Consider the following 288358-nt stretch of genomic DNA (forward strand, 5'->3'; position numbering starts at 1 on the left):
AATGTTTTTGGATTCAGTGGGCAAGGAAATAGGTTTGTTTGTTTTAATTTTTTCTTGTTATGTATGTTTTGATGTCAGCACTGCCATTTCTGAGCTCAATATTCCAGCCAATGCCCTCTCTTAATCTAGTTCGTCTGCACTGCTGTGCTATTTAAAGGGATTATCAACTACCTGCAGATTCGCTGATTGATTTGTTCTGGTTGTTGCTGATTCCATAAGTGTTTTGTGCATTCTATGGTTGTTCCAATTTGCATAAGTCGGTGGGGAGTTGTAATGACAAGTGCTGAATGACTTCATGTTCATGACTTCAAGGTATTTGCACAAACCAGTTGCCCCCAGAACAGAATGCATTTGTGGCCATTGTGGAATATACCATGATTTAGAGAATGAGCAGAGAGCACCAGAGCAGGACAAGCTGATGGAAGAAGGAGGAGGAGGAGGGGGAGAGAATGTCTCTGGGGAGAAGGCCATTACCATCCAGGGTGTTCAGGGGGAACAATTCTCCAATTCAGTGAGGTACAGTGTGTCAGGTGCCTCTGCATTACTCACTGAAATCTGCCATCTGCTGCAATCACAGCTGCAACCTCAGAACAGGGAAAGGAGTCCATTGTCAGTAGCTGTAAAGCTGACTGTGACAATGAAATTTCATGCATCTGGCTATTTCTAGCCTGGAGCTGCAGAAGCTTGCAATGTCTCACAGTTTGCCAACCAATTTTGAGCAAAGGAGGTCACTGAGGCCCACTATTGAGCAAACAACATTCTGTTCTCTCTTGTGAGAGGGAAGCAGGTGGAGTGGGTCCATGGCTTCACTAGGATTGCAGATCTTTCCATGGTACACACTGCCACTGACTATGGCCACTATTTTACCATTTTTATTCTAAGTATTGGCCGGACTTTAAACAGGGGATATTTCAGATCCTATTTCTGGGCATGTTTTCAGGTCCCCCCAATACGCACTCTGCCTGCAAAAATATCAGCGATTCCGAATTTCACTGCAGAAGCCCTTGGGGTCGGGGCTTAACACGCTTGAAAGCCTGCAGAGGAAGGTAGTGCACATGTGCAGGCCTCTGATGCTGCACATGTGCATTAGCAATAGCAGGGGTCTGACAGAAAAGAGAGGGTTGTCAGGGCCCTGAAGCAGCTCCTCTCCCTATAATCGCAGGGGCCCACGGCACAAGACATAGCCCCCCCCCCACCAGCCAGACCAATCGCGGACCCCGCCTCTCCTGACCAATCGTGGACCAGCTGCCCTCCCCCATCGATCCCTGCAGAGTGGCAGTGGGCCCCTCTCCCTCCCCCCCCCTCCCACTGATCCCTGCAGAGTGGCAGTGGACCCCCTCTCCCTCCCTCCCCCTCAACTGATCCCTGCAGAGTGGCAGCGGACCTCCCTCCGCCCTCCTACCCCCCCATCCCGATAGCTTCAGAATGGCAGCAGGCCCCCTCCCCCATTAGCCCCTCCCCATTGGCCCCTCCCCCATTGACCTCACCCCCTGGCACTGCCCGGTGGGCATTGCCCAGGTGCCAGTGTGGCTTTGCCCAGGTGCCAGGATGGCACTGTCAATCTGGCACTGCCAAAGGGACACCTCCCCCTTGCCCTTGGCCTCCCTGGGGGGGCCTCAATGGTCTCTGGTTCCACCGGCGAGGCCAAGTTGACTGCTCCCCGGCACTAACCTTTCCCAGCGAGGTCATAAAGGGACGAGGGCCCAGACATTTGAGTGCCGGGCTCACTAAGCAGATGTAAAACAGCATTGTAATACATTTCCATATATTAACCTACTTCCCGCTCATTTCCGGCATGAGGCTGACCGCGCTAGAAATGCGGCCCTCGTAAAATGGTGCCGGTAACGAAAACCGGCTCCAGTTGCACTAAGCCCTTTACAACCTATTTTATCACCACGTCGTGCCCAAAAACGGGCACAACGCAATGGTAAAATCGCCCCCTATGTGTACATTGCTTTGCTGGTGCTGCATTTCAATTCTTCCCGATACCACAACTGAAAGGGATTCCACTCCTTCAACATTCATATAGACTGATGCCTGATATCCTTACAGTGATCATGATTCCTTAATTCTGCAGTAATCTGTTGCATTTGAGGCATCAACAGCAAATGAAAAGATTGCTACTGGATGATAACATGGCTGATGACTTCAGAGCACTACCACATATGTAGATTGAACAGGAAAAAAATGAAAGACAAGCAGCCCCACTAAATGTGTAGCTGTCAATAGCCATAGTGGTTTGCTGCATGGTACACAACCTTGGCAACATGAGGGTCAGCCCTTGCCACCACATAGACAGCAAACAGCTGAGGAGAAAGAGGAAAAGAAAGAGCAAGGATGGAATAATCTCTTAATCTTAACATGCTCTAGAACTTCATCATCCCAACTGAAATCTCCAGTTACAGTTTCTTTCTCCTTAGTGAACACAGATGAAAAACATTCATTTCTGACCTCACCCACATCCTCTGGCTCCTTTGGTTTCTAATGGGCCCCACTCTTTCCCTGGTCATCATCTTGTTCTTAATAAAACTAAAAGAGGCAAGACTCAAAGGGTCAGATCCCCACAACCCTTGGACACAAAATCAAAGAAATTTATGAAACTCTTTATATCTTCCAGAAACAGCAAACTCAGCAGGGAAGGGTGCTCAAGATTTGGTTTTCCTGGAAAGTTGATACAGTAACTCAAGATAATAGCTGCACTGCTGCTTCACAGCTCCAAGGACCTGGGTTCGATTTCCGGCTTGGGTCACTGTCTGTGTGGAGTTTGCACATTCTCCTCGTGTCTGCATGGGTTTCCTCCGGGTGCCCCAGTTTCCTCACACAGTCCAAAGATGTGCGGATTAGGTTGATTGGCCATGCTAAAATTGCCCCTTAGTGTCCTGAGATGCGTAGGTTAGAGGGATTAGTGGGTAAAATATGTAGGGATATGAGGGTAGGGCCTGGGTGGGATTGTGGTCGGTGCAGACTCGATGGGCTGAATGGCCTCTTTCTGTACTGTAGGGATTCTATGATAATAGTGAGACAATATTTAGGAATAAATTTCAAAAACACTTCCAAGGGCTGCAAAAGCTCAAAAGTGAGTGTCATATCACTTTGCTCCCAGATGTCAAATCCACCTGCTTATTTGTAGGGGGAAGCAGTGGCGCAATGGCTTTGTCACTGGACTGGTAACACAGAGACCCAGGGTAATGCTCTGAGTGATGCGGGTTCAAGTCCCATCACGGCAGATGGTGAAATTTGAATTAAAAGTTTAATGATGACCACAAAATATTGTCGATTGTCATAAAAACCCATCTGGTTCACTAATGTCCTTTAGGGAAGGAAATCTGCCATCTGCCATCCTTACCCTGTCTGGCCTACATGTGACCCACAGACCCACAGCAATATGGCTGACTCTTAACTGTCCTCAGGGATGGGCAACTAATGCTGGCCCAGCCAGCGATCCCCACATCCCATGAACAAATAATAAAAAAAATACTCCCAGTGGGGTAGATAAAGTCAAAGCAGAAATCAGTAGGATGCTGCATTAAGGCATAATCCTACCTGTTACAGAGCCCATAAAGTTGTACTCAGGGTTAGTGTGAGTCCCTAAATCAAATGGCAAAATGCAGCAAAACAGATCTGTTAAAAGAGAAATACATCCAATGTCTTCTGCAGAACACCTGCAATCTTTTGCACTTGTGAGGGTCTCGGTGAACCTCGTGGCAGGGTGGGCAGTAAGTCACCAACCCTGCTGTTACCTCATGGGCCTGAAGATCTTGGCACCAAATTTAAACAGCACTTGGAAAATCGTTCATTCACTGCAGGCCATGAGCCCCAGATTCTGCATCAAACAGAATGTCTATGAAAAGGAAGCAATCTTCAGCCCCATGGTTCTACAATAAATTCCTGGAGACTCTGGGAGGTGTTGTTTCCTCAGGGCGGTAGCAGGAGGCCCTCCCTTCTGACCATAGTGGTTTTGGAGGAGGTTGTCAGGTTGGTTAGCACCCATGGGGCCCAACACAGAACCGGCCCGCAGTGCAGGAAGAGAATGAATGTTCTGCTGTGCTCCACCTAGGTAAGTTCACCGTCTACTCACTGCAAACACACACTCTCAAAAGGATGTCAGGCAGTCCAGGGTTTAGAGTCCACAGAGATGTCATACACGATCAGCACATGGGACATCTGCACTGAATGTAGGCCAGCCATTCAAAGTTCTCGATCTCATATTGGTCCCTGAACAAATGGTTTCTTAATCACTTACTGGGAAGGCACAGAAATAATAGGAATGCATGCTTCTGAACCTCAGAGACTGCAGCGGTTTAAGAAGGCAGCTCACCACCACCTTCTGAAGGGCAACTAGGGATGGGCAACAAATGCTGGCATGGCCAGCAAAGCTGACATCCCATAATTGAATTTTTAAAATTGCTCATTCATCCAATGGCTTCTCAAGCAATCCATTTGACTTTCCATCTGCAGGACAAGTTACCGCTTAACAAATGTAGGTGCGCCAAGAGCGGAGGGGGTACTCTGGAAATTTGTCCCCTGAGTAACTTTGAGGAACAGGCAGGAGAGGAGAGAGACCGTGCTTGCAAGGAAGGCAAAATCAGCTCCTTAACAACCCAGTGAGGATGCATCCAATTGACATCTACAATATGCAGGCATTGACTGTGAGTGATCTTTAATGTATTAGCTTGCTTAATCAATCACTAATTCTCATTTTTCTCTATTCCAGATGCCAGCAAGAAAAGGAGGAGGACATCACCCACAGACACCACAGCCAAGGTCTCTGACACTCGGAGGGCTGCTGGATCTTATCACACTAGAAAAATCATTCGAGACATCACTTGGGACAGAGGAATCTGATTTAAATCGCTACATCTTCTCGTGCCATCTGCAAACAACTGACACTAGTGCAACAGCAGCAGTAAATGCAATAACTTTAATGAGCAATTCTCCTGAGGCCAAAGCATGGTAGCCTGTGTTAATTAACTGCTTCGGGTATTGGCCGGGTAGTGACAAAGGATGGCCATTACCTGATGATGGGAGACCAGGCACCCATTGAGTCCGATTCATGTGACAAGCTTCTGGACTCAGCCCTTTGGGACCTCTTGGAGCTGCAGAATCAAGCAAGGAAACATTGGGCAGAGTTGGCAGTGGCCATCTGCAGATTAGGCCCAAGGCTGGAGGAGTCCACCCATGTTCTGTCAGCTGTCATGGCTCTGGCATGGGAGAACATGGAATTCTCCGTAGGAAGGGACACCCAGGTCCAGCAGTGTCTGCTAGTTTTGGATCTGTACTCCATCACACTAGCCATGGGTGCATTTCAGCAGTGACTGAATGTGAGGGGTGGCGGGACACCTCAACCTCCTTCCTAGTTCCCCTTCTCCTCAAAGAGTCAGGGACCGTCCTTTGGTCTCCGGCAGGGAGGAAGAGTATCGACCAGGCACTTTGGGGGCATCAAAGCAGGACATTCCAAGGGTGCCCTATCACTCCATTTCCTTTCTCCCATTGCCTCCAGCAGGTTGGCCAAGGAGAGTGAACATGCACCTGGGCAAGGGGTCCTAACAAAGCTGGGAACCTCATGGCCTTGGGCCACCAGAGGACATCCACCAAAGCCATCACTGTCAACAGGACATAACAGTCAGCAGAGTTTCTCCACCTCAGCTGCGGAGGTTGGGGTTGCACCCAGACATAGTGGCAGGCTTAGAAAAATTAAAAATAATTGAATGCACACAGGTGGCACGATCATACACTCATTGTACATAATCATCAGTTTTGTAAAATATGTTGAATCTATCTGCTTCCAAGTCTCATGGATTCCACTATTCCATTACTTTCTTCAAGGTTTTACAGTCAATTATGGCTAAAAAATATCAGCTTCCAATTGAGTCCCATCTGTAACTATAATTGCTTTAGTTCTCTCGAGTGAATACTCTATAATGGCACATGTGCATCATCAGGTAATGGCCATCCTTTGTCACTACCCGGCCAATACCCGAAGCAGCTAATTATGCTTTGGCCTCAGGAGAATTGCTCATTAAAGTTATTGCATTTACTGCTGCTGTTGCACTGGTGTCAGTTGTTTGCAGATGGCACGAGAAGATGTAGCGATTTAAATCAGATTCCTCTGTCCCAAGTGATGTCTCGAATGATTTTTCTAGTGTGATAAACTGTTTTTGGGCACCGTAATGGTAGAAATGGAAACCCATAAGTTGTCATAAATGTCTGGAGGAAGATATAGTGGGCAAGTTTAATGCTGGAAGTCCTTCCCTGGTGATCTGTCATTCTCAGCCAACATGATACTGAACTAGGCAAGTAAGGATATAATGGACACTTTAGTCTTGACTGCAAGAGGGATTAGACCGTAAGACAGAGGAGCAGAATTAGGCCACATGGCCCATCGAGTCTGCTCCACCATTCAACCATGGCTGATACTTTTCTCACCCCCGTTTTCCTGCCTTTTCCCCATAACCTCTCATCCCCTATTAATCAAGAACCTATCTATCTCTGTCTTAAAGACACTCAATGACCTGGCCTCCACAGCCTTCTGCGGCAAAGAGTTCCACAGATTCACCACTCCCTGGCTGAAGAAATTCCTCCTCATCTCTGTGAGAGAGGTTAGTGTGTATGATTTGAGAAGTGTGTGTTCCTCTTGCTGAAGTCATTTCCTGGGCTCAAACTTAATTTTATTTGGACCTCCACTCCCCATTAGCAGGGGTGTCAGTAGAACCTGGGTAAAGGTATAGCACTCAATGCGATTTGGGAATCATTGCACGGCAAGGCTTTCAGTGTCTTAGGACTGAGAGAAAGAACTGACATTGTGTGCTGTACCATCTCAAGGGCTGTTGTGCTCTCAATGTCTTGCATAGCCAAATCTGCAGAGCCCTTGCAGGAAATAATGCCACCTTGGCTGCTGTGTCCAAAATTCACAGGCCATCTAGGTCAGACATTTTTGAGGCTTCTGACAATTGCAGAGTCTTGAGTTGTATCGCAGCAAACCATGGTCCCGGTGTGGCACTCTCAGTGAGGACCACGAAAACAAACCTCAAAACTTTACTGCATGATCAAGATGTCAAGGCTTCTGGTTTTATGATGTAGCAATGGCAATTGGGTGGCATTAGCAAGATGATGCTTCATCAATCTGCATTGAGGAGCTCTGGCGATGGGACATATGTGCTCACATATGTGCTGCCCCCTGTTGAGCAATCCATCTGGTTAAGCCGGTGCCTTTAAGAAATGTATTTTTATCATGTTTCTTGTACGAGTTATGTTTAAAATTTAGCTGTTTTACATGGTGCCAATTTGTCTGCAAAACAGGCAGCTCAAACATTGAGAATGCAGGATAATGACTGATTTTAGCTAATGGGTGTGTTTGTGCAAAACAGAGTTAATGCATTTGTGTTTACTTAGGTTTCCCTTAGGGTTTCAGAGTAGGGTTTTAATTAGGTTGATTGACAAGAGACAGAGTCATGTGCTAATGAGAGCAGCTAAGCTTACAAGGAAGATATACTGTTCCTGTTTTATTTTAAAACTGTCAGTTTTCTGTCTGGTCCTGAAAGCACCAAGAGGTGTCTTTCTGTCTCTCTCTCTCTCTCTCTGGAGGCTAATTGAATTGAATAGCTCAAATTGAAAGTACCAGTGAACCTTATAAGGAGAGGTCTAAGGCAGTGTGAGGGGAGGGCAATGCTAGGCTATGTGGCCCTTTCTGGGGACGTCCTCTAACTTGTTGCCGCAAAAGTGAGCAGGAGTCATTGTAGTGGTGGGGGAGGATCAGAAGTCAGGGTGGGTGGGAAGGTTTGGAGATTGAGAGCGGGACGGGCATGGAGATAGTTTGTGCTTCTAGACATTTGCGTGTAAGCATGTACTTGAGAAATCCTGAGAGGCCATGATCTCTGCTTTGGTGCGTGGTGACCTGTGAATGCACTCACTCTGAAAGCTGAGAGTCAACTGATGAATGAGTGTGATGGGAGAGAAGACTTGAAGCTTTCTTGGCTATAAAATGATGTTAACACGATTGTGACTGAGGAGATGAGGACATGCCTAGGGATTTCCACCTCCTGTGTGCATGTCTTCTGCCACTACAACCATCAGGCACAAATATCACTGGACTATCAAAGCTGATCAGCTTCCCTCACTCAGTGGTGTTCCTTGAGGGAGCAGAAGAGTTAAAAACATTTACATCAGTCACTTCAAGTAAAGATTTCAACAAATCTCCCTGACATCACACAAGGGTGTGGATACGAGTTCAACGGAGTTGACAGGAATGTGAATCTCACAGTGGGACATTATACTGAGTGGGAGGATGGTTAAACCGCAATGTAAGAGGATTCCAATGTACAAATTCACAACGCCTTCAGTTGACCAAAATATTCACATAACCATCAAATATATTCACAAAAGAGCAATTTCTCTACAGTGAAAGCACACCTGTGACCCAAACGTGACATTAAAATTTCTTAACTTTCCTAACTCTACAATACTCCTGGATGCAGCCCCGACATCCACAGCAGATTTGGAGGCAGCCTAATGACCTTGGCAGACATTCTCTGAAAGTCCGAGGTCTGGAGCCAAAACATGCCGGGCGCCCCAATCTCAGAATTCACCTGGAGACCCCCTCCCATCCTCCCATGGACATTGGAACACCTCCCATCAGTGGTATTTTCCCCTCCCCCTCGTTGACAGGTTGCTGGCATCGGGGCCTTCCCGATGGGCTCCCTCTTCCTGACCCCATCATACAACCCCATTATGACCCTTGACATGCTCCCACATCATGACCCCTGACATGATCCACCCCTGCATGACGCCGCTGCATTGGCGAACCCCCATCATAGCCCCCACTTAGTCCCACCTTCCTTGGCACTGCCCGAGGCACACTGGTGCTGCCCAACTAGCACTGTGCAGTGGATATTAACAACAAGCCACATCCGGTGGGCCTCCCTGGCGTGGCCATTGCGCCAGGTCCCCACTTGTGGAGACCAGTAGTGATTCTCGCCGTTCTCGCGCCACATCCGAGAGCTGGATAATTCCATGCGCTGGGATTCGAATGGGCCGTGCATGTTTAAATTCTACTTTAGAAATGCTAATCGGGGCACGCTCCAGTTTGTGCCATTAGAAAGGTGACAGGATGACTGTAAACATTTGGTGCCAGACATGAAACTTATTATTAATCCCGCATGCTATTCTCCAGTATTGGCGCAACCTGCGCTAGGTGCGGTGAGGTTGGAGAATCTGTTGTTCCCTCCTCCCCACCCCAGTCTCCACTTGCCAAAGCTATCTGGAGCAGGGTTTGAACGCTGTACTTTCTAACTCAGAGGGGGTGGGGTGGGGGTAGGGGATGGTGGGGGGTGGCGGTGGTGGATATTAACAACAAGCTTTCAGCATGATGCTGCAACTGGAGCTCAAGAAAATTGCATTTCTTTGAAGCTTATGTGATTTGTCACATAAAATAATTAGATTGCTCAATTTGAATTGAGGGACCAATTAAAAATGGTTGAGTTGTCATGTATATTCTTTTAGATATATAAGTTTATCATAAAACCTCTTCATCTGTGAGTGACTGACTACAGGGAATGCAAATAGATGGATTTTTTGCTGACAGGCAGTAAAATAAACAAATTTGGCCCCAACAGGAATTGGCAGTCATGTTGTAAGTGTACTTACTGGTCTAATCCTCCTCCGGGGTTCCCATCCTTGTATGCTCGTATGCATTTCAGCATTCATCACAGCCATCTGGGTGATTTGTTTCGCTATTACTGTGATATCTAAGATGCCAGTAATCTTTTTCAAGATGCTAAGAAACCTTGGAGGAATTACAGATTTGGAGAACTTGTGTTTTGTGTGCAGGCTTTTGTGTAGCATGTGGGAATCATTGTTTGCGGATGTGTTGACTGAATGATAAAATGCACAACTTGAATGCTCACTAATAATACTGAAAAGGAGAATATTTTCATTCTTTTTCCTTGGGTATTTATTTTCAAGTGGCTCTCAACCTTTCCCTAAAACATCAATTATCCAAGCTAGAATCCACCAGTTTATCCAAGTGGTGTTAATCATGTGTGAACATTAGCCGCACATATTGGGAGGCTACTTAATTACAGCATATCACAGAATTCAGCTCAATTCTGGCTCACCTAATGAAAGACAGAAATTAGAAACTGAACTTTCTCCATCTCTGAACCAGGAGGGTATGGTTCAGTGATACAGCATTTGATTGCAGATCAAGAAGTTCCCCAGTTCAAATCTGGGTATCCCCTCAATAACATGATGCAGTGGTATCCGCCCAAGGGCAGATTCTCCGTTCATTTCTCTGTAGTCTCACACTTTCCTCTTCAATTGTTTAGAGCATACCATTTTAGCCCAGTAGGCACCACATCAGTCTCATTATCTGAAAGTCCTGAGTTCAATCTTCAAAGAGGGTAGGCTTTTAACTCAGCAGCGACTCTGAAATATTTTCCAGTCAAATTATTCTATTAAAAAAGTGCTGAGGCAATGTGATATCAAGCTAAATTTAATTCCCATGTTGGTGAGCCAGTCCACTGGCTGGCCAGCCAGTGCCAATCCCACCATAGTAATTCCTGGGTGCCCTGACACAATTAAAATCTAATCGGGCACTTACCTCATTGGTGTCGGGGTTCTCAGGTACTGAACGTTGGCTGTAACGCCTCTAAAATCTGTCAGCCAATCAGAGGCAACCAGTTCCAGTAGCAGAAGTGCCCCTGGAAGTGGGGGCCACTGCGGGAACTGCAGTTGGCCCCAGGAGGAAGAACATTCATGGAGTCCCGCAACACAGGTAGGTGAGGATACTTCACTGGATCCGGTCAGCCAGGACTCTGTGAGGGTGGGGAGGAGGAGGACGGGCAGTGTAAAGAGTAGCGGGAGGCCTTTCCTCAGGGGTGGCTCTTGCTGCTGATGGATCCCTCTGTTGGATACAAGATGCCCGAGCAGGAGGGGACCCTCCCGGGCTGCTGGCAGCTCTGCCAGGCCAGGATAAATCTGGCAACCTGCCCATTTGGTGTGCCCCCCACCCTTTCCCCCTCAGCCTCAGTGGATGAAGCCTTGAGTGACCCTTAATTGATCACTTCGGAGCCTCAATTGACCTTGAGTAGGAAATCCATCCTCAACCTTTCCCATCAAGGACTGAATTGTGAGGAATCAGGAAAGTGACCGGCTCTCCATCCAGAGCCTACCCATTCCATTCCACAGTCCACCTGCCTCTCAGCCTGGTGAGGGCGATGATGGGGGTACTAGATTCCAGCCATCCAGGACAATAACTGACAGGTAGCACTGTGAGCTTTTGGTCTGTATTGGTTAACTGCTTATCAGATAATCTCACTGTGATATTGAGGGAACCTTAGAATAGTTTGATTACTACTTTTGTATGTCCCCTTTCGATGTTGCCATTGATATTTCTAAATCTTTGATATATTGTTAAAAATTTTACTTGACACGAGCTGCCTACACTTCACAAGAACTGTAGTATATGTCAGGGTGTTAAGTGGAATTTTGTACTTGCAAAGTGCTATTAGTCAATAATATTGTGTTTTGAGATTTGGTTTATTTAATGGACCAGACACAAGAAAGGCTGTGAATTCTGCAAACAACTGCTGCATAGGAAGTGTTGAACCCTGAGAACTGGAGAGCTCAAGTGGTATAGAAATATCCTTATTTTCACTCTCATTCCCTGGTATTGCTGATATTTCAGAAGGCACAGAGGAAGACTGGTTAGCTCAGTTGGCTGAATGGCAAGCATGTGGGTCAGATTATTACCAATAGCATGGTGTTCAATTACCCATTTTGGCTAAGGTTATTCATGAAGGTCCTGCCTTCTCAACATTGCCTCTCGCCTGAGCTACCACTGTCAGTGAGAATGGAGAATTTGGCGCTCAGTCAAATCTCTGTTCTTAGCAATGGGACTGGATAATTCCAGCCATGGGTGAAATCAGAGAATTCCGGCCATTGCATCTCTGGCAAGGCCACCATTTATTGCACATCTCTAATTGCCCTTGGAAAGGTGGTAGTCAGCTGACGTCTTGAACTGCTGCAGTCCATGATGTGTAGGTGCAACCACAGTGCTGTCAGTGAAGGCGTTAAAGGATTTTGAACCAGTGACAATGAAGAAATGGCGACATATTTCCAAGTCAGGATGATAAGGGTATTGGAGGTGGTGGTGTTCTGTTGTCTTTTTCCTGCTAGGTGGTAGAGGTCACAGTTTGGAAGATGGTTGTTAGGGCAACCTTGATGAGTTGTAGATGTTTTCCAGTGGCTGTCAGAATACATATATACTGGATGAAGACAGAAACTGGTTCAGCATCCTGACTTGCGTTGGATAAATCCTTACTTGAGTTTTTAAGAAAGGGTAGAAGGCGAATGATGCACAACTTCAGGAGCTGAGAGGTAATGAAAAATCAGCAGAGAAAAAATTAGTTATATAAAAGAGAAAAAGGAGTTACTGAATTAGCCGGCCAAACTTCCCTGTTTAGGAATGAACGTCAAGGTTATTCAGTTTCTCTTCCAGCTTTATAATTGTAAATGCAATGTTCTCATATAAGGCAATGCCAAAAGCATTTTGTTATAACTTACACCATGAGCCAGCCTGAGTCGCTCCAGCTCCCTAAATGGAGTTTTTGGATTAATGACAAAGCTAATGGAGCCACATCTTTTGAGAAACTACAAGGCGAGATGTCTCTTATTTGTACAGAAAGGTTATACTTAATAACCATCATTAACTGGTTAGTTTTCAAAAAAATACTTTGAATGATAGAAGTAAAAATTAATCTCAGAACTGAAATTTCATTAATTCACCAACACAAGCAGAACAAGAGACCCACTTGAATATATTTGTGTATGTTTATTCCAACTGGCTTTACCTTATAATTTGATTATATGGAATAAAATTTTATATTTCTGGATTAATTTAGAGCAGTTTATATCACACCCCTTAAAAAAAACACAGAAATGCTAGCATGTAAACCCAAAGCTGTATAGCAAACCAAAATAACCAAGAACCAAATTATATAATTGTCATTTCGCAACCCCACTGCTTTGTTAAGCATTCCGCTTCGAGTTGGCAGTTCTCCCACTTATAAACTAAACATCAAATTGCGTGACTCCAAACTGCAATAATAAGGGTACAGAGTCAAGTGGTGCAAAAGCAGAATATGCTAACAGCTTTCTTGAGATATTAAAGTTTTGGTCAAACTCGGAGGGAAAATATTCTCATCTCTGTCTTAAATGGAAAATTTCTTACTTTTAAGCTATGGCCAGAATTCTCCGACTTAGCCCGCGACTGGAATTATCCGGTCCTGCTGCTGTGAATGGAGATTTGGCTGCGTGCTGAATTCTCTGTTCTTTTTGACAGTGGTAATGGGGCGTGCAAAACAGGTGAATTCCAACCTATATTTGTTATCTAGTGGAGGGATATGACAATTGGTGGTCCACAAGAGAGCCTCCACTTCTCATCGTATATATTAGTCACTTGGAAGGAAAAATTGAGTTGTATGTCCATGTTTGCAGATGACATTAAGTTGGGAGTCACAGTAACTTTTATTTATTGAGCATTTTCATGATTTTAGGACATCTTAAAACCCCCCTACACCCAGATTGAATTTGAAGTGTAGTTAATGTTGTCATGTATGAAACATGGGACCAATTTGTGCACAGTACAATTGCACAAACAGCACTAAGGTAAGCTTTTTCAGTGTTGTAAATTGAGATTGACAAAGACATCAGAAGAACTCCCCTGTTCTTTGGAATAGTGCCATTGGCTCCTTCACATCCTTGAGAGGTGGTTTAGCAACTGCACTGAACCCTCTGACTGTTCACTCATGCAGTGCTGCACAATAGTGTCAGCCTAGATTATGTGCACAACTTCCTCGAATGTGAATTTCTCCCAGTCTTCTAGTTCAGTGTATTACCACTGAAAGAAACACTGCTGACACACAGCAGTAAATTGTGTGGATGGTTGGTGAAAATTACAAAGGGTCACAAAACAGCAATTGAACAGGCTTACCAGAATTCAAGCAGCAAAGCACAGTGTATTTTGCTGAGTAGTTAGATGTACAGCATAGATGTAAATCATTGCCTGGGTAAAATACACAGAGGAAAATTTAATGGGCAAAATCACATACCCATTAACTTAAATGGATGGAAAATTGATGCTACCAATTTTGGAAAGAGATATGTCTTCTTTAAGAAAGAAAATGAAAATACTGGAAAAACTCAGCTGGTCTGGCAGCATCTGTGGAATGTTAATGGGTGGGATTTTCCACACAGCGGAGGCGGCCAGCCATTGGCCAACAGCTGGATCTTCTGGTCCTGTCGTTGTCAATGAGGTTTTCCATTGAATGTACCCCTTGCTGCCATGAAACTTGTGACAGGGTGCACCGTCGGCAGGACTGGAAGATCGCATCTGCGTGAAAGGCCAGAAAGTTCCGGTCAATGTTTCGAGTCCATATGACTTTTCTTCAGAACTCTTCTTGCACCCTGAAGAAGAATCATATAGACTTGAAAAGTTAACTCTGTTTTTCTCTCCACAGATACTGCCAGACCTGCTGAGTTTTTCCAGAATTTTCTACTTTTACTTCATTCCCTGCATCTGCTGTATTTTGCTTTTATTCAGGTCTTCTTTATGGCTGACACCACTTTCAAGCGCTCATTGATGGTTATTGTAGGCCAGAGCCCAACCTTCAGTATCCATCATTTTGTCTACTAATCTCCCTGGGAGTAAGATCTTGGAAATTGTGTTGGAGGATACATATCAAGGATTTCAAGCCTTGAAGCAAAACTGCGTCATACTTAACCTACACTCAGATTTGCTCCCATCAAGAAATATAATGAAGAGCAGAGTGCACTTTAACTATCCTTAGGAGTGCTCCTATAGATATATTAAAAAGTGCATGCCAAAATTTGCATCCATGAAGCACTGATATGAATCAACAGCTGAGAATAGCAGTAACTTTGCAATAATCCCTTTGGGATAATTTCTTGAGTTCTTCAAAGGCATATATCCTTCTTTTATGCAAAAACATCTTTATTCACATAAAATCTGGAAGACACATTATGAAACATTTCAAATTGTTATAATAGTAAAGTGTAATGATTTCTCCAGAGGTCAAGATGCAGTCTGAGGTGCTTCAGTTCAGAAATGAGAACATTGCAAACATTTCAATATTTTAATAGCAGTGAGTAAAATTCTTTACAAATTATATACATCAGTCATGTTGCGCTCTGAGGTACTTCAATAAAGTTACATACAGTTAGAATTAGATACAGTCCAAGTATTCACACTTGGGAATGCTCACTACCATGTCACATTAGTTAGTCTGGTAATGAAGAGTGGCGCATACTCGATCCACAGACCACTTCTCTTAATACTATCTGCAAAAATATATATTCTATTGCTCGCCCAATGCAAGTCAACCAAATTAGTACAAGTCATAATAGCAAAATTTTACCCAACCAATCATTTTTTAATGTTCATGGGATGTGGGCATCGTTGGCTAAACAAGCATTATTGCCCATCCCTAATTACCCTTGAACTGAGTGGTGTGCTTGGCCATTTAAAGTTCAACCATATTGCTGTGGATCTGGAGTCACATGTAGGCCAGACCAGGTAATAATGGCCGATTTCCTTCCCTAAAGGTCATTAGTGAACCAGATGACTTTTGACAATAGTCGTTTCATGGTCATTATTTTAATTACTTTAATTACAGATTTTTATTGAATTTGAAACTCACCATTTGCTGTGGTAAAATTCAAACCTGGATCTCCATGGCATTGGCATAGGTCTCTGGATTATTAGTCCAGTGACAATACTACGACGCCACCACTTCCCTTGTGATAGCAGTTTATATCTGTAAAATAAGTCCCCAATATATAATCTTATTTTGCATTTTATGTTTATGTTTGGTTACATTAGAAACTGAACTTTCTTTCTGAAAGTCACAGCCTTTACTAATACCTAAATGGGTTCATTGTTGACTGGTGTACAGTTACTACTTTGGCTCTTAACATCTGTTAAGAGATTTTCAATTTCTTGCGCAGTATGTTGTTTCAGTTTGGGCTTTTTCCAAACATGGAGCTCCAGGTCACAGCCATCAGACAGTTTCCAGAGCCAGACCCATGTCTTCTATGAACTAGAATTTACAAATTTCAGTTCATCGAAGATATAAACCTGGCTCATGTAATTTGTGAATGAGATACACAGGTTACAACATGGTATTTTGTAGATATTATAATGGGGTGCTCATTGTTAGAATATCATTTCAGATGCATTTTAATAGTCAAACTTATTTTGAAAGGAGATAAGCATAAATGCACCTAGGACCTAGCCGTACAATATTTAGGTTTAGAATCATAGAATCCCTGCAGTGCAGAAGGAGGCCAATTGGCCCATTAATCTACATCAACTTTCCGACAGACTATCTTACTTAGGCACACACCCCATCCTATCCCATGCATTTACTCTGTTAATCCCCTTAACCTATACATCTTGGGCCACCAAGGGGCAATTTAGCATGGCCAATCTACCTAACCAGCACATATTTGGATTGTGGGAGGAAACCGGAGCATCTGTCCACACAGACAGTCACCCAAGGCTCGTGTCAAACCCTGATCCCTGGCATTGTGAGGCAGCAGTGCTAACTGCTGTGCCATCATGGCACCCCAATATATAAACAATTGCAAAATAACAGAAAGAAGTTATGGATTTATGGAAGATCATTAGACATGTTCAGTAAAAATATCCAACTGACATACTTTATTACATTCTATGAATTTATTCTTGTTTCCAAAGGTGTTTGATGGAATTTATCAAACAGTTAAGATTACAGATAATTATTTAGCCCTTGTTTATCTGCTTATAGCTACATGAATCTATAAATTATATATTCCTAGTTTAATCAACAGCAATAGATTCAAAATTAAAGAGAAATCTGGAGACAGCAAATATCTACAATAGCAAACTTAAATTATTCTATCAGTAAGTTAGTGATGGCGGAATGGTAGTACACTATGATAAACACAATTCTCTTTAAGATTTTAGTGTTAAAATATCCACTGCAAAATACTTAATCCTCTGCGGAAATTAATATTTTTCTGCTTAGATTACCATGTGATAATGGCAAGGTTCTGGTGCTGTACATATGACAATATTTTGTAATGGTTGGGCATTTCTGAAGTCACTATTGCTGAAATATTCCTTTTAAACAGGAGATTTAGTTGAGCATGATGCATTATATACGCTTGGATTCACAGACCTTTCCTATTAGTCTTGCTTATAAGACGTCTGAGTCACAACTCATAGTAGTATATCTATCCAACTCAAGATCCATCAATTCCAACTGCTTCTTGTGGGTCAGGCAAGCTAAACGCATTGAACGCATAGTTGCACCTTCTTATTAAAAAATAGTTTTCAATCTCCTAAAAAGCATAATTGTGTGGATCTTCTATTGGTTCATTGAGTTTATCCAGTGTGTTGTTGAGCTCCAAAGACCAAGAAGTTTCAAGTTAAATCCCTAGGCTGTAATAAGTTTGCAATCATACCTGGTGAAGTAGTTTAAGTGCTATCGTTAGCCTCTGCTGCCCTCAAGTTAGGAGGAGGGAAATTCTTCAAGTTCTTGTTTAGAGCAGAAAATGGTAAAGATCAACCAATTCTGATAAAAGATCATTAGCCCGAAATATTGCACCTACGTTCCCTCTCCATTAGATGCTACTCGACTTACTGATTTCCCATTTTCATTCAGATTTTAGTTTAAGATCTGAAATTTTTACTTTTGTTCCTGCTCTAAAATGTTATCTGATCACCACTGCAGGAAGCATGCCTTGTTGAGCAGAAAATGGTGGGAATACTCAACGGATCAGACGGCATCTGGAGAAAAAAAGTTAACCTTTCTTTTCATCTCATCTGGAAAAAGTTAGAGCAAAAACAGATTTTAAGCAAGTATCGAGGCCAGAAAAGGGAAAGAGGGGGAGAACATAAACAAGACACAAAGAAATGTTACTAGGACAAGAAACAAAACAAAAGATGGGTTTACAGCAAGTGAAAAAAGGAAAAGCAGAATCATTGCCAACTCCCATCCTAGGCAAAAACATATACAAAAAGTTAAAATGATGGGAAATTGTTGAACTCGATATTGTAAAATACCTAATCGAAAGATTAAGTGCAGCTCTTCAAACTTTTGTCGAGGTTTGTTGGAACAGTGTCGGAGGTCAGAATAATGGCACGGCAGACAGCTAAAAAGACAGCCAACCAAAAGCTTGGAGTTATGCTCATGTACTAAACTGTGGTATTCCAACTGTGCTCACCCAATTTTCATTTGATCCCCCATATGTAGAGAAATGATTGTGTTGTGAACAATGAGTACGATGTACCAAATCGAAAAAAGTAAATCACTGTTTTCCCTGGAAAGAGTGTTTTGGCCCTTGGACGACAAAGCAGATATAAATAAAAAAACATTCCTCCACTTGCATGAAAAGATGCTGTGGGACACTGTGGGTGTTGAGGTTGACTGAGGTGTGAACTTGGGTGTTGCAGAGGGAACAGTTCATTTGGAATTCTGAAAGGGAGTGTGTTTGATGTGTTTGGTGGCAGCATCACATTGGAGGTGTCAGAAATGGCAAAGGAAGATCCATTAATTTAGAGATTGGTAGGGTGAAAGATGAGAACAAGGAAAACCCCATTATTGATGTGGGAGGTGGTGAAGAGGTGACAACAAATGTGGGAAATGGAACAGACGTGGCTGAGGGCCCTGTCAGCACGGTGGAGGGAATCCTCGGTTGAGGAAAAAGTAAGCCAAAGTGGAAGCATTAATATGGAATGTTGCATTGTCATAACAGATGCAGTGGAAATTAAGAAATTTGGAGAATGGAACTGAGTCCTTGCAGGAAACAAGCTATGAAGAAGTGTGGTCAGGGTGGCTGTGGAGTTAGTGGGTTCATAGTGGATATTGGTTAATTGTCCATCTTCAGAAATGGAGATGAAAAGACAAGGAAACAAAGGGTGGAGTCCAAGATGGACCATGTGAAGTGGGGGAAGGGTTAAATTTGGAAGCAATATTGATGAACCTTTCCAGTTTGAGGCAAGAGTATGAAAAGACAGCAATATACAATCATCAATACTAGAAAATAAGGCAAGAGGTTCACACCAAGCACGTTAAAAAGATACTTAAGGACAAGCCCTGTGTAAACACAGGATCTGCTCAGACGAGGAGGAATGTGATGGATACCTATGGGTGCTGAAAGATGCTCTCGTAGAAACGGGATACGATGTAAAACTCATTGATTGACGGTTCTGACGTGCCACAGTGAAAGACCACAACGCCCCCCGTTCAGGAGACAAACACGGGACACAACTGACAGAGTAGCCTTCATCGTCCAGTACTTCCCCGGTGCAGAGAAACTACGGCAGGTTCTTCACAGCCTTCAGCATGTCATCAATGAAGATGAACATCTCGCCACACTGCATCTCCACTACTCACCTTCAAACAGCTGCCTAACCTCAAACAGACCATCATTCGCAGAAAGCTACCCGACCCTCAGGGAAACAGTGACCAGAACACCACACAGCCCTGCCTTGGTAACCTCTGCAGAACATGCCAGATCATCGACACAGATACCACCATCACACAGGGGAACACTACCCACCAGGTACATGGTACGTACTCATGCGACCTGGCCAACGTAGTCTACCTCATACACTCCAGGAAAGGATTCCCCAGGGCATGTTACATCGGTGAGACCATGCTGACACTCTGACGACAGATAAATGGACACTGCGCAACAATTGCCAGACAGGAGTGTTCTCTCCCAGTTGGAGAACACATCAATGGCCAAGGACATTTGGCCTCTGATCTTCAAGTAAGCATTCTCCAAAGTGGTCTTCGAGATGCATAACAACACCGAATCGCTGAGCAGAAACTGATAGCCAAGTTCCACACTCGTGAGAACGGCCTTAACCGTGATCTCAGGTTCATGTTGTGCTACTTGTAACTTCCACCATACTGTTCTGTGGGGGAGAAAATCTCCCTGACTGTCTTGTTTTGTCACCATGCACACCTTGAATACGAGTGATGGTTTCTCTGCCTGAATTAGTTTGCATAGTGTTTAGCACTATCTTACTATTTGATTGCTTGTAATTATCTCTCTGCCTTTAATTATAGGTTCTTAGGTCATCCCTTCACTTGTTATACAGCCTGTCAACACTTTACACAAACTGATTATACTTAACTGCTTGCATTTGTCTATTAGCACTCATGATTACTTGTAAAGACTTGTTATTCAGCTAGCCTACACTGCACTACACTGTCTGTACAGATCCTTTGACACTCTTGATTACCTATTAGTGTTGGGCTATAATCTCACCGCCTATGTATTCTGTGCCTGCGCATCTCGCTCCATTTGACCTGATGAAGGAGCAGTGCTCCGAAAGCCTGTGATTTCAAATAAACCTGTTGGACTATAGCCTGGTGTTGTGTGACCTCTCATCTTGTCCACCCCAGTCCAACACCGGCACTTCCACACCAGAAAATAAGGTGAGGGAGAAAAACTGAGTATTTCTGGAACAATGAATGTTCTACATATCCCACTAAAAAGCAGGCATTTCTAAGGTTCAAATACAATCCCATAGCAACACCTTTTATTTGGGGGAATAAGCGTGGGTTTCCTCCGGGTGCTCCGGTTTCCTCTCTCAGTCCGAAAGGCATGCTGGTTAGGTGCATTGGCCATGCTAAATTCTCCCTCAGTGTACCCGAACAGGCACCGGAGTGTGGCGACTAGGGGGTTTTCACAGTAGCTTCATTGCAGTGTTAATATAAGCCTACTTATGACACTAATAAATAAACCTAAGTGGAGTTAAGGGAGAAGTTGTTCCATGTGCAAACAAATAGATGGAGTGGTGGACTGGGCCTCTGTTCAAGGAAGAAACAGAGTTCTGAGTCCATCTAGGTGTGTGGTGGAGGTGGAGAGATCCTAGATGTCTCTGGTAAAAAGGAAACAGATGGGAACTGCACAGAGTGTCAGAATAGTTACTGATTTTGGTGGGAAGAGAATAGGCAAGAGAAGGAAAAATAGTCAAGACTGGAAATAACCAGTTCTATGTTGAAGGAACAGGCTAAAATAATGAGTCTACCAGGACCATCCTGAAACTCTGCAATGTCCTGGTGCACTGCCTCTAGGTTAGATGGAACACATTTCTGCTGCTGACCTCCTCAATCACTTCAATCCACATTGGATTGGTTCGAAAAGTTGTCCTCTTCCGCCCTTGGGAGACCTCACCTCACTACAGCCCATTAGATTCCACAGCAGGACCTCCAGAGTTTGAGAACCAGGGAGTAGTGTTCCTAGACATACTCTCTGAACCTGTGATTGCTGCAGCCTGTCACAAACCCGGCTGATAACTGCGAGGGTGTCCCAACTTGGAAACACCGGCTCTTGCTGGTGTATTGTTTCATCTGCAGGAACTGTGTAAAGAGCCATGTGGCATACCCAGTGAGAACAGTAACTAGCCCAGCCATAGTATAACATTTAATAATGACTATTTATTACCATAAAGAAAAGACACATATACATGAACAGGACTGGAATAATCTAAGACAGTTACCTACAAGACGATTAAATGTACCCACATATCTTAAGTAGGAATTACCCCCCTAATCCAAAGTACGTTTACAAGATCTGAACTCTTTCTCTCTTCCCAAACAACATCCAATCCAGTAGATCAATATGTTAAGGCCAGCTTACAGCTACCACACTGTACACGATTGAGCAGGTATTCTGGGGAATGTCTCTTCTTGGTTCATTGAAGTTATGGGTTTTAACTGCCTCCACCATGGTATTCTGCACAATTGCTTCTGGTCTGCTAACTGGACTCCAAGCGGATAGGAGGCATCTTAAAAGGGGAAGATAAAGAAACGGATGTCATTGTACACATTGGTGCAAATGACGTAGATAGGAAGAGCAGGGGGATCCTACGAGAGCAATTCAGGGAGTTGGGAAATGGACTAAAAAGTAGGGCCTCCAGGGTGGCCATCTCTGGGCTGCTCCCAATGCCTCGTGCCAGTGAGGCTAAGAATAGGGAGTTAGTACAATTGAATGCTTGGCTAAAGGACTGGTCCAGGAGGGAGGGCTTCATTTTCCTAGATCAATGGGAAGTTTTCAGGAGAGGATGGCACCTGTACAAGAAGGACGGGTCACAACTAAGTTGGAAGGGCACGAATATCCTGGCTGGGAGTTTTGCTAGTGCAGTTCGGGGGGTTTAAACTAGTATGGCAGGGGGGTGGGGATCAAAATATTAGGTCTACAAGTGTAGAGGCTGGGGACGAGCTTGGGGCTGGGACAAGGCTGGCAAAGAAGAAGAGCACTCTGGGGGAGGATGACCTCACTGGGCCTGGAGGTCTGGAGTGCTTATACTTCAATGCAAGGAGCGTAGCAGGTAAGACAGATGAACTTAGGGCCTTAATGCTCACGAGGAATTTGGATGTGGTTGCGGTGACAGAGACTTGGTTGAAAGAGGGACAGGACTGGCAGCTGAATATTCCGGGGTACAAGTGTTTTAGGTGAGACAGAGGAGGGGCCAAAAGAGGTGGGGGAGTAGCAGTATTAGTTGGAGAGCATATTACAGCGGTGCAGAGGGAGGACAATTCAGAGGGGTCGTGTAGTAAGTCACTCTGGGTGGAGCTTAGAAACAGGAAGGGCGCAGTCACTATGTTGGGGGTGTACTACAGGCCCCCCAACAGCCCAAGGCAAGTGGAAGAACGGATATGTCAGGAGATACTGGATAGGTGCAGGAAAAATAGGGTTGTTGTAGTGGGAGACTTCAATTTCCCTGGTATAGACTGGAAATCGCTGAGAGCTGGGACTATGAATGGGGAGGAATTTGTAAAATGCATACAGGAGGGTTCTTTGGAACAATATGTAGATAGCCCGACTAGAGAGGGGGCTATACTGGACCGAGTACTGGGGAATGAGCCCGGTCAGGTCTTCAAAGTTTCGGTAGGGGAACATGTGACAAATAGTGACCACAATTCTGTTAGCTTTAGGATAGTGATGGAAAAGGATGAGTGGTGTCCCAAGGGTAAGGTGTTAGATTGGGGGAAGACTAACTTTAGTGGGATTAGGCAGAAATTGGCAGCTCTTGATTGGGAGAGGCTGTTTGAGGGTAAATCCACATCTGGCATGTGGGAGTCTTTTAAGGAACAGGTGTTAGGGCTGCAGGACAGGCATGTGCCAGTAAAAAAGAAGGATAGGAAGGGTAGGATTAGAGAACCGTGGATAACCAGGGAAATTGAGGGACTGGTCAAAAAGAAAAGAGAGGCGTATGTTAGGTCCAGGCAGCTAAAAATGGAGGGAGCTCTGGAGGAGTACAAAGAAAGTAGGAAAGAACTCAAATGGGGATTTAGAAGGGCAAAAAGGGGTCACGAAATGTCCTTGGCAGACAGGATTAAGGAGAATCCCAAGGCATTTTATTCATACGTTAGGAACAAAAGGGTTGTCAGGGAAAAAATCGGATCTCTCAGGGACAAAAGTGGTGAATTATGCTTAGAGCCCAAAGAAGTAGGGGAGATCCTAAATGAATACTTTGCATCGGTATTCACAAAGGAGAGGGATGTGTTGACTGGGAGTGTCTCGGAGGGGAGTGTTGAACCGTTGGAGAAAATCTCCATTACAAGGGAGGAAGTGTTAGGTTTGTTAGAGAATATAAAGACTGACAAATCCCCAGGGCCAGATGGAATCTATCCAAGGCTGCTCAGGGAGACGAGAGATGAAATCGTTGGGCCTCTGACGCAAATCTTTGTCTCGTCACTGGACGCAGGTGAGGTCTCAGAGGATTGGAGGATAGCTAATGTGGTCCCATTATTTAAGAAGGGTAGGAAGGATAACCCGGGTAATTATAGGCCGGTGAGCTTGACGTCCGTGGTGGGGAAGTTGTTGGAGAAGATTCTTAGAGATAGGATGTATGCACATTTAGAAAGGAATAAACTCATTAACGATAGTCAGCATGGTTTTGTGAGAGGGAGGTCATGCCTCACTAACCTGGTGGAGTTTTTTGAAGAAGTGACTAGAATGGTTGACGAGGGAACGGCCGTGGATGTCGTCTATATGGACTTTAGTAAAGCGTTTGACAATGTCCCTCATGGTAGCCTGGTGCAAAACGTTGGATCTCATGGGATAAAGGGGGAGGTGGCTCGATGGGTGGAGAACTGGCTTGGTCACAGAGAACAGAGGGTGATAGTGGAAGGGTCTTTTTCCGGCTGGAGGCCTGTGACTAGTGGTGTTCCGTAGGGCTCTGTATTGGGACCTCTGCTGTTTGTGATTTATATAAACGATCTGGAAGAAGGTGTAACTCTGGTGATCAGTAAGTTTGCGGACGACACAAAATTGGCAGATAGTGAGGAGCATTGTCAGAGGCTACAGAAGGATATAGATAGGCTGGAAATTTGGGCAAAGAAATGGCAGATGGAGTTCAATCCTGATAAATGCGAAGTGATGCATTTTGTTAGAAATAATGTAGGGAGGAGCTATACGATAAATGGCAGAACCATAAAGGGTGTAGATATGCAGAGGGACCTGGGTGTGCAAGTCCACAGATCCTTGAAGGTGACATCACAGGTGGAGAAGGTGGTGAAGAAGGCATATGGCATGCTTGCCTTTATAGGACGGGGCATAGAGTATAAAAGTTGGGGTCTGATGTTGCAGATGTATAGAACGTTGGTTCGGCCGCATTTGGAATGCTGAACAAAGAACAAAGAACAAAGAACAATACAGCACAGGAACAGGCCCTTCGGCCCTTCAAGCCCGCGCCGCTCCCCGGTCCAGGATTGAATCCTGAATCCAGGATCCCCGCCCAATTTGCCAGCCTATCTACATCCTAATATCCTATCCACCGAGCTGTCCCTCACAGCTACGATGCTTTGTTCATCACAACCTATTAACTCACCCCCACCCCCCCATTCCAGACCATGTGATCTCCAGGGAGAGGCGAAAACCCAGAGTGAAAACCCCAGGGCCAATATGGGGAAAAAAAATCTGGGAAATTCCTCTCCGACCCCCTGTGGCGATCGAAATGAGTCCAGGAGATCACACTGGCCCTGATCAGAAAATGCTTCCCAACCCTATTCATTTCCACTTCTGCTTTACGAACACCATCTGAATTCCCTGCCCCCGAGACAGGTTCCCAACTATCCGCAGTCTCGCTCTGTACTGGCACCAGCAAGATGATCATAGAATGAAGCCTTGAAACGAGAAACAAAGAACAATTAGCCCGCGCCGCTCCCTGGTCCAAACTAGACCACTCTTTTGTATCCCTCCATTCCCACTCCGTTCATATAGCTGTCTCGATAAGTCTTAAACGTTCCCAGTGTGTCCGCCTCCACCACCTTGCCCGGCAACACATTCCAGGCCCCCACGACCCTCTGTGTAAAATATGTGCTTCTGATATCTGTGTTAAACCTCCCCCCCCTTCACCTTGAACCTATGACCCCTCGTGAACGTCACCACCGACCCGGGGAAAAGCTTCCCACCGTTCACCCTATCTATGCCTTTCATAATTTTATACACCTCTATTAAGTCTCCCCTCATCCTCCGTCTTTCCAAGGAGAACAACCTCAGTTTCCCCAATCTCTCCTCATAACCAAGCCCCTCCATACCAGGCAACATCCTGGTAAACCTCCTCTGTACTCTCTCCAAAGCCTCCACGTCCTTCTGGTAGTGTGGCGACCAGAACTGGACGCAGTATTCCAAATGCGGCCGAACCAACGTTCTATACATCTGCAACATCAGACCCCAACTTTTATACTCTATGCCCCGTCCTATAAAGGCAAGCATGCCATATGCCTTCTTCACCACCTTCTCCACCTGTGACGTCACCTTCAAAGATCTGTGGACTTGCACACCCAGGTCCCTCTGCGTCTCTACACCCTTTATGGTTCTTCCATTTATCGTGTAGCTCCTCCCTACATTATTCCCACCAAAATGCATCACTTCGCATTTATCAGGATTGAACTCCATCTGCCATTTCTTTGCCCAAATTTCCAGCCTATCTATATCCTTCTGTAGCCTCTGACAATGTTCCTCACTATCTGCAAGTCCTGCCAGTTTTGTGTCGTCCGCAAACTTACTGATCACCCCAGTTACTCCTTCTTCCAGATCATTTATATAAATCACAAACAGCAGAGGTCCCAATACAGAGCCCTGCGGAACACCACTAGTCACAGGCCTCCAGCCGGAAAAAGACCCTTCCACTACCACCCTCTGTCTTCTATGACCAAGCCAGTTCTCCACCCATCTAGCCACCTCCCCCTTTATCCCATGAGATCCAACCTTTTTCACCAGCCTACCATGAGGGACATTGTCAAATGCTTTACTAAAGTCCATATAGACGACATCCACGGCCCTTCCCTCGTCAACCATTCTAGTCACTTCTTCAAAAAACACCACCAGGTTAGTGAGGCATGACCTCCCTCTCACAAAACCATGCTGACTATCGTTAATGAGTTTATTCCTTTCTAAATGCGCATACATCCTATCTCTAAGAATCTTCTCCAACAACTTCCCCACCACGGACGTCAAGCTCACCGGCCTATAATTACCCGGGGTATCCTTCCTACCCTTCTTAAATAACGGGACCACATTAGCTATCCTCCAATCCTCTGGGACCTCACCTGCGTCCAGTGACGAGACAAAGATTTGCGTCAGAGGCCCAACGATTTCACCTCTTGTTTCCCTGAGCAGCCTTGGATAGATTCCATCAGGCCCTGGGGATTTGTCAGTCTTTATATTCTCTAACAAACCTAACACTTCCTCCTTTGTAATGGAGATTTTCTCCAACGGTTCAACACTCCCCTCTGAGACACTCCCAGTCAACACATCCCTCTCCTTTGTGAATACCGACGCAAAGTATTCATTTAGGATCTCCCCTACTTCTTTGGGCTCCAAGCATAAGTCCCCACTTTTGTCCCTGAGAGGTCCGATTTTTTCCCTGACAACCCTTTTGTTCCTAACGTATGAATAAAATGCCTTGGGATTCTCCTTAATCCTGTCTGCCAAGAACATTTCGTGACCCCTTTTTGCTCTTCTAATTCCCCGTTTGAGTACTTTCCTACTTTCTTTGTACTCCTCCAGAGCTCCCTCCGTTTTTAGCTGCTTGGACCTAACATACGCCTCTCTTTTCTTTTTGACCAGTCCCTCAATTTCCCTGGTTATCCACGGTTCTCTAATCCTACCCTTCCTATCCTTCCTTTTTACAGGCACATGCTTGTCCTGTAGCCCTAACAACTGTTCCTTAAAAGACTGCCACATACCAGATGTGGATTTACCCTCAAATAGCCTCTCCCAATCAAGAGCTGCCAATTTCTGCCTGATCCCACTAAAGTTAGCCTTCCCCCAATCCAACACCTTACCCTTGGGACACCACTCATCCTTTTCCATCACTATCCTAAAGCTAACAGAATTGTGGTCACTATTTGCCACATGTTCCCCTACCAAAACTTTGAAGACCTGACCGGGCTCATTCCCCAGTACCAGGTCCAGTATAGCCCCCTCTCTAGTCGGGCTGCCTACATATTGTTCCAACGAACCCTCCTGTACACATTTTACAAATTCCTCCTCATCCAGAGTCCCTGCCCTCAGCGATTTCCAGTCTATACCAGGGAAATTGAAGTCTCCCACTACAACAACCCTATTTTTCCTGCACCTATCCAGTATCTCCTGACATATCCATTCTTCCACTTCCCTTGGGCTGTTGGGGGGCCTGTAGTACACCCCCAACATAGTGACTGCGCCTTTCCTGTTTCTAAGCTCCACCCAGAGTGACTCGTTACACGACCCCTCTGAATTGTCCTCCCTCTGCACAGCTGTAATATGCTCTCCAACTAATACCGCTACTCCCCCACCTCTTTTGGCCCCTCCTCTGTCTCACCTAAAACACTTGTACCCTGGAATATTCAGCTGCCAGTCCTGTCCCTCTTTCAACCAAGTCTCTGTCACCGCAACCACATCCAAATTCCTCGTGCGCATTAAGGCCCCAAGTTCGTCTGTCTTACCTGCTACGCTCCTTGCATTGAAGTATAAGCACTCCAGACCTCCAGGCCCAGTGAGGTCGTCCTCCCCCAGAGTGCTCTTCTTCTTTGCCAGCCTTGTCCCAGCCCCAAGCTCGTCCCCAGCCTCCACACTTGTAGACCTAATATTTTGATCCCCACTCCCCTGCCATACTAGTTTAAACTCCCCCGAACTGCACTAGCAAAGCTCCCAGCCAGGATATTTGTGCCCTTCCAACTTAGTTGTGACTCCTCCCTCTTGTACAGGTGCCATCCTCTCCTGAAAACTTCCCATTGATCTAGGAAAATGAAGCCCTCCCTCCTGGACCAGTCCTTTAGCCAGGCATTCATTTGTACCAACTCCCTATTCTTACTGCGTCCAGTTCTGGTCGCCACACTACCAGAAGGACGTGGAGGCTTTGGAGAGAGTACAGAGGAGGTTTACCAGGATGTTGCCTGGTATGGAGGGGCTTAGTTATGAGGAGAGATTGGGTAAACTGGGGTTGTTCTCCCTGGAAAGACGGAGGATGAGGGGAGACCTAATAGAGGTGTATAAAATTATGAAAGGCATAGATAGGGTGAACAGTGGGAAGCTTTTCCCCAGGTCGGTGGTGACGTTCACGAGGGGTCATAGGTTCAAGGTGAAGCGGGGGGAGGTTTAACACAGATATCAGAAGGACATATTTTACACAGAGGGTGGTGGGGGCCTGGAATGCACTGCCAGGCAAAGTGGTGGAGGCGGACACACTGGGAACGTTTAAGACTTATCTAGATAGCCACATGAACGAAGTGGGAATGGAGGGATACAAAAGAATGGTCTAGTTTGGACCAGGGAGCGGCACGGGCTTGGAGGGCTGAAGGGCCTGTTCCTGTGCTGTATTGTTCTTTGTTCTTTGTTTGTTCTTTGTAACCAGCTCCAGCTTACAGGCTGCTAGCTAGACTCTGCACCTCAGTCTGCTAGATGGATACTGCCTACTGCTTCCACACATGAACGGCATGTTTTGTCAGTATCGCGCGCAAGAAACAGTACTTTTCACTATATACTAATACTTGTGACAATAATAAATCAAATCAAAATTTAAAGGCCCGGGTTGCTGTGAAAATCCCCCAGTCGCCACACTCCAGCACCTGTCCTGGTACACTGAGGGAGAATTTAGCATGGCCAATGCACCTAACCAGTACGCCTTTCAGACAATAGGAGGAAACCAGAGGAAATCCATGCAGATATGAGAACATAACGATTCTGCACAGACAGTGACCCAAGCTAGGAATCGAACCCGAGTCCTTGGCGCTGTGAGGTAGCAGTGCTAACCACTGTGCCACTGTGATTCAAGGTGATGAGTTAATCTGCTTTCTCCCCTTTGTAGTAGCAGCTAGTTACTATTCTCCAGTTAGCTTTTAACTTACTTTTATCATGTAGTTTACTGACTAAATGGTAACAGGTCAAATTGAACACAACTCCAGTTATTATATGTGTGATATAATGTATAGTTGGAAGGTTTTACATTCCTCCAGAGTTCAGCTGAAATGTACTGCAAACATATGCAAACTTTTGTATTAACTCGCTACCCTATATCCCAAGTTTTGTTCAAGTCGCATGAGTCTTCAACAGATTACGGCGGAATCTCTATGTTGCCAAGAATTAGATCCACACCCTTTAACCCCTAAACCTGACTGGCATGCCAACAGGCAAAAATTACAAGCGGTCTGATTACATGCCTATATAGACTACCAAAGAAAATAGACAGAATATGACTAAATTAATATGTTTTCCTCAATTCGACCAGCAGGAATGACTCCCACTAATTAGCACAAGGGATTGAAATCCCACTCCATCACTAACTTGGTGCCAATTCAAACATTAAAATAAAATTTAACATGTGCAACTGACATCAGATGACTTAAGGCTAAAAGGTTTGTACATTTAGTTTCAATACAAAGTCATCTGAAGGTAGCCAGTTGGGATGAAGCTGTTCCATTTTATAGGTTGCCAACTTTCAGAATGATTTGGCAGAGTTAAAAACATTGCAAAGATCAGACCACAGACATATGACAACTGACTGATTGGTACTTTCTCCAGCTATTTTGAAAGAAGCACCAAAGTTGCCTCCTTTGAATTGCTTGGTAGCGCTGATGTTTAGATTGAAAATTTGGATGTTTTACTGTCTGGCCAATGAGTGTTTTGTAAAGGAACACCCATGGAATAAAAGGGTCTGGAAGAGCGTTTGAAACGAAATTGGCTAAAGGACAGAAAGTGGTGAGTGGTAGCAAATGCTGTTTTTTGCACTGGCAGAAAGTGTGCACTGGTGTTCCCCAAGGGTCAGTGTTAGGACCATTGCTTTTCGTGATCCAAACCAATGACTCAGATTTGACTTTGTACAGCACAGTTTCAAAATTTGAAGGTGACATAAAAGTTCAAAATATAGTGAACAGTGAGGAAGAGGGTAAGAGATTCAAGGGAACATAGACTGGTGGAATGGGCTGACACATGCAGATTAAATTTAACACAGAGAAGTGTATCGAGAGAAGGGGGTGGGGGGAGGGCACAGTGGCACAGCGCCAGGGACCCGAGTTTGATTCCAGCCTTGCGTGACTGGCGATAGGGCGGGCGGGGGTTGGACCTGGGTGAGATGTGAGTCTGTGCAGATTCAATGGGCCAAATGGCCTCCTTTTGCACTGTAGGGATTTTATGATTCTATGAAGTGTGATACATATTGGTAGGATGGGAAAGAAGAAGTAATGTAAAGTAAAGGGTAAAATTCCAAGGGGTTTGCAGAACGGAGAGGTCCAAGTTTACATATGCACAAATTATTGAAAGTGACTGGGCAGGTTTAAAATATCGTTGAAGAAAGCATACATAATCCTAGACTTTATATATTCAGGCTTAAGAGTAGAAAAGCCTGGAAGTGATAGTGTACCTTCTTATTTGTTTCATCATAACTAAATTATTGAGTCCAATTCTGGGCACCGCATTTTAGGTAGGATGTGAAGGCTGCCGAGATTTATGAGAGACTGCGAGGTTCGTGAGCAAATTGACATTGGGAAGGACAAGGTATTGGTGTTGGCAGCCGTAAAAGTGGATAAATCTCGAGGTCCAGAGGAATTGTGCCCTAGGCTGCTGTGGAGGCAAGGGAGGAGATTGCAGGGGCTCTGACCCACATTTTCAATTTCTCTCTGGCCACGGGGGAGGTGCCAGGTGACTGGAGAACAGCTAATGTGGTTCCACTATTTCAGGTGAGTCACCTGAAGAAGGAGCGACACTCCGAAAGCTTGTGCTACCAAATAAACCTTTGGACTTTAACATGGTATTGTGTGACTTATTACTGTGCTCATTAGTGGAACCAGAAGATACTATTTTAAGGCGATTGGCAAAAGACCCAAGGATGACGTGAAGAAAACTTGCTACATAGTGAGTGGTTAGGATCTAGAATAAACTGCCTGAAAGCTGGTGAAGCAAGATTCTATCCCGGTTTCTGGAAGGGAATTAGATAAGCACTTGGAGGGGACAAAACTGCAGAGTAGCAGGGGAGGGGGATTAGCTGAAAATCTCCAACAGAGAGCTGACATGGACTTAATTGGCTGAATGACCTCTTTCTGTGCTCTGAGCATGCTATGATTCTATGATTCAAGCAAGGTGTACCATAGGAGGTTGCAAGAGAATAATTTGGCTTCTGCAACCATTTAGAATACTGGGCTTTGGTTCAATTTTTTTGGAAAATGAAATAATTCCTGTGCCTAATTGCTGTAAGAAGTCCCACATGAAATTAATTTAGGCAGTTCCAAAACCCCTCGTGAGCATCAGTGTACAACAAAAGAGGCCCATTATTTGTGACTAATTGCCACTAAAATGATTATCTCACTCATGCTGATGCAGCTACTAATTTTCATGAAACTACAGCAGATCAGCTGATGTACTTAGAGCAGGATAGAACTACACAATGTTCATGACAAAGCTGACAATAAAAATGGATCTTTTATACCTGGCTTTAATATAGTCCATGGGTGTTCTGTCTGGTTTCTTGCAGGACCACTCAACTCCAGATCTTATTCCAACCTTGGCCTAAACCTGGACAAAATTCCAGAAGTGATGAGAGTGAGAGCGCTTAACATCAAGGCAGCATTGGTTCAAGTGTAATATCAAGAATTCCTATCAATGAGAACCATGGGAAATATTCTCCACTAGTTGTAGTCATACCTAGCAAAAAGGAACATGGTTGTGGTTATTGGACGCAATCATTTCAACTCTAGAAAATAATTGCAGGAATTCCTCAAGATAGAGGATCGATGTCGATGGAGACGGGAGAGGTGCCGGAGGATGGGAGGATCAATGTCAATGGAGACTGGAGAGGTGCCGGAGGATTACGAATGTGGTTCCTATCTTCAAGAAGGGGTATAGGGATAGCCCAGGAAATTACCGACCGGTGAGTCTAATCTCAGTGGTTGTTAAACTGATGGAGAAGATCCTGAGGGACAAGATTTATGAGCATTTAGAGAGGTTTAGTATGCTCAAGAATACTCAGCATGGCTTTGTCAAAGGCAGATCGTGCCTTACGAGCCTGGTGGAGTTCTTCGAAAATGTGACTAAACACATTGACGAAGGGAAAGCGGTAGATGTGGTTTATAAGGATTTTAGCAAGGCGTTCGATAAGGTTCCCCATGCAAGGCTTCTAGAAAAAGTGAGAGGGCATGGGATCCAAGGGGCTGCTGCCCTGTGGATCCAGAACTGTCTTGCCCAAAGGAGGCAGAGAGTGTGTATAGATGGGTCTTTTTCTAAATGGAGGTCAGTCACCAGTGGTGTGCCCCAGGGATCTGTTCTGGGACCCTTGCTGTTTGTCATTTTCATAAATGACCTGGATGAGGAAGTGGAGGGATGGGTTGCTAAGTTTGCCAACGACACGAAGGTTGGTGGGATTGTGGATAGTCTGGAAGGATGTCAGAAGTTACAGAGGGACATAGATAGGATGCAAGACTGGGCGGAGAAGTGGTAGATGGACTTCAACCCAGATAAATGCGTAGTGGTCCATTTTGGCAGGTCAAATGGGATGAAGGAGTACAATATAAAGGGAAAGACTCTTAGTACTGTAGAGGATCAGAAGGACTCTGGGGTCCGGGTCCATAGGACTCTAAAATCGGCCCCGCAGGTGGAGGAGGAGGTTAAGAAGGTGTATGGTGTGCTGGCCTTTATCAATTGAGGGATTGAGTTTAGGAGTCCGGGGATAATGATGCAGCTATATAAGGCCCTCGTCAGACCCCACTTGGAGTACTGTGCTCAGTTCTGGTCGCCTCATTACAGGAAGGATGTGGAAAGGATTGAAAGGGTGCGGAGGAGATTTACAAGGATGTTGCCTGGATTGAGTGGCATGCCTTATGAGGATAGGCTGAGGGAGGTCTTTTCTCCTTGGAGAGACGTAGGATGAGAGGAGACCTAATAGAGGTATATAAGATGTTGAGAGGCATAGATCGGGTGGACTCTCAGAGGCTTTTTCCCAGGGTGGAAATGGCTGCTACGAGAGGACACAGGTTTAAGGTGCTGGGGGTTAGGTACAGGGGAACTGTTAGGGGGAAGTTTTTCACACACAGGGTGGTGGGCGAGTGGAATCGGCTGCCGTCAGTGGTGGTGGAGGCAAACTCAATAGGGTCTTTTAAGAGACTCCTGGATGAGTACATGGGACTTAATAGGATGGAGGGTTATAGGTAGGCCTAAAAGGTAGGGATATGTTCGGCACAACTTGTGGGGCCGAAGGGCCTGTTTTGTGCTGTATTTTTTTCTATGTTTCTTTCTACGTTTCTATAGTGTCCTTGGCCCAACCATCTTCAACTTTTTAATCCTTTCCTCTGGCCTTCTCTCCATCATAAGGTCTGAAGTGCGGATGTTGCACAATGGTCAGCACCATTCCAAACCCCTCAGACACTGTAGCAATCCATGCCCACGTGCAGCAAGACCTGGATGGCATTCAACCTTGAACTGATAAATGGCAAATAGCATACATATCGCACAAGTGGCAAATAATGAGATAACGAAATAAGACTTGGGAGCAGCAGTAGGGGATTCAGCTCCTCAAGCCTGCTCTGTCATTCAATAAGATTATGGCTGATCTGGTTGTGCTCTCAACCCAACTTTCCTGTCTGACTCCTTTGCTTCCAATGTCCATCAAAAATCTGTCTAATTCTGCCTTCAATGGATTCAATGACCCAGCCACTCTAGGGAGGAGAATTCCACATATTAACGACCCTGTAAGAGAGAAAAAAACTTCACGGGGGTGATTCTCCCAAAAAGATCCTAAGTGTCAAATTCACGTAAAAACTGGAGTAAATCCCGCTGTTTTTTTCAGCGGGAGTTTCAAAATGAATCTCCCACACTGTGCACTAGCGTGAATCACTCCAAAAAGTTGTGGGCGGGGTCTATTTTCATTGGCGAGGCCAGCAGCATAGCGCTGAGCAGGCCACTGTGCATGTGCCGAACTGTCAGTAGTCTCGCACTGCCGGTCTCTTGATTGCTGGCCAGCCCCGTGGCCCCCACATTGCTGGCTATGAGACCCCCCCCCCCAATAGCCCAATAGTTAAAAGAGATTTAAATTAAGATATGAATAATTCATTCAGTTTTGCACCGATTTCCGGTGCGGAGCTGACGACACCGGAAATCCGGCTGCCGGAGACTCGCGGAGGCTGCGGTGCCCAGCGATGGGGATCCCACGAAATGGCCTCCGCTTGAGTCTCCCAGCCCACTGCGCTGGGAAAATCGCCCCCACATCTTTTTCTTAAACTGTATTCTTTAGTTCTAGTCTCCTCCAGAGGGAGAAATATCCTCTTGGTATTTACCCTGTCAAGTCCCTTCAGGATCTTCCATGTTTCAGTAAAATTACTTCTCATTCTGAAATTCCAGTGAGTACAGCTCCAATCTTTCTTCATAGGATAAGCCCTTCTGTATTGCTTCTACTGAAATTATGGGCAGGATTGCCTGGCCTCACCGCAGAGCCTTTTCCATGGCGGAAGGCTGCTTGCCATCGATCGGCGGTGGGATCTTCTGGTCCCACCGTTGTCAATGGGATTTCCCATTGACTCCACCCCATGCAGCTGGGAAACCCACAGCGGGGGGTGCGCTGTCAGCAGGACCAAAAAGTCCCACTGCCGTCAACAGCCGGAAGGTTCTGGCCTGTATCTTTTTATAGATAAGGAAGAACTGTACACAATGTAGAAACACAGAAAATAGGAGTGTAATTGAGCCATTTGGCCCTTTGAGCCTGCTCTGCCATTCAGTTTGATCATGGCTGATCATCCAACTCTGTAACCTGTTCCCACTTTCCCCTATCTCCTTTAATCCCTTTCGCCCCAAGAGCTATATCCAACTCCTTCTTGAAAACAGACATTGTTTTGGCCTCAACTGCTTTCTGGGGGAGCAAATTCCAATGGCTGACCACTCTCTAGGTGAAGAAATTTCACCTCATCTCAGTCTTAAATGGTTTACCCCATATCGTTAGACTATGACCCCTTCTTCTGGACTCCACCACCATTGGGAACATCCTTCCTGCATCTACCCTGTCTAGTCCTGCTCTAGCAAATATATTCCTATCCTATTCAATCACTTCTCATATGTCAGTTCCGCCATCCCAGGAATCAGTCTAGTAAACCTTTGCTGCACTCTTTCTACATCAAGAACATCTTTTTTTCTCAGATAAGGAGACCAAAAATGCATACAATGGTCCATAACTTCCAACCGGCGGAAAGCCATGGAACGCCAAATATAGGTAACAGAGTTGAAAAATCAAGATCCAATGAGAGCAGCAGCCTTCGCTCTTCAATGGGACAATCTCTGCAGGTCCCAGCCCAGTGCAGGCGGACTCGAGCCACACCACCTTATGACACGGCCAGACTGGGAATGCCTATTAAGGTGTAGCTTTGAAGAAGCAGTTATAAAGACAAAGAGAACAAAAGGATTCCCTGCTATTATAAAGGAATGTTGAATTGTTTTCTCTTTTTTGCTATTTATTTTTCGCAGTTAATCTTATTGGCTCATTTAAAGTGTAATTTATAATTATATTTTTATGATTGAAGATGAGTATTATTTAATATGTATAAATGAACATGGGTTTGTTATTTGTTTTAAGTCTGTGAAACTACTATTTAAATCGGCACTATATTTTTATATAACTTCACATGTGGCATGCTTATAAATGTTCATATATTTTATTTTAGGATTTGGAAACTGAAAATGTAATTGGGAAGAAGAGAGTTCCAAACTTTTTTGGACCACGATTTGGATAGCTTATTGCATGAGGTTGAGCAAAGGAGAGTTCACATTTGGAAAATTTAAATCACCAGGTGTTTATCATCAGTATTCTTCTTCCTTGTTAACTTCATTTATAATTATCTTAGATTTAACTGTTGTGTTTTGATGTTTCAATAAAGCATTGGTATAATTTTGTATTTAAATGTTTTGTTTTAATGTTTTAACCTGTCCAAGATGCACAGCATCAATACATCAAGCCTTCTTTGACAGCACCTTCCAAACACATGGACTATTCTGTGAAGAAAGGGCACAGGCTCCAAACAGATGGGAACACCACCATCTGCAAGTTTTTCTCCAAGGCACACACCATCCTGACTTGGAACTTATTGCTGTTCCTTCACTGTCACTGAAATTATCTTTCTGACAGCGTTGTGCATGTAGCTACACCAAATGGTCTGCAGTGGTTTTAGGAAAAGGTTCATCACCACCTTCTCAAAGGCAGTAGGGATGGGCAATAAATGCTGGCCTTGTCAGCAATGTCCACATCCCGTGAATGAATAAACAAAAGAAAGTTCGAAGTCATGCAGACCAGTGGCCTGAAGCATGGAACATCCCATGTCAGAATCATACCGAAGGTCAGATTATACCCACAGCAGCATTAGGATTACAGGTGCTTAAACCAAATGTCCAGGACCACGCGAGGAAGAAAATAAACTGTCCCTTAACATTCTATATTTAAAAGGTCCAAACAGAGAATCTATAACAAAGTTTCACCACTCAGCTTACCAGCAAAATTTTAAAGGATAATATAATAATCTGCACTTGATATGCGGAAATTGTAATGCAAAGTTAATCATCACCTGTAACCCTCTTCAGACATCGATTGAATTTTCCTCTTCAGATGTATTTTCGTGAGGCAGGATTACTGGCCACACTTGACATCACTGCAACCCTGGCCCATTTTTCCAGGTTTGGGTTTGACATCACTCCCGTGTAGTGGGCCCGCGGTGGGATTCCCAGTCAGAGGGTACTTATGAGCGTAAACGTGGAACGTCGAGCAATGCTATAGCATCAGAAGAGGTAGTGAGGACTTTAAAGTGGCAGAACTGCTCTGTAGTCATGAGATGTTGCAGCAGCTTTCTCAGCCTCGACAAATATGTGCTTGAGGGCCAAATTTCAGCAAAAGCCAGCTTCCAGCATGCTCTCTCCCACCACAGATACATTTTTAGTGTATAACCTATCCCAGGCATCCCATTTTCCATCAGGCAGTCACTAGGAGGGCAGATCAGTGGTGGGTTGTGTGTGTGCGTGAGGCTCGAATCATGTGGTATGTAGGGAAGGAGTAACCAGCTGTGGTCCCAGTAGAAGTGGGAAAATAAAGGTTTAGGCTTTTTAAAAAAGTTTATTTATTGGTGTCACAAGTCGTCTTTCATTAACACTGCAATTAAGGTACTGTGAAAATCCCCAAGTCACCACACTCCGGCGCTTGTTCAGGTACACCAAGGGAGAATTTAGCATGGCCAATGCACCTAACCAGCACATCTTTCGGACTGTGGGAGGAAACCAGAGCACCCAGAGGAAACCCACGCAGACACGGGGCAAACGTGCAAACTCCACACAGACAGTGACTGAAGCAGGAATCGAACCCGGGTCCCTGGCGCTGTGAGACAGCAGTGCTAACCATTAAGAACGTGGCAGTGAACCTATTGTTCATGTTTTCATCCTTTTCTGTTATTATCCTGTCCAATGTCTTGTTCCTTTCATCTCTAACAGCACCTGTTGTGCCACTAAGGGATCTCAAAGTGCAAAATCATTTCTTTTCACACAAAATATCCATCATTTTAATGAGTAAAATATTCAATATAATGGCCCCCAAAGAAAGTAAATAACTCAAAAAATATGCTGACCCAAATCAAAGCATTTCCCCTGAGAAATGTGTTACTTTGGAAACACAGGCCATGTAAATTTGCTGCTGAGAGTGCCAGCTCCTATATTTCTGTTATTTCACTTCAATCATGGAAAATTACAGGCTTTTGAAGGTTGAAGCCAGACGTCAAGCTTGGAATGCAATCTTTGTGTGTCCTTCATTTAAATCGAATTTCATAGTGCTGCTCCAGTATGAGGAATAAACTCTCTGCTTAAACTGTATATCTTCTTGTTGATTAGAAATAAACAAAAACTCCACCCGATCCAACAGGAAAAGATGATCTCACCGGGGTGAGTGATTGCAGTACAGCAACCCTTCAACTAGTGAGCACTGAAAGCATCTAATATTTCAGGGAATGGTAGATGAAGTGGAAAAAAATCAAATGTTATGTCTGCTCTAGTTTATTTCTCCCCAAAACGCCATCAGTCCAGCTAACTGAATGGAAACATGATACACAATGAAGTGGCACTCGCACTGTTCACATTTAGTTTTTAACCACAGTTTGTGCAGTATCAGGGAAACTATTACATATTCACTTAATTAACCTCAATTGCTGCTCCAGTTCTGAAACACACAGCTGGGTAGGGTTGGAGATAAAAGCTGTTGGATGGAATGATCAAAGATGCACAGAGTGCTGGCAGATCTGTGTTAAACCTCAAACTATGCAGAGAGGCTATATCAGCAGTCCAGTTAAACATGGATCAATATGTCATCCGATCTTTATTTTCTTTGTTGCATTAGCAACTTAAAATTTTGAAAATTACAGCACAAATTTCTACCACTATTTTAATGGTTGTGTGAAACAGTCAGCACAAAGTTGTTTGCTAATATGAAGAAGATGGTCAAGGAATTTCAATTATTTGTCTTTAAAAAAACACTAATATCATACATTCCATAATAAAAGTATGATATTGTTTTGCAATTTTTGCTTCTTTATTTATGATCTGTAGTTTAGACCTATACTGTGAAAGAGTTATATTCATTTTATAAGGAGCCCTTAATTACACAGAAGTATCATGCAGGGATAATCACTTCATAGATCATTCTTAACCTTTAAACTGAAGCAGCAAACAAAGTGCCTTCTGTCCTAGGGTTTTAGGAAGCATATAGTTAAATGAGGAATTTTTAATTCAATCAGCTTTGAAGTTCCCAATCATATTAGAGGCCTGCAGTCCTCCAAAGCTGAGATTGAAATGGGTTTATAATATGTAGAGTAAGAAGTCTCACAACACCAGGTTAAAGTCCAAGAGGTTTATTTGGTAGCAAATACCATAAGCTTTCGGAGCACAGCTTCTTCGTCAGATGGAGTGGATAATCCACTCCATCTGACGAAGGAGCTGTGCTCTGAAAGCTTATGGTATTTGCTACCAAATAAACCTCTTGGACTTTAACCTGGTGTTGTGAGACTTCTTATTGTGCTTACCCCAGTCCAACGCCGGCATCTCCACATTATAATATGTATACAGACATACAGTACTATTGATAAAATGGTACAAATCAAGCATTTTTGAACACGTCTCAAAGGAAATACGTTTATTGTATTGCTTGTGTATAATGATCCTCTACTTCATCTATTGGTTTAGGAATATATATATATATATTCTGCATAGTTTAATGTTTCTTTTGAATATAAAATAAATCATACAAATGGTATCTTATGCAGCAGAAGTGTGGGCCAATATAGGTGGCTTTACAGAAATTTGACAAAATTAATTGAAGAGTGACTGATGGATTGGTAGGTTCCTGACAGCCATTCTTGGGCCTAAATTTGAATCCCAAATTTAATTACCTAAATTAGATTAGGGAGAATTGGTACCAATAACTGGACTGGTGCAAGTAAAATAACCCTACTGTTGAGTGGAATAGAAGTTTAAAGTCACCCAGTTACCCAACTGTCTTCAAACCAACCATTTCAGATTGTACACTTGACAACGAAACCACCCAAAACTGCTAGCACCCTTTTTAAGTATGTGTGTCTGGTCACAATGACAGCAGTTGATATACAACAGCAATTGCAACCTGACTGCCTCAAAAACAATCCACGGTGGCTGCGCAGCCAAATTAATACAGCAAGAAAGATCTGCAACAGACCCAACAAAAAAAAATTAACTTATTAAAAAATCCTTTCCTTGTGGCACTAGGATGAACAGCACCTCTGCACTGTGCAATTAAAACTTCCGCTTTCCCCATTGTGGACTCGCCTCCCTCCTGTCAGGGATCATTAGCTGGTCGATCTTGTACCAACCTGCCATCACGAGTGGCCTCCAAATCACACTTTACAGCTCAGTTCAGGTCAGAAGCCAAGCGACTTTACGTAAATGAGATCCAGGAGTTAAAGATTAGAAATTCAGTAGCATCTATTTATCGGCACATTAACCGGAGAGTGCAAGTAGCTGGCACTCAAAGAAGCCAGAATGTTACATCTCGGAGCTCATTACTATATGAAGCAGGTGCAGCAGTAGGAGCCTAAGCTAGTTTGTGCACTCATGTTCACGTAGGTAATTGGGAAAAATCGTAGTGGGCTGAAGATGAAATGGCTGTTCAAAAACCAGAGTTAAAATCAGGCCTATTTTCCCCAAGCAGGGAAAATGTGCCCACAAAAATTCACTCGCTGTTGACCAAACATACAATTAAATTACTATTCGATTTGAGAAATCCGCAGCCTGAACTTTACATCCTTCCTGAATGTTGTGGCATTTACCATAAAAGCCTGGAAAAGCATAGATTTAAAAAAAGTTATAATCATCAGTGAAAATATTCCATGTCAAAAAATGAACAGAACTCAGTACTGTTCAGTTTGCATCCCAAATTCTTCAATAACTGGCCTAATTCATACAGTCGTCCACTTCAATTCTTTTTAATTTAGAACGCGCTGTCAATTGAGCTGAAACAAGGAGATCTTTCATCCTTGAACATTTTATTAAGGTCACATGGCATCCTGAATGAATATTCATTTATTATTTTTGATATTAGCAGCTTCCTTTCACCACTTGCGTCAATCAAGCTTTACTTTATATTCAGTAAGCCTTAATCGCTTTACCACTGGCTTTGAAATCACTTTGATTTTGTTACCATATGGGCTTGATTCAGTACCTTATCATTTGTTCAAGCATACTCTAGTCCTAAATGTACCAGGGTTATGCATTAGCGTGTTGGTTGAAAAATCAAAGTGTGTGATAATGGACATGTTAATGCCCCCACATAAAATTCCTGCTGTCCATTCGTTTAACAAGGCTGCTCACATTTTTTATAATAGACTCAGTAAAATTGTGATTAGGAAGATTTGATACAAGCACATAAGCATACTGGTTACTAATACTGCACCTCCATATTAACTATTCTTCTGTAGAAACTACCTTTATTATATATCAGCTTCTAGTGCACTGTGATACTACAATTAACATTATTAACATGGGTGCCAGAAACCTTGTCATGCAGTTGATTTGATTAGCTTTTCGTTTGTTTGGAAGAAGCGTATAATATTTCGCTCGGGTGAAGGTGTCTTCTGGTATTTAACATCCAAAGTTAATTGGAGTCATAACTCTTCATCCCATCAGTATGAATTAAAACAAAGGGGGTTCGATTCATACCATTTTAAATTAGGGCTTCAGATTCATTGACTGGAATTTTCCAGTCCCACCAGCAGTGGAAAGCTTGGTGGGAAGGGGAATTTAATTTGACGGGAGGACAAAAATCAGCTCCCCAACGATGGGTTGAACTTTTGCAGTTAAGTTCTCAGGCCTTGAAACGCAAATGGGGATTCCTGATGAATAGCATCGGGAAGCCCTTTTGCATGTGTTTGGACACTATGCATGCTCATTAAAAGGATAGCTCATCAGAATTAACTGCCCCCTCCAAGTTAAGTTCTCCACCAGTGAGAAATTGGAACATACACGTTTACGACTGTATACTAATGGCATGAAACTGATGACGTCAACTTCTTCCTGGACTTTGAAGAGAGTAGCCACTGTTTCGGCTATCTTCGGGACCACTCAGAAATAACAGATCTGGTGGCCATTGTCTAAGCTCCACAAAGGGTGGCTTAGGGAGTCTTAGCCAGCTGAGAAGGGTGAATGGTAGTTTGGCAGGAGAGGCAGGATTACTAGGGAAGAGTGGGAGGGCTGTTAGGAGAAGGAAGCCAGGCTGTACTGGGGCGTGTTAGGAGGGAGTCCAGTGATGGAAGCCAGACAGTGGGACTTGTTTAAGAGGCTAAGCATGTCACGCATACCTTGATCTCATTGTAGGACAGTGGATGGCCTCTCTGGGTGAGCATCATAGATAGGTGGGTTTAAATTGCATGGTCCAGGTGCTCGAGAATCAATGAATTGAGAAGTTCTTGTAATTGTCCCCCCCAACCACCCTCACTAAGCTCATATCCCTTGGCATCTTTATCATCATAAATATATCAAGTAACATTGCAGTCCACTCAATCATAGTACCTCAGCTTTATGATGGGGTGTTGAGGACCACCCACCCATGACCCTCCAATATAGAGATTCCTACAAGTCTAGTTGCTGAAAGTGTTATAGAAGTATAGTAAGAAAGGAACGTGTGAGCAAGAACTTTAGTTTCTCTTATCCCTTACCATACTGTTGATTTAGGTTAGATAGCAACAGAAAAAATAATTTCAGTCAATTAAAACTGTCAGAAGAAGATTGAGTACAAGTTATAGCACACCTGAATACATTTTATACAATGCTTAATGTCTATTAAGACTGAACACTGACGGAGAGATAGATCACCTTCTCTATTTGAAGCACAGAAGTTGTTTCTGTAAAAATATATATTTCTGGCTCAGACTGGAGGCTTCCACACTCTCACAGAAAGGGTGAAATGTCCTGAGCTGGCACTGCACCAATGATGCATTCCTGCAGGTGCTAGAACCCCCCTCCACAGTACAATTGATCTTCTCCCTGGTATTTGAATTATTTCTGTCTTTGATGGGCATTCTGCTCTGCTGCACATCTGCTGCTGATGCAGAGCCTCAGGATTGTCCAGGTCACTGTCTCCATGCTTCACAGGTTTTCTGATATTCTGAGAGGTGTGCAATCAGTAACATTCCAGTATATCCCTTTCGCAAACAACTACTGTTATATTAAAAGAATATTCAATATAAAACTTTCACCAGAATAAAGCTTTTGAATTTTTTTTTCCCTGTGGCTTTTCTTCAAATAATTTTGAAACAAAAATCTTGAGCGGAAACAGAAAAATATTCCAGACAAGCATTCAGCTAACCAAAATGATAATACTATGTCACCTATGAAATTAATGCAATAGATACTTTTGATTATCATTAGCTACGTACTTTTTCTATTTTGTGTAGATCCTATCTTGTTTGAAACAGAAATTTCAAAATCCAAAAATGTGCTCAGTACGTGCCACTAATTTTGGCATTATAGGAGTTAGATGGTGGTGAGGATGATGTATCTGTGCTGGTGCAGCACTCCCTCATTGTTGCTGAACTTGCTGGAGTGGTGCCTGATCCAAAGACACAAAAGTGCCACCAGTGAGCCATGGCTAATTGATGTAGCTATCCTGTCACTAGTTGCAATGTTTCCTGAAATAAATGTATGTTTTTCAGTCATTGAAAGTCATGTCCAAATAGGACCTTCCAGCATGGCACCTGTTCACCCTCCTGAATAATGTTGTAATAATATCTGGAACATTCTGTTGAACTGGTGTGTTTTCCTGCTCGGGGAATTTGCTCTGATCATTTGAAGAGGTTCTCTTGGTGCTGATTGCAAAAATGTTATAGTGTTACGTGTAAATCTACAACTCTTCAGAATAATGTGCTGTTATAATCACATGGTTTATCATAGAATCCCTACAGTGCAGAAAGAGGTCATCTGGCGCATCGAGCCTGCACCGACAACAATCCCACCCAGGCTGTACCATGCTAATCCCCCTGACATTAAGGGGCAATTTAACATGACCAATCAACCTAACCCGCACATCTTTGGAATGTGGGAGGAAACCAGAGCACCCGGAAGGAACACACGCAGCCACTGGGAGAATGTGCAAACTCTATACAGTGACCTGAGGCCAGAATTGAACCCGGGTCACTGGAGCTGTGAGACAGCAGTGCGAACCACTGTGCCACTGTGATTTAACAATAAATAAATTCCTATTCTCTGCATGAATCTATGATGTCCCATTTAGCACAAAAATACATTCAAGCTTTTTTTTTCCACTCAGATGTTAGTGGAAATAGATTTTCAATGCATTGATTCTCTGCCCTCAAGCTAAGAACTAAGGTATTGAGGTGTAAATTTCAGGTCCCAAAACATGACTTCATGAAAAAATGACCACCGAGGTATAAAAGGGAAGTCTCACCTCTACTCCCATCTGTGGCTATTTTCAGCATCGCAGGAAAAGAGGCCAGTCAGGAATGCCATATGCTCCTGTTTAGAAATTGTTGGCACCATCATAGAAGTGGGCTTTTAGGAACTTCTGGAATTTTCACAAAGGTGGCCACATTTTGGAAGCCTCACTAAATCACACCCGAAAAGTAGAGGCATGAACCATGGATTGGAGACGGGAAAAGTATAAAATGTGAGTTAATCATGAAGTGCTGCAGCCTGAACTGTATCTATGTTTAGTAAAGAGAATGATGACAATGCAGTGATTGGAAAATATAGATGCCCATTAAGTAATGTGATTGCAGGTTTCTGTTCATTGGTACCAGTGATCAATATGTCGCCAAGGTAACATTGTACCCCATGCAGACCACTTAAGCTCTGGTCCATTGACCATTGGAATAAAGCAGGTGCTGATGTTATCCCAAAAGGTAATCTATTATAGTGGAATAGGCCTTTGCATGTTATAATGGTGAGGAGGTGTTGAGACTCAGCTGCAGCATTCATTTGCAGGTATGCCAATGGCTGGTCAAATTTGCTGAGCTTCTGTCCTCCTGCTAGGTCAGCAAATAAATCCTCAATCAAAGGTACTGGCATTCATCTGCATGCAGAACTGGATTGATTGTTGTTTTAAATCTCTCCAAATGCATATAGTTTTTTTAGTTTATTTATTAGTCTCACAAGTAGGCTTATATTAACACTGCAATGAGGTTACTGTGAAAATCCCCCAGTAGCCACATTCCGTCACCTGTTCGTGTACATTGAGGGTACACAGGGGGAGAATTTAGCATGACCAATGCACCTAACCAGCACGTCCTTCGGACTGCGGGAGGAAACTGGAGCACCCGGAGGAAACCCACGCAGACATGGGGAGAATGTGCAGACTCTGTAAAGACAGTGACTCAAGCTGGGAATCGAACCCGGGTGCTGTGAGGCAGCTGTGAGGCAGCAGTGCTAACCACTGTGCCACTGTGCCACCCACAGAAGTCCTGTCCTGCTTCATTACAGGCACAATATTGATTGGCCAGTCACTAATGGGGAGGGGTTCTAAGACACCTGTATCCACAAATCTCAATAGTTAAGATTCTACATTTGGACGTATGGTGTAAGGTACTGTTCTGTCCCTGAGACGCTTCAGCTGGCTGTTTTGTTTGACCTTCAGCGCCACATGTATCCTTTCATGGACCCCTCAAATATATTACTGTATTTCTCCAAGATGTCCTGTAGATCTATTTTAGAGTCAACTAACCTGTTCACTCCAATTCAACTTTATCTTCTCTAGCCAAGAGCAACCAAAGAGACCTTGAAAACTTCCTAGGACAACATGGAGTGGCAGCTCCACAGTTTTCCTACTTAACTCTACTTTGACTACAATGTATCTTCTTGGAGGCACTATTTGGTGGGTGTAGGTCCTCAGAGTGACCTCTGCTGGCTTTAATGGTAGCTGATTCAATTTTTGCTTATTGGTGGTCTCGGGAATTAGGGATAGAGCAGCCCCTGTCGTGACTGCCATTTGTATAAGTTGTCCATTTAATTTTGGAACCACTCACAACCAATTTGATTCACTTTGAACAAAAGTACATTTAACTTAAATTCTTCATCAGATTCATGCGTCTTCATTGTTCTTATTATTTTTCTCTTCCACACTATAAATTCATTTGGTAGAATTCCTTTTATTTTTCCCTTTAGGTGAGTCCTACTTCTTTCTTTGGACATTCTTTCTTGAAGAAACAGTTCTCCTTCAGCAAGCTTGTGGTATGTAGGGTGGCACGGTAGCACAGTGGTTAACACTGCTGCTTCACAGCTCCAGGGACCTGGGTTCGATTCCCGGCTTGGGTCACTGTCTGTGTGGAGTTTGCACATTCTCCTCGTGTCTGCGTGGGTTTCCACCGGGTGCTCCAGTTTCCTCCCACAGTCCAAAGATGTGCGGGTTAGGTTGATTGGCCGTGCTAAATTTGCCCCTTAGTGTCCTAAGATGCTTAGGTTAGAGGGATTAGTGGGTGGGATATGGGGGTAGGGCCTGGGTGGGATTGTGGTCGATGCAGACTCGATGGGCCGAATGGCCTCTTTCTGTACTGTAGGGTTTCTATGATTCTATGTGGCCAATATTGTTACAATTTTTGCATCGGCTGACTTTGCTCCAGCACTCAGCCTGTGAATGGTCAGTTTTTGCACAGCGATGACACGCCTGCTGCTGGGTAGACTTTCTCTGGGCAGCAGCTATTTTATGGATCTTCAGGCCTGCCCAGAGCTCAGAAGTCTCCCTAGCAGCCAGCTTTTCTGAAATGGGTAGTTTTCAGGCTGTCTTAAGACTTAAATTTTGTTCAGTTAGCAATCTTCGCTGTATAGCCTCATTCTTTAGTCCACACACCAAACGGTCTCTCATGGTATCATCCAGATTGTCACAAAATTCGCAATGCTCTGCAACGTGCTTTAGAGTTGCAACAACTTGTGCTATATCCTCGCCTTCTCTCCTTATTCTTGTCCTTGATTTTCACCTTCTCTGACTCCTTGCAATGGTTCACACCCCCCTGCCATTTTAGTTTAAACCCTTCTCAACCACTCTAGTAAATACTTCCCCTAGAACATCAATCAGTCCCAGTCCTGCCCACTGTACTGTCCTGCAACCACTCCAAGATATCCTTGACCTTAGCACCAGAGAGGCAACATGGCATCTATGGTACCTATTCCCCTTACAACTGAATCCCGAAAGCTATTGCAACCCCAATTTTTTATTCCACCTCTCTGCAACAGAGCCAACCATGGTGCAAAAAATTGGGCTGCTGCTGCATTCCCCTGAGAGGCCTTTCCCCCAAAAGTATCCAAAGCGGTATATCTGTTTTGCAGAGGAATGGCCACAGGAGATTCCTGCACTGTCTGCCGAGTCCTCTTGCTCGGCCTGCTGATCACCCATTCCCTCCTGCAGTGCCTGTGGACTGTGAGCCTGTGGTGTGACCACCTCTCTATACATGCTATCCACAATACTCTCCGTCTTGTGGATGCTCAATAGTGTTCCCAGCTGCTGCTCCAGCTCCGAAACCCAGTCCTCCAGGCGCTGCAGCTGAAGACACTTCCTGCACACAGACTAACCTCAGGGAATGGAAATGCTTCTGGTTTCCAACATAGAACAAGAGGTGCGCACCATGGCTTTGCTCTCATGCCATGACTTACCCTTTTGAATTAAACCTTTTGGAAGATGTTTAATATCAATTACTCTTGGGGCCCTTCTTCCCTCAGCCTTGTTACTACAGAATACAACTTTTACAAACTATAAACCACAAAATAGGCCTTACAAACTATAAACAATAAAAGTAGTGAATCCTTACTTGACCTTATCCACTACTTATAAATCAGCTCTCTTAGCTTGTAGCTTCTACTCCTGCAGTAAGTCAAGACGACTTGCTGAAGATTGCAAAGTTAGGAAGTCAACTTTCTCTTCCCCTCTGCACTGAATTCCCACTGTGCTCCATGTTCCCAGATAATCACACTCACTCTGGCTGTGTCACACTCAGGATGTACTCTCTCCCATGTTCATGCACAACACTTTATTGCCAATAGTGCTAAGGAAAACAGGGACTACAATATCATTGGGAATCTTGTTAGCTAAGATACAGTAATGAAATCTTTCTTCATGGGACTTCCAATTCTTGGATTCTTCCTCGAATGGGCCAATGGTGCCAAACTGTTCCACTATTTTAAATGATACCAGGATCTGCTCAGCAACTTTCCTTCAGGAGTTTCCCTTCGTATACATGGTCTTGCTTATATTGTAAATTGTAATACAAGCCAATTGTAGCAGCTTGTTTAAGATTTAATGCCATGTAAGAAATCTCTCTGTCTCACTCTACCTCTGTGCCATAATCTAACCAAACTCCTCAGGGTGCTGGTTCTAATTTAGGTATGGACCTTTCTTTCTTTTCTCTGCCCAACAACCTTAAGATCTGATGCCATGTTTAATCAGCTGACTGGCTGTAGATGCTGCCCCAACATTGAAAATCTTGATGTTTTCAGTTGGTAAGTGCAGCTTTGATTTTCTTTCCTTGCCTTGTTGCCAGAATTCTGTTCATCCTGTAATGTACTGCACTCTAAGGACAAAACAATGTGGATTTGAGCACATGGGATTGGATGCAAACAACAACACAGGTTTATTGAATAGCTGTTAACTTTACAAAGCCTTGATTGAGACTGAGGCAAAATCTGCGAAGCATCTGATGATATCACACAATCTTTAAAGGTGACTAGACTCTTAAAGTGACCATGCAACACAACCCTAAATATATAACAGAGATGTCACAGTGGTGGGAATCACTACTGCTCTCCAGCTGTTAAGATTACCCTGCCAGTGTAGCCCCCCCAGGTGGTTAGGGGCATGTGCCAGGTTGACACTGCCAGTTGAACCAAGGGGTTGGGCCTGGAACAAGGTCTCTAGGGAACCCTACTGGGGGCTTCCCATTATGTGGGTGGGAGGGGTGCACCGGGATTGTGCCTGCATAGTGATGGGTGGGGGGAGGGGTGGTATGCCTGTATTGGGTGGAGGGATGGAGGAGGAGGTAAACCTGCATTGCCGGGTTGGGGGGGTGGGGGGGGGGTGTTGGGGTTGTGCACTGATGCCCCCATGATGGTGATGATGGGAGGAGGCTGGTGTGTCAGGTCACCCTGATGCCTGCATGGGGTGGGGGAAGGGTGGGGGGTAACTCGTGCATTAAATCTTGGGGGAAGGTTGCCCTTCTGTGGTCAAGGGTTGGGAGTTTTTAACTTTAATTTGAGATTGAGGTGCCTTTTGAAAAAGGCATCTTTGTGGAGCTAGCCTGTTGACATCTTAGTCGCCGCCCCTCAAGAATGACGCGCAAAACATGCCCCTCTGTTTTTTCTTGACAAAATGTCAGAAGATCTGGAGAGAAAACCCTGACTGTTTCTCTGGGGAGAACAAAGAACAAAGAAAATTACAGCACATGAACAGGCCCTTCGGCCCTCCAAACCTGCACCGACCATGCTGCCCGACTTAACTAAAACCCCCTACCCTTCCGGGGACCATATCCCTCTATTCCCATCCCATTCATGTACTTGTCAAGACGCCCTTTAAAAGTCACTACCATATCCGCTTCCACTATCTCCCCCGGCAACGGGTTCCAGGCACCCACCACTCTCTGTGTAAGAAATCTGCTTCGTACATCTCCTTTAAACATTGCCCCTCGCACCTTAAACCTATGCCCCCTAGTAATTGACTCTTCCACCCTGGGAAAAAGCTTCTGACTATCCACTCTGTCCATGCCTCACATAATCTTGTAGACTTCTATCAGGTCTCCCCTCAACCTCCGTCACTCCAGTGAGAACAAACCAAGATTCTCCAACCTCTCCTCATAGCTAATGCCCTCCATACCAGGCAACATCCTGGTAAATCTTTCCTGTACCCTCTCCAAAGCCTCCACATCCTTCTGGTAGTGTGGCGACCAGAATTGAACACTATATTCCAAGTGCGGCCTAACTAAGGTTCTATAAAGCTGCAACATGACTTGCCAATTTTTAAACTCAATACCCCGGCCGATGAAGGCAAGCATGCCTTATGCCTTCTTGTCTACCTTCTCCATCTGCATTGTCATGTTCAGTGACCTGTGTACTTGTACACCCAGATCCCTTTGCCTATCAATACTCTTAAGGGTTCTGCCATTTACTATATATTTCCTATCTGTATTAGACCTTCCAAAATGCATTACCTCACATTTGTCCAGATTAAACTCCATCTGCCATCTGTCCGCCCAAGTCTCCAACTGATCTATATCCTGCCGTATCCTCTGATGGTCCTCATCGCTATTCGCAAATCCACCAACCTTTGTGTCTTCCGCAAACTTACTAATCAATCTATTTATATTTTCCTCCAAATCACTTATATATATTACAAACAGCAAAGATCCCAGCACTGATCCCTGAGGAATGTCACTTGTCACAGCCCCCCATTCAGAAACGCACCCTTCCACTGCTACTCTCTGTCTTCTTTGACCGACCCAGTTTTGTATCTATCTTGCCAGCTCACTTCTGATCCCATGCGACTTCACCTTCTGCACCAGTCTGCCATGAGGGACCTTGTCAAAGGCCTTACTGAAGTCCATGTAGACAACATCCACTGCCCTACCCTCATCAATCATCTTCGTCACTTCCTCGAAAAACTCGATCAAGTTCATGAGACACGACCTCCCCTTCACAAAACCTGACACTTTGCCATATTATTGGAAAATTATGCCCTCTATATTGCAAAATATAATAAAATTATTATAATTAAACAGAATCTGGAAATGCTCAAACTTACACTATTGACTAGATGTTGCTCTTTGGTGTAACATGTTACATACGCTGAGGCTCTTGTTCAGCGGTTTCACAAAATATTCTTTGTATCTGTGGAAAATTCCTCCTTTCTACTAATTTATTCATTCTTGGAGAAGGAAGAATATTATCATAGCACTTCTGCTCAGCTGAACAGCTTTATTTCTAGAAAGCAGGATTATAAGCCTGATATAATAAAGTTTGTGTCCATTTCATCTTTTTCTTCCATTTCTCATAGTTGTGACTCTTTTAAATTCCGGCTTCCTATTTTACATTAATCGAGTGAGTCCCTATATGGTATAACCTGGAGAAACTTGGAAGACGTGCAGCACAGGCAGGAAGCTGTTGTGAACTGTAGACTATTTGCAAAAGTCTTGGCTGTGGGTTTGAGCAGCAAACTGAGAGACTGAGGCCGTTGATCTAAGAATGAGGCAGAGCCGAACGTGTGAAAGATGCCAGAGCTTAATATAGACTGAATCTGTATCCTGGAGAAACTGAGATAAGGTGAATGAGAACTCCTGGATTTTCCTGCAATACAAATCTCTTTTTGACTGAGTTTGTTCCAAACACTGCCCAGCTGTACGTTGTTTAAGAGGAGCCTCTGGGGGTGGGGGGGGGGGGGGGGGAAAGCGGAGCAGAAGCTGGGAAAGGAAGTGAAAGCATTTTTTTTTAGGGCTGTCATTAGACTGCGTTAAAGTGACACATCTGGCAATTGAAGACGGAGGGGGGGAATAAAAACAACTGAAGCTACAAAGCAGCAGCAGCAAGCAGACTCTGGAAAAAGCCGGAGAATAACCTGAAGAAAAGACTGTCAGGAGAAGGGGAGGAAATGGTTTGGATTTCACCCTGGCTGTGTGCTTTCTCCCTAACCGTCTTTGGATTGTTTTACCCAGCTACTGGCTCTGGGGAGAGCAGCGGTCTTTCTGTCAGTGCAGAAGATAAGGTCACAGGAAAATCTACCATCATAGCTGATGAGGTAAGGAATACATTTTACATAAAGGATGTATTAATGTTGATGATTATTCTGGTAAAAATGGACATTATAAAATAAAGCATAGCTAAAACATGTTGGCCAAATTGTTAATCAGATACTTAAGAAATCAAACATAATTTCGGAATAAGGGGAGTTGCATTTTGGATGTTAATTGTTTAAGAAACATCAGTTTAAATGCAAAGTCTGTTATTTTATACTTTTCTGCTATTGTTCTCAGTTTTTCCTCTTTATTGTGTTAGTGAAAGGAAACTGTTGCTGACCTTTCTATTGCCTGTGCTCAACATTGCTTCTCTCAAAGTGCCACATTCCTCAACTATATATCAAATCATGCCAGTTTTATCTGCAAGATTAATGATTTAAGATATATATATAAATATATTGACCAGTCTGGTTCTTCTGGTTCTGTCAAGTTGCAGGTTGTAAATGAGGAGGAACGAGTTAAATAATCCTGTTCACTGTGACAGGATTGATTCAGTGAACAGGGAATGACTGGGTCATTAGAATGGTAACCGGAGGCAGGGGCATTAAAAAAACAACAGGAAATTAACATCAATACCTGGAAATACAAGAAATGAAAAAGACGGATAAGGGAAAAAGGATTGAAGAGAAGCATATGGAGAAGGGAGGGGAGGAAGTGCCACCAGTTAAGCAGACGGGGGAAAGAAAAAATAACTATGCTGGATATCAAAAGCTAAACTACAAAGCAGTGGTATTCTGCAAGCCAACATAAACTTTTGAAGATGGAAAATAAAGGACAGAGCATTTTTGCGGGGGAGTAAATGCCGGAAGTGTTTATCTTGAGGTTCATTTCTCCTTCCAAATCAAAGGCATCTGTGCTAGTATTATGCGGATTCCTATAAAGAAAAACAGTCACTTCTAAGATAATGGACGAGTCATAAAAAATAAGGGTGAGATGTCCAATGAGACCAAAATTAGGAATTCTTCTCCTGTCCGATTTATTTGCTTCAGAATGCAACTGCAGACATTTGGGAAAGGGTGGCCATGAAAGGAAACTCTGATCAGCGGGAGGTGTAATAAAAGCTGCCCAGTCTGATGCGAGTTTCTCACTAGTCTGGAGAAAACCATATCACTGTTTCATGTGAGAAAATGAATAGCAATCTATCTGAACTATGGCGATCTGTGGAATGTGCTACATACTTTCGGGGTCAGGAAAAAATGTTTTCGACATGACACAAAGACCACAGTCACTGAATCCAAACTTCAGAGTGCAAGTACAGAGTCAGTCATAAATTGCTATACATTCCGTCGAAGCAAGTGACCTTAATTCTTCAAGTGGATCTCATGCCTGACAAGCAATTAGTTCAGCGAAATAAGAATTACAGTCCTCAAATTGAGCAAGCAAAGAAATAAAAGTACGCATGAATCTTCACAGAATCTTCACAGTAGAGAAGGACTCCATTTGGCCCATTCGGTCAGGACTCTCCGAAAGAGCATTCTATCTAGTCGCACTCCGCTGATCCATCCCCATAACCTTGTACACTCCTTTTCAGATCTGGTTGCAAAAAGTTGGTATGAAATCAAAACCTATGCATTAACTGTCAAAAACGGCCATGATGCAATTTCATCTGCTTTTCTTGTTTGAGATTGATACCATAAATTACCTTTCATATTAGCTTTTGGAATAACTCAAATTCCAAAAGTGAAACTGATACATGTTTTCTGATAGCAGCAAGTCCAAAACAAGCAAATACTACTCTTCCTTAAATACACAAGTTGGAAACACAATATGCAACTGAAGGAATTGGGTACTTTCCTTAGTAGTGTGTGTGGCCTGCTTTGAGGGCCAATTGATTTGAATGGGGCCAAGTTCTGTTTTAGTTAGTCAACACATACAACATATAATGGATCTTCCACATCTCCCACTCCAAGTGTGGCCCAACATTATAATAACACCTGTGAAAGTGTTCCAGCACCTAATAACATTCCTTATATTATTTATAATTAAAACATTGCTATTTTACTTGCAATATGGAAAAAAATAGCAAGGTAAGTTCAGATCTTTTACGATAGCCACTTGCCTTCTTCTGGAAATTAAACTAGTCAAAGTGGATCATGACCTCCGAGTTAGACATTGATTGTAAAGGGGATTGATTATCCGATGTGTACGGTTTCATTCAGATTAAAATTTATAAGTGCACACTAATAATTAGGAGGTTTGTTGACACCTTACTATTTAATATTTTGGAACTTTTTTGTGGCATTTATGCTTACCAGAGATTTTGAGGCGTTTTCCTGTTGAATTGATTCAGGTTTAAAATCTATTGTACTATTAAAATTTCACTAGCATTCTTTACCAATGTCTCTCATAGAAACTAAAACAAAAACAGAGGCCAGAATTGTATCAGGCATTTGGTGTCAGACTGCAAGCAGAAAGGTTGGCAAGGTGGGACAGGTAGGCATTGGGGGAAGTCTCCCAGATCTTCCCAATGTCATGTCATTTTATCAATGATGGGCAAGGTGGTAGATCAACCACTCACCCAGAACACAACTGAACCACTTAAGTGGCTAATTAAGGGTGATGTCCTTTGTGTCCATTTTGCCTGTGCTGAAGGGTCTACCTCTGCATGGGGAAACTGCTGGATGAAATATAATGGTCTATCAGCTGGCTCTGGCTGTGAGGGTTGGGGAGGAAGGGAGGGGGTGAGTTTCCTTTTTGGGCACTCCATGGTCCACAGAGAAAGCCCTGCCAACGGTGGCCACCTCCATGGCAATTGCACCACTTATGCCTCTTAACACCAACTACTGGTCAGCAGGACCTGTTTGCCTGGGCCCGGCTTCTTCCAAACCCACTTAGTCCACTTCAAGGGAACCTTGTCCTTCAAGGCATGCTCTCTCTGCAGCCTCACCCACAGTCGCAGCTAGTGGTGGCAGTGCTGAGTCTGCTGGCCCTCTGATTAAGCCAGCGACTCTTGGAAGTGGGCTGCTGCCCCAATTAAGGATGTTGGCCATGGCAGGGATTATGCCTCCTTGTGTCTTGCCGCCAGCTGAAATGAGATCACCTTCCACTTCCAAATGTGGGAAAATTCAACCCAGAATGTTCACATCCCTCATTTGACTTCTGTACATAGCTACTCCTGACTTTGTGAACTGGCTTTAAAGTTGAAATCCTTAACTTTGATTGGTTTTACTTCCACGGTATCTAGGTAATATGGGTAAACAATTCTGCTGAAGAATTACGATTTTATTTGTCTATTTCATTAGCATTTTTCAGTTAATGCAAGTTTACAATTGTTGCCAGCACAAATTGGTATATAGGTAGACTCGTGCAGTTCAATTTTTTTATTTCCTATTCCTTTTTAAGTAAAACGTTTTAAGATAAAGATTATGTTGATATAAATGAAGATGTGAAAGGTGAAGACCATGAATGTTTTAGTCACACTGGAGAGGCACAGATCTGGATAGCTATTGGTTGAGTTCTGATTGGTGTTGCTGCTGTTGTCAGGGATTCCATGTCTTTAATCTTTTCACTTGATTCAAACAGTTCATAGACATTTTGCTGGTGTAATTGGGGTCTAATGAGTGAAGGACTGCTTCAGGTTAAAATCTAAGTAATCCAATCAATATAAGATCACAGCAACATTAACATTGGACTAATCCTTCATATTTTTGGTGTGTGACATAAATAAATAGCACAAGTGATTTTTTACATTTTGAAATAACTTTGCTTTGTTAAAGCAAGGCTATTTCCTCAGGTGTTATCGGTGGCAAGAGAGATACAAAGCTTTTTTTGAAAACCACTTTAAAATCAGATGTTTTCGCTGCTCACACTTTGCAGAATGAATGAGAAATACAGTAGTAGATTTTGGAAGGAAAGATAAAGAGATAAAATTGGATAGCTCTTGAAATGAGATACACAAATACTGTGCACCATGCAGGTAGCATGCAAACCTTGTGCTGTTGATCAATTGATTGGTTGTGAAGTGCAGCGGCACGGTGGCACAGTGGTTCACATTGCTGCCTCACAGCGTCAGGGACGCAGATTGAATTCCAACCTTGGGTGACTATTTGTGTGGAGTTTGCACATTCTCCCCATGTCTGCGTGGGTTTCCTCTGGGTTTTCCTTTGGTTTCCTCCCACACAGTAAGAAGTTTAACAACACCAGGTTAAAGTCCGACAGGTTTATTTGGTAGCAAATGCCACTAGCTTTCAGAACAGGCTGTCCCTTCGTCAGGTGGAGTGAAGAAATGCTCACATACAGGGTATACAGAGACACAAACTCAATTTACAGAATAATGATTGGAATGCAGTCTTTACAGATAAATGTCACACTATCTGTAACCCCCACAGCTTGTCTGGGCTTGCAGAATCTCACTGGCTGTTATTTGGAGAGTAATGAATTGATAGGTGATAGTCAGCATGGTTTTGTGGCAGGTAGGTCGTGCCTTACTAACCTTATTGAGTTTTTTGAGAAAGTGACCAAGGAGGTGGATGGGGGCAAGGCAGTGGACGTGGTATATATGGATTTTAGTAAGGCGTTTGATAAGGTTCACCATGGTAGGCTTCTGCAGAAAATGCAGATGTATGGGATTGGGGGTGATCTAGGAAATTGGATCAGGAATTGGCTAGCGGATAGGAAACAGAGGGTGGTGGTTGATAGTAAATATTCATCATGGAGTGCGGTTACAAGTGGTGTACCTCAGGGATCTGTTTTGGGGCCACTGCTGTTTGTAATATTTATTAATGATCTGGATGAGGGTATAGTTGGGTGGATTAGCAAATTTGCTGATGACACCAAAGTCGGTGGTGTGGTAGACAGTGAGGAAGGGTGTCGTAGTTTGCAGGAAGACTTAGACAGGTTGCAAAGTTGGGCCGAGAGGTGGCGGATGGAGTTTAATGCGGAGAAGTGTGAGGTAATTCACTTTGGTAGGAATAACAGATGTGTTGAGTATAGGGCTAACGGGAGGACTTTGAATAGTGTGGAGGAGCAGAGGGATCTAGGTGTATGTGTGCATAGATCCCTGAAAGTTGGGAATCAAGTAGATAAGGTTGTTAAGAAGGCATATGGTGTCTTGGCGTTTATTGGTAGGGGGATTGAATTTAGGAGTCGTAGCGTTATGTTGCAACTGTACACAACTCTGGTGCGGCCGCACTTGGAGTATTGTGTGCAGTTCTGGTCCCCACATTACAGGAAGGATGTGGAGGCTTTGGAGAGGGTGCAGAGGAGGTTTACCAGGATGTTGCCTGGTATGGAGGGGAGATCCTATGAGGAGAGGCTGAGGGATTTGGGATTGTTTTCGCTGGAAAGGCGGCGGCTAAGAGGGGATCTTATTGAAACATATAAGATGATTAGAGGTTTAGATAGGGTGGATAGTGATAGCCTTTTTCCTCTGATGGAGAAATCCAGCACGAGGGGGCATGGCTTTAAATTGAGGGGGGGTAGTTATAGAACCGATGTCAGGGGTAGGTTCTTTACCCAGAGGGTGGTGAGGGATTGGAATGCCCTGCCAGCATCAGTAGTAAATGCGCCTAGTTTGGGGGCGTTTAAGAGATCCGTAGATAGGTTCATGGACGAAAAGAAATTGGTTTAGGTTGGAGGGTCACAGTTTTTTTTTAACTGGTCGGTGCAACATCGTGGGCCGAAGGGCCTGTTCTGCGCTGTAATGTTCTATGTTCTATGTTCTATGTCCTGTCTGGAGACAATACACATCTCTTTAACCTGTGCTTAATGCTCCCTCCACTCACATTGTTTGTACCTTTAAGACTTGATTATCTGTAAAGACTGCATTCCAATCATTATTCTGTAAATTGAGTTTGTGTCTCTGTATGCCCTGTTTGTGAGCATTTCTCCACTCCACCTGACGAAGGGACAGCCTGTTCCGAAAGCTTGTGTGGCATTTGCTACCAAATAAACCTGTTGGACTTTAACCTGGTGTTGTTAAACTTCTTACTGTGTTTACCCCAGTCCAACGCCGGTATCTCCACATCATTCCTCCCACATTCCAGAGATGTGCGAGTTAGGTTGATTGGACATGCTAATTTGTTCCTTAGTGTCAGAGAGACGAGCAGGGTAAATACATGGGGTTACAGGGTTAGGGCCTGAGTGGGATTGTGGTCAGTGCAGGCTCAATGGGCCAAATGGCCTCCTTCTGCACTGTAGGGATCCTATGATTCTATGAACACTGAATGTGCTGCTGATGAGCTCGCCTCTGAAAAGAGCCCAGATTTATGCAAAGCTCACACCATTTAAAGTTACCCTACTCTTAAAGCTCGGTTGCATCCCTTCATGGTAACATCCATTTTGACTGCAGCAGGGGCTGAAAGTACAGTTTCAAAATTTGAAGGCCTGTTGGATGAAAAGGAATGATGCAGAAAGCGTATCCCCGCAGGTTTTCAGATAATCTGCCAGAGTCATTGGCGCAGGATGTGGACAGAAGGACAGAGCGTCTCTTCTCCCAGGGATCCACACAAATATTCAGAACGCAGTGAGAGTAGGTCACATGTCAAGGACCTTGCTGCCATGCCATAGGAAGTTTATTGATGTCACAACAGTTGTGAATGCATCCTTAGATGCCAACTCCACAACGAGCATCAACTAAGGATGAAGAAACAATAAAATATGATCTGACACTCAAAACCACCTGCCCCAATACAGGCACCACACACTTTTCAATCATAAGGCAGAAGCAGGATGTGTATGTGGTGAGTCACCAGGCCTTAATGGGCTGCAGCCATTGCAGGGGGAAAGGATCATTCTGGTGCTGGCTCCTTAAAGGGTGAGATCATACATGAGTTCTGCTGCAGAGGACTCAGATGAAGATTTTGATGGAATGGCATATGGAGAATGCCTGAATGGCATGCATACAAAAATGATTGGTAGATTAGCTGGCCTGCCTGAGAGCCAGTTGGCATTGTCAAGCAGCATGGGAGATGCCATCTCCAACTTGGCACAGGAATTCACACTGACCTTTAGAGTCCATTCCTGTCAATATGGAAGTGGTTCCCAAGCAATTCCTTGGGAACATTTTGACCCAGCTGTGAGTCAGCACCTAAAGACCAATGTCTCAGCTTCCTGTAGCATGAGCAGAAGCCACCCAATGTCTGAATGCTGCAGTGGAAAAATCTGTTCATTGCCATGCAGATCTAGCTTGGTGCCAAGCAGGTTCAGACTGCTGCCATCTTAGTTGTGGATACCAGTAATCAAATGAGTTTGCAGGTTGTCAGCATTCCAGCAATATGTGTTCCAACAGATGACCCGGATTCCTGAGGTACTGCCTTGGTGAGTGGCAGTGGCTCCATGGAGCATGGACTTGCTGTTCTTGCTCAGGATGTGGAGATGCCGGCGTTGGACTGGGGTAAACACAGTAAGAGTTTTAACAACACCAGGTTAAAGTCCAACAGGTTTATTTGGTAGCAAATGCCACACAAGCTTTCGGAGCGCTGCTCCTTCGTCAGATGGAGTGGATCCACTCCATCTGACGAAGGAGCAGTGCTCCGAAAGCTAATGGCATTTGCTACCAAATAAACCTGTTGGACTTTAACCTGGTGTTGTTAAACTTCTTACTGTGTTTACCCCAGTCCAACACCAGCATCTCCACATCATGACTACCATCAACACCTCAAACTGCCGGTTCCAAGTGGAGAGGATTACTCAGGATGACAGAATTCATGTTCTTACCACTACCACACCACTTGTAGCCTTGCTGCTGTCCGTCAGCTGTCCAGCCTAGACTGCTACCATTAATGCCAGTGTGGTGCAGCCAGTAGTCAGACCTTCAAGCCTCAGAGCTGCTGAATTTATTCTGTTAGACCATCTGCAGTTTCCCCCATTAAACGTCGGTGAGCATGGTGCAGCCACTGAGATAGTAATGGAGGCACTAAGAGGGTGACTGATTGAGTATTGTATGGAATCATTTTTTTTTTGGATAAAGCTGGTGTGGAATGGTTATTTTGTAGTGGCATTTATTTCAGGGTTGTGGAAAGAGTACATCGTTGGTGTGTAACAGAGAGCAGCTAGCAGGAAACTAGTATTTTTATCATAAGAATCATACAAGAACTAGAAGCAGGAGTAGGCAAGCCAGCCCCTCGAGCCTGCTCCCCCATTTAATACGATCATGGCTGATCTCATCTCAGCCTCAACTCCACTCGTCTCGCCATTCACCATGACCCTTCAAACCCTTACTAATTAAAAATCTGTCCCCTCTTAAGTTTACTCAAAGTCCCAGCATCCGCCACACTCTGGGGTAGTGAATTCCACAGACTCATGACCCTTTGAGAGAAGTCATTTCTCCTCATCTCTGTTTTAAATCTGGTACCCATTTTCCTGAAACTATGACCTCTTGACTTACAAGTGGAAACATCCTTTCCATATCTACTTTGTCAATCCCCTTATCATCTTGTATATCTCAATTAGATGTCCTCTCATTCTTCTAAACTCCAGGGAGTGTAGGCCTGAACTGCCCAATGTCTCTCCGTAAGTCAAACCTCTTATCTTTGGAATCAATCTAGTGAACCGCCTCTGAACTGCCTCCAAAGCAATTACATCCCTCTTCAAGCAAGGGGTCCAAAACTGTACGCAACATTCTAAGTGCAGTCCCACTGATGCTTTGTACAGTAGCAGCAACACTTCACTGTTTTTATATTCTATTCCTTTAGAAATAAAGGCCAAGATTCCATTTGTCTTCCTTATTACCTGCTGCACCTGCGTGCTAGTTTTCTGCGATTCATGCACAAGGACACTCAGATCCCTCTGCACTCTAGCACTCTAGATAATAATTTGCCTTTGTATTTTTCTGACCAAAATGGATAACCTCACACTTATCCACTTTAAAGTCCATCTGCCAAATTTTGGCCCATCCACTTAACCTATCCTTAGCCATTTGTAAATTTATTTCATTATCACAACTTACTATCCCACCCATTGTAGTGTTATCTGTAAATTTGGCAATGGTACCTACTATCCTTGCATCCAAATCATTAATTATAGATTGTAAATACTTTGGGCCCAAGGACCGAACCTGTGGCACCCCTCTAGTTATATCCTGCCAATCCGAGAAAGACCCATTTATCCCCACTCTCTGCTTACTGTTGGTTCGCCAATCCTCTATCCAAGATAATAAATTACCCCTAACCCCATGCGAATCCCATTCTCCAGGCGAATTGGATTGTGATGTTACACTCAAAGACTGCCAGCCCAAAATGTTGGCATGACATCAGCTGCCTCTTCCCTTCCTCTCTCTTTTCTCATGAGGATCTACCTTCATGGTGGTCAAGTTGTGGATGATGCAACGGGCCACAACAATTTGAGGCACACACCAGCTGAGTACAGGACTGCTCGTCCTGAGCACTCCAGGCAGTAAACAATTGCTTCAGCAACCTAATGGCCTTGCTGTAATCAAGCAGACTATCATTGTATGAGTGCTGACATGGCTCTTTTGGAAGGGAGTCATCTGCTAGCAGCAGAGATAAACTTATGATTTGAATAAGTAAATATTCACTAATCAGCTGTTTCTCTTGTGTGGCCATCACTTTTTTTATAGGAAAGTTAACATAAATGTTTTACTTAACTCTTAGATCTCCGATTTTAATTAATTGAAAAATTTATAAGCCTCTAACGTTGCTATCCCTTTTTAAAAATTTTAACTTTGTTTCCCAAATCTAAGTAATTAATTAAATTTTGATGGTAATGATATAGTAAATTATCAAATTAGCTTTCGTTTTTAAATTGGTGATATCGTGGCTTTCTGCCACAATTTCCCACATACTGTATTGACAAACTAATTTGAGACATATAGGAGAAAAATCAAGTAGAAGCCATAAAAAGTTGAACTATTTTATATATTTTTTCATAAGCAGTTCAGGCTTAACTGGCAGAGATTTCATTACAAACTTCGCTGATGATCATGAAATGGTGTATGTTTGTTTGAAGGCCTCTAAACAAGGAGAGAATTAGATGTTTTATGTTAGAAATGACAATTACGTTTTGTAAAGCCTTATGAATTCTTCATGAACCTTTGCATGACATGTATGTATATTTTATATTCCGATTGGTAGTTAGCTTTATTTATTGCAATGCATGGTTCAAGATTGCTGGTGATTTCATACCAATACTGTCATCAAAGAAACAGTTCAAAACTGCAATTAAAGTTGTTCCCCATTTCATTACCTTGTTGTGGACGAGTTCTTAGAACCCAATTTCACAATATCTTTGCAAATGCACAAAAGCAAATGAAAACACTGGCTGTATGTGCAGCAGGTTTATTCTTTTGATTCACTGAAACTAAAAGCTAATTTTTAGAAATTTCTCAAAAGTAATTATTGTTTGAAGGAGACATTACAATAGTTTATACCCTTTGTAAGTTGATTCCTGTTTAAGGTGAATGTGGCAAACCTTTTCGTTGAAGATCCTGGCCATCTTTTATAGACATGGTTTTCTTGATGCGGGCATGTTTCAAGAAATAAGGCCGTAACAGGACTGCTCTCTCATCACCATAATATCAAGGAGGGCCATTAACCAGAGCTTGATGCAACCAGATTGAATTGTAATGGAAACTGTGGCATGCTGTTGAAATCCAATCTAGAGACCATTTGCTTATTAATCACAAAGAAGAATTTGTCAGTAATATCTGGCTGCCTGCACATATGGCTAACTGAGTAATGGCTCAGAATGTTCATAGAATCATAGAAACCCTACAGTGCAGAAACAGGCCATTTGCCCATCGAGTCTTCACTGACCACAATCCCACCCAGGCCCTATCCCCATATTCCTACATATTTACCCACTAATCCATCTAATCTACGCATCTCAGGACACTAAGGGGCAATTTTAGCATGGCCAATCAACCTAACCCGCACATCTTTGGACTGTGGGAGGGAACCAGAGCACCCAGAGGAAATCCACGCAGACACGAGGAGAGTGTGCAAACTCCACACAGACACTTATAATTGTCTTTATCTTATATGCTATCTTATAATCCATCCCACTTGCTGCTGTTTAACAGCTGTGCATTTGCTGCCATCCTAACATCTCTCAGTTGTTTGTTACTTCTGAAGACAAGAACAGTGAAACGTCAAGTTTTTTGTTCCATTTTCATCTTAACGTTTTTTATATATTTTTTTCATATCCCCTACAAACATCCAAATGATTATTTAACTGTAAGTTAAGAAAAACTTCTTCTGATGTCTCTCGTGAATCTAAAGTTCAATATTTAGAAAATACAGTCACAAATTGTCACAAATTACCATAGCTCCAATAAGGCCTAAAATAATTGGTTTGTACTGTTGTGTATTGCACTGAGAAAAGCCATGTGGATGTGCAAGCAACCACTATTGAACTAACTGTATTTATACCTCCCTAACAGAGAGGGCAATATAACAATATGCTGAGCTCCTGAAATATATCACATGCCCTCCCTGTTAAAAACATTGAAATAAAAAACAATACATGTATATAATTTCCAGAATACAGTATGACTAAACCAACATCCACAATACCTGACAGATTGGGTTTCATCTTAGTTTTTGCCAGAATCACACACATGACCAATATTTTCAGAGTAGTTGACGTGTAAAAATATTTTTTTTCCTTAACAACAGTATTCATTTAACAATAATATCATAATTTGACAGAAATAAATGAAAATAACAACTTTTTCTTCTTCCTTCCCACATACTTTCAATTCATCTATCTGGCTTTTTTTTCTCTTTCTGTCTGGGTAACTTTTTTTCCATTAGCTTGACTCTGCTCTCTCAACATCTCAGTCTGTGTCATACCTGAACTTTGACTTTGACTCTCAATCCCACTTAATAGTTGGGAATGTGACTTTGATTGATTTGCCTTAATCAAAGATCTTGGGTGGGATTTTCCAGCATTTCCCACCAGCAGGATCTTCCTGTGCCACCAAAGGTGACCCCCTGTGGCCGGGGCAGCGGGATAGGCAGGCCACGGAAAATGTCATAGACATCGGTAAGACCGGAAGATCCCACCAGTGGCCAATGGTAAGCTACCTCCTTGCCTCCTCTGTCAGAAAACATGCACCCCTTCACTCACTTTGCTCTATTAGTACATTCTGCAAAATCAGCTAATTTTTAGTTTCTTGCTGACTTTCATTTTCTTTCCGACTTTCACTTTGGGCTGCAAGAAGAATGTAGAATATAGGAGGTTTCTCATCCTCTCCCTTTGAGAGACATCCTCTTCCATGTAAATTATCTACACTACACTGATGGAGACTTTTCCAATCTTCACTCGATATGCGGATGCACTCAGTCTCATTACAACAACTCCAAACACATACTTCTCCTTATCACCTCAGTACATTTTCATCATGACCTTTTGACCACCGCTGAATCATCTAATGTACAATGATTCATCTTCACTTTAGCTTATTTTACTCCTATTTTGAAATCGGGCTAAGCAAACTATACCTTGTCCGAGGAGTGCATTTAAACATTAACTCATAAGATGAGCAACCTGTTGTAGACAGTGGGTTATTCTGTAAGAGGATATAAAATTGTATAGACTGTGTTGAAGAGAAACATGGAAATTAATGCTTACCTTGTCACTCAGCAAAAGCTTCTGCGAAAACCTCTTAACAATCCATGCACTCCTTTCTGCAGCAACATTTGACATTGGATGATAAAGAGGTATTAGAGTGAGTTTGACTCCATTCTTATTCAGAAATATTTCAAACTCTTATAATGTAAACTGTGCACCATTATCTAGCACTAACTCATCTGGCAGCCCATAAATTGCAAACCAGTTTCTAAAAATTTCAATAGATTTGGCACTTACATTAGACATAGACTGAATATTTATCCACTTACTATAGCATTGATGAAAACAAGGGACTATTTCCCTTCCAGTTCAAAGAAATGGACATGCACTCATTCCTACAGTCTTCTTGTGTTTCCTAATGAAAGGAATCTTGGTTGAATAATTCCTCATACAGACTTCACACTTTTCACCAACTCTTCAATAGCTCTATCTACCTCAAGAATTGAGCATTTTGTTACTATGCCACTTCTGTTGGGGAGGTATAAGTAAAATTAGTTCAATAATGCTGCTTGCTGTGAATCCACATGGTTATTTTTTCTCCAGGCAATACACAGTAGGAAGTCAAGACTAAGATGTAAATTTCTTTTACATTTGCTTTGAGAAATTAAGAACTGAAGAACATTGTGACTTATTTTTAGATTTCCTAAAGTTGATTCTGAGGAAGGTTGGGCAATTTGAAACATTACTCTGTGCACATGATGTTCAAGGTACACAGTGAGTCAATGTAGTATGTAATAGAAAACAAATGGCACTGAAGACATAATTGCAGACAAAGGAGGAATTCAACCTGAACAAGGAAGATGGTGTAACTCCGAATGAAGGTTAAATATTTGGCTGAAAGCAAATAAAGGAGATGAGGATAAAGTCAAAGCTTTCCTCACCTTGACGGGGCCAGATGTTTTTGAGTTGATGTCTAAGTAATGTTGCCCATGGGACTCCAGTACTATGAGCTACTCTGAAATGAATGAGACTCTGGATTGATATTATAGCATGACCAAAGAGAATACTGCACCAGGAGATGCATTCCAGAAAAGGAAGTAGTTGCCAAGTGAAACAGTTGTAAATTACATTCTCAAATTAAAGAAACTCTCTCATCACTTCAGTCCACCTGACCTGCACATCTTTGGACTGTGGGAGGAAACCAGAGCACCCGGAGGAAACCCACGCAGACACCGGGAGAATGTACAAACTCCAAACAGACAGTCACCCAAGGTTGGAATCGAACTGGGGTCCCTGGCACTTTGAGGCAGCAGTGCTAACCACTATGCCACCCTACCGCCCTCTAAGGATCTTAGATGTTTCAATCAAGTTGCCATTTACTACTCTAAACGCCTGTGAATATAAGCCTAGCCTGTCCAGCCTTTCCTCGAGACAATTTACCCATTCCACTTATTACTTTAATAAACCTTCTTCACACTGCTTCCAAAGCATTTACATCTTTCTTTAAATAAGGAGACCAATGCTGTACACAATACTACAGATGTGGCCTCACTATTGCCCTGTATAACTGAAGCATAACCTCCCGACACTTGCATTCAATTCCCTTTGCAATAAACAATAACATTCAATTAGTTTTCCTAATAACTTGCTGCAATTGCAATTTTGCAAAATATTTTGCAATTCATGTGCTCGGACACCCAGATCCCTCTGCGCCTCAGAGCTCTGCAAATTCTCACCATTTAGAAAATATGCTTCTTTTTTATTTCTCCTGCCAAAATGGACAACCTTAGATTTTCCCTCATTATACTCCATTTGCCAGATTTTTGCCCACTCACCTAACCTATTTATATCCTTCTGTAGCCTCCCTGCGTTCTCTTCACAACTTACTTTCCTACCAAGATTTGTGTCATCTGCAAATGTAACAACCATACCATTGGACCCTTCATTCAAATCATTTATATAAATTTTAAAGAGTTGAAGCCCCACCACTGTGGCACACCTGTCATCATACCCTGCTAACCAGAAAATGACATATTTATATCTACTCTGTTTCCCGTTAACAAATTAATCCTCTATTCATGCCAATATGTTACCCCTTACACCATATGCTGTTACTTTCTGCATGGTGACACAGTGGTTAGCACTGCTGCCTCACAGCGCCAGGGACCCAAGTTCAATTCCGGCCTCAGGTCACTATCTGCGTGGAGCTTGTACATTCTCCTCATGTCTGCATGAGTTTTGTCCAGGAGCTCCGGTTTTCTCCCACAGTCCAAAGATGTGTGGGTTAGGTGGATTGGCCTGCTAAAATTGTCTTAGTGTCAGGGGGACCAGCCAGAGTGAATGCATGTGGTTATGGGGATAGAGCCTGGGTGGGATTGTGGTCGGTGCAGACTCGATGGGCCAAATGGCCTCCTTCTTCACTGTATGATTCAATGATTATATGAACCTTTGATGTGGCACTTTATCACAGCACATGTTACTTCTTCAGAGAACTCTAATAAACTGGTTAAACATGATTTCTCTCTCACAAAACATGTTGACTCTGCTGATTGCTTTGAATTTAACTAAGTGCCCTGCTATAACAATCGTAGCTTCTAACATAGTAGCTTCTAACATTCCTCCTATGACATATATTAGGCTAACCAGCCTGTAGTTTCTTGCATTCTGCCTCCCTCCCATTTTGAATAAAGGAGTTAGATCAGCTATTTTCCAATCTAATGGAATCTTCCCTGAATCTTGCTAATTTTGGAAAATTAAAACCACTGCATCAACAATCTCAGTAACCATTTATTTTAAAACACTGGGATGAAACCCAGGGACTTGTCAACCCCACAGTTCCAACAACTGCTAAGTACCACTGCCCTGTTGATTGTAATTTTCTTGAGTTCCTCCCTCTCTTCTAAGTCCTGTTTCTGGTATGTCACTTGTATCTTCTATAGTGAAGACTGATGCAAAATACTGATTCTATTCATTCCTTCTTAAATCAAGATGAAACCAGCTCAGTGGCTGAAAAGTCTCACATAAGGCGAGATTTTAATTCATTCAAAACCCATTAATTTGCATGAAGTTAAAATCAGGCCTATAGTATTGTACCAACTGACTCAAGAACAGCTTCTTCCCTGCTGCTGTCAGACTTTTGAATGGACTTACCTTGCATTAAGTTGATCTTTCTCTACACCCTAACTGTGGGTAACTACATTCTGCACTCTCTCTTTTCCTTCTCTATGAACGGTATGTTTTGTCTGTATTGCGCACAAGAAACAATACTTTTCACTGTATGTTAATACATGTGACAATAATAAATCAAATCAAATCAAATCAAAGTATTGCTGTTGTTTCATCATATTTATTGTTGATTTTGTTTTTTATCGTGTGCTTATTTTGTAAGTGTAAGATTATTATTTATGTCCGAAATTTATATGTGAACACTTTTTATAGCTGGATAATTGATCTCACTAAATCATTTCTCCTGTTAGCAGAAAATATTCAATGACAGCAGTTATCAATCATTATTAGTGGGAAGCTCAGAATGGCAATTTACGCTATTTTTATTACTTCGTAAGCAATACCATGAAAATAAATGATTAATTATCACAAAATCAAATATTTCATTTCATCCATGATAAGATTAATGAAAGTTCCGAGAGTTAAGCAAAGTTTTTGATCACTTTAATTGATTGTTTCTGGGCTGGTTTTTATTTTAAACACTGGTTTGTTTTTGATGGTCCTCTTCTGTTGTACAGTATTTGATACCTTGTTGCGGCTCTTTTTCAGGACTGTACCACAGGTTTCTACAGCACAGATTATGGAGCATGTTTGCCTTGTAATTGTCATGGGCATTCAGAACAGTGCCTTGATAAGTCCGGAATCTGCATTGTGAGTAGCTGTTGCTTTAACTTACTGAATATTGTTAAGTTAGATTTTTATCTTAATGACATCTATGACTAACTTGTTCCAACTGACCGTATTGAATTTTACAAGTTACCCCGCTTCTCTCTCCTACTGATTTCTTTCATTCCCTATCTGGCAGTTTTAATGACCCAGATTCAGATGTTTTGCCAGCTGTTTCTTTTCAGTTTACACTCCTATGTTGATAACATATGGCTCTACTCACTTGACAAAACCAAGCTGAAAATGATTGCAGACAACATGGATTGGTCAGACACATTTTAAGCAGGGCATGTTTTTGCCAAATGGTCATGTTATGTTCTGTTTGATAAGATGTGTGACAGGTAGTAAAGTAAGATGTCATTAGTTTCTGACTTAATACTAAATAGGGATAAGGAGACTACTCCTGGTTCGCTCTCTTTATTAGTTTTTCCAAAGTTATCCCAACCTGTCTGACTGAGAAACAGTTCTGAACAATGAAGCAACTGTTTATAAATCAAATGTGCAACTAAGTCCCTTGCTTGTGCGTAACTGATCAGTTGGTTGAGTTTTGGCTGAAGAGTTAAATCAACTTAAGCATTAATCAATGTCAGGTAATTGTGATATGCTTCAACTAAGTTAGAAGGATTTGTGTGGTTTTGGCTTCTTTTGCTTGTTGCTACACTTTGGCCTGCTGCATCTCTTTGCTTGTTTAGTCATACGCTGCTCTCATAAAATAAGTCATCTGTGTTCCAAGTGCCAAAAGCTGAGGCTATAGGCTGGATTTTCATGGAGCCAGGGAGACTACATGGAAAGATGAGAAATGGTGACCAGGACCCAATTCGGGGATTCCCGATCCCATTCCCAGTAGAATTATCAGTAGAACCTACTCAGGGTATGGGCTGGTTTGGGCTGTGAGCCTGCACTCTACTATGGTTAGAACTCAGGAACAGGATGGATGTAGTCACAACGTTCGGGGTTTACTATTGGCCTCCCAACAGCCAGCGGAAGACAGAGGAATAGATATTTAGGCAGATTTTGGCAAGGTGTAAAAGTAACAGGGTTGTTGTGGTGGGAGATTTTAACTTCCCCTATCTTGACTGGGACTCACTTAATGCTAGGGGCGCGGGTGGAGCAGAGTTTGTAAGGAGCATCCAGGAGCACTTCTTGAAACAGTATGTGGATAGTCCAACTAGGGAAGAGGCGGTACTGGATCTGGTATTGGGGAATGAGCCTGGCCAGATGGTTGACGTTTCAGTGGCGGAGCAATTCGGGAACAGTGGCCACAATTCAGTAAGGTTTAAGGTACTGATGGATAAAGATAAGTGTAGTTCTCAAGGGAAGGTGCTAAATTGGGGGAAGGCTAATTACAACAACGTTAGGCAGGAACTTAAGGATGTAGATTGGGGCAGATGTTTAAGGGCAAATCAACATTTGGCATGTGGGAGGCTTTCAAGTGTAAGCTGATAGGAATTCAGGATGAGCACACTCCTGTAAGGATGAAGGATAAGTATGGCAAGTTTCAGGAACCTTGGATAATGAGAGATATTGTGAGCCTAGTCAAAGAGGAAAAAGAAGCATTTGTTAAGGTTAGGAGGCTGGGAACACACAAAGCAAGTGTGGAATACAAGGAAAGTAGAAAGAAACTGAAGCAAGGAGTAAGGAGGGCTAAAAGGGGTCACGAAAAGTCATAGGTCAGCAGGATTAAGGAAAATCCTAAGGCTTTTTAGACATATATAAAGAGCAAAAGGGTAGCCTGGGAGAGGATTGGCCCACTCAAAGACAGGGGAGGGAATCCGTGTGTGGAGCCAGAAGAAATGGGTGAGGTATTAAATTAGTACTTTGCGTCAGTATTCACCAAAGAGAAGTACTTGGTGGACGATGCGTCTGGGGAAAGGTGTGTCGATAGTTTGGGTCATGTTAAGATCAAAAAGGATGAGGTATTTGGGTTCTTGAGAAGTATTGAGGTAGACAAGTCCCCAGGGCCTGATGGGATATACCACAGAATACTGAGAGAGGCAAGGGAGGAAATTGCTGGGGCCTTGAGAGAAATCTTTGTATCCTCATTGGCTACAGGGGAGGTCCCAGAGGATTGGAGAATAGCCAATTTTGTTCCTTTGTTTAAGAAGGGTAGCAAGGAGAATCCAGGTAATTACAGGCTGGTGAGCTTTATGTCAGTGGTAGGGAAATTATTGGAGAGGATTCTTCAAGACAGGATGTACTCCCACTTGGAAATAAGTGGATGTATTAGTGAGATGCAACATGGTTTTGTGAAGGGGAAGTAATGTCTCACTAATTTGATTGAGTTTTTCGAAGAAGTGACAAAGATGATTGATGAGGGTAGGGCAGTGGATGTTGACAAGGTCCTTCTTTGCAGACTGGTGCAGAAGGTGAAGGTGAAGGATCAGAGGTGAGCTGGCAAGACGGTTACAGAACTGGCTCAATCCTGGAAAGGCAGTAAGGAGTCTAACAACACCAGGTTAAAGTCCAACAGGTTTATTTGGTAGCAAACGCCACTAGCTTTCAGAGCGCTGCTCCTTCGTCAGATGGAGTGGAAATCTGTTGGACTTTAACCTGGTGTTGTTAGACTCCTTACTGTGTTTACCCCAGTCCAACGCCAGCATTTCCACATCAATCATAGAAGACAGATGGTAGCAGTGGAAGGGTGCGTTTCTGAATGGAGGGCTGTGATAAGTGGTGTTCCTCAGGGATCAGTGCTGGGACCTTTGCTGTTTGTAATATATATAAATGATTTGGAGGAAAATGTAATTGGATTGATTAGTAAGTTTGCAGACGACACAAAGGTTGGTGGAATTACGGATAGCGATGAGGACCGTCAGAGGATACAGCAGGATATAGATCGGTTGGAGACTTGGGCGGAGAGATGGCAGATGGAGTTTAATCTGGACAAATGTGAGGTAATGCATTTTGGAAGATCTAATACAGATGGGAAATATACAATAAATGGCAGAACCCTTAAGAGTATTGATAGACAGAGGGATCTGGGTGTACAGGTACACAAGTCACTGAAAGTGGCAATGCAGGTGGAGAAGGTAGTCAGGAAGGCATACGGCATGCTTGCCTTCATCAGCCGGGGCATTGAGTTTAAAAATTGGCAAGTCATGTTGCAGTTTTATTGAACCTTAGTTAGGCTGCACTTGGAATACAGTGTTCAATTCTAGTCGCTACACTACTGGAAGGATGTGGAGGCTTTGGAGAGGGTACAGAAAAGATTTACCCAGGATGTTGCCTGGTATGGAGGGCATTAGCTATCAGGAGAGGTTGGAGAAACTTCATTTGTTCACATTATTGGAACGACGGAGGTTTCAGGGGAGACCTGATAGAAGTCTACAAGATTATGAGAGGCATGGACAGAGTGGATAGTCAGAAGCTTTTTCCCAGGATGGAAGAGTCAATTACTAGGGGGCATAGGTTTAAGGTGCGAGGGGCAAGGTTTAAAGGAGATATACGAGGCAAGTTTTTTACAAAGAGGGTGACGGGTGCCTGGAACTCACTGGCGGGGGAGATAGTGGAAGCAAAGACAATGCTGATTTTTAAGGGATGTCTGGACAAATACATGAATAGGATGGGAATAGAGGGATACGGTCCCCAGAAAGGTAGCGGGTTTTCATCCATTCGGGCAGCATGGTCGGTGCAGGCTTGGAGGGCCGAAGGGCCTGTTCCTGAGCTGTAATTTTTGTTGTTCTTTGTACACTCCCAATGTGGCCGGCTCCATTGCGTGGATAGGCATATCCTACCCCTCCACAATTTAATGGAATCAAACCTCAGAGTTGTCATACACCATAGTCTGCATGAGGGATCCTTTGGAAGGTAATTTCAAAACCTCCTTCTCATTCCCCCACGCCAATGTCTGCCTCCCCTCCCCCACACTTGGATCCTCATGCCACAATGCCAATAATTATATGCCCATTCACTGACTAGGCACATGGTATAGAACCAATGAACCATATAGTGCAATAGGAGATGTAAAAAAGACTTTGAAAATTGCTAACTTTACACTTTATTCAAACAAGACTATTTTTTACTACAGTCCAATAAGAGTGTCAATCATCCAGATTCTTTAAAGCATCAATGGCAGAGAATAAAAGCATTTGAATCTTCATTATCCTTTGTAAATAACCATTGTGCAATTGAGAGAAGAAATCAGTGAGGCAGAACAATCAAGCAAGCAATGTTTGCCCTTGACTCAGCTGTTCCAACAAACTAATGAATTTTTCGGCTTTCAGCCAGCCTCATTATGCATTCTGATTGAGTTTTGAAGGTCAGGCAGGGAGTCAAAGAGAGGTTATGATCTTGGGGCCAGCCCCTGATGTGCACAGGGCACCCACCTTTCACCATGTTTGGTGAAAATAATTGCCTTTCCCCTCTCATCTGTCTTCCACTGCCCAGCATATTGTGCACTGGAGGTTGACTGAGGTCCTAAATTGGCTATTAATTGGCCACTTAAGGGCCTCAATAGGTCTCAGGGCAGGCAGACTAGTGGGCGCCCTACCCAGCTTCCCATATTATGGATGCCAGATCGGGAGTGGGTAGAAAGGCAGTGGGCAGTGGGCCGCTGAAATCCAGTCACATGTGATATGACAGTGCACCTATTTCATCACTTAAACTGAACCACGGTGATTTGCGCTGAATTTTATCAAAAGCTACACAAGAGAAAAAGTACAGAAGTCCAAATGATGGCTAAGTGTATGAAGCACTATGATCACGCACAATATAAAAGTTTAACAAATGTTGCTTTCATTTGAGTTAAGAAACAGATTTCTTTGCAGGCCAACTGAGGTCCAGGTTTGTTTTTTTTCCAAGTTTCTTTAGTTTCTTTCTGTTGCATCCCGAGCCTCAGGCCTTTGAATATTTTCAATGCCAAACATTCAAGAAAAGACAGCAACAAAAAATTTAATGGGTATCCTGGGATATATGGTCAGCAGATGTACAAAACATCTCTCCGATCCTTTAAAAGGGTTACAATTACCAATGGACCAATCTGATCTTTGATCTAAAACATGTCCTTTTTACCATTCTAACCCAAATAAAGTTTGGTGTTTATTTGCACTAAAACCAATTCCATAACATCATCAAATTTATGCTATATGAATAGGTTAATGTGCAATGTTTAGTGTTATTTTTCTCCTGCTGTGCATGCTAACCTGACCTTTCCGCAAATTTGAAGATTAATGAAGAATTTTTAGTGAATGTTTGAAAAGCTGGATGACAAGCAATGCCTGATTTCTGGAGAGAGTTATAATCTATAACTATAATTATAGATTGCTACATTTAGCAGCCATACATCCACATGCAATTTTAGATATTATTTGTGACTAAAACCAGCTCCACTAATGTCTGCTGTAAAGGCCACAGTGGAAGAATATCCAATAGCTATCCCTGCATTTGCTGGTTTAAAAAAAAATGGCTCTTTCTGATTGCTGGAAGCAAGTCCCATGTCAGTAAAGCCATAATCAAAAAGGAAATAGGACAACTCCTTCCAGCTGACCTGCAGAACCAAGAATCTCCAAACCAACTGCTCAATGGACAAATTCAGTGTTACAGGAATAACCCAATCTAATGGCTGCCATATTTCATCATCCGTTCTTCACAGACAAGCCAAAGACTGATTCATATATCTTTATAGACTCACTTATTGTTACTAATTCGGTATATGTGGGCATTTTATTACTTTCTCTTGCTTTTAAGTACTTAATAAACTCACTCATCCTTTAACTCAAGAAAACCTGGATAAATTAGATTCTTTTAAAATATAAATACATTTGGACTGGGAAAAGTTGGCCCGGAGGGAAAGGATCCTCTTTTAAATTAACCTTGTTGTGACAAACAGAGGCAGTTGGATAAAGAAAAGGGGCCAATTCGTCTCTCCTCACCTGGGAACATCATTTGGGGGTACCTCATCCAAAATCATAACAAATTGGGGGACCTCATCTGGGAACTGCTTATAACACTATTGGTCAAAGAAACAACTGGACCAGCCATATAAATACTACAAAAACAGGCTGAGAATTCTACAGTGAGTAACTCATTCTCTGACTCTCCAAAGACTGCCCAATTTGAAGAAGGCACAAATTCAGAGTGTGATGGAATACTCTCCACTTGCCTGGGTAAGTGCAGTTCCAAGAACTAAAACTCAACACCATGCAAGACAAAGCAGCCCACTTGATCAGCATTCCATTCACCACCTTGAATATTCACTCACCCCACCATGGGCAGACAGTGGCAGCAGTGTGTACAGTACCATCTACAAGATGCACCGCAGCAACTCGCCAAAGGACCTTCAACAGCACCTTCAAACCAATGACCTCTGCCATCTAGAAGGACAAGGGCAGCAAATGCATGGAAACATTAGAACCTTCACGTTTCTTTTCAAGTGACATACCATCCCGACTGGGAACTAAAGCGACATTTCTTCACTGTTGTTAGACTAAAATCCTGGAATTTTATTACTACCTCCTCAAGGGCAATTAAGAATGGGAACAAAATAATTAAGTGGAGATGCCGGCATTGGACTGGGGTGGACACAGTAAGAAGTCTAACTGCTCCGAAACTCATGATTTCAAATAAACCTGTTGGACTTTTACCTGGTGTTATGAGATCAAAATAATGCCAGCGATGCTCATATTTCAAGAGCCAATATAAAAAAAAATGCATCACATAAATTCAATGGAAGTTACTTTCATTTTCTTTGCCATTTAACATGGTTGTTGGCTACAGCAGTGTAGGTATGCAACGTGAGAATTTTAAACTGGTCTGCCCGCTGGCAAATAAATGTAAGTATCCAATATGAATCGTCTTAACAAACACAAGCCAGAGATGGCAATAGAAACATCCTCTAACCCTGCCAAACAGGTTTTCACCTCTGTACTCCATTCCACACCTTGGTCCCCTGTTATACTGAACAACAGTGTTTTATTGGGTCATAACCTCTGAGCTCCCCAGAGTCGTACTGGGGGGTGTATCCCAAAGATGCGCTTCGGAATTCCCTTCGGAAGTTCCCAGGTTGGCATTGTTTGGAAGTGCAAACTTCCCCTGGACAATACCCTGGGAACCATCTGAAAAATGCAATTTAAATTGCAAACTTTGAATGTTTTTGACTGGGTTACACCAACAGTTATCTTCTTTACGTACAATTACATCAGATATTTGGCACAAACAGGTCATCCAGCCCAACTAGTCCATGCCAGTGATGTGCTCAATTTGAGCTTCCTCCCTTATTTTCTCATCTATTTATATCTTGTGCACCATATGTTTGGATCATTATCAATAATTAGATCCAGAATGGTCTCTGACTGTCCTGGGTTTGGCACCATGGTTAACATATATTTAGTCTTTCCTCTGTTATTTTTTCAGTAAGTTCCAGTTATAATCTCATAATTGACTTGATTACTAGACGTTATATTCATTCTATCCTCCCCTCCAATCCAGGAGGTTTATTGGGGCAACTGATAAGCACTATGCATTCACTATTCTTCAGCTATTCCTTGAATGGGCTAGGTTGGCTGGCATTAACAGCGGACTGAAGTACCTCGGACCTGCCCGGCTTAGGTCTTGGTTCACCAGACCTGCAACAGGGCTCACCTGCTTACAATCATTCACTACTGTGTCTATCAAATTGCCAGCTCGATCCCGAAAAGACCTAAATTCCTTCCTCGAGGAACATTGTGGGCCCAATTTTACCAACAAGTTGTGCCCATTTTTGGGCCCGAAAACTTGCTGAAGTTGGGCGTGAGGTGAATAGTGAGCTCCGCGACCGCCTCCGCGCCCGTTCCCCCTTTCCCAAGTAGCTAAGATGGCTGCAATCGGCACCGCGCCTGAAACAGGCGCGACATCAATTTAAATGCATTTGCATGTATTTAAATTGACTTAATGGGCTGCACGCCCAAACTTACCTGCATTTCCCCCTTTACAAAGAACAAGAACAAAGAACAAAGAACAATACAGCACAGGAACAGGCCCTTCAGCCCTCCAAGCCCGCGCCGCTCCCCGGTCCAGGATTGAATCCTGAATCCAGGATCCCCGCCCAATTTTCCAGCCTATCTACATCCTAATATCCTATCCACCGAGCTGTCCCTCACAGCTACGATGCTTTGTTCATCACAACCTATTAACTCACCCCCACCCCCCCATTCCAGACCATGTGATCTCCAGGGAGAGGCGAAAACCCAGAGTGAAAACCCCAGGGCCAATATGGGGAAAAAAAAATCTGGGAAATTCCTCTCCGACCCCCTGTGGCGATCAAAACGAGTCCAGGAGATCACACTGGCCCTGATCAGAAAATGCTTCCCAACCCTATTCATTTCCACTTCTGCGTTACGAACACCATCTGAATTCCCTGCCCCCGAGACAGGTTCCCAACTATCCGCAGTCTCGCTCTGTACTGGCACCAGCAAGATGATCATAGAATGAAGCCTTGAAACGAGAAACAAAGAACAATTAGCCCGCGCCGCTCCCTGGTCCAAACTAGACCACTCTTTTGTATCCCTCCATTCCCACTCCGTTCATATAGCTGTCTCGATAAGTCTTAAACGTTCCCAGTGTGTCCGCCTCCACCACCTTGCCCGGCAACACATTCCAGGCCCCCACGACCCTCTGTGTAAAATATGTCCTTCTGATATCTGTGTTAAACCTCCCCCCCTTCACCTTGAACCTATGACCCCTCGTGAACGTCACCACCGACCCGGGGAAAAGCTTCCCACCGTTCACCCTATCTATGCCTTTCATAATTTTATACACCTCTATTAAGTCTCCCCTCATCCTCCGTCTTTCCAAGGAGAACAACCCCAGTTTCCCCAATCTCTCCACTTAACCAAGCCCCTCCATACCAGGCAACATCCTGGTAAACCTCCTCTGTACTCTCTCCAAAGCCTCCACGTCCTTCTGGTAGTGTGGCGACCAGAACTGGACGCAGTATTCCAAATGCGGCCGAACCAACGTTCTATACATCTGCAACATCAGACCCCAACTTTTATACTCTATGCCCCGTCCTATAAAGGCAAGCATGCCATATGCCTTCTTCACCACCTTCTCCACCTGTGACGTCACCTTCAAAGATCTGTGGACTTGCACACCCAGGTCCCTCTGCGTCTCTACACCCTTTATAGTTCTTCCATTTATCGTGTAGCTCCTCCCTACATTATTCCCACCAAAATGCATCACTTCGCATTTATCAGGATTGAACTCCATCTGCCAATTCTTTGCCCAAATTTCCAGCCTAGCTATATCCTTCTGTAGCCTCTGACAATGTTCCTCACTATCTGCAAGTCCTGCCAGTTTTGTGTCGTCCGCAAACTTACTGATCACCCCAGTTACTCCTTCTTCCAGATCATTTATATAAATCACAAACAGCAATGGTCCCAATACAGAGCCCTGCGGAACACCACTAGTCACAGGCCTCCAGCCGGAAAAAGACCCTTCCACTACCACCCTCTGTCTTCTATGACCAAGCCAGTTCTCCACCCATCTAGCCACCTCCCCCTTTATCCCATGAGATCCAACCTTTTTCACCAGCCTACCATGAGGGACTTTGTCAAACGCTTTACTAAAGTCCATATAGACAACATCCACGGCCCTTCCTTCGTCAACCATTCTGGTCACTTCTTCAAAAAACACCACCAGGTTAGTGAGGCATGACCTCCCTCTCACAAAACCATGCTGACTATCGTTAATGAGTTTATTCCTTTCTAAATGCGCATACATCCTATCTCTAAGAATCTCCTCCAACAACTTCCCCACCACGGACGTCAAGCTCACCGGCCTATAATTACCCGGGTTATCCTTCCTACCCTTCTTAAATAACGGGACCACATTAGCTATCCTCCAATCCTCTGGGACCTCACCTGCGTCCAGTGACGAGACAAAGATTTGCGTCAGAGGCCCAACGATTTCACCTCTCGTTTCCCTGAGCAGCCTTGGATAGATTCCATCAGGCCCTGGGGATTTGTCAGTCTTTATATTCTCTAACAAACCTAACACTTCCTCCTTTGTAATGGAGATTTTCTCCAACGGTTCAACACTCCCCTCCGAGACACTCCCAGTCAACACATCCCTCTCCTTTGTGAATACCGACGCAAAGTATTCATTTAGGATCTCCCCTACTTCTTTGGGCTCCAAGCATAAGTCCCCACTTTTGTCCCTGAGAGGTCCGATTTTTTCCCTAACAACCCTTTTGTTCCTAACGTATGAATAAAATGCCTTGGGATTCTCCTTAATCCTGTCTGCCAAGAACATTTCGTGACTCTTTTTTGCTCTTCTAATTCCCCGTTTGAGTACTTTCCTACTTTCTTTGTACTCCTCCAGAGCTCCCTCCGTTTTTAGCTGCTTGGACCTAACATACGCCTCTCTTTTCTTTTTGACCAGTCCCTCAATTTCCCTGGTTATCCACGGTTCTCTAATCCTACCCTTCCTATCCTTCTTTTTTACAGGCACATGCTTGTCCTGTAGCCCTAACAACTGTTCCTTAAAAGACTGCCACATATGGTGGTGGGTGAGTGGAATCGGCTGACGTCGGTGGTGGTGGAGGCAAACTCGTTGGGGTCTTTTAAGAGACTTCTGGATGAGTACATGGGATTTAATGGGATTGAGGGCTATAGATAGGCCTAGAGGTGGGGATGTGATCGGCGCAACTTGTGGGCCGAAGGGCCTGTTTGTGCTGTGGCTTTCTATGTTCTATGTTCTATATCAGATGTGGATTTACCCTCATCAGCCTCTCCCAATCAAGAGCTGCCAATTTCTGCCTGATCCCACTAAAGTTAGCCTTCCCCCAATCCAACACCTTACCCTTGGGACACCACTCATCCTTTTCCATCACTATCCTAAAGCTAACAGAATTGTGGTCACTATTTGCCACATGTTCCCCTACCAAAACTTTGAAGACCTGACCGGGCTCATTCCCCAGTACCAGGTCCAGTATAGCCCCCTCTCTAGTCGGGCTGTCTACATATTGTTCCAACGAACCCTCCTGTACACATTTTACAAATAAAATGTTACCACCGCATTCACCCATCCAGATTCAGCTTGAAACAGACATGGACTGCAAAGGTGTGTTTCGGGCACTCCAGCTTCTAAGGAGGTAAGTTCAGAGCTTCCAGCGGCTCTCTGACTCAAATCGGTGGTGGGGCGGGTGGGGGGGGGGGAGAGGGGGGCCAGATCATTCTCTGGCGGGGGAAGGGGGGTAGGAGGTGGGGGAGCAGGGGGAGGGGGGGATCCGCTGCCACTCTGTGGGCGATTGGTGGGGAGAAAGGGGGATCTACTGCCACTCTGCGTGCGATCGGTGGGGGGATGTGGGGCAGGGGGCTGCGATGGGTAGCGGGAGGGGGTGGGTGGATAAGGGGCACAGTTATGTTGTGAGTGTGGGGCAATATCTGTGGGGGCCATCGCTCCCAGGCCACTTTATCTGGCCAAGGAGAATTATGGCAGGGGAGCATTTTTCAATTTTGTTTTCCTGCGCATGTGCAGTTGGCGGCTCCAATCAGAGCAGCAGCGTTTCAGGCATGATAACGTCCACAGGCGTCTGCAGCGCGATTCGGAATTGCTGCTTTTTTTTCAGGCAGAGTGCGTACCGGGGCGCAGGAAAACAGGTCTAAAAGTCCGATCTGAAACAGTCCCAGGTTCAGCACTTAGAATCAAAATGGTAAAATCGGGCCCTATAACTCGTTGGCTATTGGAAATTTGACAAGCAGATTTGAGCTGTTGCTAGTTGGATGGCATACATTAGTAATCCGTCATGAGTAGAATAGTGGTCAGCACAACTCAGTGTGAATAAATTACCATTGATCTCTGGAACACACACTGTAATATACCTCATTAAAGAATGGCTCCACCACTTATAGATTACAGTTGAAATATGGGTGTGAAACAGACAGGGCAGGAGGCTTGGGTTAAGAACAGAATTAAATGTTGTATTATGGCAATCTATTTAACCTGTTGTTATATACTATAATTTGACATCATTTTAAGGTCCTGGTGATTTTGCATTTTCTTGTTGATCCATTTTTCAAAACCCCGATGCCAGATGAAAAGAAAATCTGCCACATAAATAGAGAAGGTGGTGAAATGGATTTCTGTTGCCTGGAAACATTAGAAATAATTTGAAAAAAATTAAAATGATGGCCTGTTGAGAAAAAACAAGCTGTCTGGCCAGAAAAATGGATGCAGAGAATCCTAATATGGCCTTTTTGCTTGTAAAACATGCAAGAACCCACTGAGTGCTGCCAGATAACCCAAATGTCACCATATTGCTATCACTATTGTTTGGCAACCACACAACCTATGATGATGTCATTAGAGGCTCATACTATCCTGACTAGTTTCCCTTTGGGGCAGCATGGTTCCATATCTGACAATATATTTAAAGTGGACTCTCTCTCATCTAAATTAACCTCATGGCAATGAGATTTGGTTGTAAAATATATACTTTTTAATTGCAAAGTTTTAACATTCTTTGTTGTTGTATAAAATTTGATGGAGAGATTCTTAACAGTCCAGAACATCTTTATCGCAGGAACTGAATGTAATTGTGGTTCAGGTATTGTATTGCTTGTGGTGCATTAGAAAATATGTTGGATTGAAGATTCTGTGCACCTTATATCAGTTAGCAACTGTACTTTGGGGATAAAGGGGGGGAGGAGCATATGTACATTACACAAACAATGTTTCCTTCTTAAATGGATTTTTTTCAGCCTGTTATACCATGCTAGAGTTAAAGGGTGCTGGAAATGGAACTATGCAGGCCTAGGTTGTTTTGCTGGATCATGCTGCATTGCCAGCTGCAGCAAGTCACAGCTGATTTGAATTGATTTATTATTGTCACATGTATTAGTGTACAGTGAAAAGTATTGTTTCTTGCGCGCTATACAGACAAAGCATACCATACATAGAGAAGGAAATGAGACAGTGCAGAATGTAGTGTTATAGTCAGAGCTAGGGTGTGGAGAAAGATCAACTTAATGCAAGGTAGGTCCATTCAAACGTCTGATGACAGTAGAGAAGAAGCTGTTCTTGAGTCAGTTGGTATGTGTCCTCAGACTTTTGTATCTTTTTCCCTACGGAAGAAAGTGGAAGAGATAATGTCCGGGGTGCATGGGGTCCTTAATTATGCTGGCTGCTTTTCCGAGGCAGTGGGAAGTGTAGACAGAGTCAAGAGATAGGAGGCAGGTTTGAGTGATGGACTGGGATTCATTCACGACCCTTTGTAGTTTCTTGTGGTCTTGGACAGAGCAGGAGCCATACCAAGCTGTGATACAACCAGAAAGAATGCTTTCTAGTGCATCTGTAAAAGTTGGTGAGAGTCGTAGTGGACATGCCAAATTTCCTTATTCTTCTGAGAAAGTAGAGGCATTGGTGGGCTTTATTAACTATAGTGTCGGCATGGAGGAACCAGGACAAGGTTCTTGTGATGTGGACACCTAAAAACTTGAAGTTCTCAACCATTTCTACTTCATCCCTATTGATGTAGACAGGGGCATGTCCTCCACTATGACTATTTCCTTTGTTTTGTTGACCTTGAGGGAGACATTATTGTCATCGCACCAGTTCACCAGATTCTCTATCTCTTTCCTGTACTCCGTCTCATTATTGTTTGAGATCAGACCCAGTATGGCGTTGTCATCAGCAAGGCTGAAGATCAAATTGGAGGGGAATTTGGCCACACAGTCATAGGTATATAAGGAGTATAGTAGGGAGCTAAGAACACAGCCTTGTGGGGCACTGGTATTGAGGATGATCATGGGGGAGGTGTTGTTGCCTATCCTTACTGATTGTGGCCTGTGAGTTAGGGAGTTCTGGATCCAGTCACAGAGGAAGGAGCTGAGCCCCAGGACACGGAGTTGGAGGTGAGTTTTGTGAGAATAATGGTGTTGAAGGCTGAGCTGTAATTGATAAATAGGAGTCTGACATAGGTGTCTTTGTTATCTAGGTGTCCGAGGGTTGAGTGCAGGGCCAGGGAGATGGTGTCTGCTATGGGCCTGTTGCGGCGGTAGGCAAACTGTAGTGGATCCAGGCAATCTGGGAGGCCGGAATTGATTCATGCCAAGACCAGCCTTTTCGAAGCTCTTCATGATAATGGATGTCAGAGCCACCGGCCGATAATCATTAAGGCACAATGCCTGGCTTTTCTTTGGTACCAGGGATGATGGTTGACTTTGTGAAGCAGATAGGACCTCAGATTGTTGTAAAGAGAGGTTGAAGATGTCTGTGAATACCTCCGCCAGCTGATCCGCGCAGGATCTGAATGCTCGTCCGGGTACCCCATCCAAGCCAGTCACGTTCCATGGGTTGACCTTCAAGAAGACTGCTCTGACATATGCAATGCTGACCTCAGATACAGGTTCACCCGAGGCTTCAGGGGTGAAGGGCATGCTCTCGCTGACCTCTTGCATAGAATGCATTGAGCTCATCAGGGAGAGGTGCATTGGTGCAGGCGATTTTACATGCCTTCATCTTGACCTGTTATATCTTGGAGATCTTCCCATAGTCGGCGGGGGTCCTTGTAGCTATCCTGGGACTCTAGTTTGGTCCAGTGCTGTCTTGTTTGCATCTTTGATGGATCTCCTTAGATCATATCTGAATTTCTTGTATAGGTCAGGATCACCTGACTTTAACGCCTCAGACCTGGACTTCAGCAAGCAGTGGATATCCCTGTTCATCCATGGTTTCCGGTTGGGAAACTCACGGATTTGCTTCTTTGGCACACAGTCTTCTGCACACTTACCAATGAAGTCAGCTGCTACTTGCCCCCCCCCCAGGGTGGCACTGCCAGTCTGGCACTGCCCTAGGGGCACCCTCGGCTTGTATTCAGACTCCCTGGGGGGGCCTCAATGGCCTCTGGTTCCACCGGAGAGGCCAATACGACTGTTCCCCGTTCATGGGGAGCAGGTGTTTTCCTCGCCGGACAGAACCTCTCCCGGCGAAGCCATAAAGGCAAGCAAGCCCAGACGATTGAGCGCTCTGCTCGCTAAACACATTGAAATGAACAATGAAATAAATTTCAATAAATTAACCAGCCTCTCGCCCATTTCTGGCGAGAGAATGACCACGCCGAAAATCCGGATGTCGTAAAATCGCGACAGGCACAAAAACCAGCACCATTCGCGCTAGCACCTTTATGCCTGATTTTGAGATGTTTTCCCACCGCAAAACGGGTGTAAAGTAATGTCTGCCCATTGGATGTATTTAAGGGGAGACAAAGTAGGACTGCCACAAAATTAGTAATTCAGAGGCCTATGCTGATACACTGGGAACATGGGTTCAAATCTCTTCACAGCAGCTGGAGGAATCTAAATGCAATTAATTTTTTAAAATCTGGAATTAGGTCACCATAAAGCTATCATTAATTGTAAGAGAAAACATCTGGTTTGCTGTCCTTTAGGGAAGGAAATCTGCTGCCCTTACCTGGTCTGGCCTACATGTGACTCCAGATCCACAATGTGTTTGACTCTTAACTATTCTTAGGGATGGGGAACAAATATAGGCCTTGCCAGCAATGCCCACAGCCAATGAAAGAATTAAGAAAAAGAAAACACGTAAATAATGAAGCTACGTATTACTGAATGCAGGGTATATTTTCAATTTATACTATAGATATATATATATATATGTAGATTTATGGCAGCATGGTGGCACAGTGGTTGGCACTGATACCTCACGGTGCAGGGACCCGGGTTCAATTCCTGGCTTGGGTCACTGTCTGTGCGGAGTTTGCACGTTCTCCCCGTGTCTGCATGGGTTTCCTTCAGGTGCTCCGGTTTCCTCCCACAGTCCGAAAGACATTCTGATTTGATAAATTGACCATGCTAAATTCTCCCTCGGTGTACCTGAACAGGCACCGGAGTGTGGTGACTAGGGGATTTTCACAGTAACTTCATTGCAGTGTTAATGTAAGCCTACTTGTGACACTGATAAAAAAAAGACATAATCACTCCAAACATGGAGAACAGAATTGTTTGAAAAGCAGGGATAAAAGAGTAAGTAATTCATCCCAAAATGACGTGAAACATCACATAGCAATGCTGTGGAATTGGAAAGGATGTGACATTTTCCTAAAATAAAGCATTAATTTTGTTGTAGTCATGGAAATGTCTATTGTAAATATTCACATCCTTTTCCTGTGAACAGTATGGTTGTTAAGAAAATATTACTTGTTCTGCAGCTAGTTTATTTTTGCATTAAGTTAAAGAAAATATTTCTGCTAGAATGTAATTCTTAGGATTACATAGGATATATGGCACTGTAACAGGCTATTTGACCCAATCAGTGATTCAGCAAGAAAAATCTTCCAGGCTGTATCTCAGCCTGTCAGAAATTTTACAATGGAACATTTTCCAATGAAGTTAGGCATACAACTGGATAGGCATACAACCGGGCACCGAACTCTGGAAAAAAAAACATGCAAGTAGAGTTTCTGCTTTAGGCATTGTTGGCAAAATGGGTATTAGCTATGTGCAAAATTGGAGCTGTTTCAAAAATATATTTCTGTTCAAACTCATTTGCATATCACCAAATGCAACCAAGCACAATCAATGTATTTTAAAGCATAATTTTGAAACTATTGTCCTTTAAAGGAACATTCCTTGAATATTGCTAAAAAAGGAACATGCTTTCAAAGCTTTATGTCTTTTACTCATCAGGACAAATGCAAGAACACCAAATTTCAAGGGACTAATAATTTATACTGCATGAAGAAAAGGTGATGATTAGTTGGCAAGTCCACTCTAATTGATCGAAATGTTGCCTTGGAGAATACACCAGGGAACTTTTGCATTTTTGTTTAATTCAAAAATGTCTTCCAACATGGATTGATTCAGGGAGATTCCAGAGTTGGAGTTTAGAAGAATGAGAGATGATCTCATTGCAACCGACAAAATTCTAGAGGGGCTTGATAGGCTGGATTGTTTGCATTGGTCGGGAATGTAAAACACAGGGCACAGTCTCTTGATAAAGGGCTGATAAAAGTGATAAATATCTCTTGATATTTAGGACTGAGTTGAGGAACGGCATGAAATTGCGTGAGAAGATGTGGGATTTTTAAGCCGTGGGCATGCGATGGAATCAATAGGCATCCACCAACAATTAAAGGGCCATTGAAAATCCAATTAACTGTGATTTCATGCTGCCCATGTGATTCTTAGTCGCATGGGCAAAACATGTGGATGCTCATCACATTTTTGGTATTTTCTCATCCAAGGACAGGATAAAATGCCCCCAAGTCAACAGCAGTTTCTCTGTGATAGAGTTTGTAACTGTGTGAGTATAGAGTTTTGCTTGTGTTATTCTTAAGCATTTGACGCCTGACTTTCAGAAGCATTTCAGAACTTCCCTGGAAGATTTCTCTGAGGATTGGGGAAGATTGTTCCATCATTTCCAAGGCACTGGTCATCTACATTTGCTGCAATGGAGATAGTGCATTCTGCTGGTGGGACCTCCTCTAAAGAGAGAGGGAAAGGAGGCCAGGGGAACACAGGTAGTGCCCCAGGCAGAGACTTGCTAGAGGAAAGGCACATGAAAGCTGGTGCAGGGTCGGCAGGGAGACCAAGGCAGAAGAGGACACCAAAAACGCCACGATCTAGTGGCTAGAGTATACAGGCAATGTACCAACTACCTACCTGAGGTCCACTGTCACCCCTTTGCAAAATGATAGGCCTCTAATTGTATTGGGGTCACGCCATGCCAGTGGTGTTGAAGGTCACAGTGGCCCTCAAGTTCTACACCTCTGGTTATTTTCCAGACTCAGTGGTGGGGGAGGGGTGGGGGGGGGGGGGGGTGTTGTGTGATGTCTCGGAATCAGCCACACACAGTTGTGCCAAGCTAGTGATTGACACCATCTTCAGACGTAACCGCACTTCATCAACTACTGGACAGACAAGGGCAGCCAGTCAAACGGAATACAAAGCTTTGCGATGATGGCTGGGTTACTCTGCATCCAGGGTGCTATAGATGACACATATGTGGCCATGAAGGTGGCAGCAGGAGAGCTGAGGAGCCAATGGTGTGAAGCTACCATCTGTGGGATTATGACTGAATGCCTCAAAGTCAGAATCCTGCTGCCCGATTTCCGTTTATTTTATTTTATTTCATATCATCTCATTCTCCATTTTATCGCTCTCTTTCTTTCCTCTCTCTTCCCCCACCCCATTCTTCAGGCCAACTGCCACATTCCTCAGGCAGTCCTTTACCAAGTTGTTTGGATGCATGATCACACTGAATCTGTACCAATGCTGAAAGACCAAGTTGCACCTTTGTTTTGCAATTCATACATTTTGACCACTTAATGGACACTTTCAATACCTTCTCAACCTTCTACATGTTCATTTACTTTCCCTTTGTCCAACTCCACCACCCCTCCCTACCCTCATAGTATAAATCTCTGCTGACTCTCTTTTCTCTCAGCTCTGATGAAGGGTCATCTAGACTCAAAACGTTGGCTCTATTCTCTCTCTCCACAAATGCTGTCAGACCTGCTGAGATTTTCCTGCATTTTTATGTGGAACTTGTTTTGTTCTGTTTTCAAACAAATAACCAGTCAAGTAAATTGGACCGACAGATCATCAAATAACTTGCACATGACAACATTGTACTGCATGTTTTTTCCTCCACAAGCTAAAAATGTTTATCAATTTTCTTTTCTCATCACTGTGCCCATTTATGGATGCATGATCACACTGAATCTGTACCAATGCTGAAAGATGGATTGTGATTCAGAAACAAATGTATTTAAAAGGAGCATAAGCCTATAAAATTTTTTAAAATGAGAAATGCGTAAAGCACATATAACAGAGATTCTTCAGGTATTACATTAATGTTGATTCAAAACTCTCAACTTTAAATAACTACTGCAAAAAGGAAAAGTTACTTTAGTTGCTTTTGAAATTCAATTGAAATCTATTATGCAGTAAATGACAAAATATGAATTATTTATCACTTTGTATTTCAGAACTGTCAGAATAACACGACTGGAGACCACTGTGAAAAATGTCTTGATGGCTATATTGGTGACGTTGTCCAGGGTCATCATAAATCTTGCCAGCCTTGTCCTTGCCCTTTAAGTATACCTTCAAATAAGTAAGTGGAAAAAGCGAAGACCTGTTTACTGCAGTGCTGCAATTGTTAATTGCTTTATAAAGTGGTTTAGGCTCTATAAATAACCTTGATAACATGGTCCTGATGTATGTAATGATTTTTTAAAATATCAGGTATGTTTAGGTTAGCTTAGCTTAACATATGAAGCATATGTGACCTTCATCATTTGGAAATTCTAAAGAGCTGGTTATCACCTGGCAGGAATTTAGAATACAACTTTACAAATGCTGAATTCAACAGAAAATAGATGTATATTGATCTTGAAAAGGGGCAATGTTGAAAACTGAAACATGATCTGCTTGACAGTGGACTTCAGTGAGCCAGAGTGGCCTTGCCTCAATTGTGTGACCTTGTATTCTATACAGTCAAGTTCTACTCTTTTGTCTTTGAAGTTGGCTCAGATGAAATAGCAACATTTATGTTTTAACGTGTTTCCATGTAAATTATGTCAATTATGTCAATAGAGAACTTTCAAATAATAAACTTTTGAGATATAAAGGAAAATATTCTAATTTTTAATGTGAAATCAATTACAAATATCTTGTTTATACAGAGGAATTATCAGCCCTCATTTCTTATGAAGCAGTAGTTGACTAAAGTAGTCACTCTAGTTGCCCATATTAAGAAGTGCAGCTATTGAATATTATAATGTTCAGCCTGGCTGAATGTAACATAGAGTATGGTAAGAGTGGAAGTAAAAGCTTTAAATCTGCTATTAAGAGGAAATTAATCTTTCTTTGTATTTTCTTTTCATTTTTCAGTTTTGCTATTTCCTGTATGATTAAAGCGGATAAATTGCGATGTGTATGTCAGGAAAACTACGCTGGACCCAGATGTGAAAGGTTAGTATTTGTTATTTGGTTGTTTTGCACTAGATTGTATATGATAAGAAAATGTAATTTGAAATCTGTGAGCCCCACAAGATTTGTTGTGTTGTCTAAAGGCTAGAATACTAGTGGTGCTGCCTTTTATTAGCAACATTTAAGAGGCATCTGGATGGGAACATAAATAGGGAGGGAATAGAGGGATATGGACCGAGTGAGGGACAGAAGGTTTTTTTTTAGTTTAGTTAGGGTATCATGATCGGTACAGGCTTGGAGGGACGAAGGGCCTGTTCCTGTGCTGTACTCAAGAAAGAGAGAGTTAAATATTTGATCAAAAGCAGGATGAGGGGCTATGTGGGGAAAAGGCAGGGAAGTGGAGTTAGGATAAGATGGAGATTAGCCATGATCATATAGAATGGTGCAGCGGGCCCGAAGGGCTCAATTCTCTACTCTCGCTCCTAATTCCTATGTTCCTCCTTTTCTTTGTTCTTTGTTCTTTCTCAAATTACAGAGTAGTACTTACAGCACAAAAAATAGGCCATCCAGTCCAACAGATCTCTGCCAGCCTTTCTACTCCACACATGTCTCCTTTCACCTTACATCATCCCAACCTATCAAAATATTCTCCAATTCTTTCTCCCTCACAAACCTACGGGGTGGGATTCTCCGGCCGCGCTCACACCAAAACCGGAGAATCCCGCCCAAGGTCAATGGACCTTTGTGTGGTCCACCCTCCCCTCCCGCCTCTCCCCCCCAGCCTGCTACGATTCCCATGGCGGACGGGAAGGGAGAATTCCTCCCATCATGTTTAACTTGGATTGTCCAGTCAATTGGCTGGGTACTTTTGGTTCTGATTTGTTGGCGCCGTCTGTCGTCTTCACTGCGTTGATGGTAAACTGAAAGAATGAGTAATATACTCACTTGAATAATTAGTTTATTTTCCATTTCCAGCTCAAAATGTAAATCAGGTAATTTATATAATGGGTGGACAGGTAATTACTTTGTACATTTGTTGTTTAATCAGTGAAAGTAACAGTTGCCTTAATGACTGGAGAGTCTGGGCAAAAGTATTCAATCAGATAGACAATGACATAGTTCCTGAGGGGTGATGGTTGTGTTGGATTTAACCATTACATCTCCTAACCATAGTGCTGTTTTTATGTAGTTCTGATTTTTCTTTGTATATGATAGGAAAATGCAATTACATTTTGATGATCACAGTACCGTTGGGTACAGTGATCATCCTTCTTTCTTTGTTATACACAGTTCAAACAGTTATAAAGAATACACAATAAATGGGATATACTAAGAAAGGTAGATGAAGTGAGAAATCTTGGCATACACAGGTCACACAGTACACAGGTCCATATAGGCAAAGTAGACCAGGTTGTAAAGAAGGCATATGGAATGCTGTCCTTCATTGGCAGAGGTATAGAATATAAAAGTGAGGATATAATGTTGGAATTGTATAAAACAGTGGTGAGGCCACAAATGGAGTATTGTGTGCGCAGTTCTGGTCACCATTTTACAGGAAGGACATAATTGCTCTGGCGAGAGTGTAGAGCAGGTTTACAAGAATGTTGCCAGGGCTGGAAGAGTAGCTATAAGGAGAGATTGAGTAGGTTGGGGTTATTTTCCTTGGAACAAAGAAGACTGGGAGGTGGCTTGATAGAGGTGTACAAAAAGAGTGGACAGGATAAACTTCTTTTCCTTGGTGGAGAATTCCAGAACCAGGGGAAGTAGATTCAAGATAAGTGGCAGTAGGTGTAGAGCGGACATGAGGAAGGACTTTTTTATGCAAAGGGTGTTTGGAATTCGCTACCCGAGTTGATGGTAGAGACAGAGATCCTAAATTATTTTTTAAAGTACCTGGATCTGCACCTTAAGTGTTTTAAGATGCAGGACTATGGGCTGGGTGCAGGAAGGTGGGATTAGAAAGGGCTCTGGGTGGTCTGGGCTGGCATGGACAAGATGGGCTGAATGGCCTCTTTCTATGCTGTAACGTTTCTATGGTTCTAATTAGCCATGAGTAGTAGACATGTTTGTGGTGAGTCCCACTCCCGGGCAGTGACTGCAAATAAAGCGAAGACTTAAAAATGTATTGCAGTAGGGCACTGTGCCAGACCCTTCCAATCAACACTGCAACAGTGAAATTCCCCATTGAAAATATCTCTGAAATTCAGTCTCACTTAATGGGGACTTTGCACTGTCTAGGTTGATCAGTTACAGCTGTAAACTGCTATTAGTGTAAACTGTGGTGATCAGCATCATATAATCTTATTATCCTGTTTCGGCTGAAAAATGTATTGGCCCAAAGATTGCTGAGGCAGGCCAACAAATGGAGCTCATAATTAGTTAGGCCTGGCCTTGCCCATTTTGTCCTGCACATTTTTGAATGTGGAAATGGAAGATAGCAAAGCTGTGGCAGCCTACACGGGACACATGGAATCTGAGTGAACTGGACAAGCAACTGAATATCTCCTTCACTGTGCATGGTCTGAACAAGTAAGTTAGAATGGGTTAATATGGAAAGAGAAATAAAGAAAGAAAAGGGAAGATTGGATGGAAAGAGAGAAGAGAAATCAAGAAAAAATATAAAATATATATTTTTTAAATATTCAACAATTCAAATCTTAAGGAGTGGAAGGTTACAGTTATGGTCATTCATTTTCAGTGCCTGAGAGTTTGTTTCAAAGTAATTAACACTTATGACATTGTTAAAAAGATACTTAGACCAAAAGGAACAAGCCATAATTTTCTGTCATGAGTTCGATTTTTTATTCAATCTGAAAATACAAAAATAAGTCATGTCCAGACAATACATTTGGCTGAGAAGCCAAGCAGTGAGATGACTTTTGAACAAAGAACAATGAACACAGAAAAGTACAGCACAGGAACAGGCCCTTTGGCCCTCCAAGCCTGTGCCGATCATGATGCCCTAAGTAAACTAAAAAAAAACCTTCTGTCCTTACTCAGTTCGTCTCCTTCTATTCCCTCCCTATTCATGTACCCATCCACATGCCTCTTAAATGTTGTTAATCTGCCTGCTTCCACCACATCCTCCGGCAGCACGTTCCAGGCACCCACCACTCTCTGCGTGAAAAAATTCCCTCGCACATCTCCCTTAAACTTCCCCCCTCTCACTTTGAACCGATGCCCCCTTGTAATTGACACTTCCACCCTTGGAAAAAGCCTCTGACTATCCACCCTGTCTATGGCTCTCATAATTTTGTACACTTCTACCAGGTCTCCCCTCAGCCTCCATCTTTCCAGTGAAAACAATCATAGTTTATTCAACCTCTCCTCATAGTCAACACCCTCGAGTCCAGCAACATCCTGGTGAACCTTCTTTGCACTCTCTCCAAAGCTTCTGGTAATGTGGCAACCAGAACTGCAGACAATACTCCAAATGCGGCCTAACCAAGGTTTTCTTTAGCGGCAACATGATTTCCCAACTCTTGTACTCAATGCCCTGATCGATGAAAAGGCAAGCATGCCAAATGCCACCTTTTTCACAAAGCTACTGTCAGATATCCACTTTAACATGTGTACTTTCCCTCACTTTTACGTTGACAGAAATTTTTGGACCAAAAATATTTTACCCTGTACATCCTCTACACTACCAAGCATTGCCTTGGTCTGCAGATGAAGCTTTATTCCACATCGAAACCATATTATAATTGGGATGGGAGCAATGTTCTCTCAAACTTCTCTTTGCTCTGCATGGACGACTTGTTGCATTGTGTGATCCTTTACAGATCACCACAAGGAGGCGTATATGTGCATCTTAAAGGGAACATTGGTTGTGCATGGCCTTTTTATTTCTGTAAGAAGTCTCACAACACCAGGTTAAATCCAACAGGTTTATTTGGCAGCACAAGCTTTCGGAGCACTGCCCCTTCATCAGGTGAGTGGGAGTTGTGTTCACAAACAGGGCATATACAGACACAAACTCAATTTACAAGATAATGGTTGGAATGTGAGTCTTTACAGGTAATCAAGTCTTAAAGGTACAGAAAACGTGAGTGGAGAGAGGGCCAAGCACAGGTTAAAGAGATGTGTATTGTCTCCAGCCAGGACAGTTAGTGAGATTTTGCAAGCCCAGGCAAGTCGTGGCAGTTACAGATAGTGTGACATGAACCCAGGATCCCGGTTGAGGCCGTCCAGGCAATGGGATCCTGTGTGAGAACCTCTCCGGCTACGTCGAGGGCATCCTGAAACCCATTGTACAAAGAATCCCCAGCTTTTGTCGCGACGCTTCAGACTTCCTACAGAAACTCAGCACACATGGAGCAGTTGAACCAGGAGCACTACTCGTCACAATGGATGTCTCGGCGCTCTACACCAGCATCCCCCACGACGACAGCATTTCTGCAACTGCCTCAGTACTCAACGCCGACAACTGCCAATCTCCAGATGCAATTCTACAACTTATCCGCTTCATTCTGGACCACAACATCTTCACCTTCAACAACCAGTTCTTCATCCAGACGCACGGATTGTGCCATGGGGACAAATTTTGCACCTCAATATGCCAACATCTTTATGCACAGGTTTGAACAAAACCTCTTCACCGCATGGACCTTCAACTGGCGCTATACACTAGATACATCGATGACATTTTCTTCCTTTGGACTCATGGTGAACAATCACTGAAACAACTATATGATGACATCAACAAGTTCCATCCCACCATCAGACTCACCATGGACTACTCTCCGGAATCGGTTGCATTCTTGGACACATGCATCTCCATCAAGGACGGTCACCTCAGCACCTCAAGCCCACGGATAACCTCACGATGCTCCACTTCTCCAGCTTCCACCTAAAACACGTTAAAGAAGCCATCCCCTACGGACAAGTCCTCTGTATACACAGGATCTGCTCAGATGAGGGGGATCGCAACAGACACCTACAGATGCTGAAAGACGGCCTCATAAGAATAGGATATGGCGCTCGACTCATCGATCGACAGTTCCAACGTGCCACAGCGAAAAACCGCACTGACCCCCTCAGAAGACAAACACGGGACACAGCGGACAGAGTACCCTTCGTCGTCCAGTACTGCCCCGGAGCAGAGAAGCTACGACATCTTCTCCGGAGCCTTCAACATGTCATCGATGAAGACAAACAACTCACCAAGGCCATCCCCACACCCCCATCTCTTGCCTTCAAACAACCGCACAACCTCAAACAAACCATTGTCCACAGCAAACTACCCAGCCTTCAGGAGAATAGTGACCATGACACCACACAACCCTGCCACAGCAACCTCTACAAGACCCACCAGTTCATCGACATGAATTCCATCATCTCATGTGAGAACACCATCCATCAGGTACACGGTACGTACTCTTGTGACTCGGCCAACGTTGTCTACCTGATAGACTGCAGGAAAGGATGTCCTGAGGCATGGTACATTGGGGAGACCATGCAGACGCTACAACAAGGGATGAATGAACGCCGCTTGACAATCACCAGGCAGGAGTGTTCCCTTCCAGTCGGGGAACTCTTCAGCAGTCACGGGCATTCAGTCCCTGATCTTCGGGTAAGCGTTCTCCAAGGCGGCCTTCACAACACACGACAACACAGAATCGCTGAGCAGAAACTGATAGCCAAGTTCCGCACACATGAGGACGGCCTCAACCGGGATCTTGGGTTCATGTCACACTATCTGTAACCCCTACGACTTGCCTGGGCTTGCAAAATCTCACTAACTGTCCTGGCTGGAGACAACACACATCTCTTTAACTTGTGCTTGGCCCTCTCTCCACTCACATTGTCTGTACCTTTAAGACTTGATTACCTGTAAAGACTCGCATTCCAACCATTATCTTGTAAATTGAGTTTGTGTCTTTATATGCCCTGTTTGTGAACAGAACTCCCACTCACCTGATGAAGGAGCAGTGCTCCGAAAGCTTGTGCTGCCAAATAAACCTGTTGGACTTTAACCTGGTGTTGTGAGACTTCTTACTGTGCTTACCCCAGTCCAACGCCGACATCTCCACATCATGGCTATTTATTTCTAGCATAGTGCACCCTGGACTATTGCACAGACATGCACCCATGCAGGTTAAAAGGAGCATTACCTGTGAGTAATTTGTAAGGCTGTTCAGTACAAATGTAGAAAATACTTCAGTTCCCTGACGAATTCAATGACGACTCTCAGTTTAATGAGATCTTCTTCAAAAAGTGAAAAACATTTTACCAAAATAATTACCACCCATATACGGAAGAGACCTAGCTGCATTACAATGAAGGGCAAATACATTGTTGAAAAAAATGCTTGTTTATTGCAGATGTGCACCTGGTTACTATGGAACACCTTTACTCTATGGAAGCAGTTGCAGAAAATGTAACTGTAATGGTAACTCTGATCCCAATCTCATATTTGATGACTGCAATGAGGAAACTGGGGATTGTCGCAATTGTCTGCGAAATACAACAGGCATCCACTGTGAACGCTGTGCTCCAGGTTACTATGGAGATGCCGTCAATGCTAAAAACTGCACAGGTTTGTACATCTATTTAAATAACTGTTCAATTATCGTAGTAACTTCCAAATGCAACTGGAGACCTTCAGAGTGAAAGTGGCAAAATGTGCATACTAAATTTTTGTGATTTATACACGAGGACCCTCAAATCCCTCTGCTGCAGCTTTGTGCATTCTTTCTCCATTTAATTATTATTCAGCTCTGTTATTCTACCTGCCAAAGTGTATCATTTCAAGGCCGCGATTCTTCCATCCCGCTGCGATTCGTGGGGTTCGCGCGAGTGTACGCACCCCAGCGTCTCCCAGTGCCGGATTTCCAGCGGCATCTGCGCCATGCCAGAAATCCACGGGGAGGCGCCAAGACCATTTAAATGCTCATTTTAATATAATGTAAGTTTCATTAGCGGGCCCAGGACTGAAGTTTCCGGGCCCACTAACATCTCCCCACCGCCAGAGTATTTCACTCCAGTAGGAATTACAGTAGTTCCCCACTTTCAGGGAGCTAGCAGCCTGACCCCGCTGGAGTGAAGAGGGGGCAATTGGGGCAGGCTGAGGGGAGGGGGGTGGTCAGCAAGGGGAGCGGTTAGCCTGCAGGGGGGATCGGCATTGCGGGGAATGTCGGGACTGCGGTGGGGGGGTTTACTGTCGGGGGGGGGGGAATCGGTGAGGGGGGTGGGGGCTGGAGATGGCGGTGGGCCGGGAGGGAAGGGGTCAGGGCTGGGGCCAGAAATGATCGGGGGCCAGCGATCAGGTTTTGGGGGGACAGAGGGCTGGCGATGCCGGGCTTGCGGGGCTGGCCAGCAATCGGGAGGCCATCACTATGGGACCACTCAGCACTGACAGATCACCACATGTGCGGTGGCACGCTCAGCACGCTGATTTCAGCCTCTCCAGCGGGGATAGGCCCCACCCCCTGAAATTTAATGATATTCTCGCTGGTGGCCTCTGCAGTGCGCAGAGTGTGGGAGATTCTTTTCTGAACTCCCACTGAAAAAATCAGCGTGAATTAGCTTTCATATGAATTCAACACTTCAATTCTTTGGGGGAGAATTGTGCCCCACATTTTCCTACACTATATTCCATCTGTCAAGTTTTTGCCCACTCACTTAATCTGTCTATATCTTTCTGTAGATGTCATCCTCACCACTTGCCTTCCCATCTATTTTTGTGTCATCCACAAACTTGGCAATACTATATTCACTTCCCTCATCCACGTCATTATTATATATTATAAATAATTGTGGATAACAGGTTGCCATCCTCAAAATGTCCCTTTCATCACAACTCTCTACCTTCTATTAGTTAGCCAATCCGCTTTCCATGCTAATATATTATCCCAAACACCATGGGTCTTATCTTATTAAACAACCTATTATACAGTACCTTACTGAATGCTCTTTGGAAATTCAAGTGTACTACATCAACTGTTACTCTTTATCTATCTTGCTCATTAACACCTCAAAGAATTCTAATAAATTTGTCAGGCATGATTTTGCCTTCATGAAGTGGATGCTGTCTGCTGATTCAGCTGGATATTAAAGATCCCAAACTAATAATTGAATTGAACTCATTGATGTCTTTGGGATCTTATGTGAAATATAAATGTTGCGTACACCTACATAGCAATTACAATTGCACTTCAGAATGAATTAATGAATTGTTTTGGGGCATCCCAAGAGATGTGAAAAGTGCTGTATCAATGTAAGTGTGTCCAGATAAGCTAAAATTACACGTAAGACTGCATTGCAGTAGATCTAATTGAATTTAATGGAAAGTATCGCCTAACTACAGTATAAGTGTATCCTTGCATGTTGGGTGAAAAGATATTTATACTAGTTTTATATTGAAGCACTGGTATAAGCACATTGCTTTGATTGTTTATGCAGCTTCCATGATGTGTCTGCCCAACCTCTGCTGCTCATTTGTATGGATTCACTTTATGTGGAAAGGATACCAGGGTTTCCTAAAATTATGCACTTCCAAAATTGAGGTACAAGCCTATTAAACAAATTCGGTCAATTTTAGTTTATGCAAAATTGTTCAAACATCCTTCTTCACCCTGACACACTCAGAAGGATCAAACAGTTAGAATGCCTTCTTAAGTGGCAAGTCCCAGCCCCTTGTAATAATGGAAGAAGAAGGAGAGCAGGAAAGAATCATAGAATCTCAACAGTGCCGAAGGAGGCCATTTGGCTCATCGAGACTGCACTGTCTTTCTGAAAGAGCATCTTTACCCAGGCAAACCCCCTTGGTTTATCTTCATAACCCTGCACATTTCCCATGGCTAATCCACCTAACCTACACATGTTTGGACTGTAAGGGACAATTTAGCATGGCCAGTCCACCTAACCTGCACATCTTTGAACTGTGGGAGGAAACTGGAGTATCCTGAGGAAACCCATGCAGACACGGGGAGAATGTAAGAGATAATCTAAGAACAAGGCACCAGAGTAAAAGATGGCAGCCTGTTCAATAGACCTGCTCGTGGCATTGTGTTTGCACCTGTTATGCTGGTTTTTACATGCCAGTGTCAGCAAAATGATCGCTGCAGGAAATTAGGTCACAGGTTTCTGGTGAGCTGCTTGACCAGTGTAAATTTTTGCATTATTTCACACAATTATGATCCAGGTAATCTTGGGTGAATGTCTACTCTGCAGAAGTTTGTTTTTCATGAATATGCAGCATTAAAATATCTCAATTACTCAAAACTTGTCAACTCTCCATGAATCAATATAAATTGTTAACCATCTTGTGATTTAAAAAAATCTTTGTTTCCTAAAAGACTGTCTCTGTCAAAAATGTGGCACGGATGAATGTGATCATGTTACTGGGCACTGTCACTGTAAGCCAGGAGTATCAGGAGCCTTCTGTGACCACTGTGAGGTGAGTGTATTACTTAATATTTAGATCGTTGTATGTGATAATATAACATAACGAGTCAATTTCCCGTGGCATTGCTCACAGAGTCAAGGCCAAGGACAAGGAGGATGAGGGGGCAGGAAGCCGGGAAGGGGAATGAGGGAGTAGGATGGGGAGGGGAAGAGGTCAGGTTGGTGAGATGGAAACATATGGAAAAGGAGAGAGGAGGGGCCAAAGGGAAAGGAAAGGGGGAGAATGTGGAAAGGCTAATGGAAGATGAAAGACAGGGAAGGGCAAGGAAGAAGGGACAAGAATGGGGACAGTGAGAGTAAATAGTGAGAAGGAAAGGAAGGTACAGGAGCAGGATAAAATGGAGCAAAGCCTAGAAACTGTCTCCAGGTGGGGCGGACCAGACACACTAATTTCTTCAATATGTAGAGGAAGGGCATCCACCCTGTCTCATTACATCTACTTTCTACATCCCATTACACTACCACTACACAGTGGTTTATATGTTGGCATCACTTAAATATGGATGTGCTCATTCCATTTCTCCTAACAAGCTGTCTGATGACATTGAGGACACCTTTTTTAGTGTTTTCTTTAATTAAAGTGAAGAGAAGATTTCAGTGTTCATCAAATGAAGGGACACTCTTAAAGATTAAGATTTGAAGGAACCTCCAGCTGATTGGAGAGAGCTGCAGAGTTCGGGTGGGGGAGGATGGATTGTGGTAAGTCATACACTGAGGTTATACCGTTGTACATCATGGGTTACAGATTGGGAGGATGTTGCAGCCTCACCATTTTAAAATATCATAGATTGACAAATTAAAAGGGTGCCAAATTTGGAAAAACATAATTTAACGATGAAAACATTTAAATTAAAGCCTCTTAAAGACATCTATCACCACATGAAAACTCCTCCTGACGTCCCCAGCTTCACAGATGCCAATCTTCAGCTAATTCCATTAGGGCCATGTGAAATGGCTAAAAGCAGTGGATACAGCAAAAGCAATGGGCCATGACAACATTCTGGCTGAAGCACTGAAGACTTGTGCTCCAGAAATATCTGCTCCCCTAATCATGCTGTTCCAGTACAGCTACAACATGTCCACCTGATAAAGTGGAATATTGTGCAGGTATGTCCTGTTCATAAAACAGTAAGAAGTCTCACAACACCAGGTTAAAGTCCAACAGGTTTATTTGGTAGCAAATACCATAAGCTTTCGGAGCAATGCTCCTTCGTCAGATGGAGTGGAGCATTGCTCCATGAAGGAGCATTGCTCCGAAAGCTTATGGTATTTGCTATCAAATAAACCTGTTGGACTTTAACCTGGTGTTGTGAGACTTCTTACTGTGCTTACCCCAGTCCAACGCCGGCATCTCCACATCCTGTTCATAAAAAGCAGGAAAAATCCGACACGGCTGATCAACCCCATCAGACTACTCTCACTCATCAGCCAAGTGATGGAAAGTGTCAATGGCAGTGTTATCAAGCGACACTTGCACACTACAAAACATGCTCACCAATGCTTAGATTGGGTTCTGCCAGAATCACTCACCTTCTGACTTCATTATAACATTGGGCTAAACGTGGACCAAAGTGCTAAATTTCAGAGATGAGGTGAATGTGAATGTGGGGTCGAGGTTAAAATCAGATCAGCAATGATCTTATTGAATGTTGGAGCAGGCTTGAGAGGCCAAGTGGCCTACTCGTTTTCTTAATTCTTATGTTTGGATGTTCGTAAAACTATGGATATTCGTAAAACTATGGCTCAGCGCATTATTATTTTCAATTGCTTTATATTTCATTTCTTCTTTACAGATTGGTTACTATGGATACAACAGTTGTTCTGGATGTTCGAGGTGTGAGTGTGCTCTGGCTTCCAAGGATGATTATTGTGACCCTTTGAGTGGACAGTGCCGATGCTTACCTGGAGTCACAGGAAAACACTGTGACCGCTGTCTCTACGGGTTCTGGAACTACGGATTAAATGGGTGTCAGAGTAAGTTTATTCCACTAACTTTATCAGAAAGAGAAAAAGAGAAGGGCTTTAATGACATTAACAATCAACAAAAATATAACAAGAGGATGAAGGAAGTTCAAAAAGGAGAAAGGAAAGAACTTAAAGTGAGCACTCGTAGTGGCAGTTCAAAAGTGATTCATTGTATGAAGCGCAATGAGACAGCATAATCTGATAAGGCAGTGTGTGACTGCAAGTATTATTATTAATTCTTACAGAAATACAACTTAGTCATTTTCACTGCAGTGTTTAATAAAGATGTTGCATGCATTTCTTTATGCAAACTCATATAGTCCAGAATCATGAGTTATAATTTCATAAGTTCACTTGTTTTTCTCACCTACAGGATGCAAATGTGAAGGGCACTGTGACAGTGAGACAGGAGAATGTTTGCTAGCACCCACTGAGTCCCCAACTGACTGCTCTGTTGTCAGTAAGTATCTTCATGCAACTTAAACCGAAAATCTATAATTCCGGATGGCCCCACTGAATCAGGTTGTGATCTCCCACAACTTTGTTAAGTTAAAATAGAATAATGCATGACATTCTTCAGGCAGAGACAACCCAAAATACAACAATCTGTCTCCCTTTTCCAGTGAATACATTGGCTAGGCACATACAATACTGATCCACCAATCATGAGGTTTGCAGCGCACTTCAACAAGTGACATGATTATTCTAACACTTATCTACACCTGAAATTCAAATACCTTTCTGCTGGCTCCACCAAACTCCCCCACCAACGCTGAAAACCAACCAACAGGGAATCATGAAATTCTGTCCTTAATATTCACTCATGTGAGCTTTGCATTTATACTAACATATAAAATTTAACCTTATCAAGTGCTTGCAATGTTTAATAACTAATTTAGCTGGATTTGGTTATGATTTATCATATTATTAGGACTCAGCAATTAAAAATAAGTTATTGTGGGTACAAATCAGAGCAATACAGAACTAATTAATAAATTCAGACTAATTATATTTTTGAATAATATAATACAGGTGGGATTTTAAGTCATTTATGAGATTTATTTTCTTCCTTCTCCTTTTCCTGAAGGCTTTGACTCTTTGTTGTAGGCACCTTCCATTACCTTGCCCATTATCCAAACATGTTTTGAGCCAGTGTGGCCAGGCTTCTCAGTTATAGTGGCCATAATGGAAACCCTAATCTTGTTCTCACTTGATGTTAGTCTATATTCATTCACTTCTTAGCAATGAAGATTGGGTAACCTGGTCGACTTTCCCCTGTCTAATCAGGGTAAGCAGGGAGATCTTGTGGTGCTGTGGTTTGCATGCCTATCTCTGAGCCAGAAGTTCTGGATTTGTGTCCAATCTGAAGACTTGATGGCCACAGAACATCTGTTCGTAACATGGCTAAACATGTTGATTATCAACATCTAAATTCTTCCAATGCATAAATAGCAGGCAGTAAGAGTGAAGCAGTTTCCTGTTCAGTCATCTGCAAAAGGCTACAGCAAACCATGCAGTACGTTGCCAAGCACGACCATGGACCAAAACAGAGTCATGGTACCTGAAGGGAGAGAATAAGGAGAACCCAATTGGGTTGATATGTAAGACAGAAACAGGCCATTAAGCCCAATCAGTCTATGCCAGTGTTTACGCTTGACTCAAGCTTCCTCTCACCTTTTCAAATCTAAATCGACCACTATTCCCTTTTCCCTCAGATGCTTGTCTAGTTTCCCTTTAAGTGCATCCGTTCTGTTTGCTTCAACTTCTCACTGTGGTGGCAAAGTTCCACATTTTTCCCATTCTTTGGGTGAAATGTTTACTTCTGAATTGCCTATTGGATTTCTTGGTGACTATCTTACTTTATGCTCTCCAGTTATGCTCTTCCCCACAAAAGAAAACATTATCTTTGTAATCACACTCTCAAAAATCTTTTATAGTTTTAAAGACTTATGTCAAATTACTCTCAGCCTTCTTATCAGCTCAGCAGCAATGAGCTAGTTTACCATAGAGACAATATTGAACCCAGAACAATTCTAGTCTGTCCAACTGCGTAATAAATATTCCTGGAACTTACATACATGGTGAATTTCCATATTCTATTAAGAACCACATTCAGAAGTATGATGGGTTGGGGGTTGTAAACAACGTAGCTCTGATTGTGTGGCTTACACTCCCCATTTGACCCTACAGTTCCATCACCTTTGATAGATAAGCTGAAAGTGCCCTGTGCTGTTACTGACTACACTTTAAAATATTTGCCTCTAATTCTGCATCTGTTCTATCATTTCACCAGGATGTGACAAGTGTATCTGGGACTTAATTGAAGACCTAAAACTATCAGGATCATCACTGGAAGAAGCTAAGTTCAGTGTTCTAAATGTTATTACTGGAGATGCCATGAATGACCGCTTGCAACACTTCAATTTCACAGCAATTCACTTCAACGTAAGTGCCGATAATAATAGTCAAATACAGCTGGGACTCTCACTGAAATGTTTTCCTAGTTTTTGTACTTTTTACTGGGGCAGCTTGGTGGCGCAGTGGCTAGTACTGCCGCCTCACAGCGCCAGGGACCCGGGTTTGATTCTCAGCTTGGGTCATTGTGCAGAGTCTGCATGTTCTCCATGGGTCTGCGTGGGTTTCCTCCGGGTGTTCCGGTTTCCTCCCACAGTCCAAATGACATGCTGGTTAGGTGCATTGGCCATGCTAAATTCTCCTTCAGTGTACCCGAACAGGCGCCGGCACTGGTGGCTAGGGGATTTTCACAATAACTTCATTGCAGTGTTATTGTAAGCCTACTTGTAACATCAAGTAGGCTTACCGTGGGGTGGCACGGTAGCACAGTGGTTAGCACTGCTGCTTCACAGCTCCAGGGTCCTGGGTTCGATTCCCGGCTCGGGTCACTGTCTGTGTGGAGTTTGCACATTCTCCTCGTGTCTGCGTGGGTTTCCTCTGGGTGCTCCGGTTTCCTCCCACAGTCCAAAGATGTGCGGGTTAGGTTGATTGGCCAGGTTAAAAATTTGCCCCTTAGAGTCCTGAGATGCGTAGGTTAGAGGGATTAGCAGGTAAATATGTGGGGGTAGGGCCTGGGTGGGATTGTGGTCGGTGCAGACTCGATGGGCCGAATGGCCTCTTTCTGCACTGTAGGGTTTCTATGATTCTATGATCAATAAATAAACTTTAAACTTTAAACCATTGGGTGGGGGGGAATGGGGGAGAGATGTGCTCAGTGAGGTGTGAGGGCAGAGGTACCCAGCCCCAATTTGAAGACCTTATACAGCCTCTTGTCCAACACAAGGAAATTCCTAACCCCCACATGATCCTATAGGTGGAATTTTCTGCCCCCCCCACCACTCCATCCCACACAACGGCGTGTTTTCCGGTGATGGAAGCAGCTCACCATTGGCCATCAGCGGGATCTTCCAGTCCCACCATTGTGTACAGCGTTTTGCATGCCTCAGACCCAGTGCTGCTGGGGAACATGCCGTGGGGTTTCATCGTTGATGGGACTGTAACGTGCAAAGATGTGCGGGTTAGGTGGATTGGCCATGCTAAATTGCCCCTTAGTATCAGGGGGACTAGCAGGGTAAACATGCAGGGTTATGGGGATAGGGCCTGGGTGGGATTGTTGTCAGTGCAGACTCGATGGGCTCATTGCCTCCTTCTGTACTGTAGGGATTCTATGATTCTCGGATCCCACTGGCAGGAAGGGCTGGTAAAACTTAGCCCTATGTTTCTGCCCTTGACATACTACACCTCTTCTAAGACCTGCTGTATTTCTGTGTCAGGACTTTAAATATTCAGGTCCCATACTTTTTTGAACACATTCCAGCAGATTCCGATAAGTGATATAGCAAAAAATTAAATTACTTTTTTTTTGTTGCTATTACACTTTGGAATGTATTTTTGTGCCACAGACTGGTGCGCTGATGAGAAGTGGAATGAAATAGGCCCTTGACTTATTTAGGATACATTATCTGTTAGGGCAGCATTTAAGGTCAGTGTTCAGCCACAGTTCAGCAGAGTTTCTCAGTGGGAGCAAGCATTGATACACCTGTTTCACCTGAACAGGAACCAGATTAAAACGTTTCCAGTTAAATCTAAAGTTACAATGTTTCTAGCTTAGTACCAATTTATTGATCACACATTCTTACAATGCAGACCCAATTTGCAGAGATGAGATTCCAATTAAAATCGCAGAAATCGAAGATAGAAGATACTGAAGCAGCAATCATCAGCCTCGTTGCCGATCTCAACATGTTGTCTGAAAAGGTGTGTACATTTGATTTGACTTGGAGAGATTTTATTTTGTTGTAAAGATTGCATATTTTGTTAAGTTTATAGACCTTAATAATGAAATTAAATTCAAATGACTCAGTGTCATAATTCATAAAATACTAATCCTTCCATATTTTCACTCAGGCATGTTCAATAATTTTTCAAATTAGTCACAGCTTATATTCCTCTATTCTTTATAATCCTATTAAAATTAATATTCTATATGTACCTCCTACTTGCTCATCTGTAACATTTTGTAGATTTTGATGATGCAAGTCCAGTGAGCACCTTGTACTAGCTGCTCAATAAGAAGTCTCACAACACCAGGTTAAAGTCCAACAGGTTTATTTGGTAGCAAATACCATAAGCTTTCGGAGCGCTGCTCCTTCTTCAGATGGAGTGGAAATGTGCTCTCAAACAGTGCACAGTTTGAGAGCACATTTCCACTCCATCTGACGAAGGAGCAGCGCTCCGAAAGCTTATGGTATTTGCTACCAAATAAACCTGTTGGACTTTAACCTGGTGTTGTGAGACTTCTTACTGTGTTCACTCCAGTCCAACACTGGCATCTCCACATCCTAGCTGCTCAAGGCAGAGAAGCTGAACATGTGTTCTGAAAAGGGTTCCTCTCCATTAAAGTACAGGTTGAGTGCAAATATGTTGTGACTACCATCTCAATGTGTGAATGTGTGCATTCCTAGCAGCAGCCACAATGCCTTTTTCCTTTGGCAGTCTGTCATTCCCATCAGCTTTGGACTGTGCAGAAACAAGTGAGACTCCTTGTACACTTTGCTCCTCTCTCTCCTCTGACACCCGACCAGATGGGGGACAATGTGCCGACTGTGAGAACCATGTAAACCACTGAGAATGAGAAGAAGCAAACCATTGACTTTCTCTGCCAAGGAAACTTTGGGGAGCATTATAATACTCAGCAGAGCAACTCTCCAAATATGTGGTGGTCTATTGCAGCTTCCATATGCTCACTATTTTGAGGGTGCAGCCCTTATCACCATGGATGCAGAGGCTGCATCGGGAGGAGGGACGTCAGACCCCTTCACCTTGGGGTGCCACCCACGTTGACTCAGATTCCTTGAGGACGTCAACTCCCCAACTTTCAATCCAGTTGTCATGGACCATCACAGCATCCTCCTGATCAAAATCCTGCAATAAAAGCCACCAACAAAACACCTTTCCATCGCAACTTTAGCCAACAACAGACTTAATAATGCACACAAAACAAGACTATTCACTCCATCGTTTCCCTTTACTGACTGTCTCACTGTCTGGTGGCAGTGGGGAGGATTACAGCGGCCTTCGTAGATGATTTAAAGCAAATCTGGATGTTTGGGGCCCTGCTTCAGACTGCACCACCTCAGTATATGTGGCAGCATTCTGGGCTGACTGACTGACTGAATGGCACCAGAAATGGCACTAGCAGAATGGTAGTGATGGGAGAACAAATGCTGTCACCATGGGAGCGAATAGCTGGCATTCATGCTGGCATATCCCTGGATGACACCTCAGCAACCCCAGCAATCTATTGGAAGACACATTACTGGACTGTTATCAAAGCCTGAAAGCCACATTGAACACAGAGATATGTGGCCATCACAGCTGCAATCCAAACCTACATGCTAGCAAACAGGGCATAATGACCTCAGCCAGACCTTCCATTGCAACACTGAGACATTAGTTGACTTCCACTGCTGCAGCGGCAGCTGAGGCAAAGGCCATCGATGCTGCAGCATGGCTGGGTCTGCAAGTGCTGTCATGGGGCTTCCACACTTGTCCCCGGCTTGACTACTGTCCATTTGTGCCTGTTTTTTTTCATGTGACTACAGTGACTGACCAGTTCTTAAGTATCTGAAAGCAGAGAGGAGGATTGGGCTGAGGAAAGCAGGATGAGTTGAAAAGCTCGGGATCCAAGCTCATGCGATCTGCAACATGTACTTCATGCCAAATCAGAGTGAGGAAGAAATGATATTAAAGGAGGGCCATAACGCAGAAAAATAACCATATCCCTCAATGTAATTAGCATCACATGTCACAGCCCCCCCCCCCCCCATGATGCTGAGCTGAGTCTCCCCCAATGCACTTCAGTGCCTTTCCCCTTCACATTAAGTCTGATCCCCATGAAGAATACCAGTGAATGTGTTGCACTGTATTTGAGTGATGTGCCTGTCATAGCTGAATAGCTGGAGCAATGTGGGGACTGCAAGAAGTGGGTAACAGGGCTACCATCCTTGTGGTTGTGTGAAAATGAGGTGGAGCATTGGAATTTTCAATGTGAGATCTGACTGCTAGGAGCTGAGGATGGGTGAGTGATGAAGATGTGCTGCATTTGAGTAGTGTGAGTTGTTGGTGGTGTGATTGGTCGGGAAGATACATTCCCTGACCTTGACCACCCTCTGTGAGTTCATTGAACTTCTTCTGGAACTGCTGCCAGGTCCTCGGAGTCAAGGTGTTGGAATTGAGCTTCCAGAAAAGTTACTTCCATTTCATTCTCAGTGGTGCTTGTGAACCCCCTGACCTCAGATGTGTTTTTGGTTCTCACCTTATGTCAACATCCTTGGCTAAGGTCGCCAGCACTGCATCGAAGCACATTGGAGCCCTCTCTCTTGACTTTATTTTATTCTTTCATGGGACATGAATGTCACTGGCTAGGCCAGCATTTTTATTACCGATCTTAATTGTCCTTGAGAAGGTATGGTGAGCTGCCTTCTTGAGCCGCTGCAGTACGGGTGGTTTAGTTGCACTCACAGTATTGTTAGGGATGGAATTCCAGGATTTTGACTCAGCAACAGTGAAGGAACGGCAATATATTTCTATTCAGGATGGTGAGTGGCTTAGAGGGGAATTTTCAGGTGGTGGCATCTGCTGCCCTTGTACTTGGCAGAAGTCGCGGGTTTGGAATGTGTTGTCTAAGAAATCTTGGTGAGTTGCTGCAGTGCACCTTGTAGATGGCACACACTACAGCCACATTGCATAGGTGGTGGAGTAGATGAATGCTTATGGTTGGAGTGCCAATCAAGCATCCTGAATGGTGTCAGTTTCCTGAGTGTTGTTGGAGCTGTACTCCTCCCGGCAAGTGGCAAATATTCCATCAAATTCCTGAATTGTGCCTTGTCGAATCAGGAAGTGAGTTACCTTCTGCAGAATTCCTAGCCTCGGACTTGCTCTTGTAGCTACAATATATATATAAAACTGGCCCAGTTCAGTTTCTGGTCAATAGTAACCCCATGGATGTTGATATGGGCATGGACCAGCTTCAACATTTGAGGAATCACGAATGATGCTGAACATTGTGAAATTATCAGTGAACATCCCCACTTCTGACCTTATGATGGAAGGAAAGTTATTGACTGAAAATGGTTGGGCTTAGGGCACTGTCCTGAAGAACTTCACCAAAATTTACAACTGGCTATGACAGGACTGCAGAGCTTAGACCTGATCCATTGGTTGTGGGATGATTTAGCTCTGTCTATTGAGCGCTGTTTTTGCAGTTTGATGTACAAGTAGTCCTGTGTAGTAGCTTCACCAGGTTGATACCTCAAGTTTAGGTATGCCTGATGCTGCTCCTGGAATGTCCTCCTGCACTCTTCATTGGCTATTGCGTTATTTGATGTCCGTAAAGCGATCCGCACTACACACAGTCAGCAATATCCTCTGTGTAATGATTGGGCGTTCACATTTAAGAGGACTGGATGCCTTTAAGAGGTGCAGGTCAGCTGCAACACATGCTTACCATGCTCCCCATTGAACATGCAGCTAGTCAGCAACGCAGGCCAGAGGTGACTGTTACTCAACAGTGCACAGTCACATCAATTGCCCAAAGAAACAAAGCACTGTTTTCCACACAAATTACTTTATTTATAAACAATATTAACAGAAGTATGTCAACCCCACTTAAAATTGTCATTTTTTTAAATTTTAGATAGTTTGCATATTTCTTTATACTCAGGCCCTCATGTTATCAGAAAGGCATTCTTAATAGATACAGCAATAGAAATCATTTTCATTTTATAATTCTCAGTGCTAGCCCTGGCTACAAAGTCTTACAATAATGTGAAATCTATGCCTTTTAATTAATGAAACTGAATTGAACTTATTCTATCACAATCACTCTATACTACTATCAATCTAATTTTGTTATTTTAGGAAAACATAACTGTCTCTAATGCACAGTTCTTTGACAAGGAAACAGCCATAATCAGTGATCGTGCCAACCAGATCAATGGACTTATTATTAAAATTGCCAATTTGATTCAAGGTAAAAGCCTAATTTATTTTCTTTGAAAAGCAAGACTGAACCCATCTGGAAGGTAACTGAAGTAAAGCTGCCGAGCATTTTCATCATGTAATGTGTGGGTTATAAAAGGAAAAAGACAAGAGAGGACAACATGAAAGAAATTTGTATTTAGGACTGATTTATTGTTTATGTGGTTGATGAGTCCTGCTTTAATTATAGCTATTAATCATCATTTGGTAGCACAGACCTTGAGTATTGCTGTAAAAAGACACATGCTGTCAAAGATTTTCCTCTTACATTCATCAGGACAATCCTCAAGAACATCAAGTGCAAATACAAATTAACCTAATGAGTGCAAGAGAAACATCTTCAACAACATGTATTTTTCAACAATATTCAAGTTCTATTGCTATTAATGAAATATTTCAATTTTGCATTTTCTTTCCTGGTATTCAAAGTGAAATATTTTCAACACTTGCGGTGGTAGATAAGAGTTCCATGGGGAACTATTTGGCAACAAACAAATCTTGACAGTTTGGTAATGTGGTAATATCCAAGTTTTGGTGACAATCCTGTAAACATTTGTTCATGCTCACAGTTGGCACAATTTTCTGTCGTTTAGTAGGGGGTGGAATTATCTATCCATTTTTTCCTCTGGCCGAATAAATGGACTGTTGGTTCTATGCATCTGCTCTCTTCAACTCCTTGGTAGTCTAGAAATGTGTGTTAGTCAACTTTCCAGTTCCCAGATACAACTACACAAATACCCAAATTTATAGCCACTGAAGTTCAAACCTGACAGAATGAAGCCTCATCTATCATTGTCATTACAATTCAGAATTAATACGTGCAGCATTAGTAATTTGTTTGGAATCGGTCTATTACGAACTTCATTCTACGTCTGCCTTTGCAGGTGTCATAAAAGATTGAATCTTATAATCATTTGAAATCATAAGGCCAACAGTTTAATCAGAAAATTAAATTGTACCACAACATTGTGATATGAAATGACAAAGGAGCTGAAGATGAACCTTGGAATCTATGCCACCTATAATTAGCCATATCACAAGGCAGGGCACTTGAAGTTAGCCAGTTGACTTGTTTGATAACCTTTATATTTAGATTTTGATAAGACACTATCTCACTCCGTTGTACAGATATTATTGAAGGCCTAAATAAATATGGATTCGAAGAGGAATTGGCAGCTGAGGAAATCAGCAGAATCTTCCATGAGGTGAACAAGATGTTGGAGGAGATGAGAAATCGGAACTTTTCTGAGCAGAAACCACTCACTGAAGAAGAAAGAGAGAAAGCCCAGATTTGTATGTTTTGTTGATTCATATTAATGTTATCTCTTTGACACTGAAAAAAGAAACATACATGCAAAGATATGGTAATAACTGAAACTACTTTGTGTGAAATAGGTAAAAGATTCCATCCTTCAGATGAGTAGACAAATGCCTTTCATAATTGTAACGTCAGTCCAGAGAATCCTTTATGTTTTCTATTTAGTACTTGCAAGGTGCAAAACTCAAAGACTAAATCAAACAATAGTCCTCAGACAAGTTTAAGCTAACCCATAATTGTATGCTTCCTTTTCAAGTCCCTGCACTTTGCTCCAGTCCCTCCTAACTTGCCAATTAATAAATGTTTGGCATTTCATAATACCAGTCTGAAAAAATGGTCATTATTTAATTACTTTTCAGTGCTGGATTATGTTCAAGGGCTCCAGGGTATGCTGATGGAAAACAATGACTCAATCCGTAGAATACAGGACAATATTACAGATTACAATACCAATGTCTCAGACCTGAAGGAAGCACTTGAAGATGTAGTCAAGATTGTTCAGCAAACTGAGGAGAAGAACAGAGAAAACATGGATGGATACCAAAGAAAAGAGGTGAATCTAATACAATAATGCCCCAGTCCAAACATTGAACAATAGCTTTTCAATTTGTTACATATTACAAAATGCAAATTTGCCTGTTCATAGAATCATAGAATCCCTATGGTGCTGAAAGACGCCATTTGGCCCATCAAGCCTGCACCGGCAACAATCCCACACAAGCCCTAGCTTCATATTTACCTTGCAAATCCCCCTGACACTAAGGGGCATTTTGGAATGCCAATCAACCCAAACTGCACATCTTTGGAATGTGGGAGGAAACCGGAGCACCCGGAGGAAACACACGCAGACATTGGGAGAAAGCGCAAACTCTACATAGTCACCCAAGGCTGGTATTGAACCTGGGTTCTTGGCGCTGTGAAGCAGCAGTGCTAACCATTGTGCCACCGTGCCATTACAGAGTGGCCTTAAGGTGTAAAGTAAATAAATATCAATGATCAGCGCATGAACATTTACCATAGACCATTTGAGAAACTTTCTATACCGATGCTGAGGATGAAAATTAATAGAAGATGTAAGTCCGATGGCACAATTAGCCTTTCGATATCACATTTTCATATATTCCGATTGATGAATGTAAAGACATTGGGATAAATTCAATAATCCTGTACTCTCAGGTGGAATTAGCCGGGATTATTGGACCTCGCCTGCAGCTGGGATTTTCCAATCCCGCTTCAGTGGATCGAGTTTTGGCTGTGCACCAAATTCTCTGTTCTTGTTAGCAGCGAGGGTGGGGCAAATGAGATCGGAGAATTCTGGCCTTTATCTTAATTTGCCAAAATTTAGATTGATTTTAGTTAAATATTTTCTTTTCCCATCTACTTCCATTTTCTGTCAAGAAATTGTATTTGAGTAAATTTGAATTATCTCATAGGAAAGTCATTGAATGCAACTGTATTAGGAAGTTAAATTAACTTACAGTTTAAATGACTCATTCATTGATGTACCTTGACTGTTGAAGGCTACTTAAATTCACCTAAGGCACTTACTTATCACCTAAGGCACTAGGAAGGATATAAACAAAATTATAGGAAAACCCATGTTTTCAATCAGCCAATATTTTGACACAGATGTGGAGTGGTACAGGTAATATAATCACCTGTCCTTTTCATTCCCATCCCTACCTAAATTCAGGAGTCAGTCTTATCAGCATTGTTAGCAAGTGACTTTGATGGAATGCTTGTGTTAAAAATAGGAGAGACTGGCAAACTGTATTTGTTTCCTCTCACCAACTGTCTGTAAGCAGAAGGTGTATTCAGTTATTTTTAAAGTTTGCTGTGGCATGTTTTCCCGAACTCTCAGCTTGTGTGATCTAATTATCCAATAACTCGCAGCAATCTTGTGCTATGATTAAATCAGAAGGTTAGATAATTCACATTCAAAAATCATAGGAGGTGTATTCCCAATGTCCCATGACACTACACAAACAGTAAAGAGATCGAGAAAAGAAAGTTTAATGACCAGGCATGGTAACAGTACAAGAACCACAGAAGTTAATATTAGTTCACATGATTTTCAAAGCCCCGAGTCAGAGTCGAGTGAGGAGTTATTTTGCATTGGTGTTCAAGTTCAGCTGGCTGAACATGAGGGGTGTAGATTTCTTTTTACCGTTGTTGCTGATACCATAATGTGAAGCTGGGTCAGTTCTACCCGCGATGGTAGGACATCATCCATCAGAGACAGGCTTCAAGCTGCAGGCTGTAGTTCAGCTCTGCTTCTTGGTGGGTGTTAACCAACAAACTCAGAATTTCTCAGTTCTCAAAGGAATATAGAGATTTCAAAATGGTCACCCGAGTCATGTGACTCTTTCTTTATCCACAAAGATTTCAAAAGGAATGTTTATTCAGTATCCGGAGCTGGCTTGGATTTCAGGACTATTAATGTCCCAGTCAATAGCTTTTAAAAGAGTTAGCATCCATATTGAGGTTCTTGCGTCAGGAATCCATTGTCTAGGCAAACCCTTGGCTAAGGGATAAGTTTATCAAGATGCACAAGATGTCCATTGTCCCTTCGATGGTCGGTCCCCTTTTGAAATGACATGGACAGTTCTAGGTATGAGATATCAATTGGCGAGAACTTTGTTTCATGATTACCTTGGGTGTGAGATTCCACAGTTATAAGAGGAGGATTCTTTTCTTCTAGTAACTCTTACTGATCATCTAACTTGTGGCAGCCATCTTTTTTGGTTGAGCAGAAAAACAATTTTAAAAATAATAAAAAGAATAAAGTTGTGAGATGTACAGCTTTGGATTTCTTTTCATGTCATATTATCACAACACTTGGCATTACATTTCCAGGCAATTCATAAAAGAAGCTGTTTAAATACATTTATAAAACTCCCAGGAATATTTCTTCAATTATAAATTATTAATTCACATGGATTTTCTGAATTCTTTCTTTCTTCCACAGAGACTGAGAAAAGTACTAAACAAACATTTTGATGCTGTTAACATGACACTTCAACTAGCTAACGATGGCTTGATAGACGCGGAGATTGCTATATCAGAACTAGAAAACAGGATTGTGGTAAGACAAGCCTAGCTAATGTTCAGTAATTCTGAAAAACAATGACTGAGCCAAAATATATTTAGGTTTTAGTCAAAATAGATAAGAAACGTTTCTGATCTTCAGTATTATTTTTAAAAAGTTATTAACAGATGTATGATTTTGCAATTAATATAGTTCAGGAGAAATCTTCCTCCTGGCTGTCTTTTATGTTTCCTTGCAAATGGCCATTCATTTATTTTTCCTGCCCATAAGATGGTTATACTATCAATATATGGATATTCTGCTTCAAAGACTCTCGCTGGAATTCTACCACCCTGCCCACCACGGAATCAGGGCGGGTGAGTGATCTCGGGCGGGAATTTCCAGTCTCGCTCAAGGGAGGACATAAAACACTGCCCTCTGGCCGGGATTCTCCTAAAAAATCTAAGTTCCCAACGTGCGGGAAAGTTGGAGTAATTCCTGCTGGTATTTTTAGCGTACTTACCAGAGCGAATCTCCAACACTCCGAGCATTGCAGAGTCCCTGAGTATGATTCACTCTGGAATTAGGGGGCTGCTGGAGAGGCCGGCAGCATAGCGCTGAGCGGGCCACTGTGCATGTGTCAAGCTGTCAACATGGAGATTGATGCATGCACAGTGGCCCCCACAATGCCAGCCTCCCAATCGCTGGACAGCCCCACAACCCTCTTGATCACTGGCCTTCCCATTCCCCTCACTCCCTGATTGTTGGCCACCCGGACCTTGCTGGGCCAGCCCCGAACTCCCTACCCCCCACCCACTAGCCCCGAATCCCCCGACAGTCCCGGCCCCCTCCCCAATGATGGCCAGTCCTGACCCCCACCCCACCCCGATGGCCAGCCCCCCATAGCCAACACTCATTCCCTCTCCCACCGATCCTCTTGTAAAAAGGTAGCGAGTGCCCCCCCCCCCACCACCGATCTCCCCCCAGTAGGCCCCCTCTCCCCTTTGGCCCCATCCCTTTGGCACTGCCCGATTCTCTGTGCACAATGCCAGTTTGCCCCTTGGGCAGTGCCGGAATGTCAGACTGGCACCTCCCAAGAGGCATCCCCCACTTACCTCCGACCTCCCTGGGGAGCCTCAATGGCCACTGTTTCCTCCAGCAGGGTCGGACACCTGTTCCCCATTAGTGGGGAGCAGTCGTAAATGCTGCTGGAGGGAACCACTCCCAGTGGGGGGGAGGAGAGGGCGTATGGGGGGTGGTGGGGGAGGAAACGCTAGCGGCGTGGGCACAACTGTCCTGGGCCTGCTGATCATATTGAAATGCAGCGCAGTAGGCTGGGAGAATCCTGTCCTCTGTATAGAATGGTCAACTAAAAACAAATCCTCCTAAAAACAAATCTAAGTTCCCAACGTGTGGGAAAGTTGGAGTAATTCCTGCTGGTATTTTTAGCATACTTACCAGAGCGAATCTCCAACACTCCAAGCATTGCAGAGTGCCTGAGTATGATTCACTCTGGAACTAGGGGGCTGCTGGAGAGGCCGGCAGCATAGCGCTGAGCGGGCTGTAACTGCATGAGAAGACTCTGATTCCTTACACATTCACATTCCACATTCACATTTACACGTGTCACATTCTCAAAATTTTCAAATGTAAATCAATGAATCACTTTTGAAATGCATTCACTGCTCTATAATCAGTCACAGAAATCAAGATCCCACAAGGTAAATCTGCTCTTTTTCAATAGTGTAATGAATTCTTTTCCCTCTGTCTAAACAGAAAAAGGAGCAGAATTTTATGCGCCTCCGTTAATGGGTTTGTGGGTGGGTGGTCTTTCTGCCATTATTCCAAATGCCCTCAACCTCCCCACGATTTTACAAAGGGGTGGGTGGTGGTGCGGGAGAGGCCTAGGCCATCCAGACCTCCCATGTCACAATTTAAGTGGTCAATCCATGACCATTACTTCCCACCCAGCCTCAATGTCGAGGTCCACCAGAGAGGTTGAGGAATGAGGGATACTCATCTGGTTACCCTGTTCAGGTGTTGGGCCAAGGGATGGGTGCATCTCCATTACTGGCCCCTTTGTTTAAGTCAGGCATGCCCCACTCCCATTCCTCCCCCTCCAAGGTCTGTGCCTCTGTGTGCTTCCTCCCCAACTGTTCTTCAAATCATGACCCCCACTCCCCCCATCCCCATCTCTTGGACCATCTCTGCTGCCCTGCTGTGACATCCCTGGCATTTACCTTTATCCTGGCTGCAACACTTTGACTCTGGGACTGCGTTTAGTCCCAGTAGTGGACACTGCTCAAGGACATCTCTGGCAGGACTGCCACCTGAGTGAGGGGCAGAAATGCCACCTCCAGTCATTAAATGTCTGTGATACAGCCGGGGATGTGTTTCCTGCAAATGTCACTGGTGGTGGATGGGAATCCCTGCAATCAGAAAAATTCTGCCAAGGTCCCAGCTTAATGTTGGAGATATGGAGGAATAGTGACAATGTCACTGGACCAGTGACCCAGAGATCCAGACTCATGCTCTGGGGACATGGGTTCAAATCGCCCCCTGGCAGCTGGTGCAATTTGAATTTAATTATCAAATCTGGGAATTATAAAGCTAGTGTCAATAATGGTGATCGTGCAAACATTATCAATTGTTGTAAAAATCTATCTGGTCACTGTTCTTTAGGAAAGGAAATCTGCCTCCTTACCCAGTCTAGCTACAGAAATGTCATTGACTCTTCACTCTTCATTGCCCTCCATGATGGCCTAGCAAGCCTTTCCATTCAAAGACAGTTAGGAATGGGCAACAAATGCTTGTCATGACCCCCACTTACTGGCCATGCCAACAAGACCCATATCCCATCACAAAATTTTTTTAAATGTCCTATCATAAAAACTGTAAGTGCTGGAAAAGTTCAGCAGGTCTGGCAGCATCTGTGGAGAGAGAAACAGAGTTAACGTTTTGAATCCAGTACAATTCTTCTTCAGAATTTCTTTGGAACAAGGTCATTGATGATTCACAATTTTATTTCAGTTCAGAAGCTTTTTTAATCGGACAAGTTTATCAACAAAGTATAGTTTTTGCAAAGCTTTGTTTACACATTCCACTTTATATTGACCATAAGATGTAGAAGCAGAGGTAGGCCATTCGGCCCATCGCGTCTGCTCCACCATTCAGTGAGATGACTGATCTGATGTGACAATCCTCAACTCCACTTTCCTGTCTTATCCGCATAACCCTTGATTCCCTTACTGATTAAAAATCTGTTTATCTCAACCTTGAAAATATTTAACGACCCAGCCTCCACAGCCCTTTGTGGTCAACAAATCCACAGCTTCACTACTCTCTGGCTTCAATGGGTGAACACTTACTCTGAGATTAAAAGGAACACCGTGGTGTTCATTGGTTCTAGAAAGTGTACAATGAATCATTGGATGTAAAAGTGCCAGAGCTTGGCATAAGGGATATGAGGGGCCTGAGGGGGTAGGTGCGGGTAAGAGCCTGACACAGGGGCATGAGGGCACATAGGGAGTGCATAGGAGGGCAAACCCTGGCATAGGGGTCATGAGGGCCCATAGGAGGTGGGCGGGAGACCATGAGGGGCCTAGGTAAGAGGGTGGATGGAGGAGTATAACTTGGCGTAGGGATGCAAGGAGGCCTTTTTAAACTTATCCTTTAAAAAGTTCCCCTTATGCACAGCAGGGTCCATGACTCATTTTAAGCGGTTGTGAACTACTAGTCTAAAAACCTGGTCCAACTCTATGAACGTTGCAAGCAAAATAGGAAATATCTAGTTCAACTAAGTTTGGAGTGCTGGATGTGGGATTCTGACAGGAAGCAGCCCACACCCTTTATAGGCAGTCCCAAAAATCGTGCAGACAGGGAATGGAGTCGGGGATATAGAAATTGTCATCCCGCCAATTTTTAAAGGGCCCCTGAGTCAACCAGACTGGGCGAAAATCCAGGCTTTATTAGAACTGAATGGGATTGGAGAGGAAGCACATTTTAAAAGGAACAGATCAAAGGAAAGGGGGTGGGAAACCACCCGGGTGCATATATAGGTGCATGTGCGAAGAAATAGAATAACCTTCTTAGGTGCTTGGGTGGAAAGGGGAAAATGTTGGGGGCGCTTCTCCCAAAAAATTTCTAAGTGTCGAATTTGCGTAAAAACTGGAGTAAATCCCACTGTCTTTTTCAACAGACTTTCAAAATGTATAAGATGCAGAGAATGTTGGGTAGAGTTGGGAAACATAAGAAACTGGCAATGTTGCTCTCCACAAATATAGCTTGACCTTCTTTAACAGCAGCTCAACATCTGTCCAGCCATAATGGCACCACCTTGTGATGAGAAAATAAATAAAACTAAATAATTTCAACAAAATTAATCCAGAATTGACCAAACACACGCAAAGTTTCAAGCGTAAATTATATCCATATAAATCAAGTTTCTACAATAGTTGTCCTACTTTAAAAAAACATTGAGCTGGAAGCAAGCCCAGCCCACAAAACTGACCACATCCACCAGATTGAATCAATCACCATTGGCCCTGCGAATTGCATTTGTTTGCAGGTCTTCGAAGAGGCTCTAAAAGTTAAATTGTATTTTTATGTACAAGGCAAACTTTAGTATATATATTTTTTGAACTTGCAAAGAAACAGACCACGGTTTGTCAATATAACTAGCAAATTGTACTGCATATTTTTTAAAGGTATTTTTAGTAATGTTAGTGGACTAAATACTGATGATTAAAATGTTTTTCTGTGACAAACCCATTTTCAGCTGCAGTAATAAAACACCACTAAGTTACCACTCTTAAGCAGATCAAAGAGCATTTTTAAAGCCAGTTAATTACATTCAGAATGTGATATAGAAAAGATGATTCCAGAGCTAAGTCTCAAGGTAAGACAAGAACCAGGTAATATTGGTTAAAAGTGGTGAAAGTTCAATTTAGGATAGATTTTAGGAAGCATTTCTTCATGCAAGAATGGTGAATACTTGGATCTTAGGTAGGTAAGTGGACATAAAAATCTAAGGCTTCTTTAAATTACAATTTAATGAATGAAGGAGAAGGAACAGAGGGATGATAAACCTCACTAATTACTCCAATTACCAAAGCACACTGTAAAATCACAGACAACCTGTTCACTTTGTTCTGATACAATATGCATAGATGTTGTAACATAGAAATGATGAGGAAAATCTAGATTTAAGAATTAATTTTTTTTGGTCTTCGAAGATTAGATGGAGCCGAAAACAAAAATTTTTAATTGCAGCCACTGGAATTGGCTGTTTAAGGGTGGTTTGCTACTTTTCACCTGCTTTATAAACAATCAGTTAGCTCGTAATACCTCAGTTTTAAGACTTTGAGGACTAGGATATTCACTTTTGAGCAATGGACATGAGGCAGCTTTGTAAATTTTCAATGAAGTGTTCAGAATTTAAGACCTCTTCAAAGTCTGCTTAGCTCTTCATGCCCGCTATCTGAAAATACTTAACCTTTTAGTAACTTCAAACTATTATAGTAAATATCAAAAAGTGCTTGTAAGGCTTTACTACTTGTCAAGAGGAATAAACAAAATCTAATTGTCCTTTTTTGCTTTTTTTGAATGGTATTTCTTTCAGAATCTGTCTACATTCCATGCCTCAATAGATGGTGCTCATAAACTATTGAATGAAAAACTGACTAACCTCTCTACATACGATAAACTGCTTTGTCTCCGCGCTATTGACTATGCAGAAGAGCTTCGTAAGCTTTCCTTAGAATTGACCAAGTAAGTTGTGCTATCCAATGTCTATATCTAACAAAATTTCAACAAAATTGAAAGTATCATAACAATATTGCTCGGAGCAAAATTAAGTGAATAATAGAACAAAGAGATAGGAGTTCATGGCACATTCATAAACATTCTTCCTAAAGGTTATCTACTCCTAAAAGGTAAATGATATATTCTGTTTCACATTGTGATGAAGTTGCACATTTTAACCAGACCATAGCTTACAAGGCACTGTTGTACAATATTGAAATGTGTCCTGCTTATTATTTTGTGTTGTAGCCCCTAGGGAAGGACTCAATTTTTAGATTTTACACTTATCTGAGCAGTTTTCTATCATGAGATGATAGTTTGTGCCCTTGGGTCAACACTTTGTTAAGCATAGCCTGGTATGGCTCAGAAGCCACACTCTGGCACGGCAGTGTATTGCTACAGGTGAAGACAGTAGGCTGAGAAGGTGCAGGATTCACTGGTCCCTGTTTTCTCTGAGCCTTCATCTCAGCCAACTAAGCTTTCCTTTTCTCTTTGCCTCTTCCAAATAGCCAGGCTCCAGTCGTAATTGCCATTGGAGATTGTTTCCCAGTGGTCTGTGTTGATGTCCATCATCATATCTCACTTGCAGGTGTCCTTGTAATGGATGTATGGATGTCGAGCAGGTTATGATCCTTTGGCTAATTCACCACACAAAAGGTCCTTGAATATAGTTGTTATTCATCCAATGAATGTGTCCAAGTCTGTACAGGCATTGTTGGCTTAGCGTTGAGTTTATGCTGATGGACTTAGTAAGTTCCTAGACCTCTGAATTGGTGACCTTGCGCTCCCAAGAATGGAACTGAGTCACAAAATGTGGAAAATGTTTAGCCTTTTCTTCTGTCTTACATATGCTGTCCAGCTCTCACCACAGTAGGGGATGTGCTGAGAATGCAGGCTTGGTAGACTTGGAGTTTGGTGTTCTCAGTCAAGTTACTGTTATTCCACATTTTCTTACTCAGTTTGGACATAACAGCTAAAGCTTTTGCAATACATGTGTTGATTTTATCATCAAGGTGACAATTTGCAAGTGCTTATGGAGCCTAACTATGTGAAGCTGTGAACAACGTCCAGTGTCACATTGTCAATATTGATTTTTTACAATGTAGCAAAACCCTGGACCATAACATTTATCTTCCTGAGACTGATTGCTAAACCAAACTCTTTACAGGTGTGAGTGATCCTGTCCACTTACCACTACAGGTATTCTCGGTATGGAATATTGGTGCAACATCATAAGTGTGGAGCTACTCTGATGAAGACTTGTCACACATTTGTTTTGGATCTTCGGCATGTAAGGCTGAACAGCTTTCCATCAATTCTGTTAGATGACCTGAAGGAATAAGACAGCAGGAAAAGAAGAATCTGCAAAACAGTGTTGGCGTCAGAATGCAAACCTTTTTGTCCCCACTGCAGATACCAAGAGGTTCCCATCATAGCTAACCTTACACATCAGATTGTCAGTGAAAGAGGAGATCACACAAGCAGCTTTAGAGGGCTTAAATAGGCCAACTCCACCCATGTGTTGAGATTGATGAAGGCAAGATATGCTGGTCTCTTTTGCTCAAGGCATTTCTGTTGGACTGAGAAGATCATGGTCGGAATTCTCCGACCTTGCCTGTGGCTGGGATTCTCCAGTCCTGCTGCAGTGAATGGAGTTTTGGCTGAGTACCACATTCTCTGTTCTCTCTGGCAGCAGTGGTGGGGTGTAGGAGAATTCTGGCCCATGTTAATTGTGGGTTTCCAGTCTGAAACCACACTGGGAATTGGGATAGATGAGTTCAGCTAAGATCTGCAGTCTGACAAGGGCAATGTGAGCAAATACTTTTCCCACAATGCTCAGCAGAAAGATGCCTCAATATTGGTTGCAGTTGCTGAAGTCACCCTTGTTCTTGTTCAGGGTCACAATCTTTGCATCACACATATCTTAGGGCACTGGTCCTTTCTCCAACAGAGCAGAGACGTTCCTGCAGATGCTACAGGAGTGCTGGTTTCACATTGTCACAAGGCTAACCGTAACCCTTTTGTTTTGAAAATGTGATTTTTCAACTGACTGGAAATTTTGCAATATGCAATGAGACAGAACAAACTTCTTAAAATTGCAAGATCACCTTCCAAGATTAAAATGCAAAACAAATAAATCACTTTCAGGGAGAGAATAGAGAGAAACAATAATTCAAAGACCCATTGAAAGTCATCACTGAGAAGAGATATTAAAAATGCAAAGTGTTGGATATTGAAATAATGGCTGTCACAGGAAGTCCGATCGAAAACCCCTTGAAAATACATAATGGGTGAAGTATTTCAGGCCAGGCTGCAGTCACTACAGAGAAAGGTTGCAAGAAAACTTTCAGCAGAGAAAACAGGCTGAAAGCTGTGCTCTCCCACTTTCTGTTTTGGGACAAGTGTATTACTTGGTTCAGAGGCCAACATTACTAGAAATCTACCAATGAACCAAGATCTCATAAAAATTGCAATATCTTCCACATCTGACCACATTCAGAAAACCGATCAATCCAAATCAGTCACAATGTTTAAAAATCTCTGCCTCAAGGACAATCGAAGGACACTTAATAGTATATCCTTCTAAGTGTTTTTTTACTGGACTCTAACCTCCCTTATATACAATTCCTTTGTGTGTATGTGCACATTGCACATACACACAGCGGAAGCATATAAAAAGGATTGTGTGAGACATTGCATTTTTCTTTATACTATTTTTTCCCTTGGGCTTAGTGGTTCATAAATTTGCACTTTAATTGACTCAAAAAAGCCTTGTTTAATTGGCTCCTTACAGCTAACAGCTTAAATAGCTAAATACATTTGGATTTGTAAAAAGCATATCCTGGTAAAAAAGAAACTTAAACCTTTGTTGTGACCAACCAAGGAGGCTGAATAGAGGGGAGGTAGTTCACTACTTCTCATCTGGTCATAACAAAATGGTTGATGAGGTTAGATGGTATAGTGTCATCACTTGGAGCTTTCCTCATGGCAAGTGAGTCAATAACTTTGTTAAGCTTCTCTACTTTGAGTTCAATATCTAGCTCTGCCATGGCAGGAATGCTGTCTATGGTGTCTAGAGCATTCTCAGTGTCCATGTTCTCCCTTGAATACAACTCATGGTGGTATGCCACATATATCTGCAACTGTTTATTGCTTGGTGATGGCTCCCCCACTTTTTGTTTCCAATGGATGTGCTTCTTTTGCGATGGATCTGTTGACTTTTTGATCCCAACATACATGCTATCAGCATTCATTGTGTCAAAGGATATTCTGGCAAAATTGTAATCAGTAGTCATTGGCACAGTGCCTATCAGTCTGTTGGACTTTATTTCGGACACCTCTTAGTGCATCCAGAGTATTCTCACCCGGGTCTGAAACTAGGAAAATAAACAAAAAGAAAGAAGATGCCAATACTTCAATTGGCGCACGGAAAATAAGGACCATGTGTCTGGGACTGACAGACATCTTGCAGCTGGTCGATATTGCCCACAAGACAACTGTGTTCAAAATAGTTTGAAATTCAACATAGCACATCTACAGTAGACCAGGCTTGCTGAGAGCAGATCACTGAAAGGAAAGGATTATGCCTTCATCTGTTGGGGAGGAGTTCTGAGGAAATGTGTGAGAAAGGTATAGACTTTGCTGTAAGTAACACAATGCTGTCAATGCTAGAATCCCATAAAAATGGTCCAGAATGTGTTCACCCCATCCACCTCTCCAGTTAACCTCATGAGCTTCTATGCTCTAACACTGTGCTCCATTAGAGAGAAGAATGCCCAATTCTACAAGCAGCTTGACACTGCTATCAGCAGAGTCCCTAAGATTGAACATCTTTCCTGACAAAATCATTTTAACACATGAGGCCTGGCCTTCCTGCTTCAGACATCACAGCTTGGGAAAGATAAATGAAAAGGAGCAAAGACTACTTGAGCTTTTCAGCCACCATGACCTTTGTGTAACTAAAACTTTCTTTCAGAACAAACCATGCCACAAAGAGTCCTGGAGTCCCTAATCCAAGATTAGGGCATTGGCACCAGCTGAATCTGATCACCACCAGTTGTGGCACAACAGCATTCTCAACAAAAGCAACTACCACATCACTGACTGTGATACCGATCACCCCATGGCGTGCACCAGGGTCAGGATGCAATCGTTGCAATCGGGTTTTCCATTCGAAGCAGAAATGCAGTCCTCGAATGTCAGCTGTACTGTCTACGCAGATAAAAACCAACAGTTCCTCGAATCACTTGAACAGATACTCATCAGCATTCCCACACAATGTGCAGAAGGAAAATGGAACATACTTTGAGGCGCCATTCACAATATAGTACTCTGAACAGATGGGTAACAAGAGCAAACAAATGCCATCTGGTTCGATACAATGTTCGTATCGAACCAAATGTACCGGAATCTGACATTGAAGCCAAGCAATCTATTCTTTACAGTTATAAGAGAAAAATGGCAATTTGTTTTTTTGTCAAATGATAATGGTGTATCACAAATCGTGAAAATGATGCAAGAATGATTTATTAATGTCATTGGGCGCCAGATTTAAAATGTCTGAAACTATGCTTCATTGTAATTGTATGCATTCTCCTGCTGACATCCTGGCTAATCGTAATCAGCCTGGTTAAACTGACATTTGCATCCCGAAGGCAAGGTCAGGGATTCTGCCATTTTAATTAGGCCCTCACTTCTCTGGAATAGGCAGCTAGTCCATTCTTGAGTTCAGGCAAGTAACATTTTTGGCAAAGGAATGCATCAGGAATGGGGACTAATTATCGCTAGACTATCAATCCAGAAACTCAATTAATGTTCTGGGGATCTGGGTTCAAATACCTCCACGGCAGATGGTGGAATTTGAATTCAATTATAAAATATCTGGAATTGTGAAACTACTGATGACCAGGAAACCATTGTCGATTGTTGGAAAAACCCATCTGGTTCACTAGTGTCCTTTAGGGAAGGAAATCTGCCGTCCTTACCTGGTCTGGCCTACATGTGACTCCAGAGCCACAGCAATGTGGTTGACTCTCAACTGCCTTAGAGCAACTAAGCATGGGCAATAAATGCTGGCCAGCCAGCGACGGCCATAGAATGAATTAAAAAAACAGTCTACCCATCCACTTAATCCCCATCCACAAGGTTCCCACCCAGTGAATGGTGATTAAAGTCAGCTCTTACGTGTTCCATATATAAAATGAATTTAAAATAATTTTGTTCTTTCAACAGTATTTTGATGAGTATTGATGCAAATGGTATTGTCCAGAGGGCCATAAATGCTTCAAATGTCTATGATAATATTGTTCAGTATGTGGCAGAGGCTGAGAAGAATGCAACTACTCTGCTCAATGCAGCACAGAGAGCTGAGGATGTAAGTGTTTTATTTTTATTTTGAATAATATACTGTAAAACAAAATCCACACACTTCAATAACACCATTGACAGTCATCTGTTATTAAGGGTAAAATTACATATGATTTAACTGCGTCTATTTTTCATTAAAATGAGAGTGAATTGTGTTTTATTGGTCTCAAAGAATACTGAGCAATATAGGTCAATTGTTTCAAGTAACACCAATGTTGCATGTAGTGTAATTTACTAATGTAGTCTAATTCAAACCATTTATCAATGAAATATTTCTATATCACACGCTAGCCATTCATGTAATCTCTGAATGGAACTGCTAAGATGTGATGATTTGTTGGCAGAATTGTTGAACTTATTGCAAACATTTAATCTGTTTTTATTATTATGGATACAGATTTATGAACAGTTATATTCAGCAATACATTTTTCTTGCAGTATTATCTTTATTTTAGCACCAAGATGAAATTGGGGTAGATTTTGTCTGTGTTCTTCTCTTCTTAGTGGAAAGAAAATCCAGTTGTAAAAATATATAGCAGCTGAATCACATCTCGAATTAGTTGCATTGTCAAGGTTGGGACTACCCCAAAAAGGTGCTTGACAGAGGAGTCAAGTTGTGTCCATTAGAATTGACGTATTGCTTCAGAATGCAATGAGTATTACTGTATCATGATAAAATGGAATGATGTGCATTGAAACCACTCAATAATATAGATATTGTTATTGATTTGCTATCAAGGGTTAACAAAGGTTTTCAAAAGTCCCAAAGAATCTAGAACTTAACAGCTAATTTTATTGATATGGATAGGTACACTGTGCACTTTAATACCACACAATGGGTTTTCCAGCAGCAAACCACATTATTTAATACTTTGTAACATTTGTTGGGTGCTGTGATAAGGCAATTGAACCCTTGAATAGCAAAAGGAGCTAAGGTCACCTGTTACTGCAGCAATTTTGCTCAAATGTGCAGCCATGGAGACAGAGAAAAGACAGGTTCAAAGGACTGGTCAAAAAAGTAAAAACCCATGGGATACAAGATAATGTGGCAAATTGGATCCAAAGTTGGCTTAGTAACAGGATTGGAAAGCAGTTTCAAGTGGTGTTCTGCAGGGATCAGTGTTGGGACCCCTGCTGTTATAAACAATTTGGACTTGAATGTGGGGGGCATGATTGGGAAATTTGCAGGCGACACAAAAATTGGCCATGTTGCGGACAGTATAGCGGATAGCTGTAAACCCTAAAATAATAGATGGGTTTGTAGAGTGGGCATTAAAGTGGCAGATGGAGTTCAACTCCAATAAGTGTGAGATAATACATCTAGAGAGGTCAAAACAGTAAAAAGGAATACACAATTAACAGGAATATACTGAGGGGGGGGGGGGGGGGGGGGGTTGGATGAAGTGGGAGGTCTTGGCATGCAAGTGCATAGGTTCCTAAAGGTAGCAGTACAAGTACATAAGGTTGTAAAGAAGGCATATGTAATTCTCTCCTTCATTAGCAGGGGTGTAGGGGCAATTCTCGCTGTACTTAGTAGATCGAGTCAGGCCCAGAGAATAGCATGTAGGCCTTACAATCTATTTTGCACCCAGTGCCAAACAGTTTGTGAGTCTCCCAATCCCTTCCTAATGGCGTGAACCAGATCATGTCCAGAACCGGCGCAAGTCTGATTAGCATATGTAAAGTAGCATTTAACTATGTATAGTCCATTCGAATCCTAGTGCACAGAATTCACCGGCCTTCAGGCATGGCATGATAACAGTGAGAACCACTACTGATCTCCACTAGCGGAGACCTGGTGCAATGCTCACGTCGGGGGGCCTCGGAAGCCACTGAAACCCTTGGGTGGTCGGGGGCATGGCCAGACAGTGCCCATTATGCATTGCCCACCTGGCACACTGGCAGTGTCCAACTTGCACACCAGCGGTGCCCGGCAGCAGCCACTGACCAGCTGGGTACTGCCAGTGTGCCAGGGGTGGGGCCATGAAGGGGGGGGGGGGGGTAGTATGTGTGGGTGGTCTGACGGGTGGATCGTGAAGGCAGTCTTGATGGGGGGGGGGGGCATGTCAAGGGGCCATCAGTAGGGCTGTGATGCACTGGTGCCGCCGACCCATCTCAGGGAGGGGGTGGGGGAATGTGCCGCTGATGGGTCAGGGGCCTGAGGTTATTGGGGTGAGGTTGGGGTGCCTTTGCAAAATGGAACCCGAGCACCGTAAGGCTGAGCTCACTGGCATGTTGGGAGTAATTCATGATGTGAATTTTGTATGATAGTTGAGACTCTGTCGAAAATCATCTGACCTTGCCCATGGCTGGGATTCTCCAGTCCTGCTCCAGTGAATGGAGTTTTGGCTTTGTGCCAAATTCTCCATTCGCTGGGTACAGATGAGGTCGGCGAATCCTGTCCAAAGAGGGAATATTACTGAGTGTGTTGACCATGTTATTGTTTACAGGCTGTGGAAGGAATTCAAACACAGAGCACGTGGCTCAGAAACAGCAGTGAAATACTTCTGAACAAAGTAAGGGAACTGGCTGAAGCCTTGGAGGACAGTAAGTATTTTCAGCTATAATCAGAGTGCTTTTAGACTTTGCAAGAATGGTATGCTCTTTTTGCCACAGCCTTCTCTCTAATGCTCTGCGGCATCTGTTGTTAAAATCTTCCCTATCCCTCCCACTACCTCATACCACCAACCTCCCAGCATTAACCTTATGCCTGAGACCATTCCAGAGCTCCCTGACTGCAATCAGAACCTGGCCTCATTCCTGCAAACCCAGGCAACTTAACGTCTTACACATCAGTTTCAGGTATGACAGTTTATTAAATTAAACCCAAGAGTCATCCAGGGCACTCTGGATTTATTTGTCCTGCCTTTCCACTTCAGAGGAATGTACTTTGACATTGCCTGCAATATCTTTGAATGTTCAACCACTGTCTTTTCTGCCAACATTTGGTTCCAACTCTCTCAACTCAGATGAATTCTTATCCCATCAAAGTTGGCTTTCTTCCAATTATTTATCTCTGCTCTGCATTGCTCCTTGTCCTTTTCCATGGCCAACCTGAACATTATGATACAATGGTAACCTAAATGCTCTCCCAGTATTATTTGATTCACTTCACCAACTAATTTCCCAAAACCAGGTCTAACAGTGCCTTCTCCTCTCGTTGGACCAGAAACATATTGCTGCAGAAAATGACCTTGAACACATTCCAGGAAATCTCATCCCTCTTATTTCTTTGAACTATTCCTATCCCAGGTTATATTTGGAAAATTGAAGTTCCCCATTATAATTACTCTATAATCATTGCAACTCTGTAATTTCTTTGCAAGTATGTTTCTCACATCCCTTCCACTAGTTGGTGGTCTATATACTGCACTGGTCAATGATAGTACATCTTTTCAATTCCTTACCTCTAGCCAGAGAGAATCTGTCCTTGATCCCTCTCCAGTAGTGCAATGCCATCTTTAATCGATGCTACCACTCCATTGCACCACCAATTCCCATCCCTTTTCTTCCTTTCCTGTCTCTACAAAATACGTTATACACAGGAATGGTTAACACCCAGTCCTGCCTTTCTTTGAGCCACGTCTCTGTTATAGCAATAATATCATAATTCCATTTGTCAACCTGTGCCTGTAGTTCACCAACCTTATTAACCATGTTCCATGTATTCACATACATGCGCATTCACATACATACACGTTAACCTTAATTTAGGTTTTTTCCCCTTATTCTAATCCCATCTAATAATTTACCTTCCCTACTCTAATTCTATCAAACTCTCCAAGTATTCCATTTGCTTTGATACTACACTCTGATATATCCGCTTTATCAGTCAATCTTCCTATTCTTATCCTCACTAGCACTGGCATTGAGTGATCCCCAGATTACTACTCTTGTGGTCTTGCTTTTTAATTCCTATCCTAATTCCCTAAAATCTTGTTTCAGCACCTCATCACTTTTCCTACCTATGTTGTTGGTCCCAACATGGACCCTTCTTCCCACTATCAGTTATTCTGCTCTCCTCTCTGGATTTCCTCTCAGGTTTCCACCCCACTGAAAATCTAGTTTCAACTCACCCCAACAGCACTAGAAAACCATTCCGCGAGGACACGTGTCCCAGTCCTGTTAAGGTGTAACCGTCCTGTTGTACAGGTCCCAACTGCCCCAGAACCAGTCACAATGCATCATAAATCGAAAGCCCTCCTCCTACTCCATTTCTCCAGCCCTATATTGAACTGCTCAATCTTCCTATTCTTATCCTCACTAGCACTGGCATTGAGTGATCCCCAGATTACTACTCTTGTGGTCCTGCTTTTTAATTCCCATCCTAATTCCCTAAAATCTTGTTTCAGCACCTCATCACTTTTCCTACCTATGTTGTTGGTCCCAACATGGATCACGACTTCTGGCTGTTCACCCTGCCCTAGAAGAATGCCCTGCAACTGCTTTGACACCCGACATCCTACACAGATGTTGCCAATTGGACAAAAAGCATGTAAATTAGGACTTATAACCAATAATTTGTTTAATATCAATTGATCAAAATGAAAAATATTCTGTAATATTGGGTTTGAATATGTTAGGATTTGTGACTGAACAATGTTTATCTCTAGGAATAAAATTGAACAAATTGCCTGTTGCTCTAGTCAACATTAATTCAGCTTTGGTTTGTCCTGTTCAATACTTGGAGAGTTGGACACACTTCTGTAACAAAATAAATGCGTATGTGCATCTATTTACTTGACTGAGGTGTGTATACTGGCTTCCCATTTGAATCAGTGTCTCAGAGAGCTGAAAAGAGCTGAGTGGTTGCAATTTAAATTAATAGTCCTCTTTGCATCTCAGTTAGGTACTGGAGAAGAACACATGGTTTGTGCATTCATTTGCACACTTCTCCAAAGTGATCAATAATCATCCATCTGAAGGGAACCACCGTTGTATTGTATTGTATTTGTAATGTCTGGATGTTTTTTTTCAATTCGTAAATTGGTGATGCTGACAGGGCAGCATTTACTTTATTAATTCCTAGTTACCTTGAGAAGTCAACGGGCCTTTTCCTTGAATTACTGAAGTCCCTGTGGAGGTGATCCACCTGTGATGTTGTTGACTTCAATACTTAAGGCAGAAGCTAGGTGAATTAGAGAGGTATATATGTGCATACTTGTATTACAAGTTGAACAAAGTGGAACCTTACTTTGCAAAATGTTATAACATCTTGCTGCCAGTGAAAACTGTATTTTAGTCAATAAAAGAAATGATGGAGGCATTGTTCAACTTGCTTGCCAACATAAAGCCGGCCTTGCAAATTGGCTGCACATTATAGAAACCACAAATTTTGTCTTTCCTATTGAGCAGAAATGAAACTCAAGCAATTTCTGCAATGGGAGTTCAGACTTAGGGGCAAGCCGAAAGTTGAATACCCTATCCCCAAATTTCTGAAAGAAACATTTTTATCAAGTGGTAAATACTTCAAAGCTCCCTTGACTTTCCAGTGTTGGGTTTGCCGTATCTGACATTTTTATGTTCACACATGGTCAACATGTGGAAGTGTTGAAGGCAGTGAAAGTTGAAAATATGAATTTTAAGACATTGATTAAATATTTTTGGCAGATAGTAAGTAGTGAAGTAGGGCAAGAAGTATGTGATATTAGGGTTATCCAATGGATGAACATTGTTTTTTATCCTGTATAGACTTTGTTACTCTTTATCCTGTATAGAAAATTGGGACATGGGGATGGAAGAATGTAAGGCTTATTTTAAGGATGTCTAGTGAATTAGGAGTTAGGTAGGAATTTTCCTGTATATTTTTACTAAGATTGAAGTGTTTCATTTCTATTTAATTCCCTCTTCTCCAGGAGTTAGCATCAGTAGTGATTAGGGAAGGATGTGATGAGGTTACACAATCATTGGGAGAGGATTTATTGGGCCTGATGGTCTTCGATCAGCTTTTTATATATTCATATATTGTGTATGCATTTTTGTTTTAATCCCACTATGATAATTTAAAGTTTTCACTATTAACTTTTTTGTCACTTACATCTATTTTGTTAACTTCCTACAGGTGATGGGATAGCTTTTCGTGATACCAGAAGCCATCTGGATGCAGTTATCAGCAAGAAAAACAATACAATGAATGGTTTACTGAACGCGATAAACCAATTGGCATCGATTAAACCAAGTAAGTACATTTCCAAATTTATTTTTCCTTAAGACGCAACAACAATTTTCATTTGACGTACATTGTAAGTCAAGTAGGGAAGGGGGAGATTGACTGTAGCTGATCTCATATAGTGCAGCAAGGTCAAAAGCCGCTGGACTATAACATAGGAATTTTCAAATTTAGCCTGTGAAATCAATGAGCCTGCAAAATCAAGCACGCACATTTTCCAATCTTACTTTTGGGCTCCTTATATAAAGAGAGATATACTTGCATTGGAGGCAGTTCAGAAAAGGTTCCCAATTGGTTGATTGCTGGGATGAAGGGCTATTTTGTGAGGAAAGGCTGAGCAAGTTGAGCCAATATTCGGTTGGAGTTTAGAAGAATGGGAGAGGATCTTATTGAAACAGATAAGATCCTGAGGACAATTGCTAGAGTAGATGCTAAGAGGAGGTTTCCCCTAATTAGGGAACACAGATTAAAAATAAGGGGTCCCCATTTGCGACTGAGATGAGGAAAATATTTTCTCTCAGAAGGCTATTTAATTCTCAACTGCAGAGAGCAGTGGAGGTCCTTGAATATATTCAAGGCTGAATTAGACAGATTTTTGGTCAACAAGGATTATGGAGGGTAGACAGCAAAGTGACATTATGGCCATAATCAGATCAGCTACAAGATGGTTATTCTGCAGCTCCTGTTTAGTTTACTTTCACTCTGAGAACATTTTTGAAAATTTTGCAAAAGTATCTTATTGCAGGTTTTATCACTTGTTACATTGATTCAAATGAATGACATAGCTATTGGTCTCTCAAATGATTTGAATCTTATCGAATGGCAAAGTAGGTTCGAGGGGCCTATTCCTGCTTCTGTTTCTTATATTCTTATGTACCCCTCCATTTTCCCTTTCCTTACCATCTATTAATATCAATTTTAATGAAAGGCTTTAGATACACTGTTCTTATAGTGAGAAAGAATATGTAAATAAAAATTATTGAACAACAGTTTAGCAATAACATTTATGGCTTATGGGAGGCCTTTTAGTATTAAATAGCTATCAGAAATCTTGAAGCATAATTTAAAAGGGTCAAGAAACAGAGTTCTATTCACTGATATTTCTGTCAGTTGACATTGATGAACGGATTGTACTGTTTCTGTCAGATTGCATTTCTATGAGCAGGCTGGCGAGCCTATGAGACATCTCTCTGAATCCTCTGGCCCTTTACATAGAGGGTGGTGGGTGCCTGGAACTCGCTGCTGGGGGAGGTAGTGGAAGCAGATACGATAGTGACTTTTAAGGGGCATCTGGACAAATACATGAATAGGATGGGAATAGAGGGATATGGTCCCCAGTAGAGTAGGAGGCTTTAGTTCAGATGGGCAGCATGGTCGGTGCAAGCTTGGAGGGCCAAAGGGCCTATTCCTGTGCTGTAATTTCCTTTGTTCTTTGTTCTTCCTGCCAGCGGGGTCTTCCTGTCCCACCGAAGGTGACCCCACCCCCCCTCAACGCAGCGGGATCCCTAGTGGCGGACAGGTGAACCACGCAAAACACTATGGGACTGGAAGATCCCTTGTTCCACCCAAGTCAAGGATCAATCCAGTTCCAGGATAATGGAAAATCTGACCCAAGATATTAATGCAATTCTTAATATATTATATATCAACATTTCAGGTAATAGGAACCAGTTGGAGCAATCAAAGCTAATTGCAGAAGGAGCAAGGGATACAGCTGAGATGGTTCTAGAGACTATCAACACACTGAGTGAATTGGTGAAAGACTGGCCACAGAATCTCAGCACTTCTGCTGATGATGGGACTGCTTTCAAGAAGACAGTGAACTCAGCTGGTGACACAGGTACAGGACGGTTAGCTTGCAGCTCCTATTTAGTTTACCTTCATACTAAGAAAGAACATTTTTTTAAAACTCTGCAAATGTGTCTGATTACAGATTTTACCACTTGTAATACTAATCCAAATGAATGGCATGTCCCAACCATTAATCTCTCAAATAATTGGAATTCAAGCTGTCTTTTTCTATCCTAAATTGACTATCAAAAAATGACTTCAAAGATTTTATATTAAAAAGTTTTCTGAGAAGTTGCAAGTATTAAAATTGAACTTTATTAAGCTAAAATGGCATAATGGTTACATTACTGGACTGATGATCTGTGGACATGAGTTTACACCATGCCACAGCGGCTGGAGAATTCAAATCCAAAAATTTTAAATAAATCTGTAATCAGGGTGGCACAGTGATTAGCACTGCTGCTTCACTGCTCCAGGGACCTGGTTCGATTCCAGCCTTGGGTGACTGTCTGTGTGGAGTCTGCACATTCTCCCCGTGGCTGCGTGGGTTTCCTCCGTGTGCTCCGGTTTCCTCCAAAGTTCAAAGGTTAGGCAGGTTGGCCATGCTAGATGTGTAGGGGCTATGTGCCAGGGATGTGGAGGTGCCTGGAGTCCCTGGGGGTTGAGGACCAAGGCGAGGCATTGCCCCATGGCACACTGGTGGTGTCCCCTGACACTGCCTGGGGCCAGTGGCAAATGGGTAGTGTTAAATGGCATCTGGAGAGATACACGCCAGTTTTCAGTCAGAGCCTGACACTCACAAATTTGAGGAAAATTTTGCACATTAAGTCTGTCTAAATAATAGTTTTTCCTGAGTTTGTTTACAAAGTAAAATTATGCAATGATAGTTCACTCATTAGGTTTTATAATGGTATATTCAATTAGTCATGGAAATAATGATAAAATGAAAAACCTTCCACTGCACGTGATATAATAAACTCAGAATCCTAATCAACTGCTTCCTATAGGTTTCTCTTGGTAGTATCTAATCTTCTGAAACCATATAGCTTTTAACTCTTCCATTTCCATGGTGTTTCCAGTGGATAATCTGACAGAAATAGTTCCACAGCTCTTGGACAAACTTCGAATTGTGGAACAGAAAAAGCCAGCCAGCAATATTTCTGCCAGTATTCGACGAATTCGCGAGCTCATTGCACAGACACGGAATGTGGCCAGCAAGGTGAGAAAGAGCTACTCATTACACTGATGAGTGGAATATCCTGTTAACTCCTTGTTACTCAAACTCAGTGTTCATCTTATTTTAAGCTAATTTAGACCACATAACGTGTATATCAAATCAGATCAATATGCTTATTCTTCATAATTATTTCAAAGTGCCCTTTGTTGCTAAATACATTCAGGGGACACACAAATAAATATACAAACATATAAATCAGGAGCAGGTCACTCGTCCCCTCAAGCCTATCCCGCTGATCTGACTGCAACTTCAACTCCACATTCCCACCTATCCCCGGTAACCTTTCGCCCCCTTCTTATCAACAATCTTTCTACCTCTGCCTTAAAAATATTCAAAGATTCTCCTTCCCCTCTTTTGAGGAAGAGAGTTCCAAAGACTCATTGCCCTCGAAGAGAAAAAAAATTTCATCATCTCTGTCTTAAATGAGCGATCCCTTATTTTTAAATAATGACTCCAGTTCTATATTCTCCCACAAGAGAGATTCTCCGTGTAGATTCTCCACATCCATCCTGTCAAGACCCCTTAGGATCTTATATGTTTCAATGAAGTCACCTCTTACTCTTCTAAACTCCAGTGAATACAAGCCCAGCCTGTCCAACCTTTCCTCATAAGACAACCCACAGACAACCCACCAATTCCTTTTGAAAATTTTCAATGTCTCATCCAATGATTGAGAAATGACAGAGAATTCTCTATAACTATGGATTACTTATGAATAGAAAATCTTAGTCTGACACCTGGATTTCTTCAAAGCTGCAGCCATTTTTACAAATTAATTTCCCATTTTGTAGTTGATTGCTTGTGGCTTTACTGAGTGGCACGGACCCAGTTGAGGAAATGTCACTCAGACCTCATGGTGAGCTTTCCACATGGGGTCTCTCTCCCACCACACATCATACATGTCTGTTCAAGCGGAATTAAAAATGGGACTAAAAGTTCATGTTGAGATTTACTTATGCCGTTCAGGGAAGGTGAGATTTCAACAAGAACAATTTGAGTATAATCATGTATACTGAAGTATACTATATAGGTTTTACTCAATTTCCATTAATTTGTTTCAACTTTCTCCTTTATATGATAGGTTGGAAATCTTTGGATAGGGACCTAGATTGTACTCTGTGACTGACTTGCATAAAGTGGACTTGTTTTATCAGGTTGTGTCATTCCTTACTACCTAATAATATTACAGTTAAAGTTAAGATTTGGGTTCATAAATCCCACCCCCTGTTTAACTAGTGTATAACACGAGAGATTGCATCTCCTTTGTGTAATCAGTGTTTAACAGTTGTTCAGTTACAGACTATAGATGTACAGATTTACTGACAATAGTTAAAGTAACAATTCATTTCCTTGTTTCATTTCAGGTTCAAGTCTCCATGAAATTTAATGGTCAGTCTGCAGTAGAAGTCATTTCAAAATCAAATTTGGAGGAGCTCAAGTCTTTTACTTCAATGAGTTTGTACATGCAAGTTCCTTCATCAAGTGGACAACGGCAGGCTGCCAACCAAGATAGATTCATCCTGTACCTCGGAAACAAGAATGTGAGATCATGTAAATTTTACTATAACAGTTCAAAAATATGTCAGACGTAAGGAATATGTATGCACTCAGAATCCTGCTTAATAGGTTTAATTAAGTTTTATGTGTGCAAATCTATTTCTGTTATTTTCTAGGGAAGACAAGATTATATTGGTCTGAGTATTAAAAATGACAATTTAGTTTATGTTTACAATCTTGGAAATGGAGATGTTGAGATTCCGTTGAACTCAAAGCCTGTGAGCACCTGGCCAAACTACTTCAATTTAATCAAAATAGAAAGGTAACTGATATCTCTTATAGGCAATGGCAATTTTTGGTGAAAGCATTTCAGAGTGTACGTTTCCAGTATTGTCTGCCAAATTAATATGGGCAATGGTGATTTATATTTTTCTTTTCAGTTTACGTCCAATGCACTTGTTTTTGGTTATATGAACAGACTTACATTTCTGGGATTGGGTAGTGCAATATTTGAGAAGTTCAGGGTTTAAATATTGTGGGCAGAGTTAGTTAGTTAGTTATTAGCAACATTTCACAACATTTCATGGGCTGAATTGGGTCAGAACGGAGGGGGGGGGGGGTGGACAAGCAGAAAATAAAACTGTGAACTCAGAACCTCTTGCTAAGATAATTTTAGCTTTTGAAACACAGTCAAGCATTCATAAATAATAGTCTCAAGGGAACTGCCAACAAAGAACTCTGTTAAAACAACTCAAAAAGATGCTACACCAACTGGCCTATTAATCAAAGCAGTCCAGCAGATGCCATTTTCTAACAATCATTGACAGCAGCAGCCAGTTTTTTATTTACAATATAAAGAGTGAGGGATTTTAAAACCTTCAGATCATAACCATTAAATCGATCTCGTCCACCCTTCATTGTCTATTTCTTTCCATACATTTGTGATGCCAACACTGTGGATTAAGGTCCTTACAACAAAATCAGAACAAAGTTTAAATATCTCTGCAGAGTTCAGGTTTCCCTCCTGTGTGAATCATGCCCAGTCCCCATTATCCCACCAGCAAAAACTAGATCTGTCAGAAATGGGGGCAGGACTTTCACACCTGGGTCAACCTAGCCCACCCTCCTGGACAGACACGTCACCTGAGCATGAAGGAACCTGAATATGATTAAAGTTTCCACTTCTATTTTGAGTATTTGTCATTTTCTGACTCTGCAAAAATCTAGCCCTGCGTAGGACATATTATTTCAAAATCATTACATTTCAAACGATAATATCTCTGTTTGAATCACTGTTCAGTGGCTGTCAATAGTTCATCTTCATTGACAAGACTTCCAACTTTCTGAATTAACCAAACAAAAGAAGAAGAATACTGACATGCCTTTTGCTATGCTCCTTTCTGATAGAGTTGGAAGGCATGGAAAAATACAGTTAACTGTACCTAGCCCAGGTAGCACAGCAGAGCAAAAGTTCATCCAGAAAGGAGCAGCTGAAGGCAATGATTCTCTGCTAGACCTGGAAGCTGATGACATGGTGTTCTACGTGGGAGGAGTGCCTCCAGATTTCCAGGTATGTTCTGTTGAACCAATTCCAATGGTGCATTTTGCTGCACATTTTCATTCTAAAGATGGTAACATTTCACAAGCTACATTTGAACTTCCACAAAGTGTGTCCAAAACTGCAGTTTAATTGCTTTGGCACCCTTTGTTATTCCAGTCAAATTGTAACAGACAGAATTCAAAAAAGAATTATTGTAGTCTTCCTATTTTCCCTCCAAACACTGAACTATTTCGCCTCTTTTCCCAAGCCTTTCTTCTCTCATTTCTGAGATGGATTGTCTTATTGCAAACATGGTAGTCATTAATTGACTGAAAGCTGCTTAAATGGTATCGTTGCAATAGGTATATTTAGCAGCTCAAATGATCTGATTAGAAGCCCATTAGAAGCAGAACTGCCCTTCATTGAGAAGATCAAGTGCATACTTTGCACAATACTTCCATTCATTCTGCAAGCAATACTCCGACTTGCTGTTCACTTGTCATTTCAATTCACCACTCTCCTCATGTTCACATTTCTATTCTTGGCTTGCTGCAATGTTCCAGGGAGCCCAGTGCAAGCTGGAGGAACTGCACGACATCTTCCGAATAGACATCTTTACATGCCATTTTGTACTTTTCTCCCTCCTCCCCCCACAGCCCCCCACCCCCGCCCCGCCCCCCACAAGTGCCAGTCTGTAACTTGTTCTCATGCTTTGCTTTCAGATGACACTGACCTTTATTCTGCTATTCACATCTGTCATAGAATCCCTACTGTGCAAAAGGAGGCCATTTGGCCCATCAGGTCTACACCAACCCTCCAAAAGAGCTCTCTACCTAGGCTCACTCCCCCACCCTATCTACGTAACCTCATACATTGATCATGACAAATCCATCTAACCTGCACATCTTTGGACTGTGGAAGGAAATGGGAGCACCCGAAGGAACCCACTCAGACATGGAGAGAATGTGCAAACTCCCCATAGTCAATTACCCAAGGCTGGAATCGAACCCTGGCACAGGTCTCTGGCACTGTGAGGCAACAGTGCTAACCACTGTGTTACCCTTTCTCTGGACCTCCACCAGACCAATGCTTTGTTCCTTTTCTACAAGCATTCCCACAGTTCGCCTTATGAGATCTTTGTGATTGAATCTCCCCCACCCTCTAACCTACCTCTGATGTTCTGTTTTTGCACCACCTGACCCTCCTCCCTTTTGTTCCAGCGTAAAACCCATCACATTTCTGCCTCCCTTCAGTTCCAAAGAAGAGTCACTGGGACTTGAAACAAACCTCAGTTTCCCTCTCTACATGTGCTGTCAGACCTGCTGAGATTTTCCAGCATTTTCAGTTTTTATTTCCGATTTCTGGCATCTGCAATTATCTGATTTTTTTAATACTTCCCCATGTGGCTACCTCATTTTATGCTGTGCTTTCATTTTTTGCTCCTGTTTGTAATGCATATTCTGAGTAGTTGTTGGTGGTGCTAGAGGTTGTTTCAATAGACATCCACTTCCTCCAGCCGTATTAACCAGGTTTCCATTTTTTGAATTGTCAAAATAGCTACATCGCTCATGTGCTGCTGCCATAATAAGATCATTATCGAAGTAACTCCTAAATTTTAGGCAATTTAGGATTTTCATTTGAAGTGAGTGAAATCTAATTATCTTGCTGGTCTTTAATAAGAGGAGTAAATAATCAGAAAGAAATGAACACTAAATCACTTTGTGAAGCAATGATTCATAATGATGTTCAACCACATTATGTAATTTCCTTGCACCGTTCATACATTGTGTTTCTTATTAAACTGTCAGGATCTTCATAAACTGGAGAAAGAATGAGATCCTAATTAGGATAACAGCAAGGTGTCAGGTTGACAAAATAAAATTCAAGGCAAGTCACTGTTTCTGTGCCTCACCCTCCATCAGGTTAGGGTTGTGTTTTGCACGTGAATGGAGTCATCTGAACAGACGTTTTTTTCTGTCTTCTTTGTCACAGCCTCCTGCCAGCTTAAACCTTCCTGGCTTTGTCGGCTGTATTGAACTGGCCACACTTAATGATGACATAATAAGTCTCTACAACTTCAAACAGACTTACAAACTGAACACTGCATCCGACCGACCCTGTACAAGGTAAACAGACCATTGCACCTGTCACACTTTGACAAAGAATAGTGTTTTCATTTGTGTTACTCCAGGAACAGCATTTTCAGTTGGTCAGAACAACATTTTCAATTGGTCAGAATCAGAGGCCACCGGACCCAGAATCTCGCATCATCGACCGCCATGCCAGTTTATATGAATCATTTTTAAAGAGGCCAGGTCAGGGTCAGAATGGCTACTTGCTATTGGTGGGCAGGTAGCCAATTTAGGCCAATTAAAGCCCCACTCTCTTGCAGACGGGGATTTTCAATCAGCATGCAGATTTTGCACATCAGGCTAAAACACCGCTAAGGCAGTCTCACAGCAGGAAAAGCAGAGGCCGTGTTTAATGCCACAAAGGAACCTCCACCTGCAAGCATCATAGCCACAGCTGCAGCTACTGTCCGTGAAGAGTTTGCTCCTCCACAATCACGGCCAAACAGCTCTGACCATTTAAAAGAAAAACTGGCCGTCAGAGGGTTCCCCCATATTGGGGCACCCTCTCTCTGTCCATCACAAACCAACAGCAACCACCTCAGCAAGTGAGGCTGCCAATGGGTCTGTGCTGGAGGGTCTCCCATGAGCCCTTCAGCTTGAGTGCCTGCCTGAAATAGGGTGAGCCTGTTCCCTGCTATTAATTGGCTGACACATTAAAAATTGAGGTTAGTATGAGGCCAGGGTCCAGTTAAATCAATCTTTATCTCATAAGAAATAATTTGGTGAATAATATCTGCACAGACCAGGAAGGTCCAGATTTGTTTCCCAATTAGTTGATATTGACTTGTTTGGTACTAAGATTCTGGCATTTGGTTTTAGTACCTTCCGCTCAGTATCAAGGTGCTTGTCACTCAAGAGCTACCCCCACCATCCCCACCCCGTGCCATTCCTTCAGCCCCGCAATGGATCTCTGTCTCTCCCAAAGGTTGTGTGTCGTCTTCTCCTGTAAGGAATGAAAGCAGAGAGTTGCAAGTTACAAATTAGATCTTGCTTGTGTGGTAAGGCAGGAAGAACGACATTTGTGGCTGCGAGTCTGTGAGAGGGCAATGAGGTGAGTGTGAGTGCTGGCTCCTCATCTCGATATGTGAGGAAGTGGCTGGAGAGAGAGGAATGAATGGAGCTGCAAGGTGTGTTGTTCAGGAAATGTTATGCAAGTTAGAGTATGAGATTTGGCAAATGAAAGTGTTACGCACCCTAATCTTTCCCATCATCTTGCTACACCATCACAAGGTTGGGAGGATGACACTTGGGCTGCCGCCTCTCTCTGTGACTTCCTTCATGCATGCTTGGTTGAGGAGGTTGTCCTTGTGGGAGTTTACCTCACTACAGCCTCTAACCTATCAAATCCCTTCAGGTAAGAGTGAGAGACTTGGGGAATAGTCATCCCAGGTCTCCTCTCCACACCTGTTATTGCTGCAGCCTTAAAAACATCCAGATCCCTTTAATTAGCAGTCCTTACACAATCCTTCCTTTTCATATCCGGTGCATGACCCTGCCCATCCTCAATGCCTGCTCGGAAAAATTTGCTCCTTCACTATTCAGGTTCCTAACCATTACTGGCATTTCTCCATTTCTAAAATTTAAAATTCTACTCTAAACATTTCAGTAAGGATTTTAAAATCTGATTGGCTGAAGGGCTGTTGCTCATCCTTCTCACACAGGTTCCTAATCCCTTTTCAAAGATGCTGAACTAGATCTCTCATTACTATAAACTGCTCCCCGTCAAAGCCCACTTAAAGGCTGTGGGTAATATAAGAGTAATGAAATTGTCAGTTGTCCTTCATTCATGGCTGACTGCACAGTGCAGGTCCAGGTAAGAACAGTATAAGATTTGATTAAGAACATTCCGCAGTCAGGTCAGGCTGCTGACGTTTCCGTCATTTATTATGGAAATGCCAATCGGTGATGTCCAGATGGTGACTGATTTATTCAACCGTAAGGCACAATTCAGAAGGGGCTTGACAGAATAGATGTTGGGAGGATGTTTCCACTTGTGGGAGAATCTAAAACTAGGGGACGCAATTTCAAAATAAGGCATCTCCCATTTAAGATGGAAATGAGGAGGAATTTCTTCTCTCAGAGGGTCAATAGTGTTTGGAATTCTCTACCCCAGCATGCAGTGGAAGCTTGGGCATTGCATATATTCAAGGCTGCGTTCAGCAGATTTTTGATCAATAAGGGGATTAAGAGTTATGGAGGGAGCAAGTAGGAAAGTGGAATTGTGGCCACAATCAGATCAGCCATGATCTTAATGACTGCTGGGGCAGGCTTCCGGGGCCAAATGGTCTACTCCTGCTTCCGTTTCTTGTGTTTTCATGTAAGATATCAAGTAGCCATCAGGAGAGGAGATTGACCAGTAAATCTGCAAGATAAATTTGTTTACGTTGTATTCACTGTACCAACCCCATTACTGAGTAGTTGCTTGAAAAAATATTCCCATATTGTCAAGCAGGAAATTCATCAATTAAAAAAAATATTTTCAAAGGAGCTACTGTTAGTAATATTCTTAGGGAATTAATTATTCAATCAGAGCCTCAACATCACATTTTAATTGGTGTACATGTCTCCAGCAAAGTAGAAGGATACCCTTCCCAGCCATTCAATCCTGTCAGTTTCAAATCAATTCCATGCAATTACAATTTGTCAAGCTGCTGGCTCTGTGCACTTGCAGGATGTTGCATCATCTGGCTATAATCTCTTGCAAGGAGGGAATTATCTAAGCTTTGATCGTACTGCAAAAAAAGCACAGCTGGTGCAATGTGTTTTCTGGTTACGGATATGATTCGAAACACACAGTAATAATTGTTAATGCACCATTAATTATCAATGAATTTGAAAAGAAAATGAAGCGATGATAGAATATTCTAGTGTTACAGCATTTTGAGCAATGGAATATAGTGCGTGGAATCAATTCTACAGTTTCCACATAACTGATACCTAATATGGCTGAGGCTTCGAGGAGGATGCTTTCCCACAGGAAGAGGGGAATAAATTGGAGAATCGATCGCTCGAGGTTAAATTTCACCACTGGGGCTTTTGACTCAAGGATGAGTTTGGCTCAGCCCTAGTAGGAACGTGAATGCCTGCTGCGCCAGTCTGTACATACTGTATGGCTGTCAAAGTTATTCAAAATAATGAATCAAAAATTATGAAAAGAATATAAACATTTGTACCCTTCATAAGTTAAAATAGAAGCGCTGACAAGTTTTAAAAGATATAAGTTGAATACAGTGACCCCATTATTTACAGGGAGGCAGAGAAGGAGCATGGACACACAATGTGGGAGAGGTGGGAATGCCAGGAATTAGTGCTCCTGCCAACTTTAACAGCAGGGCCTCTCGAGCGTTTCAGACATTCTGCTGCCCACCTGGCCTCAGCTGATTGAGAGCCAATTGCCAGATGGGAAAACCAGGGCATCCAGAAATCTAAAATGACTGGGGCCTGGTTAGGGGGTGGGAGGAGAGTGATAGGAAGGTGGGATTGGTGACAAGGAGCGACGTGTGCTGGAAGGAAGGAAAATGCAGAGCAGTGAGCTATCAGAAGGTGGAGGGGAGAGAGTCAGTGGGCAAATCTGAAGATTGCGGGTGGGGGAGGTAGCCATCTGAAATTTGTGGCCAGGGGTTTGCTTGATGGACTCGATGAAGCACCACCTGGCATTCAGGCAGTACTTTTAAGAAAAACCTCCGTTTGGTTGCTGTTTCCTAACTCTTGTGAAGCCCAGCTATTCAATATTACATTTAAATGGCTACCAAAATCTGAGGTGGGTGCGAGGTTTGGGGGGTGGGGAGGGTGGAGGTTGAGGAGTTCCCTCAATCTGCACTAATATGTACATGACAGAGGGCATAGAAATGGGGCAGTAGAGTGGCTGCTGACAGCCACACATCTCCCCTCCCTTGCTACTGACCCCCATAGAACACCTCTCCCCATCATCCCCGCACCACAATACCCCCCCCCCCCCCCCTCCCACTCATCAACTCCAATGGGGGAGTAACCATTGGAGTAACAGTAACAGCCATGGCCTACTCCGTGGAGCCGCCAAGTGCAAGAGCTGCTGGCCCCAATTAGTCGGCAACTCCAAGTGAATGGGGTGCCATATCCTGGAGTCCTGAGTTGGGAATAAGACGTAGTGCAGTCCTCTTAAGAGCCTGATAGACAGAAGATATGGCAGACCTTCATCCCAAGAGTCAGCACAGGGTGTCTCACTGCATTTTCAGATAGCACATGAGACACCCATCAATAACAGAAGATTCTGCCCAATATTTCTAAATTCTGATGAGGAGGAGCCAATGCCATCATAAAGGTAGCTGAGGGTTGTATGGGTGAGGCGGAAGAAACTACAGACCCAAGGCTGCCACAGATTCTCAAGTAATGCGCAAGCTTCACTGATGTTGTCACATATGAGGTTAATGAGCTTTGCCAGGACCCCTGTCATGTGCTGCACACACTGAATAGGCAACCTCATTGCCTGCACAGAGGCTGACGTTAATCAAACTATAAGATCTGAATCTGCTATTAGAGTCAACACTGGAGAAAAGCTGAGGCACCATCCAGCACCAGTTCCAATCTGCTGTCCTGTCGTTCACTTACTCAGCTGGTACAATGTCAGTCAAATGTTATGGCTCTGACAGAATTATTTATGTTTAAGTGCTGCAGGCGAAGATGAGAGAGAGAGAGAGTTTAATGGCAGTTTAGCTCTATAAGAGACTAAAGCAAATGCAGGTATTGCTTTGCATCTGCACACCGCAGGTGGCACAAGTCCACAAACCTTGCCACTGCCCATCATCACTGCAGATTGCCACCCCATCAGCCTGAGTGCTTGCTCCTCAAATGCAATCTGCTACCTTACATCTGGGATCTCTGCCACAGAAGGGCTGCCTCTTTTTGACATTATGGGAAATTTCCTCCAGAAACAATATTAAGAGCATTAAGAAGGAAAAGCAAGTTGCTAAAGGGAATCTTCCAGGTGACAGTGGTCAGCTGAAATAGCAGGCAAAAGGACCCTGTAAAATGAGAAGAATGAGGAGAATTCCAGGAGGTGATTCTAGAGAGCTCTTGAACCATGGCGAATAGAATTATTAAATCAATTACATTCCAAGCATCTAAAAATACTAATTATAAAGGCTCTGTTATTTATTTCTATGATTGCTAATATTTTCTGTCTCATGGTATTGTGAATGAAGTACTTTGAATAATGAGGCGATCCAGCAACAGCAAATTGCAACTGCAAAGCATTATGCCGTGCTATGCTCTGAAGTAACATGAATACATTTACGCCTGCAATTCATGAGAAAGAGTGTTTTTCCATCTTGCTTTTACTGTAAGTGAAATCATTGAGTGTAGGCTTCCCCCAAGAGAGATGAAAAATGATTCCAAGAATGAGTTACTGGACTGCCCTTGACTACTCAACAGTGATTAGATAAAGTCCACAGTTGGCAGAGATTTGGAGCATGTCACCTGAAACATGATGTGCGGGTTAGGTTGATTGGCCGTGCTAAAATTGCCCCTTAGTGTCCTGGGATGCGTAGATTAGAGGGATTAGCGGGTAAAATATGTAGGGATATGGGGGTAGGGCCTGGGTGGGATTGTGGTTGGCGCAGACTCGATGGGCCGAATGGCCTCTTTCTGTACTGTAGGGTTTCTATGATTTCTTTTCTATGATTTCTACTTAGCCTGAGAGTGTTATCTAGCACTAATGAGTGAACTGGAGAAAAAGTTAAATTTGGAGGAGGAGCATTTTAACAAGAATAAACCATCATCTTCATTATTGAGTTGTATATTTGCTAAAGTATTGGAAATGTGTTGTCATCTGTTACTAATGTTGTCCAGGTCATTTCAATCCATATGTGTTTTCTTCCTTTCTCCTCTTGATATATATTGTAGGTACAGACTTTCTTTTGCCCAGAGCAGGACAGCAAATTTCTACTTTGATGGTTCAGGCTATGCTTTTGTGCGTAACATACAAAGGAGAGGGAAGTTCAACATAGCAACTCGGTTCAATCTGGACATTCGCACACCAGCTGATAATGCCCTTCTCTTACTGATGGTGAAAGGGGTAAGGATGACCAGCAGCAGTGAGGAATACTTTAAGAATGATGTTTAGTTTAGTCCTGTAGAACAGAAAGAGAAACAACAGGGAAGCTTAATCAAATAGTTATCTCGGGCCTCGAACTTCATATATCTTGAGTGTGTTTTGGGAATTTGTGCAGGAATGTTATTGGGTTGCATGGGATTTTCCATCTAGTAAAATTGAACGATAGTAAATCCTGTGCCTGAATTGCCAATTTATGTTCTCAGTACCTGGATATAAAATTCATAAAATCTGCCTTGAATAATTAAATATCATGTGATTCATTTAAATTCATCGTGCTATTGAACAATGTGAACATTTAGCACACTAATCCACCCCACCTCCACCATCTACCATTAATTTGTACTTAGCAACCAGATTAATGTTGGCCTGTCAGCAGAATAAAAATGGAAATCTCAGAAAATACCCGCGGCACAAAATTCTGCTTGTGATTTTACCGTTGATCTGTTCTGTGCCGGCAATGAAGAGATAACGAAACCACTTGTACTGTTAGTAAATATGTTACTCTCATTAGTAATGCACAACAAGAGCAAAAACATGCATTTATTCAAGACCTTTAACATCAGAAAATGTCCCAAGATGCTGAGCCAAAGAGGGAAAGGTGAAGAAGAGTCATCAGAAGCTTGGTAAAGGCTACAGATTAAATTGTGACGACAAACATATTCTACCTTTCTCATAAAATATAGCAAGATAACAAGGAGCTCTGACCAATCCAAAATAGAACTTGTGCAACCCTTTTAATATCTACTAGAGAGAAAAAAAACATGTTACTTATTTGGAGCAGTAATAGTCATATGATCACAACCATATGAAAGGGCTTTGTAGAAGCAAATATATTAGCAATATCAGTATGCCATCAAAATTGGAAAAGTTTCCATCAGAAAAGTTACCATCAATTTCAAATAAGAAGTTTAGTCCCAATGTGATTGTGGTAGCGTGGCCCCTTAACAGAGGCAATCCCTGAGGGCCATCTGATAACAACGGGCCATATGGAGTGTCAAGGCAGGAGGTTGTGCCAATCGGGTGCAAGGGCGCATGCCCCATGTCTGGGAAGATCCTCAGTTGGAGCCTGGGAGGAGTGGAGAATAGTCGCATATTTAGTTCTTGTTTGTATTCAGACCCTTGTTTGTAAATAATTATTTATTGTTGGTAATAAACCCTTTTATACTTAGAGCCGCAATGAGTCACCTTCAATTTAATACAGTGATATTTGTTGTTTTGGCTAATATCAGATGAATTTTTGTGTCTTGGAAATCTAAAGCATTTCTTACTCCCATGTTCACTGCTCCTTTCAAATGTATGGCAGCTCAGTCTGCATTTGTTGGAGCAAACATGAGTCAATATGTGGTTATGATTCCGTCACCCTTCGCCTTTTAGTGGCTGACCTGCTGAATATTTCAAGCCTCGGCCAGTTTATTCTCATTTTAGATTTCCGGAGTTTGTGGTTTTTATTATTAAACAGTTTGATGTCTATATTAAACATTTCTGAGTGCCACAGCATTTTTAATTAATTTGCAGTGGCATTTCAAGGCCTGCTTGAAACATTTTCATCCTCTTGCTTTTAATTACATTGAACATATTTTTCTATTCTTTCCTCAGGATACCTTCTTCAGTATGGAAATGCAAAATGGTTATATTCGCTTGGTTTATGACTTCGGATTCAGCAAAGGTCCTGTTGTCCTGGAGGATACAGATAAGAGAAAACGTATAAATGATGCAAAATATCATGAGGTAAATGGTATAGGACAGGAAATGACTTCTTTGACAAATCAAGCAGTGCCTCGGGTCTAAAATATTTTAAATAAGTAAAATGAAAGTTTAGATTAACTGTTAATCATAGAATATTGTACTAAAATATATTTGTAAGGATGGCTTGCAATGAACATTTGAATAATTCAACTTGTGATATTATCATTGATCATTTCTATGCCTATAATGAAAGGACAACATTGACATTTGTATAAATATTAAATATATACTGTCAGAGTGTTGTCACTTCTTGCCCTCCAAAGTATCCGCATTCCTCTAATTCTGGCTTCTTGAATGTCTTCAATTGTATTAATTCCACCATGACTTCAGTTGCCGAGGCCCCAGCTTGGGGATTCTGCCCCTCTCTGCCCCTCTATCCCACTTTCCTCCTCTCCGACACTCCTTTAAGCCTACGTTTGATGAAGCTTTTGGGCATCTCATCTCCTCATATGGCTTGGTTTTATAATGCCCCTACCTATGAAGCACCTTGGTGCAAGTTAATAAGTTAAGACACTATGGAAATATAAGTTACTGCTGTTGGTGATTTCAAGTATTGATGAAACAGTGAGTTCAATTATTGGGTGTCACCAAGAATTTTGCAAGCCACTCAGTAATGAGGAAACATGGGGCAGAATATGCTGAGCCTTCCCATTGGTGGGAACCTCCAGTCCTGCTGAAGTAGACCGCTGGTGCAGGTTCTCCGGTGGTGGGACCAGTGAGTTATGCAAAAAACCATAGACTTGAGTGGGATTGGAATATTCCACTGGCGGCCAATGGTGAGCCACGTCTGCCATGGGAGGACCTACTGTAGGGATGTGGAGAATTCCGACCATGGGCTCCTTTCCAAAACTGAAAAGAAGGTTAGGGGGCAAATTTATTCATGTAGTTCTGCTTCAAACAGCAGGACACAGATCAGATCGAGTTCCTAGGAGCAGGCAACATTTGCGTGACTAACTGCAAAATCTGTGCGCATACCGTGCTCTTCAATGATATGAGATATTATGCGAATAAACCTTTACCCTTCTGTGTTCTGTACCACATTTCAAGTTTCCTTTTAAATGTGTTGACTACTCTGAAAGTTGCCCATTGCTATGTGTGCACTTTAAACCCTTTGGGGGGAATTTTCCCGTCCCGCCCACCACGGGAATCGTAGCAGGCAGGGGGCGGACCATGCAAAGGTCCGTTGACCTCGGGCGGGATTTTCCAGTTTTGGGGCGAGTGCAGCTGGAAAATCCCACCCTCTGTTTCTGAGGAAGTCTATTAAACTAAGTTTGTATTTTCCTTCAGGTCGCATTCATTTACCATAATAATAAGAAGATGATCTTGCTGATTGACAGAATCAATGTAAAAAGCATTGAAAATGAAAAGAAGAACATGTATTTCACTGATGTCTATGTTGGTGGAGCTCCTGTTCAGGTCTTATCAAGGTGGGTTAATATATAAAACTGACTTTTTTATCTGATACAAAATTTCATGGGGTAGAGAGCAGGATATGACTTCTTTGAAAAATCAAGCAATGCCTCAGGTCTAAAATGCTTATATAAGTAAAATGAAAACTTAGAATAACTGTTAGTCATAGAATATTGTACTATTGGGCGATGCATAATGGTAACAAATCTGCCTCACAGCCCTAGGGACCCGGGTTCGATTCCCAGCTTGGATCACTGTGTGGAGTTTGCACATTCTCCCCGTGTCTGCGTGGGTTTCCTCCGGGTGCTCTGGTTTCCTCCCACAGTCCGAAAGACGTGCTGGTTAGGTGCATTGGCCATGTTAAATTCTCCCTCTACCTAAACAGGTGCCAGAGTGTGGCGACCAGGGCATTTTCACAGTAACTTCATTGCAGTATTAATGTAAGCCTACTTGTGACACTAATAAATAAATTTAAGACTTAAACTTAAAATGTATTTGTAAGGATGACATGCAATGAACATTTGAATAATTCAGCTAGTGATATTATCATTGATCCCTTCTGTGCCTATAATGAAAGGGCAATGTCTGCTTGGCAGAATCTTCATGCAATAACCTTAAGAATAATGGATTTGCTTTATCCTGGCCCTTCATAAATAAATCATCTAAAAAAAAATTAAATAACCACACAACTAAGCAAACTATTTCAGTTATTTTAATGTTTACTCTTTTGTTCTTCTCCCTCATAGTTGTGTCTTGAAGTCCATAATTGAACCTGCCAATACAGGCATTGCAAATATTATCAAAGCCCAAACCATCAGGATAGCCTAACCATACTTGCAAAAAAGTGGACATTTATCATCATGCTGTACATAAGCTAAGGAGAAAGTTTTAGATCAAACATTCCATAGCATGACTGACCCTCAGCAGGAAGGTGAGAAGCCAGAAGGCTCAAAGAAGGGAGGAGAAAGGGAGATAGAAGTCTGGAGGCTGATAATCAGGGGTCTGTATGCCAACTGCTCCTGTAGTCTGAGATGTGATAAATTTGATGGAGGGTCATTCCCCGAATGCTGCTTCTGAAGGAAATGAGAGATAGTAGATATTATATGGAGCACTTTAATAATATCTGATACAAGCGGAAGAACCAGCAAGCACAGAAAAAGACAAATATGTGATAATGTGGAGATATTGGGATAAAGCAAAAGCTCAAAGCTCATATTTTCTGGAATATGACCTGTGCCACAAATTAAGTTAGGCAGACAGAAAATAGTTTGGCAGCTGAACATGTGGTTGGCAGACAGCTGTAAGAAGGAGGTTTTCAGGTCAGTGGCATTTTTTAGATGGTGCCTGGTAGGCTTATGCAAGCACCATTGTTAGGACTGCTGAGCATGTGCATGTGCCGTACCAGAGGAATACACTATCTGAAACAAGCTGCCAATAATTTCCTGAGAGCCAGAATTGATAGAGCTGTGAATTTTAACTAATAGTTTTAGTGGAGCGTAATGACATTAAAAATATGTTGGAAGGTGTTATAAATATTATAATGAACAGGAAAAGCTGTTTTAAAATAGCAAGCTCAAAGAGACAAACCTTAACAGGGAGGCTAAAAAAAGAACAGCAGGGAAGAATAAGATGAAGGTATAAGGAAAAACGGCTCTGGGGAATATGAAGAGGTCCAGCTTTGGAAGCATTGAAGAATAAACAGAACGAAGGAATCAGGGTAAGATGTAACTTTGATAAAACTTCACCTCATTAATAAGGAAGGACTGGGAACAAATGTTCTTTTTTGTACAACACTTGCAGTTGTAAGAGTGAATTTGTTTATTAGTGGTGGTGTTCAGATAGCGTCCATCTGGACTTTGTTGAGAAGTAACAACTTACTTTATCTGGCAACTTTAACTTAATAAAGTGCCCCAACGTGCTTCACAGGAACATTGTTAAATGAAATAGAACCCCTAATTATGCAACAGGTTTTTAGTTCAGATGACCAAAGATTTTTTTTTCCAAAAGGTAGGTTTTATGGAGTCTTTTACAGGAGCAAAGTGGAGCAGAGAGGTGTAGCAAGAGCATATCAGAGCTTAGGGCATAGACAACTGCAGGTGTAGCCAACAAAGCTGGAGCAATTAAAACTGCGAACGCTCAAGAGGCCAAAATTAGAAGGGTGCAGTTGTCTTGGAGGATTCTGGGGCAAAAAAAGATTACAAAAATAGAGAGGGGCCTATAAACCACTTCCTCCAGTGAAAACTGATTCTGTATTTTTATCTTCTGAACCAAGATAATTTCTCACTACTGTACTGATCTCTTCCTTTGTTAACAGAGCTACCCCATTCCCTTTTGCTTTCATCTGTCCGTACAAAATGTCAAATACCCTTGAAAATTCAAGTTCCCGCCATGGTCACTTTTCAACCGTGGGTGGGAATTTCCACCATCTGCTGTGTATTTTGCAGGGGCTGGGGCAGCCCACCATTGACGGGCATTCAGATCTTCTGGTCCCGTCATTGTCAGCAGGTTTCCCATTGCTTGTACCCTCCACTGCCAGGGAACCCCCAACGGGGGCTAACTGTCAGTGGGACTGCAAGATACCGCTGGTGGGAATGGCTGTAAAGTTTTGGTCCATGTCTGTGTAATGTCTGTCATTTCATATTTCTTTATTTCTGTTTGTGCTTTCAATTCATCTATCTTGTTATGAATGCTACAAGCATTCAGATAAAGACCTTTTCAATTCTGTCTTTTAACCTTTCTTCCCAACTCTGACCTTATTTGCTGATGCACTCTTCCTGTCACATCCTGGTTATCAGTATCTGCATCAGTACCTTGTACTATTGCCTTGTCCTCTCTCTTTAACTTTCTGAATCTCTCCACATGAACTCTTTCCCTGATTATTTAGTCTAACTAGATCATGATCTAAGTGCATAACATCAATCCCCTCTTTGTTTGGATTCAATATTTTTTCCTGCTTGTGTGCTCCTATTTGCTTCTCTACTTTTTCCATATGTTGATTTGAAATATTTTAGGAAGACAAGACTTTACGTAATTTGTGAAAGATCCATTAGTTTACAAACAACTAGTGAATGTAAAAAGTATATAAAGCTAAGGTCAAAACTCATTAATTGCAATAAACTTTAAATCCCTATTTTTGAATAAGGAAATAAGAAATCTTAACACATAATTCTATGTGAATGGCTAATTTAACTTTTGCTTGTCAGCCTCTGATTCTATCTGGCTCCGAACATGAGATAAGTTTTCTCTCACTGGGGTGTTCCCTGACTTAACTGCTTCCATGACCTTGATAATGGACTTTTCTCTTTTCACTGTTACTGCCCAGAGGAACTTGGAACTTGTCCTTCTAACTGAGACACCTTTCACCAGTAGACCTGTCAGTAAAACTCAATGCCCCCCAGCAAGGACATTTAACAAACATTCCATGTTAAGTCCAAGTGGGGTCATAACAATGATAATCTGTATTGCTGGTGGATGTTTGTAGGGAGCCAGAGGTAATATAACAAATGAACTGTGCAAGCCTCAAGAGAGCGTAAGACCTACTCCTGCTCCTACATCCCATCCTGTCATTCTGAAAGCACTTTATTAATGCCTGATTGGTGCCTAATCTCCGCTTTGTCTCAACGGCTGCAGCACATGGCTGTGAGGAGAATTCTAACCTTATGGTAATCCACTGCATTTTAAAATACATCACATGACAGATACTCATAAATTACTGTGACAGAATTCATTATGTACTGCAGGATTTGAGCACAAATATTTCACTGATAACGAATTGAAGTGTTGTTTCTTTAATGATTTGCATTTGCTGTTAAATTAGGGTTCCCAAAACATTTGTTATCATAGTCAAACATTAAAAAGTAATGAATTTGTAATCTCAACTTCAGTGTCTGTTTTTCTGTAGTCTGAAATCATACATAGCTGTGGATGCTGGATTTCGGGGTTGTCTCAGGAGTTTCCAGTTCCAAAGAAGAGACTTCAATATTCTTGAGGAAGATGAAACATTCGGAATCAGCAGTGGTTGTCCAGAGGAATCACTTGTAAGTGAATTCCTGTATACTGATGGGGCTTGGGGTACTACTGGATTTGGGTTTCTGAATGTAACTGACGTATTAAAACTTACAACAAGATTCCACTAGATAGAAAATTAGCATATTTCAAAAGTAATTTGACTTCCTTGTAATTTTCCTTTCATTGCAAGTACCAAATAATAATGGAAACTCAACTGAGTTTTATCCATTTGCCGCAACTCTATACAATTCCCATATGGTAGGCTTTTGACTTCCAATAAATCAAGCTGGGTATTTCTGGGAGAAAGGAAACAAGAGTTTAGTTTGAACAAGGCTGCATTTGGAGGTGCCACAACTGCAGAGGGTGCATTTCCTTGTACCTCACTATTCAGCGGTATATTCTATATGATTTATTTGGTTTGTGGTACTATAATTGATTAACCCCTTGCAAATTGATCAAAAACGCCTTTCCGTTTATTCTGGATGCTAGAATTTCCTCATTTCCTAATAGTAATCCTTTTCTTTTACAAATGAAGAGAAATGGAAAAGCAACAATACAGAATCACACTTCCAATAACAAGCAGTCCAATTAGACCATGAATGGAAGCATTGAGATACATTTTACAGCAGTTCTGTTGTGGGTCAGAGATGAGGGGTACTCTGATCCCAGGCCATATCTGACTAAAGAAAAAACATTCGGTCAATGATCAGTTGGATAGTTGAAAGTGTTATTTTTTGTAACAAGTGTTGCTTTTGGCCAAAGTTGGTTCTTCTAAGTATATATATCAATATTCAACTTCCTGTCCACAGATGTCACGCATGGCATATTTCAATGGGGACGGTTTCATCTCTTCCAGTGAAAAGATCACACCATTTTCAAACTTTGAAGGAGGCTTCAATTTTAGGACATTGCAATCCAATGGACTGCTTTTCTATTACAACGAAGGCGTGAGTATCCGAGAGAAATCTGAGAGGGGAAATCAAAGTCAAAGTACTCCCCATATTTTGGAGAAACCTTTTTGCTTTTAGTGGAAGTTTAAGTTTTTTTAACTGAATAGAAAACCTTCAATCAAGGTTCCCTTCCTACTGTTTTTGTTGAGGATTGTCCTTTTGCATTCTCAATTAAACAGGGGATATTAATTACAGGGTACCAGATGCTTGAATATAGCTTGTGTGAACTGTGTTTCATCAACTGTTTTGGTTATGTTAACATTTGCACCACCAGCTCCATATCGGGATACATTTAAGCTATGGTATGAATGTAGTAATCTCTCTTTGCCAAAGCCATTAAAGAGAAATTATTATGAACTAGCATTTCTTCATTATCATGGTTAGGATAATACAGTTAGTAACAAGTGAATGTTAAATTGTAACTACATGTAGAATATGTATTAATAACTGACAGAATTAACATCTGATATTGCAAAGGCACTTCAAGAATATTGCAGTAACTGAACATCACTGACTTCTATTTATTGTAAAGTGTGTTCAATTAACTGACAAAATCAATATTTGAAGTTACCTCAGCATTAACTGGGCTATATCCATTATTAGTTGATAAGATGTGAGACAGTAGTGTGATGGCACAACTTTAAGATAATTACAATAAGAATTAAGGGGGCGGTTTTAAGCCCAGTCCTAAAAGTGAAAGGAGAGCTTGGTTCTACATCACATCATCAACTCCCCAACTAAAATCTGTAAGATGGCTTTAATAACCATGTGACGTAAATAGTCACTGATGTTTTACCGTAAGTTTTACATTTTTATGAGGTCAGTGTCACAGGCAGCAGAGTACCACCAAGGCCTCCCAATGATTATGCTTGTAAATCTCTTTTCAGCCTGATATCTTCTCACTCTCATTGGATAATGGTACTGTCATTTTCAAAATGAAAGAAACAACGCTACAGTCGACAAAGAAGCAATATAACGATGGATGGAATCATTTCATTAAAGCAACTGTCACCTCATCAGGGTAATTTTGATATTGACAATGGATTAGTTCTAATTCAATCTTATTAATAAAGAAACTCAACAATCATTTGAACCTGTGAAACAAGTTGGATTAGGTCCAGTCCTTGAGGTTTGCAGCTCTGGACAAAGTTGTAAGGCATGTCCTGCACAAATAGCTATGTTATATTTGATTACAACTGTTATGTCTACAACAAGGGCAGGATTAGGTATTAAATATTCCTGGGTACAAGGACAGACGCGCCAAACTCTCTGTGCTCACTTGCAGCTGTCACGGAGTGTGAACGGCCAGAATACCGCAGCCATTTTCTGTTGCAATTTATTTTCACATCGAATTCTAGTCGAATGCTGAATCCTCACTGATATTTAATGTAACTTTGTGACATGTAATTTTTCCCCTATTTCTTTTAGTTGTCAGCTAATGGTGGATGATGAGGATAAAACAACAGATGATTGTCCCTTAAAGGAAACAGTACAACCCAAAGGAAAATTCTACCTTGGAGGTTCACACCACAACCAGTACATTAACTTCACAGGCTGCATCAGCAATGCTTATCTCAGCAGGTCAGAGCTTCTTTATTTGGTTGTCGACAGATTTTATGTGTACTTTTTTACTGCCCATGATCAATAGGTTTGTATGCAAGTGATATGTGTTTTCTTACCCTCAGATTGATTGTTCCAATTCAAATAATTTCCAGAGGGAAACTCTTTGTTAGTTTTAAAATAAAGAAGGTCTTTTATTATCTTGCATTTGCCCCAGACATTTCAAACAAACACACACACATAAAAATTAGATACAGATGAAGGAAAAACAATAACATTCCAACTTTGATTGTCTCAGTTTCTTTCATGGCAGGCTTGTAGTTCATCAGATGACTTGATGTTTTAGTTGAGGTGAAGATCTGGGAAAGCAAAACATTCTCAATAAGCAGCAGGGGCTTTTTTTTGTTTATATCCAATTCAATCCAATGAAAGTCCAATTCAAAGTCTCAACAAGTGAGACATTCCAGATCCAAGCTGACAAGACAGGCTGGCCGCTTCCTGTCTTAGTCTTGATCTACATGATCCAAGCTGATTGGAGCAGGCATTGCACCTCCTCCAAGGCTTGATCTCATTTGCATCTTAGCCAAAAGGCCGAGTTGCCACTTTTAAAAATTGCTTCAAATGAAGCCTCCGTGTAACCTCATGACTTCAACCAAGTGCAGGATGCCAAAAATACACTTGATCTTAGCCAAAAGGCCGAAGCAGCAGGGCTTCTTGTAATCAAATTTCCCAGGAGGTTGGTTCTCAGGTGAAGTCGGAGTTGAAACAGTTTGGGGTGGAGTCCTTCTCCAACCTTCAAGGTATTGCTGTTTATTAGCTTGGTTGCTCAGATGATTTGCAGCTGGTTCAATGACTTTCTCAGGGAATTCTGTCTGCAGAACAGCTTTCTTGTTGTTATTTTCAAAGTGAACAGAAAGCATAGTTGTCTCATCACAATCCAAAGTCCTTTTCCAAATAAGGTGTGTGTGTGGTTAGGTCGATTATATATATAAGTGTGGATTTCACACCTTAAAAGTTTGAAACAGTCAGCGTTTTTGAATCTGAATAACCCACTCGACTTTAAATTAGTTGAATTAGTTTCAGGAAAAGGCATTGAATAACATCAGCTGAAAGGTCCATTTTGTTCCCTCTTGAGACAGGGGAGTGCTTCAATCTACCAGAGAAATCAGTCGATCTTTGACCTGCCATCTTTTTGCTGCTATTTGCAGTCAGTTAAAAACGAAACATTAGTTTGAAGTTCATAATGTACTGAGATATGATCATTTTGTCTTAATGTGTGTGGGCAATGCTAGCGTGTAGAAGAAAGACCATAAGACCTAGGAGCAGAATTAGGCCACTCGGCCCATCGAATCTCCTCCGCTATATCATGACTGATATTTTTCTCATCCCCATTTTCCTGCCTTTTCCTGATAACCCCTGATCCCCTTATTAATCAAGAACCTATCTATCTCTGTCATAAAGAAATTCAATGACCTGGCCTCCACAATCTTCAGCGGCAAAGAGTTCCACAGATTCACCACTCCCTGCCTGAACAAATTCCTCCTCATCTCTGTTTTAAAGGATCATCCCTTTAGCCTGAGGCTGTGCCCTCTGGTTCTAGTTTTTCCTACTAGTGGAAACATCCTCTCCATGTCCACTCTATCCAGGCCTCACAGTATCCTGTAAGTTTCAATAAGATCCTTCCTCATCCTTCTAAACTCCAACGAGTACGGACCCAGACTCCTCAATGGTTCCTCAAATGGCAAGCTCTTCATTCCAGGGATCATTCTTGTGAACCTCCTCTGGACCCTTTCCAAGGCCAGCATATCGATCCTTGGATACGGGGCCCAAAACTGCTCACAATACGCTAAATGGGGTCTGATCAGAGCCTTATACAGCCTCAGAAGAACCTCCCTGCTCTTCTATTCTAGCCCTCTCGACATGAATGCTAACATTGCATTTGCCTTCCTAACTGCCGACTGAACCTGCACGTTAACCTTAAGAGAATCCTGAACAAGGACTCCCAAATCCCTTCATGCTTCTGATTTCCTAAGCATTTCCCTATTTAGAAAATAGTCTATTCCTCCATTCCTCCTTACAAAGTGCATAACCTCACACTTTTCCACATTGTATTCCATCTGCAACTTCTTTGCCCACTCTCCTACCTGTCCAAATCCTTTTGCAGTTCCCCTGCTTCCTCAATACTACCTGTCCCTCTACATATCTTTGTATCATCTGCAAACTTAGCAACAGTGCCTTCAGTTCTTTCTTCCAAATTGTTAATGTATATTGTGAAAAGTTGTGGTCCCAGCACTGACCCCTGAGGCACACCACTAGCTACCAGCTGCCATCCTGAAAAAGACCCCTTTATCCCCACTCTCTGCCTTCTGCCAGTCAGCCAATCCTCTATCCATGCAGGATCTTACCCTTAATACCATGGGCTCTTAAATTATTTAACAGTCTCCTATGAGACACCTTGTCAAAGGCCTTCTGGAAATCTAAATAAATCACGTCCACTGCTTCTCTTTTATCTAATTTCCTTGTTACCTACTCAAAGAACTCTAACAGATTTGTCAGACATGAGTTTCCCTTGACGAAACTGTGCTGACTCAGTCCTACTTTATCATGCACTTCCAAGTACTCTGCAATCTCATCTTTCATAATGGACTCTAAAATCTTGCCAATGACCGAAGTCAGGCTAACCGGCCTATAATTTCCCTTCTGCTGCCTCCCTCCCTTCTTAATCAGCGGTGTTACATTCGCTTCCTTCCAGTCCTCTGGGACCCTCCAATGATTCCTGAAAGATCACCGCCAATGCCTCCACAATTTTCTCAGTTATCTCTTTTAGAACATGGGGTGTAGTCCATCCGGTCCAGGTGACTTATCCACCTTCAGACCTTTCAGTTTCCCCAGAACCTTCTCCTGAGTGATGGCCACTGCACTCACCTGTGCCTCCTGATTCTCCTGGAGTTCTGGCATCCCACTGGTGTCTTCCACCGTGAAGGCTGATTCAAAGTAACTATTCAGTTCCTCTACCATTTCTTTGTTTCCTATTATTACTTCTCCAGCCTCATTTTCCAGTGGTTCAATGTCTATTTTCGCCTCTTTCATCTTTTATATATTGAAAAAAATTCTTTCTATCTTCTTTTATATTACTAGCTAGCTTACATTCATATTTCATCTTCTTCCCCCTTATTGCTTTTTTAGTTGTCCTCTGCTCACTTTTAAAGCCTTCCCAACCCTCTGGCTTCCCACTAATCCTCGCCATTTTGTACGCTTTTTCTTTTGCTTTTATGCTGTCCTTCACTTCCCTCATCAGCCATAGCATGTTTACTCTTCCTAGGGATGAATTTCTGTTATGCCTCCTGTGGTGAACCATTGTTGGTTACCACCAGGAGTGCTGAGCCATGGTTTGGCCAGCACTATGAGTCTGTAGATATGTTACTGTTGGGGTTAGGGTTGGGCTGTTCTACCTGGTAATATAGTCCTATGGTACACTCCAGTTGGCTCCGCCTTCCGGGAGAGGTATAAAGGTCACTGCTCTGCCTGGTGACCCTTTAGTCTGGGATTGTATATAGTAGCTCCGTTATTGTTGGTAATAAAAGCCTTTATTTCCCGGGTACATCCAGCCTCCCGTGTGATTTATCGCGCATCACCTCCCGAATAACCCCCAAAAACTCCTGCCATTGCTGTTCCACAGTCTTCCCTTTCCAATCAAAGAACTCCTCCCTCATGTCTTTGTAGTTACCTTTATTCAATTGTAATTCCGTTTAGGTATTACAATTAGGTAAAGGTTTATAAGAGACAGAAGGTTTGTGCAATATGTTCCTGGAAAATAAATAATATTTTCTTATTCACCTTTATATAAAGAATATGTTCCCTTTGCAGATATCAGTTATATATTGAAAATATGTGCATATGTTATGGAAAAGACAGTGCTCCCACTTTTCACGATGAAATTGACTGTTGGCCTACAGTACAGTTGTTATGAGTGGTTTTTTTGTCATTTAAAAAAAAAATAAAACCTTTCTCTCTCAAGATCAGGTAGATCAGTCAGCTGTGTTGGCTATTCAGCCACAATAGTGGTCTCATGGAGGGTAGCCATCATTGGCAGCTGGTATAGATATTTTCTTAAAAAGATGCAGATGTTGCAACATAAAATTTGCATTTATTTGGCTTGTATTATGTAATGTAAATACAAAAAAGTTGCTTTATGCTCTGCAGAGTTAATTGTATTAACATAATTGTTGTAAGCAGAAATAATACAACTAAAAATCCTCTCAAAAGCAACCTACCTCATGGTAAATATGCAGTCCGTCCAATCAGATTAACCAAGAGACTTTTATTAGTCAGAACTGAAAAAGACAAAACTGAAAAGAATTAAGCAATTTTTCTTGATTCTAACTGTACCAAATGAAGTATAGTACAGCTTCAGGGAACTCTAATGGATGGCCACATATCCACTGCTGAAGCTCCAAGTACTAAATCCCAAACTTTGCCACCTGAGGCACTTCCTCACCGCCCATCTGACTGGGGGGATGCAGTACCTGAGCTGGATTGCTGTGCTCACTTAAAGTGCTGTCCTTTGACCTGCTGTAGATGCACAGGACAGAGTGGAGCCATTTGCAGGGGAGAACAGAGACAGTGGGCCAGCAGTACATCAGTGCTGTGTCTTTAAGGCACCAACTCAAGAGTGTCTGCAATGTGTTGGAAGTTTATTGAGAGTGCTTTCATGCTGAGTCAGCAGGGGCCCCAGCCTCTTAGCCAACAACAATGAAAAAGCATTGCCAAATTCCAACTGCAGGCAGCATTTGCAAAACATCTTGGTCAGTTTCAATCAGGAGCGTACACAATGTTGCTCTAACATTACAACTGAGGCAGGCCTTGTAGTGGACCCGCACCGGGATCAGCCCACCTCCACTTCCGCTTCTGTTTCCATCTCCAGCCTACTGCTGGAAATAGACCCATCTGGAGGATGTCCTGCCCTCCAATGCATGATGATCCTTTCTGTGGGCACTGCCAGGGTGTAGGTGGGACCGTGATAATTTGAACAATCCTGACTCTTGATTCCTACCTCTGACGGGAAAGTCCAGCACTTCAAGTAAGGCTTTGCATAAGTAGATATGTTAAAATGTTAGAACTTCCAACCCAACTTGAATATTAGCACAGTCATTTCACATTGCTACATTTTCAGCATGTCGCCTGGAACTAAAACATTTTGTAACTGTAGCTGTGCAAGTTCTGGGTGATCCTGAAATATTGTCCTCAGACTGGCAACTGAACATGGATTGCAGTCTGTAATCATTTCCTAAATATAAAGAAAACTCACTGTTTACAACTCAGTTCAGATACAACTTGAAAATTCACATGTGAAGTTATTCTGAAGATTTTTTACAGAAAGGAACACTATTTTAGCTACTTTTAGTAATAAATCCCCAAAGTGGTTTGTCTACAGTCCCTGTATTAAACTGCAGCTGAGAAGGAGGGTGAAAAAAGAATCATGAGTATTGTGGTCACAGATGTGCCATTTGTCGCTGACTGCGTTTTTCAAACATCAGCAGAAATGAAGTTTCTGAACTCAAGTCCTAGGCTAATTTGCAAAAAGGCACACATCTCCTGATTTTAATTTTGTGGGTTCCAGTTTTTCATACCAAAAGTATTACAAAATATGATTCTCAAAAATTCTGGTAAAATTCTTGACATCCCATGTAATAAAAACTGAATTTAACTTATTTGATTACTGTAAAATGGCCAAGGTCATGGTCATAAGTTTATACTTTCTGAACTCCTTGCCTCTATGGAACATTTAGAAGCCATTTGCCATGTTTTACAAGATTTCTTAGGTTGATACATATATATATAGATTATGATATCAAAGAAACTCTTGCCTAACAAAGAACCCACTGTATGCATTTGTGGAGTTCTGCCAGATGAAATTTTGGCTGTTGCCTCCAAACTATCCTAGGGTGTTGCCTTGGAACATCTGTTGGTACTATATCAGTTGAAAGAGCTGGTAAGTTCTGTGTGACCCTAAAATATTCTCCTCGGACTTGTAATCTAACATGGAATGCAGTCTGTATTTCAACTTCTTGGATCTAGTCCTAAAGAAGTGGGTTTTGAACAATCGGAGGTCAAGATCTCTCTTTGTGCAGAGCTGTTCTGACTCATTATTGCCAACAGAATGGTCTTCCAGTCGATGACATATTGCAGTAAATTCTTGCACTAAGCTTTACACAGGCTTCACAGTATTAGAAAATATGCTGGGATCAGCAGAAAATGAAAGGTAAATATTGTGGGTGTTGGTTGCTGCAAAAGATCTCCATCCTGAGATATAAATTTTGAAATTTGGTAATTATTGTTATGGGCAGGTAAACTATGAAAATTGGCCCAAAGTATGGGCTTCATAGGCCACCAATATGATGGCAAATGGGCACATCAAGGTAAATGCTTTACTGACTAAACGACAAAACGTTACTAAAGGTAACCAAGTTTTGCTTTCAAATTTTTTATGGGCTTTGAGAGAATCAATAACTATCAAACTACACAAAAGTGTAAAAAACAGCAGGAGCTATTGAATGACTGGGATCCTATTGGGCTGATGGTGGTTTCACCACTGATCAGAGAACCAATGGGGAACCTGGGTCAATACTGTGGGGGAAGCCCGACAAAATCAAGTGCCCTTCAGGCACTTAAGTGGTCATCATCGGGCCTTCCCCACAATTGAGCTCATCAGACGTCCCACCAACCAAGATTTAATAGGAGGCCAGCAGCTCCTCATGCTGCCAGCACCTATGGAAACAGTGGTTCCCGGCAGCAATGCATTCACCAAGGGCACACGTTCACTGTGAGACCCCAGGCCACAGGTGCTTAAGGGCGAGATGAAGAACATGGGTGGGGATGTAAAGTGAGGGTTGGCTTTCACTTCCGGTGATACTAAGTTATCTTGAGCAAGGTTTGGGAGAGCTATGTCAGTGTGTCTGGGGAGGGAGGAGGGAGCTTAGGCAGTAGCAAATTAATGGGGCCATCCCTTCTCCTCCACCATTTCCGTCCTCCTTCTTCCCCCCCACCACTTTCCAATAATGAAACAATGCAAGCTGTAGCATGGAGATGTTTCTTTTCTGTCTGGAACAGGTAGTCGAAACACATAAAACAAAACCTGAAATGTTTTCTTGATGTAGGTTGCAAATATTAACTTGTCCCAAATATGAATTTACTGTCACTGTGTACATATGGTGCAATGTGCAGAACATGTTAATGAGGTAGTCATCCAAATCAGTGTTACTGTCTCCACAGTGTTATAGTGAACGAATGGGATATTTTCCAGTCAAATGAATAATATTAGATGGTACTGTTAAAATAAAATTTGTACTCTGTTATTTGCTTAATAGTCTTGGTGGGATCTATAGGGCACACACAAACTGTCATTGTATTATATTATTGCTGCTCTTCATATTAATGATCCATGTAACCAGATGCCAACAAGATGGTGTTATCATCTTACGAAGACCTTTCTGTGATGGTTTGGTGAATTGATTGTTGAATCATAAAAGGGATAAAAATAACATGCATGATTGTGGGGAAGGGTTTAGGGATAGAATGGGTTTGGAATAAGGGAGCCAGAAAGGAGAAGCACTGAAGCCATGATTTCTTACCCTGGTCATGTTCAGGAACAATGGATGTCAATTGGTTGATTAATGAGCCTAATTGATGTGCCAGTGGTGGATGGAAATCCTGCATCAGTCCCTTCCACTCTCCGAATTAATTGGGGAGGTTTTGCCACACAGTGAGATGGACATGGTGCCTCTCCTATGATTAAGAGGGTCTAGCTGCCATGTTTTCCATTGTGACAAGCTGCATTAAATCAGTCCAATATCTCAAAACAAAAGCACAAGAGCACTGGCAGAAACAAAGAGAGAAACACAGATGATACAGATCACACTATTGTGCTATTTAAGAAGAATCATTGGAAAGCTCTTAAAGGGAAATTATTTTTTTGTGAGGTGATAGCAGTTTCTTCTTTGCATGAAGAATTGAATACACAATATATTGGCAGTGTAGAATGTGAATATTGCTGAAAAGAGAGACATGCTGCTGAAGCTTTTTGGATTACACTCATCAGGACAAATATAATTCATCAGGGTAAATATAAGAGGGCCAAGTTTAAAATGATCAGAACAATTTATACTGCAGGAGAAAGGGGTGCTGTTTGGTTGCCAAATCGATTCTGATTGGTTGAGTTGCCATGGAGAAAGCTATGTGGAATAGTAGGCTCCTCATCCACCCTGGTAATTCCATAAAGACACAAAGTTTGAACACATTCCTTTTGTTTCCATGCGTATGAATATATGTCATTTCTAGCAAGCTTGACTGATGATATTAAATTGGTATATAGGCAGTACATCCTAGTGATTAGCTAATCAAATCAAACAGCATGTTCCTTTGGTTATTCATAACAGGCAGACAACACTCCGTACTTAACCATCCCGCATTTACAAAGTCCAAAGCAAAACGTCTACTATTAGATGTGATTCTGCACTTGGGTAGAACTTGCTGACCAATCCTGAATGTGTTAATAACTGCAGTAACAACCTATTTAAGATAATCAGTTGCACTCTAGCTCACTGCTAGAAGTGACAGAAATTCATATGCAGGGACCCATTCTCTGCAAACAAAAGGAATACGTTGAAGCCATGCTCCTTTTTTGATTACCAGAGAGCTTGAAGGGCCTATGCTTCTCCATTCCTTTCTTCATGACAATGCTTCCATCAATCAGAGTTGACTTGCCAATCAATCAGCACCCTTTTCTCCTGCAGTATAAATTGTTGTGATCATTTGAAATTCGACTTTTTTGCAAATTCCCTGATGAGTGCAAGGTGAAAAACTTTGGCAACATGTTTCTCTTTTCAGCAACATATCATGTAATGTTTATTTTGGAATTTTCTCTTAATAAAAGGCTTATTGAGAGATTGGACAGACTTTTTTATTCTACATATGTTGCAGAACTGATAAAGATATTGAAGTAGAGGATTTCCAGACATACGCTGAAAAGGTACATGCCTCTCTACATGGCTGCCCAGCTGAAACTCTCCCAGCAGCAATTATTCATAAACATCAAAAGAATGGTGCTAAAGCCAAGAGAGGCCGTGGTAGAAAGGTAATCATTTCTTGTTTGTGTTGATATTACTATCCATCAAAGTTTTAGCAACTTCCATGAATTTGACAGCAATTATTTACTTTCTAGGCATCCATATTAGCTTTTCACTTGCCTCAATGACATGATCCTACAACAGAAAACGCATGCTTATTAAGAAAACATGGGACCTGACAGCTCAAAACGTGGCATGGACTTAAAAGAGTTGTCACCAGATTTCTATTTTATCACTGTTACTAATTTAATGAAGTTCTCTTCAATTTTCTGATCTGCTGTGCAGATATCCTTAAGTTACAGCTGGGGATTACTTATAATAAATTGAGAATATCTCCATACTCAGAAGCAATATTCAAAATAATACCTTATTGGAGGCAGCAATTAGATATATAAATAAGAATACTGCAGCCTTGACGTTTTCAGTGTTCTGAAGAAGATTAACTAATTCTCAAATGTTCTTTTGGCAAAGGTGGACAGTGATAAAGCAGAATTACTAAAAGCTCCAGTAGTCCATAGTCCAAAGATAGAAGGAAATAGCCTACAAGATGATGCACACTGCCATCTGACAAACAATCCCAAGACAATCCAACATGCATATCAATATGGAGGAATTCCCAACAGCCGACAAGAGATTAATGGAATCCCTGAATTTTTCAATCGCAAGTGAGTAAATGGAATTGGAATGTATTTCATGTGGACACAAGGTTCTGTTGAGATTCTGCTGACAGTGACTGTACCTCAAAAAGTGAAAGAAAATAGAAGGAATTGGGTTTTACATGAAGATCCCTTCATAATTGTGCCAATGATGGGGACCTGTGCTAACCTGGGGTGCATTTAGAATGCTGCTCTGACAGAAGGCTGGATAATCAGTGGCGTATTTAGTTGGCTTTAGAGAGAGGAACAAAATCCTCGGCTGACAACATTTTTAGCGATTCTTTTGTAAGGATAGTACATTGAAATAATTTTTAAACAATGCTTTCAATCTTCAGGCATCCAGGCCTCAATCCTGAACAACATTCCCAGGTGAAGCCTGTATTATCAATCTTATGCTGGGTCTCTCTGAAGCTCACTGATGTAGGAAATCCCAAAATAAGGGTTTCTGTCCCCGGTCTGCCTTTGCCCGCTTATACTCCGACTTCGGGCAAGTGGAAACTCACTTGCAAGGCCAGGATCCAGTGCATCAATGTGCCAGCCTAAATTGTGGCTCTTCTAGTGCACTCCTAGTGGAGGTATGTCAGTAGACTGGCAGAACCATCTTAGAGAGAATCGCGGCCTTTGACTCTTTAGATGTTCTAATATTATTAAATAAGCTTATACAATAGCTCAAAAAAGGTAATGGAAAAGTCAATGCATCAATATGGATTCATTTTATTGACTGTTGTCTTTTTATTTTTAGATCAAATTTCTCTGTCAATGTGAGAACCCAATCTTCTCATGGACTTATATTTTACGTGGCAAATAAAAAGGAAGACCAATTCATGGCACTTTTCATTGCCCGTGGTCACTTCATTTACTCATTCAGCAATGGTTGGGAAAAATTGAAGATAAAAAGCTCAGAGAAATATAATGATGGTCTCTGGCATAATGTAAGTCAGACAGAAATCTTCTAATGAGAATGCTTTCTAATTCTTTCTGCTTTGAAAGGGCATGTTATTAGTGTATAGTAATGTGCAATTTGTTGCGATGTATAAACAAAAAAAGCTTTTTTGTCAAGAAAATGCACTTTATTACTGTTGCAATCAGTGTGTCAGCATTTTTACTTCACTTATCAGTATTGAGTGTATCCTTATACTCTTGCAGTGGGGGAATTTTCCCAGTCCATGAAGATGGATTGGATGCATATTGTACCCGGGCAGTAACCCTCTTTTTCCCTTTTTGTAAAAAAGTATTTTGTCCTAAAGCTATATTTCACCCCAATTTCTGCTCATGTCTCAAAATATGTAAAGAACTAACAGAGTGAGTACTTGTCTTTAAGTCAAAATATGTGTATGTGTGTGTCCATGGATAATGCTAGTTTTTTACTGCCTTCATTTACCCTTGCATAAGTACCATAAAAAGGGGTAATATCACTAAAAAGATTATCTGATCATAATCACATTGCTGTTTGTGGAAGCTTGCTGTGTGCAAATTGTCCACCATGTTTCCTACATTACAACAGTGACAACACTTCAAAAGTACTTCACTGGTTATAAAACATTTTGGTACATCATGAGCTCATGAAGGCACAATATAAATGCAAGTCTTTCTTTTCTTCTTTTTAAGTAGAGCAATATAATACACAGATATTATCCCAGCCCAATAAAGAGCTTATCCCTGTTCCTAATTGCAGCAATAACTTGCTACTGGGAATCAAAGATTCACGGTCAAAATACCAAAGGCAGCGGTCCTATACAGATCATCCAGGTCTCATTGGGTCTCTTAGAGTCATGATATTAACATTTACCCTGTTGAGTTCTGAGGGGAATTTATAACTATTTAATTTTCATAAAGTAATTTAAAACCATTCATGTAGTAATTTTCATTATGATTGTGCGTTATTAATTCAATGTCTTTTGTCAAATAGATTAGCGGTCATTGGCTCCCCCATCTAAATTATTATCATATATATAATACTCATTTAATGAAAGTGCTGCATGTAAAGAATGCTTTAATGATGTGTTTAAGAAAACAGATTATATTTGCAGATATCATTGGATTGGGTGTGCCTGGTTCTCATTGCAGATTCCTTGGCAGGAACACTGAGAGAATAGGAGCCCTGGGAAAGTAGAGCATGGAGAAAGCTCTAGGGGAACAGGAGCACTGGAGAAACACAGTTCAGGCATAGTAGGAGCCTAGAAACAAATGCCTCCAGATTCACAGAAATGTGGTTGACTCTTAAATGCCCTCAGGGATAGGCAATAAATGCTAACATAAATGTTAACAATAAATGCTAACAGCGAGGCCCACATCCCATGAATGAATAAAAAAAGCCTATGTCCTGTTGCAGTTGATTAGTGTCATCCTCAGCAATTGTCATTCCTTGTATCAAAAGCAAAACTGCTGTCTACTATCCTACAGTCTGAAAAATAATCATTTACTATGACTTGCTGTTTTCCATCCTGAAGTCACTTTAAAACAAAATCCAATTTGACACTGACCCTCCTATTCTGAACCCTCAATTTTGGTGAAATTCAAATAATTATCCTTTTTGTATTTTGATCATATAGAGGCTCCTCACAGTTCACCACCAATCCTCACCAGACACCAGGTTAACATTAGTCTAGGCTCCCACCTCTAATTTTCCCTTCATTCCCATCTGCTGCTCAACATTTCTTGGTTGAAGCAACCTTGTGATTGACATGTATTTCAAACCAACTACCCTCTGTCTGGCTATATGACACTGCATTATAATTTGTATCCACAACATCCACTAGAAAGGGCCACAGATTAGATTGTATCTGGTTTTGCCAGGTCATGGTGTTTCTTCAATATTTCTTGGGTGGCTTGTTGGTCAGTGGACCCTCAGACAAAAAAGGCCATTGACAGAGAAGGGTTCGAACTCTATTGCTATGTCAAAAAAGCTCTGTAGTTGCTGCTCTCGGAAGGATCTGGTGTATGACTGTATATTTGTTAAAGGGGTTAAATGGGTTCCACTAAGGGCCAAGCCAATTATTGTGGCCTGGATTCCTGAAGAAAAAAAATATTCTTTTGACTGGACCCCCTGAGAAAGGAAGCCGAATGGGAGTAGTTTGAAATTTTTTCCATGGAATTCCAGAACCTCCTTCCAACTGCCTGCTTTTATCTCCATATGTGACCAGTCATGCACTCAAATGAAGAAACCTTCCAACACTGTGACTTTCAGCAGAGATAATGGTAGAGATCACGGACAGGTGCATCCTGACAGTTATAGTGGGATGCACATCCTGTAACTTTTCAACCTCAACATAACATGTAAAAAGAATTGAACAAAAAGAAACAGAGAAGAAACTTCAAATTTCAAGAAATATTTTTAATGTGCTATGTTTAACTCAATTCAAATCTTGTTTTTTGTTTTGTTCAGGTCATCTTTACACATGAAAATAATAAAGGTCGTTTAATAATAGATGGTGTCCACACTTTGGAGAATAGTCTTCGCAGTCCTGTTTATCCATGGCATGTAAATGAACCATTTTATGTCGGTGGTGTGCCATTGGGAAAAGCTGCCAAAAACATTCAGGTAATTTACTCTAGCACTGCACCATCATATATAGTGGCAATGAATGGGTTGTGGCGTTGGATTCATGGTTCTCGAGTACATTCTGTCTTTGCTACAGGCCAATCTGGAAGACCATCAGCCATGTGTGTGCTTTGAAATCAAAACCTCTTTTGATAATATAGCAGATTATCAACAATTCAGTATTATAAACAAAAAACAACTTCCACTTTGCAATGAACAGAAAATGAACCGCAGCCCATCATACACCTAAGAACATAAGAACATAAGAAATAGGAGCAGGAGTAGGCCATCTAGCCCCTCGAGCCTGCCCCGCCATTCAATAAGATCATGGCTGATCTGACGTGGATCAGTACCACTTACCCGCCTGATCCCCATAACCCTTAATTCCCTTACCGATCAGGAATCCATCCATCCGCGCTTTAAACATATTCAGCGAGGTAGCCTCCACCACCTCAGTGGGCAGAGAATTCCAGAGATTCACCACCCTCTGGGAGAAGAAGTTCCTCCTCAACTCTGTCTTAAACCGACCCCCCTTTACTTTGAGGCTGTGTCCTCTAGTTTTAACTTCCTTACTAAGTGGAAAGAATCTCTCCGCCTCCACCCTATCCAGCCCCCGCATTATCTTATAAGTCTCCATAAGATCCCCCCTCATCCTTCTAAACTCCAACGAGTACAAACCCAATCTCCTCAGCCTCTCCTCATAATCCAAACCCCTCATCTCCGGTATCAACCTGGTGAACCTTCTCTGCACTCCCTCCAATGCCAATACATCCTTCCTCATATAAGGGGACCAATACTGCACACAGTATTCCAGCTGCGGCCTCACCAATGCCCTGTACAGGTGCATCAAGACATCCCTGCTTTTATATTCTATCCCCCTCGCAATATAGGCCAACATCCCATTTGCCTTCTTGATCACCTGTTGTACCTGCAGACTGGGCTTTTGCGTCTCATGCACAAGGACCCCCAGGTCCCTTTGCACGGTAGCATGTTTTAATTTGTTTCCATTGAGATAGTAATCCCATTTGTTATTATTTCCTCCAAAGTGTATAACCTCGCATTTCTCAACGTTATACTCCATTTGCCATATCCTCGCCCACTCACTCAGCCTGTCCAAATCTCTCTGCAGATCTTCTCCGTCCTCCACACGATTCACTTTTCCACTTATCTTTGTGTCGTCTGCAAACTTCGTTACCCTACACTCCGTCCCCTCCTCCAGATCATCTATATAAATGGTAAACACCTGTTTGGTCATTATACATTCTTATACATTATACATAGACTGGCCATTATACATTCATCTGATTTTTTTTTCATTCCATTGTCTTCAAAATTTTCAAAGCTTCATCAACATTGCTGAGACCAATTTTCTGAGAGCTTTTTTGTCTTTGAAAGGACAAGGTCACCATTGAATTTCCTCTTTAATTCATTTTATTCTGGTGTGTCCATTGCTCAAGCTGCTCCCCCCTCGCCCTGTAGTTAAGAAATCATCTTCATTGTCCAATATAAAGGTGGGAGGTGTGTGAGAAATGGGGTTTACTAACTGACTTCAGAATTACTGAAACCTGATGGAAAATGTCTTTGGGAAACTAAGGCTTACCAAAATGTTAAAGCACAGAAAATGGCCATTTGTCCCATCTGGTATTTTCCTTGCATATGGGGCATCTCATTCTATGCTTATCCTCCACACTTTTTGTGCATTTCAAAACAGTTCACTTCAAGCAAATATTAACAAACTCTGATTCAACAGTTTAGAGCACGGAGTTTCACATCCTGACCACTATCTGTTATTGAATGTTATCAACTGTTGCCAGATCATTGACTAATATAAAACCAACAAAACATATGAAATAGGAAGTAGACCACTCAGCTCTTTAAGCCTGTTTTGCCATTCAATAAGATCATGACTAAGGGTGGCATATTGGACTAGTAATCCAGAGACCCAGGACAAAGCTCTGGGGACCTAAATTCAAATTCTGCCACTACCTATGGTGAAATTTGAATTCAATAAAAATCTGGAATTAAAGGTTTAATAATGATCATGGGACCATTGTTGTTTGTTGCAAAAGCCCATTTGGTTCTTTTAGGGATCTGCCTTCCTTACCTGGTTTGGCCTACATGTGATCTCCAGATCCACAGCAATATTGTTCAATTTTAACTGCCTCCTCAAAAGCAATTACGGATGGACAATAAATGCTGGCCCAGCCAGCGACACTCATGCCCCATGAATGAATTTAAAAATATCTGGCTGTAACTATCTGCCTACCTCCAATAATCTTTCACCCTCTTTTTCATCAAGAATCTATCTAGCTCTGCCCTGTAAACATGCATAGAATCATAGAATCTTACAGAGCAGAAGGAGGCCATTCTGCCCATCGAGTCTGCACCTATCACAATCCCACCCAGGCCCTATCCCCATAACCCCATGCATTTGCCCTAGCTAGTCCCCTGACACTAAGGGGCAATTTAGCATGGCCAATCCACCTAACCTGCACATCTGTGGACTGTGGGAGGAAATTGGAGCACCCGGAGAAAACCCACGCAGACACGGAGAGAATTTGCAAATTCCACACAGACAGTGACCCAAGCCAGCAATTGAATCCTGGCACTGTGAGGCAGCAGTGCTAACCACTGTGCCACAGTGACGCCCCAAAGACTCTGCTTCCACTGCCTTTTGAGGAAGAGTGTTTCAAAGACTCACTACACTCAGAGAAAAAGATTCTTCTCATCTCCATCTTAAATGGGTGAGCCCATATTTTAAATGGTGACCCTTAGTTCTAGATTCTCCATCAAGAGGGAACATCCTCTCCACATCCACCCTGTCAGGATCTTGTATGTTTCTATCAAGTTGCCTCTCACTCTTCTAAACTCCAGCAGATACAAGCCCAGCCTGTCCAATCCTTCCTCATAACATAGCTGCCCATTCCTGATAGTGTAGTAAACCTTCTCTGAACTGTTCCTAATGCAAATATATCCTTCCTTAAATATGGAGACCAATATTCTGCACAGTATTCCAGATGTGTTTTCACCAGTGACCTGTACAACTGAAGTATAACCTCCCTACTTTTATATAAAATTCCCCCTAGCAATAAACAATAACATTCCATCAGAATCATAGAATCCCTACAGTGCAGAAGAGGCCTTTCAGCCCATCGAGTCTGTACCAACCCTCTGAGAACTCTACCCAGGTCCCCGTAACTCCGCACGCTGATCATGGCTAGTCCACCGAACCTGCATTTCTTGGATACAAAGGGGCAATTTAGCTTGGCCAGTCCACCTAATCTGCATATCAGCTTTCCTAATTACTTGCTGTACCTGCATACTAGCCTTTTATGGTTCATGCACTGGGACACCAAGATCCCTCTGCACCTCAGAGCTCTGCAATCTCTCACCATTTAGATAATAAGTTTATTTGTATTCTTCCTGCTAAAATGGACAATTTCACATTTGCCCACATTATACTCCATTTGCCAGATCTTTTCCTATTCACTTAACCTATCTATGCACCATAATCTCCTTATGACCTCTTCACAACTTACTACCCTACCTAATTTTGTATCATCTGTAAATTTAGACACCATAGCTTCAATCCCTTCATGCAAGTCATTTATATAAATTGTAAAAGTTGAGGGTCCAGAAATGACCAGTTGTCACAACCTGAAAAGACCCATTTATGACTACCCTCTGGTTCATGTTAACTGCCAATCTTCCATCCATGCCAATGTGTTACCCCCTACACAGTAAGTTTTTATTTTCTGCAATAAACTTTGATGTCTCTGGCACTGTCACAGCCTGGGAATTGAAGGGATATCTAGCTAACTAGGAGAAGACCTCAAAAGTGTAATGTCCACCATGATTCTTCTTATAGCCCATCTGTCTAACTGGGAATTGGCAGAAATTGGTGAACTTGCAAATTAGTATGAATTTATTAAAGTAAAGTTTATTCGTCACAAGTAAGGCTTACATTACATTGCAATGAAGTTACTGTGAAATTCCCCTAGTCGCCACATTCCGGTGCCTGTTCAGGTAAATGCACCTAACCAGCACATCTTTCAGACTGCAGGAGGAAACCGGAACACCCGGTGGAAAGCCACACAGTCACGGGTAGAACGTGTAAACTCCACAAGACAGTGACCCAAGCCAGGAATCAAATGCAGGTCCCTGGTGCTGTGAGGCAGCAGTGCTAACCACTGTGCAACACTATGACTTTGGACTAATACTGGCCTTTGGAGCCACCACCATCTCTGATATTTTCTGCCGTCTATTGCTAATCTCTTAAGGGAATGTAATTTGTTACAAATGTGAGGTTTCATAAGATTGATATCTTTGGGGCTGTGCCTTTGATAGGCATGAAGTAGCACCTAAGCAGTTATCCTCTTTGTGGCTTGTGTACCAGTCTACTCCTGTGCTCTGAGCGATGCTTGACCCCAACTGACCCAGCTTGACATGAACCACCCAAGGCACGAACCGCTAAACCCAAAGTCCAGCAAGATCTGAAAGTAGGCACTGCCTTAGTTCTGATGTTGTGGTTTTGGGACACTGTACCTGTACTTTAAATTATCTATTCAGTTTCAAATAGAATGAAGTTGGGAGTCTAAAGGATTGCTAATGTGCATTTCTACCTGGATACAAGGCTCATGTGATTCATGTTGCATGGAGTTGGACTTAGAGAGGGGAAGTATCGATTGGAAGCCATTGTAGGATTGGCTTATCGGTTATCCGGAAAATGACTTGCAGCCTATATAATGGAAAAAGCTTCACCGAGCAGCTCCTGCACCATACTCGGTGAATGCTGCACTACAGTGTAACAAAATGCAATATATTGATTTGAACATCTGGTGATAATGCAAATAATTGCATATTCTCTTTTCTCAGATCAAATCGGTCCAAAGTTTTAACGGTTGTCTTCAGAACTTCCAGCTAAATCGACAGGGGCTTTCACCAGCTGCCCAGACGTTTGGTGTTACTCCTTGTTTTGAAGGTCGAACTGAACCTGGAACATACTTTTCCCCAGGAGGAGGATATGTGATTCTGGGTAAATCAAACAGACATCTTGTACCATTCCTCATTTTATAGGGATAAATCGAAAGCATAATGTAGTCATTTCGAAGTCAACTGAAAATGGTGACTGGGGTTTTCCACTCCTGTTTTCTTTCTTTGTGGACTTGACAACGGGAGTGGAAAATCTCATGAGAGGCTCAAATTGCGGTTCATGCTGATATAAAAGTGTTGATGTATTTGTCTCTGCCTCCATAATGGAACTTCCAATGTGCAATATCAGGAACATCATTTTCATACATTAACTTCTCATTATCAGGCCTCTAAGCCTGAATCACCCCCGCCACCGCCCCCCTCCCCGGCATAAGAAAGTCCATTCATGTTGGAGTAAGGGCAGAAAAATATGAATCATGACTGCTCTCCCAAGGCATGCATTTGGCGAACAGACCTCCCACAAGAGTTCAGGCGAGCTTAGAGGGACATGCCCTGGCACTATGCAGGCAGTGCAGGGGTCATTGGCCTGTTCAGTGCGGAGGGGATTGCAAGGAGGGGTGTTGTGTGTGGTGGTGGGGGGTTCCTGGTTAGCCTTTGTCCACTGGGGCGGCCTTTAAAAATGAGTCTGCCTGGCCTGTGTGACATCATGGGGCCTGCCCCTTGCCATTTTTGTTTCCTAAGTCTGGGGCGATACAAAAGAGAAAGCCGCCTCAAGGCTGTTTTTCCCAACAGCTATCAGACTTTGCCAATATTTGGGAAAATTCTGCCTGGTTTCTTTGGGAGATTATAAAATGAATGTTATTCACAGGGTGTGTCTTTAATCAGTAAAACAAAAGTGGTTTAAAAAACCCCAGGCAAAATTGTTACATCTCAGAACTGATGGACACAAGGCTTACCTCATCATTTAAGGGGAGGCGATGGTGTAATGGTATTATCGCTAGACTATTAATCCAGAAACTCAACTAATTTTCTAGGGAGAGGACCCGGGTTCGAAACCCACCACGACAGATGGTGGAACTTGAATTCAATAAAAAATTGAGAATCTACTGATGATCATGAAACCATTGTCGATTGTCTGAAAAACCCATCTGGTTCATTAATGTCCTTTAGGGAAGGAAATCTGCCTTCCTTACCTGGTCTAGCCTACATGTGAGGCCAGAGTCAAAGCAATGTGGTTGACTCTCAACTGCTCTTAAAGGGCAACTAGGGATGGGCAATAAATGCTGGCCAGCCAGCGACGCCCATGTCACATGAAAGAATAAAAAAAATCTGGAAGCTTGATAAAAGATAAATTAAACATAATGCCAAATTGCTATTTCAGCATAAGTGATATATAATTTGTTATTGTGTAATAATCAGAATTTTTGTACTTGATTTTCAGATGATTCATTCAATTTAGGATTACAATTTGAACTTGTGTTTGAAGTTCGTGCTAGAAATCATTCAGGAATACTGCTGCATATTCATAGTTACAATCAGAAATACCTGAATCTCTTCATGGAAAATGGAAAGGTAAGGAAGTAAAAAGCGAATCTGGGCAAATGTTCCTCTCGCTGTGCAGATTGGATCATCTAGGCTAGGTGTAGAGCAGAGGTGAGGGTTGAGCAGCAAAAGTTGTGTCATAGTAATGGAACCAGCCTGGTTTCCAGCCCATTAATTTAACAAAGAACAAAGAACAATACAGCACAGGAACAGGCCCTTCGGCCCCCCAAGCCCGCGCCGCTCCCCGGTCCAGGATTGAATCCTGAATCCAGGATCCCCGCCCAATTTTCCAGCCTATCTACATACCAATATCCTATCCACCGAGCTGTCCCTCACAGCTACGATGCTTTGTTCATTACAACCTATTAACTTACCCCCACCCCCCCATTCCAGACCATGTGATCTCCAGGGAGAGGCGAAAACCCAGAGTGAAAAACCCCAGGGCCAATATGGGGAAAAAAAATTTGGGAAATTCCTCTCCGACCCCCTGAGGCGATCGAAACGAGTCCAGGAGATCACAATGGCCCCGATCGGAAAATGCTTCCCAACCCTAGTCATTTCCACTTCCACGAACACCATATGAATTCCCTGCCCCCGAGACAGGTTCCCAACTATCCGCAGTCTCACTCTGTACTGGCACCAGCAAGATGATCATAGAATGAAGCCTTGAAACGAGAAACCAGGAACAATTAGCCCGCGCCGCTCCCTGGTCCAAACTAGACCACTCTTTTGTATCCCTCCATTCCCACTCCGTTCATATAGCTGTCTAGATAAGTCTTAAACGTTCCCAGTGTGTCCGCCTCCACCACCTTGCCCGGCAACACATTCCAGGCCCCCACGACCCTCTGTGTAAAATATGTCCTTCTGATATCTGTGTTAAACCTCCCCCCCTTCACCTTGAACCTATGACCCCTCGTGAACGTCACCACCGACCCGGGGAAAAGCTTCCCACCGTTCACCCTATCTATGCCTTTCATAATTTTATACACCTCTATTAAGTCTCCCCTCATCCTCCGTCTTTCCAAGGAGAACAACCCCAGTTTCCCCAATCTCTCCTCATAACCAAGCCCCTCCATACCAGGCAACATCCTGGTAAACCTCCTCTGTACTCTCTCCAAAGCCTCCACGTCCTTCTGGTAGTGTGGCGACCAGAACTGGACGCAGTACAGTGACGCTTCCCTGTTTCTGGCAAGTTTTCGCTCTAAATTTTATTTCATTGCAGGTTAAATTAAAAGTCAGTAATGGAACTGCGGAGTTTGAAACATCAGTCACGCCAAAGCAAAGCCTGTGCGATGGTCGATGGCACAGAATAGCAGGTAATGGTCATTTTAATTAAGTCACTAATATCCATTTACGAATTTTCTACTGAACTCTTAACTTAAGAACATTATACATTCAAGAAGCTATTAGGTTATAGCTGCAATGATCAGAATTAGGGCAGAGTTATTTCTGCTCTCATTGGCAATGATTAAATTTGAGTTCATTCATTTAGTACCTACTCAGTTTCCATTTTTATGATGTCCAATCATTTAAGATTTATTGAATAACAATGCTGATATTGACACTTTCTTGTTTAGCTTGTGCTCATCAAGGTAAAGGCCATTGATTCTGTGAAATGGGGCACTTGCTATTTCAGACACCCGGTGTTAAGGTTAAGCATTAGAACACAATTAACAGTCAAATAAAGATTTTTGTATATTCTGGCTAATAATATACTTGAGTCTGAACCTCATCGGAGCATACCCCAATGGAGGAATTTCCATGCTTTTTGTCTTCGTTGGCTTCGAGAGTTGTACATAATTTGTGACTCTTCACTTTAGAGAAAATATTGGAGTGTGAAGTTGTGGAATGATTTGCAGATTTATTCACAGGTTGACTGATCTACTTCCATGGCTGACCTACATGAGTGTAAACTATTGATCCAATAGGGACAAACATAGAGCTTGATTCAGTGTTCTCACTAACTTACATCTAACTCAAGTTGCTGTCAGTATCAGACATTGATAATCTGATTTAGGATTTATCAAGGAGGCAACTGTACCAAAACAGCTCTTTTCAAACTTTAAGGCTCACAAAATTCAAACGAGACAAATAATAAAGGAGGAAATGCAAGTAAAGATGGGATTAAATTAGATGGACTTGATGGGTGAAGGCTGAGGCACCATAAATGGCCACATTTTGGGCGCTCCTTTCCTAATGCAGTATATTTCTACTTTTCTCTGAGTGACATTGTCAATTGGTGCCACATTAAGGGTAGTTGTGGGCCCATGCAATACTGGAAACTGGGTTGAAGCCAAAGCTCATTTTACATAGTACCCTTACAACAGGTAACAAAAGACTTGAATCAGTTCTAATCCAGGTCCCAGTTTTCAAAAGCCAATATTAAAACTACTTTGTCACCCAACCCATTTTCTTATATATTTAACTAATGACATTGTGCCTTCCGTTCCTATTATTTTCTTTTAGTGACTTTATTTTTCTGCTCATTTAGTTATCCGAGATTCAAATGTTGTGCAGCTGGATGTGGACTCTGAGGTAAACTATGTTGTGGGACCAATAAGTTCACACTCTTTAAATACTAAGGAGCCAGTATTTGTTGGAGGAGTGCCAGGTAAACACAATTTTTGAATCTTTTCTTTGTACAAATGGAGGGATATTGCCAAGGGATCATTTTGATCTGGAATTATTTTAGTAAAACTATTGTATTGGGCAGAAGTTTCCCAGTCCTGAGTAAACAAGATTGGAGGTAGAGGGACTGGGGGTCAGGAAAATCAGGGTGAGCTGTGCGGAGACAATTCCCCAGACATTCCTACCACTGGGGATGTTTCCCGGGACAGGGTGGGATGCGGATCGGTTGTTCACTCCACAGAGGCAGGTGGACAGCCAATTTAAATACATAAGGCCTGCCCTTGTCAAAGGTGTTTGCAGATATGCACTTCAGATTTGGTTCTGTTGCCCAACACTTAGGCACAGAGGTGAGGCAGGTAAAGTAATGTTAAATTGACTCAGTATTTAATTCCCTTAAAAGGATGAATGTGAACCCAAATTGGTTTCATTAAAATTCTACTTTAGGAGCAAAAGTAAGAACTCTATTAGCATTAACAAAGCAATATATTACGACTATCCTGTTTCATGTTTACAAAAGCCAGAATTGCTAACTCAAATTAGTTAGATTGCATTGGGGGCTAAGGTAGGAAGCCAGTCAGGCTGTTCCAAATTGAATCTGTGCTTGTCCAATAACTGCATGATCTCACAAACTGCAGAATGCAGCCTTTCTGCTGCAGTTCAGTAGAAATTTCGAAACACAAGTAGGCCATTCAGCTCCTCAAGCCTTCTCCACCATCGAATAAGATCATGGCTGATCTGTACCCGAACACGATCTGTCTCTGGAATACTTAATACCCTTCCCCCACAAAGTAATTAAAGACAGTATTAAAATCAAAGAAAGCTTGAGCTTTTACTGCTTATGAGACTATTAAGAGATATACTCATTGAGGTATATATGGTGGAAAATGGTATAAAAAATGTAAGCATATAAAATTGCTACAGTAGAATAGGGGCAGTGAATAAGCATGGGTTGGAACTGCCAAAAAAACAATTTTAAGAGGGTTAAGATACTTTTTATGCAAAGAATAATCAACACTTAATAACACTTAACACTTAATAACTGTGGGTATTGGAAGTTAAATTCTAGCATATACTGAATGATAACTTGATCCTTTTTTCATGAATGAACTGAGACAGTCAAATAGTCACCGACATCAGTACCTACTTAGTCGTGCTGTGAAGCGATTTTTGAAAGAGACTTTTATTTATTTGTTTATGGGATGTAGGCCATGTCAGAAAGATTGCACTAATTACCCAATACCTGGTTTCTCTGAACAGATAGTGATGGGCTACATTCAACTGCTGCAGTCCTTGTGGTGATAAAACAGAGCGAGGGAAATTTGAATTGACAGTGTGGTCACCATGTTTCAGTCAGTTTGATAAGCATTTTGTAATTATTAACTACAATTAGTGCAACTTGCAGAATAATTTTCTGTTTTGTTTTCATAGAGTTACTATTCAGCCCAAGGTTGACCATGTACCAGTCATTCACTGGCTGCATGAGAAACTTCAACATCAATGAAACTCCTGTCATTTTCACCAAAGCGGCACTGGTCAGTGGAGGAGTCAGTATCAACTCATGCCCAGCAGTCTAGTGCTTGCAAACACTGCTTCTGCAATACATACCCAACAGCCTGAAGGAAAACGGAAGCAATTTCACATTTTCATACTTGGGGGTGCAGTAATTTATCTCAATTGAATCATCTGTGGGCCATTAATTGTTTGCCACTTTCTTCATCACATTGTTTTCCTGTTTGTCCATGTACTTATTTTACTTCATGTTTTCTTTCAACGTGTTAATTCTAATTAGAACCAACAAAGTTTAAATTTTGGTTTGTTGCTTTAGGCTTGAAAGTGCTAAGAATCCAAATCTGGATCATCAAAGGGCCAAACTGTTAGTTCCAGATCGTGAATTGCTGGTCTTAACGTGCACAGAACAAAGTGGCATCACCATCTCTGGTATTAATTTTAAACAGAGTGTTTAGCTAACCACTCTATTTGAAATGAATGCCAGTGATAACAGGGCTGCTTTGTGATGTGCACATGTAAGACAAGCAATGGCTCAGATCAGACAAGTTTTATTGATCAGAGAGGATCAATTACGTGAACATTAATGTTGCTCAAAAAGAACAAAATGAAAATCATATCTCTTTGGACCTACAAGACCTCACATTCCATCACCTGGGTAACATGGTGCATTTTCCAATTTCCTGCCCAACATGTGCCTCTGTTGCATGACTTACAGGCAACTGTCTAGCTAAATGATTCAAGTTAGTGATTTGGAATGGTCTCCTTGGCTACAAGCAGCAGGGAGTCCCACACTATCCAATTTCCAGCAGTGGGCCTCAACGGACCTTTGAGTCTAATTAAATTCAAATCACTCCATAAGGGGAAAGACTTTTTCAGAATATATTTCCCATAGAGTTTTAAATAGTGACTTGATTGCTGAATGAAAAGATGATTTGAATACCCTCCAAATCTGATCTTATATAACTGCAATGTCAGTTTCAGTTCATCTACCTATACCTTTATTATATTCTGATATCTTGTATCATAGTTATGGCATAAATTCTCAGAACCTATCCAGTATAAAGACCGCAGAAGTTACCCATAACTTTTGAAATTATCGTATTTAAAACTATACTAAATCAATGTTCACAGGATATTGGAGTTACAACTACCTGTTAATATCTTTTCCTTTTACTCTACAGTTTGTACCTCAAAGCTGCATTCTGTGGTGCAAATGAAAACTGGATTAAATGGATAGCTCTTTGAATGTTAATAATAGTCTCCTTTACAGGAGAAAGATACATTGATTGATTGATCTGCAAATTAAGATTCAAAGGATTTGTTCTGGTCATGAATCAGTCACAGAATTAACAGGCTTTTGGAACCCAAATGCTATATTAACATCTGCCCATTAGCATTCAATGCATGCATTGTGTGGTCAGAGATTTTCTTACTTTGTCATAGTTAACATTCACTTGTGATTTTGGATATCAGGAAGAGAGGGATTTCAAACACATTTTACCCACCGCTGTTGTCATTTCAACCCAGTCACCAGTTAACAGGAAGTGGAGTGCTGCAGGGTCCTCTTGTGGTAGTGCTGCAGCATGACACTGTCACAATTTCTTAATTTTCCAGCAGTGCATTTGAGATTAAAATATATTTGTCAGTTGCAGCCATCCAAAAACATAACAGTGAAATCAGTAAAGTAGTCAAAATTTCCAAAATTATATTCACCTCATTATTTCCATTTACATGTCTTTGGTGATTTTTCCACTGCACCCAGTCATCACGCTGAGAATGCATGCATGCACTGAACATAGTCGCCTGTACAACTGGATAGAGATTTTATGGGCAATTGGAGCAAAATCCTGATGGAGACAGCACAAATGGTGATATTCACCATTGCCCCAGTTACAGCTGGAGTTTAGAAGAAACCCTATGGAAATTTCAGGTGTCTGGTCTATACTGACAGCAGTGACAACTTTCTTATTAAATAGACAGGATAGATTGCACAGCCTGGCCATATGCTTTAATGAAATGTTTGATATAGTCCTCTATATAAAACCTAATTGTCACAGGCTTCCTTTAATATACCAATATCTTTATTTGAATATAGAAATATCATTAATACTTGCAACTGTACAATTTAGCACAGGGAATTTATTTTAAAAGAGAGCTGCAAATCCATTAGTTGACCCTTCAATTGCTGTATGAACAACAATCTCTAAACTTTGAGTTACAGTGAATATTTGCTCAATTCTGGATGTGCTGCATATTATTTTAAACTCATGAGTGATCAGTATATAACTATATGTCATGATGGATATGGATTAAGTATAGCCAAATAATTAAACCATAGCAATTCATTACCTTACTCTGATAGATTTTGTGCTTTTAGGGTACAATTATAAAGAACTAAAATAAGAAATCAATAAATCCAAGAAATAATAGCCTTCATACTCCCAGCTCACCAACCTGTCTCATCATTAGCACTGTTAATATTCTAATCTCATATCTTAAGTAGCACTACACACGGTTCAAGTGTAGGCAATCTGTAACCAAATCACAAATTGGCTTGTAAGAATGTCTGTGTTTTGCCCTTTCAATAGCCATGTAACTAAAGTGAGCCTGTCATTAACATACTGTATTCACTGGGGAGGTAACTGTCAGAATGAGAGCAACCAGAGACTAGTCCTGTTGCAATAGGAAGTCTGGCACACAAGCGGAAAAAAGACAATGCAAATATGCTGAGAGTGGCATGGAGACCCAAATGTGAGGAAAAGAACACATATATACTTCAAGCCCTGATGATGGCACCGATGTTAGATTACAACAATGAGATTCTCTAGAACAGTCAATCAATTTTATCTCACTGTTCAAAAGCAACCCTGATGTGGAGATGCCGGCGTTGGACTGGGGTAAACACAGTAAGAGTTTTAACAACACCAGGTTAAAGTCCAACAGGTTTATTTGGTAGCAAAAAGCAACCCATCAACTGAGTATTACTGCCCCTTCTTCCCTCACCTTTTGCATGTAACTGTTAAGATGTACACATCGATATCCGGCCAGCTTTTCTCTGTGCTTAGTGAAAACTGTATTTGGGCACTTGGTAAATATACATACATAGATCTACAGTAATGCTTTGAAATGTTGTCTCAATGTAGTTACTTCCAACACTGATCTAATAAATTGCAGAACTTAATTTTCAAATCGATTATTGTGAATTTTGAATTTATAAAAATTGTGCAACAAAGGAATTGCAAGTATTTCTGAATTATTCTCTGGAAAATAAAGATTCGTCTGTTAAATTGTGAGTTCATTAATGTCCTTTAGGGGACAAAATCTGTCATCCTTACCTGGTCTGACCTACATGCAACTCCAAACCTACAGCAATGTGGCTGCCTTTTAAATGCCCGCAGGGATGAGCAATAAGTGCTGGCCCAACCAGCGATGCCCACATCCCATGAACGAGTAAAACAAAAACTCAAAGACCACTATCAACTTCCCATTCTGTCGCAATGACCTCTTTCCCATCCATTACTCGACTGGGTGGGCCTCATAAATGTTACTCCAGTGTCATGTGATCAAAGCTGAGTTTTAGGAGCTCCATCCCTATTACTACAGATCCCATCAGAACCATCAATTGTCAGCCAATCCGAGAATCAGACTTTGGAACTAGTTGCAAATCATGAAGCAGTCAAAGTACTTAAACTGTTCCAGTGTCCAAGTTCACCTTGCAACAACCTCCTGGGTATTTGACTACAAGAAAGCTTGCAGCCTGCAGGGAATCCCTGCAAGACATTCACTTCAACTTTAGATCATCAAATTCATTCAAAAAACCACAGGTCTGTGAGGTGACAGACAAGAAATCATAAATCAGAAACTGAACTAACTGCAATCTGTAAAAGTGCACAATCTTCATCTGTATCCAGTGTGTGTGCGTGTGTGTGTGTGTGTGTGCACATAAGACCAAGTGTGTGATGTTGAGTTTATTTCAGTTAAGTGTGGGAGAATAAATAACTTAATTTTAAACTAATGAAAGCTTGCGAATTATTTAATTGGAATGTACATTCCAAGGCTAAAAAAAGACAGACCTCTTCCTTTACAAAACATATGGAAAAAACAAATTCTGTCTGTGACGCAAAGATGAGAATTTTAAAATTGACAGGGAATCATTTTTGTCAATCTCTCCTTAACTCCAACATATCCTGACCTTCTATTCTGCTCCACCTGCTCCACTCTCCTATCCCATCATATAATGCATCGCATTTCGACCCCACTTCAACTTTAAAGAAGTCATACAGGCTTGAAACATTAACTCTGGTTCTCTCTCCACAGATGCTGCCAAACCTGCTGAGCGTATCTAACATTTCACACACATTTTCCAGCATTTTGTTTTATTTGATTTCCAGCATCTGCAGTATTTGGCTGATTTTTGAGGGAGCCAATGTAGATTAGTGAACAAAGGCTAGAAATACCATTGTGCCAAGAACAGTATTTCTGACTCCAACTGACTGAGTTCAACCTTTGCTGCACTGTATTAATCTGCACAAAGGACTTCACTTTTGCAGCTGGGCACAAGGCACACACAGTTCTAGTCAAAGGAATGTGGATAAGTCTTCTGTCCACTTCCTATCAAGAGGACATATCTGAGGGAGTTACCAAGCTACCTACCAACTACACCTCCAATACCTGCAAAGAATAGATCGACAGCTGACAGCTGACAAAGGTTCCATCGAAGGTCTCAGTAAGGCTCAAAACCAGGACCCGTCTCTACAAATTTGGGATGGGGCCTATATCTATGGCGAAATGTGGCTAGTATTCCTCTACCCGTACTTCTGTTGTTGAGGCAGGATTCCCAGAAGTTTGGGGCCAAGATGTGTAAAATGTAGGGTCCATCTGTGCCCTGAGCTTGAAGAAGTCACTAAATCATCTAATAATTGCAGAAATAATAGGAATCTGAAGTGAATTTGTCATCAGACGTTTTACTGACACAAATAGCCTAGCAACCTCAAATGAGGGTCACCAGTTATGAAACAACTTTTCAGAACGCAACGAAGAAATGAAGAGCCTTGGCGTCGGGCACCAACTTCAAGATTTCATCTGCTGAAACTGAATCACAGGTGCTGGTGCGATGAACTCTTAGGAAGCCTGTCCACATTGTAAGCTTGAAGGTCTTCCCATGGTTACATAGACATCAATAGGCACATTAGTAATTGTCAGGCAGTGACTCCCATTGCATCTCCTAAGTTGCCTGTGTAACACAATCATTGTTGTTAATACACATTTCTATTGTCACAAAACATAAACTGGTGTAAAGCTTTCTAAGGTCCTGCTGGTTAACCTTATAATGAACCTTCATATAGCATTAGGAGGAAATTAAGGGGAATGTCAGAATTATTTTCTTCTTACTCCATCCTTTATAATTGGTTACAAAGCTTATGACTAAAGGTGAACATATTTCAGTGTTTTTAGTTTCTCAAATTGTTTTGTTTACTGTTGGAATGCCTTTATGAAAACAAATTCCAAGCACCTTATATTATAACATAAAAATGAACAAGAAAACCATTAAAGATAGGAAGGATTGTTAATCAGAGCTGACAAATTATTTCATCTGAATGTGAGAAAAAAAAAATTTGAGTGAATATTTCAATCACAAAAGGTGACAAAAATAATGAAGTGCCATCAAGGAATTGGTAGAAGAAGCATTAGAAAAAATACTGAGAGGAACAAGGATTTTTGTTTTGGTCAGTGTCTGTTTGATATGTGTAAAATTCTATCGCCATTGGCTGCATTTTTCAGTGTACTGGGGTCTCTGCCTTCCTGGTGAAAATGTAGGGGATGTCCCTGTCCTGCAGGGAATTCATGACTGTTAGTTGGTCGATCCAATCAAATGATCAACTAAATGGCCAGATCATAGAATCCCTACAGTGTAGGAAGACGACATTTGGCCCATCGAGCCTGCACCGACTCTCTGACAGATCATCCCACTCATGCCTTATCCCCGTAACCCTACCTATTTATCCTGCTAATCCCCCTAATCTACACATTTTGGGACACTAAGGGGCAATTTAGCATGGTCAATCACCTAACTTGCACATCTTTGGACTGTGGGAGGAAACCGGAGCACCCGGAGGAAACCCACGCAGACACGGGGAAAATGTGAAACCTCCACACAGACAGTTACCCAAGACTGGAACTGAACATGGGTCTCTGGCGCTGTGAGACAACAGCGCTAACCACTTTGTCACCATGCTGCCCACACGGTGCTTATGGATGCTTTATCATCCTAGGAATGGTGGCCATTCAATTGGCCTATGAATGGGTTGGTCCCTGAGCAATCTGTCAATGTCATTTGGTGGACTATCTCATTGTCAAGATATAGCTTGGCTGGTGGTGAGAAGGTCAGCTACCACTCCCACCCACCTCCCACCCTCTCCCCCCGACCCCCCTCCCCGACCCCATGCCACCTCCCCCCCCCCCCCCCACCACCCCTCAGAACCTTCTCTTTCCTTGCTGCCTCTGCAAACTGCCCTTGAGGTGGACGTGGTGGGGAAGAGACCTTCTTCTGCAGTGGCTTTCATCAATGTTCATCCCTCTGTAACAGCTCTGGACTGCCAGAGACACACAGAAAAATAAACATCAACTGCTGCTGGAGGACCATCAACTCAGTGAAAGATGCTCTTCGATATGCCCGTAACTCATTGGTCTTCAAGTGGAAAGAGGTAAGTTTGAAAACTAGCACAGAAAGGCCATTGACTAAGGCCTTCCCACCAGAATATACTGAGGGACTGGAACCCCGAGAAAACCCTTCAACCAGAGAATGTTTGATGTGAAATGTAAATTTACATTGTAAATATAACCTGAAAGGGCAAGTGTAGTGAGGCATTTCATGCACAGTACTGAAGGAAACTGATGTGTATTGTACTTTATGTAATGTCAAATTTGAACTGTTATATAATGCACTTTTACAAATTTTGTGAGTAAAAGGGAGAAAATGACCCAATATGAAGTGAACACCCCCTTCCCAGAGGAATACATCCCATATAACTAATTCTTAAGAGTTTAAGTGTAGGTGGTAGGGGGACTCCAAAGCATGCACAGTGCTAACTGCAGTTTAAGCAGTTAGAACTTACTACAGTTCCTTCCTGTTACGTGTCTAGCTGGGACTTTCTATCCATCAGAGTATAGGCTGCAGCGTTATCTGGAGGTGCCTGAGAAAAATCCATATTCTTACTGACAAGGCTACCACTCGAGATTCAATTCCAGAGTTGGTCTGTTAACAGTAACAACTTTGCAACACCAGATCTGACAGGTTCAGGGATCCAGTTACCGAGTCCAGCATAGAGTGATCTGGTTCCCAATTTCCATTGCCAGACACATCATTTTGATGCTTCATCTGAAAGAGACTCCACACAAGACTTGAAGTAAAAAGGGGGAGTATTAATTTTAATTATGTGGAAATTATGTGGGGAAAAGGGTGAAAGTCTTCCCTGAAAAATAGAATACAGTTATAACATCAGTTCAGAGCTGCCTGTTAACACAACAGGTTGAAACAAAGGTACCCATTGAAGTATGGCTTCTTCCCTATTTACTACCATTGCATCTAAGGGCGCGAACTCTTTGGACCCCAGGGGCAGTAGAATAGCAATCATTATGTCATATATGCTCTGTGGGCTTCAGCTGAAGCAACAGAAACATATTTATTGTTTTTTTAGCTCTGAATTTTGAGTGTAAGATACATTGGGAAACCAAAATAGGGGATGAGAATTCTATGTAAAACCTGAATAGTTTTACAGATGCTGCATTATGGAGGAAGAAACAACTTCCAGAGCTAAACAGTGAAAGACTTAATGGATATTCTTTACATTAATGAAGGACGGATATCAACAAGTTCAATTTATAGGAAGGATCTTACATTTATACAATGCCTTTCACAACCTCAGGGTGTTGTGCTTTCCCAACAGTTAGGTTGTTTTGAAGATGTATTGCAGGAAAACACGGTAGTCAAATTGCACACAGCAAGGTTTCACAGACAGCAACAAGATAATGAACAGATAATCGATCTTAGTCATGTTGGTTGAAGGACAAATATTGGTCATGAGACACCAAGAGAGTCCACCTGCTCTTCTTCAAATAGTACCATGAGATATTTTACATCCAACTGAGAGGGAAGACAGAGTCTGAGATTAATGTCTCATCTAAAAGATAAAATGATGGAATAAACTGTTACCTCACACAATGGACTTGAACTTGAAAGGGATAAAAAGGCTTAATGCCAAAGCGTGTGGGGAAAAGAACACATAGTGTGGATCCTAAGCATGAAATTTATATGATGGGCCAATCTGAATAGCATACTCCTGTTTTAAGTCTTCATTAAGGTTAACATTCTTCTATTTCTGATATTCTATTGTTTAAAAACTGCTCAAACAGTACATGTAGTGGCATAGTGATATTTGTCACTGGATTAGTAATCCAGAGACCCAGGGTAGTCCTCTGAGGGGACCCGGGTCCGAATCCCACCATGACAGGCAGTGAAATTTGAATTCAATGAAAATCTGAAATTGAAAGTCTTAATGACGACCTTGTCAATTGTCGTAAAAACCTATCTGGTTCACTCATGTCTTTTAGGGCAGGAAATCTGCTGTCCTTACCCAGTCTGGCCTACATGTGACTCCAGACCCACAGCAATGTGGTTGACTCTGAAATGCCCTCGGGGATGGGCAATAAATGCTGGCCCAGCCAGCGATGCCCACATCCCATGAACAAATAAAAAAAATGCTGATGAAAATACTGGTGATAATGGTTTAGAGGAAATACTAAGAAAAACCACTGAAAGCCGCCAGGATGGCTATATCTACTGATATTAATCCCAGATCATACAATCAATACCACCTATTATTACATTTTAACATTTATTTTAATGGGGGAAATTTTTTGTTATTTTTGCCACTCAATAAACTCTGGTTACGTAAGTCACGTATCAGGGCTGTTAAACAGGCACAAACACAACTAGCTTTAAAAAAAAATCTTAAGAATTTGCTGCAAAAGTGAGGACAACAAAGCATAAGACCATAAGACATAGGAGCAGAATTAGGCCACTCGGCCCATCGGGTCCACTCCACCATTCAATCATGGCTGATATTTTTCTCATCCCCATTCTCCTGCCTTTTCCCCATAACCCCTGACCCCCTTATTAATCAAGAACCAATCTATCTCTGTCTTAAAGACACTCAATGACCTGGCCTCCACAGTCTTCTGCGGCAAAGGGTTCCACAGATTCACCACTCTCTGGTTGAAGAAATTCCTTCTCATCTCTGTTTTAAAGGATCGTCCTTTAGTCTGAGGTTGTGCCCTCTGGTTCTAGCTTTTCCTACTAGTGGAAACGTCCTCTCCATGTCCACTCTATCCAGGCCTCGCAGTATCCTGTAAGTTTCAATAAGATCCCCCCTCATCTTTCTAAACTCCATCTGGGACCTTGGTGAATAATGGGACAAACCAGAGCAAGAAATGGGAAGGAAGGTGAATTAGAGTGGGCAAACTCATTGTCAAGTTAGGTACAGAAAGGGAAATAAAGCGATGAAGAGAAACATTGGCTGAATTCTCCGGCATCCACATTCCTCCGCCGCTGTCAGCACTCAACCAAATCTCCATTCACTGCAGTGAGGCAAGAGAATCCCGCTGGCAAGAGTGGCTGGAGAATCCACCCCAGGATTAAGAGAAAATAACAAGACAGAAAGGAAAGATAAGAAATAACAAGAATCAAACTAAATCGTAAAATTTGCCATTTTAAAAATCTCCCCTCAGACAATTCAAAACTTGAAGATATGAGACTGCACACTTTTAATTGTTAACTTTCTGGGCAGCAGAGGTTATTGACAGTCAGCAACTATCATGTCATCAAAAGGTACTTATGCTGGTAATTACTTTTTTAACAATAAAGTAAAGTTTATATATTTATTAGTCACAAGTAGGCTTACATTAACACTGCAATGAAGTTACTGTGAAAATCCCCCAGTCGCCACATTCGGCACTTGTTCGGGTACACTGAGGGAGAATTTAGCATGGCCAATGCACCTAACCAGCACGTATTTTGGACTGTGGGAGGAAACTGGAGCATTCAGAGAAACCCACGCAAGCACGGGGAGAATATGCAGACTCTGTACAGACAATGTCCCATGCCGGGAATGGAACCCGGGTCCTTGGCACTGTGAGGTAGCAGTGCTAACCACTGTGCCATTCTGCTGCCTTTAGTGGGTACTTAATGCGCAAATCTTTAGGAAAATCACTGGGAGGTTAAGGGTGAAGTGGTGTTTTCATAAAGCTAACAGGGAAACTGCAGAAATCAACCGGCAACCTGTGGTCATTTAGGTTACAAGTGGTGTACCTCAGGGATCTGTTTTGGGGCCACTGCTGTTTGTAATATTTATTAATGATCTGGATGAGGGTATAGTTGGGTGGATTAGCAAATTTGCTGATGACACCAAAGTCGGTGGTGTGGTAGACAGTGAGGAAGGGTGTCGTAGTTTGCAGGAAGACTTAGACAGGTTGCAAAGTTGGGCCGAGAGGTGGCGGATGGAGTTTAATGCGGAGAAGTGTGAGGTAATTCACTTTGGTAGGAATAACAGATGTGTTGAGTATAGGGCTAACGGGAGGACTTTGAATAGTGTGGAGGAGCAGAGGGATCTAGGTGTATGTGTGCATAGATCCCTGAAAGTTGGGAATCAAGTAGATAAGGTTGTTAAGAAGGCATATGGTGTCTTGGCGTTTATTGGTAGGGGGATTGAATTTAGGAGTCGTAGCGTTATGTTGCAACTGTACACAACTCTGGTGCGGCCGCACTTGGAGTACTGTGTGCAGTTCTGGTCCCCACATTACAGGAAGGATGTGGAGGCTTTGGAGAGGGTGCAGAGGAGGTTTACCAGGATGTTGCCTGGTATGGAGGGGAGATCCTATGAGGAGAGGCTGAGGGATTTGGGATTGTTTTCGCTGGAAAGGCGGCGGCTAAGAGGGGATCTTATTGAAACATATAAGATGATTAGAGGTTTAGATAGGGTGGATAGTGATAGCCTTTTTCCTCTGATGGAGAAATCCAGCACGAGGGGGCATGGCTTTAAATTGAGGGGGGGTAGTTATAGAACCGATGTCAGGGGTAGGTTCTTTACCCAGAGGGTGGTGAGGGATTGGAATGCCCTGCCAGCATCAGTAGTAAATGCGCCTAGTTTGGGGGCGTTTAAGAGATCCGTAGATAGGTTCATGGACGAAAAGAAATTGGTTTAGGTTGGAGGGTCACAGTTTTTTTTTTTAACTGGTCGGTGCAACATCGTGGGCCGAAGGGCCTGTTCTGCGCTGTAATGTTCTATGTTCTATGTTCTATGTTCTATTTACAATTCATGGGGTTATCTTTTCCACACTATAAGTCATTGGCTGTTCGTGCATTATTAACACCATGTTTTGTTCAGCCCTAGTAGGTGGGATATGTCCTTTATATGCCTGACACTAGGTTCCTGTTCTACTCAGAACTCGGTGATGGCAGGAGGTTTTCAGAAGACGACAGCAAAAAAAAACTGTAGGGATGTCCTCAAAGCATTCGTGAAGAGGTCAAACAGCCCTGCCAAGTTCCGGGATTCCTAGCTTGTGACTGACCAAATTGGAGCAGGTTCATGAGGGAAGGCACAAACACAGATATCAATCCTACCGCCTGCACTCTCTAAACATGTTAAATGTAACTACTTAAATACCAAAACCTAGAGGGTGGTGGGAATCTGGAACTCACTGTCTGTAAGAGTGATAGAGGCAGGAATCCTTACAACATTTAAGAAGTACTTAGATGAGCACTTGGAATGCCATAGCATACAAGGCTAGAGGCCAGATGCTGGAAAATGGAATTAGAATTGATAGGTTCTTGATGGCCAGAGTGGGCACGGTGGACTGAAGGGCCTCTTTCCATGCTGCAAAACTCAATAACTAAACCCCATCACAGCCAGTGCTGTGACTGTGAAGAGATGCCTGCATTTGGATGAAACTTTAAACATTCCCTGCTGACACTGGTGCATACAATTTCGAAGAAGAGTTATCCCAGTCCTGGCCAATATTCATTCCCCAATCAATATCATAACAGAACATTATCACACTGCTGACTGTGGGAGTTTGCTGCTAAGTGGTTGCCGTTTCCTACATTACAATCCATGCCCAGACTTGAAAATCATTGGCTGTCAAGCATTTTGAGGTGTCCTCTGGCCTATCAGGCGCTCTATAAATGTAAGTCTTCCTATGTATTGGAAAGGAGCTTCCAAAGCCCTCTTCCAGACTTTGGAAGTCGATTTCATTGAAAACGTGTGCTGGCTGGCTGGCTGCAGACTGCAACTACCAGCCTGAAGCTCTTAGGGGCAGCATCAGACCAGTGAAGTGAGGAAGTACTGTGGGTGAAAAGCGTGCGGTGATGCGCAGCATCTTACCGTCCGTGCCGGGGCGATGGAAATATCTCAGCACAAGCCTCCCAGTCCGAGGTGGAGCCCAGGCGCTGCTGCACGGCTCCCGCTTCACCCTGCCGCTCCCCCGACATCAAACAGTCCCCTGCCTCCAGAAACCTCCGGGACTGCACAGCAGTCAACTCACCCGTCATAATGTTAACTCACGAGCTGTTGGCCATGGAGAGAGAGGGAGAGAGAAAGGAGCAGTAAGTGTAGAAGAACTGTCAACTTCAACAGCCTAATAAACAATCAAACCGGGGGGCCAGCCCAGAACCATCAAATAGTAATTAACATCAGAAAATGGTGCAGACATTCAGCGGCTCTGAACATAAAGGTGCTGTCCCTTCATCAAAACTAGATGGGCCAGCGTTTAACAGAGAAACAAAAAACTAAATGGAGGCAGAGGGAAAATACACAACCTCCGACTTCTGAGAGAGAAAACTGTTACCTCAGCAGCCGCAGCAAGGTTTACTGAGAGCTTCCAGCATCTTCAACCTCTGTTTCAGATTTCCTGCAGTTTAGATACTTTTTTTGTTAAATATTTAGTAACACATATCTTTATAAAAATCCTTCAGTAGACCCAAAATAACAGGAATAAATGGAACTGTCAATTTTTTTGCGCTCTGCACAGCTAAAAGTGTTTGTTAATATACCCAACGAATCGTCCCAGTATCAGCTGCCTTGCTTCATCTGACTGATATATTTGCGTGAATGTGGAAGATCTGCTCTAAGAATCTAGGTCGCATTGGTTCTATTACCATAAGAGAGTCCTCTCCGTCAATGTACGGGGTCTAATAATGAACAGCCACGCCGATGCTCCTAGTTACAGTAATCAGTCTTTGGTTGAAATGTCTCCCTTTTGTGTCGGCGCCGGGAGCACAGCAGCGGCGCCCAGTGTCACAAAGACACTGTTGATGCGTTATCGCCAGCACCAGTAACAGGCCATCAGGCCAGCCGGGAGTGGCACAGACCAGCACAAACACCGGTGTATGTATGTATGTCTGCCTATACATATGCATGTATGTATGTATATATGTCTATATATATGTATGTCTATACATGTGTATATGTCGGTACATGTGTATGTACGTCTATTAATATGTATGTGTGTGTGTATGTATGCCCGTCTACACAGCTAGGAGAACCCGTCATCGTTGTTGACAAACACCAATTCACACTCACAATCAGCAGAATGGCAGTTGAGATGCACAAGTGACATTGTATCATCTGGCAAGCAAGAGTAGGATGGAAATGATAGCATATCCTTGGCTAGAAAACCAACTGGCTGTTCATCAAAAACACCAATGTACACGCAGTCAGGAAAATTGTATCTGTATCTGGTCAATCAATACCCAAGATTTGTTCTGGGAGGTGGAGGGTGCTTAATGATAACGTTAATTTATATAGCTTAATTCCTGAATGTCCCAAAATATTTACGTATAGTGGCTGTGATTTACGAATATATGCAATAGGAGCAGACGTAGGCTATTCAGCACCTCCAGCTTGCTCCGCCATTCAATAAGATTATGCTTGATCTGTTTGTGTTGAGTTCCACCTGTGATTCCCTTGCCCAATAAGAATCTACTTCTGCCTTAAAAATGTTTAATAATCCCACTTCCACTACCTTCTGAGGCAGAGTTCCAAAGTTGCACAATCCTGGACTCACCCACAAGAGGAAACATCCTATTTGCATCCACCTTGTCAAGATTATTCAGGATCTTATACACTCCAATCAAGCCACCCCTCACTTGTCTAAACTCCAGTGGAAACAAGCCCAGCTTGCCAACATTTCCTCATAAGACAACCCACTCATTCTAGGTATTAATCTAGTAAATCTCCTCTGAACCCTCGCCAACACATTTACATCCTTCCTTAAATAAGGAGACCGAAACAGCATTCCATATTCGAGATGTGGGGCAGGATTCTCCTGTTTAAATGCCCACGCCACCACTAACACACTTTCCAAATATAAATATAAAAATCCTTCGATAGACACAAAATAATCGGAGTAAAATGAACTATCAATATTTTCAAAATCCCAAAAGTTAATATACCCAATGGATTGTCCCACTATCAGTTGTCTTTGCATCATTTTAATGATATATTTGTGAGAAGTGGAAGATTTGCTCTAATATTCTACGTTGGTAGTTTCTAGGTCGAATGTTTCAGGTGGGATTCATCCATCTGAAAGATGTAAATAAGCTCATCTTGGAGAACCCATTTTTAAAGGGCACCCCAGTCTCCACGGTTAGAGACAGGCCCCCATCCAAAAAATGAAAGTGTGATCACCCCCTGCCACTGACCAGAGGTACACCACCAACCCCCCTCAGCAAAAAGAGGCATCTTTCCCTCCAGCAACAAATAATGGGTTACCCCTTCCCACACCATCAGGTCCCCCTCAGATCCACCCCCACTCAGCCCTCATTCCCTCACTCAGTCCCCCTCCCCCTCACTCAACCCCCTCCACTCTCAGACCCCCCTACTCAGCCCGCCTCCTCTCTCAGACCCCCACTCAGCCCCATTCCCTTCAACCCCCACTCAGCCCAACTTTCAGACCATCCACTCAGCCCTACACCACATCCCTCTCAAACCCCCTACCATTTAGGCATGAGGGTGACTCACCCAACCTCTCATCAGCCTCCCCTCCCCCTCAGACTGCCCACTCAACCCCCTCCGCCTCAGACCTCCCACTCATCCTCTTCAAACTCCCCACACAGCACCCCCCCTCCCCCCACCCCTCATCTGCAGCACAGATTTCCCTTTGTCAGAAGTTGCAAGGGTGAGCAGACAGCTTTGAAGTCCTTCTGACAGAAAAAAAGTCAATTTCATGAGGGGGGCGGGGTGGGGGTGGAATGGATGGTTCCATTCTACACAGATGTGCACTCAGCCCCAATGTATTCACACAACTTTGATTTGAAGTCTCTGAGGATTCCTAGCAAGCTGAAACATTTGAAACCCTATTTTATTGGAAACTTTTGATATCTGTCAATTTCAAAGTGCAGATGCCTTATTTTCTGGGAGGTTGGTGGTGCTCCCTTGGAGTCCAGCACGCCATATTCACGCTGGTGATTACCAGCACCAAAACCTATCTGGTGCAGTCCCCGCTGGGGGATGGGAGGTGCATGGTTGGGGGGCTGGTGAATGGGCCACCAAACCCATTAATTGTAATATTGCGGCAATCATCCTGAGTGATGCTGACAAGCAATGAAAGGCATCTTATGTCTGTGTTTCACAATGTAGTCTTTTCTCGTAATGCTGAAGATTGACTAAGGATGGTCAAGGATAATTCAAAAAATGAGAAGTTGAGAAAGGAAAAGCATATATTCATCTTGAAAAATATTGAAGCTTGAAAAATGTACACAAGAATATCAGAGTAAGTGACCCATCTATATCATGATCACAAGTAAAGTTTAAGCTGGTTTGCAAGCATTGGTTGACAGTATTACAGGAAGCTTTGTGTATAAATCAAACGTTTGATATGTATTTACTCATCAAATTTAGATATTGTGGTACTATGAAATATTTTATTCAACAAATTTCCTTTTGTGTTAAATAAAATGTTAATGTGCAAATTTGAAATTGGCTGCAGTTTTAAACTTGAGAAATTATAGGCAGCATTTGACCAGAGTGTTCATCAAGAAGCCCAGAAAACTGAAGTTAATGGGAATCAGGAAAAATTATTTGCTAGTTGGAGTCATACTAGCGCAGATGGTTATGGTTGTTGGAGGTCAATTGTCTCAGTTCCAGGCCATCACTGCAGGAGCTCCCAGTAGTTTCCTCGGTCCAACCATCTTCAGCTGCTTCATCAATGACCTTCCTTCCATCATAAGGTCAGAAGTGGGGATGTTTACTGACACCTGCACAATGTTCAGTGCCATTCACAACTTGCCAGATACTAAAGCAGTCCATGCCCAAATGCAGCAAAACCTGGACAATATCCAGGTTTGAGCTGACAAGTGACATTCATTCTACAGAAGTGCCAGGCAACTACCATCTCCAATAAGAGAATATCTAACCATAAATGACATTACCATCACTGAATCCCCCACTATCATCATCCTGGGGGTTATCATGACCAGAAAACTGAACTGGACTAGCCATATAAATACTATGGCTACAAGAGCATATCAGAATCTAGGAATCCTGTTATGGGTAACTCAACTCCTGACTCCCCAGAGCCTGTCCACCATTTACAAGGCACAAGTCAGGAATGTGGTGAAATACTCATCACTTGCACGGATAAGTACAACTTCAACACTCAAGTAGTTTGACAACATGCAGGACAAAGCAGCCCACTCAATTAACACCCCATTCCACAAACATTCACTCCCGCCATCACAGACACATAGTGGCAGCAGTGTATATCATCTACATGAGGCACTGCAGGAACTCACCAAAGCTGCTTAAACAGCATCTTCCATACCTATGACCACTACCATCTCAAAGAACAAGGACAGCAGATACATGGAAATGCCACCACTTGGAGGTTCCCCTCCAAGTCACTCACCATCCTCACTTGGAAATATATCATCATTCCTTCACTGTCACTGGGTCAAAATCCTGGGACCCCTTCCATAACAGCACTGTGGGTGTACCTACACCACATGAACTGCAGCAGTTCAAACTATGGCTGACCACCACCTTCTTGAGGGCAATTAGGGATTTGCAATAAAGACTGGCCTGGCCAGCAATGCCCACATCCCATAAATTAGTTTAAACAATTAAATCTGATATTCACTTTCACCCTGAAATGTGCTTAAGGTATTGACATTTATTTACATAAGTTTAGCTTTTAAGCTGTTTGTATTAAGAGGCATGAATTATGGAAATAATATTTTACTGTCTCAGTCAGCAGCATTTATATTTTTGTGAACTCTGAATGAATGTATTCCATTGCTTTTACAATTCCTGAAGATCTAAACCTACAACTTTAAAGAGCTGGTAACGAATGTTGGATCAATTTGTCTGCTGTCTAATCATTCAACCTCCATAAATTTAAGGTTATCCAAAACACTGCTGTGTATCCAAACCTGCATCAAGTTCCATTCACCCATCGACCTTGTGCTTGCCAACCTATATTGGGAGCCAATCTGACAAACTATCAATTTTAAAATTCACATCCTGGTTTGCATCCCTCCATGGCATCACTCCTTCCTATCTCTCTAACCTCCACCAGCCCTTCAATCCTCTGAAAGCTATGTTTTCCACTATTTCTGGCCTCTTGATCATTCCAGATTTTCAACACACCACTATTAGCCCCGCCTTCAGCTACGTGGGGCCGTTAGCTTTGAAATTCCTTCCTTAAAGCTCTCCCCTCTCCTCCTGTAAGACATTCCTTGAAACCTACCCGTTTGGCCAAGTTTTTGATCATATGTCCTATATGTGGCTCAATATCAAATTATTTTGATAATGCTTCAGAGGTTCCATGGGAAGTTTTGGCTACAATAAAGGTGCTATATAAATGTAAGTTGTTGATTATTTTAAAACCAAACACATATCCATTAAAATAAACCACAATATTAAGTGAGTCGTGACATTGTCACTCAAGAGCTTTATCAGCAGGTTTATGGAGCACCTCCCTAGTGATGTGTAGCTCAACAGTTAAAATATAGTTCACCATTCATCCAAACTGAATGCAGTCTTTTAATTCTCTTTCTTGTGGAATTTTTACATTATAATTTATACACACAAAAGTAGGGATGGTCAGAATATCATCAGTGGAAAAAGGTCCTATATTAAACATCCCATTGATTTTTCTATGAACATTTTAATATTCCACATTATCTTTGCAGCGTTGAAACCAAAGAAAATACAAACTCATTTTTCTTGTAGTCAGACAAATATGTCACCAACGCAAAGACAATTACAGTTTATGTTGAAGGCAATTATTTTTGAATTGTTGGGGACAACTGATAAAATTTAGATGTATATAATTGGCTTGGTGTAGGGATTCTACTTTTCAAGGTTACATAATTGAGATGTTTGAATATCCTTGGGGGATAAGAAGACACTCTTGTCACAATATTTCTCAGATCACATGTGTGTTTTCCTCTTTCAGAATATAGATTTGATATGGAAGCAGAACTATGAGAAACCAAGAAGCATAAAAAACCCACCAAAGTGTACTTCTTCTCATCTTAACTTCAAATAATATAGTTCACGATAAAAAGTTAATCTAAGCAATATGTGGACTACGTGTACTAATAATGAAAGGAACCATTTAACATTTTTGTTCACTGTGTTCATACTTGCTCCTGATTGAATCCTATCCAATTTATTCGCAGTTTGCAGTAATTTATGGGTAGTTTGGGGACAAGCTGGCCAGAAAACCTTTCACTGCCAGCTAGTTGTTGGACAAAATGAATTTGGCAGTTCCAATGTACAAAATTACTTATAAATTGGCAGTAAACTGGAAGAGGCCAAAAAACATTACAGGGTAGTCTGTAGAAATGAAAAGATTCATTAGGGTGCAGTAAATAAAGCAGGAATAGCTTAACACCGCACTTCACCTCGTTGGGCCTGACTGTTAAAACAGCATGCCATGGAAAAAGACTCTTTTTTAAGCATCATCAAACACTCATATGAACAGGCGCCGTATAAGTGCAGAGCTTGTTTTTTTTTATTCATTCGTGGGGACATGAGTATCGCTGGCTGGCCAGCATTTATTGCCTATCCCTAGTTGCCCGAGGACAGTTGAGAGTCAACCACATTTCTGTAGCTCTGGAGTCACATGTAGGCCAGACCAGGTAAGGATGGCAGATTTCCTTCCCGAAAGGACATTAGTGAACAAGATGGGTTTTTCCTGGCAATCGACAACAGTTTCATGGTCATCAGTAGATCCTTAATTTCAGAATTTTTTTTATTGAATTCAAATTTCACCACCTGCCGTGGCAGGATTTGAACCCGGGTCCCCAGAACATTAGCTGAGTTTCTCGATTAACAGTCCAGCGATAATACCATTAGGCCATATCGCCTCCTCCCCTGTTTTTACATTGCTGGAGTTCTGACTGAATAAATCTGCTGGAGGCTTTGGTGATTGTTTTGTGGAACTTCGCATTACTCAAACCTTTGATAGTACAGTCAGTCATCTGCATGGAAGTGCTGTCAAACTGTATAAATTGATCTGACCTAGCAAAGAAGGCATTGATTGCTTAGCAAATTGACTAATCTAACAGAAGTTCTCTATAGCTTCCTGGATGATCCCTGTTGTATAAACATTGTGAGCCTGTAGTCATTTTCTGTGATGTGGAGATGCCGGCGTTGGACTGGGGTAAACACAGTAAAAAGTTTAACAACACCAGGTTAAAGTCCAACGGGTTTATTTGGTAGCAAAAGCCACACAAATTAGTTACAAATGGTGTGGACAGGAAGTCCAGGCAGATGCAATGCCAGTAAATCTCTATGACATTGAAAATAGAGACGTCATTTTCTGTGCCACAGGCAGCAAGGCATACTGTGACTCTTGCTACCTGTTACCATTGCATTAAGAGATAGAGCTCCACAGCTTCATGATTGAAGCACAGCCTCCAGAGAAAGATCTCTGAGGAACGGTATTGCTAAATGCAGGTTGATAGCTATTGCTGGATGAGTATTATTAAGATATGTGGCTTTTCCCTGGTGCTGCCAGATTGATCTCTCTTACATTCCAGCCTCCTACTACTCTCCCTGATAGGTCCCCAAAACTTCCTGAAATTGATGTTGCAGTGCTTTTTAGATTGACATCCAGCGGACCTAGGACTCATACCCTTGCAAAAACACAATTATTGATCTGCACCCTCCTACAAAACAGGAACTTGAAGCCTCGGACTTGGACTTCCTGGGCAGGATTGGAATTTGGAACAAATCTTAGTTAAATAAAGTCAAGTAGGAGATGGCAAGGCCGTTCAGCTTTGAAACCAAAAGAAAACAAATTCCTCCTTTCTCAAGTTCAATCACAAACTTCATCAATTCAAGCACAGTAAATGTAGAAGATAACTTTTTTGCCTTTTTGGGAACAGTTCATCAAAATTTATAGTATTGTTCAGCCTGTGGATGTACTATGTCACACATTAACAGGACATAGTTTGCAGCCACCATTTTCCATTCTTAAACATCTTTCACACTGACTCCAAGTCTGGACTAGTGAAAATTATATTGGCAATTGCAAGTTGTGAGGCTATTCATTCTCATGGATTATAAATAAGAATTGCACTGTTTCTTTTCATCAGTAGGCTGCCAGAGGAGAGCTGACTGTCTAAAAAAGGTGCTGCTGACAAGGCACAGAAGTTGTTCACCTTGAAAACGGGACTTACCTTCATACCGCAGGAAATGAATTGGGGAAAAAAGAAATCAGTGTTCAATGTCAAAATAAAAAGCATGACTCAAATTAGTTACAAATGGTGTGGACAGGAAGTCCAGGCAGATTCAATGCCAGTAAATCTCTATGACATTGAAAATAGAGACTGATATTTTCCCATCCCGTCTGCCACGGGAATCGTAGCAGGCAGGCGGGGGCTGATCATGAAAGGTCCATTGACCTTGGGTGGGATTTTCCGGTTTTTGGGCGAATGCAGCCGGAAAATCCTGCCCAGGAAGTCAAAGTCTGAAGCTCCAAGTTCCTGTTTTGTAGGAGGGTGCAGATCAATAATTGTGTTTTTGCAAAGGTAAGAGTTTGTGTCAGGTCCTAGGTCCACTGGACGTCAATCTAAAAAGCACAGCAACATCAATTCCAGGAAGTTCTGGGGACATACAAGGGAGAGCAATAGGAGGTTGGAATGTAAGACAGATCAATCTGGCAGCATCAGGGAAAAGCTACATATTTTAATAATACCCATCCAGCAATAGCTATCAACATGCGTTTAGCAAGACCGTTCCTCGGAGATAGAACAAAGAACATTACAGCACAGGAACAGGCCCCTCAGCCCTCCAAGCCTGCACCCACCATGCTGCCCGACTTAACTAAAACCCCCTACGCTTCCAGGGACCATATCCCTCTATTCCCATCTCATTCATGTACTTGTCAAGACACCCCTTAAAAGTTACTACCGTATCCACTTCACTACCTCCCCCGGCAATGAGTTCCAGGCACCCACCACTCTCTATGTAAAAAATCTGCCTCGTACATCTCTTTTAAAACTTGCCCCTCGCACCTTAAACCTATGCCCCCTAGTAATTGATCTTTCTCTGGAGGCTGTGCTTCAATCATGAAGCTGTGGAGCTCTGTTTCTTAATGCAATGATAACAGGTAGCAAGAATCACAGTATGCCTTGCTGCCTGTGGCACAGAAAACGACTACAGCTCACAATGTTTATACAACAGGGATCATCCAGGAAGCTATAGAGAACTTCTGTTAGATTAGTCAATTTGCTGTGCAATCAATGCCTTCTTTGCTAGGTCAGATTAATTTATACAGTTTGACAGCACTTCCATGCAGATGACTGACTGGGCTATCAAAAGTTTGAGTAATGCGGAGTTCCGCAGATTACTGAGGCCATTGATCACACGATGCTCTGAATCTTTTGACAATCCGTAGCCTTATTCTTGTAATTTTTAAAAGAAAACCAGTCAATTATCTGCTGTGTTATGAACACACTGTGGATTAATGACCAAGGCTGCCAGGATTTTATTTAGTATTAGCATTTATCACTGAAATTTTGCATTCCTTATTAGGTTTAACTTATGTTCAAAGGCAGATCTTCAATCACCTCATAAAACTGCACAATGTAAAAATGATTATCAAGTGTATAATGTCTCACAGAACAACATAGCCATGTGGTCCATAAACAGGTTGTTGTCTCTTTTAATGCAGCACTCAAAGGCAACAGCTTGTGACACCGTACTCAGTTACTTATGCTCTTGCAGAACAAATATTGTAGGTAATTGCCTGGATGCGTCAAGAGTTCACTTCTGTTCACATACCCAATCATCCCATTCTTCAGGTCCAAGCTGGAAAAGAAAAAAAATGCATTATAATCACCACCTTGCAATCTGTAATGATTGTGGCAGAAAAGCAATGCAGGACAAGACTAGTACCTCCCCTGAGGCTTCAGCTCGCGATAAAGTCATCTGGATTTCCTCTTCAGTCATGTCCAGATCAAGATCTTCATCCCAGTTTTCAACAGAATTTGAAGTGTTTCCTACAACAAAAATCATCATAAAACCTGAGTCCAGAAAACACAATTGATTAATCATTGAGAAGAGTTACAAATATGTATCAATATTATAGATTCTTACTGTTTGAACCCATTATCACTGTTCAAACCCATTGTCACAACCATTATAACTGGAATGTTCCTCAAACTCCAACCTTGTGGTGGCCAATACATGGCCAGATTCAGCCTTGAAAATCCCATTCTTCAGCTATAAATTATCTGAGCTACTTTTTTCTTTTGTTAGTTGCACTGTTTTTAGTTAATATAAGCCATAATGATCAGCAATCCTGCCTCTGCCACTGGTGGATTTAGATTAATTAAACAGCAGCCTTTTCCGCCAATGAAGGAGCAACCTATATCAACCAAAATAAAACTGCAGTCAACAAGAGAAGGGATAGTGCAGTGAATGTTAACCTTTAGCAGATACAGAGCTGAAAGCAAGAGTTTTTTTTGATTGCACTTCCACCCAATGCCTTAGTTGAATGGTTTGAGTCACTTAATGCTTGGGCTTCATTCGAGTGTGCATTTCAAGTGTGAAGGGAATGGTAGCATTGTGGTAATGTTACCAGACTGATAACCCAGAGGCTCAGATTGACGCTCTAGAATAGGAGTTCAAATTCCACCATGGCAGCTAGTGGAATTTAAGTTTAATTAATTAATAAATTTGGAGTTGAAAAGCTAGTCTCAGTAACAGAATGTAAAATGACAATACTGTCATAAAAGCTCATTGATGCCCTCAAAACTGCCCATGTGACCACATGATGCGTAATTACCTTTGAGATGGCCTAGTTACCACTGATTCTAGCTGCTCCAGAAAAATTGAAAGGATGAAATACTGACAGACCCTGCAATGTCCTGCTCACTAACATCTGAGGACATGTCTAAAATTGGGAGAGTTTTCAAGACTAGTCAAGCAACAGCCTGACACAATCACACTCACCGAATCGTACTTTACAGCCAATGTGCTGCCAGAAGTGACAGCGTAGTGGTAACAGTCAGGAGAGAATGGCTCAGAGTCCTCAACATTGACTCTGCACCCCATGAAGGTTTATGGCATCAGGTCAAACATGGCAAGCACTTTCAATTGATTATCACTTACTGCCATGCCTCAAATGTTGATTCAGTGCTCCTCCATGTTGAAAACTAATTAGCAGAAGCTCTGAGGGTAACAAGGACTCTGGATGGGGGACTTCAATGACCATCACCTAGAGTGGCTCAGTAGGACTGACTGAGCTAATAGAGTCCTGAAAGACATCTGCTGATTATGCCTACAGCAGATTGCAAAATAATCAACAAGAGGGAAAAAAATTGTTTCACCTCATCCTCACCAATCACAGATGCATCCGTCCTTGACAATATCAATAAGAGTGACCACCGCAGAGTCCTTGTGGAGTCAAAGTCCTTTGTTCAGATTGAGGCTATCCTCCATTGCATTGTATGTTACTACCATGGTTCTAAATGAGACAGATTCAGAACAAATCTAGCAACTCAAAACTGGGCATCCATGAGGTGAAATAGGCCATCAGCAGTGGCAGAATTGTGTTGAATGACAAACTGTAGCCTCATGGCCTGACATGTCCCTCACTCTATGATTGTGATTAAGCCAGGAGCAATGGTGGTTCAATTAAGATTTCAAGAGAGCAGTCCAAGAACAGCACCAAGTATAGAATGAGTTGCCAAGCTGATGAAACTAGAACACAGGACTACACGAAGACACAACATGCGATAAACCGAATTAAGCAATCCTACAGGCAACAGATCAGATCTAAGCTCTGCAACCCTGCTACATCCAGACCTGAATAGTGGTGGATAATTAAACAACTCACTGGAGGAGGAAGTTCCACAAATATCCCCATGTGAGGATGCACATCAAAGCAAAAAGACCAAACTGAAGCATTTACAGCTATCTTCAGCCAAGTATGCCAGTCGTATGATCCATCTCAGACTCCTCCGGAGGTCCTCATCATGACCGAAGTCTGTTATCAGCCAATTCAATTCACTCCATGTGATACCAAAAACTGGCTGAAGGCACTGGAAGGACCTAGAGCTATGGGTCTGGACAACATTCCAACAACAGTACAGAAGACTTCCAGAAATAACCATGCCAAGCTGTTCCAGTACTGGTATCAGTCTGGCAATGTGGAAAACTGTCTAGATTTGTCCAGGACAAATCCAATCTGTCAATTACCATACCCTCAGCTTCCTCTCACTAATCAGCACTGATTGAAGATGTTGCCAACAGTACTATCAAGTGACACTTACTCATCATTAACCTGCTTACTGGCTCGGAGTTTGGGTTCCACCAGGGCCACTTAGCTCAAGGTTTTATTAGGCCCTGAGTCTAAATATGGATAAAAGAACTAAATTCTAGAGGTGAGGTAAGGTGCCCTTTACAGAGTGCAGCATCAAAAGAGCTCTAGCAAAATTGAAGTTAATGGAAATTGGGGTAGAGGGGAACTCACCAATGATTGGAGTCATGCCTGGCACAAAAGGAAGGTAGTTGTGGTTGTTGGATGTCAATCATCTCAGTCCCAGGACATCACTGCAGGAGCTCCTCAGGATGGCGTCCTTACTAGCAACACTCACATCGCATGAATGAATAAACAAAGCCTTGAACTTAGGGAAACTTGTAATCTGCAAACCCCAGTGCAGCTCATAGTTTTCTGTGGGGCAAAGTGAATAAAATACCGTGTATTTGTTTCAGTAAACTTGCAGCAGTCACTTGCTTAAGGCAAATATGACAGGCTGAACAATATCCTCTACAGCAGATTGGATGGAGCAGGAGGTATTCAGGACATGCAGTGACTTTGACTGCAACGGGCAACACGTTTGTTGTGGCAGTGGGTTATAGGAAGTGACAAAACACTGAGTGTCCTTTGAGAGTTGTGGCCTCCTTATGCGTTGTCCATCAGAGAAGTGTCTATAGTGTGTCTATAGTTGCTGGGGGCTGAGAGAGGTGAAAATAATTCTGTCAGCGGGTCCCCTTCTTGCTGTGCTGCTTCAACCTGTTGCAGAAATTCCTTTTCCTTTAGCCAGAAAAGAACTGCTAGAAGGATGCTCATTTTGAAAGAAGTGCGTTACTAGTATCCCTCGAGATTTCAGAAAGCCATGTAGTCAATACAAGTACTTTTTTAAAAATGAACCGCTACAAATTGTGAACAAAATGTCTCCCAAACTTTGTAGCATTTTAACTAACAGCAAATGAATGCTGTTTGAAACTGTCAGTTCCTAATCTGTACAAGAAACATAGAAATAGGAGTAGGTCATTCGGCCCTTCAAGCCTGCTCCACCATTCATCTTGATCATGGCTAATCATCGAATTCAATATCCTGATCCCCAGTACTCCCCTTGATTGTGGGTTGTTTGAGGATGTGATGGTGCTAGAGCTGGTGTTTCTGAAAATCACCAAGGTCCTAACTACCTGACCCCTTTTTCAATAGTTTAATTAAGCCCCCATCTATTTCAGGCAACAGCATCAGTCAAAATGAAAGGCTCCAAAAACTATTCCTCCAGCATTGCATTGGCATTTGTTTTTGCAATACTTGTCCCACATCAACCCATTTATAGGCGTAAATGGGATGGTAATGAGAATAAAATTGGTGTCATAGTTTTCAGCGGACTGCATAATAAATGACAGGCTTTTATTCTTCCAAATCACCTTCCTTTCATCTGCCTTTCTTGTGACTACTAGTCTAGTTATTACCCTTTTTGAGCATTTTGCCAAGCAATAGTCTTCAGCTCAAAATAAACTTGTGACAATCTTTGATAAGCTCTCATCTCTGAACTATCCTGTTCATCTGCCTGTATCATAATGACATAACTTAACCAATGTAAAAATTAAATTAACCTTGTTATTTCTATGATGCATTCACATCAATACTTTGATTTCTGGGCCGGATTTTCTGGCCCGCTCCACGTGTTTTCCGGTGGCAGAGGCAGCTCGCCATTGGGATCTTCTGGTCTCAATCGATGTTGATGGCTATTTGCAGTACTCGCTGGCAATGTCGCCAGGGAACTCGCTGCAGGGGGTCACTTTTGGTGGGACCGGAAGATGCCACCAGCGGGATGGGCAGGAAAATACCAGCCATAGACAATGATTCACTTAAAGAAAATCTACAATCATTTTTCAGCCAATGAAAGTAAAAACAAATGGTCTCAAATTTAGTAAAATCAATATAGAGCGATCCAGAGTTCTATACAGTTGTTACATTAAAGTGACGAACGTCTGATGGCCATTACTTCTGTAATATTAGACAGTGTCACAGTGATTAACCCAAAAGTCACATAATCTCAAGGTCAAGTGGATAACTGGTGTACTTCTACTTCAGCAATGCAAGATGGAGAATTTAAACTGGTTTTGTCGTGTTTAACACAAAATATCTTAATTAGTGAAAAATAAAACAATATTATATCAGTATAAACCTGTTGCAGAACTACTGAAAGAACAAAGAACAAAGAAAATTACAGCACAGGAACAGGCCCTTCGGCTCTCCAAGCCTGCAACGACCATGCTGCCCGACTTAATTAAAACCCCCTACCCTTCCGGGGACCATATCCCTCTATTCCCATCCTATTCGTGTACTTGTCAAGACTCCCCTTAAAAGTCACTGCTGTATCCACTTCTACTACCTCCCCCGGCAACGAGTTTCAGGCACCCACTACTCTCTGTGTAAAAGATCTGCCTGGTACATCTCCTTTAAACCTTGCCCCTCGCACCTTAAACCTATGCCCCCTAGTAATTGACTCTTCCACCCTGGGAAAAAGCTTCTGACTATCCATTCTGTCCATGCCTCTCATAATCTTGTAGACTTCTATCAGGCCTCCCCTCAACCTCAGTCGCTCCAGTGAGAACAAACCAGGTTTCTCCAACCTCTCCTGATAGCTAATGCCCTCCATACCAGGCAACATCCTGGTAATATTTTTCTGTACCCTCTCCAAAACCTCCACATCCTTCTGGTAGCGTGGCGACCAGAATTGAACACTATATTCCAAGTGTGGCCTAACTAAGGTTCTATAAAGCTGCAACATGACTTGCCAATTTTTAAACTCAATACCCTGACCGATGAAGGCAAGCATGCCATATGCCTTCTTGACTACCTTCTCCACCTGCACTGCCACTTTCAACCTGTGTACCTGTACACCCAGATCTCTTTGCCTATCAATACTCTTAAGGGTTCTGCCATTTAGTGTATATTTCCTAACTGTATTAGACCTTCCAAAATGCATTACCTCACATTTGTCCGTATTAAACTCCATTTGCCATCTCTCTGCCCAAGTCTCCAACTGATCTATATCCTGCTGTATCCTCTGATGGTCCTCATTGCTATCCGCAAATCCACCAACCTTTGTGTCGTCCGCAAACTTACTAATCAATCCAATTACATTTTCCTCCAACAGCAAAGGTCCCAGCACTGATCCCTGAGGAACACCACTTGTCATAGCCCTTCATTCAGAAACGCACTCTTCCACTGCTACCCTTTGTCTTCTTTGATCGAGCCAGTTTTGTATCCACCTTGCCACCTCACCTCTGATCCCATGCGGCTTCACCTTCTGCACCAGTCTGTCATGAGGGACCTTGTCAAAGGCCTTACTGAAGTCCATGAGACAACATCCACTGCCCTACCCTCATCAATCATCTTCGTCACTTCCTCGAAAAACTCGATCAAGTTCGTGAGACACGACCTCCCCTTCACAAAACCATGTTGCCTCTCACTAATATATCCACTTATTTCCAAGTGGGAATAAATCCTGTCTCGAAGAATCCTCTCCAATTATTTCCCTACCACTGACGTAAGGCTCACCGGCCTGTAATTACCTGGATTATTCTTGCTACCCTTCTTAAACAAAAGGAACAACATTGGCTGTTCTCCAATCCTCTGGGACCTCCCCTGTAGCCAGTGAGGATACAAAGATTTCTCTCAAGGCCCCAGCAATTTTCTCCCTTGCCTCTCAGTATTCTGGGGTATATCCCATCAGGCCCTTGGGATTTGTCTACCTTAGTGTTTCTCCTCAAGAACCCCAATACCTCCTCCTTTTTGATCTCAACATGACTCAAATTATCTACACATCCTTTCCCAGGCTCATCATCCACCAAGTCCTTTGGTGAATACTGACGCAAAGTACTCATTTAATACCTCGCTCATTTCCTCTGGCTCCACGCATAGATTCCCTCCCTTGTCCTTGAGTGGGCCAACCCTCTCCCTGGCTACCCTCTTGCTCTTTATATATGTATAAGAAGCCTTGGGATTTTCCTTAATCTTGCTGGCCAATGATTTTTCATGACCCCTTTTAGCCCTTTTTACTCCTTGCTTAAGTTTCTTTCTACTTGTATTCCACACTTGCTTTCAGATGTATAATTAATATTTTCAATAAACAAATGCAATAGTGAAACTTTGGATCAGTAAATCAGCAAAGTTGAGCATATTCAACACAGTGACTTTTCTAATTTCACAAAATTTTGCAACTAAAATGGACAATAAAACCCTGTGTCTTTTTTGCATCTGGTGGTAGGCAGTTCTATGGTGCAATTGATTTCTGGAAACAGAATGTTAGTTATTTTAGATAAAATTATGAAAGGCATCATTGTGGAGGTACAAACAGTGCCAGTTCACTGCAAGAGAAACACAAACCAGGAGATGAAGCTTAAAGGAGCAACCAGCATTAGAAGGCAAGTATAAAATCTTGACATTACTCCAGGAGTGACAAAATCGTAACAAGAGTGGAGCGACAACGTGTTTTTTAAAAGCCTAGCAGTGAGTCATCAATTTCATGGACAAAGAAAAGTCAGATAATATGCCGTTTAATAAAATAAAAACTCAAATACTGGAAGCTAGACTAAGAAAGCTTTAGTTATTAAAAGAAAAATATCAGATATTTATTATTATAATATTAAATACTGGAGTGTCAGCAAAATACACATGAATACTAGATGTGAGATTTAAGAAAAAACTAACACAAGGAGCTCTTTTCTCTGACGCTACAGTTATAGCATAAATGCAAAGAAATCTGGAATCAAGGCTGTTCTGACCCCAGAGTCCAGCAGAAGGAGACCGCATTGATTAATACATGATTTACATTACATTTGTTTTTGGCGTTAACACACATGCTAAACTTATAGAGTAAATGCACCATTTAAAAGTCTAATCTCTGGGGGGAGGTTGTACCCAGGAAGTACCCCAGAAAATCTGTTGGGGGACTTCCTATGACGTCCTCACACAACGACTCCACAGGAATTTCCTGGAAAGTTCAAACTCCTGATAAGTAAATATCCTGCATTGGGAACCATCCAATACTCCAACCTAATTAAATGTTAGAAGAATTAAAACCACTTCTAATATTTGGGTAACTATATTAATAACTCCCCTGACCAGACTCCACCACCCCCTCCCACCAGGCACTGAGCACCCCAAGTATATGCCCCCTTCCCACCCCACGCTGGGCACTGAGCAGCCCAAGTATGTGCTCCCCTCCCCACCCCCACCCAGACTACCCTTCAGCCATCCGCCACCGACCCCCAAAATCCAACAATCCCTCATCCCCAATCACCCTCTATCCCCCCATACACCTCGGCTATGCCTTCACCCCACCCTCCCGACCCAACCCACCATCTCACCCATGCACACTAAGTTCTGGCCCTTTGAATTAAATAAAATCTAGAATAAAAAGGATCGAATCAGTAATGGCGACCATGCAAATGTAGTACAGTTACATTCAATGACCTCTTACAGGAAAGAAAATCTGCCATCCTCACCCAGTCTGGCCCAAATACAACAAGACTCACAACAATGTGGTTGACTCTTAACTGCCCACTGTAACGTTGCAGAAAACCAGAGAAATACAGAGCCAGGACTGAAAAGTCAAATAAGGGTAAAGCCTGTCAGACCACCCAGCATTGACCAAGGTCCGAGGTAAGACAAATATATACCTAGGCCAGTCGAGCAGGCAACTCCTCTGCAATAACATCTGGGGACTTGTGCCAAAGTGGGCGAACTATTCCACAGACTAGTCAAGCAACAGCTTGACATAGGAGGCACACTAAATCATACCTGTCAGACAACATCATAGACTCCTCCATCTCTTGTCCCACTGGCAGAACAGATCCACTTGAGGCGGCTGCGACAGTGTGGCATACAGTCAGAGAGGAGTGGCCATGAGAGTGCTAAACGTCGACTCCAGACACCATAAAGTCTCATGGCATCAGGCCCTGGACCTCATTACAGCCATGGTCCAAACAACTGAACTTTAGAAATGAGGCGCGAGTGACTGCCCTTGAAATCAAGGCAGCATTTGATCATGTGCGTCATCGAGGGGCTCTAGTAGAATTGAAGTCAACTGGACTCAGGAGAAGGACTCTTCAATGGCAGGAGACATACCTGGTGCAAAGAATGATGATTGTGGTTTCTTAAAGGCCAGTCATCGCAGCCTGAGAATATCGTTGCAGAGTTTCTCAAAGCAGGCTCCTAGACTCAATCATCTTTGGCTGCTTCATCAATGATTTTGCATTATCATAAAGTCAGAAGTGAAAATGTTGTTGATGACGGCACCATTCATACTTCCTCAGATAACGAAGCAGACTGCGACGGAAATTCAGAAGACCCGGACTTTTGCTGTTATGTGGCACAATTAATAGTTGCCACTTAAGTGTCAGGAAATGACCACCACAAAAGTGATTCAAACCACCTCTTCTTGACATTCAACAGGATCATCGTTGTTAAAAAAAGACACCATCAACATTCTAGACATCACCATTGATCAAAAACTTAGCTGGATCATCCATATGGCACGGATCCAAGAGAGGTCAGAAGCTGGAATTCTGCATATCTCCTGACTCCCAAAGCCTCTTCACCATCTACAAAGCTCAAGCACTCTCCATTTAAACCGGATGAGTGCAGCTCCAACAAATCTCAAGAAGCTCGAAATACCTGGGACAAAACAGCTTAATTGGCAACCTACCTACCACCTTGAACTTCCTCTTCCTCCACCACCAGCACACAGCGGCAGAAGAGTGGACCATTCCTAAGATTTACTGTAGCAACTCACCAAGGCCTCCTTGGTAGCAGCTTCCAAACCTGCAGCCTCAACACCTAGAACAACAAAGGCAACAGTGCTTGGGAAACAAATTCCCCTCCAAGTTACACACAACCCTAACTTGAAAGTATATTGCTGTCCCTTCATTGCGACTGGGTCAAAATCCTGGAACACTCTTCCTGATAGCATTGTGGGTCTACATACACCAGATGGACTGCTGCAGTTCAAGAAGACAGCGCACCAACATGTTCTCAAAGGTAATTAGGTATGGGCATTAAATGTTGGTCTCACCAGTGATGCCTGCATCCCACAAATGAATACAATTTATTCTGTAATTAACTGCAACCAATTATAGATTACCTATTGGCAATAGTACCACAACACAACCCATCTGGGAAGTTCAGACTGGAGAGCCTGAATCACCACTAATGTACATATTTCTCTGAAACAGGAAATTTGAAAAAAGTGATAGACATGGCTTGACAGAAAAAATATGACATAAAAAGGGAATCTAAGCCAAACATAATTTTTTTAAAATTTAAATAGATTCTTCAAGTGCTAAACTAAAGATGCTGGGGATGATTCTCCCAAAAAATACTAAGTGTTGAATTCGTGTAAAAACTGGAGTAAATCCCGCAGGTGTTTTCAGCGGGAGTTTCAAAATGAATCTCCCACACTCTGTGCACTGCAGAGTGCCTCAGCACGATTCACGTGAAAAAATCAGGGGGTGGTGCCTATTCCCACTGAAGAGGCCGGCAGCAAAGCGTTGAGCGGGCCAGTGCATATGCGCTGATCTGTCCATGCCGAGATCTGCGCATGCGCAGTGGCCCCTGTCTGCCAACCTCCCAATTGCTGGCCAGCTCAATTGCTGGCCAGCCCCGCGACCCTCACATCGCTGGCTATGCGATCCCAGTAAGAGTTTTAACAACACCAGGTTAAAGTCCAACAGGTTTATTTGGTAGCAAATACCATTAGCTTTCGGAGTGCTACTCCTTCGTCAGATGGAGTGGAAATTTGCTTCGACAGCAAATTTCCACTCCATCTGACAAAGGAGCAGGGGTCCGAAAGCTAGTGGCATTTGCTACCAAATAAACCTGTTGGACTTTAACCTGGTGTTGTTCAAACTCTTACTGTGTTCACCCCAGTCCAACGCCGGCATCTCCACATCACGCGATCCCCCACAGCCCGATCACTGGCCCAGGCCAGCCTCGATCCCACCCCCTTAACCACAGCCCCGGTCTCTGGCCTGGGGCTGATGGCGCCAGAAATCCGGTGCTGGGAGATGCGCAGAGGCCAAGGTGTCCAGTGCAGAGCAGCGCAGTGGGATGGGAAAATTGCCCCCGATTTTTCTAAAGTGATGTTCAAACACAAGAAATTTAGCGGAAAATTAAAAATTTTAAAAAGCTTCTGAATTACTCAATGAACCAAGGCAATGTAAGTATAGCCTAATCGCAATTTCAATTTATGGCTTGTGCTAAGTTTGATGATTTCAGCCAGATTGCCAGTAATGTTACCACAACTGGTCTTAGCTGTCTCAAGTTAGAGAGAGGAAAATTAACCATAGTTTCCACTCCTGGTTGCAGTCCAGGAACCAATAGTACAAGTAAGCTTGTGAGAAACATGCTGAACACATGCTAAAATTTTCTGTGAAGCCCAACTGTCATCAGCCTACTGGCACTCAACGACAAGGTGCAAATTTGAAGAATGGTCACTTGTGCTAGGTACCACAGGGTGACTGGACCTATCAATCTGTACTGAAGCAAGGAGCTGCAAACTTCAGCAGGGGTAAGATTGGTAGAAAAAGACAAATAACGTTTTTTTAAAATCAAACTATTTAACAAACTGTTAAGTTTAATATATAATTTGAAATAAAACACTCACCATTTTCACACATGAAAGAAGATTCATCAAGATTAGAATTTAATTCTACTGTTGCGTTTTGAGCAGTGTCAGACTGTAAATGAATTCTCTCATGATCGCTCAGCTCAGGAGTGGATATGGGGTACTCTTCAAAGCCTAGAATGTCCTCACCAATACTTATGCCTTCATCTGCAAATAGTTTGTAACACAATTCTTCTTTTAAAACACTTTTATTTTCATGCTTCCCCTCGACTTCCAAAAATGATTCCAACATTTGGATAGTTTCTCCTGCTGGAGGCTTACATCGGATTCCTTTTTTGTCCACAACAGAAAGCGATGCAAGTGGCGGCATCTCATTGGACGTGCTTTCGGAAAGACTTGCCACTGTGGTTCCGAAGCCAGTTTCTTCCACTTTGTTTCCAGGTTGTTCAAGTGTTCTACCATGCCTGTTGCTAGTTACTATGTTTAGATCGTTGGGTCTAAAAGTAGCAGCCAAGGATACACTTGTGTCATCCCACTCATCTGAGGACAAAAAGATGAAACAGAAAGTTAACTATTTTGAATTACTTAGTTCATTGTACTATTCTATGTACACAAGATCACTTAAATAAATCTCCACAATGGAGTGAGGAGTTCTAAGTAGTCTGTACCTTCATCATCTTCCCATTTAAGATCCTCAGAGTGTGTGCTTTGTTCTGCTCTTTCTTTTAAAGCTTGTCTCCTAGATTCCTCCTAAACAAGAGTTGTAATAAGTAATAAGGTGTATTAGTTTGTAATTCTGATTTAATTTTAATATTTCCTCTTTTTATATCCCGTCCACTTCTTCCCTGTTACCTGCTGAATTTATCTATTTTTGTTATTATGTAACTGTTACATGTTTATATATGAATTTTTTATTGCAAGTTACACTGCAATTCAGCCTTTGGACTGTGCAAGTGTTATATGAATAACTGCTATTTCCATTATTTATTACCATGCCCCTTTACATACTGCATTGCAGACCATGCTTACATTTTACATCACGTGGCTAGTGTCCCCAATGCTGCCTTGGAAATCTTTGAAACCTCTCTCAGATGTAAATTTCAGGTTGATCTGGAGATTCTTTTCTCTGTTGCTTTGAATCACTTTGAAGTCATTTGTTCATATTCAATTTCATGACCCATGAACATTGGATTGACAGCCCCAGTCTATTTCAAAGGAGGAATTTCCACAACCTACCTTGAAAAGCAACAGATGGCCCAAGAGCTCTTTAATGTTCTCTGATTGACAGTTTCATCTACTTCAAAGGCGGGATTAGCTTTGTTTGTTTTCATAGCCCTTCACCATACATTGACTTTTACAAGCCTCTTGATTGACAGCTGAATGCTTTTTCAAAAGAGGGAATAGCTTGGTTTGCTTTTGTAGCACTTCATGCTCCATTAACTCTGAAATACTTCACCTTTTAAGCAGGTGTTCTTTCTGACCGCATTTTTACACTGGTTTTCTTTCTATGCTGAAGTTCCCCCTAGAAAGAGCAGGTGCTCTGCCTGACCACATTTTTTAAGGGAACTTTTTTTCACATCTGAAGTGCTTCCTAGAAAGCCCAGGTGTGCAGTCTGAGTGCAATTTTTAAGGGAATTTTTTTCTAACTCTTATGCCTGAACAGCCTGCCTTTAGTGGAGGCTGATTTTAACAAATACAAGCAATTGGCATAACTCAGATATTAAAGTCCAAGGGATCCTCAATGAGGGCCTTCTCACAGCCACTGCTGAATTCTCTGGATAGACATGATGGCCAAGTCGAGGGGCTCAGAGGCTGTTGTGGCCTCGGGTGGTCAGGATAGGATATGCCTTGGCATTGTCCCTCTGGGACACAGGCGGTGCCTGAAGGGGCAAGCTCTTGGCTATCCCATATTAGGGTGTTGCTCACGTGGGAGAGGGTAGCGGGTGCTACTGGGGATGGGGTAGGTTGGGTCACCCTGATGCCTGCATGGTGTGTTGTGTGTGTGTGGGGTGCGGATAGGGTGTGGGGGGCAGATGGGTGACTCAACCATTTAGTGATGGGGGAGTGGGGGTGGGTTGGTTGCCCCTCTGTGGTGAAGGGTTGGGGGTGATGCCCTTGTCTGCTGGGGGGTGCGGGGGGGGGGGGTGGAGGGGAAGATTTGCAATGTCCTGGGGGGGTGGGGGAACGGCTGTCACTTTACTCGAGCATCCTTTTTAAAGGACACCTCAATCTCAGAGGAACCTGACTTGTGTACCAACATGTGTAAGGCCAACCCCACACAAGCCCCATTCCCCTCCAAAATAATGACTAATTGTGGATGGATTGCAATTGGGATCGCACCCAAACATGATGCAATTCCCACCTGAGATGATAGTCTTTTTATTTGGGTGAACTGTGTCCCATAGATCTGAATTACTACTTGTACAATATGGCCAGAACAACAGTCAGCCCCATCAGCAAGGGCTGCTAATATTTAATATAAGCTGGGAGCCTCAGAAAACTTCCAGTGATGGTCCTTATAAACACAGTATTCCACAAAACAAATTGTGGCATAGCTGTCTCTCTACTACATGAATGGTGCCATCAGACTTTTAAATGGATCTACCTCACATTAATTTGATCGTTTTCTACACCCTAGCTATGATTGCAGCACTACATTCTGCACTCTCTCGTTTTTTTCTCTATATACGGTATGCTTTGTCTGTACAGCACACAAAAGACAATACTTTTCGCTTTATACTATACATGTGACAATAATAAATCAATTCAAATGGTGATTCTGCTGTTTAATGGCGTTAGTGGGGGAAGTCACTTGGAAGGTGCACAAGTTTGAAACAGGGCAATAACGTTCCATCGTCCCACACCTGCTGATAATGTGGGATTGTGGAATATTTTGTTTTATTTGTTCATGGGATGTGGGCGTCGCTGCATGGGCCAGCATTTACTGCCCATCTCTGAGGGTATTTAACAGTCAACCCACATTGCTGGAGTCACACGTAAGCGAGACCAGGTAAGGATGACAGATTTCCTTCCCTAAAGGAAACTAGTGAACCGGACGAGTTTTTATGACAATCAACAATGGGTTCATGATCATGGTTAATCTTTTAATTCCAGATTTTTTATTACTTAATTCGAATTTTACCACCTGCGATGGTAGGATTTGAACCAGGGTCCCCAGAGCATTACCCTGGGTTTCTGGATTACTAGTCCTGTAACAATACCACTGCCCTACCCAAGAGAAAACATTTTGGTACTATTTTGCTCGTATTATAAGCTTACCTCTTCTTAAGGCTATTTTGACTGTGCTATTCTATTAAGAAAGATAATCAGCATCACTTGTCTGGAAGTGACATAAATTTATTACAAATGCTTTTGCCTACAGAAACCCAATATTCAGTAGAATAATTAGTTAGAACTAACTGCCAACCTAGTCCCCAAGTTTCATCAATAGGAGAATTTCACAGCAACTCCCACCCTCAAATCCCATTTTCTGTCAAACTTTGTCTCTATTTTCTGTCCTCATCCTTTCTTGCTCTTGAAAAAGATGAATCGTAGTACAGCATTTTCATGAATATTAATCACCTTCCAATGATCAAACTTACTCGGAGTGATCCTCTGTGCTAACTAGACATTTGATCCAGAGGGTGCCACAACCAAACATGACCTACTCCTCACCTGCCATCCAAAACAGGGGAATTTACAGCAATTGTTTACTTTCATCTTCCACCCCACCATCGCTACCCAGAGATGCTGAAATTAATGTTAGTACCCATACTGCACATCTTTATTATCTTGTCCAGAAAATGTCTATCCATTGCAGTCCTGACCTGATGAAGCTGGTGGACTCTGTAGAAATACCGACACCAAAAGTCAGCATGAGTGACCTCAGAAGGAACCTGTTAAAACATTTCAAATAAAAATAGGCAAAGTCAAACACAGAAAGCTCAAATGCACAATACAAGCACAGTAAAGTTAAAGCACAAAGAGTCTATTAATAAAACAATGCTTCTCGTGGGTTACATAAAGTTAACAGATTTGCCTAAATTAGCACGGCTTAGCTCATTCACAAAAGTGAGATTGCAAGGTAGATCCTCAAAAGAATAATAGTTCAGCCCACTCTTCTAAACCACAACTTTTTTTAAGTTTACAGGAATAATATTATGAAGCTAAAATTGTTAGCTCAAACTGAATTTGAATATTTTTTGAAACAATTTGAAGAAATTGTTTTAGCTCCACAATCCATATTTTTCTTCCAAGAATACAAAGTAATCTATAGTAAGGTAAAGTCCAAGACGACCATAGGCTGCTCTCCCTTTTGATGGGGAGAGCTGACTGATGGCAATTTTACCTGAGGATCAGCACACCTCAGGAAAAAGGGCAAGGTTGAAAGGCAGGCCTTCATGAATAACCTCAGCCGATACAGGAATTGAACCTGTGCTCTGCATCATGAACCAGCTGTCCAGTCAACTGAGCGAACCGACTCCTCAAGAGCTGGAAGCGAAATCCATCTTTGCACATGTATGGTTGCATGCAGCTTATCTAAGTATCTTAATTCACCAAAAACATTTTCTGTTAAATTTACCAGTTTTGCGTAAAGATCTCTTATTGGTGGACTATTGACCAAAAGATCCGATATTGCACAGTTCTCATCTTCCAAGCTGAAGGTCAACAGCCAGAAGTTAAATTGATCTGCAGACATAAAAGGATTCACATAGAATGAGAAAAGAGTGAGCTCATCCAAATATTCACTGAAAACAGGCCAGCTTTGAAATTCAGTATTTAATTTGCTGGAAATAGCTAAAGTAAATTTGAATATTTTGAATTACAGAAAATGTTTCCTGCAGGTTAGACCAAGGCTACAAACTAATAAGAAGCACTGATTTTTTCATTATGCACATTCAAAGCAAAAGTGAGACTGAACCATGAAGGAAGGTTATGTAGGGAGGCTGAAACCAGCGATTTCAGTATAATTGTTAAATCCTAGATGAGCAAGTCAGGTGAATATCTAAGAAATTGCTTTGCACTGGAGTTAGAAACACAGTGAAAATGACAAATCTTGTTTGTTACACAGGCCACAAGGAATAACAAATCTGCACATTATTTTCTTATTACCCTGGATGCATTATCCTGAATCACTAACATTGTTTAGTTCTTGTTAGGATAGAGAATTGTGTCTCAGTCATAATGGCATTGAAGGACACTATTTGGCTCATGGTAACTATACAATCGGCTTTAATGTGATCATCTCAGAAAAAATGGAGTGTTTTCTTCACCAATGACGGGGGTGGGGGGGTCAATATTCTGGGCGGCCTTGGTATCAACACAGAGGGGATTTCATAATGGTACAAACATACCAATTAGGAGCAGGAGTAGACTATTTGGTCCCTCAAGCCTACTCCCTCATTTGGTAAGAGCGTGGCTGATCTAATCTCCACTTTCCCATCTAACCCCCAATACTTTGGGTGCAATCTTACCAGAAAATGGTAGAGTATTGGTTCTGGCATGGGACTGATTCTTGCTAATGGCGCAGGCATGGTCTTGGACTGAATCTTATGCTTCATTGGTAGTAATTTTTATGCCCATGAGTTTCATGCTCCTCCAGCGGCTCGTTCCCTCTGATTTGCCAGCCCCGCAACAACCTAACTGCTGCAAGCACTGGACAGCTCCATATAAACGGCACGCCAGCACTTGTTCCACAATGACTGCAGGGAATGGCAGGCAAGAAGGGAGCACTGTGCTACTTGGAGGGGGCCCTCACCAGAATGCGGGATGGAGCAGAGGCGGGACACCCTCTACCCCAGCTCCCCATCCCCCGGATGCAGTGAGAACGGGGCAGCAATGTCAGAAGATGAATGATCTTCTTCACTCAGCAGGGTAAGTGAACCACCCCCAGTCTCCCACTGAACCCCCTCGCACATCCTTTGCACACCTAACTGAGTCTCTGACTCAGCTACCTTGGCATTTACCAGCAGCAGGCACTAGATTTCCCCTTTCCTCGCACAATCACCATGTTCGCTCAGTACCTGCTATGTTCCCCACACCCCAGCTCCCACTCAAGTCCCATGCATGCCACACCTCATCGCCATCTTAAATGTCAACACTCCCACCTACACTCTTCCTCTTTGTGTCATCACAGGGCAAACTCAACCACAACAGGTGTAAGCGGGCGCAGCCAGCTGGAGTCATGCCCAAACTGAGAACTCTCACATGTTCTGAGGAGTGAGCCCTTTACTCGGCCAGGGAGGAGGAAGAGCGTGCCTGCGCTACTGGTGAAATGGGGACAGCAGGGAAATGTGATGAGTCACTACATGAAATAATCTAATACATAAAGAGAAATGATGCAATAGTTAAAATATGAAAATCTTTGCAATAAATTTTGTTTGCAGCTCTCCAAATGTTGATTCTACTATTTTGTTACATCTTACCATCTGGCCGACTGGAGTACGTTGCAGGATCAGTCTGAAGGTTACCGAGGCGGACCTGCGAAATAAAAAATGTTAAAAGATAGCTGTTTTAAAAAATAATTTGTCCTTCTACTTCACCTCTATTATCTGACAACACTGCGTACCTTAAAACCATCATATGACTCGCTAATTCGCATCTGAGCATCCTTTATTGTTTCCACATCAGATGTGATGGATTCTTCTGCTGTAGGTGTAAATGCATCAGAGATAGCTCCAAGCAATTTTGACAGCCCTTTGCTCAATGCCTGGTCTCCTTCTGTGTGTTCCTCAACCTGGAAGAGAAGAAAAACCCCAAAATAAATCCTCTATAGTTCTGCAGTTTGTAAGTATCATGGTAACATCTGTCTCTGGTTTTACTGAACATAGGCGTGGGAGGAGAAAATAACAGCTACTTACAATGAGAATTAAAAATCATATCAGCTCAGGGAAGTCAGTGAACTTGATAACTGAAAGATGTTGCATACTTTCTTTTGGAATCAGATAAAATATCATTCAACATATAACTTTTAAATTCACAAATTTGCAGTTACATTGTTGCTGGAACATAAATACCAAAACATCAAAGACATTCTATCTTTTGTTATCAGAAATCATTAACTGTACTACACTTCATTATCAACGAAGTGCTGGAAAAATACAGCAGGTCTAGCAGCATCTATGGAGAAAGGAACAGAGTTTCGAGTTCCTATGACTCTTCTTCAGAATTAAAGAGAGGCAGAAATGTGATGGATTATATACTGTACAAGAGGGATAGAGCAGCTGGAGCAGATTAGAAGATCAGTGAAAGGTGGGTGAGATTGCAGCAAAGATGCGTAGGTCGCAAGGGGCAGGAAGCATGTAGGGCTGTAGAAGGTGTTGATAGTGGCATGTGTTAATGGAAGAACAAATGTCAGTGCTCAGTGAATACAAAACTAAAGAATAAGTGATTGAAGGCAAAGTGGGTGAGAGGAGTGGGGGGGATTGAATTGGGACAAAAAAATATTTTGGGTATAAAAAAGGAGGTTAAGAGGAAGGAGGAAGGTCACAGTCTAAAGTTGTTGGAACTCAGTATTGAGTCCTGAGGGCTGTAACATGCCTCATCAGAAGATGAGATGCTGTTCCTCCAGCTTTAGCTGGGCTTTATAGAAGCTTTGTAGCAGGCCAAAGTGGAACATGTGAGCAAGCATGAGAGCAAGATGTTGAGTTGAAATGGCAAATGACAGGAAGGTTGGAATTATGCCTGCAGGCTGAGTGAAAGTGTTCTGCATAGCAGTCACCCAGTCTGTGATTAATCTCCCCAATGTAGAGGAGACCACATTGGGAACAGTGAATACAATAGATCAAATTGAAGGATGTGCAAGTGAAATACTGCTTAACCTGCTAGAAACGTTTGGGGCCTTAAATGGTGAGGAGGAAGGAGGTTAAGGGGCAGGTGTTGCACCTTATGCGATTTCATCGGGAGGTGCCATTTGAAGGGGGTGAGGTGGTGAGGTGATGGTGGAGTGGACTAGGGTGCCATGGAGGGAGTGGACCCTGCAGAATGCTGACAGAGGGGGTGACGTGTTTCACGGTGGCATCATGCTGGAGTTGGTGGAAATCACGGAGGATGATCCTTTGAATGCAGATGCTGGTTGGGTGGGAAGTGTGAACAAGGGAGACCCTATCATGGTTCTGGGAGGGAAGGAAGGGTTGAGAGCATAGGTGCGGTTTCCTTAATCTTGGTTAAGGAAAAAGGCAGACATGTCAGAAACACCATTTTCCAAGGTGGCATCATTGGAATTGATGCAATAGAGATGGAGAAACTTGGAGAATGGGATGGATTCCTTACAGGAAGCAGGGTGTGAGGAGCTGCAGTCAAGGTAGCTGTGGGAATCAGTGAACTTGTATTTCTCTCGTCACAGATGCTGTCAAACATGCTGTGTATTTCCAGCACTTTTTGTTTTTATTTCAGATTTCCCACATCCGCGTATTCTGCTTTCAGCATAACTGGATTAGTTTTCTACTGAAATCACAGCATGACTAAAATTGCTGTCATGCAAAGATCATAAATAAGGGATATTTTTTATATATACACATGCAGTGCATTCACACATCCCATTATAGGATATGTTTATCAATGTTGAAGCAAAATAAACAGAAGCAAGTTCCCTTAGAGAAACTTAATGCTTCTACCAGAACATGCTTATACTTCCTTACCAGAAAAAAGTAAATTTATTAACAGATATGCAATCAGAAACTTGGTATGTACGGTGTAAGTTATAATAGGCTATAGACTCACATTAAGTTTCTCTTTGAATGCTAAAGCCGTGGCTGCAATGGTAGTCACAGTGTCATGTTGGATAACCTGAGTGAATTCAGCCAGATCATGCGTCAAAAACTCCACAGCTTTTGCAGACTGCAAATTAAAATGATAAAATAAAAAGGATATAGTCTTAATCCTGTTACATAAATGTGAAATCATTGCAGGGAGTACAGTAGCTTATACTTAAACAGCAGTCACATTGCCAATGTTCTTAATCCAGTGAACAAATTGGCAACGCCATCAAAAAGCCAAAACCTATGAACATTTTCTCCTTCCTAATAACAACATCAGAGCTATGATTTCCTTTGGAGACATCCATATGGGTGTGTGTCTACAGTGCAGGCTTGAGGCACATGAAAATCGCTACACTGAAATGACTTTGGTTTCTGATTCAGCCTAATTTGCAATGGATGAACTAACTCAAGGGATCAATAATGAGTAGGAAAAAAATGCTACTGTGAGACTGTTTCTATTTGAAAGGACAAAGGGTGTAGATTTAAAACTATTTCTACAAAACATGATGCTAGCAGTAGTGTGACAATTGATAATTTATAAAAGCAAATGCAAGAGAAGAGAATCTTATTCCCCTTAAATAATTGTTGCTTTGTGACCACAAAAGCATAAATAAGATGATAATGTGCAAACAACAATGGCATTTAGTATTGTAGATTTGGCAGTAACACAGATATAAATTTAAGGATATTTACCAGGCACTAGGATAGAGAAATCTAGAATTACTTTATCATAAATGGTACTGCTCAAGCAGATATGACACATGCAGATACCACTTAAAGCTCTTTGAAGACTTTCCACGAAGATTCTTCAGAACAGCCCAGCTGACAGAGAAATGGGCAGTGCAACAATGCTGGTCTAAATTGAATGAGTGGACTAGAGTCGGAGGAAGGAGAGAACATCCCCTTTTATTTAAGGCAGTAGGTGCCAGATTCAGATAGGTTTTCAAAAATCCAGTCTTTTGATGTTACTGAATGAATGAGCGTATAGATGAATGGGTGAATGAGTGATTGGGTAAGTTGGTGAGATGCATAAGGTTAGTAGTCAGGTGATCACGGGGGATAGTCAGGTCAGACCGGGGTGGAGGTGATGGTAGTAGTGGTCAGGGATGTCTATGAGTGGCTGGGTTTTCTGATTATGCGGGGGGGGGGGGGGGGCAATCGGTTGGTCAAGGGGGTGTTCGGAGGAGGGGGCTTAGTGAAGGGGAGTTAGTCCTATCTGCTCGGGGAGGTTAGTTGTATTTCTGGAGGAGGGTGGTGTGTGATGGGAGGCACGATGGCGTGATGGGGGGTTGGGCGAGTTTGGTTGTGGAGTTATCCAGGTGTTAGACCAGTTTTTCAACTGTAACATTCCCTGGATCAGCATCCAGGTAAGTTGCATGTCTCTAGCCTAGGTTCCAAATTGAGGCGGAGGCATTCGCGGATTATCCCAGGAAAGTCTAAATTTTAAGGGCAATTCCTACACAAGGGCTCGCCTGTTGAAGGAGCAGCGCTCCGAAAGCTCGTGAATCCAAATAAACCTGTTGGACTTTAACCTGGTGTTGTGAGGCTCCTTACTGTGCCCACCCTAGTCCAACATCGGCATCTCCACATCATGGCTATCCCCAGGGAACTCTAAACTTTCCAGGCAATTCCTACACAAGGACTTCCATAGGGTCCCAAGACACATCAGCCGACCCTACATCCCGTCTCCAAGGTTGTGGAGACATGAGGATTTGGGATTATATTTATCAAAGTAGGTCCGCAATGGGATGTAACGGCAGAAATTAATGGAATGGCCAGAGGGTTAGAATTCTTAACAAAATTAATAGCAAATTTAATTGTTAAAAATTCTAAAGCGATCCCACGAATTGCAATACCATTCTATTCGGCTTTGCAGGAAATCTGAATGTTTTTTTTAAAGCTCCATACCTTGGCTTTGACCGTTACGATGTTCTCTTGAATCCAATGCCTCCACCATCTACCAAGGGAATCAGGAGAAATCAATACAATCTACTTATTTTTAAAAATAAATTGCCGCTGCTTCGCGTTGCTTTCAGTTTATCAACTGTTTGCAACAGCTGCTTACTTACCTCTCCGCCATTCGGGTGGAACGAGCGACTTTACAAGCGTGAGAATGACAGCAGCTTGGACCCAAACAAAGCTTGCGGTCAGAAACAGCTGGTCATCTGAGAGACTACAAAAAAACAGAGACATGGCATCATTGCCACCGTGGCAAAACTCATTATGCGGAATGGTAACGAACACTTGACTTTACCTGATTCAGAATCACTTTAATAGAGGCACCAGTTCTTAAGTGTTAATCGGCGGGCAGGAGCTCGCACAGAATTGCTGCAATGTATTGCAATGAGAATATAAGTGACTGGAGTGAAGGTGCTCTGATGGATGGAGTCTGCAGACACACCGCGCGTGCTCCAGGCTCACACTCCCTCGCCAGCAGAGCGGCGACGTCACACTCCCGACCACGCCCCCACAGCCACGCCGTCTCCCCGGCAACCTGACGTCAGACGCAAGCGACGTCTCCACCCGGGGAAGGGCGCGCGCGGAATTGGCAAAGCCCGGCGGGGAATGGAACCCCCCGGGAAACCATAGCAACCGGACAGAGGGAAGGGGAACAGGATGACCCAGTCTGTGCTGGTGCAAGGTAAAGAGGCGGCGGAGTTCTCACTGCCTGACTTGTCCAGTTTGTTTTCGACAGGAGCTTTCTTACTTTCTCCCCGTGTCTGCGTGAGTTTCCTCCGGGTGCTCCGGTTTCCTCCCACACTCCAAAGATGTGCGGGTTAGGTGCGTTGGCCATGCTCAACTGCCCCTTAGTGTCAGGGGGCATTAGAAGAGTAAATATGTGGGCCATGGGGCCTGGGTGGCTTTGTGGCGGGTGCGGGTTCGAAGGACTGAATGGCCTCCTTCTGCACTGCAGGGATTCCATGATTCTTTATAGGGTGGCTCAGTGGTTCATACGGCCGTAAGCACAGTAAGAAGTCTCACAACACCAGGTTAAAGTCCAACAGGTTTATTTGGTAGCAAATACCATAAGCTTTCGGAGCACAGCTCCTTCGTCAGATGGAGTGGATATCTGTTCTCCAACAGTGTACATATGGCCGCAGACATAGGAATAGTCAACCCAGTGCCAGGCATCTAGGTGGGATTTTCTGGCCACACTCACTCAAAACGGGGAAATCCTGCCTAAGGTCAACAGAGTAAGAAGTTTAACAACACCAGGTTAAAGTCCAACAGGTTTATTTGGTAGTAAAAGCCACACAAATAAACCAAATGCTACCAAATAAACCTGTTGGACTTTAACCTGGTGTTGTTAAACTTCTTACTGTGTTTACTCCAGTCCAACGCCGGCATCTCCACATAAGGTCAACGGACCATTGTATGTTCCCCCTCCCCGTCCCCCGCTATGATTCCTGTGGGTGGGATGGGAAAATTCTCCCCCGTCTTTCTACATGGGACCCCTTTCCCTGGGGCACCAACTAAACAGGACCAATTGCCCCAGCAACTGAAAAGGTGGCTGTTCACTGCCACGAGCTGTGACTGTGAAACTGTCAGTGTTCTTCTTCAATACCCCTCCTCAGTGGTTAGCAACATCCGCAATCCGCACATGCAGATTTAAAGCAGAAATGCAGAAGTTGCTGTCAGTGGTTCTGCGTACCACCCCCATGGAGTGCTTTGTTTATGTTATTTATTATTTATTTATTTATTATTCTCACATGTATTAGGATACAGATCTTGTGAGCTATGGAGACAACATACTGTTCATGTTTTTATTAATTCGAGGGGTGTGGGCTATGCTGGCTAGGCTGACATTTATTGCCCATCCCTAAGTTCCCCCAGACCGCAGTCAATTAGAAATCACTGTACTGACCAGAACCTTCACCCTCATGCCATTGCTGTAGTGTGCCGGTGAATACTAGGAGCATTTTGTCATGGAGGGAATCAGTAAAGTGCGCAGTAATCGCCTGAGTGTCAGTCAATTGCAGTGGAAATGGATGCACTTGGCCAGTCCCAGCGAGCCCAGCTGTACACATCTGTTCTCAGTGGCTTACCAAGTTAAGATGGTTGGCTGACTAATGTTTACCACCAGTCCCACTGCAAAAACCCTTGAAAAAGTTGCACTTCATTATGTGAGGTGTAACTTGGTTTTTAGTGTTGCGCTAACCTATCATTATTGCTGAAAAATCTCTCCGGCTCGTGAAGATTTTTTTTTATTTGTGGCATATCAAAGATTCTCTATTAATTGATTAAAACGTTGCTATTTTTAAAAATATATTTTCAAAACATTTATGATATTTCTACCTTAATCCCATGTATGTGTTCCAATAACTTATTTCACTATGCAAAACTTAATTGAAAGTAAAATATAATCTGCACATTTTACTTCTTGATTTCATCTCTGTGAGAATATTTGTGTGATTGGCTACTTTCCTATTGCGGATATTATTGTTGTTGGATGTTTGGAGATCCCTTTGACCTGACATACAATTCAAACTAAAGTTAGGGAAGGGGAAACCAATGCCACAAAAATCTGAGACCTTTGTGGACATTGACTGCTTTCTTTAAGGTCACTGGTGAGTGAGTGCTGCCACTTCGACAATGACTGTGAAATTGGGCCAATGTATTAAGCTTCATGCAAGGGATAGATGCTATTTATCTCAGACTGCTGAGAGAAAAAGTGCATTGATGATCATTAAGAAAGAACTAAAGAACATTGGGAAGAGAGACTATTTCCAACCTAAGAAGATAATCATATTTTTCGTCAGTATTCACACTGGAGAGGGACAGTGTCGATGGGAGTACTGAGATGCAGGCTGTTGGACTGGATGGGATTGAGGTTCATAAGGATTGTTTAGCAGATGTTAGCAATCTGGAAAGGGTAAAAATAGATAAGTCCCCTGGGCCGGATGGGATTTATCCTAGGATTCTCTGGGAGGCTAGAGAGGAGATTGCAGAGCCTTTGGCTTCTATCTTTGGCTCGTCATTGTCTACTGGAACAGTGCCAGAAGACTGGAGGATAGCAAATGTTGTCCCCTTGTTCAAAAAGGGGAGTAGGGACAACCCTGGTAATTATAGACCGGTGAGCCTTACTTCTGTTGTGGGCAAAGTATTGGAAAGGATTATAAGAGATAGGATTTATAATCACCTGGAAAGGAATAATTTGATTCAGGATAGTCAGCACGGTTTTGTGAAGGGTAGGTCGTGCCTCACAAACCTTATTGAGTTCTTTGAGAAGGTGACCAAAGAGGTGGATGAGGGTAAAGTGGTTGATGTGGTGTATATGGATTTCAGCAAAGCATTTGATAAGGTTCCCCATGGTAAGCTTTTGCAGAAAATACGCACACATGGGATTGAGGGTGATTTAGTGGTTTGAATCAGGAATTGGCTAGCTGTAAGAAAACAAAGGGTGGTGGTTGGTGGGAAATATTCATCCTGGAGTTCAGTTACTAGTGGTGTACCGCAAGGATCTGCTTTAGGGCCACTGCTGTTTGTCATTTTTGTTAATGACCTGGATGAGGGCGTGGAAGGATGGGTTAGTAAATTTGCGGATGACACTAAAGTCGGTGGAGTTGCAGACAGTGCGGAGGGAAGTGGCAGGTTACAGATAAGCTGCAGAGCTGGGCTGAGAGGTGGCAAATGGAGTTTAATGCGGAAAAGTGCGAAGTGATTCACTTTGGAAGGAGTAACAGGAATACAGAGTACTGGGCTAATGGTAAGATACTTGGTAGTGTGGATGAACAGAGGGATCTGGGTGTCCATGTGCATAGATCCCTGAAAGTTGGCACCCAGGTTGATAGGGTTGTTAAGAAGGCGTACGGTGTGTTAGCTTTTATTGGTAGAGGGATTGAGTTTCGGAGCCAGGAGATCATGTTGCAACTGTACAAAACTCTGGTGCGGCCGCACTTGGAGTATTGCGTACAGTTCTGGTCGCCGCATTATAGGAAGGATGTGGAAGTGTTGGAAAGGGTGCAGAGGAGATTTACCAGGATGTTGTCTGGTATGGTGGGAAAATCGTATGAAGAAAGGCTGAGGGGCTTGAGGTTGTTTTCGTTAGAGAGAAGGAGGTTGAGAGGTGACTTAATAGAGGCATACAAGATGATCAGAGGATTAGATAGGGTGGATAGTGAGAGCCTTTTTCCTCGGATGGTGATAGCTAACACGAGGGGACATAGCTTTAAATTGAGGGGTGATAGATATAGGACAGATGTTAGAGGTAGGTTCTTTACTCCGAGAGTAGTAAGGGCGTGGAATGCCCTGCCTGCAGCAGTAGTGGACTCGTCAACATTAAGAGCATTCAAATGGTTATTGGATAAACATATGGATGATATTGGAATAGTGGTTTCACTGGTCGACGCAACATCGAGGGTCGAAGGGCCTGTACTGCGCTGTAATGTTCTATGTTCTATATTTGAAATAAGTAGGAAAAAGACAAGTTTTGGCAGCTACTTTAATTTCATGTAAAATAATAAAATCAATTGAGAGGAGTCATCTTGAAGTTTATCTCTAGCAGGCATCATGGATTTAAAAGAAGATCCTGTCTGTTTAAATTCCTTGAAGTGGCAATCCAAGTCAACTGATAAACTCTACAACATTGTGCAATTAAACTTCCAAGCAGCAGCTGATAAAATTTTGCATGGAAGTTTGTTATTGAGCTCAAAGCTTTGTGGATGTAGGCAAAACAATGTATATAGGCAAGAAAATAGAAGGTTAGAAAACAACAGTGTTCGTGTCATGTTTAGGGAGCGGTCTTGAGTAAGGTGTCCCAGGGTTCAGTAAGAGGATCATTGCTGCTTTCAATGTTTATCAATGACTTGACTCCAGAAACTCAGCTCAAATTCATCAAATTTGCAGATGATACTAAACTTCTGTATTTAGTTCTGGTTATCAAAAAACAGGAAACAGTCGAACATGGGAGGCAGTAGTGAGCAGGGCAAGGAGGTCAGTGCCAAATTTTAAAACCTGGATTGGGAACCTTATACCCCGAATAATTCTGGGTCCTGACCCTGTGTTGAACTGCATCACTCTGGCAACACTATTTTCAAATGTAAATGGGCTGATTCAACCCAATTAGAAGCACTGAACACTTTCAGGAGGTGGGAGCTGCACATGAAAGAACCAGGAAGATAAAAATTACGCAAAGCGACCATGGACATCAAGTTGATCCAGCGCACGTCAACCCTTCAAATTCCACAAAAAACACATATGGAAACAAAATGTATTTTGCTCCAGGACACCCCTGACAGCTGTGCACTGACTGCTTGCACCAGTAGTGCACCAGGCTGGTTTCACCCAAAAGAAAGATCCAGACAGCTCCCTCAACAGGTTCCTTCAGCTTAAGGGGCTATTAATTGGCGGCAAGCAAGTTTCCCAATATTCTACCTCCTGTAGGCCCTTTGAAAATTGCAATCTGTTGTGGGAATGCAATTTTCAAATCCTGAAACATTTCACTTAAACTAGTGAAAACCGCATGATCTCATTCCAAGGTGTGCAGTGGGCTTGAGCAAGAGGCAAGCAGTTGGAATACATCTTCTCAGTTAATCTTCCAATTAATTCTATTTGCAGTTGCCTTTTACTGGCTGACCTTCGACTGCACATTATGCATTGAGCATGATCTAAAATGTAATCAGTAAACCCTGAAGTATATTGCTATTTATTTATTTGTTTGGACAACACTGGCATGTGACTAATGGTGCAGTATAAGTTTAACTGGGTAGATTTTGGCATATTTTCTATATTCTAAAGCTGTTTCTAATTTGGATAATGTTTTGTCACATGCCAGAGAAACTGAGAGTTTTACCATCAGACCACTATATGTAGCATTAGATGCAGTTGCTAACAGTACCTGTACTTGGATAGGTCTTGAAGTTGAAGAATCTGAGCATTACAATTTTGGTCAACATTATTAATTAAAGTAATATAGACATAAAAGTCAGTTCAAAGTAATGTTTGTTATTTGACTGAATCGAAGGAACCAGTTGATCTTTTCTCTTTCCTTCTCTCCCTCCCCACTCATCCTTCAGAATAAGTCCCATAAGCATAGATTGCTATGGGAATCAAAATAAAACTTCTTATTGGTGTTTTATATTTTTGCAAATGGTAAGCTTATGTTTTCATTCTTTTTAGTTGGCCAATGTGGCAATCAAGTTGGCTGCAGATTTTGGGACTTGGTTTTACGGGAACATGCAAATGTGAATAAGGTAAATAATCAGGAATACTTATGATTTATTAAGTTTAGAAATTGAAATAAGCTTCCTCATCACTTGGGTGATGTATCAGGGGGTACCTGGAACCCAGGGGACTGTACCCAAATATGACCTGAAACTTTCAAAGAGGAGGGAGAAAATATTGGCAAACAATATTGTTTATTCAAATAATGGAAGCTTTGAAGTGCTGGCATGATTTAGTAGGTTGTAAGTTGATAAATTAAATACTTAAGTTCTATTCTCGAATGGTTTTGAACAAATCAGGCATCATATTCTTCCTGATCTTGCTACCTCTATTTTAATATAAATGTTCTGTATTGATCAAGGTTTGTTGACTATTTTCAGTACCTTGAAGAAGGAGTTGGATAGATTTTATAATAGATATGTTGGACTTTGCTGCCAGTATCATTGTAAAATGGTTTTAGTAGAAAAATGACTAATTCTGTTTCTAATTTAGAAAGGAATCTATGATGAAGCACTCAGTAACTTTTTTAGAAATGTGGATACAAGGTAAGCAATGTAATTTTAAATAAAGCTCTTCAAACTAAAAATATTACAAAGTCCACAGCATTTTCTTGCCTTGGAGGTTTAAAATAAACTTCAAATCATACTGACCAAGGGCTGTATAAAAGAGAGTGGGTGGCACAGTGGTAGTGTCGTTGGAATGATGATCCAGAGACCCAGACTAATGTTCTGGGAACTCGGGGTCAAATCCCACCATGGATTTTGAATTTGATTTTTTTTAAAAACCTGGAATTTAAAAAGTCTAATGATGACTATGAAACCATTGTTGACTGCCACCCATTTAGTTCACTAATGTCCTTTGGGAAGGAAACCTGCTGTCCTTGTCTGCCCTCCAGATCCACAGTTGACTCTTAAATGCTCTCTGAAATGACTGCACCTCAGGGACTGCAGCGGTTCAAGAAGGCAGCTCACCACCAATGAGTGATGGGCAATAAATGCTGGCCTAGCCAGTGATGCCCACATCAAAATGAATTTTTAAAAATCACAAATCATAAAATTTTTTGCTCTCTTGTGTAGTTTTCTTCAGGGTGACTTATTCAAAAGCAATTCATTATTTTGCAGATCTACCAACGGAGATGATATAAACCTTTCCAAAGGAACAATTAAATCTCTTAAAGCTCGGGTAAATTTTTTGCATCCATAATAGTAAATAATTATATCAGTAATTTAACTTGGCAGCTAAAGAGTAAATTTCTTATCATACTGCAAGTATTTCTGGATGTATGATTAATTTTGTGAAGGAATTTTTCTGCAGTCGAGAGTAGGATGCAATGAATAGACACTTGTAGAGGTTCTGTTAATGATTCTATTTTGAACTGGTAGTAGTTGCTATTTTGCAATTTAAATTTTGCCTTATCCTTTGCAATGGTTTAACATCATCAGATCATAGGCGATGGTCTGGTAGTATTATCACTATACTATTAAACCAGAAACTCATTTCATGTTCTGGGGACCCGGGTTCGAATCCCACCAAAGCAGAACCTACTGATGACCATGAAACCATTGTCGGTTGTCGGAAAAACCCATCTGGTTCACTAATGTCCTTTAGGGAAGGAAATCTGCCGTCCTTACCTGGTTTGGCTTACATGTGACTCCAGAGCCACAGCAATGTGGTTGACTCTCAACTGCCCTCTGACCAAGGGCAACTAGTGATGGGCAATAAATGCTGGCCAACCAGCAACCCCCATGTCCCATGAATAAATGAACAAAAGTTTGGATCTGAATAGCTTAAATAAAAATATATGTGGAAATGGAATTTCCTGTAAATATATTTTCTTGTCTTCTAGGCAGTACTCATTGATATGGAAGAAGGTGTTGTTAATGAACTACTCCAGGGTCCACTGAGGGATGTTTTTGACAGTAAACAACTTATAACAGATGTATCTGGTTCTGGTAATAATTGGTAAGATTTGCAAATATAAGAAAATATCTAGGTAAAGGTTATTCAATGTGTCCAATACCATCTCTCCTTGCCTAACATCAAATTACATTTTCCATGTTCCTAATGTTTTTGACTGTACTATTTACATGGTAAACTCTTTGAGTAGGAATTTTTTGAATATTTCTATTAAATTTAGTTTTTACCTAATTCATATATTTCTGTTCTTTTGTCCGGACCTAGTATAAAATAGTATTAAAATAATATTCTAGTTCAGTTTATGTGCATTATTTAATACTTATGTACTTTAATGAGGTTCTCCCTCTCAATCTTCTCTCTAGTCTAGACCTTGTCTAATTTTTTCTTGTAACTTGTGGTATTTACACACATTCATTTTTGTTGTTTTTCTCTATAATCTCCCAATGCACATCCCTTATGAGAAATGGCGGCCAAAATTGTAATAGTTTGGTCTGAGCTTCACTAAATAAAATTTCAGCACAACATCTATAAACCTTTCTGACTTGTTTGCCATTTTAAATTACCTCTCACCTTGTCTCAATGTTGCAACTGACTAAACTAAAAACAGAAAATGCTGGAACCATACAGCAGGTCTGGCAGCATCTATGAAGAGCGAAACAGGGTAAATGGTTGATAACCTTCTAGATCACCAGCCTGAAATATCAGCTCTGTTTGTTTCCACAGTTGCTACCAGACCTACTATGCATTAGCGATATTTTCTGTTTTAATTTCTGATTTCCAATATCTGCATGAAATTTGCATTCGCATTAAGGTTGAACACAACTTATTTGCTGTTGCTCCCAGATCTGTCAAAGTCTACTGATGCTACTTTATTTCAATTTGTGTTTAGGCAGAAAAAAGGAGTTGTATTTTATGGTTTTGATATAATATTTACCAAGTACTAACTAATTATTTATTTTCTCATTGTCAACGTTTTATATGATCAGAAGGTATTTCAATAACTTGGGGGGGAAAACAAACTAATATCAATAGTTCAGTATTACAGACTTGTTACAAACATTTTTGTTGCATTTAATGTTGATCTCAAAATTTAATGGTCAGATATTTTATAAACAGGTAGACTTTGAAAACCTATGCATTGTATTTTCTCTTGGTAACAAGAAATAAGTCAAAAGAAAACAAATATAACCTTAAAATATCTAGGAATCTAAATTATTGGTCTAGAAACAATATGAATTAAATTAATAATCTTGACTTAAATCACTGGTCCAGATAGTCACAAGAAAAAATCATAGTGCTTATCTAAGCCACTGCATTCCCTGGAGGTATGCCCATCCATGCAATTTCCTGCCCCTCCATCAGAACTTGCCAGTGGGGAGCGTAACATTCTGGCCTTTGTTTTATTGATGTGCACAATTCTGGCAGTTCATGTATACTTTCTGATTTTTCCCACAGGGCTGTTGGACATAAACAGTATGGTTGTCAATACCGTGACCAAATTCTCGATGTATTCCGAAAAACAGCTGAACACTGTGATTCCTTACAATGTTTTTTTTTAATTCACTCAATGGGTGGAGGTGAGTAGTAACTCTTTACGAAGCCTTTAGCGCACTGCCTATTCCTATCTTTAATTGATTATAAACTAGAACTAAATTACTAATTTTTAACTATCTGAACTTACTGAAGAAATCAAGTGGGTAGAGTGTCATCAAGTGTCGGTATCATTATCAAGACCAACATTTGTTGCCCATCCCTTGAACTGAGTGGCTTGCTTGGCCATTTTTATGGGTCTGGAATCTCATTTAGGCAAGACCAGGTAAAGGCAGCAGATTTGTTTCCCGATATGACATTAGTGAACAGATGGGTTTTTATGACAATCGATTACATGGTCACCATTACTGAGACCAGCTTTCAATTCCAGATTTATTAATTTATTAATTGAATTTAAATTCCACCAACCTATATCCCCAGGGCATTTGCCTGGGCCTCCAAATTACTAGCCTAGTGACATTACCAGTAGGCCACTCTTCTTTGCTCTGAATGTATAGTTGAATGAGTGTTTTTACACACTACATCAGATACAAGCATCTACTGGTGACATAGGACCCTAATAATCACATTTTAATTTGATGTTTTTAAGTTTCCTTTGTACTTTGATTTCTGTTCGGGCTGTTCCCCCTCCTTTTTGGGGAGCTGCCCCTTTTACTTTGTCCTGATTTAATCTGAGTTTGTTTACTTGGTTTGGTTTGACCTAAAAAGAGGACAAGAATAGTCTATTCAGCCCTCGGACCTGTTCCACCATTCGGTTAGATCATGGTTAATCTGTAACTCTGATTTCATTAACTTGCCCTCGCTCCCACCCATTGATACCATTTCCCGTCAAAAAATGTATCTATTTTTATATTGGAAATGTCAATTAATGCAGAATTCACAGCCATATTGGGGAGCAAATTCCACATTTCCACCACCCTTTGTGTGAAAAATTTCTTCTCGATTTCACGCTTGAATGGCTTATCTCTAATTTCAATATAGAACCATAGAACCATAGAAAATTACAGCTCAGAAACAGGCCTTTTGGCCCTTCTTATCTGTGCCGAACCATTTTTTGCCTAGTCCCACTGACCTGCAATTGGACCATATCCCTCCACATCCCTCTCATCCATGAACCCGTCCAAGTTTTTCTTAAATGTTAAAAGTGACCCCGCATTTACCACTTTATCTGGCAGCTCATTCCACACTCCCACCACTCTCTGCGTGAAGAAGCCCCCCCTAATATTCCTTTTAAACTTTTCTCCTTTCACCCTCAACCCATGCCCTCTGGTTTTTTTTCTCCCCTAGCCTCAGCGGAAAAAGCCTGCTTGCATTCACTCTATCTATACCCATCAAAATCTTATACACCTCTATCAAATCTCCCCTCAATCTTCTACGCTCCAGGGAATAAAGTCCCAACCTATTCAATCTCTCTCTGTAACTCAGCTTCTCAAGTCCCGGCAACATCCTTGTGAACCTTCTCTGCACTCTTTCAACCTTATTTACATCCTTCCTGTAACTAGGTGACCAAAACTTACACAATACTCCAAATTCGGCCTCACCAATGCCTTATATAACCTTAGTAAGAAGTCTCACAACACCAGGTTAAAGTCCAACAGGTTTATTTGGTAGCAAATACCATAAGCTTTCGGAGCGTGCCCCTTCGTCAGCTGCCCATCTGACGAAGGGGCAGCGCTCCGAAAGCTAATGGTATTTGCTACCAAATAAACCTGTTGGACTTTAACCTGGTGTTGTGAGACTTCTTACTGTGCTTACCCCAGTCCAACGCTGGCATCTCCACATCATTATATAACCTTACCATAACACTCCAGCTTTTATACTCGATACTCCGATTTATAAAGGCCAATGTACCAAAGGCACTCTTTACGACCCTATCCATCTGTCCTTTTTTGGTCCCTTTTTGCTCTGAATTGCACCAAAGAAAATAATTTACTTGAATCGAACCCTTTTAGCATTTTGAATATTTTGATGAGATCACCCCTCATCCCTCTAAACTCAAAGGAATACAAATCATGTATGTCACTGTGCTCATGATTGAGCCCTTTAAGCCTGGTGAATCCTCCCTGTGTCTTTCCCAATTTGCTTTCCTGAGGTGCAGTGTCAAAAACTGAATTCAGTCCTCCAGATGGCAACTCAGCAAGATTCTGTATCTTTGAAACATCACCTAACTTTGTATTTAAACCCCTGAGACAAAATATAGCGTTGTACTAGCCTTTTTGATTGCATTTTGTACATTTGCACTTGCTTTAATGATTTATGTACGTGGGCATCCAAATCTCTTTGCTCTTTCCTAACTCCTGAACTCTCACCGTTAGGGAAATATTCAGATTTGTCTTGTTTAAGCCCAAAGTGGATGACCTCTCACTCTCCCACATTAATCTGCATCTGCCATATTTTTCCCTACTCCTTGTCTATGACCCTCTATCCACACAATTTTTCAGCTGAAGAATTGGATCCATAATGCTCTTTCTCCTCATTCGAGTCATTGATGTATATGCTGAAATGCTGAAGCCCCTGCTTGGATCCAACTAGAAAATATTTCTTTTATCTCTGATCTCTATTTTTTTGTCTCCCAACCTATCTGCAAATATATACCACAGTTATCCACCTGTTTCCCCTGTTGAATCTTGGATATTTTGTTTTGAGCATAGTGATAGAAATGTTTTCTAATTTAACTTGAGATATAAAATTGTTTCTTAGGGACTGGTTCTGGACTGGGTACCTTTGTGCTGAGCCTTTTAGAGGATGAGTTTCCAGAAGTCTACAGATTTGTTACTTCTGTCTACCCTTCTGCTGAGGATGATGTTATCACTTCACCGTACAACAGTGTTCTGGCCATGAAAGAGCTGACTGAGCATGCTGATTGTGTTTTACCTATTGAAAACCAGGTATGCATAATAATCTTTTGGATGCATCTTTCAAGAATAAAGTTATTTCTAAACAATTTGCATTTAAGTAACATCTTTTAAGTAGGAAAATATGCCAATAAGCTTCATGGGAGGTGTAATTCAGCAAAAATTGTCCCTGAAACAGAGAACAAATTGGTCAAAGGTAGAGGCTTTAAGGAGCATCTCAAAGGAGGTGAGAAGTGGACAAGTTTACTGAGAGAAATCCAAAGCTGAGGGCTTAGACAGCTGAGAGCATGGGCACCAATGGAAGGAGAAAAAGAATGGGGCAAAAGTGGAAGAAACATAAGAGTTGTTGAAGGTTCACCAAGCTGGAAGAAATTACAGATACAGGGAGGGGCAAGGCTATGGTTGCCTTGAACCTAAATGCAAACTTTAATTTGAGGCATTTGTGAACAAGCTGCTGTAGGCAACCAGGAGAGTAATGGAACAGTCCAAAATAGCAAGAACAAAAACATGGAGGAGAATTTTAGCTCTAGGGGAGCTTAGGGAGCAGGAAATAAGTCATGTTATGAAGGTGAAAGTTGGTTGTTGTTGTGATGGAAAGGATTATGGGGACACAGGTCCAGGTGATGGCTATATCGGTTGCAAAAATTATGGTTCAGCTTCAATGGGAGAGGGAGCCTGTGGTGAGGGAGAACAAGCGTTTTGGGTGGGAGTTATAGATGATGGCTTTGGCCGTCCCAACTTTTAATTTAAACTGGATGTCGGAAAAGCAGCTAATGACTTGGTGTAGGTTTTTTCGTGGAATATTTAATTTAACTTCTTAATCGTACAGTTATCTGACTTCAAATTAACTAAATAAATGCAGTAAATGTTTTGTTCAAACAAAATATAACCATAAGGCAAAAATGAACTCTTGGTAGTAAATTAAAAGAGAGTTTATTTAAGAAGAAAAATTATACAGTACTTTAACAACACAAAATAGACTTTAGAACTTCAAATGACTGATCAGGTCACTGAAGTAGCAAAGTTGCTCAACAGTTCCTCTTTGATAGTAATTCTTTCAAATTTTCCCTTGGGAGCATTCAGTATATAACTAGCTAGTCTTTTAGAGACGTTACAATCCCCTAAATTATCAATATCTCATCTCAGACCCTGTCTGTTTAATTTCATAATTGGTTAATTTGGTTTTGCTTTGTTTTAATTGGAGTTTGACAACACACATTCATTGTCCTTTTAAAAGGACAAATTTTTTTTTCACAGTCTTTTGTAATTTGACTTTGTGCAGATATCTGTTGTCCGTTTCAGTCAAGGTTTATGCTGAACTTAGCACAAAATATTTGATTTGATGACTATCCATATCCTTTTGGATATGCTCCTGGGACACCTTTGGGAGAAGTGAGGTGTCTTTTGGGAGAGGTAAAGTGCTCTTTTCCAGTGGTGAGGTGAGGTGCCTTTTGGGAATGTTAAAAGTAGACATGAATGTACATTAAAAGTGGATAAACTTATTAGATCTGTCATGCTTATTGAAACTGTTAAGGGAGCTATCAAAAAACTGCCCTTTAAATATTTGGAAATCATCATTATTGAATTAGTCCTATATAACTGATTCACAACCTATCATTGTCACAATGGGCTGCCTTCAGTTCACAATTTACTTGACAGCCCCCAGTGCTTATAAAGTATTTGAAGTGGGACTATGAATACGAGTGCTTGTTAATATAAGGAATTAAGTGGTTGAAGTAATTTAAATGTAGTGAATGGAGTTTTATCAATGGGTGTTCTTTTAAATAGTGAATTCATCAATAAATACTTAGAATTTTAGTTTCTTTCTTGCCAGCACAGATCCCGAGGTTTGCCCATGGTGGGTACTGAATGAGTTGGCATAGGGGGTGTAAGGGCAAAGGGTTGTGGGGGGGGGCATGTATTGGCATTATTTGGTACTAAGATAGCAAAAGGGCTATAAATGACCATGGGGGTGGGTGGGAGCAGAGGTTAGCATGGAGGGTATGGTGGGGCCATGCAGGATTGGGTAGTGGACATGAGATGGCATAGGTTGGTATGGATGGGACATGGAGAGTGTGTGGGGATTTGAAGGCCGGAGGGCTGTTTTTTGCTTTATTGTTTGTTTTTGAAACTGGGGCAAAGTGCAGGGTCAGTATTGAGACTGGCCTTTCGTTCTCCACCCATTTTACCAATGTAGACCTCGCCTGTTAGAACTGTCTTGTTCTAATTAAAGACGACACATTTATTTGGAAATCGATTTCGAATTTAAGTATTTAAATAACATATTTATTTTTCTAACTTGTGTAATCTCACGATAAACTTGTACACCTCTCGGAAATCTTCCATCAATCTCTTTTACCCTTGTAAGTTGCTGTGAAGGGAACGCAGATGCTGTGAAAGTAACCCCTGTGCTGCCTCTGAACTGCTTCTGGAGTTTGTAGGAATGATTCCCATTACACCTGCTGTCTGGAATGCAAATCTGATCAAGTCGGGCAGTTTCTCAGGAGTGGAGTTTGTGGAACAGGAAATTCTGCCAACTCTGCATTCCCCGCACACGAGCAAAAATTCAGACCATTGTTACTTAGAATCATTTATTTTTTTTCACAACATTTATTATTGATTTTGATTGCTGAGCTTTGTTTATGAATGTTTTTAACTGTGTCCAGTGATACCCTTGTTTGTGAATGATGCAGTCTTCATCTTTTGTGTGAGTAGCCTTGCAAAATATGCTCATTTCTTTATCGTTATTATCGAAACAATCATATTTTTTGTTAGATTTGGTTTTAGAATGCATATAGTGGCAAACTAACAAGTGTTGCTACAGTTTCTGAACTCAAAATAACCCGTGAATTAAATCTCTTGTAGTTAAATTAATACGAAAGACTGAGCTCATAAAGACTGAAAAGATTGGAAATGTCTAAGTCAGGTAGCAGCTGTGGAGAATGAAACAAAGGGCTGAATTTTATAGCCTCTTCCCTGCTCCCATGTGTGAAGGTGAAGGGTTGTTTGTAAATCACAGCTGCTGGTTTTCCCACTGCTTTCCTGCCCACCTGCTGCTGATTTGTCTCCCATATTTTGCTGGACACAAAAGGCATCATGCAGTTTGTCTGCCCTTAAACCTATTGGGGTCCTTAAGTGGTCAGTTAATGGCCATTTCAGGGCTGCATTCCACTCCACTGCTATTTTACATGTGGCAATGAAAGGTGGAGGCAAGACATGAGGCCTGGTAGCTTTCATGATCCAGGCAGCTGTCCAGTAGGAATGGGGCAACACCTACTTTGGGGGGTGGTCCCCTGTGCCCACTGGATCCGCAAGATCACTCTTACCCCTCCCTCCCTCCCCAACAACCACATCACTGGAGTTTGTTAGCCAGGCCTGTCCAAAATCCCAGATTTACCTTCAAGTCCAGGCTCTGCTCCCTAATCGTTACTTGCAGTTTCAGATGCTCAGTATAAACTTCAACTTAGGTATTTAAGTTGGTGACTTAATAAAGGACTGTTTTAAATTTTACTTTTTCAGGGAATTATGATCCTTTACGTACCTAAATCATTTATTTAGTGCTGTTGAAAGAACAACAATTTTGCATCTGATCTTAACTCTGCATGTTTCCCAAAAACTGGCATGATTGAAATTTTCTTTCCTTGTTGCATTTTTAGTGAGCCTTTGTGTAAATAGAGGCATCAGTGTTTTTGAAATCAAATCACAACCTATTAACCAAATGATTTTCATTAATCAATACAATTGACAGTGTACTGATCATTCAAACATTTTTTGGGCTTAAAAATTTGAATCAAGTCATATAAATAAAATGTGAACTTAATTCAATTTAAAAAAATGCTATCAGATAATTTGAATTAAGTGACATTGAATTAAGATGAGTTGATTGTACCTGCCATGATGAGATGAACTATTGTGGCAGGTAATAGAATTTGCAGGGATAATTTAAATTTCCCCTCTGTTAATCTGCTTCTGTTAGCAGGATAGAACAGTTATCCCCACACCATCAGCTAATCTGTCTGCTCAGAGCAGCTGTCCACAATTCAAACTGAGTATGCTAGTATAGTGGTTATGTTACTGGGCTAAACCAGAGTTTGAACTAACAATCCTGACATGAGCTTAAATCACCAAGCTGTTTGAAAATTTGAATTCAGTTTTTTTAAATTGAAAATTAAAAGCGATTCTCAGTGGAAAAATTAAAGTTTTGAGGCGTTACTGTAAAAAATAAACCAACTGCTTTTCTGGTTCCTGTCTTACTCAACTGGTCTGACCGATACGTGATTCCACACCCAATAAAGACGATTCTTAAGTAAACACAGAATGCTAGAAAAACTCAGCATGTTTGGCAACATCCATAGAGAGAAAAACAGAGTTAACGTTTCAAACCCATGTAACTCTTCAGAAGCATCCAGAGTTTTCTGTTTTTACTTCAGATTTCCAGCATCCATGGTATTTTGCTGTTCTGTGGGGGCCCTCTGAAGTAGCTTACCAAGGCACACGGTAAGGCACTTGTGGATGGGCAATAAATGCCAGTTTTGACAGTGACGCTGACATTAATTAAACAACCAAAGGCTATATTTGAGTCTGATGATCCAAATTACTGTCCTGGCAACAATTATATCCTGGCAACTACAGAGGGCCAATAAAGGCTACATCTGCTCACTTCCAATGATAATACATATTTATTTATTTTTTAAATTGCCAGATTTGTATTTCCCAGGACTTGGGAAACCTGGCAACTGAAGGGAGGGGAGAAAGGCCAGATCAGAAGGTAAATGCCTTCACAGGATTCCTTGTGGGCCAGGAGGAGCAGGAGTGCCTTCTCTGACACACCTCAGCTAACCAGCTTCCCTCCTTGCAATCGGACGATTTTTCCCAACCCCTTCCCACAGTCAGTTTAGCTCAGTTGGCTGGACAGCTGCTTAGTGATGCAGAGTGATGCCAACAGCAGGTTTAATTCCTGTACTGGCTGAGGTTCATGAAGTCCTGCCCTCTCAACCTTGCCCCTCGCCTGAGGTGTGATGATCCTCAGGTTAAGTCACCACCAGTCAGCTCTCCCCGCTCAAAGGAGAGAAAAGCCTATGGTCATCTGGGACATTTGCAACTTTACTTTACCACAGCCTCCATTATGTTCAATCCAGCCACCAATCTCTCCATTCCTGCTCAGCAGCAATCTGGCAGACTTCCAGCCAAGAAATAGAGAAAACAAAATTTAATCAGCTCTTATAACCCACCTTTTGGCATTTCCTGACTGCTATAAACCTACCCTACTTCCTTATCGCCTCCCCAAAACGATTTAGGCCTGCATCTGTCACTTATGTAATTATCTTTTATGTATGCAAATAAATGTTAAAGTGCAGATTCTTTGAACTTTATCTTTTTTTTTCTTAAAACCAGTCCTTGATTGACATTGTCAACAAAATCAATCAGATGGCCAATTCTGGTAAATTAGCATCTGCCATGAAACTGCAAAGTACACTGATTTCTGGTCAGAGTGAAGTCAAACGGCAGGAAAAACCATTTGATGCTATGAACAATATTGTAGCTAACTTGCTGCTCAATTTGACCAGGTGGGTGAATGTTTATTATATTAATTACAGTATTCCAACAAGATGTATAGTCCAGATCAATGTAGTTTCCTGGGCTAGTTTTGGCTATGTAAAGTGGTCAGCAAGAAAATTTGTAGATTTTTGACTGCTAAAATTGGCCAGTTTTGTTACCTGTTGTTTCAACTTTCTCAAGTGATTACATGGTAAATAGTGAGTGTGTGTATCTTGATGCATAAGGCATCCTGACTGTAGAATGGGCTGCATCCTTCAGTTGATCTTTTCCAGCCTGACCCTTTGTATTTTGCATCTGTACATTAAGTACAGGGGCTTCTGTGGATAAATAAAGAGCACTAATACAGAAGACAAGGGGGAAATATAAAAACTAGAAATGTGAGATTAGGTGAACAAAGAGTGTATAAGGAGACTGAATTGCAAGGTAAAGGGAAATAAGATTTTTTCTAAATAAAGATGATGGTCAAACAAGGAAGAAACCACTTGCAGATGAAAAGATTGAAATTAGAAGCAGGAGTAGGCTATTTGACCCTTCAAGCCGGCTCTGCCATTCATTTTGATCATGGCTGATCATATTCAATATCCTGACCCCGCCTTCCCCCATATCCCTTGGTCCCTTTAGCCCCAAGAGCTATATATAATTTCTTCTTGAATTTTTGGTCATGAATCCCACAGATTCACTACTCTGGATGAAGAAATTTCTCCTCACCTCAGTCCTAAAAGTTTTCCCCATTATCCTCAAACTATGACCCCTAGTTCTGGACTCCCCACCAATGGGAACATTCTTTCTGAATTTATCCTGTCTAATCCTGTTAGAATTTTATACGTTTCTATGAGATCCCCTCTCACTCTTCTAAACTCCAATGAATATAATCCTAACCGACTTTAGTCTGTCCTCATATGACAGACCCTGCCACCTTGTACGTGAGAGTGAGGGGATGAAAGAGGTCCATATTAAGTGTTATGAAGCATACTTTACAAATAAAATCCCTATCAACTGCATAGTCTGGAACCTCCCATCATGAAAGCTCTCTATCCACACTTGAATAAAACTGCTGATTATCCCAAAATAGTTCATGCTTTAAGTGTTCACTGGTCTTATTCGTTATTATGGCTGAAAATGTACATACAAAGCAGCCTTATTGGCCTAGAGTTCTATGCTCATCTTCATTGCACCATGATTTAATATTTGCCACCGAGCAATACTTTTATTACAATTATCTTTTCAAAGCCTGTTGGAATATTATTAGTGGCTCCACCATCACTTTCCAATTTCTTCAGTACTCTAGGATGTACACCATCCAGACCTGCTGACCTTTATAGTTTTAGTCTCAATAACATTTTATCACAGCATAATACTGAAAACTAAGGCTGGATTTCCACAGAGTCAGGGAGACTCTGGACCTTAAAAAGGGTAGGCAGGATTTTGATGCAGACATATCTAGAATGCAGTGCCTGGGCAGATAGTAGAGGCTGGAAACCTTACTTGAGGCACAAAAAATTAACGGTCCAGCAACTATTTGGTGGAATCCCATAGAAATGAATGGATGGAGAGCCGATGTCGCCTCTTTTCAAAAAAGGCTTGCCATGTATTTTGCCACTCGGGCACATAACAGGCTAGTGGCAGGCCTTCCCCAGGATCAGTGTCTCCAGAGATGTATGTCCTGCCTGCCATAAGCTGCTGGTTTTTCTGTACTCAGCAATGCCATTGGTTAGGCAGTAGTTGCTGCCAGTATTACACCCACCTGAAACCTCTGAGGAGAGATCCAAGTCAGAAGTCTCACAACACCAGGTTAAAGTCCAGCAGGTTTATTTGGTAGCAAAAGCCACTAGCTTTCGGAGCGCTGCCCCTTCATCAGGTGAGTGGGAGTTCTTGGGTGGTTGGGTCTCAGGCTAAATAGGCTCTCCGGGAACATCGACCTTGGAAGGGATTATATTATTTTCAATGTAATCCTAGTGTTAATAGCAATTGTATACCTGATCAAATGTGGAAGTGCACAACTTTCTAAGTCCACAGGAGGAACAGCATCAGGTACGGCAGGTAGGGTAAAGAAGAAGAGAATCTTGAAAATGTTCTTGGACCACAGAAGAGATCCTCTTGCCCACACAGCTCGTCTCCTTCCCCCATTGGTAGGATTCTTTCTGCCCCGAGCTCCTCAAGTCTTGTGTCAATGGCACGGGCAAAGGCGCAGAAATGTGGATATGCACGAGAACCCAGGCCAAAGACTGCAAACTCTTCAGGTGTTGCTTCTCCCTTTTAATTCTGCTCCCACTCCCCCTCTCCTCAAAGAATCCAAACTGGGCCCTCCGCCAAGAACATTTTCAAGATTCTCTTCCTCTTTACCCTACCTGCTGTACCTGGTGCTGTTCCTCCTGTGAACTTAAAATGTTGTGCACTTCCACATTTGATCAGGCATACAATTGCTATTAACACTAGGATCACAATGAAAACAATATAATCCCTTCCAAGGTCGATGTTCCCAGAGAGCCTATTTAGCCTGAGACCCAACCACCCAAGAACTCCCACTCACCTGACAAAGGGGCAGCGCTCCGAAAGCTAGTGGCTTTTGCTACCAAATAAACCTGTTGGACTTTAACTTGGTGTTGTGAGACTTCTTACTGTGTTTACCCCAGTCCAACGCCGGCATCTCCACATCGAGAGATCCAAGCACAGGTGAGTGATGATGGGAAGGGGATTTTAGGGTTGGGATGGCAGAGCAAAACCATAAGACATCAAAGCAGAAGTAGGCCATTGAATCTGCTCTGCCATTTAATGAAGTCATGATTGATCTGATGTGACAATCTCAACTCCACTTTCCTGTCTTATCCCATGCTGATCTTGCATAAGCAATATGAACAGTAAATTTGACCATTGACTCCACTGTCGTTTGTTAATTCTGCGCTTGTGTGCTAGTAGTTGATGCAATGGAATATTTTCTGATGAAACAGATGTTTTTTGACCAACTTTTTAAATAGCCTTAGTTTGTGTAGATTGTTAATTATGCTAGTTTATTTTATATTGTTTGTTTATTTTATCTGCAGTTCCGCCAGATTTGAAGGATCCCTCAATATGGATCTCAATGAGATCACCATGAACCTAGTTCCATTTCCACGGCTTCATTACCTTGTTTCTAGTCTAACTCCTTTATACACCCTGGCTGATGTAAACATCCCCACAAGAAGGTAGGGGCTTTACCAGCATTTTTGAGAGAAATTCATATTGCTGAAAAATTATATTCTTCTCTGTGATTGAGGTCAAAGACTGACTGCATATGTGCAAATACTGGACAATGAAAAGGAAGAACTGATGGTTGGGATTAGGAGATGGGATCAAATGAGAAAAGCATTAAGAAAATTCTTGTAGCATGATTGAAGGAGGTAAGGCAGAGTGAGTTCCAATGAGGAAATACCTGATACTGAAAGAATTGCTATTAATGCTGGACTTTAGAGGCCAGACAACAAGGAATAAATCAATGTCTAAGAAACGAGGGCTGCAAGAGGGGACATAAAGCTGCAATAAATTACTTGGATATGGAGGGGTGCTGCCAAGGAGACATTTGAAGTTTATGAAAGAGTTTTGATTAAGCCAAGGGAGCCCAGGGAGCCAACCAAGCTTGACAAGAATCAAGAAGTGTTAGAAGTGCAGAATTCTGAGTAAGGGCATAAGTAGTAGCAGTATCCTGAATGAATAGTAATTTATGGAAGGAGGGAAGCTGGCTTGGAGAATCGAAAGAATGAGCTGTAGGCCGGGACTCCTAGAAACAGTGGCACGGAGTTGGGGACAGTGTTTGAAGGGTGGAAAGATGCTTCTCAGTGACAGACCTGATGAGAAGAGGGAAATTAACTCGAGATAAAGAAACTCTCATGGTGTCAGTTGATAAGGCTGCCCAAGTAAAAACAAAATGCCCAGGAGCTGACAGGACTTTAAAGGATGATTTCAATTTTGCAGAAGAGTGTGAAAAACCTTTGATTCATTTGTTCGCGATTAGCTGTTAGATTTCTAATTGGAAGTTGTAAAATTAAAAAGAAGGTGGAATGATAAAGTTATATGTTCTCGGAAATGCATGTTTTTGGATGATGTCACCAACTAATGCTCCGGATTACTGTTGCTATTGCAGTACCCGTTCCACAATCCAACTTGGATCAGCAACTTCAACACAAATGAGCACTCGAACCGATTATTCTTGGCACATCGTTAGTGCATTTGTCAGATCATCAGTCTAAAGATATGTGGCTTAAGTGGACTGGTCGTGCTAAATTGCCCCTTAATGTCAGGGAGTAGCTAGGGTAAATGCATGGGATTATGGAGATAGGGCCTGGGTGGGATTGTGGTTGGTGCAGACTCGATGGGCCAAATGGCCTCCTTCTGCACTGTACGATTCTATGATGTATGATAGGGCTTCAGTGACCCTTTTCATTGGATTAACAGAAGAAAGGTCTCTCTGTATTTTAAGGAACCCAAGATCTCTTGACGTCCTCCCAAAGATTATTCTATAAGGGGTTAAGGGAAAATAGTGTTTAACTAACTTGTTTTAGTTTCTTGATAAGGTTTGATGAGGATAAGGCAGTTGATGTAGTGAAACCAAAAGGCATTTAATAAAATGCTGCACCACAAACTTGTGAGCAAAGTTATAGTTCATGAATAAAAGCAACAGTAGCAATATGGATACAAAATTGGCTGAGTGACAGGAAACAAAATAGTGATGAATGGTTGTTTTTCAGACTGGAGGAATGTTTATAGTGGTGTTCCCCAGGGGTTAATGTTAGGATCTGTGCTCTTCCTGATGTGTATTAATGATCTGGACATCAGTGTACAAGGCACAATTTCCAAATTGAGATGATGCATAACTTGGAAGTATTAATGTGAAAAGGATAGTGTTAACCTTCAAAAGGATATACAGACAGGTTGGTGAGAAGGGAGGATAAGTGGCAGATTAAACTTAATGCAGAGAAGTGTGAAGTGATTCATTTTGTTAGGAAGAATAGAGAGGTGCAATGTAAAATACAGGGTACATTTTAGAGAGGGATGCAGGATCGGACGCACCTGGGGATATATAGACAAATCACTGAATGGTGCAGGCCAGGTTGAGGGCACAGTTAATAAAGAATATTAAATCCTGTGTTTTATAAATAGGGGCATGGGAGTACAAAACCCATGAAGTTATGGTAAACCTGGATAAAACACTGGTTCGCCCTCAACTGGGTTATTGCATGTAGTTCTTAGCACCACACTTCAGGGAGGATGTGAATGCACTGGAGAAATGCAGAAAAGATTCTTGAGAATGATTCCTGGGATGAGGAACTTCGGTTATGTAGATAGATTGGAGAACCTGTTCTCAGAGAAGAGAAGGTTCAGAGGAGATTTGATAGATGTATAGAAAATCATGAGGTGTCTTGATAGGGAAAAACTGTTCCCATTGTTGGAAGAGTCGAGAATTGGAAGACACCGATTTAAGGTGCTTGACCAAAGATGCAACGGCAAATGAGGAAAAACCTTTTACCCGGTGAGTAGTTAGGATCGAGAATGCACTGCCTGAGAGTGTGATGGAGGAAGGTTCAATCTTGGATTTCAAAAGAGTATTGGAGTATTAATCTGAAGAGGAAGAAAATGTAGGGCTGTAGGGAAAAGGCAGGTGAGTTGCACTAGGTGAATTGCTCTTGCAGAGAGCCAACACAGGCACAACAAGCCAAATGGCATCTTGTAGAGCTCAACTGTTGGTCCAAAAGAAAGACAGCATCAAGAAGTACACACACTTTGTGCTGGGAGGAAATAGGATGAGAAAGTATGTTGGAATACTAATTCTCAATAAAATGTACTAAAATTTTTAAAAAGGAAATTCTGTATCCACAAGTTAGTAATGTACGATTTCTTGCCATAGCACATTAACTGTGTTAATTAGCAGTTCTGATTTTGTGATGTTGTATGGTGTTGCTGATTAGAACCCTTCCTACAAGTTTAACACAACTTCTACACTGAACGATGTATTTCTATTTGTTGGATTTGACATGTACTTCATAAAGCGAACTATCCTAGCCATCCACTCTTTGTTTTCTCATTTAAACAGGTTGGATCAGATGTTCACCGATGCTTTTAGTAAGGATCACCAGTTGATGCATGCTGACCCAAAACGTAACCTGTACCTAGCCTGTGCACTGATGGTCCGGGGAAATGTTCAGATTTCTGATCTTAGAAGAAACATTGAGAGGTTTGAAGGAAGTGTGTGTGTGTGTGTGTGTGTGTGTGTGTGTGTGTGTGTGTGTGTGTGTGTGTGTGTGTGCATGTGCTAAAACACATATTTTGCTGTTATTATGTTAATTTAGTGTAACGGTTTTTCATTTGGAAGTTGCATATATAAAGATAATTCATCTTTAGTCAAAATACTTTTTTCTAGCAATTGCCAATTGTAAAAAATTAAGCCATGATTTCATATCAGATTAGTAACTATGTTCATAGAAAGGATACATATTCTTTCATGTATTTAAAGCTGTGTTTTAAATTAAGTTTTTACTTTCTACTGGATTCATAGGTAATGAGTAAATTGTACAGGTTGTGATTAGCAGCAGTTTAAAACCAAATGGTTATTATTTATATTTTTCTTTAAATTGGTGCCAATTTTCACCCCTTCTAAAAGCTTTGACCTGTTGCTGGGTCACCTATTGCTGGGTGTTTGAACACCCCTGGTACTTTGCAAAACCACCCACTATACATAACAGGAAGAGACAAGAGTGGAGTTTGAAATACAGATTTACAATAAAACTTTTAACATTTATTAAAAGGAAGTTCTGTATCTACATGTTAATGTACTTTTTCTTACAAAAACATCGATGGTTGAGATCTGCAGACCATTTATTACTGTGTGTGCAAAGGAGAATGGCACCAACACAGCACATGATGCAGGCTCATTCAGTGTTTATTTTGAATGGAGGTTTCTGGAAAGTACAGAAATGATGATCGGTCTGTGACCAATTTCCCCCTCCTTATCCTGGGATGTTAAGACTATTTGTTTCTGAGGTTGGCTAATTGAGTACAGACTTGGGGTGGGATTTTCTGGTCCCATCAAAGTCGATGAACATTTGGCTAGCTTGCCACAACCACCATGGTGGGGCTGTAAATCCAGTCCTGGAATTTAACCTTGGGTGAACCTGGTTATTGTGATAATGGTTAAATTTACTTTTTCAAAATATATTGGCTAAATTGAAGCTTTTAGATGTAAAATCATGAGCCATGAGTTAGATGGTGCTTTTTTCTCTTAAGCAAGTTTTCAGTTTCAACTTTACTCCTCACTCAAAAAGAACTTAAATTGTAAACTGCTCAATTAAAAGTAAATAATTAAATTCTGAATATATCTATTATGATTCTGAAAGAAAAAAAATTGCAGTCTGTAATCAGGGATGGAATATCATGCCCTCCTCCATGACAAGTTTTGTGATTGTGGGGGAAGGGCATTTAATCAGGTGGGAGTTGGGAAAGTGGTGGATGGGGATCCTGACATCTTGCCACCTCCACCCCAATTAAGTCCGTGGTGGGAAGACCCATGGACAACCTTTCCATCCCATTGCCGTTTGAGACCCTCAAGTGGGCAATTAAAACTGATTTAAGGGCCTCATCCTGCGCCGCTAATAACCCAGCATTGGGTTGTGGGAGGAGAGACATGTTCACCATGCGGGGAATGCAACTAGCCAACCTGGGATCTAGCGGTGATTCTGAGCCCTGAGACAAGTCTTGTACCAGCAGCAGATACTACGTTCCTGTGACACTGCCATTCTATAGAGCTGTTATTCTCTCATTTCACAGGCAGGACTTGCTGGAGAGGGCCTTCTGTTGTGTGGTTAACTGCCTGAATGGCACCTAACACAGTGGTACTTCCCTAAAACAAGCAACAACATGGGGCAACTGCTGGCTTTGCAACTGGCAGGCAAGATGCCCATTGCCTCAATTAAATACCATCCCAGACACTTATATGTATTAAAAGATTGCAAGAAGGACAGAGGCACATTTTCTCTTTAAAAATTTAGCTTAATAATTGACATTTTTATGAATTCTTTCAATTTTGCCACAACAGTTACTAAGTAGCTTTTTAAAAATGTTATTGCATCGACAGCATCATTGCATATTGATCTCTGTGAAAGTGATAAATCACATTTCAATCAAGTAATGAGAGCAAAACATTCTCTTGTTTTTTCTACAGGTTGAAACCTTCTCTCCAATTTGTCTCATGGAATCAGGAAGGTTGGAAAACAAGTCTCTGTTCGATACCACCAGTGGGTCACACACACTCCTTATTGGCACTAGCCAATAATACCTGTGTTAAATCTACCTTCACAGATCTAAAGGATCGATTTGTAAAACTTTACAAGAAAAAGGTAAATTCTGAATAATTCAGATGTCTCGACTTGATGGTGGCTACTAAACTAACTGAATAGCAGTAAAAGATTAGACACCAGTTAATGAAGTGATCAGCTTCACTGTACCACCTCTCACTCTTTCGTCCTTTTATATTGCAAACTAAACAATATCCTCTTGTAGCTTCCTTTTCCCCTATTTTTATATTGTCAGCAAATCGTGACTCCACTCTGTCTAAATCCAAGTCAATAATGTGCATACATTCTGGGGATTGTTGCTTGCTACCTTATTGAGACTGATATCTCGAGAAGCCCCAAAGCTCAAGCTTCAGGCTCATTAAAGGAGCACAGGCTTCTCACTACAAAAAGTTGATAACAGTTTAAACACAGACGGCTAAATTTTGTTGAGGTGGTAGTGGGCTGAAAGCAAGGAAACCGCTGCCTTAGTCATTTTAGGGCCCTGATTGGAGTCTATGGCAATCGGGCAGTTAATGGGCTGCCATAAGGGCTCTCATCCCTTTAAGGAGCACGATCTTACCTCCAAGAGCTGTTGGCCAATCAGAGGGCCAGCAGCTTTTCAGTTCTAGCAGCGCCAACGGAAGCAGTTGCCACTGCTGTGACTGCACCCAGCCAGCAGAAGCAGCATTGACATTGCCCTCAGAATAAGGTAGATGGGATTAGGGTTGTTAGGGCCAGTCAGGAAGGCACTCTTGAGGAGGAGCTGGGAGCATGTTGTTGTTACGGGCAAAGGGTGTGTTACCATGGGGCCACTTGTAGGTCTCAGTTGGCCTCTGGATGGGAAGGCTGCCCTCCACCTTCCCCGCCGCTGATATTCCATGGTTCAGAACAATAACTGGCATTCCACCCCAACCTTCTGACTTCCCTAGCTATTTTACAAGAAACCCACTCCCGAGGGCCCCAGTGACCTGTTGGATGATTTAATTATTTCCATCTATTTCTTGTAAAGAAAAGTATACAATTTACAACTTGAAATTAGTAGCCTGATTCCAGTCCAAGTTCATGGCCAAATAATATTTTGAAATATTTGGAATGATTTTGGAGGTAGGAAGGTAGAGGCAGTCCATACTGAGGAGGACTGCAATAAATTACAGGATGTTATTAATAAATTCGTAGAATGGTCAAATAATTGACAAATGAAATTCAACACAAATAACTATGAGGTAGTACGTTTTGGTAGGAAGCAAAAAGATGTCACTTATCACTTGAAATGTGCAAGTCCAAGTGGGGGAGAGAACAAAAAGAGTTTGGAGTACAAATACTTAATCCCAGTAAAAGCTATGCCACAGGTTAAGAAAATCATTTTAAAGAGCAAACCAAACACTTGGCTTTATTTCCTGAGGGATAATTGAAAAGTAGGGAAGTTGTGCTAAACATGTATTGAACCTTGGTTAGACCACACTTAAGAGTACTACATACTTCGCCAGATTATTAAAGAACATAGAGGCATTGGACAGGATGCAGAAAATATTTACAAACATATCAAATGTGTGGGATATCTCAGGAAAGGATTGGCAGGCTTGGTCTTTTTTTTCTCCATTTAAGTATCTGGGTATTTAAAATTATGAAAGAAGTTGATAGAATGGATACAGAGAAAATGCTTCTTCTTGTGGGAAAGAACAAAATTAAAAGCCATCAATATAAAATAGTCACCAAGAGATCCAAGAGCGAATTCAGAAGAAACTTCTTTATCCAAAGACTGGTGAGAATGTGGAAGAAAAGCAAAAAGTGCTGGAAATCTCAGCAGGGCCTGGCAGCATCTGTGGAGAGAGAAACAACATTAAGGTTTTGAGTCCAATATGATTCATCTTCGGAATGTGGCAGACGTGGGAACACCATGACCTAGACGTTTCCCTCCAAGCCACTCGCTGGGAACTATATCGCCATTCCTTCACTGTTTCTGGATCAAAATCCTAGAACTCCCTTCCTAACAGCACTATCTGTGTACCGACCCCATGTGGACTGCAACGGTTCAAGAAAGCAGCTCATCATCACTTTGAGGGCAATTAGGGATGGGCAATGAATGCTGGCCTAGTCAGTAAAACCCACATCCTTTGAATGCATAATTTTTTTAAAAAGGTACCAAAGAGAGTGGTTGAAGTGAATAGTGTGGATGTATTTAAGGGAAAACGGGACAAATATGACAGAGCAGGGAATAGAGGGTTCCAGTGATGGATTTTGATGATAAAAGATTGGAGGGGGCTTGAGTGGAGCAGAAGCACTGGCATGGACTGGTTGGACTATGTGGGTTGTGTAACCAATGTAATCCTATTTTGATGGTTGGTTTTTATTGATAGATATTGATAACTTTGTTGTTTCTTAGTTGTTCTCAAATGCCTCCAGTAGTTTTTCATTAAAGTTTATATAAGCAATGGCTGATTCGATTTCCTACTGGATAAAAGTAAATTACTGCGGATGCTGGAATCTGAAACCAAAAGAGAAAATGCGAGAAAATCTCAGCAGGTCTGGCAGCATCTATAAGGAGAGAAAAGAGCTGACGTTTTGAGTCCAGGTGACCCTTTGTCAAAGCTAAAAGGCATAAAAAGTGGGAGATATTTATACTGCAGGGTGAGGGAATGAAAGATGAGGCATAGCCACAGAAACCAGGGGTAAAGGCTGCTAATGGCAGTCCATAGAGAGAATAAAGGGTGTGAATGGGCAAACGGCAGAGAAGCTGAAATCAGAAGGTAAGCTGTGACAGATGGAGATGTGGTGGGAGAGAGGTAAAATTTAGAAAAAGGGGGGATAAAGTAGGAGGAAAGAGTGCGGGGGGAGAAGAAAAATGAAGAAAGACAATAAGAAATAAAAGGTAGAGAACAGTGAATAATTAAATAAAATGAAAACAAAGGGGTCGAGGTGGGGTAGAGTTAACCCATCTGAAGTTGTTGAATTCGATGTTGAGACCGGAAGGCTTTAAAGTGCCGAGCTGGAAGATGAGATGTTGTTCCTCCCGTTTGCGTTGAGCTTCTCTGGAACATTGCAGCAGGTCAAGGACAGACATGTGGGCATGGGAGCAGGATCGTGTGTTAAAATGGCAAACAACGGGAAGGTAGGTCCTGATTGCAGACAGACCGAAGGTGCTCAGCAAAGCGATCACCCAGTCTACGCTTGGTCTCTCCAATATAGAGGAGACCACAATGGGAGGAGTGAATGCAATAGACCAAATTGAAAGAGGTGCAAGTGAAACACTGCTTAACCTGGAATGAGTGTTTTGGATCGTGGGTGGTGAGCATGGAAGAGGTCAAGGGGCAGGAGTTACACCTTCTGCAATTGCATGGGAAGATGCCATGAGTGACGGGAGAGGTGTTGGGTATAGTGGAGGCATGGACTAGGTTATCCCGGAGGGAACAGTCTCTGCGGAATGCTGTCAGAGGGAGTGAAGGGAAGATGTGTTTGGTGGTGGCATCACGCTGGAGTTGGTGAAAATGGCGGAGGATTATGCTTTGCATGCGGAGGCTGGTGGAGTGAAATGTGAGAACAAGGGGGACTCTATCCTTGTTCTGGGAGGGAGGGGAGGGGATGAGGGTCGTGGCGCGGGAGATGGACCGCATGCTGTTGAGGGCCCTGTCGACAACTGTAGGTGGGAATCCAGATCAATCTTGCACTTTTTGTTCTCCTGAGACAGTGTTGGAGAGGGAGAAAACTAGCCATCCTTGAACATCCTCCCTCCCCATCCCCAAGCCTCCTCATCCCCTAGCCTCCTCTCGAAACTTCAATAACAATCCAAGCATACTTACTGCTGAGTTACCAAATCCTGATTACAAATACTCCCTCCTCCATCTGTGTTGTAATGGTAGGAGATGCTCAAGGAGCTGAATGGCCTTTGTCAGATAATACGTTATTGCATGGCATAACAATGATGTATACTGCATTTTAGCATGCAAAATACAACTAGAGATCATCTCGTATATAAGCAAACAAAAATAGATTGAATCCTGTCCATTTTTGAGGAGCTCTAGTTACCATTTAATAGGCAAAATCAAATATGTTCATTTATCCTGCCATTAACATTTCTTTTCAATCACAATGTTTTAGTTAATTGAATAATGAACCATACTAATTTTGTCATTTCAGGCCCACATTCACCATTACCTTCATGTGGATGGAATGGAACAAAGCTGTTTCACTGAAGCGAATAACTCTTTGTCATCTCTAATAGAGGAGTATAATCAGTTGGATGCTACTAAAGGACTAACCGTCACCAATGTGCCCCGTCTTTCCATTGCAATGTAAAATATTATATAGTGACAATGAGGGCTTTTCAACCCTTATTAGAATACCCAGAGCCTTAAAATTAATTTAATCTTGTATGACAAGTAACCAAGTGCGCAGTTATAAATAAAAACAGAAAATACTGGAAAATCTCAGCAGGTCTGACAGCATCTGTGGAGAAAGAATAGAGCCAATGTTTCGAGTCTGGATGACTCTTTGTCATATTTATATTTGCGCAGTTATAAACCTGGTAAGCACGCAAAAGGTAGCCTGTGTTCCTCAGGTCCTGAAAGGTCTTGCACAACTTGTCCTGTGCCAGGTGTAAAGAAGTAAAATATGTCCTGTCACAAGATTCTGAATGTGTGTTCTTTCTGAACAATTAGAATATTTATTTCAATAAACTTGCATTGTTCCTGTGATGAGTTGGTTGTTCATCCAACATGGAGTATTAATCTGTTAAAGAGACAAGGAAAGTTCTGAATTAAATCCCTGGCATTCTTGGTAAGTTATTCTTCCCTGGCACAGTGTAACTTAGGAAGGGAAAAAAATCAGTTTTCCTGATATTGTGGTCAGGACTTTGTCAGGCTGATGGGGGTCTAGGAAATTCAGCAGGGAACCAACCTGCATGGGAGAGGTCTTAAGGAATCACGTGCCCAGCTGCCATTGAACCTTCCACATGATTTGAGTGGTGGAAGTCCCACACTCCAAGAGCTACCTGATAATCAGGTGGCATTGCACCCTTCTGAAGCCCAGACTCATGGGACTCCAGGCCACAGATGAATGAAGGCGGGATGGGGTTGTTGGGTGGGATGAGTGACAGAGGACAGGAGATGGCCTTCAGCAGCCACCTAATTAAAATCCCACAAATGTTGGCCAAGAATCCTGAATCGCTCCCTTCCACCATCTGACTTGATTGGAAGAGGTTTTCTCACCACCTGGAGACTGACGTAGGCATTGAGCAGGAGCAGGCCATTTGGCCCTTTGAGCCTTCTCTGCAGAGCTCTGACATGGGGCGCCTCTCACAATTAGCTGGTCCCAGCCAACATTGTTCCTGCCACAATAGGCTGCACAAAATCCAGCCCTGTATGAATCCATTGTGGAAGTTTCCATCTATAAATCTCTCAGTAAGATACAGTAAGACACAGATGGAATTAGTACAATATCGTTCATGTTTGAGTGTTGACATAATGTCCCATTCTAAATTTTGTAATGTTATGCAATGAAATTAGCTACTTGGTTAATGTACCATTGGGCTGATAATGTTCATAGAATTGCAGACCAGTATTGACAACCTCCTTTTGAATGGGACAAAAATTGAATAGAAAATTATGTACTGACATTGTATTAGAATAAACAGGGATATGTTCTTAGTATCAGTAGGTTAACTTTCTGATACTTTAGTGCACTGCAAGGAATTGAAATAGGCACTTTGAAAGATGTTGAATAGATTAGATTCCTCTTGTTAAACTTTCCTCAGTGCTATGAAATTGGAAAATCTGAACAAATTATTTAGATGAAAATAAAATCCTAAATCAATTTAGCATGTATCCTTGTTATCTTATACTCATAACCAAATTTTAATCATGTTTATAAATGATTTCCACAGCAAACCTTGTTTTGTGAATGAAATACCAGAGGTGATTCTAATGGGTTCACTAATATTCCAGTTTAGTGGAGTATTGAGCAAGATGGGTATACAAATGTGCTAATTTTTGAAGTTTGTTTAAACTAATGTGGATTTACATGTCAGAATAGGATTTGTTTTTTCTACATAGTTATCAAATAATTTAGTTTTTTACTTTCCTGTTATTGATAACTATTAAAATAATTTTGCTATACTTGTTTGAGTATTTTTTGACCCATGGATAATATGCATGGAAAAGTAATTTTTTGTACAGCATAATCCACTTATATCACCATGCACTCACTAAAACAACCACTGGGTAGAGAAGATTAAAATAGTTATACAAAAATTGTATGACAGTTGAGCTGTCAGGTACAAGTTCAACTTGTACCTGACAGTTCAACTCCTGGCTTGGGTCACTGTCTGTGCGGAGTTTGCATGTTCTCCCTGTGTCTGCGTGGGTTTCCTCCGGTTGCTCCAGTTTCCTCCCACAGTCCGAGAGACATGCTGGTTAGGTGCATTGGCCATGCTAAATTTTCCCTCAGAGTGTATCCGAACTGGTGCCTGAGTGTGGTGACTGGGGGAATTTTCACAGTAGCTTCGTTGCAGTATTGATGTAAGCCTACTTATGACACTAATAAATAAACTCTAAACTTTAAGTTCAGGAGTTTGGCTCATGGTTTGGACTTCTTCCAAACTGAGACTCATATTTTAATCCAGAACTCCGTTCAAACAACGAGCTTGATTTATAATAACCTGCTTGTGAAAAACTATGGGATAGCTAACACTTTTGGCCATTGCAGTAGAGAGAAAATAATACTAGTCAACTTTATAAATGTAAAGATCAGTCATTAAGTCAAATCAATTAAGTGATTCATAGAAACAAAAGGAGTATATGCAGGTAAAATACTAAACAGCATTATCTTGCCCAAGTAAAATGAAAGCTGTTCAGAAGGAATTGATCTCACTTGTTTTCACATATTAACAGCATCAAACAGTGCTGTTCAGTGAATGCTGCTTTCAGGTTTTCTTATTTTCTTGGATATTCTCTTTATATTTTTTAATGTATTTACATCTAACCAATATAGTGAAACTCAAACAAATGAGAACATACAAAATTATGAGTTATATCAAAGTGTATATTGAAAAGGAAAATTAGGAAGACTTTACATGGCTACATACAAAGAAAAGCAACGCAGCTGAAAAATCACAATCAGGATATGGTTATCTGAGATGCACTGTCTGAAAAAGGTGGTGGGTGCATAGTCGATAGTAACTTTTAAAATGAAATTTAATAAATATCCAGTAAGGAAAAGCTTCCAGGTCTATGGGATTAGCATTAATTGAATAGTTCTTTCAAAGATACACAATGATCTGGATGTATGCTGGATTCTATGCTGCCATGTAGCCAGTTGCTGAGACAGTTTGTTTTTTGGGGGGTATTGCTGCTCACTTCTTACTGATAATCTGAATTCAAAGTGAAGAAAAGCATTAGCATTTCACAATCATAGCTGGGGTTGCTAGGCGTTGCATTTGAACATACAAACATATGAATTGGGAACAAGAGTAGACCACTCAGCCCCTCAAGCCTGCTTTGTCACTTATTAAGATAATGGCTGGTCTGACTGTAACCTCAACTCCACTTTCTCCCTACCTGTGATAACCTTTTCATCACCTTGCTTTTCAAAAGTCTACCGACCTCTGACTTCAAAGACTCCACTTCCACCTCATTTTAAGAAGTCTCACAATACCAGGTTAAAGTCCAACAGGTTTATTTGGAATCACGAACTTTCGGAGCGCTGCTCCTTCATCAGGTGAGTGATGAAGGAGCAGCGCTCCAAAAGTTTGTGATTCCAAATAAACCTGTTGGACTTTTAACCTGGTGTTGTGAGACTTCTTATGGTGCTCACCACAGTACAACACCAGCATCTCCACATCATGACCTCATTTTAAGGTAGAGAGTTCCAAAGATTGTCAATCATAGAACATAGAACAGTACAGCACAGAACAGGCCCTTCGGCCCACGATGTTGTGCCGAGCTTTGTCTGAAACCCAGATCAAGCTATCATCCCGAAGTACTCCATGTGCCTATCCAATAGCTTCTTAAATGTTACTAAAGTTTCTGACTCCACTATCCCTGCAGGCAGTCCATTCCACACCCCAACCACTCTGAGTAAAAAACCTACCTCGGACATCCTTCCTATATCTCCCACCATGAACCCTATAGTTATGCCCCCTAGTTACCGCTCCATTCACCCGAGGAAATAGTCTTTGAACGTTCACTCTATCCCCCTCATCATCTTATAAACCTCTATCAAGTCTCCTCTCAACCTCCTCTGTTCCAAAGAGAAAAGCCCAATTTCCCTCAACCTTTCCTCATAAGACCTACCCTCCAAACCAGGCAGCATCCTGGTAAATCTCCTTTGCACTCTTTCCAGTGTCTCCACATCCTTCTTGTAGTGAGGTGACCAGAACTGCACACAATATTCCAAATGTGGTCTCACCAAGGTCCTGTACAGTTGCAGCATAACCCCACGGCTCTTAAACTCAAACCCCCTGTTAATGAACGCCAACACACTATAGGCCTTCTTCACGGCTCTATCCACTTGAGTGGCAACCTTCAGAGATCTATGGATATGAACCCCAAGATCTCTCTGTTCCTCCACATTCTTCAGAACCCTACCTTTGACCCTGTAATCCACATTTAAATTTGTCCTACCAAAATGAATCACCTCGCATTTGTCAGGGTTAAACTCCATTTGCCATTTTTCAGCCCAGCTCTGCATCCTATCTCCTTTGAGAGAGAGAAAAAATCCTGTCTTAAATGTGTGACAACCTATTTTTAAACAGTGAGCCCCTACTTCTGGATTCTTCCACAAGAGGAAACAACCTTTCCACATCCACCTTGTCAAGATGTTTCATAATCTTGTATGTCTTCAATCAAGTTACCTTTTGCCCTTCTGAGCTCCAGCAGATAGAAACCTAGCTTGCCCAGCCTTTCTTCATAAGATAACCCTTCCATTCCAGGTATTAGTCTAGTAAAACTTTGAACTGCTTCTAATGTATTTACATGTTTTCTTAAATAAGGAGACCAGTACTGTGCACAGTACTCCAGATGTGGTCTTACATGCCCTGTATAACGAAGTTTTAATGAACTCAGACTTGTTTTGATCTCATTACAGGGAACAGTTTTCCTTGTTGATAATTGTTTCTGAGTGGAGTTAGTTGAATCTGTTACTTAATTATTTACTTTATGTTCTCTGATCAGAAATTGCTGAGGCCGTTCATTATCTTTTTTGGTAGTTAAGCTTCTTTAGTATCTGCATCAGGCTGCTGACCTTGAGAATTCTTCCTGACTAAAAAGCAAGAGTTAGATGCCATCCCTATCAGATCTTGAAAGTCACTTCAGATTCCTAAGCCTTGAATCCAGCCCCATCAGTAGATAGCTATATGGCTTCAATGTTTTCATTGTGTTTAGTTAACTCAACTATGAAAAAGTTCTTAAGGCACCCAACATATGTTGGTCAGATTATCATTTGAACCAACCATATCTGCAATAAAAAGCGCAGTGTGGAGTAGAAATCTATGTTCTCAGCCCCTTACTATACTCCTTATACACCTATGACTGGCCAAATTCCCCTCCAACTCAATTTTCAAGTTTGCTGACGATACCACTGCACTGGGTCAGATCTCAAACAATGATGAGACAGGATACAGGAATGAGATAGAGAATCTGGTGAACTGGTGCAACAACAATAATCTCTCCCTCAGTATCAACAAAACGAAGGAGATTGTCATCGACTTAAGGAAGCATAAAGGAGAATATGCCCCTGTCTTCATCAACGGGGACGAAGTAGGAAGGGTCAAGAGCTTCAAGTTTTTAGGTGTTCAGATCACCAACAATCTGTCCTGGTCCCCCCACGCCGACATTATAGTTAAGAAAGCCCATCAACGCCTCTATTTCCTCAGGAGACTAAGGAAATTTGGCATGTCAGCTATGACTCTCACCAACATTTACAGATGCACCATAGAAAGCATTCTTTCTGGTTGTATCACAGCTTGGTATGACTCCTGTTCTGCCGAAGACCGCAAGAAACTACAAAAAGTCGTGAATGTAGCCCAATCCATCACGCAAACCAGCCTCCCATCCATTGACTCTGTCTACACTTCCCGCTGCCTCGGAAAAGCAGCCAGCATAACTAAGGACCCCACGCATCCCGAACATTTTCTCTTCCACTTTCTTCCGTCAGGAAAAAAAGGTACTAAAGTCTGAGGTCACATACCAACTGACTCAAGAACAGCTTCTTCTCTGCTGCTGTCAGACTTTTGAATGGACTTACCTTGCATTAAGTTGATCTTTCTCTACACCCTAGCTATGACTGTAACACTACATTCTGCATTCTCTATGAATGATATGTTTTGTCTGTATAGCAAACAAGAAACAATACTTTTCACTGTATGTTAATATATGTGACAATATATCAAATCAAATCAAAACAATGTCTCCCTCAGCTCAGTAACATACCTGCAGGACACAAAGAGGACTTAAAACTTTTGGATTTTTGCTAATTCAATGGAGTTAGACTGTACTAAACAGTACTTCTGAAGAGTTAATACGACTGATAGTGGATCCTCAAGGTTTTCTGGTGCAGTGGATTGTGTCCCTGCCTCTGAATCAGAAGTTCTGGTTAAGTTCCACCCCAAGACTTGATGGTCAAGAAAAGTATATTCATAATGCAATCAAACAACAACAGTATCAATCTGCCAATGTTTCCAACATATGCCAATGGCAGGCAGTAAAAGCAGGAGAGATTCCTGGTCAACGACGCCCCAGTTCTGCAACCCTTCCAAACCGCCCTCCGCCCCCCCACTCCAGACGTCCTCCAGAACCCACCAGCCAACTCCCCTGGTAACCTCCTGGCTCCTCCCAACCTGACCTGCCCAGCTTCCACCACCCGCTTCCCATTCCCAATTCCTGATTCCCCCTCCCCTACCCCGATTCCCCTTTAACCTGATCTGCTTAGCCCCTACCATCTGACTCCCCTTCCCAATCCTAGATTCCCCCTTCCCTAACCCTGATTCCTCCTTAACTAGCTCCCACAATGTGACTCATACCCAACCCTTGTGTTCATACTTAAATAGACCCAGATTTGATAACCCCTCCTGATCCAATCTGACCTACCCTCAACCAACTTCAGAATTTGGCTGCTCGTGCTCTAAAGGCGGGGAGGGGGGTGCGGGGGGAGCTGTTGATGTGCAGATTCTCTTTGCTGCTTTCTGTGTGGATTCCTATGCAGGGGAAATACTTCCAGATCCGCCATCAGAAGTCAACTTATCGTGTTAAGTGGGTACTTTTTGTCTGATTAGAGTTCGCCTCAGGGTTCTGACTCTGATTGGAAGTTTTGGGCCAATGTCTCACCTGAAAGATATTGCAGTACTCTCCCAGTGAAATATTTGAATGTTGGATTGCATTACATGCTCAATATTCTGATTTTGACTTGATTTGATTTATTATTGTCACATGTATTGGTATACAGTGAAAAGTATTGTTTCTTGTGCACTTTACAAAGCATACCGTCCATAGAGAAGGAAACAGAATGCAGAATGTCGTGTTACAATCATAGCTAGGGTGTAGAGAAAGATCAACTTAATGCAAGGTAAGTCCATTCAAAAGTCTGACAGCAGCAGGGAAGAAACTGTTCTTGAGTCGGTTGGTACGTGACCTCAGACGTTTGTAACTTTCTCCCGAAGGAAGAAGATGGAAGCGAGAATGTCTGGGGTGCGTGGGGTCGTTAATTATGCTGGCTGCTTTTCCAAGGCAGCGGGAAGTGTAGACAGAGTCAATGAATGGGAGGCAGGTTTGCATGATGGATTGGGCTACATTCACGACCTTTTGTAGTTCCTTGTGGTCTTGGGCAGAGCAGGAGTCACACCAAGCTGTGATACAACCAGAAAGAATGTTTTCTATGGTGCATCTGTAAAAGTTGGTGAGAGTCATAGCAGACATGCCAAATTTCCTTAGTCTTCAGAGAAAGTAGAGGCGTTGGTGAGCTTTCTTACCTATTGTGTCGGCATGGGGGGACCAGGACAGGTTGTTGGTGATCTGGACACCTAAAAACCTGAAGCTCTTTACCCTTTCTACTTCGTCCCCGTTGATGTAGAGAGGAGCATGTTCTCCTTTCCGCTTCCTGAGGTTGATAACAATCTCCTTCGTTTTGTTGACATTGAGGGAGAGATTATTGTTGCCGCACCAGTTCACTAGATTCTCAATCTCATTCCTGTACTCTGTCTTATCATTGTTTGAGATCCGACCCACTACGGTGGTGTCGTCAGTAAATTTGAAGCTCGAATTGGAGGGGAATTTGGCCACACAGTGTATAAGGCTTACACGGTGTATAAGGAGTATAGTAGGGGGCTGAGAACACAGCCTTGTGAGGCACCACTATTGAGGATGATTGTGGAGGAGGTATTGTTGCCTATCCTTACTGATTGTGGTCTGTGAGTTAGGAAGTTCGGGATCCAGTTGCAGAGGGAGTTGCCAAGGCCCAGGTCACAGAGTTTGGAGAGGAGTTTTGTGGGAATAATAGTGTTGAAGGCTGAGCTGTAGTCAATAAATAGAAGTCTGACATAGGTGTCCTTGTTATCTAGGTGTTCCAGGGTTGGGTGCAAGGCCCGGGAAATGGAAAAATTCTGGAGGGGAATTTAAACCCACACTGTTTGCCTCAGGCAAAAGTGCTACTACTGAGCCAAGGTTGGGAACTTTCAAATACTAAGTACCTTTAAGTGAATCTAGAGAACAGAATAATAAATCTGTGTATCAATGTGTGAAGCAATCAATATTTCAATCTGGCATTTGCAATATATATTATTCAATATATATTTTCCTTTCAATATGGTGTAACCATTACAAATGTCCATATGTGAAGCCTATTTATAAAGATGCTAGTTAAAATTACAGACAAACGTATGAATTAGGAGGAGTAGGCCACTCAGCCCCTCAAGCCTGCTCTGCCCATCATTCAATAAGATCATGGCTGATCTGATTGTAACTTCAACCCCATGGTTCCTGTGTACCGTTAACCTTTCACCCCATGTTAACCAAGAATCCATTTAGCTTTGCCTTAAAAATATTCAAAGACTCTGAATCTACTGCCATTTGAGGAAGAGTTCCAAAGGCTCACGACCCTTTGAGCAAAAAAAATCCTCATCTCTGTTTTAAATGAGTGACCCCTCATTTTTTTTAAATGACATCTAGATGTTGATTTTTTGACAAGAGGAAACATCCTCTCCACATCCACCCTGTCAATACCTCTCAGGATCTTAAAGGTTTTGACTAAGTCACCTCTTACTCTTCTATACTCCAAAGGATACAAACCTAACCTTTCCTCATAAGACAACTCACCCATTCCTGATATTAGTCCAGTAAACGTTCTCTGAACTGCTTCTAATGCATTTGCATCTTTCCTTAGATAAGGAGACTAATGCCCTGTCCAACTGAAGCATAACTTCCCTACTTTTGTAATCAATTCCCCTCACAATAAATGATAACATTCTATTAGCTTTCCTAATTACTTGCATACTAGCCTTTTGTGATTCATCAACTAAGACACCCAGATCCCTCTATGCCTCAGAGCTCTGCAATCTCTCACCATTTAGATAATAAGATTTTTTCTATTCTTCCTACCAAAATGGGCAATTGCACATTTTCCTACATTATTTTCCAGGTTTTTGTCCAGTCATTTAACCTATCTATGTCCCTTTGTAGCCTCCTTACATCCTCTTCGCACTTTACTTTCCTATCTATCTTTGTGTCATCTGCAAATTTAGCAACCATACCTTCAGTCCCTTCATCCAAGTCATAAAGAGTAAAAAGTTGAGGCCCCATCACACCCTACTAACTAGAAAAATATCTATTTGTGCCAACTCTGTTTCCTGTTTGCTAATCAAACTTCAATCCATGCCAATATGTTATCCCTACACCATGAGCTTTTATTTTTATGCAATAATCTTTGATGTGGCACCTTATCAAATGCAGTGACTTTTATTAATTTTATCTTCTTTTGGCATTTTTGATATTGACTTATAGGAGAGAATTTGTGCTGAACTGTAGAAAGTTCAACAGAAATTCAATTTAAAGAAAACCTCATGCAAAGAAACTACTTATACAGATATACTATGCAAATCCATGCTATATTACAAAGTGGCAATGGAGCAAAACAGGTCTTTGTGCAATGAAGCAGGTACTCAGTCTTGTGGAAGTTGCTGCATTTGATGTATATCCTCAGACGTTTTGCCACTGTAGAAGTTATTCCCCTATATAGTTTAGCTGCATAAACGTGGAAATGGTGTAAGCAAATTCACATTCTTCTGAGACATGTACAGTTGTTTTTTCTTTCCCTCAGCTCTCAAACATGGTATGAACAATATATGAGCAGAATTTTACAGCCTCACTCATCCCGAAACCGTAAAATCCCGACCAAGATCAACGGACCTTTCCATGGTCCGCCCCTCGCCCGCTCCGATTGCCGTGGCGGGTGGGATGGTAAAATGCCAACCATAGTGTATTACAATAGGTTCAGATCTGAGAACATGTCCTCTGAGTCAATACAGGCCTGTTGACATTTGCAAGATGTGATCCACATCATCTTCCACATGACCATTTCTCCATCAGTGCAGTTAAATTCTACTTTCACAGTTTTTTCTTTGTTAGGAACACAGCAACGGGAATCTGAGCATGTACCACAGAATATTGGTCTGTATGTTCTTCTACTTGTGCAGCCTGAGAGAGCAAATTTTTCAGGCTTGGAATTCCGGAAAGTCTGTAGACACTTCTTGTCTTTCTAAGAGGAAAATAAATGAAAAATGTATTGCACATTTGTGTTCATTAATCAAAATCCATTCAGCCAGTAGTTATGTTATTTTGCAAAATTATTCAAGACCTGACTTCTTTGCATGTAATTTAGCTCTTAGCTCTATTTTTACCACCTATGCTTACAACATTGCCAATCTTGAAGAGGCAGCTAAAAGCAAAGAACTATTACTAAACCGAACCAAAAAGTTCCACCCCTTGAGGTAAGCTGTCTGACAACATTGAAGTGGCGATACCAGAAATTGAACCATTACCCAGATTTTTTTTTTACTCATTGCTAAATATCCTAAATGCAGTTTCAAAAAATGCATCGTTCTGAAGGATTTTTAAAATCTTTTTATCCTTCCTTCATGTAAAAAAATATGGGAATGAGTTTATTTAAATGTTTAACTTAACAAAACATTCGCAAATGTTTTAAGAAAACTACAGGCAGAAAATGTCCATAAAACCAGGACAAATTCCATGCAGCCAATAACCACCCCTTCAGTCTATTCTCAATCATCAGCAAAATGATGGAAGCTGTTGTTGACAGTACTATCAAACAGCACTTACACAACAATAACCTGCTCACTGACATTCAATTTGGGTTTCTCCAGGGCTACTGCCCCTAACCTCATTACAGCTTTGGTCCAGACATGGACAAAAGAGCTGAACTCAAGATGTGTGGTGAGAGTGACTGCCCTTGACATCAGCCCAAGTGTCATGGAGCCCCAGCAAAACAATGGGAAAAGTTAATGCTAATAAGGGAGAAAACCCTCCACTAGTTGGAATTGTACCTAGTACAAAGAAAGTTATGGTTGATGGACGTCTATCATCTCAGTTCCAGGTCATCACTGCTGGAGTTCCTTAGGGTTGGGTCCTCGGCCCAACCATCTTCAGCTGCATCATCAATGACCTTCCCTTCATCATAAGCTGAAGATTGCACAATGTTCAGTATCATTTGCAATTCCTCATATACTAAAGCAGCTTGTGCTCATATGTTGTCCAACCTGGACAATATTCAGGCTTGGACTGATAAATGGTAAGTAACATTCACACCACAAAAATGGCAGACAATAGATATCTCAAATGAGAGAAAACCCAACCATCCCTTCTTGACATTCAATGGCAATACCAGCATTGAAGCTCTAAGTATCCACACCCTAAAGGACTAATACTGACCAGAAACCTAACTAGACCAGCCATATAAATACCTTGGCTACAAAAACAGGTCAGAGGCTGAAAATTCTGCAGAGAGTAACTCACCTACTGACTTTCCAAAGCTGTCCATTGTCTAGAAGGCATGAGTCAGGAGTTTGTTGGAATACTCTCCACTTGTTTTTTTTCAGTTAAACAAATGCATGGGAAACAATTGTTCCCTGCTGCATTCTCCACTCAACACCTCAACCAATCAGAGTCCGCTTGCCAATCAATCGGCATCTTTTTTTCATGCAACAAAGGAAGCTGCACCAGCCTAAAGAGGGAAAGCTGAGTGGAATTCCCTGGGAAACAGGGTTGTTCCAGACATGCCCCAAATCCATTTCTGAAATGGAATTGGTGTTCCCTTTGAAATTTGGTATTTTCTATCTGCTCTAATAAGTGCAAGACAAAAAACTTTGAGGATGTGTTTCTTTTTCAGCATGTCTCTATTTTCCAGTTTAAGGGGCTGGAGATGTAGATGCTAGAAAAGAAACCTCCTCACAGGGAGATGAAGTGTTGCATTTTGAAAGTGGTTGATCTCCTTTTCTTCATTTCTTTGGGGCTTGGAAGGCCAACAAAGGAAGCTGTACCAGCCTAAAGAGGAAAAGCTGAGTGGAATTCCCCGGGATATAGGGATGCTCCAGACATGCCCCAAATCCATTTCTGAAATATTGGGTTGTGCAAGGAAGAAGAGCCTATTTATCTGAATTGGAATTCAACTGAGCATTCAGGTTCACACATTCTGCACCCACTCGCTTTCTGAAAAGTCCTAACTTTCAGCTCTTCTCCAATCAACAATTTCAAGTACTGTGAATTCATGGGTTCATTACCTGTGAATCCCATCTGAGACTACCTGAGAATGTCTGTTATCTTCAGATGGTTTTTCTCTGTGGTACATGAATATATATATATATATATATATACCTCTTTGTACTCAAATTAACCTTTTCTTTCTCTTTCTCTCACTCTCCACTACCCACCTCCCCACCCAAAGAAATACTGCTGATGTGACTAGTAGATAATTTCAGAAGTGATTTACCTTCATATTTTTCAATAATCTTGTGTCACAAGGTCGAATAAAGCACAGTCTATTTTCTCTTTCAAGTTCACATTTGCTGTTGTCATTTGTCACTCTGACTGAGATTCCTATGTCACAGGATTTTGAACATGAGCTCCATGGAGTTGTTTGAAGCAGACATTTCTTCCGCCATATTACTGGTCTTGCCTTATAAACTGGTAATATAAACAAATGTAGGCCTGAGACACACCAACACAGACATTGATTTGCTTTCAGATGCAAATTTAAGGCCCATGGTATTAAAGATGAGGAAATGGCACAGAAAGAGTAAGGTGGCTGAAAGATAGAAAGCATTGATTACATGGACTGTGATGACTTATGCCTTTTGGAAAACGCCTGTTTTTACCTTTTTGTGTAATGCCCTCTTTGAGACCAGGGAAACTGCTGAGTATTCAGAAAGGAGTAAATAGATTTCCTAACAAGCAGCAAGAATTGTCCATGTGCCTAAGGTTGCCATGTGAATGAAAAGCAAAGGGTAAATAGAGATTGAATTGCAGTGATGTTGGGTGTTTGGGGCAGACAACTTAGAATTCATGTATGAGCAGAAACGAGCAAGGTTCTCAATAAATTAATCATGTTTCTGTTTGGCAGTTCAGACCAGATCCTGTTTCTGAAGCAGGTCTCTGAGAATCACAGCATCATAGAAGTGTTACGGCGTATAAGGAGAATAGAGCAGAGACTGTGTTATATAGTTGGAAAGAACAGAGAGCCGAAAACCAGGTAGATCAGGGAATTGTGATTTGGACAAGACCTACTGCTGCTTTTCAGGGATGACAGAGCCAACCACACCATTAAAAGGAATGGAGAAGGGAGTCTCTAGGGATTCTGTGCCATCAGGAGTGCTGTGATCTGAGTGAGACAGTTCATAAGTATGTGCCTTGCTGATGTCAACTGCATCCGTGGTGAGAAACTGCAGGTAGTGAATGCAACTCAAGAGTAGAAATAATTGAGTGGGAAGTGAGAGTCCCTACCTAATGGAGGTCGAGTTGGAAAGACTGTGGGATTGTATGTGGTGCCTCGTTTGTGAGGAAAGTAAAGCAAGTGCTTATAACTACACGACCCGTATCTTTGGTGTATCGACTATTTAAAGTGAAATTTACCTCTATTATTTGGAGTATCCTTTGCCTGTAAATTTATGTTTGAATTATGTTGGTTTTAAGGCGGTAAGTGAAATCTTATCCATAGATTTTCTCTTTGTTGGTGTCGTGGGGATTATTTACTTTTAAAAGTTATCAGTCTCTATGGGGAACCTTAACAGCATTTTTCTCGGATTAGCAAGACATAGCTTGTATTATGCTTTTCGGATCTGCCTATACAGGAATGATTTAGGATGGAAATAGAAAACTGCTAACAACAGCAAATTACAGAGCATTACAAACTGTGAGAGAGAATGGAGAAGATTACAGGATATAGTGAGATTAGGACGTCAGCAAACACATAGCAACTACAGTAAAATAGTTTGGAAAATAGCAGATGAATTTGTGATCTAAACAATAACATTCTCAGTGGATTGTTAGGACAGAAATGAAGGGGTGCAGATAAAAAAATTCTTTAAAAGGAAGAATGTAAAATAACATAAAAAGGATTAATGGGTTTTATATAAAATAATTGCATTCAGAAGTCATTTCAGTACTGCAGCATGGCCAAAATATATTGCTAATTCCTTCACATTACTTGAAGGCATAAAAGCTTTGTGGCACACAAGAATTAATTGGGTGGAACCCAACTCACCAGTTATCAGAACCAATGGGATTGCCCAATATACCCTATATTATTTCATCATTTTAATGCTAAATTTACATGGCTTAATAAAGCATCAGTTGTACAATTAATACATGTTCAGCTAAATGAATTATTTAAATATCGTAACCAGGTCTTTCCAAATCCCATCGAAATAATGATAGAGTAGAATCTTTTTCCAATGGGGGTTGCGATTTTTTACGGCAGGCATACAAGGAGCACCCAGGAGACCCAGACATTGGGTGGGGGGCATCCGATCTCAAAAAGGAGCCAGTAATGGAGATGTTGCTGTCTTCTTGCCCAATGCCTGAGCAAATTTACCTTCCACGCTTTGAAACCCGTCCATTCCTGAACCCCTCCTGTCAGCCTCAAAATCTTTCCCTCACGCCACTTCCCTACCCGCAAACTGCTAGCGGAATCCCATAAAATTCTGCCCATAGATTTGGAAGGAACATATAGTGGTAATACGGTTTCCAAAGTTTAATATGGAGATGTTTATATTGCCACGTACATTACTTCTTTGCTCCTTCCCATTCCAAATAGAAAAAAGCTTGCAAGTTTGTCAAGTTATAATGATGTCCTTTTTACTTCACATCATAATTTTACTAAACGGAGCTGCAATTTGTGCATAGAATTACTGAGGTTTACCAGACTGAAGCAATTCATTTGACCAAACATGTTTTGCCTCGCTGCTATATCGAATCTTTACAAAATCAAATCTCCTCCTTGGACAGGACAAGTTGTTCTGATTACGTCATCCACATAATATTTAAACAAAATTATTCAAAGAAAATAAACGTTGGTGTTCTAAACCCAGATTTCCAAAACCTCCCATGTCTTATATAAATAACGTAACTTAAAAAGTAAGCAGTCTTAAAAATCACCTTTCTCACAACGATATTTTTTTAAAATGGAAATGCTAAAATTTCACATTCCTCAAATGTTAGAATCAGCTATCCAAAGGCTGCAATGTAAAGTATTTCTATGCCAACATTACATGGTCTGTACTTGCTGGCAATTTTTATTTTTATTTATTTGGATTTTAATTCCCCGTTTGCCTGCTTGATTCTCTTTTTCTTTCAGATCCGCACATTTGCAGGCTCCTTCAATATCAATGCTGCTCTGTATTTTTTTTCAGAGTGCAGCTGCCAAATGGGGCCTACGAGTATTCCAGGCTATTCTATCTTAAGCAGAAACATCTCATTTTTAGCTGGCTAATAATTGATCAAGTCAATCTCACGCCTGTCAAACAAGCAGAAGAGCTATCTATTTACTCGGCTGAGTGTCATCAATTGTGCTATTCCTTTGTAGTTGAGGTATATACATCTCCAAACTCCTGATTGAGTGAGCTTATTTAAATCACCTACCGGACATTACTCTATATGTTGCTACCTGCTGATTCTTCACTCCAGTCTTATCACAAATGGACTTTTCACAGCAATATTCAGATATCTTTATGGCCTTGGGATTTCTACACTGGCCAGCTGCCAATTTCTTTGTACAGGTGGGTGTACATCCAAATGCACCATTCACACATGTGCATTTATAGTGACAGTGTGGCTGGAATGTCTGCCCGTGCCTGTAATAGATTCCATTTGACTCACACCCGACTCCAACAGTATCTAAAGAAAGCAGAGTAGTTTGAAAAATTAATGAGTAAATATATAAATTAGGTGTCAAAAATAAAATTGTCAATCTCAATTTTTGAAAACCTGTAAAGAGATAAGCATTTCACTATTATCATCATGGGTTGTGTAACGTTCTAACTGACTGATTTTTGTGGCTTGCAAAATTATAATAATTGGGTAGTGAACTACCATGTTGAGAATAGGAGAGAGAATATTCTAGATGTTGTAAAATTTCTGCTTACTTGCTATCAGGTAAGACATTGTAAAAATGACAGAAAAAGGTTTTGACAAAACTTTCACCAGCCTGATACGTATTTATCTAGAAACAGTTGGCCACATACTCAAAACCCACCATTATTAGATGCAGCTAAATGAATATTTGGGAGTTCTCTCACTTGGTTGTTGTATTTGAACAGAAACATTGTTGAGACTTAGACAAATAATTTAAACATTGGCAATGTTTTATTGGGAATTCTATTACTCTCCCACCAAAGTGACTATGAGTAGGTGAAATTCAGTCCCCTTTCTTGTTACTGCTACAAGTTGAAATCTGTTGTGTTAGCACGGTACATAATTAGGGAGGCATTTGTTGCAGAATTTCTTTTTTCAAGCACAGTGAAACATTTGCTGTAAGCGTGCTTTTGCCGGTGACCTGGAATAGTGAAAACTGGAGGCTGCCAATTTGTGGTTTTTATGATAAAATAGTTAAAATCGGACTTTTTCCGTTACTGCAGAACAGGGGCTCTGTGTTTGAACATTATCGATCAAGTTCTACTGTTTGAAAATATGGCACATGCACAGATTGCTATCAAGTACAAAAATAGCATAACAAATTGCATTGTAACAATTGTTTTGTATTTTTAAAGTACACGATATATAGTGATTTTTCTTTGACCAAAATGTAATAGTAATCCAGAGTCGCTCAGCATTTAAAATGAGACAGTAATCATGTCCATTCAGGAGCTCAGATGATGCGAAAGGCATGAGAATGATACTGTTTGCACTTTACGATGAACTCCCAAAAATTCACCAAATAGTTATACACAACCTATTGAGTTTTCTTGTTTTTGTTGCTGTTGAAAATCTCACAAGTGTAGAAGTAGAAGGAACTTTGATTTTCCTACAGTATTAAATTTATGATGTTGGTTGTGGACCTCTTAATGTCAATAAATAGGCATTGAATTGTCCAGTCATTCAGTTGCTGTGTTCAAGAGGGGTATAAAGCTTAAACGTCCCCCACAGTAAAAGTTCTCCCAACTGTCTACCCAATATCATTCTTCCATTCAAATCTAACTGGAGGCAATCCCACTATTTTAGTTTTTACTATCCATACACTTTTCCCCCCTCCTACTCCCCTTTCCCACCTGGCACCCATTTTATAATGTTATTTCAGCACACATGCACTATCTATATTATTCTGCTCACGGCATTTCACTCTTTCTCACCATTTCACTTATTGCATTATCTGATCAAGTTAGTAAAACAGAAGGCTCGTGACAGGCACAATTTGCACTGAAGTACCTGGGGAATCTAAAGGATTTTGCAACATAAAATTGAGAAAATACAATGGCTGAAAATTTCCCGTTTCATCTGCCACAGGAATCATGGCGGGCGAGACAAAAAGTTTGGCAGGCCATTTAAAAGTCCACTGAGCTCAGGCAGGAATTTCCAGTCTTGGGACGAATGTGGCCTGAAAATCCCGCCCATATGTTTGGAAATTGGTAGTATTCATTCCATCACATCCCGAAATTTTTTTCCATCTAATCATGGGATATGGTTGTTGCTAGTAAGGCCAGCGTTCATTATCTTTTCCCAGGGTCCCTACCATCACAGGTGCCAATCTTCAGCCAATCTGATTCACCCCACATGATATCAAGAAACAGTTGAAGGAACTAGCTATCTTCTTAACATTCCCACTGTTTCATCAGTGTTGGGGATCTAAATCCTGGAGAGTTCCTAGCAGCACTGTGGATGTAACTGCACCAGATGGACAGCAATGGTTCAACTCAGCGGTGGCTCACCTTCTGAAGGGCCATTAGGGATGGACAGCAATTGCTGACCTTGGCAGTAACACCCACATCCCTTGAAAGAATAAGAAATTCATTATTTTCATAAAAAATGAACAGGGAACTATTGTTCGGTTTCAACTTACATGCACATATTCCAAATTCGTACTTAGGTCTATCGCCAGAATAGTCACAGTACAAATTCTTGTGAGGGTCACAAGTGTCAGCTTCAGTGCAGAGCTCCCCAAATTGCTTAGCACAGGTTTTGCAACACCCACAGCCATCAGTAACCAGGCTTACTCCAGGTAAACACAAAGGTTTGCGTGAGCACTTGCACGGCCATTTGCAAAATTCTCTGCGTTCAGGGGTATCTTCGAATTCTGCTGTCTTCCTTCCAGTTTTGACAATTGCTCGTTCCGCTTGACCCTGTTGTATCCTGCATAAGAACTTAGATACAGTTAAAACTCTTGAGGAATGTGATCTTGTCTCAAGGGCGTACTGTCCCTACTTCTAAAAATCAAATAGTAACAAAAAAATAACATTTACTCTCTTGTCCTTAGGGACAGTTTCCACTTGCTTGTGTTAGTGATATCGGTACAAACCAGGCAGAGTCGGTAATACCAATGCATAAAATCAGGAAACTTTAAATGTAGGTGGATTGCACCCAAACAACTCATAGTCATCTTTTCTGCAGTCTTTTTATGCTGGTTTAGGAATCAATTCGCCTGAATTAAGTCCAGCTCACTGGCCTTGTCCCTTCTCTCGCCCCCCCAACCAAAATGTCAAGATTCCACCTCCAATTCTGCTTTTCTTTCACACACAGCCACTGATTGACACATTTTAAGTTTTTAATCTGAAAAATATTGAAGGAATTGAATGTGAAATCCAAGAACTAAATTACCATTTTGTCTGTTAGGAGTCAGGTCAATCTTGAGATTGATGATAAACATCACCCGAGTTGAACAACTCTACAATAGCAATGTTCCTGTAAGATGATGTTTTTTCAACCTGGGTCCCCTGGAACTCAAAGGATCCCAGAGCATCCCTAAGTCATTTGAAAATTATACTAAATTTTGCGAGATATATTGTTCTAATATTTAATGAAAAATAATAATTCCTTCATTCAATAGTGGTTTACTTTGTTTTCGTTACTGTTTTATAAACTTATATGGTGGGAGAAAGGGGAGGAAAGAGAGAGGGTTGGGATTCCAAAGAATTTCACAATATGTTATAGGATTGCTTAACCAGTGTTACAAACCACTGCTGTAAACAGCCATGGTGAAGATTTTTGAATCATATGCCATCATTTCACCACTAGGTGGACCATTTGCTCTTTGTATAACATCTCCTGCAAATTGTTATGCCAATAGCTTGGGCCATAAAGCTATTCCAAACAACTTTCCCTTGAACTCTGGTTCACGAAAGCATAATAAATGCTTGCTTTGTATACAGGCCCAAAGTCCCTAGAAATGTTCTAATATAGCCACGGAGAACAAGATGTCTATTATGAAGACATGGTTCCTGGAATGTACTCCATAAAGTAGAGGCAATTACATCATTTTGTCATGCTCGTGCAAGACATGGGCACAGACATCACCTGTGAGTCAGCTCTGGCAGGTTGCTGAAAAACTACAAGTTCACCCATGATGTCCTTCCATCTGCGAGTTGATCCCGGTTGGAAGTATTCTTAGAGATTTAATCACTTGACCTGCTGTGTTAAACCGTCACGCCCAGTCAAATGGCCCTTTGTCCCAGCCCCAGGATTGTTATAATAGATATAAAAAAAACAAAGAAAATGGGCAACATGGTGTCACAATGGTTAGCACTGCTGCTTCACAGCGCCAGGGACCCGGGTTCAATTTTGGCCTCAGATCACTGTGAGTGCAGAGTTTGCACTTTCTCCCCATGTCTGCGTGGGTTTCCTCCGGGTGTTCCGGCTTCCTCCCACAGTCCAAAGATGTGCAGGTTAGGTTGATTGGCCAGGTTAAATTGATGACCTTTAGTGTCAGGGGGATTAGCAGGGTAAATACGTGAGAAAAAGAACAGAGAACAGTACAGCACAGGAAACAGGCCCTTCGGCCCTCCAAAAGGTTTCGGGGATTAGGGCCTGTGTGGGATTGTTGTCTGTACAGGCTTGATGGGCCGAAATGCCTCCTTCTGCACTGTAAGAATTCTATGATTCTATGAAAATGAACACACCGACACAGATTTTCACCAGTCAGGAATTTTCCCGGCTTGCTGCACCCGCCTTAGTGCCCCAAATAACAGGATCTTTGTTCTGGGGATTGGGGGTTTGGGAGCAGGTGTGGAGGGGGTGTGCGTGAGGCGGGTGTTTGTTGGATTTGGGCTCCCGCTCCGGAGTCAGTTCAAGTGCTCAGGCGGGCTGGTTAAAAGGACCACTCCAGTCCCCCGGGATATTGTCCCAGTTGTTTTTATACAATGTACGGCCCTGTAACTCTCACATTCCCTAAAAACTCATCCCTACAGGCAAAAATAGGTTCTGTGGCAAATGAAGTTGGGACTTCCGGGTCTGGGGTCCCAGTGCCAAGTTTGGATAAAGTGTGGAGTTTCCATGACTCCGAATCTAGGTCGCTGTTTTTAACACTTCTTTGATTTCTCTCCTCACTTACATCACAGGACTATGCTCCGGGTCAACAACGAATGACTCTAGTCTCCGAAAATGTCACCCACAATGTTACAAGTTTACAGTATATGGTTCAGAACAACCAGTGAAAGTTATATTTAGAAGTAAGTAACAATATTCTCAGATTCAACTGGGAAATAAGTTTGATACTGCTCAGCTCAGTTACTTCAGGACAGTTCAGTTAGTTATTTTTTATCAGAAATTACAAAGGCCAACATGGAGAAGGCATGTTGTTTGGATCATTATAGTCCATTCACTTAGGAAGACATGACATTACCCCACCGTAACAACCAATTGTTTCTCAAATGATTCCAAAGTGCTTTTACCTTCACTACTCTGGCAGTTCAGGTCATGTATGAACAGAAACTAGCCTTTTACTAGCTTGAATAAGTATCCTCATGTTCCACTCTTGCAATTTATTCAAAGATAATTTTTGTACTTGTTCTATGTTCAATGGCATTTACTATCTTAGGCCATTTACTATCTTACTATCCCAGAGGCCTAAGGCTGGTGAGGTCAGAGGCATCGTGCACCCTCTGAGTGGAGAGCTCAGGAGTGGCTGCCTGCCTCTCCTCTGTCCTTTAGGTGCCTATAGATCTCCACTTGATTCCTTGAGAAGGGGCACCTAGATGGAGGTTGAGGTACCCTGTCACCATCTTCTGTAGCCATAACGAAACCTCACTCATGGATACTGTAGTGGGTTGCGCATTTGCACGCATCTCATAGAAATCATAGAAACCCTACAGTACAGAAAGAGGCTATTCGGCCCATCGAGTCTGCACCGACCACAATCCCACCCAGGCCCTACCCCCATATCCCTACATATTTACCCACTAATCCCTCCAACCTACGCATCTCAAGACACTAAGGGCAATTTTTTTAGCATGGCCAATCAACCTAACCCGCACATCTTTTGACTGTGGGAGGAAACCGGAGCACCCGGAGGAAACCCACGCAGACACGAGGAGAATGTGCAAACTCCACACAGTGACCCAAGCCGGGAATTGAACCCAGGTCCCTGGAGCTGTGAAGCAGCAGTGCTAACCACTGTGCTACGGTGCCGCCCCATCTCGGCCAGAAACAGGTCATTCTGCTGGGCAAGGGTCTCCATAGCGCATACCACTCTCGCCATGGAGGTGCTAATGCCTGTACAACTTTATCAGAAAGTAGCCAGACTCCTCCACTTCACGTGTCACTATGTTGAGGGCCTCCCATATCTCTGGCTGACTCTCCCTGCCTCTTGCTGAATATCAAGCATCCTGAGTAGGATCGGTCCCAGAAGCTCATCATCCGACTCAGACTTTACCGGGGCCTTTTCCCCAGCAGTCCTCAGAGTGCCAGTGAGCTTGACTGTCTCTGCCTTCTCCTGCTGAGGAATCGTATCTGTACAGTGAGTACTAGAAAGCAAAGACCTGCCTGAACTAACTCTTGAACCCACTGAGGGTGTCTCCTGCACCCTCCGTCATCTCTGGGATGACGGAGGGTGCAGGAGACTGCTGTGATGGCTCTTTAGGTGATACGTCTTGTTCGCCCTCATCTTCCTCACTTTTCTGCAAGCTGCCGGATGTGGTGGAGTTGGCCTCAGGCGGTCTGGCCTCACCCTCTTTTGGTGGATCCGCAATTGTGAGAGGAGTGAGTGACTGCATGGGCTGCCTCTAAGGTGGCACCATGCATCAGCCTTAAGTTGTTAAGTACAGACATTAAGATTTGTTCTTTACTGGATGGAGGCCAAACATCAACTTCACCAGCTCCATATGCCGGGGCATGATCCTCCCGCCAGCTTGGCATCCTGCTCTTCATATGGCACCAGGTGCCTGAATACTGGCATGCCCCCTCCTAGCCTCTCACTCTCACAGTTGTGCAACATTTTTTCCTGCAGAAAGGTTTGAGAGCACTTGGGTTGGAGGTGGGCTGCACATGTTGCCAGTTGACTGGCTTTGGTGTGCCACGCTGATAGCTCCACTGCACTTCAGTGGCAGCACCGTACGATCAGTCAGCTCATGCACATGGCAGGAATAGGCATCTGTTGTGTTTGCTGGTTTCCTCTACATCAGACCAACCCCTTCACCACCCTTACTGCAACATCAGCTCCCTGTGGCAGGGTTAGTGACCTGCAATCATCCCTATACCTGAAGAGCAGGTGGTCTTGAGGGTGCCCATCCCTCATATTGTGGGCGCTGTGGGGAAGGGCAATGGGCTACCTGACATGTTTTATGTATCCCACTGAAAGCATGACCTGCGGCGTCCTCAATATCTAACCCATGTTGTGAAACTGAGCCACGCAGAAAAGGATAATTTACAAAATCATTTTCCTGAACTGGAGCCTCATCCATCAAAGCACACATCAAAACTCTCTGCTGTGCCCTCGGTGATCTTCATAAATTTTCACTGGGCAGATAATTCGGTGGGATCCAGATTATATTACATGTTTGGATCTTCCTTTAAATATTTTCACACACTATTGTTGGTCATTTACATTATCTGTCTTAGGGCCCTATTTTACCATTTTGATTCGAAGTGCTAGGCAGAATTGAAATTGGGAGTGTTTCAGATCCAACTTTTAGACCCGTTCTCTGGTGCCCCCGTACGCACTCTATCTGCAAAAATATCAGCGATTCCAAATCACACTGCCCAAGCCTATGGGCGGGGCTTAACACATCCGAAATCCTGCAGCTCCAATCGGCGCCTCCAACTGCGCGTGCGCAGAAAAAAAAGATAGAATAACGCTCCCCTGCCACATCCCTCCTGGGCCGGATAATGCCTCCACCTGGCCCCCACAGACATTGCCCCACCCCCCCATAATATTGCTGACCCCCTTATCCCCCCCACCACACTGACCGATCGTGGGCCCCTCCCCCTGCCTCCCCCCACCGATCTCAGGCAGAGTGGCAGTGGACTCCCCCTTTCCCCCGACTGATCTCAGGCAGAGAGATCCACCCTCCCCCTTCCACCCTACAGATATGAGGCAGAGTGATCCCCCTCACCCCGGACCCCCCTGCACAAAGCCCCCATCTCCTCCGGACTCCAATGGCTCCGTGTGACACCTCCCTCTCTCTCCCCTGTCCCCAATCATTGAGGCACTCATCCACCACCCCACCCCCCCTCCGCCTCCCTGTCAGCACACCCGCCAGTGCTCACTTGCCTTCCCCTCAATGCTGACAAGCAAACTGCATGGAACTTGCTGGAATGCTCTGCCAAACTGCCTGCAGCTGATCTGCCCTAACGAGGGGCAGCTCCATAAAAACTCAGGAATGGACAGGCATTCCTGCACAAAATGTGTGCGCGACCAGCGACCGCCCCCCCCCCCCCCCCCGGCTTTACTGAGGGCGACCTGGGGAGACTGCTGGATGCAGGAGAGGTGAGGCGGGACACCCTCTTCCCCCCAGGAGGATGCAGACTCAGGGGGAGCTGATGGAAATGCAACCTGGGAGGGCACTCGCCTCCCAAACTGCAAAGCAGTGCTGGAAAAAAGTCAATGACCTCATCCGTGCAGCAAGGGTGAGTGCTGAACACCATCTTGCATCTTCCCCCAAATTTCCCCCAGATCCTCCCATCCCCAGCACCCTGCATGCTTCCAGCTCCTGACCCCCAAGCCACCTCCTTCCTATCCCCCCAATGAGCCCCACTGCGCCTGCCCTCTAAGGGCCATCACCTGATACTCTGCAGGAATCACGCCATAATTGCTTTCATGGCTCCTTCTGTCTCCACAGAAGACCGACCAAAACAACCGTGAGAGGGCAAAGACAGGGGGTGGTAAGCCAGACCTCTGGTTTCCTCACCCCCTTTGAGGAGTGGGCACTGGAGCTCTCCAGAGAAGGGGAGACACGGGCAGTCAGCGACAGCATGGTTGGGCTGCCAAGACATGAGCACCTGTCATTCCTCCACTCACTTTGAATCAATCTCTCGGGGGCACGAGTTTCGGGTGCGAGGGGCAAGATTTAAAGGAGATGTACGAGGCATGTTTATATGCATAGAGAGGGTAGTGGGTGCCTGGAACTCACTTCCGGGGGAGGTCGTGGAGACAGATACAATAGTGATCTTTAAGGGGCGTCTTTACAGCTATGTGAATGGGATGAGAATAGAGGCATATGGTCCCCGGAAGGGTAGGGGGTTACAAATCAGATGGGCAGCCTGGTCGCTACAGGCTTGGAGGGCTGAAGGGCCTGTTCCTGTGATGTAATTTTCATGGTGCTTTGTTCTATTATCAATGGAGAAATATGAATCACGTGTTTGGCATTCCGGATTCCTCTCCCTCCCTCGCACTTAACCTTGCGTCCTGTGTTGCAGGGACAGATCCGGATGCTCTGGGGCCTTCTGGACTCCAGGCCCCTACTGCAGCTCCCGCCCATCCTGGTCAGGACAGCTCGGATGAGTCCTCAGAGGATATGGGTGAAGGGACCTCCGAGGGTGGCACTGTTTTGGCGTCAGCTTCCACCTCACAACTCACCATCCCAGATACTGACACATCGGTGGGTCCAGTTAGTGGTGAGGCTTCTGGGTCACTCTCTGGTGAGCACGACACATCTGATAATGTACATCGGGTGGTGGAAGGAACGTCCAAGGCCTCTGGCACGTGGGGGCCTGCCGGAGGCGAGGACTCAGCTGGCCCCAGGCTACATGCTGGGCCTCTGAGATCACTTCTCCCTCAGCTGCTGGAGATGCAGCAACAGAGCCAGGGAATGCAGGAGGGGCTGACGGCCACACTGGACCAACTGTGAGGCTGTTGGGACGAGTCCCAGAGCTTTCAGGTGGACCAGCTATTGCCTGTCTTGCATGCTTCCCAGGCCAACACTGCAAGGGTGGTGTCTGCAGTGGAAAGCCTGGGGCAGGGGATCCTCACCATGGGTGGCAGGCTCCAAGTGATGGCCGAGTCACAGCGGGCCACAGCTGAGAGACTGAACAGGCTTCTCGAGATTCTGCGGCCCACGGGGGTGAGAGGGTCAAGAGTTTGCTGGAGACCCAGAGGGACAGCACTGAGACACAGCGGGCTACGGCAACAGCCCTTGAGAACGTGGCCCAGTCGCGGAGGTTCATGGCTGAGGGGTTGCAGAGCATGGCCCAGTCTCAGACGTCCATGGCTGAGGAGATGCAGAGCATGGCCCAGTCTCAGAGGGCACTTTCTGCGACCATTGAGAGGTGGCCCCCGACTCAAGTGGCCATCGCAGAGGGTTCGACCACCATGGGTAGGAAGCAGGCGGTCCTCCAGGACTGGCAGTGCCAGATGGAGCTCACTGCAGAAACACCGCCGTCCCATGGAGTGACCCAGGGGCCCACAGGAACCCCAAGGGAGAAGGAAGGGCTTGGGCCCACGCCAGGGCCTTCCAGCCAAGAGACTGTGGCTGTGGCTACACCTTCTGACTCCTCTCTTCCTAACACCGGGGCATCTCCGGGGCAGCGGGATGAAGAGGGTGTCATGGAAACATCCCAGACACGTGGAAGCAGGTTAGGGCTCTCAAGGTCCGGGGCCCCCAGAGGACATCCACCACGCGCATCACAGGCCACGGGGCGAGGTCGGCAGCTGGCGCCCTCCACCTCCGATGTACATTCTGCGGAGTCACTGAGACATAGTGATAGGCCACGTAAGGTTAGGAAGTTGTAGTTGCAATGAGATGGCCCGGGTGAAGGGCTGCACTGGTTAGAAATATATTTAAGCACCTTAATGTTTTCTGTTCACACGTTTTTATGTTAGAACGTCTTATTCAAACACCTTTATTGCAATAAAAAAAAATTTCACCACCCACCTGTGGCTAATTTATCTCAAATAGGAATCCTCTTCCATTGATGATTGCCGGAGGGATGCTTCATGTTGATGTCAGTTGGGCCCCCAGACCCCATGAGTGATTCCCTCCCGTCCTCCACCCCACCTGCCCCAGTGCCCTGTATGGAGGCTTCAGATCCCTTACCCACTACACAGACGTGTAGTGGCCCAGGTGCCAGCGTGCATGCAGAACTCAGGTAGGAGTCAGACTGGTTTGCATCAGGGCATCATCACAATGGTGCTTAGCGAGTCGTCATCACCCTCCTGCCTGCCAAAAAATTCGCTAACACAGAGTACCCAGGCCCACTACTCTGGTTGACAATGTTGCAGGATATAGAAGGAATTTGAGGGGGGCAATGGAACCCACAGATACAAACCCCTAGCGGGTGAACCACCTGGTGATCAGGGCCTCCCTTGCCACCCTCGCATGCCTCATTTGGACTGCCAGCCCTCCAGTGCCTGGTTGGTGTTCCTCCGCATGATCTTCCCCTTCTTCCTCCTCCTCCTGCTGGTCATCCTCCCCAGCGAAGCCTGGCTGGTCAGCCTCCACGTCCTCCTCCTCCTCCAATATGTCACCTCTCTCTAGAGCCAGGTTGTGCAAGGCACAGCACACAACCACTATGCAGGAAGAGATCACAGGGCTGTATTGGAGGGCCCTGCCAGATCGGTCCAGGCACCAGAATCATATTTTGAGGAGCCCAATGCACCTCTCCACTACTGCCCGGGTGGTTACATGGGTCTCATTACAGCGGGTCTCCGTCCCAGTCACAGGCCTCTGCACAGGCATCATCAGCCATGTCCGAAGCGGGTAACCCATATCACCCAGGAGCCACCCCCGCAGCCTGGGCTCCTCCTCAAATGCCTCCGGGATGTCCGAGCTCCTGACAATAAAGCTGTCGTGCACACTGCCTGGGTGACTTGGGCAGTCATGCGTAATGTTCATATTATGGTCACACACTAGTTGAACATTCAGGGCGTGGAATCCCTTTCTGTTAATGAATCTCCAAGAATTCTGTAAGGGGGCCTTGATGGCGACATCTGTGCAGTCGATGGCTCCCTGTACATTAGGCATCCCTGCAATGGCTGCAAACCCTGCAGCCCGTGCTTCCTGGTCTAGGTTAAATTTGATGTGCTGCCCAGCCTGGGCATGCAGGGCTTCTGTGACCTGCTTGCCACAGGTGTGCATAGCTGATTGGGAAATGCTCCGCTCGGTGTCTGGAAAGAGCCAGTCATAGAAACTCTACAGTACAGAAAGAGGCCATTCGGCCCATCGAGTCTGCACCGACCACAATCCCACCCAGGCCCTACCCCCATATCCCTACATATTTTACCCACTAATCCCTCTAACCGATGCATCTCAGGACACTAAGGGGCAATTTTAGCATGGCCAATCAACCTAACCCGCACATCTTTGGACTGTGGGAGGAAACTGGAGCACCCGGAGGAAACCCATGCAGACACGAGGAGAATGTGCAAACTCCACACAGACAGTGACCCATGCCGGGAATCGAACCCAGGTCCCTGGAGCTGTGAAGCAACAGTGCTAACCACTGTGCTACCGTGCCGCCCATAAAAGTTCAGTGCGGGTGATATTTTGACAGCCACCGAGAGTGGGTGACCCCGCCCGCCCCCAGGTGCCAGGTCCTGCAACAGGTGGCACAGGTGTTGCACTGTCTCCTTTCGGAGGTGGAGACGTCGGCTTCCCATGGTGTCCGACATCCGTTCAAATGTGGGGTCTCTGCTCCCTCCTCCTGCGTCCCTCTCTGGGCGAATGGCAGCCACCTCCTGCCTCCGGTCATCATCTCGCTCTACTCCTGCAAGTGGTAAGGCCCGGGCCTCCTGTGCCCGCAATTCTTCCTCCAGCTCCTCCTCCTCAGCTCCATCAGCAACCAAAAGAACAGGAAGATCAATCGGTTGCATCGTAAAAGCCATCTCATCTCTCTGAAGTGGGACGGGGGGGGGGGTGTTGGAGATGGTGAGGGACACATGTAGAGGTTAAGGAATGCTGCTTGCCCTAGCACATCAACAGTCACAGCCCCCCCAATTCCCCCAGCCACATGCTCCCCACAATCACAGCCCCCCCAATTCCCCCAGCCACATGCTCCCCACAATCACAGCCCCCCCAATTCCCCCAGCCACATGCTCCCCACAATCACAGTCCCCCCAATTCCCCCAGCCACATGCTCCCCACAATCACAGTCCCCCCAATTCCCCCAGCCACATGTTCCCCACAATCACAGCCCCCCAATTCCCCCAGCCACATGTTCCCCACAATCACAGCTCCTTGCAAAGCTGAGAGGTTGCAGCAGTGCAATTTGCAAGGACTTTGTGCACATCCTTCAGCTGGAAGTGAGCTGACTGCACTGGAATCCAGCAGCACCACACGACCCGAGGTCAGTGCTGAGACCCGTGTCTGTTCTGCAAGTCGGACATCAGAGACCCTGCAGAGCAACAGCCCCCCTCCCCCCCCCGCCCCCCCGCCACACACACACTCGCAGAGCCGCCACCGACCCGAGAAAGAAAATGGCCTCAACAAAAGGACACCCGTAAGTAGCAGAGAGCCGTCGGATGCTATGCACTTACCTCCTCACTAACCCTCACTGATGGAGCGCCCGAATTGGATTTACATGGAGCATGTCTGCTTCGCGCTGATTCCCGATTGGCGAACGCAGTGGTAAAGGGGGAAGTGTTGGTAAAGTTGGGTGTGCAGCCCATTAGTTCAATTCAAATGCATTTAAATGACCGTCGTGCCCGTTTCAGGTGCGGTTCCGATTGTGTCCATTTTTGGGCCAGGTAAAGGGGAAACCGGCGCAGAGGCAGGTGCGGATCGCGCTACTTGCCTCATGCCCGACTGTACCAAATTTTCACGCCCAAAAACGGGCACAACTTGACGGTAAAATCGGGCCCTTAGCTTCCAAATGCACCTCTCTATTCCTTCTGAAGGTGGGTTGAGATTATGCTGTCAACGTGCCCTTAAATCATGATGGTGCACTAATGTCCTTTAGGGAAGGAAATCTGCCATCCTTACCTGGTCTGGCCTACGTGTGACTCCAGAGCCACAGCAATGTGGGGAACACACATCTTCTGAGATTTACAAAATAAATTGGGATTCATGGAATTAAAAACAAAATAACAGACTGGAGAGCAAATAATTTCCACAGTAGGGAACAGAAGGTTGAGAAAGTTATGTTTAGGGTTCGGGTTAGTGGAGCGCGGTGCTAAGTTACTCTCCCGTGAATGTTGGCACTAATCTTGCAGCTCTCGGGCTGAGATATGAGTGAAGAGTAATCTTGTTTGGAGTGAAGAGGCAGCTCCTCTGTAGTGTCATGCAGGAATAATCTGGATGAAGAATTCTGGCAAATCTTCACTCGTTTTCCTAATGCACAGCAATGTCTGTATTTTTTTGGCACATCATTGTGTAGCCCACAACATGTAACAAGCCAAACATGTACCAAAACAAAGTACCTGAATGTTGTGTGGCCAGGATGATCTTCTACCATTGGCTGGAACAATTCCCTTTCTTACAGATCTGTGTCCATAACAACTGTCTTTTTCAGAGTAAGATTATGGTGGGGGGTTCTCCCAGCCCCCTGCACTGCTCTAGCAGCGCAATGGGCTGGGAGACATCAGCGGAGGCCGTCTCGCGGGCGTCCCGCTGGGCGGCACAGCCTCTATGTGTCTCCAGGGCCAGGATTTGTAGCGTCATCAGGTCTGCACCAGAAATTCTGGCGGAATTGATTTCAATATTTAAATTTGAATTTCCATCCCATTAGCGGGCCTGGGACTGAAGTCTCCAGGCCTACTAGCATCTCCCCCCACGCCCCCCCCCCCCCCCCCAACCCCCCATCCCTGTCCCCCGGCCAGGAGTGGTTCACTCCAGCAGGGCTTACTACTGCTCCCCACTAATGGGGAAGAGGTGGCCTGACCCCCCTGGAGGGAATAGGGGCCATGGAGGCGCACCAGGAGGTCAGGGTTAAAGGGGGTGCCCCCTGGCACTGCCCAAGGGACAAACTGGCAATGCCCAAGGAGCACTCTCCCACTGCCCACTGGGCATTGGGCAGTGCCAAGGGGGCAGGGCCGGGGCCTAGTGGGGGGCCCCGTTGCCACTTTGCATTCGGGATTGGTGGCAGAGAGATGGAGGATGGCAATTGTGCTGGCCATCTGGGTGAGGGGGTTCGGGGCTACTGGGGGGTCCAGGGCTGCCTGGGCGGGGGGGGGGGGTTGCCTACATCGGGGCTGGCTTGGAGAGATCCGGGAGGCCAGTGATCAGGAGTTCGGGTTCAGAAGGCCAGCGATTGAGCTGGCCAATGATCTGGAGGCCGGCAGTGTGGGACCACTTCTCATGTGCCAATCTCGGCGCTGACAGATCAGCGCATGCGTAGTGGCCCGTTCAACGCTATGCTGCTGGCCTCTCCAGCGGGAATAGGCCCCGACCCTTGATTTTCAGAGGGAATCCTGCCAGGGCACTCTGCAATGCTGAGTGTTGGAGATTCAATCTGAAAATCCCGCTAATAAAAATCAGCAGGAGTTACTCCCATTTTCATGCAAATTGGGGACTTACAATTTATTTGGGAGAATCCCGGCCATGGAATGTGGATCATGTTGAAATCAACATTAATATCTGGACCTGCCCATGCTGAACATCTCCTTTGGTCCAGCTTTTCTTTGCTCCAAAGCCAACAGATAGAGAAAGATGGTCAACAACTAACCATAGGTCCTCGTTAGGTAGAACTCAATTACCATTAAATTCTTTGACTCAAACTCAAGAGATGGAAAATGGGGCATGGGAACCAGGAGGTATTACCAGAAGGAATACCAAGGTGCACCGAGTATTAGGAGAGATAGACAGCACTAGATTAGGTAATAGTAAGTTATTAGATGGGGTCAGAGTAAGGGAGAAAGTCATAAAAATCAGGGTTACTGTGCATGTATATGAATGCACCTGCTGTGGTTAATATGTGGGTCACATGTGCAGACTGATCAGTGGAAATATGATTCTGTGGTTATAGCAGAAACCTGGCTCAAAGAAGGGCAGGACTGGGTGTTAAATATTTCTTGATACAAAGTGTTCATGAAAGGTAGAAAGGAAGAAAAGTGGGAGGAGTAGCAATATTGATTTAGAAGAGCATTTTTGTGCTGGAGAGGGAAGGGTCAAAGGTAGAATTTATTTGGCTACAGTTAAGCAACAAAAGAGGTGCAATTGCATTGATTGGTCCTGGCAGGGCAAAACCATGATTCGGCAGGGGACAAGACTAGCCCATTGCACTGGGGGTGTGCTGGCGCCTGCGATCGTGGTTTGCCTAAGCTAGGGTAAAGGATCAGGGTAGACAATGAGGTTAAACCAAGGCTTTACCTGATGCAACCTTTCAAAGCCACCTCGGCCTTTTGGTGAAGATGAAGCATGAGATCAAGCCCAGGATGAGGTACAAAGCCTCAGCTTGGATCTTGTTTGTCCCTCATGCAGGGACCATAATTGGATTTAATTTGAATTGGCTTTATTGATTAGAAATAAAGTACCAAAAGGTACCAATAAAAAATATATTTTTTAAATTGACTGGTGTAGTCCATAGGCCTCCATGGAGTGGAAAGGATAAGAAGGAACAAATGTGGAAGGAAATTACAGAGGGGTGCAAGAATTATAAAGCAGTTATAATGGAGGACCTTAATAATGTGAATATAGTCTGGGATAGTAATATAAAGGGCAGAAAAGGGCAAGAATTCCACAAAAGTTTTCTATAACAGATGTGTCTAGTCCAATGAGAGGGGAGGCATTACTTTAAGGTTTATTTATTAGTGTCATAAGTAGGGTTACATTAACACTGCAATGAAGTTACTGTGAAAACCCCCTAGTCGCCACACTCCGGCGCCTGTTCGGGTACACTGAGGGAGAATTTAACATGGCCAATGCACCTAACCAGCACTTCATTCAGACTGTGGGAGGAAACAGAAGCACCTGGAGGAAACCCATGCAAACACGGGAAGAATGTGCAGACTCTGCACAGACAGTGACCCAAGCCAATCAAACCCAGGTCCCTGGTGCTGTGAGGCAGCAATGCTAACCACTGTGCCGCCATGCCATCCTGGACTTGGTTCTTGGAAATGAAGTGGGCCAAATGGGTCAAATATCAGTAGGAGAACATTTATGGGACAGGATCATTGTATCATATGGTTTAGGTTCACTACAGAAAAGAACAAAAACAATCTAGATTAAGAATAATTAACTGGAGAGAAACCAACCTCAATGGGGTAAGAGTGAAACTGGGTCATATAAATTGCAGCCAAAGGTTGACAGGAAAAGTAGTGACTGAATAATGAACTAGCTTCAAAGAAAAGATAGTTTGGACACAGTCAAGGTATGTTCCCTTGAAAAGGGAGTGCAGGGTAAACAAATCCAGAGCTCCCTGGATGAAAAAAGATAGAAATTAACATGAAGAAGAAAAAGTGTGCTTATGACCGATGTCAGGTGGACAATGCAATGAAGAATCAGGTTGAATATAGAAGAGTCAATGGAGAACTGGAAAAGCAATAAAAGAAGCAATGAGGAAGGATGAAACGAGTCTGCCAGCTAATGTAAGATGGAACACCAAGGTCTTCTATAGGCATATGAATAGTAAAAAGGTGATAAATGGAGAAGGAGGGCCTATTCGGGACCAAAATAGGGATTTATGAATGAATGCAGCTGGAAAGGTTGAGTTATTAAATGATTACTTTGCATCTATATCAAATAAGAGGATGCACCCAGATAGGTTTACAGAGGAAATAATTAATACACTAGAAGCATTTAAAATTGACATGATGTATTAAATAGGCTGTATATAATTAAAGTTGATAAAATATCAAGACTGAATGAAAATGCATCCGGGGACACTGTGGGAAATGAGGGTGGAAATCACAGAGATATTGGCTGTAATTTTCCAGTCTTCCTTCGACTGAGGGGTGGTTCTAGAAGACTGGAGAATTGCGAACATAGAATCATAGAACACCCACAGTGCAGAAGGAGGCCAGTCGGCCCATCGGGTCTGCACCGACCACAATCCCACCCGGGCCCTATCCCCATACATTTACCCTAGCTAATTCCCCTGATACTAAGGGGCAATTAGCATAGCCAATCCACCTAACCCGCACATCTTTGGATTGTGGGAGGAAACCGGAGCACCCGTCTAAAATTAAAATTGCATCCACAAAATTGGAGAAGTGACAAGAAACTTAATATATGTTTTGGGACTGGAGGAACAACCGCGCTGGAGTAAAAGGGGCAATCGAGGTGCTGCAGGGGGTTGGGTGGCGGGGGTGGTGTCCCCTGGGCATGGGCACCCTGGCAATGCCAACCTGTGCTCCCGGCACTGCCCAAGGGGCAACGTGCCCATGCCGAGGGGGCACCTTGGCACTGCCCATCAAGCATGGAGCAGTGCCAAGGGGGTGGGGCCTAGGGGTGGGGCCTGCACTGGGCGGGGCCTATGGGCAATCGATGGGGGGTGGGTGTCCCGCTGCCACTCCTCCACTCTGTAGTGGTGTTCCTCAGGAGTCAGTGCTGGGATCTTCCTGATATATATTAATGACCTGGACCATAGTGTACAGAACACAATTAAAAAATTTGCAGATGATACAAAACTTGGAAGCATTGAATGTGAATTTTGAGGATGATTGGAAGGAAGAGCATGGAGAGACAATATAAAATAAAGGATACAACTTTGAAGGGAGTGCAGGAGCAGAGGGACTTGGGATTTGGGTGTATGTCATTGAGGTTGGAAGGACAGGTTGACAGAGCAGTTAATAAAGCATACAGTACCCTAAGCATTATTAATATGGGTACAAGTGTAAGGAGATTATGCTGAATTTGTATAAGACAACAGCTCAGCCTCAGCTGGAGTATTAGGTCCAGTTCTGTGGCTGCACTTTGGCAAAGATGTGAAGGCATTCAAGAGAGTGCAGAAAAGGGTCACAAGAATGGTTCCAGGAATGAGGAACTTCAGTTCCGAGGATAGATTGGATAGAAAATGAGACTGTTTCTCTTGGAGAAGAGTAGGCTAAGAGGAAATTTGATCATGGTTTTGGAATCATGAAGAGTCTAGACAAATAGATAGGGAGAAAGTGTTCCTACTTGTGAAAGGATTGAGAACAAGACAACACAGATTGAAAGTAATTGGCAAAACAGGAAAAAAACAATATGAGGAATACCTTTCACACACAGTGAGTAGTTGGAGCCTGGAATGCAATGGAAGTAGGTTTAATCTGAGCATTCAAAACGGAATTATATTGTTATCTGAAAAGGAAGGATGTGCAGGATTATGGAGTTTCAGAGAACCGTTGCAGACATGATGGGCCGAATTGCCTCATTCTGCACTGTAAAAATTCAGTGATTCTGGGAGAGCTTTAAGAAGGTGGAAGTAAATACAAAAGGAAATTTAAAGGCACCATGAAATAAATGATGACATTTTCAATCTATCATGTAATGACTTGGTGCAATGGCCAAGCAGACCAACAGGAACAAAGATTTTCAATAGACTAGTGTTTGATGGAAATAGGCACTGAAAACCAGCAGCAGCCCTAAGGCTTCCTCTTAAAAGGCAACACCACTAAACTTCTAGTTCAGAATGACTTGCCCAAATTGGCTTATACCAAAAAAGCTTTTAAAAGTAGCTCCAAAATGTTAGACAAAACAAAAGAATAAAACAAAACAGTAACACCAAATGGTGTCCAATGATTCTGGAAGACGGGTTAAGAATGTAGGGGGCGATTCTTCCATCCCGCCGCGCTAATCTTTTAGTGCCAGGAGAATCAACTGTCTGCCGATTCGCAGGATTCACGCATGCGTTTCTGCTGCACGCGCATTTCCCAACGCCAGATATCCGGCGCCATCTGAGTCGTGCTGGAATCCAGTGAGAACACCAGGTAACTGATTTAAATCTACTTTTAATTTGAACTGATTAGTGGGCCCGGGACGGAATTCTCCAGGCCCGCTGGCACCTCCCACCCCAATCAGGAGTATTTCACTCCAGTGGGTTCAGACTAGCTCCCCACTTTCGGGAACTGGCGGGACAACCGTGCTGGAGTGAAAGGGGGCAATCGAGGTGCTGCAGGGGGTTGGGTGGCGGGGGGTGGTGTCCCCTGGGCATGGGCACCCTGGCAATGCCAGCCTGTGCTCCCGGCACTGCCCAAGGGGCAACGTGCCCATGCCGAGGGGGCACTTTGGCACTGCCCATCAAGCATGGAGCAGTGCCAAGGGGGTGGGGCCTAGGGGCAGGGCCTGCTCTGGGCGGGGCCTATGGGCAATCGGTGGGGGGTGGGTGTCCCGCTGCCACTCCTCCACTCTGCCATTGCGATCAATGAGGGCAGGAGGGAGGCCAGCAATCGGGGCGACTGCGGGGGCCGGGGGTGGGGGGGGGGGGGGGGGGGGGAGTCAGCTGGGGGGCTTGCTGGGGTGAGTCTTCCTCCTGGGGATGGGGAGGACT

General features: G+C 42.5%; 4 protein-coding genes across 4 annotated transcripts in view; 2 read left to right on the forward strand and 2 right to left on the reverse strand.

The window, feature by feature from the left end:
• The first annotated feature begins 51214 nt into the window (after positions 1-51214).
• Positions 51215-180837, forward strand: lama4 (laminin, alpha 4). The gene is made up of 40 exons (XM_078212712.1): positions 51215-51814; positions 68058-68159; positions 87100-87227; positions 88007-88087; positions 94369-94583; positions 97345-97445; positions 99247-99427; positions 99792-99878; positions 101712-101863; positions 103580-103690; positions 107855-107966; positions 109103-109267; positions 109652-109845; positions 112261-112377; positions 117941-118089; positions 123355-123496; positions 125940-126036; positions 129551-129667; positions 131316-131498; positions 132529-132668; positions 134051-134227; positions 134360-134505; positions 135591-135753; positions 137716-137849; positions 143736-143907; positions 145543-145674; positions 146980-147119; positions 151004-151139; positions 151920-152057; positions 152948-153081; positions 153489-153641; positions 162600-162753; positions 163217-163410; positions 164144-164333; positions 166787-166942; positions 171818-171977; positions 173316-173446; positions 174639-174732; positions 175908-176027; positions 177473-180837. Exons 1-40 carry the CDS (start codon positions 51668-51670, stop codon positions 177616-177618), a joined length of 5691 nt encoding a protein of 1896 aa, XP_078068838.1. The 5' UTR covers positions 51215-51667; the 3' UTR covers positions 177619-180837.
• An 18756-nt stretch (positions 180838-199593) lies between these two features.
• On the reverse strand, positions 199594-221936 carry LOC144494111 (BSD domain-containing protein 1-like). The gene is made up of 11 exons (XM_078213700.1): positions 221833-221936; positions 221672-221720; positions 219726-219842; positions 217573-217740; positions 217430-217484; positions 215587-215693; positions 214832-214900; positions 211673-211754; positions 211044-211544; positions 200017-200120; positions 199594-199929 (listed from the first exon to the last, which is right to left on the reverse strand). Exons 1-11 carry the CDS (start codon positions 221841-221843, stop codon positions 199885-199887), a joined length of 1308 nt encoding a protein of 435 aa, XP_078069826.1. The 5' UTR covers positions 221844-221936; the 3' UTR covers positions 199594-199884.
• A 329-nt stretch (positions 221937-222265) lies between these two features.
• Positions 222266-254218, forward strand: tube1 (tubulin, epsilon 1). The gene is made up of 12 exons (XM_078213701.1): positions 222266-222404; positions 227882-227955; positions 228419-228471; positions 229048-229108; positions 229773-229888; positions 231299-231420; positions 234095-234282; positions 239644-239816; positions 242850-242990; positions 245873-246013; positions 247997-248171; positions 252243-254218. The coding sequence occupies exons 1-12, from the start codon at positions 222380-222382 to the stop codon at positions 252399-252401; spliced, it is 1428 nt and encodes a 475-aa protein (XP_078069827.1). The 5' UTR covers positions 222266-222379; the 3' UTR covers positions 252402-254218.
• An 8350-nt stretch (positions 254219-262568) lies between these two features.
• The window catches only part of ccn6 (cellular communication network factor 6), a 29406-nt gene continuing 3616 nt past the window's right edge, over positions 262569-288358 (reverse strand). Inside the window, exons 2-6 of the mRNA XM_078213549.1 lie at positions 270651-270940; positions 268263-268492; positions 265991-266021; positions 265092-265285; positions 262569-262844 (exon numbers count right to left, since the gene is read on the reverse strand). Of these exons, the coding sequence (XP_078069675.1) occupies positions 262569-262844; positions 265092-265285; positions 265991-266021; positions 268263-268492; positions 270651-270940 (1021 nt within the window). The remainder of the gene's footprint in view (positions 262845-265091; positions 265286-265990; positions 266022-268262; positions 268493-270650; positions 270941-288358) is intronic.

The sequence above is a fragment of the Mustelus asterias genome, chromosome 5 (genome assembly GCF_964213995.1).
Source record: "Mustelus asterias chromosome 5, sMusAst1.hap1.1, whole genome shotgun sequence".
Taxonomy (NCBI): Eukaryota; Metazoa; Chordata; class Chondrichthyes; order Carcharhiniformes; family Triakidae; genus Mustelus; species Mustelus asterias.

What these genes read in the sequence shown, in the direction of transcription:
- lama4 (XM_078212712.1), top strand. Translation starts at nt 51,668, where the DNA reads ATGGTTTGGATTTCACCCTGGCTGTGTGCTTTCTCCCTAACCGTCTTT. An exon ending in TTAAGTATACCTTCAAATAA is followed by an intron (nt 87,228 to 88,006) that starts GTAAGTGGAAAA and finishes TTCATTTTTCAG; the next exon opens with TTTTGCTATTTCCTGTATGA. An exon ending in CAGCACAGAGAGCTGAGGAT is followed by an intron (nt 123,497 to 125,939) that starts GTAAGTGTTTTA and finishes TATTGTTTACAG; the next exon opens with GCTGTGGAAGGAATTCAAAC.
- LOC144494111 (XM_078213700.1), bottom strand. An exon ending in AGTCATATGATGGTTTTAAG is followed by an intron (nt 217,485 to 217,572) that starts GTACGCAGTGTT and finishes TTTATTTCGCAG; the next exon opens with GTCCGCCTCGGTAACCTTCA. An exon ending in TAAATGGGAAGATGATGAAG is followed by an intron (nt 211,545 to 211,672) that starts GTACAGACTACT and finishes TTTTGTCCTCAG; the next exon opens with ATGAGTGGGATGACACAAGT.
- tube1 (XM_078213701.1), top strand. Translation starts at nt 222,380, where the DNA reads ATGACCCAGTCTGTGCTGGTGCAAG. An exon ending in TCTGGTTCTGGTAATAATTG is followed by an intron (nt 229,889 to 231,298) that starts GTAAGATTTGCA and finishes TTTTTCCCACAG; the next exon opens with GGCTGTTGGACATAAACAGT. An exon ending in CTTAGAAGAAACATTGAGAG is followed by an intron (nt 246,014 to 247,996) that starts GTTTGAAGGAAG and finishes TTTTTTCTACAG; the next exon opens with GTTGAAACCTTCTCTCCAAT.